The 288358-nt window shown below is 47.7% G+C and overlaps 2 protein-coding genes and 3 non-coding genes across 20 annotated transcripts; all 5 read right to left on the bottom strand.

Moving 5' to 3' along the window:
* Positions 1-87474: 87474 nt before the first annotated feature.
* On the bottom strand, positions 87475-124543 carry SDC3 (syndecan 3). The gene is made up of 5 exons (XM_047726569.1): positions 124196-124543; positions 96667-96784; positions 94389-95002; positions 92323-92614; positions 87475-91506 (listed from the first exon to the last, which is right to left on the bottom strand). The coding sequence occupies exons 1-5, from the start codon at positions 124331-124333 to the stop codon at positions 91340-91342; spliced, it is 1329 nt and encodes a 442-aa protein (XP_047582525.1). The 5' UTR covers positions 124334-124543; the 3' UTR covers positions 87475-91339.
* Positions 124544-137044: 12501 nt separating this feature from the next.
* On the bottom strand, positions 137045-279629 carry PUM1 (pumilio RNA binding family member 1). Of its 16 annotated transcripts, none has more exons than XM_047723844.1 (22): positions 279512-279629; positions 274813-275186; positions 227420-227488; positions 209155-209263; positions 208005-208183; positions 198622-198788; positions 196334-196604; positions 184899-184992; positions 183607-183711; positions 178486-178637; positions 173295-173433; positions 171646-171789; positions 170453-170749; positions 169148-169384; positions 158682-158949; positions 156970-157099; positions 154235-154369; positions 150933-151070; positions 148376-148501; positions 146967-147088; positions 141687-141879; positions 137045-138899 (listed from the first exon to the last, which is right to left on the bottom strand). In XM_047723844.1, the coding sequence occupies exons 2-22, from the start codon at positions 275173-275175 to the stop codon at positions 138768-138770; spliced, it is 3570 nt and encodes a 1189-aa protein (XP_047579800.1). In that variant the 5' UTR covers positions 275176-275186; positions 279512-279629; the 3' UTR covers positions 137045-138767. The 16 variants fall into 16 exon arrangements, with proteins under 16 accessions (XP_047579800.1, XP_047579803.1, XP_047579805.1 ...); XM_047723847.1 differs by having other exon boundaries at positions 154241-154369; XM_047723849.1 differs by having other exon boundaries at positions 170453-170668.
* Positions 140771-140855, bottom strand: LOC125099546 (small nucleolar RNA SNORD103/SNORD85). The gene has a single exon (XR_007127258.1). It is a non-coding gene; the product is annotated as a small nucleolar RNA SNORD103/SNORD85 (small nucleolar RNA).
* On the bottom strand, positions 153248-153332 carry LOC125099545 (small nucleolar RNA SNORD103/SNORD85). The gene has a single exon (XR_007127257.1). It is a non-coding gene; the product is annotated as a small nucleolar RNA SNORD103/SNORD85 (small nucleolar RNA).
* On the bottom strand, positions 173101-173178 carry LOC125099548 (small nucleolar RNA SNORD103/SNORD85). Its single transcript, XR_007127259.1, has one exon. It is a non-coding gene; the product is annotated as a small nucleolar RNA SNORD103/SNORD85 (small nucleolar RNA).
* Positions 279630-288358: the final 8729 nt, after the last annotated feature.

Below are 288358 nucleotides of genomic sequence, written 5' to 3'. Positions count from 1 at the left end.
GAAACGTGGGGGTGTTTGTGGTTGGACAAGTGTGCTATTTCCCATGGGGTTAATCTGATGTTGACATTTTCCACCCCACCCCTCAGCCGCTTTGCTGAGCGGCTCGGTTGTGTGCTCCTGCTGGGGAGGGCAGGAGTGGGGGGTTGGGGGGCCGAGCTCTGCCCCGGAGGGGCTTCCCAGAGATGGCAGCGGGCACTGCTGAAGGGGCAGTTTGGCAGAGCACCTCGGGAGGGTTGGCCTGCCACATGCCTCGTCCCATCTCACCCTGTGAACGTGCTATTCCTGTCCCCATTTTACAGACTAAGAAACTGAGGATTCCAGTGGTGAACTGGTTCGCTGCGAGTACCTTCAGAATTGAGGTTTGGGCTTGAAATGCTTTATACTTTCCTCCATACCACGAGGCCTCCTGATGCTGCGCAGGACCCTGAGATCATGACCTGAGCTGAAGGCAGAGGCTTAACCCACTAAGCCACCCAGGTGCCCCGGCTGACATTACTTTCTTAACCCTTCTCCCTATGGGTAAAGGAATACCCTTGCCATTCACTTTATTTTTTTAAGATTTTATTTATTTATTTGACAGACAGAGATCACAAGTAGGCAGAAAGGCAGGCAGTGGGGTCGGGGGGAGCACTCACTTTTTTAAAAAGATTTTGTTTATTTGAGAGAGAGAGAGAGAGCACGAGCGAGGGGAGGGGCAGAGGGACAGGGATAGGGACAAGCAGACTCCTGGCTGAGCCCGGAGCCCAACGCGGGGCTCGATCCCATGACCCTGAGATCATTACCTGAGCCAAAGGCAGACCCTTAACCAGCTGAGCCACCCAGGCCCCCCCACTTTTTTTTAAAGATTTAATTTATTTTAGAGAGAGAGTGTGTGTATGTGCGAGCCTGGCACAGGGCTCCATGTCATGACCCTGAGATCATGACCTGAACTGAAATCAAGAGTTCGATGCCCAAACAGCTGAGCCACCCAGGCGCACTGCCATTCATTTTTTTAATTGATTTTGAATAGATAACAAAGGCACATGATATAAAGTTTAAAGAACAGAAAAGAATATAAAATGAAAAATGAGCATTCATTCCCCCCCGCCCCGCCCCCATCCAATAGCTACCCCATCACCCTCTCCTGGGGCAACACTATTACCTGGTTTCCGGTGTTTCCTTCCAGAGATTACTATGCGTATACAAACACAGCCATATACATACCATTACCAGAAATAGTAGCATATCTACTACAACAATAGATATCGTTGTATATGCGTCAATTTCACACTGTTCAGGGACATGTGTGAGACAAACCCCTAAAAGCTGAATTACTCAGTTAAAGGATATGAACAGGCCAATTTTGATCATTATGGACAAATTGCTCTTCACAGAGGTTGAACTGACATATACTCCCACAATGTAAGAGTGCCCGTTTCCCACATCCTCACCAACACAGAGAGTAATCAAACTTTGAATCTTTACCAGTATGATAGATGAAAAAAATGGCTTGCCTTGCAGTCAATTCATTTTATAAGTTAAGACTATCTTCATGTGTTTAGGAGCCATTTGTGTTTCTTTTTCTATAAACTGTCTGTATCCTTTGCCTGTTTTTTTCTGTTCATTGATGATCTGTTTCCTATTGATTTGAAGGTACTCTTTACATATTAAGGAAGTTAATATTTTGTCAGTAATGTAAGTTGCAAGTATGTTCACCGAGTTTATCTTTTGGCTTACCAGTGAGTTTTTTCCACCATTTTTAAAGAATCCTTGAATGTATTGTTATTTTAGGTTATAGTATCTGTTAAAATGTCAGGTTATAAAACTATTCCTACCTGGCTTTTTTCTAGTACTTTTATGCTATTGTTTCTGTGTCATTTCCTCTTCTCAATTACTTGTGTGTCCTGGTTTGTACCACTTTTCAGGCCCTGATTATACTGTCTCTTGTTTCTGCTTGTGTGTTAGTCTGGAGTGGAGGCTGAGTCAGGCAAGGGAGAAGCTAGACATGGAGTTGGTATCCATTATGTGTGTCCACAGGCTGCCTGGGTTCCTGGAAGGGAAGGAGTACAGATACACAGGAGGCCACGTGCTGTGCGGAAAAGAGCATTGTACAAGAAGCCACTTCTGTTTTCCTCACCTCGAGTCCTGACTTACTTTTCTGTGCCTCAGTTTACACATTCTATGAAATCAGACATCCCCCCCATGGGTATTCAGTGGCTAACTTGTGGAAGGAGATTAAACAGAAAAAGCAGAGAGATTACACAAAGAGGAACAGTAGGGACCTTCAGAACCAGCTCGGCTCCTAGGCCACAGTGCACCCTCATCTTCTCTATGAGTCGGATTGAAAAGCCCGTCCTAGATGCTCACCAAGATCCCTTCCTGCTCCTTATCTCTACCCCCTGCTGAGCTCTTTGTTCTTTGCATCTGGTGGCTGGAGTTCAGCCTGAGCTGTGGCAATCAGGGAAGACCTCCGGGAGGAGGAAGACCTCCAGGCAGGCTCTGATGGACTGAGACCTGAGTCTTGAATGCAGCCTGGGAGCCAAGCTTGAGAGGGGTTTGTACTGAGCCCCTGCTTTGTAACACACAGGCTTACCTTACTTGGTTAATTGTTACTACCACCCAGTGAAACCAGCAGGACTGGATTCCCATTTTACAGATGAGAAAACTGAGGCTTTGAGAGGCTGAATAATTCACCCAGGATCCTACAGCCAGTACGTGAGAGAGCTGGGGCTTGAATGCAGGCTGAGGATGAGCAGAAGCTTGTTCCTGGCTTCTTCGAGGGCTTGGCGGGGGGGATCAGGGAGCCTGGGCCAGGGTGAGGACAGTGGTTGGTGGCCCATGGCTCTCCTTCAGGGCAGGAGGGTGGGTGGGAGAAGCATCCAGAGCTGGGAGATAGGAGGCCAAGGGCCCACAGATGAGGCAGGAGGTGGGCGGGCCAGGTGCACAGCCCCACAGCTGGCCCCACACAAAGGCTGGAACCGGGACCACGTCATTCCCAGGCTGGCCCAGCCCACTCCCTGCTTCTCGGCCCACGCGTCAGCCGAGGCTTGCAGAGCTCATGGCAGGGTTTCTCTGGGCCTGGGTGCCGCAGCCCCGGCCAACCCTCCATCTCCAGTACAGTCCTGTGACAGGGACAGAAAGCAGGGGTCCGTCCTTCTGCCTCAAGCCAGCTACTCAAGAAAACAATCGGGGGGCCAGCAAAGCCCGCAATTCCTGTCCCTGCGGCGCTGAGGGTGCTCTGGCACGGGACACACACCTTCCCGTCCCATGGCCCTCGCCCCGGCCGGCGCCCCACAGCGGCTCACATCACACTCCCACCTTCCGTGCCTGTCCCCCAACTCTTGAGTTCGAGGACCTGACTTACTGGGGTGGACACCGTGAAGCTCAGAGCGGGCCGTGTCCTGGGAGAGGGGGTGTGTGAGGGAATGAGGGGAGGAGTCCCGGAGCCCCACAGTGGAACGGACTAGAACTCGGGATTCCTAACTCCCACTCCCGTGCTCGCTGACCTGCCTTTTGCCATCTCCCGGAAGCCTCAGGAGGAGAAGCAGAGACACCCCGCCCCCGCAAAAGGAAAAGCATGGAGACATGAATGTTCTTCTGACGGCTGGTCCTTCAGCTCACACTGTGACCCAAGGCCGATCCCGGCCACCTCCAGGCCCCAGCTCCCCTGGCCCCACAGGCGGAGCTGGGCCCAGTGACATCAAGGGCTCCTGTGAGCACCTGAGTCCGCCTCTCCTCCTCCCTCCCAGAAACCACAGGGGACAAATGGCCCGTTCCCTGAACCTGTTCCTCACGAGCTCATATTGATGTAGGGCTGTTGCCTTTGGCCATGCGCGGGGGCTGTGTTTGCTCTGGCCGGACCCCGGCCTGGCTCACACCCCTCTGGGCTTCAGCTGAGCTGGCCAGGCCGGGAGGGTCCAGGTGGAGCCTGCGGGCCCCGTGGGCTGGGAGGCCAAGTGGAGACCACGAGAGGCCCAGGGCACAATCCCGTGACTCCCACCCACCCAGTTTTGAAAGCTTCTAGTGTGTTTAAAAAAGAAGAACAGCCCAAACACAGTTATAAAACACCTGGGGCTTTTTAATGTTATGTTTCATACATAAACTCTCTCGGTGCCTACACACACTGTCCCCCCTCATGTGGGAACCACACCGCCAACTTAAACTCGAGACCCTTCCTTGAAGAAACGACTGATTCCAGGGTTGGGCCAGGGACGGAACGAGGTAACAGAAGGTCTTTTGGTGCCAGGAAGTTAGGAAGTATTCGAGAATGATGGGGACACAGGAGATGGCCTCTGGAGAGAAAGACCTCTCCAGCACCTTTGGAGCAGCCAAATAAAAAAAGTGAGTAACACGCTCTCATGCCCTGAACACAGTCCTCGCTGTGGAAACCCTGAGTCCTCGCTGAGGTGAATAAACGAACAAATGAATTAAAAGTTTGATGAGTAAGGGCCAATTTACATCGTCTCAAGGCCCCTCCCTGCGAAATGTGTTCTGCTTACGAAGGGGACAGAGGAAGGGGACCGTGGGGGGGGGGGAGTCGGGGGGCGAGGTACAGGGAGGCAGGCCGACCCCGGTCAGTGGATCTGGGGGACTTCATCAGCGTTGTTTGTGGGGACAAGGTTCCTGCAGGCAGGAAAGAGACACTAACTATCAAAGGGCTGGGTCTGCACAGGAACAACTTAACCTCCCATGGTTAAGGGGCGTAGCTTTTGGTGCTGTACTTGCAAGTTTCCTATGTATGTTTGAGATGGTTAGAAAAGAAGAGGGTGGAACCAGGGTGGAGGGGTGGGTCATGACTCTGTTTCCAGCCCAGACACCCAGGAGAGGCCAGGAAGAGAAACAAGCTACCCCGAGAAAGGCCGCCTCCTCCTGCCCCCCTCATCTCCTTCTGTGTTCCAAACACCTCCAGCAAATGTCCAGAGAGGGCACAGCTCTGCCTGAGGCCACACAGCCAGGAGGCAGCTAGGCGCCTGCCGCGCTGCCTTCATGGTGTACTTCTCTCTCCCCACTCAAGACTTCGGAGGCCTCCCCGGGATGGTGGGCAACCGCTCAATCCATGGGGCTGGCAGTAGACAGAGACGGAGCCCGCCCTTTGATCCGCCTTACCTGCACACCTGTTAGTTAAGTTCATTCTCCTCTCTAGGCCGCATCCCCCATCTGGACCAAGGTACAAGCTCAGTCTCTCTGATGCTCTTGCTAATGGCTTTCTATGCACCCGGGGGCAAGGACTTGGGTTTGATCGCTCCGCCTCCGACCTGCTGGTCGACCTCGGCCGGGTCACTTAACCTCTCTGTGTTTACTTCCTTGTCAGCATGTGGAAGGATAACATGTTCAAATACCTACCAGTGCCTCTCTCCCTGGAATTTCCTGGGTCCTCACCCTGCCTCCCGCCATGCCCTGCCTCCTCTCCAGTCCCCACGGGGCAGCTGGGCGTGCTGCTGACCTAGGGAATAACACAGAAGAATGCAGACAACACAGGAGTCCAATTCCCTGGTTTTTGAGTACAGAAAATGGGGAAGCCCACGCACAGAGCTAGAGAGGTCCCCCAGCCTTAAGAGCAGGTGGACTTCTAAGCTATAGAGGAAACAGGCCAGGAGCCGTGGTGGGAGCTGGAAGGCTGGGGGTCCCTGGGCCTGTGCTGCAGTCAGAGTTCACCACATGGCTCTGGAGACCCAAGACAGAGGGAGGGACCCAGGATGGGCAGAGAGCAGAGGTACTGCCTGGCGCTGGAGCCAAGGACATGGCCCTCCGAGGGAGCAGATACAGCAGCCGGAGCCCCGCCCCCTGGCAGGTGCCCTGAGAGCTCTCTCCCCAGAGGTGCAGGTGCAGGACCATGCCTCCCCTGTGCCCTTGGAGGCACAGGCAGAGCAATGATCCAGGGACCCAGGGAGGCTCTCAACAGGATGTTGTGATCAGGAACAAGGGAGGACCCAGCAGGATCCCGCAGGGAGTAGACAAGAACAGGGACAACACACAGAGAGTGACAATGCCGGGGTCTCATGGGGCCAGTGTCCCAGGGCCACCTAAACCCCCAGACCTTAGGCAACCCAGAGGCTAGGGGACCAACAGTGACTACTAGGTGGTGATGTTCTCGTGACTTCAGGGCCGAAGACACTAAACAGGATTTTGGGTCAGTCCAGAAAACAGAACGAACACTGCCTTCCTCACACATCTGTGTTTGCAAATCACGACTGCTCCCCAGCCCACGTTCTGGGGGTGCAAGCGAACAGTCCAGTGGCGGGCTTGAAGCAGACCCCCACTGGCTGGGGAGACCGCCAGGCCCCCGCACCCCTCCCCGCACTCAGCGACGGTCTCAGCCGGCTGCAGTGGAGGTGTTCACACCCCTGCCACTGGCGAGTCCCAGCGGCCAGGAGGAACTGCGGCAGTTGCCTCTGTTTTCAGAGCTCCTGTTTACCGGCAAACGCTTGGATAGAACCTGCCGCTCAGGGTGGTCAGGACATCGACAAAGATTCTACAGCCGGTTCAGGAAGCAGCGGCTACTGCCGGGCTCTTTTCCTAACAGAGAGACAAGCATGTCCGGCCCCAGCTCCGAGCCCTGTCCCTTCCCTATCCCACTGCTGGGGTCGGGTTTGAGGGGATCATCAAAGCCGTCCTCTGTGAGGGACTCCCTAAAACAGCCTTTTCTTGAGGATGCTACCCTGGAAGATTTGCAAGGCCCCGGAGGAGGCCAGCCGGACCTTTTCGGGCTCTCCCAGGTGAGCCGGGAACACATCGGTCTCCAGGCAGGACCCAGAGCTAGCAGTGGGGTAATGAGTCCCCAACTGGGGCAGCCAAGCCAAGAGGGAGAGGCACCCCCAGGCACCCGGACACTTATCTGGAGTCAACTTCGGAAGGCCTAAAGCACTTCCAGAGGGAAAATTCCAGAGTTGTTTTGTCCCATCCCATGGGCTGTGTCTGCATTTGTCATCAGCCGACAGGAAAATGGCTTTCTTCCTGGTCTCGAGCTACCTGGAATGCCCCGTCACACACCACGGAGGACTCATAGCCAGGTGACACTGGGATCCTTTGTGTTATTTTATTTTTGTTTTTAATTTACTTCAGTTCAGGATGCCCCTCCTTGGCCCAGAGGCTACACTGCCATCCATAGAGCAGGACACTTCAGGATCCTGAGTTCACTCCACCCAGCCCAGGCTTAGGGAATCCGAGGCCTCTGCCGGATTCCGGCCACTGACCGGCCACGGAGCCAAGCAGCGTGGTAAATGAGGGTGGGTGGGGGATTTCCAGGCCTCCCTGGTTGGGGGGCAGTTTATTTGGATGAGGACAGAGAGCCCTGACCAGGTGTCCCAAAATAATTCACGTAGCCAGGGCTGGGAGCCAGCTCCTCCATGGAAAATTTAAATTAATTCTTCTTGGCTACAGGTCCAGACCTCCTGAGGGGCCTCCTGGAATCACCTGATTGCTGGGGTTCTCCTGGTTCCAGAAGCCCAAAGAAGCCAATCCCCAGCCTCAGAGCTCCCTTGTGGAGCCAGAGGTCAGGAAATGTCCCTAGAAGGATGACCCAGCTGCCAGCTCCTCGGACTGCCCAGATGTCCCACCTCCAGCATCGTGCAGGAGGGGAAACTGAGGCCGAAAAGGCAGACTAAAACCCTACAAGCAGAAGGGAGGTTTGCCCAGTGCAGGTGTCAGGCACTTCACTAAGGGCAAATCAGCTGGGTCAGAGGGCACTGAGTGATGCATCGTGGAGCAGAATGAGGGAGCCGCCAAAGTTCAAAAACAGGGAATCTCAGCTTGAGTCAGAGATGGGCCTTGCAGGGGCCCCACCAGTGCAGGTGCACACAGGAAAGACAAGAGGATGAGAAAGACCCACCCAGAAGCAAGACAGGCAAAGACAGAGGTAGGGACACACGACCCCCGCCCCACGCTACTTGGCAGACCACAGAACCCTCAAAGCACAGATCTTGTTTCACAGCAAAAGGCCACCCCCGGGCCACACGGTGGGACAGTGGCAGAGCTGGGCTTGAGCCCCATCCCTGATCCTAAACAGTGTGTCCTTTCCATGACCTGACACTGCCCACCCAGGGGCTGGAGGAGCCAAGAATGGGCCCCAGGGACCCCACCTCTGCCCTGCAGCACCCTGCACTTGGACCTCGGCTGGAAAGGGTCTGGCCTTGGAAATTTTCTTGTTCCCCAGAATCCTCAGGGAAGAGAGAGCCTGGGGCCTCAGAGTCAGACGGATGGAGCTCCACTCGAGGTTTGCTGACAGCCACGGCCAACATCGCTGAGTTCCCGCCTGCCGGGTGCAGCATCTCCATCCCCCAACACTCAGAAGGAAGTGCTGGTTTCACCCCCACTTTACAGATAGGGTTCCAGGGCACAGAAGATAAGCACCCTGCTCAAGGTCACCCAATATTAAAGGACCAGTCCAGGAGGTCAGTGCCGGATTCTCTGACCCCAAAGTCGTCACCAACTGCTTCCGTCCTCAGGCAAGACACCAACCCTCCCCCCAAACCCCAGCCTCCCACCCTCACAACTACAGTGACTCCTAAGGGGGGGGGTGGGTGTGGTTATCTGCTTATCAGGGACTTTTCCTAGCCAGAGAGCCTGTGTGCCCCGAAGCCCCCATCCCCTTGACCTTCCCCAGGCTCTCCAGCTCCAAAGACCTGGCCTAGCCCCTCTGGCCCAACAGGGATTTAGGTGAACTGGGGCCGCTCCAGGAGCCCTGGCGAGGGCAGGGACTGGGCAGCCAGGGGAACACAGGCCCACTTCATTCCCTGCTCAGCCAGCTGGACCCTCCCTGCTCTTCCAGGACCCACTAGGGACTTGGGGTTTGCATACATCTGATTAGCATAAACTAGCAGATACCGGCAGGAGGGAGGAATGCTGCATTCCAGGGGGACCCAGTCTTGTTTTTGGAAACCTTATGGAGTTCTGCTGAGGGCTCCCTTGTTCCGAGGCCACTGGATGGTGGACGGATGTTTGTGTACCCGGCAGAGACCCACCCAGCCCCTGGTGAGCCCAAGGCCCAGAGGCTCCAAGGATAACACAGAGGGAGAGAGCATGATGCTTGAGAATGTGCCGGATGCCTCAAGGAACGTGGTGTCCTCAGACTCCAGACCCTCACCCAGGGCTCTCAACACACTGAGAGAGACCTCTGTCCCAGGTAGTGGGGTTTGCAGGGGGAGTGACCCAATGGCCTCTTCCAGTTTGCCCAGCTGGGGAGGACGCCAGGGCTACCCCCACAGAGCCCTTTCAGCCGGGCACTCCAACCCGGTTCCTTGGTGATGAAGCAGGTCCGATCCTCCAAGAAAAAATAGAGGAATCTTCCATCCCAAAAGGCCCACGGTGTGCCATGACCAGGGCTGGGTGCCTTCTGTCATGAAAGGACCCACGGGTGACAGAAGGGCACGAATAGCTCTTTTCTCCCAAACACCCCCTTCCCTCTGCCTCCGATAATCGGCAATCTTTAGAGTCGTTCTTTAGATGAACTAAGAGTGGGAGCCCTGGAACCAGACGAGGTTCAAATCCCCGCCGCACCGCTCACCAGCTGCGTGCCTCTCTGCTTCAGTGCCTTTCCCTGTAAAATGGGGTCATTGTGGTGAGCAGTCAGTGAAGTCCAAGATCAAGGCCCCTGTGGGTTCAGTGTCTGGTGAGCACCTGCTTCCTGGTTCGTAGACAGCTGTCTTCTCAAAGGTCCTCACATGGCAGAGGACAAGGGAGTTCTCAGGGTCCCTTTTTAAGGGCACTAATCTCATTCCTGAGGGCTCTGCACTCCTGACCTAATCAGCTTCAGAAGGCCCTACCTCCTCACACCATCACCTTGGGGGTTGGGTTCCAACATATAAATGGAGGGGGGCGGTCCACAAATATTTCACCTAGAATGCAGAGCGTCCTGGGGTTGGGGGGAGCTGCTCGGGGATGGAGCCCAAAGCCACAGCCTAGTCCCAGGGTCCAAGGAGAGAGGGAGGGAAGGAGCTTTGCCTCGTCGTCTCCCTATGCCTTCTGGAACGACACGTTGGCCCTCTGTTGGATGGCTACAGAAGAAGAGAGAGAGCCTGGGTCTGAGCTCCAGTGCTGCCATTTTCTGAACAGCCCACTTCTCTGAACTCCATTTCCTCACATGTAAACTGGGGATAATAATCCTTACCCGACTATGTTGGCATGAAATAGACTGTCCCAATGAGAGCCCTCAGTGCCCATTTAGCACCCTGCCAACATCCACTTCTCCATCCCCCCACCCACACCCACACACACACACACAGAGCACTGATGGCCTCAACCTTCCAGGAAGCCAAAGTGCCTCAGACATGAAGGAACTTCCATGTTCTCGAGGCATCCCCAGGGCAGGGATGGCAAACCCCATTTTAGAGATGGGGAAACTCAGGGAAACTGAGGCTCAGAACGATTCAGTCTCAGCTGTTCATGGGACACAGCTTGTTCCAAGGTCACACAGCTGGTTCATGGGACCTCTCAAACTTTGACGCAATTGCCCCACGTCCCCACGTCAGGGCTGAGAACCCACATGGGAGAGATGAGGGTCAGGCAGGTGGTGTGGGTCTAATGGAAGGTGAACCCTGAGGGTTCTTCTCAGCTTCCAGAGACTTCCAGAGGCTTCGGAGGCTTCGGAGCTCTGCCCTCCCAGACTCTGGGTCCTGGGTCGAGGGCTCCCCATGCTGGCCATGAAGGGAAAGTGTCCCCAGCTCCTGGAAAGCCCAGGGAAGACAAGTGGTGGGCAGGCTAGGAGCCTGACCTCAGAGGCTACATGATTTCTGTGAGGTTCTCCGCCTCTCCGAGCTCTGGTTCTTCCTCTGCCAAGTGGAGATAATAGCAGTGTAATAAATGAAATAATTCTGCAAAGCGCCTGGGACCATGCCCAGATCGGGAGTTCTCAAACCTGAGTGCCCCTCAGAATTACCCAGAACGTTGGTTAAAACCCAGCTGGCTGGGAGCTTCCCACTCCATCGATCCTTGGTGAGGACTGAGAATTGGCACTTCTCACAAGTTTTCAGATGATTCTCAAGCTGCTGGTCTGGAGGAAATAGTGCTCATTTAAAAATAGAAGACATGGTCAGTTAAGCTTGTGACTCTTGCTTTCGGTTCAAGTCCTGATCTCAGCATCGTGAGATTGAGCCCCGTGTTGGGCTCTGTGCTCAGCAGGGAGTCTGCTTGAGCTTCTCCCTCTGCCCCTCCCCGCCGCTCACGCTCACGTGCTCACTTGTTCTCTCTCTCTCCCTTTCACTGAAATAAATAAATAAACATGTAAAAACAAATAAATAATAAAAGACGGATAAGAACATAAAAAGTTGCTCGGCAGCATTAATCATTAGAGACCTGCAAATCAAAACTACAAAATACCACTTCATACCCGGGAGGACAGCTACTACAGAAAACAACACGGGAGATAACAGCCGATGGGAATGTAACCTAACTGCGGAAAAGGGTTGGCAATTCCTAAAAAGAAGCCAAGCCTGGAATTACCATGTGATCTAGCAGTTTCACCTCGGGCCATCCTCCCGAAAGGACTAAGGGCAGGGTCTCAAACAGATCCTGCACACCCATGTTCACCGCGTCGGAAAGGGAGAAGCTGCCCGAGGGTCCATCCAGGGATGAAGGGATAGACAACGTTTGGTTTACACGTACAATGGAATATCATTCAGCCTTAAACAGGAAGGGAATTCGGACACCTGCTACTGTGTGGATAAACCTTGGGGACATTATGCAAAGTGAAATAAGCCAGGGACAAATGGACGAGTATGGCAGCATTCTGCTTGATACAAGGTAGCTCGAGTAAGCCAAGTCATAGAGGCAGAAAGTAGAATGGGGGTGGCCGGGGGCCAGGGGAGGGGAAAATGGGATCTGGATATGGAGTTTGAGCTTGGAAAGATGGGAGAGTTCTGGAGACGGATGGTGGGGACGGTGGCACAAGGGTGAGTGCTTAATGACGCTGAATGGCACATTTACAAATACTTAAAATGGCAAATTAGGTTATGTATGTTTTACCATAAATAATAAATAAATAAAAGAGCACTTAAGCCGAGACCCAGAAGATGGGCGGGCATTCCTTCCTCCAAAGAAGGGGAGAGCCTCCAAGGAGAGGGAACAGGGAATCCAGCCTGAGAACCAGAGTTCTCAGAGCATCCCAGGGCCGGAGAGGCTGGCAGCAAACTTGATCACTGAGACCCCTGAGTCCTGATCTCCTCGTCCAAAATATGAGCAATAGCCACCCTCCCCACAGAGACAAGGAACCCCTGTTATCTCCCCAGAAACGAGAGGGGGGAGAAAGCCCAACAAGGACCTTGATTTCTCTGAAGTAGGGATGTGGGTGTCAGGGTTACATTTGGGAGCCAAAAGCTTCCCAGGAACTGTAGCAACCCCACTTCCATTCATCCCCCCCAAAAGGAAAGAAAGCTGTTTCCCCTCCCGCTGGGCTCCCAAACCCCACCCAGCAGAGAACTTGGAGACTGGGGCCTGGACGAACAGTGTTCTGAGAAGCCACCAGGGGGCGCACTGCACCAGTAAACCCAGCATGTGTTCAGCTCTGGACCAAGAACCCCGAGATGACTGTCCTGAGGGCACCTTCCGGGACTGAGGATTCCAGGATCTGTTGAAAGCTCCCCCTGGGTGGGTTTCACCCTGAGTCATGGATTCACAGCCACAGAGCTGGAAGGTGCTTAGAATGGGGACATTCTTACAGAAGGGAACAGCCTTGGCCACATGGCAGGTCAGGGCAGAATAGGACTGGAACGCCAGTTACTTGCATTCCCCAGTACACTCACACCTGCCCTGGAGAGCTCTGCCCAGACAGACCAGGGACCAAGACAAAATGGAATTGTGGGCCCGGCACTATAGCATTCCCACCATCCCCAGGATGTTGAATCACGGGGAAACTGAGGCACAGAGAGGCAGAGATGATCTGCATCCGTCCCAAGCAAGTCAGAGCCCCAAGGTGGTTCCCAGTGAGCCTCCTCTTCTCCTCCAAGGGGCGTATTAGGGGATAGGGCTGCAACCGGCCAGGCCAACCAGGCCCATAGTTGCTGCCTCAAAGCCCAGCAGAGAGCCATTGATTGAAGCTGCGGTGGGGAAGGCACTAGGGTCAGCCCACCACAGGCCCATGGAGGACAGACCATCTGATGGGTCCCTGAGGCCCTCTCTGGAGGTAGCGGGACCTGGCAGGGAGACGTCCGGAGTTCCCCTGGCCTCTGCAGGACCTCTCTCCCCCTGCCAGCTCCCAGTCCTGCCTCCCTCCTCAAATATCTGCTGAAAACAGCCTCCTCCCTTGGAACAAGGACCTCCAAAGGCCCCATCCTTCCAGTTCATCCCCTGCTGGGGAACCTGATGCTTGCATGAAGATGGGGAATTGCTCAGAGGCACCCCAGGAGTGCCGCAGGCCACCTCCAGCCCTCAGCCGCCAAGGCCCAGGCACTCAGCACACATTACCCGCTAGAGTCCTCCAGTCCACCCTGCCAGGCAGGGGGCTGAAGGCCCCATCTCAGAAAAGAGGAACACGAGGACCAGTCCTGATATGGAAGTTCTCTGGACTTCCTGTCATGGCCCAGGCCTTGGATGGCAGAGGTACCCACGTAGTCCCTCCACACCCCAGGTCAGAAGCGAGCCTCTGCGGGGCATACTGAGCAGGTGAAGAGACCTGCATGGAAAGACCACAACTGAAGGCCAAGCAGGAACACAGGTTGGCCCCCAATGCCTTTCCCAGCCACCCCTCCACGGCCATCTGAAACTCTAGAGGCTGGAAGGCTCAAGTCTCATTTTCCTAAGTACCTTCCAGCCAAGGGTAGCCGGGGGCATGTTCTGGACCAGATGTAGGTGAGAGTCTGCTAGAATGGGTTCCCAAATAAAAAGACAAAGCCTCCCAAATTGGAGACCTTCGGCCTTTCCACTGCCTTTCTGCCTGGAATGCATATTAGAGTGCTGGAGGTATGGCAGCCACTTTGGAGCTACGAGGGCAAAAATAAAAACAACACAAGTTAGGGACAATGGAGTGCAGACAGCCTGTTCTCGGACTCCATTGCTGGGCTTCTTTATCAGCCCTAGATTTCTAATCTGTGAGAATGATAAGACCTGAGTTCTTTCAACATTGTTAACTAAGCTTCCTGTTGGTGGCAGCCTGCCTGGCTTTGCATTCCCATCTGATAATGGAGCAGCACTAAGTAGGGGTTATCTTAACCTACAGATTAGCAGCTGTAGGACCTTGAGTAAGTGGTTTTGTGGTCTAAGGACCTCGAGTTCCTCATCTATTAAAGGAGCTCAATGAGTGTACCTACCGCATAGTGCTGCTGGGAAAATTAAATCCGACACTGAGCGTCTTCAGCCCAAGACAGCACACACATACAGGGAAGCTATCATTAGAAAGGGAGAAAAGGACCTGAGAAGAAACAGAGACTCAATGCCCTCCCCTCAGGAAAGGATGAGATTTGATTGGGGAAAATTGGACAGTAACTCCCGACAGATCAGCAGCTCCCTGAGCCCCAGACCACTGATTCCTTTCCCTTTTAATTAAGTACAAAGCCTAGCAGACTCAATTCGCTGGCCTACCAGGCAAGGGCACTGTTTCTCAGTCAGGGCAGGCTGAATCCACTGGGATGTGGGAAAGACCATCCCACCCCACCCAACTTCAGCCTTCCAAGTCTCTCCTCTACCACCTATCACACTCAGGCATTCCACTATTCAGGATTCACTCCTTTGGATATAAAAGCTTATAGGAGCTTGGTTCAGAATCTTCAGGGTGAGACTCAGGGCATGCGTCTTTGTACAGTTCCCCCAGTGATCCAGGCTGGCACCCTGATAAGAAGCCAAGGTTTTAGAGGATGTTCCAGTGGCCGCTATTGAGGTAAGGGCCTTGAAACATGTCACCTTCTAAGCTGTGGTGAACAATGGCACCTGGGAGCAGGAAGGGAAGGCCCGGCACTCACACCTTGCGGCCATGTGCTGCACCACAGACCACTGAGCACACATGTTCCTCACCTCCGCTTGTCAGCACAGCAATGCGGGGAAGTTGTGGTCCCCAGGATGAGACAGAAGCCTCTGAAGACACAAGGGACGTGCCCAAGGTCACACAAGGAGCCTCTGCACTCCACAGCACAGCCCCTGGGGTCAGGCGTGGCCTTGTCACTGGCAAGCTGTGTGACTCAGACCATCCCATCTCCCTCCAGGTGGTGAAGAGTCAGTCTCGTCTGATCTCAGGAAGCCAGACGTGGCCTGGGGCCAAACCCCAGTCCCACCCCTCGCACACGAACCTGGGCCTGTTATTGAGCCCTGCTGTGCCTTCCGGTGCTCCTCTGAGAAGTGGGGGATAGCTGTCTGGCCTGCCCCGGGTTGTCATGAGGATGAGGGACAGGAACAGTTTGTCGTGAGGATGACACTGACCTGGGGACAGGAAGTGCTGCCCTTACTCTGACTCACACCAGTCACTGGCTGGGGGCGGGGGGCGTGGGGGTTGCTGACAGGAGCCCTGGAGGGGTGAGGCTGGAAGCAGGCCTGGAGGCAGCGAGGGAGAGCTGAGCAATGACAGGGAGGGCAGCCTCCCTAACGGTAAGAAGAATATCGAAGACCTAACAGTAACCAAGGTCCACCAGGGCGCCGGGCGCTCTGATGGTCCCTCTAAACTGGGGGGATAAATCCCAGCTCCCCACTTCCTGGTCTCTCAAAGAGACCTTTTGTCTGGCAGCATCAGAGGCTCATTCCGGCCCCAAGAGGGCATGACCAAGCTGCAGTGCCCGCCCAGGACAAAGGGCCCTCAGATGGCTCCGGACACGCCTGCAGCCCCCCAACTTCCGCGGCCGGGTGGCCCAGCCAGCCCACGCACGCACGCACGCACGCAGCCTGGCCGAGATCAGAGGCAGTGCCGGCAGAGGCCAGGACCCCTGGTCAGGGGGCGGTGGGGGGGAGGGCCTAGATGAGGGGCAGCGGGAAGGGGATCAGCCGGACGTGCTCAGAAGCAAAGGCGCCTGAAGTTCCCCATTGGAGAGCCAGAGAGCAATTTTTAAAATAAACAAAGTACTCAGAGTTCCCTAGAAGCTTCCGCTACCCTCCAGACCACACGCCCCCACCCCCACAAAGCTCTACCCCTGGGGAACTTTCTGTAGAAGGTTCCTCTACAACATCCCATCCACTGAGGCCTCCTTCCACTTAGGCTTTGTTCAAAGACACAGTCCCTGACCCCTGACCTCTGACCCAAACCCTCCTCTGGCACCTTTGCCAATCCCTCCCGCCCCTTTCCCTCTGGAGCCTGCTCCACTGTCTTGTCAAGGTCACCAACGACCTGCCTGGTGCCGAGGCCAGAGGCCAAGTCCCAGCCTTCAGTTCGAGAGACCAGCCCCAGCAGGGAACGTGTCTCTCTCCTTTTGCCTCCTGGGACAGCCTCTCTCTGCCCAGTCTTCCTCTTGCTCCCAGGAAGCTCCTCCAAAATCAGGACTCTGCTCACTCCACACCCTCCTCCGTCCCTAGCAACCCACGGGCTCTCTGGTCTGACCACCTTCTTTCTGCTAAGACTCATGCCTCCAGCCTCAAGCTCTCCCTGTGGCTCCAGTTCTCGGGTCCATCCCCATCTCCAGCAGGAGCCCAGGGGCTGAGTCAAGCCACCAGGCAGGCCTGCCCTCCCCTGCTGTCTGCAGCCTCCGCGGCCCCCTGCTCATCCTCACCACCCCTGCACCCATCTCCTGCCTCCCCTGCAAGCAGATCCCTCCCCTCCACTCTCAACACAGGCCCGGGATCTGACCACTGCTCCCGTTGCTGTCACCCTGGAGTTTTGCCAGAGCCTCCCCCGACCCCAACCGTCTCCCTGCTCCCTGTCCCCCTCTCCCTCTGGCCTACACCACCCTGCACAGCTGGCCTCCCACCACTCCGCTATTACCCTCTGATCTCCACCCACCCCCCAGCACCTTCTTGCTGGAGCACAGGGGGGCACCTCCCCCCTTTCCAATCATGCTGAGCTTTCTCCTCGCCCCAGAACTTTGCATTTGCTGTTCCTTCCACTTGCACTACCCTTCCAGCAGATCTGCATGACCAACTTCCTCTTTTAATTCAGGTGTCCGCGTAAATGTCACTGGATCAGAGTGGCTTCCCCGCCACCCTTCATTACACACAGAAGCAGCCATGTCGCCCAGCCACACTCCCCCCACCCTGTCCAGCTGAATCTTCTCCAAATCATTTCTCACCCACTGACATCCTCTGTATTTGCTGCCCTCCCGCCCCCTACCACCACCACCAGGAACAGGCTCCGTGAGAACAGGGGCTTCACCTGGTCGATGCCAGCACCTAGAAGACTGCCCACACAGGGTAAGGAGCCTCCAGAAACATCTGTTGAGCTGAACTGAGGGTTGAAGGAGGGCATGTGGGCCAGCCGGGGTGGGGGCGGGGGGTGCTGAAAGAGAGGCCAGGCAGAGGGACTGTGTGGACCGCACTGAAGTGTGTTCGAGGAGGCAGCGGGCGGAGTTGTGCAGGGTAGGAAGTGGAGTTTAATGATGAGTTTAGGGCTGGGGAGTTAGGCAAGAGCCTGGTCATGAAGGGCATTTGTTTACTGAATTATTCACTTAATATTTATTAAGCCCTGTGTGGAGCCTGGCCTTCTGCCCCTCTAAGGGGTTGGGACTTAATCTTGAGGGTACTTGGGAGACATTGAGAGACACAGAGCAAGGGCAGCCCCACTCGCGGCTGGTCACAATGGTCCGTGAAATCCCAGTATGCCCCTGGATCTTCCCCGCACCCCCCAGCAGAGCCCGCTCTGCCACTGCTTTTGCTCCAGCTCAAGCCTTTGGAGGTCTGAGAAGAGCATGCCACTGAGGTTTCTCCTGGTGATGTCCCACAGCAGCTGAACCTCCACTTGAGCCAGCCCTTCCACCTGTGACCCTGTGTATGGGTTGCCACAACCCGGATGGGGAACTTGAACCTCCCAGGTTTGGGATGGCCCAACTCTTTCATTTCCCAGAAGGAGCAACTGAGACCACCAAAGGAAAAGGACTTACTCAAGGTCACACTGCGTCTCAGTCTCAGCTCTTTTGTTTATAAGTAACAAGCACCCAATTCAGATGGACTTGAAGGAGGAGGAGGAAGAAGAAGGAGGAGGAGAACAAGGGAGGAGGAGGGGGAGGGGAAGAAGGAAGAGAGATTTAGCTTACATAACGATGACGCTGAAGTGTAAACTTCAGGTACAGTTGGATCCAGGCCTCAAATGGCTCAACTTCAAACACATGCTGCCCCTTGAACCAATTACTGGACCAGAGGTCTGCAGAACTCAGAGGTAGGCATATGATACCCAGGCTTGGCCACTGAGAGTTCTGCAGCCTGACTCCTTCTAGAAATACCTTTTTTTTTTTTTTTCATTCTCTCTTCTCCTTTTCTCTCTCTACCGTCCTTCTCTTCCTTTCGGTAGGGGAGAAGTGTGAGCCTGACATGACACCCCAGGACTGAGAAAAGGGCAGGGTGGGGCTGCAAAGGAAAATCACAGTACCAATCTTAGAAAAGGGTGAACAGAAGCAGAGGTGGGTCCAGCCCACCCAGGAGCTCAGGGACAGAACTGAGACGAGAACCCCAGGCACCTGACTCCAAGCCCCTCACACATCCCACTTTCCTGAACCACATCAGGAGGATTAACCAGACCTCAGTGTGGGGCCAGACTGGGCCAGGGTGGGGGCTTCGGGAGCCGGAGGCGGGGGTGGGGGGCCAGTGAGGAGGTCATCTAGGCCAGCGATAATGAGCCCCTTGACAGAAACTCATCAATCTCCTTACTCCCTAACCCACTTCAGCATTTTGCTGAGGGAAACACCTGTCACTTCTCCAAGATGAATGATACACCAACACCATTATTAATGTATTTTTAAGTGGTGTTTAGAATCTACTTCATTTGGAATCAAAGAGAATGACATAGATCTTCCCTGACTTGTATAGCCTCTAGAGGCGCCGGGAGGACACAGCAGCTGCTGAACAGGGGGATGCAGGGACACGCCCCCCAGCAGGTGCCCCTGGCCAGCCGGGCAGGCTCAGGCAGCTCCCGGGCAGGAAACCTGGGGCTGGGGAGGGAGGTAAGACAAACAATCTCCAACAGTGGAGGGACTTGGGGCCACTTTTCCAGAAGGAAACTGGAAATCAGCAGGATGTCCAAGCAGAGGCCAGCAGTGGTATCAGCGGAGACCGGTCCACTCAGTGGGACATTTTACGTCCTTCCAAAAATGCGGCCAACAAAGATTATTGATGTAAGATGATATGATTGGGAAAGCAGAAACTTAAGGAAGTTCAAATCACAAAGGGTATCATTTCAAGGGCCAGAGGAATTCCCCAGCATTCAGCTGCCAAGAGCCCAAGTGGGAGACAGAGAACCTGACAGGTCCCAGAGCAGCATGTGGCGTCCCCTGTGCTGCCTGCCGCCACACCCTTCCCACCCCCCCACCCCGCCCCCGTCTCTCCCCTCCCCCAGGCTTCTCTCTGACTTCAGTGCTGGCTCTCCATAGACCACCTAGGCACTCCCACCCTCAGAGCTTACCTACTATTCCAGCTCCGTCTCAGAGCTGTCTGATTCAATCTTCTCCTGCAGAAAGAAAAAGAGAAAGGAAGAGCGGGATGGTAGAGAGAGAAAGGAGAAGAGAGAATGAAAAAAAAAAAAAAGGTATTTCTAGAAGGAGTTAGGCTGCGTCCAGAGGCTCCCCTGGTCCAGTCAACTATACTGGACCAGGGGGATGGTCCACACTCCATCAGATTCCATTTCGGTTGTTTGGGTGGGATCAGGCAGCGGGGAGGGGGGCGCGCGGGGGCTGTCAGAGGATGAATTAGTTATTTACTGCTGCATAGGAGATGATCGCCCCCCCAACATTAGTGGTTTAAAGCAGTGCTTGTTAGCTCCATCTCTGAGGGTCAGGAGAAGTGGCTTCTCTGGGTGGTCCTGACTCTGGGTCTCTCGGTTGAAGTCAAAAATCCACCTGGGCTCCGTCTTCTGCAGGTTTGATGGAGATGGAGGACCCACTTACAAGCTCACCCATGCAGCCATCAGCAGGAGGATGCGACTCCTTGTGACCATAGGCTGGAGACGGCAGCTCCTCCCCACACAGGCCTTCTGTCGGGCTGTCCACAGCAGGACACCTGGCCTTCCCCAGAGAAAAGATCTAAGACAGGGAGTTGACCCAGACTGACACTGCACAGTCTCTTCTGCCCTAATCTCAGAAACGATGCTCCAGCAGTTTGTCCGTACTTTATGAATCACCAAGGCCAGCCCTGGCACAGTGTGGAGGGAGGGCACTGCACAAGGTTGTGAATACCAGGAGGATGGATCATGGAAAAATTCATTCTGTAACGATGGCTTCAAAAGTGTATGTGCTGGCTCATTTTCAATATACAAATCAGTTGAGGTGAACCTCAACCAAAAGAAAGCCTTTTTTTTTTTTTTTTAATGGCTTGCCTTTGATTGCTTCTGTGGGGTCACGGAGGGCCTGACAGAGCCAGAACTGAGCCTGGACACATGTGGGATACGGGGCTGAGTGATGCTCGGCATCCAGTCATCCATGTGCAACCACTAGGTCACGAGATGGTAGCAGGCCCAAGATCGCTTTGGGTCCAGACATGGGAGACATGCCTAGTAGATAAGAGGCAGGCACCTAACAGAAGCCAGGAAGGACTTTCAGGAGCCAAAGTAGAAACCCTTCATCAGAGGAAGCAGAGAGTCGGATGGCAAGCCAGACTTAAGAGCAAGGGCTTCTGGATGGAAAGAGTCTTGGGTCTGGCTACATCCCGCCAACTGGTTCTTGGACCTACTGCAGCGCAGTCACTAACCCCAGGAGGAAGAGGCTGAGTGTGAGACGGGGAGCTGTCCTGTAAGTGGGCCCATGTAGCCCTGCTGGGGGACCCTGTCCTCCAGTAGCATTTTCCTCCTTATTTGCCAGCAAGCCATGAGCATGACCTCATGGCTGAGGCAGACAGGACCTGAAGGGACAGGACCCTCGTAGACAGATAGGAGATAGCAGTGGAAGTGGTGGTTGATGGGGACTGAGGACAGCGCAGGTGGCTGTCTCCTCTGATTCAAGAGTGCACAGGATTCATCCACACCCTTGAGAGGGGAAAGAAACTCACGGAGAATGAGGCTTCCTACAGGGGAAGGTAGAGGTCTGAGCCAGCAAGATGAGGGTATTAATAATAACGTTACCAGTGAAGCCTTCACCATGTAAGATGCTTAGAACCACAAATGCTGGAGGTAGCTCCAGAAAATCAAGTCCAAACCCCCTGAGGCTGGAATGCTCTGTCTACACATCTCAGCCAGACCCTCAAAGTCTTGAGCACTCCCAGGAATGGTGGGCTCACGACTCCACCAGGAAGCACATTCCGTCACTGGACCACTCTGACACATGGAGCGTTCTCTCTGAAACTCAAAGCAAAGTCTGTCTTCCATGGGTGGCTTCCTAGGACTACCGCTACACAGCCGTTAGAGTAGCTAACATTGGAAAGGCGGACCAGATCAGGGGCTGGTGAGGATGTGGAGCAGTTGGGACCCCCATACTCCACTGGTGGGGTTGGAACATGGTCCGACCACCTGGAGAAAGAGTCCACATGACCCAGCCCTTCCATCCCTTTGTATTTACCGAGAGAAACAAAAAAATACGTCCACACAAAGACTGATACCTAAATGTTCCTAAGAGCTTTATTTATAATGGCCAAAAACTGGGGGTAAAAAAATGAAACAGCCATCCAGAGGTGAATGGGAAGACAAACCAACCGTGGTTCATACACACAGGAGAACAGTACTCAGCAACACACAGGACGATACGGATGAATCTCGAGAAGACTACGCCAGTGAAGGAAGCCAGACTCAAAAGCCTACGTATGGTGTGATTTCATTCATTATAGAAACTTCTAGAAGAGGCAAAGGGACCTATAGTGATGGAAAACAGAGCACTGTGTGCCAGAGAAGGGGTGGGGAGGGAGAAGCAGGGGGCTGAGGGGAACGAGAGAACTTTGAGAAGTGCCAGCGATGTTACATGTAGTGACTGTGGTGGTGTTCCCACCGGTGTCTACACCTGTCGAAAGCAGATCAAATACTTTAAATATGAGCCAATTTCGCACCATAAATATGTACAGTGTTGGGGCACCTGGTGGCTCAGTCAGTTAAGCATCCGACTCTTTTTTTTTTTTTTAAAGATATCCCTTATTCATTTGACAGAGAGAGAGAAAGAGGTCACAAGTAGGCAGAGAGGCAGGCAGAGAGAGAGGAGGAAGCAGGCTCCCCGCTGAGCAGAGAGCCCGATGCCGGGCTCGATCCCAGGACCCTGGGATCATGACCTGAGCCGAAGGCAGAGGTTTTAACCCACTGAGCCACCCAGGCACCCCAAGCGTCCAACTCTTGACTTCAGCTCAGGTCGTGATCTCAGGATCTCGAGATCCCAGCCCGTGTCGGGCTCTGCACTTGGCTGGGAGCCTACTTGAGATTCACAGGTTCTCATTCTCCCTCTGCTCCTCCCCACCATGCTCTCTCTCTCTCTAATAAATACATAAATTTTTTTAAATATATACAATGTATTTTAAGTTGTTTTTTAAAAACTAACATGCAAATCCCTTGATTGAGTGACACAGCACACGGGGGCCAGGCTGAGGGCCTCCTGGGTCTGTTTGGACAAACCCCGTGTCCGTTAGCACATAAACGTGCCTGACCAATGCTCTCGGAGCACCTGCTAAACTTAGCCGGTTTCCACCTAGTTAATCTCTGTTTCTGGAAATGGTCTTCCAGGACTCAACAAAGACCGTTCAGCAGAGCCAGGAGTTCAGCCCGGGTCTCCTGATTCACAGGCCTCTTCCCCACAGCGTAAGAAGAAACAGAATCCCATGCTATGGAGAGCTTTGGGGTTCTCCAAGCTGCTTGACATCTGTAATCTCATTTCCTGGATTAATCCCATTTAACGCAGTCGAGTGTGTAATGGATACGGCGGGACTGGGGGAACATACAGCTTGCTTACTTATGGCCGGCATCCATTCTGATGGCTTGGGGCCCCAGGCCAGGCCAATTGTTGAATATATTGAATAACCCTCCTGGGCTATGTATTCAGGGCTTTGGAGTCAGACAGACCTGGGCTGGAATCCAGGCGCTACTGCTTACTAGTGGAACAAACCATTTAACCCCTCTGAGCCTCAGTTCCCTCCCCTGTAAAGAGGGGATGTTAGCAGTAACTGCCTCATAATGCCTCAGGGATAGTGACTGGGATGGTAGCAACCAGCACACAGTAAACGCCCACAGCCTGGCAGCCACCATGGGTACCATTGCTACTACTAATCTTTCCAATACCCTTATGAAGTAGGTCCTATTATTATCCCCATTTTACAGATAAAGAAACTAAGGCTCAGAGAGGCAAAGTGATTTGCCCAGGATGATAGAGCAAGTCTCCTGTATGGCTCCGAAGCCACCTGTGGCTCTAGCGTGCCACACTGCCCGCCCCCCATGTCCCCGCTCGGGTAGTGACAGGGGCAGCAAGGGCTATAAGATGGGAAGGTAGATCAATTCCCCTCAAGGCCTGCCAGTTCCGGTTAGAGCTGAAGGAAGCCAAGGCTTGGCCAGATTGGCACAGGTGAGGTCAGATAAGCGTCCCCTTCTGGAGCCTGGGCTCTGCCATTCTGAAAACCAGGATAGCCCAGAGAAAAGAGACCAGAAGAAGGGCAGACTCCCCAACCCCCTTAGGGTAACCAGGGCTGCTCCTTCCTCCAATGTCTAACCAAAGAGGTTATCAGAGTCTGCACTCAAAACTGCCATAGGGTCAACGTGTGACCCTGACCAGGTCCCCACCAACTGAGAGTCTATATCTAGCCCTTAGCTAAGGGCGTAGGACAAGATGACCTACAATCACTGGTCCAACTCAGACCGTCCTAGTTTCCAAGGCAACAGTGATCCCTCAGATGCAGGTGATAACATAACTCCAGGAGGGATGTGGCCTTTGACAGTACAAGTGGGGGTGTCCCAGGGAAAGCACACTGGAGTGAGGTCCTGGCCCCAGCAAGTGGTCGCCGATCATCCAAACAGATCGCCTAGGGAAGGAAAAGAACAGCTTTGGAGACGAAAGATCAGGATTCAAATTCCACTCTGCCATTCATCACCTCTGTGAGCCTGGCCTTTTTCTAGCCTGTCTCTGAGTCTTATGGTCCTTATCCACAAAATAGGGACAATCACACCAACTTTATAAGGCTACACGGCACTTAAATAAAACCACTTCTCTAAGGTCTCTGTAAATACGCAGATGACAGCTGTTTTAACTGCTGTCTCCCATTTCCACCACTGAAGGCAACATTCACGCAGCTTCCCCAAGGGCCTGAGTCCCCAGATTCCAGGGACGTTTACCTGGAAGTTCTTCCAAATACCAGGCCACCGTCCCTCCTGCTGCTGCTGCTGCTGCTTGAATTCCCAGACCCACTGAGCAGCTGGAACAGAACCAAAGCCAAAATCCAAAGAGAAGCTGACTCCTGATTATGCGAGAGAGGCTAGAATAGTGGACACCAGGGCAAGTATCAACTGGGAGGGGCACGAGGGGGCCCCCGGACCTGGGTGATGGTCACTCGGCTGCACATATATAAAAATCCATGGAGCTGTATGCCTAAGGTGTGCCCCTTACTCTATGTAAACTACATCTCAATTAAAAAAAAAAACCCTCAAGTTTTCCCCAAAGGTCCAAGAACATATGTGCACCTGTGTGCCCGCTCAGGCAGTGCCCGCCCGCACAGCAGTGCCCGCAGACGGGCACCCCCACAATGAACACCACAGCCCACCATCCAGGCGTGTCTCCTTGTGCCCAGATCCACATGGAGCCACAAGCCCACCTGAGCAGGCACACTCGCACATACGTACACACAGCCTCTGCACACTGAAGGATCTATAGCAGACATTGCTGGAAAAATCTGGAAAGTCATCAGCAGCTCCGCTGACACAAGGACTAGCCAGCTCCCTACCACAATTTCCAAAAGGGAGGGGACCTTCCTCATGTCTGCAGCTGGGCTGTTGAGGTAGCTGTGGTCTCGGTGCTGTCTCCACAGGAGTCTCATCAAATCCGCAGGTGCCTACACAGCCTGTGGCACCAGGGGGCTCTGCGGAGAGGAGAAGCTAGGGTCCCAGGAGGAGGAGAAACCTCCTGCATGGCTCACCCTGCTTCTAGGCCAAGACTGTGCCAGACCAGCCTTGGTGTCAGCCAACAAGTGTATGAGTCCCCAGGAGGCCAGGATGGGGGAATCTTGATGAGCAGGAGGCTGGACAGGGAGGACGGGGGTCACTGTGACAGGATGGGTGCTGTGGTTCCACAAAAAGTTTGGGAGCAGGAGAACTCTGCTCTGTCCCCTGGCTCTGCCATTTATTTGCTGTGTGACCCTGGACAAGTTACTTAACCTCTCTGGACCTCAGTTTGCCCCTCTATCAGATAGAGATAATAATACTACCTAGTGAGATAATATTACATGGTGGGAATGCCAGGGGGATGTGGGATGGGGAGAGCCAACAGACATCACACATGCCCCCGGACATAGAAAGTACTCAATGGGGTGAGTCACTTTTATCGAGGGCCCAAGGACAGGAAGAAGCCATTAGATAATAAGGATCCCATGGATTGCAAAATGACAACCCACGAGCCCAGATGCAGCTCACACATGAAGTCTGGCCCATGCAGTGTGCTTCTTCTTTCTTTTTCAGTTGTTATCGACATCTAAAAATCAAATTTCCTATCAAACTCCAAACATTCTGCTTCTCTTGAAGAGTTCAAACACTTGGCAACCCCGCTCCCCCTCCCCACCAGAACCAGTTCCACCTGTCTGTCCCGGCCGTGCCCAGCCCTGGGGAGGCAGAGACGGCACTTCAGGGCTGGGGGATCTAGCGGGGGCACGGACATTCCCCTCCAGGGTCACGCAGCAAGTCAGCAGTGGAAGTAGAACTCAGGTTGCCAGATTCCTGGTCCTCCCTGAGCACCAACAAGATGCCAGGGAGAGAAACTGGCTGTGTTCCAAAAGCCCTTACCTGAAAGCCAGGGTCATCACGGGGCACATGACTTAGTTCTTTCATCTGTAAAATGGGATAATAATAGTCCCTTCCTCAGGGTGACGGTGAAAACGAAATGAAGTAAAGAAGTAGCGATCACAGGGGCGCCTGGGTGGCTCAGTGGGTTAAGCCTCTGCCTTCAGCTCAGGTCATGATCTCAGGGTCCTGAGATCGAGCCCCGCATCGGGCTCTCTGCTCAACAGGGATCCTGCTTCCCCCTCTCTCTCTCTGCCTGCCTCTCTCCCTACTTGTGATCTCTCTCTGTCCAATAAATAAATCTTAAAAAAAAAAAATTAAGAAGTAGGGATCACAGAGCAGCTCCCGGCACACATCAGGGCCCCTGGCATGTTCCATGCACACATGATCTCGTAGCTTCCTTGAAGCAGCTGTAATATCACTCTACTTAGCCCCACTTGACAGATGAGCCAACTGAGGCCAGTGGGCTAGTGAGATTCACAAAGCCAGTGAGGGATGGAACCAGGATTTGGATTTTTTTTTTTTTTTTTTTTAGCTCTTATTGATTTATTTGAGAGAGACAGAACACACAAATGGGTGGGGAGGGGCAGCGGGAGAAAGAGAAGCAAACTCCCCACTAAGTGGGGAGCCAGATTCGGGGCTCGATCCCAGGACCCTGAGATTATGACCCAAGCCAAAGGCAGATGCTTAACCAGCTTCACCTGCTGAGCCACTCAGGCGTCCCCAGGACTTGGAATTCTAACTCAAGTTCAAGGTAGGACAGTCTGGCTCCAAACACCAGCTCTCTCCATGCACTGGAAGCCTCTGCGGAGTCCACAGGTCATTCCTGGGGGCCTCCTGTGTGCAGGACACTGGCAGACATCAGGCATTTGGCTCACAACAGACAAGGCAGCTGGCCCAGTCTGAGAGGCAGGAGGGGGGCAGCAAACAATGACCCAATCACTCAAGCTCTGGCAGTGGTAGGTGCCGGGAAGAAAAAGCAGGAGAGCGCTATGGAGTGCCTGGACAGGCACAGAGGGAAGCTTAGCCAGCAGTCTGGGCAGGGTCCCCCAGGGAGGTGACCTCCAGTGGCTGGGAAGGACCAGCCATGCGAAAACGGAGCAGGAGGAAGAGTGTTTGCAAAGGCTCCAAGTGGACAAAGGCAGGTGATTTCCAGGCACAGGAAGAAGGCCAAGTGTGACTGCAGCAGGGTGAGAAGAAAGGCGGAGAGGCAGTGAAGTCAGAAAGGTACGTGGGGGCCCAACTGCCAAGCAGCAGAGCACCCAGTTTCAAAATAATAGTACCCTCCCCTCCTGGCCAGGGCAAGCACCCAGACCTCTACCTGCAACACCTCATTTCATCCTCCCTAGGGAATCCTCTCCCAGAGCTCCTTGACCCTATTTGTCAGGGGACAACACCGAGGTTCCAAGAGAGACTGGGACTTGTCTCTGGAACTCCCATCTGAACCCTAAACCAGGCTAGGCCAGGCTGTCACCAGGCACCCTTTATCAGGGGACAGACCATGGACTACCAGTCTTCGTGTGACCGGAACAGGAAAGTGACCAAAGGGTCCTTTCCCAGCCCAGGCAAGCCTCTTCCTGGGGCAATAAGGCTCTCATGGCCCCTGTCCCTGGCAACACCAAGCTTTCAGCCCTTGGGCATGGACATGGGGCACACACACATACACACGTGCACACGCACACACGCACACATGTGTGTGCGTGCAGCCATGCACACACACAGCAGCCCAGCCAGGAAGAAGGCCCAGAAACAGGGCTCTCTATATGTCATGAGCTTCCAGGCACCAGGTGGCTGTGGGCAGTTCCCCGCAAGCTCTTTACCTCCTTGAGCGGTGCAACCCTTCAGCCAAGCCAGAAGCCTGGACAGCATCCTCACCTCTCATCTCTCCTACGCTGCCCACTTCTGATCTGCTACACAGTCCATCCGAGCTCCCACTTTACTCCCTATCCATGATCCTGGCTCTAAAGGCAAGAAGCCTCCCTGCTTTCATGTCCCCTCCCCACTCTCCACCACTTCATGCTGGAGAATCAAGGGCAAGACAGTGGTGATGCTCTCGGGGACTTGCAGGTGGGAAAACCAGTTTAAAAGAAGACCAGAGCTTTAGTATGGTGATGTCACTAGCCCAGGGCACCTGCTGATGGACACCAACGTCACCCTCTCTCTCTCTATCTCTCTCTCTCTCTCTCTCTCTCACACACACACACACACACACACACACACCATTTCATAGCTATCAGGTTGCAAAGACTGCTGCTCCAAAACAAAACAAGAAATTCAACGACTGCACCAGCCAGATGGGGCAAGGGGCTGAGAATATGAAACCCCCTGCTGGCCACCAGCGATCACCGCCCCGCACCCCACCCCACCCCACCCCCGTCCCCACCCACAAGCAAGAGCTCAGCTCCGAGGACTCTCCCTGGGGAGGAGCTCACCTCCCAGCCCCAGGCATTGACAGAGCCTCGCCTCCGATCCAGGGCCCCGAATTCCTGCGCTGTGCCAGCTCCCTACCCCACACAGGGCCTCCTGTCTCATCGGTAAAGCATGGGTGGATGATCTCTGAGGGTCCTCCCAGTTTGGATACCCCACCTTTTATGGACATTAGTTACAGGGGCTGGGAGTCTCCGAAGCCCAGGGTGCAGTGCCAGCAGGTCTGCCAGCAGGGGGCGCGCAAGCCTCGTTGACAGGGAGTCCCCTCCGGGAGATGGAGAAGGAGCCTGGAAACCGAGAGCTGACCAGTACCCCCTCCCCACTTGGTTTTCCCCGGAGCTCCGCATGGTTGCAGGGCTATCTTCACCCCTCCGAACAACCGCCTCTCCCAGCTGCTTCAGTGGCCCCCCCGGTGCCGGTTACAGGTCTGGCCCTGGACAGGGACCCACACGTTTGTAGACTGATGGGGAGAGAGCGGCGCCAAGCAGCCCATGCCGCTATCCAAAAGCAAATAACGTGGTGGGGGGAATTCTCTGGGGAAGAAAGCATTTTAAAAAGTAAAGCACTATTGACTCTTGGGTAGACACCTGTACCTGGTGTAATGATCTTATTAAACTGATCAAAGTCCTTTGGGACAGGTAATAATGGCCACGTTTTACAGAAGGGGAGGTAGAAATTTCAAGACAGCAGGTACATTGCCCAAGTCCCCCGACAGGTCGTGGGTGGAAGGAGTAGGATTTGGACCCAAATCATTTTCTCTTCATTCTGTTATAACTCAAACGTCAACTCCGAGCTCACCACCCTCACTCCTGACCATCCAAGGGGGTCCTCTGTGTGGTCCCTAGAAGCAGACAAGTGCAGATGGCCCCCCCTCCCTGAGCCGGCCGGCAGCCCTGGTCCTAGTTGTACATTAATCCTATCCTGACTCTCAACCTGACCCAAATTCCGGGGAACCTAATTCTGACCCCACTAATGACAGCTAAATTTACAAAGTGCTTACCACGTGCCAAGCACTTTGGATGCAACGTTTGTGATCCTCACCAAAAGCCAACCTGAAGCATGCCATCCCCTCGTACAGAAGAGGAAGGAGATTCAGGAAAGTTCAACGCTCACCCAAGGACACAAAGCTAGGAGGTAGCAGAGGGTGGGATTCCAACCCCAGGCTGTTTCCACACTGGAGCTCTTAACTGTTACTTAAACTCACTTTCTCCCATCCTCCCCTGAGGCCTCTCTGGCCAAGCCTCAGCTCCTGTCTCATCCCGAAAATGTGATGACCCTGCTCATGCTCCCTGACAACCAGATTCAAGGCCATAGCCCCAAGCCCTGACTTCAGTTCGATTGCCTGGGTTTCTCCTCTAAGGATGGGAGCTTTGATGAAGCTGAAAGGAGTGCCTATACCTCAGACCCTTGTCCTAAGTAGATCCTTGCTCTGCCATCACCCCCTCTGGGCTTGGGAGGGCCCTTGAAGACCTCTGCTTTCTCTCTATAAAATGACTTAATAGTATCAGGGTCCCAGGGTGGCCAGGGTCACTCCTGGTGAGCTCAGGGACGCATCTGTGCTAGTTACCTTCCCTTGAACCTCCTAAGGCTGATCTAGAGACCTAGCCTTGGGAAACCTCCCATTTATTCATTTCCCCATTGAGCAAACCTCTGTGCATAGCTAATCCATGCCAGGCTCTGTGCAAGAAAGGAGGCGGCAGGCGAGAGGTTTAGACCCTAACTTTGCTTCTTAAGTGCATAGGACCTTGGACAAGTCGCTTCACTGGTCTGTGTTTCCACTTATCATCTATAAAATGGGGATGAATGTGGCCCCAGCTGCCAGGACTGCTGGGAGAACTGAAAAGCATGCAGGGAAAGTCTTCTCACAGTGGCTGGCATGCAGGAAGAGCTTAGTGGTGACAGCTGTTTGGATATTACTGGGAAGTTTTCAAAGTCTGGGGAGGGGACTGCTCATCAACTAATTGTCAAACACTGAGATCACTTCTAATCCCAGGCCAGACAAGGCAATGGGGGCACACAGAGGAAGGAGCAACTAACTAGTCCCGCCTGGGGAAGTCAGGAAAGGCTGCCCAGAGGAGGTGCCATTTGAAGGATAAGTAGGATTTCACCATGAGGATAAAGGGGGAAGGGCATTTTTGCCAGAGAGAACAGCAGTTAGGCTCAGAGGCTCTTGAAGGCACAAGGAGATGCTCACTGAAAAGTTGGTTGTGTCTGGGGAAGTATGGGGACAAGGAGCTGGAAAGGGAGTGGGATATGCTAGTAAATAGCCTTATTGGCATGTCTGGGGAATTGTGACCCTCTCCTGGGGCAACAGGGAGCAGGAGAGAGACTAGATCCAATCGGTCTTTGAGAAGAATGATCCAGCTGGCAGCAGGGTCTGGGAGGAGGGTGCAGGGGCAGGACAGGAGGCAAAGTCAGAGGGGGCTGTCCCTGAGGTGGGACCGAGGGAATGACTGACAGGAGGGAAGACACTAGGGAACGGAGGAGCAGTGTTCACACTCTAAAACCCCAAGACCCCTTTTAGGAAGGAGGGACAGAGACAGGGCAAGGGGGTAAGGTGACCATGAGCCCTGTCCACCAGGACCAGTGTTGAGGCTGGAGGTTGGGAGGGGGCCGCCAGCACACTGAGTCGCTCACTGGCTTATTGGCTTTCCGAGAAATGACTCTCCTACCCACAGCCTGGCAGCCGAGGCCCCTCCATTAAAGCTGCACTGTCCATCAGCCTAGAGGACAGAGCCCAGGTCCTGAGCAGGAAAGGGCCAGCACAGAGGACAGAGATACGTGACCCCAGGCATTATCAGGGTCAGCCCTGGTGCTCAGAGCTGACCCAGGAGAGGGTCTGGAAGGGGAGGTGGTTAGGGGCCTGGATGCTGGAGCTAGTCAGCCAGCTTTAAGTCCTAGCTTGGCCTTTGATGGCTGTGTGACCTGGGGCCACTTTCTTAACCTCCCTGTGCCTCAAAGGGGGAACATCATAGGGTCTACTTGAGAAAGAGAATTGTCCTGGGGGTTTTTTAATAAAACCTGTCATGTGCTGGGCACATCACAGTCTCAGCAAAGTTTGGGTGTCCTGTTGGTACTGATGGTGCCACGGAGCCTGTCTCAGCCCTCAGCTTTCCAAGGCTCCCCAAGGCAAAATCCATGCTTGGCATCAAGGCCACTCACCTGTCCCTGCACCATTCTGAACCTCCTAGCAATGCTTCCTACAACCTGTGATGGTTCTCACCTCCACACCTTTGCCGAAGCTGGTCCTCCCTCCAGGACCCCCTCACCGGGTCTCCTGCTCTCATTAGCTCTTCGTTGGTTCTCCTGTGGGCCTCAGCCAAGAAACCCTCTCTTCCAGGGGCACCTGGGGCGCAGTCGTTAAGCATCTGACTCTTGGTTTCAGCTCAGGTTGTGGTCTCGATGTCCTGGAACCGGGGTCAGGGAGTGGGGGTCGTGGGATGGGTGATGTATCAAGCTCTATGCTTCGTGGGGAGTTTGCTTGGGATTCTCTCTCTTCTTCTCCCTCTGCCCCTCTGCGCTCACTCTCTCTCTCTCTCTCTAATAAATAAATCTAAAAAAAAAAGTCCTGTCCTCTAATTTGGGGTGGGTTTCCTGCGCGTCCATCCCTGACCATCCAGAGTGGTCGCCTCCTCTAACCTCTGGGAGCAATGGCCTAACACGTGCCATTTCTGGTTTCCCCGCGGGCTCCCTTACCAGATCACTGACCTCTGAGGGTGGGAATTGTGTCCAAGTTCAAGGACACAACACATCTGTGGGCATCAGCTGGCAGCAGGGCAACAGAGCAAGGAGGTGAGACTAAGGAGCCCAGACAGAGGCCGCCGGCGTGAGCTCCTCTGTGCCACGTGCCTGGGGCCAGACAGCCCATTCCAGGCTCAACTGCCTGGTGGCACAGGGAGTGCCCTCCTGCCCACCTCACAGACGAGGAAGTCCAGGTTCAACACCAAGTGATCATCCAAGGCCACCCGAGCAAGAAGGGGCAGAGCACAGATGAGAATTTGGGGCCCGCCTGCCCTCTGCCAGGTTTCTAACCACTGCCCTGCCCTGCCCGGCTCCAGAGGGGACCTGGGGCCCTCCTACACCTCCCCAGGCCTCCGCCCCACCCCTGTAGCAGAGGGAACATGCAGACCAGCATGGCATCCTTGGCTGGGAGAAGCCGCACAGACCCAGAGAGACTTCACCTCCAGCCCAGGCTGCACATTTCGTGGCTGTGCAGCAGCTGGACAGCGGGTTGTGGGGTGAGTGAGAGGAAAGTCCTGCTCGCCGAGGCACGTACAGCAGCTGACGCCACACTTGGCTTCCCAAGTGGAACCTGACGCTTAAATTATTTTTATTTATTTATGTTTGAGAGAGAGAGAAAGAGAGAATGAGGGGGGATGGGGAGTGGAGAGTCGGAGAGTCGGAGAGAGAAGCAGGCTCCTGGCTCATACCGGACTCCATCCCAGGATCCTGGGATCAACCTGAGCCCAAAGCAGATGCTTAACCTACTGAGCCACCCAGGCGCCTGGACCTGATGTTTAAATGAGAATCTACATAATCATCATGTCGATGGCCATCCCCCGCTTTTACAGATGAGCAAGTTGAGGCTCCAAACGCTATAAAATGTCCTGCCCAGGCTCAGCTGCGTAGTAAATAACAGAGCGGGGGCTCAAGTTACTGTTTTCAGCACCAAACCTAGTACCACCCCCCAGATCACTCTCCAAATAGCTTTTACCCTTAAGGTAACGTGAATGCATCAAGGTGCCACTCCAAGTGACAATAACCTGCACTCAGGGAGCACTCACTGCGCGCATGTTCCGAGCAGTACTTGTACTGACCCTAATGTGGGTGCTATGATTATCCCCAGAGGGAAACTGAGGCTTCCTTCCTAGTAAGAGGTTGGGCTGGGATTAGAACCCAGGCGGGTTGACCCCAGATCCCGGGCAGGCAGGGAGGGAGGTCGGGCTCCAAATCCGACTGGGTTCTGGAGTGCTGAGACCTGCAATCCAATCTTGGGCGCCTCCCCCTCCCCCGCGCGCTGGTTGATCCGGCCTCGGCGGTGGGCGGGGCAGGGGGCGCACCTCCCACCCGGCTCCCGCCCCGGAGGCCGCCCCCGCCCAGTGAAGCTGTCGCCTGATGGGTCGCTAGGGCTCCCCGGGGAGAGCGATTAATTATTGCCTCCGCCACCGGTGCGCGGGGCAGGGCACCCAGAGCCCTGGCCTCCCCGCTGGCCTCTGGCCTGTCCCAGCTCCTGAGCTGAGATGTCACCTTTCCGTGCTGCGTCCCCGCTGTTCTCCAGCGGAAGTGGTGCCCGGTGGGCTCAGCGCCAGACCCTGCCCTCGCGGCCCGGTGCACTGGTCACCAGCATAGCACGGGGACGCCCCTCAGTAACGAAGATGAAGCTCACTTTCGTGCACACTTCCCCCAGGCGCTGCGAGCATGCTTTCCCCGCATGAACTCGTGCAGGCCCCCCGCAGCACCCGCAGGACTGTCAGCTCCACTTGAGAGGCAAGGAAACTGAGGCCCAAGGTCATGCACTATTAAATGGCCGGCTTCCATTTTCTGAACATCTCCACGCTGAAGAAGGAAAGTAGCTATCATTTTAAACCTCACCACCCTCACTGAGTATCAAATAAAGTTAATGAGCTATCCTATTTTTTGCCTCTTAAATCGCGGAGGGAGAGACGACTGGGATATTACCACCTGATCTTCTCCCGTGAAAGTGGGCTTAGAACCTGGAGCTAAACTTGATACCAAAGCCCCATGCTTGCCACCCTGGGCTGAGGCCTGTGCAGGGAGCTAAGGGAGCACAAGCAGAGGTATCAGCAGGGACCCCCTAGACTAAGCCCTATCTGGACTGGGTCTTGAAGGATGAGTAGGAGTTCACAAAAGGGAAGGGAGAGAGACAACAGCCGATGCAAAGGTGAGAATCCCTGAGGACCCATACTGATTATCCCTTAAGTGCTGGGTGACTTTGTCAGTCTGTTTGCCTCTCCCAATCTGATTTTTCATCTGCAAAATGGGAATGATAGTCCTGAAGTTGTCAGGACTGAGGGAGATCCTGAAAGTGTAAGTGTTTCATCAACTGTCCCCGGGGGTGTGAGACGACGCTTGGAGGAGCTAGGCATCTGCCAGCTCAGTACAGGCTGCCTGGAGCTCCTGGAAATGACTCTTCTCTGCTCTTTAAAAAAAAAAAAAAAAAAAAAAAAGGCAGACAAATGATATCCTTCTTCTATCAATGAGCAAACTAAGGCCAGACAAGGCTAAAGAAGTGATCCAAGGTCACACAGCAGTAACCAGCAGCAGCAGGATCTGAACCGAGATTCACCTGACTATGAAGACCCTCCCTGTCTCACTGCGTCCGCTCCCACGGCTGCCCCACACCCAGTGCATTGACCTTCACCATAACCTTTGTCTCAACATTACACGTGAAGCTTTACATTCTTGTAAATGACATTCAGCGGAACATCTGTGCACAAACCTTGGCCGTACTTTACCTTATTTCCCAAGACTGAGCCTTAACGAAGATTATTGGTTCCAGAGGTACGAACATTTTCTGGCTTCTGATAAATATTCTCAAGTTGCTTTCAAAAAGGTTGCCATCTGGGGCGCCTGGGTGGCTCAGTGGGTTAAAGCCTCTGCCTTCGGCTCAGGTCATGGTCTCAGGGTCCTGGGATCGAGCCCCGCGTCGGGCTCTCTGCTCAGCGGCAAGCCTGTTTCCTCCTCTCTCTCTCTCTCTGCCTGCCTTTCTGCCTGCTTGTGATCTCTATCAAATACATAAATAAAATCTTTAACAAAACAAAAAAAAAAGGTTGCCATTTTTACTGTCCTACTTGAAACATACATGTGTTTTCTGGATCCCCGCCAGGTTGTTTTTTTTTTTTTAAGATTTTATTTATTTGAGAGAGAGCACTGAGGGAGAGGAAGAGGGAGAAGCAGACTCCCCACTGAGCAAAGAGCCTGATGTGGGGCTCAATCCCAGGACCCTGAGATCATGACCTGAGCCGAAAGCAGATGCTTAACCGAATGAGCCACCCAGGTGTGCCTGACCAGTTTTTTTTAAAATCTCCCAAATGTCCAAAATGAAAAATGGTATCACCTCATTATGTTGGCATTAGTAGTAGTAGTAATAGTACCAAAGAAGTTTTTAAGGGCTGGAAATTTAACAGGATACGTATCAGAACCCACAGGCACTCGGAAGGGACTGGAGTCAGGTGCCTGGGCAAGCACCCAGAACAGAGAATGTTCGCTTCCATTTGAGGAAAGAAATGCTTGGCCAGGGCGAGCAGTGGTTTCTGGAGCCCCAGGACAGCCTTCGGCCACTGTTCTTTCTTCTCTCTGGAACATTCTTTCCTGACTCCTCAGCAGCTGACTCCTCATTCTTCGGCTCTCCGCTCCAGCATCAGCTCCTCGAAGAGATTCCCCCCACCGCCCTCCGCCATTAGAGGCGCCACCCTCCCAGTGTCTCTCTGATTTATTTTCTTCACAGCCCTCAGCATACCTGAAGTGCTTATTCATTTCTTTCCCGGACTGTTATCTGCTCGGCCTCTAGAATGTGAGCCCCTTGGGAACGGAGCTCTAGTTCTTCATCTGCTGCCTGCATCCCGCGCCTAGAACAATGCTTTTAATGGATTAATTGCTTCCACTCCTGGGTCAGCTTGCGGCCCAGCAGGGCTGTTCCCGTCGGCCTCCCACTGCACAGAAACCCAGAGGCGAGCTGCTCCTTCTTCTCGCATCCCCACTGCATGGCCCGGAAGTCATTCACACACAACACCGTGTGCCTGCTGACGTTCCCAAAGTCTCTACACACCAGCTGCTCAGCATCTCCCCCGCAGCGGCTCTGCTCCCCAGGTGTCAGGGCTCTCCTTCCGTACCTGCACCTCCAAATTCTGTTCCCCTCACTATGTTAGAGCAAGTGCGCTCTCCTCTCTGACCTCCGGAGACCCTCTAGCATCCCTGCTCCCAGAGGGCCATCCACTCTAGGTCCCTTGTGCAGAACAGGACAGGAAAGCTGGCAGAAGTGTCCCAGTCTCGGGCTCTGCGCAAAGAAGGATGTGGTCTAGAATCTTATCTTCCCAGGGTATGGATACATCACCACTATCCCATGCCCTACCTTAGAACCAGAGCAGGAAGTAGTATAGACTGTTGTAAGTTTCAGGCATTTTTTTCTCTCTGTTCTCAAACCATATCCGTCCACAATAACCATCACAGAATAGTATTTCTCCCCTGGAGCCTCCCAGGAGCCTCATGTGTGTGCAGGGGCTGTCCCTCTGATTTTAAATGGCAGGACCCACCATCCTTCTTGCCAGTTTCCCTGTGGGCAAGGCCCCAGTGACCCAGCGGAATGCCTGAGCCACCACGGAGACCTTGCTGCCAATGCCACCGAGATCACCAGCAGGTGTTTCTTGGCTGAGTCCCCCTGAGGATGATGGCCTCCAAGGGCCAGGGAGAGGGGTTCTGTTGGGTTCAGATGAGTTTCCATGCTCACAAGGAGAAAAGACTATTACCTAGAAGAAACAGATTGACCTGAATGAGGGGTTAAAATTGCAAGGCAAAGCAAAGAAGTAATTTTGGTGCTAATGAGTATTGATTAGAGAGAGGAAACGGGTTAATTGAGTGAGTTGGGAAGTTGGTTGCTAAGGTAACATCTCACTTGGAATAAAATCATCAGAGTGCAAACTGTATCCAGATAAGGGCCAGAGGTGTAGCCAAATGTTTTCTGTTCGGGGACCGAGAATATGAAACATTAAAATATTGGAAAGGACGGGAGAAGGGGAGTTTAAATTCCTCCCTTTAAGCAACGTGCATTCCTTCCTACCAAGAAGATAGCTGCACTCGATGCTAAGAACAGAAACTTCTCTCCTCATCGGACCTCGTTCACAAGACACAGGAGAGAAAATTGGGGCATCTCTCTCTGGTGAGTGGGCATGTCTGCCAACTTTCCACTGGAAATAGCGGGAGGGAGAAAAAGGCTTTGTTTTCCTGAGATTTAAAAGAAAAGCCAAGGTTTGGGGCACCTGGGTGGCTCAGTCTGTTATGCGTCTGACTTGAGCTCTGGTCATGATCTCGGGGTCCTGAGATCGAGCCCCTCACTGAGCTCACAGAGCTCCGCACTGAGCAGGGAGTCTGCTTCTCCCTCTCCCTCTGCCCTTCCCTGCCCCCCACCCTTGTGCTGTCTGAGTTCTCAAATAAATATATAAAATCTTTAAAAAAAAAAAAAAGCCAAGGTTTATTTGTAGAGATGTTGGTAACAGTTGAGCTTAGGAGAGACGTAAGATTTATGCCTAAGGTTTAAATTTCTTTACTTTTTGCTCAATATCAGATCATGTTAAATGTTTAAAATAAGCCTCTGGACAGAACAAGGCAAAACTGACGTCCCAGTCTGGCAAAGGGTCACTACCTTAAGGCTCGTGTTTTATTTCCTGACTTTCCTCTTTTTGTCTTATTTTCATATCCTTAGCTTGCTTCCCAGAACCTCAACTGGTTTTACCCTACTATATTTATATATAATTTTGCAAGCCCCCTCAAGTCCTTTTCAGAATGAGACTGAAAAGGGAGAAAAATAAATTAAATCTGTGATTTCTGTTACAATGATAACCGGTACATTTTTTTTAAGATTTTTATTCATTTATTTGACAGACAGAGATCACAAGTAGGCAGAGAGGCAGGCAGAGAGAGAGGAAGGGAAGCAGGCCTCCCGCTGAGCAGAGAACCTGATGCGGGGCTCGATCCCAGGACTTCGGGACCATGACCTGAGCTTAAGGCAGAGGCTTTAACCCACTGAGCCACCCAAGTGTCCCCAGGTACATTTTTCATAGAAAAACCAAAGAGACTGAATCAAGGTTTGGAGCCCCCCTCGAGCCACCCCCACCTGGAGAAGGCCTTCCTGATACACTTAAGATTGTGTTTACCTGGTTACGATGAACAGAACCCCAGTGTTAATATCTACAAAGATATGATAGACCTCTATTCGAAATGATCAAGGGACTAAAACTGTCACAGCCTGTAAAAATGTGAGAATTTTTTTTTTTTTTTTTTGAGCAGGTGGCATCTGGTTGTAGTCTCTGGAGGACAGCTAACCACAAAAAAAAAAAAATAGTAATAATAATAACTAGGCTAAATCTGTGTGACTTGACATGGGTGAGGTGTGATTTAATCAAAATCTTGCTGGATTATCACAGGATAGATTGTGCACAGTTGAGGACCCGGCAAGAGAGGGGGACAACCTCCTACATGTAAGGATTCTTAAAACATAGATCAGATTTTAAATAACCTTAATTGTTTTCTTGTTGCATGTCACAGCTATTGCTTGGGTGTTTTAAAAATTCCAGGTATTTCTCTATGAACACATACTTTTTTTTCCTAACAAAATTGAGTTATATTGTACCTTTTTGAAACTTGCTTTTTATTTACAGAATAATGTGTCATGATTAGCCGTACCAACGACGTCCCTTCAACAGCGCCATTTTATTTATTTATTTATTTTTTTTAAAGATTTTATTTATTTATTTGACAGAGAGAGATCACAAGCAGGCAGAGAGGCAGGCAGAGAGAGAGGAGGAAGCAGACTCCCTGCTTCGAGCAGAGAGCCCGACGCAGGGCTCGATCCCAAGACCCTGAGATCATGACCTGAGCCGAAGGCAGTGGCTTAACCCACTGAGCCACCCAGGCGCCCCAACAGCGCCATTTTAAAGGTTGCCTAGAAATCCATTCTGTGAATGGAAAATCTTTTATGTATTATTTGCCTATTTGCACATTTAGAGTAGAGGAGGTTTTGTTTTAGGTTGGAGTTTTGGGGACCTGGGGGGTTTTGCTATTACAAACAATACTTCGAAATCATCCTTGCAATTAAATCACTGGCACATCGTGATTATTTCCTTTGAATAAATTCTGAGAAGTGAAATTTCTGGGTCCATTTGTATGCAAATTATAAAGCTTTTCATAGGTATTTCCAAATTGCAGAAAGTTTTTAAAATCCAATTTACATCCAGAAACCATGTTTTTAAAAAGATAATTATTTAAGTGTACATAAAGAGACATCGGAATATCATATGAGCAAAGGCATGAAAGTCAAAACCGTGCCTGGTCTTACCACCCGGACTTCGTCTCTGTTACGGTTTCCAGATCTACCACCTCGCTGTCTTGCTCTCAGCTGTTTGTCCCTGTCTCTGACACCCTATCTCTGTGTCCCTGGCTAGCCCTCTGTCTCTCTCTCCCTCCCTCCTTCCCTCCTCTCAGTCTCTCTCTCTCTCTCTGTCTCATTCTGTCTCTGTCTCTGTCTCTGTCTCTGTGCTCTCAACAGACCTTGGGAGCACGCCTCGCTCAGACTTGTAGCCTGGACAGCACCTGGGAGCTGGCAAAGCATTTCCACATGCTATTATCACCCCTTTCCAGGTGAGACCCTGAGGCTCAGAGCACCTCCTTTCGGTGCCCAAGGCCCACAGCTCAGGAGGGTCCACATGGCAGGCCATCAGGCCTCCTCGCTGTCCCAGCTACTTTGTGAGACCACACAGGGGCCACCAACAGGCACATATCTGCCCGTGCTGTCCCCCTTGGGGGTGTGTGGTTGCCAGGTCAGGCAGCTACGTTGACACATAGCCCCCCACCTCGCCCCTCCCCTGCTGTCCCCAGGATGCCCTGGGCTCCTGCCCAGGAGGAAGCTAGAAAGGACATAGCTGCTTCTCCCCTCTGCCTCCAGGCCAATCTGCCTTTTTCAAAGCTCTGTGGTCCTGCCCCTCCACTCTTCACCTCCTCCCTGCCACCCTTCTCCCCAGGCCACCAGGTCACCAAGCCCAAGCTTCTCCAGGAGGTCCCCTCCTCCCCTCCTGGGGTCTCACAGCCCCAGGCCCCACTTAAGTCCTAATGGCTAGGTCCCTCCCCCCAGCAACTCCCAGGCCCCAGAGGGGCGCTCCTGGACTCAGACGCCTGAGGCACCCACCACCGGCTCTCTCCTGCCCACACACCACACCCACCATCAGCCCAGGTGTGTTGAGCAAATGCACAGGTGTGTTCTGCGCTCTGGAACCACCACCACCACCACCACCCCCATCTCCCCTCTCGCCCCTCCCCTTCCCTTACCTCCTTTCCCTCCTTCTCTTCTTCTCCTTCTTCCTTCCTCACCTCCCTCCAGGGCTTAGCTCCTCCAGCCTCTCCTCTCCCCACCCCTTCCTGCCTACACTTTCTCCTTCTTGGGTCTCATTTGGCCCCAAGGCTTTACCTCTACCCTCTCAACTCCCACCTTTCTATCTGCAGCGCAGACCTCAGCCCAGAACTCACACCTGAGTAACTCAAGCACATCACCTCCCAACCCAAGCTCTGGGTTTTCTCCCCTCAAAACCTGGTGACCAGCCATGGGTCCTTATTGCCCACCCAGGCACTGAGGGCAGGAACAAGGAGACATCCTTCCTTCCTTCCTGTTCCTCATTCTCCACCGACAGTCCGTCAACCCCTTCTGTCCATTTACATCCCAACTCAGTCCAACTCAGCAGCCTCTGGCTGTCCACTGCCAACACCACAACCCAGGCACCACTTTTTCTAACCTGGACACCTACAACCTCCTCCTGGCATCCTTTTGAGTCCCTCTCCCACCCCTTCCCCACACAGCAACCCCCTGAGAGCTGCTCCTTCCGTAAATCAGGTCCACTCCCAAGGTTCCTGCTTAGAACCTCCCACTGCCCTTAGAATACACTGCACAGTACAACCCCACCCACAAGGATCTGGCCTCTGTCGGCCTCTCTCCATCATTGTAGGCCTCCCTCCCCCTCACTCACCACCTCCAAGCTCCTCTGACCCCTTCCAGACTCAAGGACACACAGACTCCTTCCCACCTCCAGGCCTCTGTCCACGCCATGCCCTTGCCTGGATCTCTCTTCCCCCTCATGGCCAGCTCTTCTCACTACTCAAATTTCTCATCCTTCCACGCACTTCTTCAGAGGAATCTTCCCTGACCTCTCACCCTCCCTAAAGAACGTCCCTCGTCATGCTCTGTATCAACATACAACGTACAACAATCTGTCTTTATTTCCCTTTTGTTCCACCTCTCCCAATAGATGCTCCAGAAAGCAGAAACCAGGTCATGCTGTAGCAGGTGCTCAATAAAAATTAACTGACCAAATAATAAAATGGCTAAGAGTGCGACCTCAGGGTTAGCTGAAGCCGTGTCCTCCTCCCTGCAGTGCCGTGTTCTTGCCGCATGGCCTCGGTCAGGGGTATGCACCTTCTGCCCCTCAGTGTTTTCCTCGGGAGTAAGCAATGAACACATGAAAAGCATGATAAATAACTAAGCGCTCGATAGATTCAGCTCTTCTTCCACACATTTGGTGAATGAACGAGCCGCCCTGTAAAGCATGTATGCAGAGACGTGGAGCCCCAGGCTGGGAAAAAGGGAGTGACTTGTTCAAGGTCACGTGGTTGACGAGTGTGGAATTAGGGTCTCCTACCAGGTCTGTCCAACAGCAAGTGCATCGATAGTGTGTTGCTTTTCCAAACCAGGGTGTCCAAGGGACGTGGTGGTCAGAAGGGAGTTTGAACAGACAGAACTCCGAGACCAGCGAGGTCGGGAAACAGACAGAACAAAGAGAGTGCGACCCTGAGAGTGGGACAGACTGGGGTGCAGGGACAGAACTGGCAGGACATCAAGCAGTGGCCACATAAAGACTTGCCCCTTCGTTTGTCTGAATATAAGGGAATTTGGGGTCCCCATGTCCTGCGTTTAATGTGGGATCTTGGAGCCACCTGACAGATACTGCGTGCGGGAATTACAGCCTCTCTGACCTTGGGGACTTTCCTGCCTCTGCCAAGGTGGAAGGTGGAGACTGAGGCAGCAGAGTGGCAGAGTGACCCCCCCCCTTGGACATCTCCTCAGGATGCTAAGGCCAGGGGAGGCAATGCATCAGCAGGTGGGCTGGTGTCCAGGTCCATCTTGGGCCGCTGTGAGTTTCCATGGAGCCGGTCGCCATGGTAACCAAACCTCAGTGGCAGGACTCCAGCAGAGCCAGGAAAGACAAGCTCCTTTCTTGTCCATATCCCAGGAGTCTAACAGGAGGGGGTGGAGGGAAGTGGGGACAATCATGTTTTCTGAGCCAGAATAGGAGTGGGGGCAGGGAGAGATGGAGGTTGTCTTCCCGCTCAATGGGCTGGCCATAAACTCCAGAACGTGGCACCATATTTCAAGCCTCCATGCCTTTGCTCACCCTCTTCTCTCCGGTGGGATGCCCTACCCCATCCCCTATCTCTCTGGAGTGCTCCCAGCTGACATCTCTGCCTCACTCTTTACTTGCTGACCCTTCCAGACTGACCCCTCCCTCCCCCGGCCACCCAAATTTCTCCCCTCTCTCCTCTCTCTCTCTCTTTCATACATCCCCAGGATGTCTGGCTTACTCAAGAGCTTGGGGAAGGCAGTGATGGTTAAGAGCACAGGCTCTGGAATCAGAGAGACCCAAGTTCAAATTCTAGTTCTGCCGGTAACATGTTGGATGATTCACAGAAAGCCAAGCAACCTTTCTGAGCCTCAGCCTCATCTGCCATTTTCTTGCTGTGTGATCTTGGCTAAGTTTCCCAACCTCTCTGAGGTTCAGTGTCTTCATCTGAAAAATGAAGTGATGCCTGTGAGATGTCTGGGGCACAGTCAGCCAGTAATAAATGTCAACGACAGTCCTCATCTGAGCATGGCCTCTCTGTCCCGTTGGGAATGAACTTCCAGCCCACCAGGACTGGATCTTCCCTGGGTTCATCCCCCAAACCCTGAGCCCCCCATCTGCTGCCTGGACTCCTGGCCTGGCATCGGCCACACCTTTCAGAGCGGGGTCTTTGAGACAGGAAGCTTTACCTGCCCAGAGCAGGGACTGGTGCCCAGCACAGCATGGACATTCCTAGCCCAAAGCCTGAGAGCAAGCACTGTGCAGTCAAATGCTCTACCCCTGAGCTATACCCCCACAAGCAAGCGTCATGTGGATGCCCCCAAGCCTGCTGAAAGGCAGGCCAGCCACTGGATTGCGTGCACTGTGCATGTGCCCATGCACACGTGCGTGTGTGTATGTATGTGTGAGAGAGAGTGTGGCTGGCAGGAAACATCCTAACACATATTCACACGCAGACACACATGTACCCATGTTCTCACAAACTCACACACACACCGTACACAAACCTGATGGAGGAGGGCGCAAGGACATCCCTGGTCGCTCTGGGCAGTGTCCTGGAGACCACCCCATGACCCCCTAGCTCCCCGGACTGCTCCCTGGTGGACTCCAACCAGAGGGTCTCTGCAGTTTACAGAGCAGATGAGAAGGGAAGCGGCGACCCCTTCTGGTCTTAGCAACCAGATACTCAGTCTTAGGAAGCTAAAGGTCAGGTCACCAGCCAAGGTCTACCTAAACATGGGTCTCTACCTTTAGAAACCCCCTAACACCTGGGGTCATGCAGCAGCACCCCTACTGAACCAGGTCCCCGCTAGGGACTGTCCCACCGCCCCCATCCTCCTACCACCGCCCTTTGAGTCCCCTGGCCAAGGCTTGGATCTCTGGCCCCCAGTCCCTCTGTTCTGTCCTGGGTATCAGAGTTCACAGCACAAGCCCACAACCTCAGCTCTCTGATGTCCCTCCAGAACCATTCTCAGAAGCAGCCAGGGCAAGTGGTCACCTCCCCAAGCCACGAAGCTAATAAACATCAGCTAACCCTGATCAAGCCCTGGTTTCATGCCAGGTGCTGTACTCAACACTGTGTGTTCCCTTGATTTTCACAATAGCTTTAAAAGGGAGGTAATCTTATAATCCCTACTTTAGAGGTAGGGATACTGAGGCACAAATAGGTTAAGAAACCCAGCTAAGAGGGTACAACAATTAGAGTTTAAATTCAGGCATCTAAAGAGCCCAAACTCTTGTTTTGTTTTTAAGTTTTTATTTATTTATGACAGAGAGAGAGAGAAAGCATAAGCAGGGGGAGCTGGAGAGGGAGAAGCTGACTCCCCACTGAGCAGAAAGCCCGATATGGGGCTCAATCCCAGGACGCTGGGATCATGACCTGAGCCGAAGGCAGACGCCCAACGACTGAGCCACCCAGGCGCCCCAAGAGCCCAAACTCTTGAGTATTTGCTACATTATGTCTATTCAGTCACAAAAAGCTGAGCATAGTTGAGGTCTGTGAGCTCAAAAAGTGACACCACAGTCCTCTACTGGGTTTGGAACCAGTCGTGTGATTCCTACAGGTACGTCGCCTCCCTTCATTCACTCAACAAATATTTGCTGAGCACCTACTCTGTGCAAGGCCTGCACAGGCCCTGGGAAGATCGCAGTGAAAAGAGCAAACAAAAATCATCAGGCACAAAGAGTGGTCATTGCAGCGGGAGAGACAGGACACACAAGGTAACTGAGATAAACAGCGTGCTAGAGGTGAGGGCTAAGGAGAAAAATAATGCAGGGGAGGGAGAATATGAAGTTCTGAGGGCTGTGGGAGGCATTTCGATTTTAAAAAGCCAAGAAGGTGATACTAGATTTAACCCCAAGTGAGTAAGCAAGGTCACGCATTCGTCTGGGGGAAGAACATTTCAGGTTGAGGGAACAGAATGTGCAAGGGCCCTGAGGCAGGAGGGCAGTTGTGTAGTCTGCAGTCAGCATGGTCAGTGTCATCAGAGTGAAGTGAGAGGAAAGGAAAAAGTTGGACGAGGCCATCGACAGATGAGCTGATTTAGACGTGGTGCACATGCACAATGGGACATCACTCAGCTGTACAAAGGAATGAGATCCTGCCATTTACAACATGGACGGACCTAGAGGGTATTCTGAGAAGGGAAATAAATCAGACAGAGAAAGACAAATACTGTATGATTTCACTTACATGCAGAATCTAAAACACAAAACAGGCGAACACACAAAACAGAAACAGACTCATAAATCAGAGAACGAACTGGTGGTTCCCCGGGGAGGGATGGCAGGAAGGGGGAAAATAGGGGAAGGGGATGAAGAGGTATGAACTTCCAGTTACAAAATAAGTAAGTCACAGAGACGAAGAGTATGTATGGCAGAGGGGATATAGTCGGTCACACTGTAATCACATTGCGTGATAACAGATGGCCATGACATGGCCACAACATTGACTGGTGAATGTTGCGAATTGTATAAAATTGTTGCATCACTATGTTATACAAGTGAAACTAATGTAACTTTGTGTGTCAACTACAATAATTTTTTTAAAAAGGTTTTTGGAGTGTTTTTTGTTTTTTTTTTTGTTGTTTTTTGGTTGGTTTTAAGTGGGGTGACGGCAAAGGAGCCCTGGGCCTGGATATTCTGTCACCCACGGGTCACCCTGAGGAATCTGGCATGGGCTCCGGTGAGATGAAAAACCGGAGAAGGGATGTACCCCGACAAATACAAGCCAGCCTACAGCCGGATGGGCTTGCCAGTTCCCGGCCCCAGAAACAGACAGACTCAGCCTCAGGTCCCTGGTAATGCTGGGCAACCACAGGCCACCCTGGACAGGCAAAGCCAGCCCACCGAGGCCACCTGCTATCAAAAAACCAGCCGGAACTCAGCCCTTCTGCAGGCAGACACAGAGAGGCCCCGAGGGAGCAGAGCTGAGCCGGTTCAGGGCCTTCCCCAGACTCGCCCACCAGCTCCCAGGAGTCAGGGCAAGGTGTCAGGGCGAGGCAGAGAGACACTGGGAGTCACACCAGCGGCTGCCCTTCTGCACCCCTCCTCCCAACCATGCAGTTCGGTGATAAAAAGGGAGGAATTGAGTCTGGCCCCAGCGTGCAGTGGTGGCGAGCCCGTCCCGGGCTGGGCATGTGCAGGCTGAATCATTAATGTCAGAACAGCTATCGGCTCCCTTTGACAGGAATAACAAGCCCTCTGGTCTGAAGAGACACATACATTCTGCCTGTGCTTTCCATTTTAAGGACGGGAAAACTGAGGCCCAGGGTGAGGAAGGCTTTGCCTGTGGCTCAGAGGTAAATGATGGCTCAGATTCGAACCCAGATCAGCCCCGCTCCGCACTCTCACTTGCTCTTCCTTGTGTCCCAGCTGGTAACTGAGCAAGGCTAGCATTTCAGCTGAGCCTGCTGCTCTGTCTGTATGTAGAAGCTTACAAAATGGGACACCTTTAGTATTAGAAATAGGTCTGTTGGGGGGGCCCGCCTGGGTGGCTCTGTTGTAAGCCTCTGCCTTTGACTCAGGTCATGATCACGGGGTCCTAGGATCAAGCCCCCGCATCAGGTCCCCTGCTCAGTGGGAAGCCGGCTTCTCCTCCTCCCACTCCTCCGGCTTGTGCTCTCTCTCTCTCTCTGTTAAATAAATAGAATCTTTTAAAAAATTAAAATTTAAAAAGAAAATTAGGCATGTGGGGCACGTAGATGCCTTGTTCACTTAAGTGCCCGACTCTTGATTTCTGCTTTGGTTGTGATCCCAGGGTTGTGAGATCAAGCCCCCCATTGGGCTCTGGGCTCAGCATGAAGTCGGCTTGTCCCTCTCCCTCTGCTCCTCCCCCATTCATGCTCTCTCAAATAAATAAATAGAATCTTTTTCTTTTAAGATTTTTTTATTTATTCACTTGAGAGAGAGAGACAGACAGACCAAGGAGGGGAAGGGGGAGGGGCAGCAGGAAAGGGAGAAGCAGGCTCCCCGCTGAGCAGGGAACCCGATGGGGGGGCCTCCATTCCAGGACCCTGAGATCATGTCCTGAACTGAAGGCAGACACTTAACTGACTGAGCCACCCAGGTGCCCCTAAATAAATAAAATCTTTTAAAAAGATAAGGCATATGCATTTTACCACAACAAAAAATATAAGTAAAACAATGACAGTGAATAGTAAATATAAAGTCATACCCTGTGATCTATATTTATCAGTGAGCCTGTGTGACTCCTAATGAGGGCAGTGGGGTTCGTGAGCACTGAACACGTGCTAGGCCCGGGCTGGGTGCTTTACAGGCTACATCCCCTGCCTCCATCCCACCTTGGAATCTGCAATTCTCAGATATTTTGGGGGATAATTTGAGGACCAGTGATCTCACAGTTTCTGGATGACAGAGCAACAGTTGGGCCCTCAGCAGATAAGAGCCAGGGTTCAAGGTTTCAAACAGGACCTCCAACCCCTCCCATACAAGGCCAAAGCTGGGAAGAACCCAGCCCTGGGGGTCCTTGTGCAGCCCCCTTCACTAACTGTGAGGCTCTGGGCAGGTCACATGAGCTCCCGGAGCCTCATGCTCCTCATCTGGAAAGTGGAGGTGAAGCTATGGGTAACAGGTTGCTCTGAGGTCTGAACTCGAGAACCCATATAAAGCAGCAGGGCGTCCTTAATGAAGGGCTGGTGGCTATTAGCGGGCAGGATGGGTCCCTATTCCTGCCCCACTGGGAATAGGAGGCAGCTTACTACAGTGGTTTCAAAAACAACTGATGGTACGTTTCAGCCTCTAGATCAGTGGTTCTCAAACTTGAGCTGCCTCTGAATCCCCAGGAGGGCTTATGAAACACAGACTGCTGGGCCCAGGCCCCAGAGTTTCTGGTTCCTTAGTGGAGCTGGGACGGGGCCTGAGAACATACATTCTAACAAGCTCCCTGGTGCTGGTGCTGCTGCTGGTCTGGGATCCCCAGCTACACATCGACATCGATCTGAAAAGGCACAGAGGCTAGCGCTGCACCCCCAGAGGTCCTGATGGAATTTCTCAAAGGTGTCACCCAGCACTGGGAGTTCGAAAGGCCTCCCCAGGGATTCTAATGGGGAGCTAAACTTGAGAACCACCCCCCACCCAGAGCACAGGGAGGAGCCCTAAAGGCCTGCCCTTCACCCCAATGGCTGAGGATGGCCAGCTCAGGGAGAGCATCAAGAATTGGATCGTTGCCTGGGTGGCTCAGTGGGTTAAAGCCTCTGCCTTCGGCTCAGATCATGGTCCCAGGGTCCTGGGATCAAGCCCCACATCAGCCTCTCTGCTCTGCAGGGAGCCTGCTTCTTCCTCTCTGCCAGCCTCTCTGCCTACTTGTGATCTCTGTCAAATAAATACAATCTTTAAAAAAAAAAGGGGGGGGGGCGCACCTGGGTGGCTCAGTGGGTTAAGCCGCTGCCTTCGGCTCAGGTCATGATCTCGGAGTCCTGGGATCAAGTCCCGCATCGGGCTCTCTGCTCAGCAGGGAGCCTGCTTCCTCCTGTCTCTCTGCCTGCCTCTCTGCCTGCTTGTGATCTCTCTCTGTCAAATAAATAAATAAAATCTTTAAAAAAAAAAAAAAGAATTGGATCGTTGCTAACAATGACAGCTACCATTCCTGGGCATGCACACAGGCATGCACACCATCCTAAAGCCTGTGCATCTAGGAATTCGCTAAATCCTCATTACTACTGTTGGGTCCCCCCCAAATTGGGTACCCCAATAATGGGTCCGTGATTAAAGGAGCGAGACTGATACAAAGCAAAGGTCAAGCAAAGCTTTATTTCGCACCAAGCATCAGGAATCATACCGACCGCCAAACAGACCGATCGGGGCCACCCCTCCAGAGAGGACGACCCTTCCTGCTTTCCAGACTAACTTTTATGGAGCAAAGGCCATGTGGTTGGGCCTGGCCACACACAGGTGGCCAATGAGATTATAACACACACAGGAAACTCCACAGTGATGCTAGGTGACCAACTGAATTACAATTTACCCTAGTAGACATTTGGACCAGCCTATCACACCTTGGTTAGGATTGGCGCCAAAAGGCTCCCAAAGGGTGGGGGCCCATACTCTTTGGTAGCTAGGAGACAATATGCGCACCCACTGATTGAATACCTCCACCTGGCCTGACCCACCCTTGTACTTGGACTTTGTTACCTGGGACTGGTTTCCCGGACTTGCTTTTAAATAAGTTCCCCTGGTGGGGGGCAAGGTCAATTTAAGCTTTACAGCAAAATGGCAGTTCAACCGGGGTGGGGCTGCTCTGGCTGAATAGGCCCTTACACTAACTACCCCAGGAGGAGCATCACAGTGTCTCTTGCAATTTACATTGGAGTCTGAGACACAGAGGTCCTCCTTGAGGGTCAGACAAAAAGGGACGGGGCCCCATTTGAACCAGGTTGCCCAGCTCCATGTTCTTGCCCGTGACCACTGGGCTAAGAAGAAGGTATTGGTGATTAATTCTTGCCAAATCAAGACTTTGTAGTGTGTAGGGAAAGGAATCCCATTTTCTGTCCACTTACTTTTTTGTTCTGGAGGCATTGGGCCAAATGCGATAGGAGGCAAACTTGTAAATATCAGCTGGTGTCCCTTTTCCAAAGCACATTTGCAGGCATTTTCTTATTCTGAAGGCCCCAAAGGCATGCGCTCTCTCCCCACCCTTCCCCCCCAAGCCATGCTCCAGCCAAATGAACTACTTTGCAATTTAATTTAATTAAGCCAACATTTATTAAGTGCATACCTTGGGCCAGTCCCCAGGCTACTGCCTGAGGACAAAGAGATGCTGAGACTCTGAGGTCTCAGAAAGGAAGCAACCGCCCAAGGGCAAGTTAAAGGCAGAGCCAGGGCCCCACGCTTGTCTAATGCTCTCATCTTTGAGGAACTGGGAAAAGAGGTGGCGGTGCTGGAACCACAGCCTTGGAAACCCAGAGACCAGTCACGGCTGGCTCTGCTGGCTCTCCGGCTGGCTCCCCAAGGAAAGACAGAGCTGGGGGCTGGCAGGAACTAGGGGAGGGGCATGAAGGCCCAGGGTTAGGGCAAGAGCGGGACTGCTGCTCAGGCCAGGCCTTGGCTCAGACCCTCCCTGCACCCCCAACTGGGCACCTTTCCCACCAAAAGGGGAAGTGACTCCCAGCAACCTGGAAGGCTGTAAATAGGGGTCTAGCCTCCCAACAGGACCCTGACCTGGACTTCCAAATCCAAATAAGACCAGATACATAATCCCTGTACCTTTGTTCATAAGGGTCATTTGTCAATATGAATCAAGCAAAGAACCACCATTTCTGTTATGCTGTTTCAGGCACATCTTAATTTTTTAAAAACCATATCCAGAAGCCTTAAAAAGAGAAGCGGCCCAAGTCTCTGTACACCTCTGAGAGGTTCTGCCGACAGATCGGGGAACAGCAGCCCAGCAAGGAAGAGTGACTTACCCAGGGTCACACAGCAAGCCGGGGTCAGGGTCCAGATCACAACGCAGGGCCCCTGACCCTTAGCCAGGTCTCCCTAGGGTTCTAAAGGACCTCCTTATCTGACAAAACTGCTCTTAAATGTCCCAGTCCTTAAGTGGTCTCAGCGGCCACCTTATGCCGGCCACCCCAGCCCAGACCCTCCCCACAGACAGCCCCACCTGGACATCCCACCAGAACCGCAGGCCCTGCAGGTGCAACTCTGAATTAGCCTCCTTTCCCTTGCAATCTGCCCCATCTCTTGGGTTCTCTGTCCCCCCCTCCTCAGTTGCTCAAGCCAAAAACACAGGTGTTACCCTGAGCACCTCCCTCTCCCTCTCTCCTCAGCCTTAGGGAACCAGCAACTCCCATCGCTTCTGCCTGTCCTTCCCATCTCTTGAACCTATCCACCTTTCCCATCCCCTCCACCCCACATGAATCCCAGTCTCACCATGTCACCCCTCATCTCTCAGACAACCTCTCCCCACCCTCCCCCAGGCCCTGAGTTCTGGGCTGGGACCCTAGGCTGAGCAAGACAGACAGGAGACCTACTATCAATGAGACTACATGAAACCCCATCTGACCATGCCTACCCACTTCAGATCCCCCATGTGGCTCCCCATCACCCTATCACCCTGGGACGGAGTGCAAACCCTCCGTCCAGGTCTTTACATTCCTGGACTCTCTACCCACCCTACCCCCCTGCCACAGATCCATTCAGACTTGTCTCCTAACATTCTTCCCCACCAAGGCTGAGCCAAACAAGCTATTGCCCGTTCTCCCCAGTACACCAGCTCAAAGGTCTCCTCCTCCATGAAGCGGCCCTGCAAGCACACAGAGTTTTGCCCTCCTCTGGGGTCCCAACCAAACCCAGGATTTGTGTGTCTGCCTCCCTGCCCGGGCTGTGACTTCTAGAGCACAAGGGACTGAGCCAATGCCAGCGCAGAGCCTGCCGCTAAGAGGAACCAATATATCGGGCTGTGGGATGGACCAACAGATGGAAAGGTAGAAATCCAACTACCCTTTTCATTCACTCACTCCAGTGCCTACGCATTTGTTGTTTTCCGGAAGCTCCTCCAGTAGTCTAACCTCTCTGCTGTTATGACTTAAGTCTATGCCTCTTCCTTCTCGAAGTCTGTCGTCTGTCCTCCATGTCCTTCCTTGCCCCAAAGCACATAACGTCCGGCCTTTCCCTTAATTGGGTGACAAGTCAACAAAAACAAATGTCTGGCAAGACACATCAGAGAAAGGCCCAGCTGGCCTCGCCAAGGTCTCAGGACCTCGGCCCGGGTGCCAGAGTTTTCCAGAAAGCTTGAGAAGAAGGTGCCTCGGAGTCCGGACCAGAGAGGCAGGCCTCGTGGTTTGAAGCAGTGAGTCACCCCCTGGCTCCAAGTCAAGGAGCTCTCACTGCGCCCTTGTTTGGAGAAGCACCGGCCAGCGAGGCTGGCGAGAGACACGGAGGCGCAGCAGAGATGCCAGAAGACAGGGAGACGCACGCAGAGACACAGAGACCTCCGGGCAGAGACAGAGGGTCGAGGAGGTGTGGCCGAGCCCTTACGGGGAACAACTCAGCGAGAAGGACCGAGAGAGACGGAGACAGGACGGACGCGCGGACAAAGAGATGAGACAGTCTGACGGCGCGCGGACGGGGAGCGAGCGCAGGGGGTCGCGCCCCGACCCGGCCGCCCGCGCGCCCGCGCCCCCGCGCCGCCCGCGCCCCCGCGCCGCCCGCGCCCCCGCGCCGCCCGCGCCGCCCGCGCCCCCGCGCCGCCCCCTCCCACACGCAGCCAGGCCCGCCAATGAGCTGCGAGACCAGGGCATTACCTCACCAGCTCCGGCTGCCATTGGTTGGCCCAGTCGCAGAGGCGGGCTGTTGCTATGACAGCGCCGGCTGGCTCTGGGCAGAAAGGAGAGAGGAGGCTCGTGTGGGAGAGCCCTGTCCCACGTCCTTCCCGCGGACGGAGGGGCCCAGGGACCCCACCTCAGCCCCAGGCACCCCAATTATTCCAAAGGCGCCCTTTCACCCCCCCCTACCACAGCCCAGCCCGCCAGCCCCGTGCGGACCTCGCCCAGCCCCCCAGCCCCAGGAGAACACCCATCCCCTCATCCGCCAACAGCAGCGAGCACCATCCCCCAGATACAGAGAACTACACCTCCATCCGTCCCTCACCGAGCCGCTAGCCTCAGCAAGCACACAGTCCTGCGGAAAGTCACAAGGCCATGTGTTAAGACTGAAAAAGGGACTGGCACAGGGCTTGTGGAAGCACAGAGGAGGGGTCCCTGTGAGAACCTGCCGGATCCCGAGGGCTCCCAGGAGAAAGGGTTCCTAAGCAGGGACCTGAAGGACTTAGCAGATGAGGAGGGGTGGGGAAAGGAATTCCCGGCAGAGGGAACAGCCTGTGCAAAGAGAGGAGGCAAAAGAAAGCAAGGACCACTTGCGGGATTTGGGGACTCTGGCAGGAAATTAGATGGGGAGGAGTGAAAAGAAGGAGTTGGGGGTAAAGCTGAAAAGAGAAGCAGGAACAAGATTCCTCAGGGTTTGACAGTCATGCCAAGGGATCTTGGACCGTATTCCCAGGCAGCTGGCGGGATTAAAGGGGAGGAGCTAGGATTAGGTCTGCGTTTTAGGAAGGTCTTCTCTCTTGCTATTGTAGGGAGGATGGGCTCGAAGGGGCTGGGAGACCAGTTACTGCAGGGACTGGTGAGAGATTGGTGGGGGGGCGGGGGGTGACAACCATCGCCCCTAGAGTGGAGATGGGAAGAAACAAATTTAGGAGGGGGTATAAAGATGCTAGAAGAGATGTCACCCCTCACCTGGGAAGCTGTGAGGGTCCTTCTGGTGTCCCCTGCCATACAACATTGACATCTTGTGTTTCCCACTTTTGTGTTAAGAATTCCGGTGCCCTGAAAAGATGTCTGTGTTTCCATGTCAGTACACACACACACACACACACACACACAGAGTTATTCATCTCTGTGTTTCCAGCACAGAGCCTCTCCCAAGTCCAGGTCCACAGAGCTCCAGCCCACATCCCTCCTTCCCACCCCGACACGCACCTCTCTCCCCACTCTCATAGTCACCTGGAAGACAATGCCTAGACGTTGGGGTTGGCCCCTTCCCCTGTCGCATTTCTCCCTCCTCTCCCCCGACCCCCAGGGAAGAAAAGTTGCCTATTTGTTGGGTGGGATGTCGGAAAACGGATGGGGCCTGTTTTGGTTAGCAGAGTCATTACCGTACATTCGTGGAGCTGTTCCTGAGAATTACATCGTTTGTGGCCTGGCACACAGTCACTGTCCCGTCAGTCGACTACAGCGATGACACTAGTATTACAGAGTGTTAGAGGGGCCGGTGAAGCCCGGCCAGGACTCCAGCACAGCCCTCTCTGTGCAGAGAGAGTGGCCATTTACTTAGCTCATCACAAAGTGGCATTTTGACTTCTCATTCGTCACACAAGCTTGTTATACCCTCTCTTGGGGAAAACACAAGATGAAATGGAATGGTGAGACAAGAATCTTAGATTTTTGTCATCCTGCCATATTACCGCCATCAAAACCTCACCTGTATCCCTCATACAATGGCTACAGATGTCCTCTCTCAAGGAACAAAGGTGAGACATTCCAGCAGCTCCTTAAATGTCAAGAGAATCGATCCGACGTTATAATGAAGGAATCCTCAGGAATTCAGAGCTGGGGGTGCCCTCCGAATCCTTTTAGTCAACCCTCGGTTTCACAGATGTGGACGCTGAGGGTTCAAAAAGGGAAATGATTGCCAAGTCACACAGTTCAGGGTTGTGGGCAGAACCAGGAGATTTGTTTAGTTGTCTCAACCTCTAGATTCACCACAATTTTCCAACTCTGGTCTGCCTTGCTACTGAACGGTGGCCGAGAACTCCCCCAGCCCAGGGTACACTTGGGGGCTTCACATATGTCACTACTGTAGACATTTATGACACCCTTGCAAGATGGGTGTTGTCACTCCCGCTGGAAAGGGCCGGAGAGATAGAGTGGCTCACCCAAGACCGCACAGCCTCATCAGATGGAACGCAGGTCTGTGAGAGTCCAACACCAAAACAGAGTCCATGTTCTTGGCCTAACATTAGTTTGACCCTAGGGTCACTCAGCCCTAGGGTCTTGGGCATGTCAGAGTGAGTTGCCAACATAATCACCGGCAGGAGAAGAGGTATACCCTCTACTTGACAGAAACAGCAGGCATCCTAGAATCTCCTGCACGTCAGTGTTTTATGTGCTTACCCTGTATTGTAAAGCGCCCCTCTAGAGAAGTTACAGTCTGGCCTGAGGGCCTATGAGGGGACCACCTGGGAAGCTGATTTTGAGACTTGGGCACATTTTCAGAGTAAGACACCACCCCCACACTCTCTAAGTAGAGGGGCCCCAGAATAAAACACAGATTAAAAAAAGAAAATGCCGGGATGCCTGGGTGGCTCAGCTGGTTAAGTCACTGCCTTTGGCTCAGGTCATGATCCCAGGGTCCTGGGATCAAGTCCCACATCGGGCTCCTTGCTCAGCGGGGAGACTGCTTCTCTCTCTGCCTCTGCCTGCCACTCTGCCTGCTTGTGAGCTCACTCTTTCTCTCTTCCTCTCTCTCTGACAAATACATAAATAAATAAAATCTTTTAAAAAAAAGAAAAGGAAAGAAAACAAGACCTTGGCATGAGCTTGTGCGTCTGGACGTGGTCGCGCATTCAGGGTGTCTGAGGGGGGGAAGGGTGTCTACAAAGCAGTCACAGGAACCCATGTGATCATGTTCACTTTGTGTCTTTGGAGGGTCCCACTGCATGGTGACCTCCAGACTCCTTCCTCCCTACTGGAAGAGGAAGGGTAGTCCCCCTCAGTCTGAAAGAGATGTTCTTTGCTCACAAGAAATAGATGGTTCTCTGTCTCTCAGAGGTTCTATTTCTAGCTCTAGAAAACACCTTAACTGTGAATCAGGAAAAAGAAATGCTGTATCTGGCTCTGGAAATATCTCCCTGCCTCTGGAAAGTATTTCAGAGGTATTTATAGGGCCACAACATTGTTGGCTCTGGGAAAAACTCCAGGGCTCCAGAAGATTTTCTGCTCCTGGTTCTGGAATTCTCCAGCCTGTTTCTGGAGGACCCTTCCTCCCTGATTTTGCACAACCTTTGGGACTTCATCAGATTGTCCAATCCCAGCTCTGGGAAATGGTCCAGCTCTGAAGTCAAAAGAACTCTTCACCCCTGGCTCTGGAGGGCTGACCCCCCACCCCCCAAGGATCTGGAGCCCACGGAGACTAGCCTGGAAGAATGATTACCTGGAGGGATCTGTGCCCATGGACTTGTCTTGAATTAGGAGGAGGGGGATTGGATGTGTTAAGAGGATGGGAAGGTAGTGGCTGCTGTGGGGTTTGTTCTGCTCAGCAACCCAGGCTGAGTCTGAGCTCCCAGGGTCCAAGTATAGAGGCCCAGAGTTCTTCAGACTGCAATTATTCGAGCAGCTTGGTGAGATCTCGGTACAACCAGCAGGACGGCTCCGGGGTCCTGCAACGCCTGGGGCCCAGAGTTGGGGAGGAGCCTCTTCTCCCTGTGGCTTTGGAGCCTAGAAAGGCTCCAGGAGTCTCAAGGTGAGGTCCCTGAGAACAGCAGCAAACAGCAGCTGTGGGGAGCCCACTGGAGTTCCCAAGGTTGGCGGAAGTCGTAATGGGCCCTTGCCGAGCCTCTGCGTGGACAACAGGCCCAGACAAGCGGGACAGGGCAGAGAAGGAGGGATGTGACCGAAGTCCCCATTTGCATGTGGCCATTTGAAGGTCTTCCTCTGTGTACCACACAGCCATGACCCACCCCTGTCCTTCTGTCTTCTTCCTGGAATAACCAGGCCTAGAAGTTCAAAAATTACATTTCTCAGGTGCCCTCAGAGCTGGGTTCCAGTTGCGCTCTGACAGGGGATGGTATCGGTGGGAGATTCGGTGGCAGGAAGGAAGGAGCTTTGCTTCTGGAAGGAGCGTCAGTGGGAGAGCAAGCCCCTCGCTCCCGATTGGTGACAGTGACAACAGTCCAGCAGCGTCGATGGTGACTGTACCCCCCGTTTACTCCACCGTTCCTTCTGACATGTTTGTGACCAATTCCTGAATTAAACTGCTGTCTCTCTGCAGTACCTAGAGCGGTTTCTGCTTTCCTGACCAGAACTGAGGGATACACTCGCCAAGGATTAGCGAGCGCCCACTATGTGCGGGGCGTGGTTCTGAGACTGAGGAAGGTGACGACCAAGACCTGCCCGGAGAAGAGAACAAAATGCCAAACACGTCAGCGTGTAGGATGAGTTCAGGAACATGCACATGCTTTGAAAACAAATCCATATTGTGATGTGGCGGGAGTGAGTAAATGGGCGTAATGAGTATGGCGGCAGGTGTGGGATCAGAGGCCACAGCCTGAGCAAAGAAGGTCAGGGAGTCCCCCAGAGGGGACACTGGACACTGAATAAGAAAAGAAGTCATGAGAAGGTCAGGAGAGAATGTTCCAGACACTTCGGTAAATGTGAAGACTTGAAGATGGGAGAGAGTGCGACCAGTCAAGGAAGAGGAGGAGGTCAGTGTGGCCAAAGCATGGTACTGGGGAAGAGTGGAGGGATCAAAGAGGTGGGCAGGGCCAAAGCCACCTAGAGCCTGTGAAGCCACCACAAAGACTTCAATGCCAAGAGCATCTTATGCAGGAGAAGGGAGGGATCGAATGTGTGACTTGGACGGCTGGGACAGCTGGACTCTGGCAGGCCCACAGAGGAACAGAGTCGGGCTGTTTGAGAGAACCAGGCTACAGACCACAGAGACTTGAAGTGAGCGAGGAGGCAGAATATCGTCAGCATTTGCTAGATCGTGATGATGGCAAGTCACTGCTTAATGACTCCCAGATAAGGGAGGCAGAACTGTCAGGACACACAGCTCAGGATGAGAAAAGGCTGCCAGAGAGGTCACGTGGTAGGTGGCGCGTTGGGGGCACTGGGCAAAGGTCTCAGCAAGCCAGAAGAATCAGGGCAGGGTGAGGCGGTTCTAGGCCTCCTGTGGATGGAGCATTAGGAATGACTCCAAGAACCCAAGGGAGATGATCTCTAGATGTTTGGCTTAGGGGTGGTGTTGTAACCCAGAGGCATCAGAGTCCAATAAGTGAAGAGTTTGGGATGTAATTTTAGCAAAGTGCCTGCAAAGGGGAATTGAGCGTTTTTAGCCGGGATCTCAAAACTGGGTCAAGACAGCACTCAAGAAATATCCTATTAGAGAATGACAACCAGGGGTTGGGGGTCTCTTTTAGAAGCAGAGCTGGGGGTGCGCATAGGGCTGGCTGCCTGCATGTTAGACTAGAGGGAAAGACAGGAATCTTGAATGACTGTCGACTTCCAGAAACAGAGGGTTAGGTTGTCAAGACCAGCCATCCCATCAAAAGCAAATATAGATGCTACACAAAATTTTAAAAGCTTCTTCTTCAAAGTAATAAAGAGCTGACAAGATCGTAAGAAATGACCAGGACAGGTGGGGAGGAAGTAGAAGAATCCAGAAAGGAAAGTGATCCCGAAACTACTTTTGTCCTGAGGACATTGGCAGACAATAATACACAGTGGACACAAATAAAGAATATTGAAAATAAAAGGAAGGAGAGGTCTCACTGAGGATGCTACAGACATCCAAATGAAGCAAACACGATGAAAAATCCCATGCCTAATAAACTTGAAATTTTAGGTGAAATGGACAAAACCCTAGAAAAAATATGGCTTACCAGTACTGACTCAAGAAAAAAAAATATTACATCCACTTTGGAAAAAGAGTTTGGCTTTTTCTGGGAAAGTTGAAAATAGAGCTACCCTGTGACCAGCAATTATAGTTCTAGCTGTATACTTTAAGCAAATTCATGCATTCGTACATCATAAAAATGCACAAGAATACTTCTTTTTTTTAAGATTTTATTTATTTATTTGTCAGAGAGAGAGAAAGAGAGAGAGAGCACAAGCAGGCAGAGAGGCAGAGAGAGAAGCAGGCTCCCCACTAAGCAGAGAGCCCAATATGGGACTTGATCCCAGGACCCTGGGATCATGACCCGAGGCTAAGGCAGCAGCCCAACCAACTGAGCCACCCAGGCGTCCCTCACAAGAATACTTCTTGAAGTATTGTTCATAGCAGCTAAAAACTGGAAGCAACCCAGATATCCATAAAGGATAGACTATGGCATGTAGATTATCACAGAATACTACACAACCATGAAAATGCCTGCACTACAGTGATGGGCAACAACAGCGTGTTGTAAACATAACATTGAAAGGAAACACAAAGACACCAAACAAAGCATTCATTGCGAATCCATCAATAAAAGGTTCAAATAGAGGCAAAATTTTTGAAAATATATTTTCATAAATAGATATTTAGATATCAATTATTATATTATACATTATATTTAATTTTCTATATATTTTATAATATATATTATGCTATATATGTTTTTAGAGATCTATAAGAAACTTTTGAATGTTGGCAGTGTTCTTTCTTGGCTCATATGGTAGTCACACAGTTGTTTACTTAATTTGTTAAATCATGCACTGAGTTTGTATAGACTTTCTGTTTGTAATTTTTCTTCCACAATGCAAAAAAGAGTTCAAAAGAATGGGGCCAGGCAACTGGACGAAAAATGGTGCCAACATCTGATTTGGAGATAGTTTCAGGAGAGGAGGTAAAGTTAGAAGATAGCCCAGAAATAAGAAATCCATGTTTGCCTTATAAAGTTTGACACATCCATCGGACATTCAAGAGATCTTGAGCATACAATCAAGCATAGAGGTTCAGTGGAGAGACCCAGATTCTCGATCTCAACTGACTGGCAGAAGATGTATTCACAACAGACACATCTGACAAAGAACTCACATCCAGGCTATCTAAAGAACTCATACAAATGAAGAAGAAAAAGACAAACTTATAGAACAAATGGGCAAGAGACTTGAGCATGCTAGGCTTTAACATAAGAAATTACACAATAAGGGGCGCCTGGGTGGCTCAGTGGGTTAAGCCGCTGCCTTCGGCTCAGGTCATGATCCCAGGTCCTGGGTTCGAGCCCCACATCGGGCTTTCTGCTCAGCAGGGAGCCTGCTTCCTCCTCTCTCTCTGCCTGCCTCTCTGCCTACTTGTGATTTCTCTCTGTCAAATAAATAAATAAAATCTTTAAAAAAAAAAAAAAGAAATTACACAATAAGGTCACTTAAGGGGAATGAAGAAGAATTCCCCTCATTGATTCAAGAGACTGGTCATTTCCAGGAAAAAATCTAAAAGGCAAGAAATTGAGACATATACTACTGGTTAAGTTCCAGCCAGAGGCGCCAGGGTGGCTCAGTTGGTTGAGGAACCAACTCTTGGTTTCACCTCAGGTCATGATCTCTGGGTGCTGGGGTCGAGCCCTGTGTCAGGCTCTGTGTCTGCTGGAGATGATTTCCCTCTCCCTCTACTCCTCCCTTGCTCATGCTGTCTCTCACTCCTTCTCTAAAATAAAAATAAAGAAAATCTTAAAAAAAAAGTTTCAGCCAAAAGGCAAGAGTTAAACATTTTATTTATAAGTAATCTCTACACCCAACATGGGCTCAAACTCACAACCCTGAGGTCAAGAGTCACGTGGTCCACAGACTGAGCCCACCAGATGCCCCCAAAAGGCAAAAGTTTAGACAGTGCTGATGACCTGGGTGACAGAACCCTACCTGGAGATGGAGGCCAACCCATCAGATGTCTGGCAAATCCCCTCATGACTGGGCTTCTCTTGGTCTTGTCTTTGGTGTCCATGGCCCAGTCTTCAGGAGTCAACCAAAGTCACCCTACCCATGTCATGGGGTGGAGTCTTCTCCTAAGTAACCTGAGTTTTAATGCGAGATAGTAAGGTAGTTCACCTTGATGGGGCGGGATGGGAGGGAATTATAGGTCGACGGACACATGTTTCTTTTCACATAGCAAGACAATAAAGAAATAAATCAAAATATTGAAAATCTCATATAAGTTGTGTTTACATTTGTAGTAAGAAATTTCAAAATCATTATTTTGTTTTATGTTCTCCTTGTTTTTTTATGTGCGAAACAAAATCCAAGCAACTAATTTAATGTCTTATTTGATTTACAGAAGTTATTTAAGTACTTAGGAATAATTTGTTCATCATATTTGTAAATCTCCCTTTCAGGTGTTTGAAGTGTTTAAATCAGATAAATTGAATTTGTAATTGTAGTCTGAAATATCTAAAGGAATTTGCTTAATTAAATGTGTAAATGGTGCTGAAAGTTTATGGGAATTTAATCTATCAAATTTATGAGTTAATTGAATATGAATCAATAAACAAGTAAATGTGATGTGGCTCTTATATAAAAATTACTAAGTTCATAAATAAAATATCAAGACCTGTAAGTTGGAAGTAAAAGCTAAAGCTAGGTTCCAAGATCTATAGCTTTAATAAATTAAATATTGATTGAAATTAAGTAATTGTAATTGTATCCCTCATTAACGGAATTCTCACATCTGAATGGTTTGCTAAAAAATTAATTAATTAGTTAAAATAAATAAAACAACGTGGTAATTAATATTCATGTGTTCTTCACTGCCAGAAAAATTCACACAGCACACAGGAACAGGTAGGAACAGGTGTGGCAGGTAAATTGTTCTCCCACAGGGATTAGGGATTTTGCTTGATTATTTTCCACACATTTTCCTTGCCTCTGCCAGACACCTGGGGGCACTCCCAGCCCAGATCCAATTCAGATGGACTCCATGTTTCAGCTATCCGTCTACTAAACCTGTCCATTTACACTGCACTGAACACGTGCTCCCCTGTAGGAACCATTGTACGCAAACCTAGCCACTGGTCGTTCATACAGGGTTAAATAACTTGTGTGATTTAAAAATACTAAAAATAATAGTTTTCTTAAATTGATTTCAATTTAAAAGTGCTTTCTTTGAGGCAGAAATCCGTGAAAGGTTGTGGTATACATGTCTAGCGGGGTTTCTGAGATATCTGTGTTCATTGGTTGGGAGTCCGGAGGGATCAGGAAAACCATCAAGTCTTACTTTGCAACCTGTCAGGAACAGATTTCGTTCACGTGATGAGAAATGCTGTTCTTCCCTTCTGGGCAGAGAGCCCTTCTTGGGGACAGAAAGCAGGTTGCCCTGCGCTCTCATCACTAGAACATTTTAATTTCCCATTTGCTGTTCATCTTGGCACGTCTAGGTACCTAAGAAATCTTGGGGCAGGAGGACTGATTAGCCACGGGGTGTCCCCCGCTCTGGGGTCCTTGACCGAGTCACCATGTCGGCACCATTAAAGCTCACCTAACCCTCCAACAAGATGTTGACAGATGTCGTCACGACACTGAGAGATGATTCCACTCTCCCTGCCCAAAGGACGGGCTTTGGGGCAGCTTTCTGAGGTCAGGGTTGGGCTCCTAGAGCGTTATGTATATCAGAGTCGGTGTGGTTATTAGCTGCCATCATCTCTCTTCATCCCCTTGAATTTTATGGTGTGGAAACAACGGTCAGAGGAGGAAGGAGGTCTCGCAGGGCACCCCGCAAAGGAATGTCAGCCCTTGGACAGGCCAGTACTGGCATCTCCTCGTGGCCTGCGTTGTAACTGACAGTTACTGGAAGGCTGCTCCCTCTCCGGTACCGCAAGGGGACCGTCACACATGGGCCAGCTGTAATGTTGCCATTGCCCCAGTGAGCACAGCCTGAATAAGCCACTTGCTAACCTGGTTCTGACCAAGCCAAGACCTTAATCCAAGTCTGTTCACTCTATTTATTTAGGGCATGCGGGCAAGTTACCAAAAACCAGCGGACGTGATAGGAAGAGAAGAGGTCAGCCCTCCAGTTGGCCGAAGGGGCTCTGAGGTCCTTCACATCGGCCGGGTTAACCCAGAGAACTTGCTCTGAGAACTTTTTCTCCACAGTAGTAAAACAACTCGATGGACTTTCGCTCTGACCTTGAGGACCTAGAACGGGATCCTCTGGGAAGCAGGAATCATTTTCGAGTTGATTTATTGGCTGGAACGCTGACAGATTTCGCTCCCCTCTGTCTGGGAGCTGCAACCAGGGACAGGGCAGCTTGATGGGGTCTCCACGTGATTGTGGACATCCCGAAATATCAGTCCAGCCCAGGCACCAGCATCCTTTGCTTCTGGGGGAGATGCTGTTCTCTACTCTGAACTGAGAGAGGGTCTTCTCTCTTGAAGTCTTTCCTTGCTTGCCTCGAAAACTCTGTGACCACGAATTGGGGGGAATAAATTCTCTATCCTCAGCTCTGGAAAATTCTGTACCTAGGAGTGGAAAAACTGTCCATGGCTCTGGGAAACCCTCTATCCTCAGATCTGGAAAACATTCCTTCTTTAAAAAAAAAAAAAAAAGATTTATTTATTTATTTGAGAGAGAGAGTGTGTACATGCACACACAGCAGGGGCAGGGTGAGAGACAGAGAATCTCAAGCAGACTTCCTGCTGAGCACAGAGCCTGACACAAGGCTTGATCTCAAGATCCCGAGATCGTGATCTGAGCCAAAATCAAGACTGAACCCCCCAGGCACCCCCAAAACACTCCTTCTCAAGCACAGGGAAATACCTCACTGCACACTCTGGAAAACCTTTGCCCTGCCCCAGCCATCAGAGTACTCCTAGCTCTGGAAAACACTCCATCCAAAGCTGTAGGAGACACCCCCTTCGTAACTATGAAATGGACCGCCCAGAGCTCCAGAAAACACATCTAAAAAATCTAGAAAATCTTTTCATCACAAGATCTTGAAAACCCACTGCCTTTGGCTGTGGAGAATGCTCCACCCCTAAATCTGGGGGCTTTGTACTCTCAGTCGGGAGCTGTCTGAGTGGGGTTACCTGTGTGACCTCACTGAAAGCAGGTTTGGAAGGAGAACCTACAATCATCTCCCACAATCGCTGATACGAGCTGCTTTCATCATCCTGCCAGGTAAGCCCTCAAGGGTGGAGGACTGTAACCTTTGAGTGTTGTGGACTCTGAGTCCCTGGGTGTGGACGACCCAGAGACTCTGAGTGAGGATGACTCTGGGTCTGGAGTCATCACAGCTCCAGCGTGGAGGATGCAGCTGTGCATGTAGCTAACCCCTGTCCCTTGATATATGGTATCCACTTCCACTCAAAGGTCTGAGACGCCAAGGGTGCCTGGGTGGCTCAGTCGGTTAGGTGGCCAACTCTTGATTCCAGCTCAAGTTATGATCTTGGGGTACTGGGATCAAGCCCCTCTTCAGACTCCATGCTCAACAGGGAAGCCGCTTCTGGATTCTTTCTCTCCCTTGGCCCCTCCCCCCAAATAAATAAATAAATCCCTTTAAAAAGGGATTTGAAAGGACATCAAAGGCAAGAATGTTCTGAAAAACTGATATTCCTACTGTCTAATATGGCCTGCCATTATCCTAATGACCTGAAGAACACATCCATATTCGAGGTACTTCTTCCCACCTGGAAGGCCCTGAATTCAATCACCTGGGAGGTGAGACCCATTTTGTAGCTGACACATGAGTGTAAACAGTGGTTATAGGGGCGCCTGGGTGGCTCAGTGGTTTAAAGCCTCTGCCTTTGGCTCAGGTCATGATCTCAGGATCCTGGGATCGAGTCCCTCATTGGGCTCTCTGCTCAGTGGGGATCCTGCTTCTCCCTCTCTCTCTGCCTGCCTCTCTGCCTACTTGTGATCTCTCTCTCTGTCCAATAAATAAATAAAATCTCTTGAAAAAATAATAAATAAAATAAACATCTACCTTCATCTCAGGTCATAATCCCAGGGTCCTGGGATCAAGCCCTGCATCCAGCTCCCAGCTCAGCAGGAGTCTGCTTGTCCCTCTCCCTCTGCCCCTCCCCTCTCACTCATGCTCTCTCACTCACTCTTACTCTCTCTCAAATAAATAAATCTTAAAAAAAAAAAAAAAAAGGAAAGAGTTGTTATTAAAGGAACACTGCCCTCCACCCCTGGTCTGAGTAGGGAGGACACAGGAGGTAGAATATGAGATGATGAGTGCTGGTGGAATATCAAGGACACTTGGAGATCCTGAGATGTGGCACAGACCAGGAACAGGCTCCACGTGTATTGGGGGGCTGAATGGTGGGGCGGGGAGGTAGACCCAGTTATATCTACTAACCTCCAGCCCCATGAGGGCTGGGGGACCCTGCCCAGCTTCTCAGAGGAAAGACCTGGCCCCTTGGGTCTAGCAGAGATGGCTGCTTTGTGCTGGGCAAAGTCCAATTCCATAACATCTATCCCAGAAGACACCCTACCCGTGGACTGGGAAACACCCCGCCCAGCTCTGAACACCTATCGCCAGCCCTAAAAACTGCTCAGTCTGCGTGGTTCTAGAAAGGCCCTGTCCCACCCCCACCCCCATCAACAACCCCGACGCCAGGGGACTCCCCACCCTTGGCTCTAAGGAAGGCCTGAAGAATGCTTCCTTCCTGCCTCCAAAAAACACATTTGGTCTCTGCCTTTGGAGGGCTCTTTCTGACAAATGGAGGAAAAAGCACTTTGTAAAACTAAAAGGCTGTGCCTGGCATGTGGCAGATGCCTCATAAACGTGTGTGGAATGAAGGAGTGGTCCTGGGAGATCTTTGCAAACTGCAACGCACAGCACGATCTCCACATATTATTCTTACTGTGACTAAATAACACGGTTATCAGAGGTATTATGGGAAACTCCATATTTCTCCCTAACGAGATCTTTTTCCTGTGAGGCCCCACCAGACAGGGAGCATAGGGCCTGGCTCTCGGTGGGCATCAATAAACGTTTGATAGATGAATGAACGCATGGATGGATAAATGGGGGATACACGAATGGATGAATCGCTGGGCGGATGATGAGCGAATGGGAAGACGGATGGAGCGGCTGACACATTTGCCTACTCATCAGCCACCTCCCTCATCCACTTCCTTCTTCCTCGCTAAATGAATCCCAATTTCCCTCAAGTCTCTAGTGGCCGAGGAGGAGATCTGAGCCCCTGGTGACCCATCTTGCTTGGTTCAAGGTCATCGTGGAGGTGCCATTCCCCTTGCCAGGGAGTTGTTTGGAAATAGCTATGTGATGCAAGTCTAACCCAGGAGACACGAGGGGAAGTCTCCTGGGGATCCCTCAGCAAAGTTTTCCTCATTAACAGAACACAGAGAGGGGATGTTCTCTCTTCTGGCTTCTGATGTGTGAGGATGAGATGCTCGGAGATCCTGCAGCCATAAGAATGGAAGATGGGGAACAAAAGCCTGACATTCTGAGTACCACCGAGCAAAAATATAGATAGAGCCCGGGTTCTCACTGTTTCTCAGAGTTAATTCAGAACCACTGAATTAACCAGTGTGTATGTTGAGGAGGGGAGGCTGGAAGGATGGATGGATGGTTGGATGGATGGATGGATGGATGGATGGATGGATGGATGGAAGGAAAAACTGAGAGTGGGTGGGCAGGTGGGTGGACAGGTAGATAGATGGACTGGTTGATGAATCATTGGGTGAATGGGAAATGCTTAGAGAAATAGGGATGGATGGATGGATGGATGAATGGATGGGATAGGTGAATGGGCGGGTGGATGGATGGATGGGAGGATGAATGGGAGGATGAGATGGATAGATGGATGGGGGATAGATGAATGGATGGGAAGATGGGCAGATGGATGGATAGGTGGATGGATGGATGGATGGACAGACGGACATGGAGATGGAGGGTTGGATGGGTGAATGGATGGCTATTTATGTATAATAAAATAGTCTCATCAATAGTATTATTGTCTTCCTCTGGAGGGCACTCATACTCCAAGGCACCCAAGGTCAGAACTAGCTGAGGAGAACTGAACTTTTCCAACACTTTCCTCCAGGCCCTCATGCCCACTCCCTATTTCATGCACCCTGGGCCTATCTGTCAGGGCCAACACTTGCCTTTAGTCACCTGACTGGAAGGGCTTGAGCCCATCTGACCCTTTGAGGCAGGGCCCTACCCTGCCAAAGAGATGTTTGGTCTGTTAAGAAGTTCAGGTGAGTTTAGAAGACAGCCTGGCACAGTGGACTCAGACAATCCAGGTCCAAAGGCTGGCCTGGCATCCCAGCCCACCTGAGCATCAGCCTTCTCATCTACAAAATGGGGCTAACAGCGCCACCTCAAGGGTGTAACGAGGAACAAGCGAGGAGATTGTGTATGAAACGCTCAGCACAGTGAATAGCCTCTAGTAATTCCTCAACAAATGCCAAGCCCTCCTGGGTTCTTGCCAGTTCGGCCATGGCTGGGCACGCATGGGCTGTGGTCCGGCAGCAGCCAACGCGGGGCTACTAAGGAGCCTCAGGTCAGAAGAGCAGCCCATGGCCTGCCATCCGTCCTGCTGTGCAACACTGTCTTAAGGCATTGCTCCGTGAGCCAGCGCAGGCATAACGGAAGGACCACAGGAAACTGAGCAAGCTCAGATTGCTTCCTCCTCTCTCGTGCCACGGGAGCTGGCAGGGTGTGGCGGAGGCCGGGAGCCTCAGGAGCTTGCAAGTTCAGAGCTGACAGTGGACAGCTGGCTCGGCAGGCTGACGTGGGGCCAGCCAAGGGTCACGGCCTCCCATCTTGCAGCTTCTGGTGCCCACCTGGACACAGACAGGTCATCCCAGAAAAGCCAAGCTTCTCACTCCCATGCCTTTGCTCGGGCTTTTCTGCCTGGCTTATCTATCCCACCTCACCTTGTCCTTCATCCTGGAAGATTCACCCGAAATGTTAAACACTCCAGGAAAGCCTTCCTGGTCCCCACCCTGGCCAAACCACACACAGGACCCTGAATTTCTGCATTTACTGCATATGTCACACTATCTTGCCAGCTCTGTCTCCCCACGAGACTGAGCGTTTCTTGAAATTAGAGATGATGTCTCATGGACATCTGCTCCACTGATGTGTAAAATGATGTCTGGCATGTAATCAGTTCATTCATTCTCTTATCTCTGAACATTTATTCCAATGCATCCAAGTGGTCCTCTGTCTATTGTGGGTGTGTGACTATGCAATGATACACCGATGACTTCAGCTTATCCTTGGTCCTGTGCATTCTTCAAAGCACTTGACCTCAACTCAGTTAAATACACTGAATTGTGGCTCTGAGAATTACTATGTGTCCTTGGGCAAGTTACTGAACCCCCACGAGCCTCAATTTCCTTATCTGATTCAACAAAGATTGATGGAGAATCTGCTGGAGGTCTGTCCCAGATGCTGGGGGAGGTGACACCTCAAAGTCCCCTGAAAGCCAGCAGTAGAACAGGAACCAGCACTCACCCTGCTCATGTGCATGGATGGCTTCATCCTTCCTGCCCAAGTGCTCACGTGGTTGGCCTTCCCTCTGGCAGAGGCTGGGATGCCAGGCAGAGCCTGGACCATTCCCAACTCCACACTCCTCTCCTGAGATACTTCATAATCACACTTCATTCTGAGTTTGATAAATAAAGGTAATTGTGAGACAATTAGACTCTCTTCTCTTCCAACATCTTAATTGGAGCAAGATGCATGATTCTTTCTTGTACATCATCTTGCCAGGCGTATTTGAGGCTTTACATCTGGGCCCTCCTCGTGCACTGCAGGAAGAGTGATGGCTTGGAAGCCACCACCGTGACATGCCTAGAAGCTAGCAGGCAGCTCCCATGCAGCCCTCAGCTAATCACCATGGATGTCTCCTGTCACATGCCGGGAGGGTCCCCAAGTAGATCATGACCTCGTAATCACCCTCATCAATCACATGGTTCTGGTGCTCTCCGCAGCACCTGTGCAAGGGGGAAGCACATGACTTTAGGAATCTGAAGACTCAAGTTCATGTCCCAGCTCTGTTACCAGTTTGCTCCATGACCTTGGACAATTTGCTTAACCTCTCTGAGCTTCATTTGCCCCAAATAGGGATGATCTTCCTTAACATTATCAAACAAGACACCACATGTGGCAATGATTCCTAAGAGCTGGTATCACCTGTGTGCTCCCTACCCCCACCACCAACTTCCATCTACATAACGGGCAAAGCAAAACCTAACTGAAGGGAGGGAAGGACAAATGGAAAGATGGACAGCCCCTTCTCTTGGGATCGGCAGCCCAAGATTGTACACTACTTTTCAGATGCACAGAGGAAAAGTAAATGCAGTTTTCTTATAGCTCTCACTAAGGATCTCATCTCGTGCTCCAACACCCATCCTGCTGATGCTAGAGAAAGGGTGGGCGGAGGGAGGGCTCTCAGTTGGCAAATCCATTACCAATTAAATATGAGTCTGTCCCCCTCCAGTTGAATAAGGTCTTTCTGGGGTGAACTCAGTTGCCTTGGGGTGAATACTCAATGTTTCAAGGTTTACCCCCATCCCACTTCTTCTGGCAATATGGCAGCCACAGTAGAGGTTGGTGGGAAAAACTGACCAGGCTTCCTGGAAGCAATGGGCTGAGATCTCCGTCTATGTGTTGCCCACTTGGTCCATGCTGGCACCCATTCATAGCACCTCTTTCTGCTTCTCTTGGCACTGACCTGATCCACACTGGTGCTGCTGGTGATGGAAATAGTCTGCGGACCTGGGCCTGAGCCCTCCTTCATTGTGGTGGCCCAGGGAGCTCTCCATTGTCCCTGGTCACAAGGTGTGCCTCTCTGCTGGTCTCTTGATCCTAGAGGTATGCTGGAATTCTGGACTTCCTCGTGACCCACTCAGATGTGGGACCCAGCCATGTCCTAGGTCAGATACCCCTCCTGCCGGTGTCCTGTTCCCACGCCCGCATCCCACCTCCTTCCCCACGCTGGTAAGTGGCAAAGTGGATCATCAGCCCCAATGTCCTAGGACCCTATGTAGGATTTCTCGGATCCGTGGTCTCATCCACACCAGAAGCTGGAGGGCCCCTGAGGGTCTCCTTGGGCCCCAGGCCATGTCCTCACCCAGGTCCCTCCTCGCCCAGAGCCCCTGCCTTGCCCCTCCTGTGGTGGCAGAGCCTCCCTGTCCTCTGCCTGTCTGGGGAGAATTTCCCTCTTCCTTTCCTTCATCCTCCCTGCACTCCTCCTGTGATCTCCCAGACAGCCAGGCTGGGCTCTTGATATGCAAAGAGGACTTTGGGGACTTACAAAGCCTTTCCCTCTCTCCACAAAGCCTGGCTTTCAAGACTATTATCTGGCTAAGGACAGCAGGATCCTATTCAGTCAAAAGCGAACATCAATTCTCCCCTTTTGTGCTCCTGATCCTCAATCCCATTCCTAAAACCCTGGACGCCTCTGGCTGAAAAGGAAGAGAGTCACATGAAAGCAGTTAAGAAACACACGGGTACATTCAAAAACGGTATCATTCCTGTTACACCAGATTCCCTGGGTGTAGAGCGAAAAGAGCCCTGGGAAGAGCTTCCCCCACCCAAAGAGGGCCAACGCGGGCTTCAGGCCACACTGCAAGGCCGTGGCCAGGTAGAGGCTCTTTCCGCCAATGTCTCTGTTAGGGAAGGGGTGCCGGGGACTTTCCTCTCTTGGGCCGCAATGTTGGAGCCCTTTTCAGCCCTCTGAGGCAGGGACCATGCCTGCCTCGCCCACCAGGGCACTCCACACACCCCCGCCCTGCCCAGGCGAGTGTCCAGAACACATTGACCGGGACTCATCCTCCCACAGGGCATTGTAACCACATGGATGCCCAGTCTTTCAACCCTGTCCAGACCTGGTGCATCCCTCTGTCTGGGCCACACTCTTCCTGCCTGCGCCTGACCTCAGGGGCTGCTTGCACCTGCAGCGGGGTCCTCCCTCCCTGTCCGCCCTACCTCCGCACAGGGTGCAAGACACTGTAGGGCCTCTTCATCCCCACTCCCGCGGTCCCCAACCATATTCTTATTGAGTCTCAGTTTCCCCACCTTTTAGCACCATTTTTAGCAATGGAAAAACAGCTGCTCTCTTTTAAGAAAGGAGATGGGGTTCTCCTCCCATAGTGCCTGTAAAATTGAGGGTTATGTATGTATAAATATGCATGAACATGCACACACACATATAGAGTTGTGTAGGTAAGTGTGAGATAGATAGATATATATATACATATGTGTATTTTATATATATATATTCAACTGACACAGTCAGGCTGGGTCTGGAGACCCTGTTCTCACAAGATCAGCCAAGGTCCTTGGCTTCACACAGGATGGAAACCAAATATGAGACAGCAGGAAGTGAAAGCAGAGCTTCGTGAAGATATAAAGAAGGCAGATACAGACGGACTAAGCGTCTGGGAGGCTCAGAAAGAAAAGGAGGCAGTCCCATCTTTGCTTGTCTGGGGGGTTTTACTGGCAATTGTGACCTGATGCACACGTCCTCCCAGGCATCCAGGAACTGGCCAGAATAAGGACAGGGTCTAGGTGTCCTTCCCAAGTCACTCACTCCCTGAAGCCAGGGGTCTTGGTGTTTGGAGTCCGCGGTCTTGGAGAACGTTCGTGTCTCCGTATGTTATGTCTCTCATGCCGGTAGACCCAGAGAAGTCATTAACTCCTTGGCCTTAACAAGGAGGACATACGGTAAGACGGGGTGTAAGGTAGGGGTGGAGGTCCCAGCAAGAACACAAGCAGGAAAAGAAGCAAAGGAAAAGGGCTTTTCTCCACGAGGTCCCTCCAGTCTCTCTGTCTCACAATGCTTTTGCAGGTTTCCTAAGTGCAGATGCTGCACAGAGGCCATCACAAACTTCGAGAATCATTGGACTGGATATTTCTACTCAGAGAATCTAGACACAGGTCAGGACGACACTTAGCTGCAAGTAACAGAATTTAAAAGAACAACTTTGGCCCGGGGCTTAAATCACAGAAGGCCGTTCTTGTCATTATCCACCAGGAAGGCCAGAGCCTCAGGAACACAAGATGGCTGCTCATGCTCCAGCATCCTGTCTGTGGTTCCGGGTGGGAAGAAAGGGACTGGTAAAGAGCTAAAAGCCCATACCAGTTGGATGACCTTCCTTTAAAGACTCTCCTGGAGGGGCGCCTGGCTGGCTCCCGCAGTGGAGCGTGAGACTCTGGATCTCCGGGTTGTGAGTTCAAGCCCCATGCTGGGTGTAGAGATTACTTAAAATTGAAATCTTAAAAAATAAATAAACAAAAATAAAGACTCTTCTGGAAGCCTCGCCAGTGAATCTGCTTATATTTCAGGGGCCAGAAGGGGTCACACAGCATCCCAATACACCAGGGAGAATGAGAAAAATAGTTTGGGTTTTTTAATCTGGGCACACTGCCACCATGAAGAAAGCCTGTGTCCCATGAGTAAAGATGAAGAAGAGGGTGGGGGTCAAGTCACTGGGCCAGCCAGTCCCAGCCTGCCATGAGCACCTGCACCCTAAGGCACGCCCCTTCCCCACTCTGGGCCTCAGTATCCCCATTTCAAAAACAGAATTGGGCCAGACGACCTTCTCCAATTCTGGTTGCCTGGATAGAAATCCTGCCTCTGCTACTACTGGCTGTGTGATCTGGACATTTGACAACTCTGTCCCTCAGTTTCTTTGTATGGAAAATAGGGACAGTCGTGGTGTTTACCCCACAGTGTTGTGAGGATCAGACGCGCTGTCCTGCGCAAGGTGATGAGTCTGACAGAAAGCCAGAGACTGAAACTCATGATTAACGCAGCCGCTGCTGCTGCAGAGCTTCCAAGAGTTCTCCTTCTGCCTACCCCTGGGTGCTGTGTGACCCGGGGCAGGTCCCTTCCCCTCTCTGAGCCTCAGCAGCTCATCTTACGAAATGAGGGGCCGGAAGCTATCTTGGGTGTGGGGGGCTCTGAGAGTTGCTCTCAGAAGCCGGTCTGAATTGTTGACAGGACAGCAAATCCCTTCCTGGGCTTGGGGGGAGGTGGGGAGGGGGGAAAGGAAGGGGTCAGCTGGTTTCCTGTGACCAGGGTGGTGATCTGAGCAGTCCAAACTTCCTGTTTCCCAGAGGGATTCGAGGACCGCTGTGTCCAAAACTGTCGCTGGGGCAACCTTCCTGCGTCATCTCCCCGGTCGGCCGGTCGGCCGTGTACTTGAGGGAAATGCCAGCAACAATGGCCCTTTGTGTCCAACTCCCCTGGCCCCAGCCCTGGGAGTCTCGTGCCCATTTTCCAGATGAGAAACTGAGGCACAGGGAGGTAAAGTCATTTGCCCACACTCACAAGGTTGGTGAGAACTAAATCAGGAACTAGGACCTGAGTCTTCTGAAAACATTCAGGCCCCTTGACTCCAGACTGTACTTCAGCCCCCCACCCCCAACCCCAGGAAACTGAAAAAGCCTGGAGTTCGACTTTCCAGGCACCCGATGACCTAGGACGTGACTCTCAGGAGGAGGGGCCAGGGAGGGAGGTGACCTGAGACAAAGCTGTAAGACAGGGGAGTCCTGCCCGCACAACCCCCCCCCGCCCCCGCCAACAGCCTGAGCCAAGCTTCCAGAACAGGATAGAACATCTATTGAGCAGTTTTGATGCGCCAGGTGCTGTTTTGGGGGAGGGGTTTATTTTTATTTTTTTATTTATTTGACAGACAGAGATCACAAGTAGGCAGAGAGGCAAGCAGAGAGAGAGAGAGAGAGTAAAGGAAGCAGGCTCCCTGCTGAGCAGAGAACCCATTGTGGGGCTTGATCCCAGGATTGGGATCATGACCTGAGCCGAAGGTAGAGGCTTTAACCCACTGAGCCACCCAGGTGCCCACCAGGTGCTGTTCTAAACCTTCCATACGGATGGGTTTGCTTATTCTGACAAGCAACCCTATGAGGCAGGTGCCGTTAACCTCATTTCATAGACCAGAAACCGACCTTTCTAAGACTTGCTAAGACACTTGCTAAGTGCTGAAGCAAGACGGGGACACATACCCAGGTCCAGAACAATTCCTGTGCACCGGGAGGGGCTGAGAGAGCACAGGAACCCGACAGCTTGGGAGGGGAACAAGGGGCAGCATAGCTGGGACATCTGAGGGCTGACCTCAAAGGCCTGGCAGGCACGAGGGTATCTCAACAGAGCTGGTGTGGGGTAGCGACAACCCAGAGCGTCTGCCACTAGGCCTGCCCTTTCTCCCCTTCCCCCAAATCATCCCTCCAACCCAGCTGATTACTTTCCTGCCACACTCGGTAAAATGGGGTCAGTTTCAAAAAAGGAAGTTAACTTTCTTATGAACTGATTTTATGACTTCGTACCTGACACCCTATCATCAAACCCATTACACAGATGGACAAACTGAGACTTAGAATAAGTAGGAAAGATGTGCCTCCCAAGCAAGGAGCTCACAGTGTCCTCAGGTCACTTTGAGTAAACCCGGATGGACAGTGGGACAAGCTGGGCTGGATACTCTGAGCGTTCCCAGGTTCAAATCCTACTTCTGCCATGTGGTTGCTGGGTGACCATGAGCAAACTGCTCCTCTGACCTCAAGTTCCATGGCTGTAAGGTAGAGCAAGCAAGAGCCTCCTTCATAAACTGGTTCCACATACGTTTATCGGGCATGTACTGCGTGCCAGGCCCTGTGCTGAGAACCAGGGATGCCGAGTGAACACACCTGCTACAGGGCTGTCAGGATCCACCCGTCAATGCCAGGCCATCCCCCTCACCTTCCCCGTGCCCAGGTGTACCCCACAGCACCTGCCATAGAGCCTTCACCTGCACACACAACCATAGACATCTCTCTCCGCGGTTCGAAGGCGCTCCGGTGGGAGGCTTGGCACCTGCAGTGTGTGCTGCGCAAGACTGCCGGCTGAACTGCCCTCTGCCAAGACCCTGTGCCCTTGGTGTTTTCCAGAACTAGTGACCCACACAGCCACCTGCTGTCCTGCCATCAGAGGTGCTGCCACAGGACTGGAAATGGAAGTTGCGGGGCGGGGCTGGCTCTCAATCACGCTGGGGTTTAAGGAAACATTCCCACCCAGGACAGGAAGCCCCGGGATCCACTCCAGCCAGCCTGCCCCGGGGCAATGGCTCGCAGCCTTCCTGCCAGAGGGTAGCCCCATGCAGAGCCAGCCCTGGGCAGGGTTACCGGAGGCCTTCAGACAGACCTCTGTGTGTGTGTGTGTGTGTGTGTGTGTGTGTGTGTGTGTGTGTGTGTCTATGTTTGTGTGTAGCTGAACCTCTGCATGGCTCTGTGTATATGTAATTGTGTGTGTGTATCTCAAAGTTCCTAGGCCCCAGAGGGGAATAGTGGCCCAGAAACCTCCCATATGCACAGTAACACTGAGGCAGACACACAAAACCCCTACACAGACACACGACGCACCCACAGTCTTATATGCACATAGGTGCACATGCATACACAGAGACACACACAAACATATCTTCACACAAGGACACATAAAAGACGCACGCAGACGCACAAGAACTGGCAGAATCAAAGCCTGAGGGAGGGGGACTAACTCAGAGAAGACGGACATGGGCCTTCAAAAGGCTCATAACTGAGGGGTACATGGATGTGTGGGTCCCTCCCTGGAGGACGCAGTGAGCCGGACAGGGACAGAGAGCATAGGGCCCAGAGGAGAGAAACACCAGCTCTGCAGATTGGGGTGAGGTCTGGGAGGACTTCCTAGAGGAAGGGACAGGGTGTGCTTTAGAAAGAGTAGCCTGGCCCCTCTTAGTCCACCCACTCTCACAGGAATCAGTGTGATGTGTTCTTTCCTAACAATTAACTAGGACGCCAGGAGTCCAGAGCAGAAGAGGGGATTGGAGGTCCATTTTGGGGTATGCTCACTGCAGGAGGAGAGGCACAGAAAGATCAAACCTCAAGCATCCGTCAGCCTCTGCCCCCACTAGGCCTCCCCCAACCACCCTCCCCACCACCAGTCATTGCCCTGCCTCCTCCCAGAAGTCTCCTCTCCCCTCCCTGTCTGGGGCTATACTGTCCACCCAGGGATTGTGCCCCTTGCCTCCAAGTAACAGAAAAACACTTTTCTTCCTGAAGGGAGTTTCCTCTCCCTTACTCCATGTGGGGGACACAATCCCAAGCCCCCAGCCCCTTGCCCTAGACTGGACAAGAGACCCAGGCCTGGCCATCGTAGCACCCCCTCCCCCAACCAGTGATTGATCACAGATGGGCATGCCCAGCAGGGAGCCCAACTCAGGGCTTGAACTCACGACCTCGAGATCAAGGCCTGAGCTGAGATCAAGAGTCGGGCACTTAACTGACTGAACCCCCCAGATGCCCCAACTCTGCCCTCTTCTGAAGCATCAACCCCCTCTCTGATCATCCAGCCTCCCGTCTCTCTCCCCTCCAACCCACCTTGTACTCTGCAGCCAAACCTTCCAAAAACAGGGGCTCCTGGGTGGCTCAGTGGTTGAAGCCTCTGCCTTCGGCTCAGGTCATGATCTCAGGGTCCTGGGATCAAGCCCCACATCAGGCTCTCTGCTCAGCAGGGAGCCTGCCTCCTCCTCCTGTCTCTCTCTGCCTGCTTGTGATCTGTCAAATAAATAAAAACAAAACAAACAAACAAAAAAACCTTCCAAAAATGCAGATCTGACATTGTCACTCCTCATCCAACAGAACTCTGCTCACTGCCTCTGCCCTCGGGGAAAGAGCCATTAGCCTGCCCATCAGCTAGGACACGGGTTTAGCCTTCAAGGCAGAGACACCGAATAGCAGTAGCCTAAACCAGAGAGTTTATTCGGCCGTCAGATAGGGATTCACACACACCCCACCCAAGGGCTGGTGCTCCTTGGCCTCAGGAACTCAGGTTCCTTCTGTCTTGTTGCTTCATCATTCCTGGGCTCTTGCCTCCATTCACACGTCCCAGGATGGCACCGAGTGCACCTTCCAGCCCACACGATAGGGGGAAAGCTACATAGAGGAGAGGGCACATCACTACCCTTTTTGGGAATAATCCTGAAACTGACCATCCCTTTGCTCATATCCTATTGGCCACATTGGTCACCTGCCCCCAGATGCAAGGGAGGCTGGGAAATGTAGTCCATCTTCCAAGCAGCCGCATATCATTACTGTGGGAGGAAGGGAGCGTGGGTATTAGGGGGCAGTCCCAGTCCCTGCCACAGCCTGGCATCCAGAGCCTTCCACAGCCAGCCTCCATCCGGAGAGTCACACCTTTATGCGTGCTGAGCACCGGTGCCCAACTCCACTTTCCTTCCTCCAGTTCCGAGAAGCCTTCCCTGATCACCGCCACCCCGGCCTGAATTAAGGGTCTCCATGCCTACTGACTGAATAATGGTGGGCCTGCCCTCCCCCCACCCCCAGCCCCAGTCCTGCCCTCAGGAGTGCCCTGCCCATCTGCGGGGCGCTCCTTTGTCCCTGAGACTGCCGAGACTGTGTGCTGCAGGAGGCGGTCCTGTCTCTCTCTCATTGTGTCCCCAGGTACTGGCACAGCACATGACACAGCCCTCGACACACAGTAGCCAGCCAGGGCCAGCCAGTGAGGGAACCTGACCCCTAGCACTTTGTCTAAACCGGTCGATGTGTTGGTCCCCAGGAGGGTCGGGATCATGTTTGTGGCACAAGGGGTTGTCAGCATCAGCTCTGAGTGAAAGGTGGCTCTAAGAGCCTGTGCACAGGAGTAAGCCTGCCTGAAGGGCCTGTGGCGATGAGGGACAAGGAGAAAACTGCCCCCAATCCCAGGACCCCGGGCTGGGTCTGCTACAAGAAGAAAAATAAAAGGTTTGGGAGCCGCACCTTTGTCTTGACTGCCCGGGAGGAGAGGGGCCCCTGGAGGCAGAAGACGTTATGACATGGTTGGCAAGTCACTTCGAGGACTCTGTGCCTCGGTTTCCCCACTGCAGGAGGGATAACAACAGCGTCTTTCTCACGGGGTCTGGCGAAGACTAAAGGGTTCATCCACACGCAGCGCCCCCAGGCTTGCCCATCCAAGCATCCACAGAGAATACAAAGGGGCACCCAGGCCCCCTCACGGAGCCTCCGTTTTCGCATCTGTAAAGTGGGACACCAGCGTCGAACCTCAGGGGCTCCCAGTGATGCAGTGAGACAGGGATGTCGTGGGCTCAGCGCCATGCCTGGCACCAGGGAGCCCTCCTCCCATCACCCCCCAAGACAGAGGCGGGAGGGACGGGCCCGAGAAGCCTGCCTGCCTCCCTGCCGGAGCTACGACCTGGTGCGGGGGAGGCCGCCTGGTGAATAATCTCGTTAATGGTAATCATCACCCCAATGCTCGTTAATATAATAACACTGGGCTCCCAGCCGCTGCCTGGCGCAGAGCTCCTCTGAGCCTCTCATCTCTGCCTGGCAGGGGCTCCGTAAACACTCATTACGCTCTGTCCCCGGGGAGGCCGCCAAGAGAACCAGTGACTCTAGGCACACCGCTCAGCTCTGGGCCGCAGGCTCTGCTTTTAATAAGCATCCTCACGCACGCTCCCGCACACGCACACACATGCACCTGCACACACTGTCACACGCACCAGAGGTGCACACTCACACTCAGGCACACACTCAGGGGAATACACACTTAGGCACATGGGCACACACACACATACACACTGGGGGGTGTGCATACTCACACACATGGCAGGGTCCACACGCTCAGGCACGCTCACAGTCACAGACAGCATCTACACTGCAACGGGGAGCGTAGGTACTTACCAAGCACCTCCCACCTGCCGGCCGTTAGTCAAAATGCTCCGCTTGCATTAGCCCGTTTAATCTAAGTAAGTGATCCTGCCAAGTCCACTTTGCGCTGAGGAAACCGAGGCACCTGGAGGTTCTCGGATTTGGCAGAATCACCCACCCATGAGCAGCAGAGCTGGGTCCTGAATGCAGGGAGTCTCCACGTGCTGCCCTCTCAAAGGACATGAACTCACTCTGTCCTCGTGGCAATTCTGGGTCCTTATTCCCCTCTGTTGCACTAATGAGGAAATGGGCTCAGAGAAGTCATGTCATCTGCCTGGGAACACACAGCCAGGACCCAGGGGCTGTCTGATTTCAGAGTCTGCCTTACCCCTCCCCTGAGATGGAGGCAGGGGGCCAATGCTGTTCCTCTTTTCAAGAGGGAGAAACTGGGATCCAAAGAGATGAGACACCCAGGGACTGACACAGAGAACCAGGGCTAGCTCGAAAGCCTGGAGTCCTGGACACCCTCCTCCCTGCCTCCCACCCTGGCCCCACCAGTGAGCCTCCTACTCAGGGACCTGGATTCAGACCCGGAAGCCCATGACCTGGCTGCTGGTGGAGTCTACATCACAGTGCCTCAGCCCACGCGGGATTCCTTCAGGCCATGGCGATCCCAATGTCACCAGTCCCAGCCACGTGTCCCTGGACAAGTCACATCACCTCCCCTCTCTGGGGCAGGCAACAGCTGACGCTCAGGAGCCATTTACCACATTCCAGCATGTTCTATGTGCTTCCATGTAAGGTTTCACTTTATCCTATCTCATCCCTGAAGAAGATATGAGGAGCCTATGGTTTTCAGATTCTGCTATTCTATAGGATTCTATGATTCCCACAGGGTCTATTATGAAAGAGCCACATCCTAAAACGATTCCATTTTTCTGGGATATTCAGGTGCCAGAAGGTTTCAGCCATTGGTCTGCAGATCACAGAGTTAAGGGATTTCATGAATTGATGATTCTTTGAGCCTCAAGGGCAAGAAGCAATTTGTCAGCCCTCAGCCAGCCTTGAAGACCGCCAGAGTCCACCCCCTTGCCCCGCCCCCTCCCTCAGCTATGACATCGTAGCCAGCCGAGGAAGAACAGCCTGTCTCTATGGCACAGCCCCGAGTCCAGAGCCAGCAAGGACTGCGGAGGCCGCCAGAGCGCTGGGTCGGTGACTTGCACACAAAGGGCTCCATGGACCGGCCTCCGCCGCCCTGGCCCAGCCTCGCACACAATGGAAGGACCTTTCGCAGTTGCACCCAGCCTGCCCCCACCATCAGCCAGAGACATCCAGAAATGCAGATGAGTTCGGTCCCAGAGCCAGCCCCGTCCCTGCTCAGAAGCACCCCAGTGAGAAGATGGGGAGGAGAGAGAACAGAAAGGCAGGTGCCACTCCCCTCTTTCTTAGCTGTTCTGACCTCTCTGCATGTGCCCCTATGGTCCCCTGCCTGGCGTCCCCCTCTCTCCTCCCGCTCCGTTCCCACTCTCCTCCTTCTACGAATGCTGCCAGGGCCAGCTCAGGCCCCACCTCCTGCAGGATATCTGCCTGCCTACTCTAACCCTCACTGACGTTCTCTCTCACCTACCTCGTTCTGCCTGGCACTGAGTGCTACTACGTGACCCAGACATTCCAGAGATGCCTTTCCTCTCCAGGCTCTCTTCCCTGCTACCACGAGAGCAATCTTTCTGGACCACAAACGTGACCTGGTCACTCTCTGTCTATAGATCTTGACTCTCCAGCATAGCATTCAAACTCATTCCCAACTCTGGTCCTGGGCTTTCCGTCTATCTTCATTTCCTGCCTCAGATCCATGCACTGAGCCTTGGCCAGATGAAGTGAGGATCCACTTCCCAGACTACACAGGCCCCTGGGGAAGCCCTCCTAAAGCTAGAGCAGCTGGGACCTTGCCTTGATGCCAGGAAACAGGTGTTGAGGGTCCCCTCCCGCGCTTCATCCCACATGCACACACACAAACACACACAAGCATGCACATGCACACACAAAGCTGCCACCAGGGAGCCCACAGGGCTTGGCAAACTTAAAGTGTGGGTTAGTACCATGGACAGCACGGGGTGGGGTTGTGGTTGGTGCCGAAGCAGGCTCTGGGTGCTGTTAAAATCCACGTGTGCACACATGGCCTGGGACATGCATGGATTTCATACAGCAAACATTGGCTGAACACCTCCCTCATGCCCCACCCCTGCTAGGCGTTATGGAAAATACCAGAAGGAAAGACATTGACTGTCATTGGTCCCCAAGGAACTTACGGTCTAGTTGGGGACTTGATTGACTCACCACCAATTTCCCACCTACCTCGGGGCAAGCTGCCAAACCGTGTTTACAAAACCCGTACATCTGTCCATATCACTCCCTAAAAAGTTCCCAAGCAACACCCACCCCCACCCCCCCGGCCCTGCCTCGGGCCACCTTTGCTTATAAGCTAAGCCCTCACCACCCCTGTGAACCCTACACTCCAGCCTCAATTGCCTTCTGCCTGTCCCAAACATCCTGGGGTACTTTCTGCACACTTTCCCCCTCATTTAAGGACTGTTTCCCTTCTTCTTTTCCCCGGGAACTCCTATACAGCCTTCAAAACCCAAATATTTTCTCCTCCTGGAAGCTCCCAAATTCACTGTTCCCACCTCTGTACTCCCAGAGGCTTTGTCCATATCCCTGTCACCAGGCATCATTGAACTCTGCTGTTCCATGTGGCCTTCGTGTCGCACAGGAGCTAGCTGGGTTCTTCCGGGCCGGGTAGGAAAGGAGCGGCGGTTGCCAGGGCGCAGGAGTTTTCTAAGAACTCCAGCTGATCAACCATGGCTCCAGAAGTACTCATATTTGACAACTTCAGATTTCCTTGGAAGCCTAAAAATAATGTCAAAGCTGCGCTTTTTACATCACTTTCACTGTAGAAACCTGCCTGCCTTGTCTTTGGGAAGAGAGAGCATTAATTTTTATACAGACCATACACCCGGTAACTGTTGGAGTGTGGTTAAAGAAAACAGCCTTTAATGGATCTAATGCAGACGGGAGGCTTAGCCCTGTTCCTTCCACATCAGGAATATTCTCAGGTATCTGATTCCACGTCTACCTTCCTTGCCTCAGCCTGGGAGTTCCCTGAGGGCCAGGACTGTGTGTCTTTTAATTCCACATCCCTGGTACCCAGCACAGTGGCTAGCACACAGGAGGCATCTCCCAATATTGTGAATGACAGATGAGAATGAATCACATGGGCTCGAGGTCAGATGGCCCAGGTTCAAATCTTCATTCCACCCTGTATTAGCTCTGTGATTGTATTTTATTATTTTTTAAGATTTAATTTATCATCTGAGAGAGAGAGAGAGCACGAGCAGAGGGGAGATGGAGAGGGAGAAGCAGACTCCCCACTAAGCAAGGAGCCCGACATGGGGCTCAATCCCAAGACCCTGAGATCATGACCTGAGCCGAAGGCAGAGGCTTAATCATCTGAGCCACCCAGGCGCCCCAGAGCTGGGATTTTAGACATATTTTAAAGAGGTCTCAATTTTCTCATCTGTAAAATGGGCATCTATCTATCTATCTCATGGGGTTTTTACGACAGCTAAACAGAACACTATACAGAACAGGCCAAAAGCCTGGCCAATAGAAAATGTCCAATAAAGTTTCATTGGGTTTTTTTATTTGGTTTGGTTTTATTTAGAGAGGGGTGGGGGGAGGGCAGAGGGAGAAGGAGAGGGAGAGAATCCCAAGTAGACTCTGCGCTGAGCACACAGCCCGAGGGGGTTTCCATCCCAGGATCCTGAGATCATGACCTGAGCTGAAACCAAGAGCCAGACTCTCAACCAACTGAGCCACCCCAGTGCCCCAGGGTCATTGCTTTTATCACACTGTTGTGATAAATTGTGTGGTTTATAGGCAAGCCCATTGATGCTCAGAGAAAGGAGAGAGCACCGTGACAAGGAGTAACCCCAGACAACGCTGTCGGCTAATATCCACTAGCATTTACCAATAAGCATTTTCTATGCACCACGTATCAACTTAATTCAACCTCAGGCCCCTTCTGTGAGATGCGTTCTGTAACTATCCCCATTTTATCCGCACAAAGAAACTGAGACACACGAGAGTCAAGAACTTCATTTATTACTTAGCCAGTAAGTAAAGGAGCCAGGATTCAAACCGGGACAGTGTGCCCCCGCTCTGTTTCTTGACTTGGCCCCACACAGTTGACCTCAAGAAAAGCTGGAAACTGAGCCGTGAGACAGAGCCACCTGCGGTGGGTAGAAGGACCAAGAACTTTTCTATTCACGCCCTTCCCGACAGCCAGCCCTCAAGCTGCCCTCTCTTCCTCAGCTCTCCTGCTCCTGACCTCATTCGCCTGACGGTCTCCCTCAGGCCCTCCCTTCTCTCCATCCCCCACTCTTCCAGGTCCAAGCATTTTCCCGGCCTCCTCTTACTGAGCCCAACAATCCCAGGGAGGTGTGGTCAGAACAGGGCTTTGAAGGACACACAGGAGTCTGCCAGGAGAAGGGGCGAGGGAGAGTCAAGGTTGACTGGACAGTTTCATGACCTGTGTCCCCAGCTTTATTGGAACCCAAAAGCCTCAGTCTCCTCATCTGTAAACATGAGCGTAATAAGAGTATCTACGATGTGTCAGGGTTTCGGTAAAGATTAAATGTATTAGTCGGCTTTGGCTGCCATAACTAGATCCCACAGACCGGGTTTACCGGCTTAAACAAGAGACATTTGTTTTTTCACAGTCCTGGGGGCCGGAAGTCTGAGATCAGGAGCCCTCTTCCTGCTTTGCTGTGTCCTCACATGGCCTTCCTCCGCGCTTACGCAGAGAAAGGACTCTGACACTCGGATGTCTCTTAGAGGTAAAGACACCGATCCTGTCCATTTAGTGTCCCAGGGGTCCGCGCTGGAGACCTCATCTAACTTCTGTTGCTTCCTTAGAAGCCGCGTCTCTAAATCCAGTCCTCCTGGCGGGTAGAGCTCCCAGATATGGATTTGTGGGGGAGACCATTCTGTCCACAGCATAAAATAAGCTACTATGTGAAAAATTATTCTATTTCAATAAATACCTATATGGTCTATATCACGTGCCAGGTGCTGTTCTGAATTTCACACATATTCAAAAGCACTCAGGGCAGGCCGGGCACTTGCGGAGTGCTGTCCGTGTGTCCTGGGGACACTATGACTAGGAGGACCAGCGCTGTCACTGTTGTGCACCTGCTGTGTGTCATGCACTGTGGTGGGCACTTGGATCTGCCTGCCCTTTGGATCCCACACACCCCTTTAGTGGTCCCACTGTGCCCATTCTACAGAGGAAGAAGCCAAAGTTGGGTGCGGGGTGGGAGCACAGTGGCTTCCTGGGGACGGCCGGGAGGACTGGCTGAAGCTGGGCATAACCCATGTCTGTTTGTGCCAAGTCTGTGTTCTTTCCTCGCAGCCTGCTCGGGTGGTAAGGGTCCAGATTCCCAGCAAGACATGATAAAGGTCTAGACAAGGCCAGAGCCTTGCAAATGGAAGGAAATGACCAGATCCAATGTTCTTCAAAGTGGGAGAATGAATGCCCAGCCAGCCCACCTCCCGGGACCCACGTGACCAGTGAGCAAGGCTGAGAATTCCCCAGAAAGCTGAGACATGCCGCCCACAGGGGAAGGGCCATGTCTGCCCCTCTCTCTGGAGGAGGGTGGCCCTGCCACGTCAGCCCTCCTAACTGCACGTGAATTCTGTCTCCAGAGTCGCTCAGGGGTGTCAGTGTTCCCAACAGGGGAGGGGATGACACCCATGGACAGGGTGGCCTTCTGGAAGTCGGCCACACGCAGCAAGGGGCATGTGGCACTGTAAGAGCCCACAGTCCCCACGACAGGGACGGCAAGGAGGGCAGGCAGAGGCCAAGGCTCGAGTCAGAAGACCCAGCTTTGCCCTTGGTGGTGTGAACCCCGGTAAGTCCTCTTGCTCCCCATGATTTATTTATTTATTTATTTTTCTTTCTTTCTTTCCTTCTTAACATCTTTTTTTTTTAAGATTTTATTTATTTATTTGACAGAGAGACACAGTAGAGATTAGACAGAGAGATCACAAGTAGACGGAGAGGAAGGCAGAGAGAGAGAGAGAGAGGGAAGCAGGCTTCTTGCTGAGCAGAGAGCCCGATGTGGGACTCGATCCCAGGACCCTGACATCATGACCTGAGCTGAAGGCAGCGGCTTAACCCACTGAGCCACCCAGGCACCCCCCTTTTTAACATTTTATTATGAAGAATTTAAAATTCAAACTTCAAGTAGATAAGATAATACAAGGAGTCCCCTTATGCCCATAATCCAGCTTCTCCAGTTAGTAACCTAAATGCCCTGTCTCTCCACCTGCGCCCTCCCCCCTGCACTGGCTGTGAGCCCATCACAAACATCCTATCGCTTTATGTGCAAATACTTCAGTCTGCAGAAGGATAAAGACGCTTAAAAAAAAAAAGTGTTGGGGCGTGTGGGTGGCTCAGTTGTTGGGCGTCTGCCTTTGACTCAGATCATGATTCCAGGGTCCTGGGATCAAGCCCCGTGGCAGGCTCCCTGCTTGGTGGGAAGCCTGTTTCTCCCTCTCTCCTGGCCTGTGTTCCCTCTCTGTCTCTATCTCTCTCTCTGTCAAATAAATAAATAAATAAAATCTTTTAAAAATAATAAAATAAAATAAAATTTTTTTAAAAAGTGTAGTATCCACAATCATGGCTAAGAACACTGACAACGATCCCCCCAACCTGTGTCAGGCCCAGCCTTCGTCCTCCCTGAGTGCAAAGAAGGCTAGCAGGCTCTCAGCTCTGGCGGCGGCCAGCCTGGCCCCTCTGTCTGCCCGCAGCCCACCTGCAGGCCAGCAGAGTCAGGGTGGGTGGCCTGGGAAGCTGAGTGTGCTCTGTTCCTCCGGCAGCCTGGGCAGGCGGCTGTGACCTCTGGGGCTGAGGGAAACAATCCGCTATTCTTCCCCCTGCCCCCTCTGCTCATTGCCCATCCCTGAGCCATGCCCCCCACCCCACCGAGAAAGGCACCACATCCCAGCACGTGCCTATCTGCACATCCTCTGCGTACAATTCCCAGGCACCTAGCTCGGCCCCCATGGGCCCAGGGGCTGGAGTCCAAGTTCACACCAGAGCGGATACTGACGTATGGATTTTTACGCAGGGTCGGCATCCTTCCCTCATTCAGCAGGCAGCACGCTGGGCCCTGCCCACCATAGTAACAAGAATAGTGACCAGAACAGGAATGATAAGGGCCCACGGGGCACAGCACCCGCTCCTGGCTACGCGGATTCTAAGCACCACCTGTATGGGGCAGGTGCCACTATTGTCCCCATTTCCCAGGTGAGGAGACTGAGCGCCAAGTGGGACATCCACCCAAGGCCACTCAGCTGGCCTGCAGCAGGGCTGGGATTACAGGTCTGCCTGCAAATCTGGAAGGCGCAGAGGGGGCCGAAAGTCCCTAGGACACTAGCTGCTTTCAGTACAATCCCATGTCACTCCCACAAGTTTCCATATACCTGCCTTGCTGCCCACACTTGTCCGTGAGAACACAGGCTCCGAGAGGCCAAGCAGCAGGCCCAAGAGCACACAGCCGGGTCCTCTGGACTCCAGAAGCGTTCTCTTCCCACGCTTCCAACAGAGGGGCACGGGCCGGCCCCGCGGGAGTTCCACCGGGAGGGTGAAGTGGGGTCCTGCCAGAGGGAGACAGCTCTAGGCTGTAGGGATTCAATAGACAGCGGAATCGCCTTCCAAAATCCTCCCGGATGAGGGGCTGTGTCCAGAGCCTGGACTTTAATGGTGGCCAACCTACCCCTCACATCCCAGCAGGCTTCCAGCTGGGGCCAGATCTGATAAAAGCTCAAGGTAGCACAGGGCTGGTCGCTTCACACCCCCCATACTTTTTTTTTTTTCTAATGACAGATTTTTGGTTTTTTTAAGATTTTATTTATTTATTTGACAGACGGAGATCACAAGTAGGCAGAGGGGCAGGCAGAGAAAGAGGAGGAAGCAGGCTCCCTGCTGAGCAGAGAGCCCGATGTGGGGCTCGATCCCAGGAACCTGGGATCATGACCTGAGCCAAAGGCAGAGGCTTTAACCCACTGAGCCTCCCAGGTGCCCCACCCCCCATACTTTTTTAAAGATTTTGTATATTTATTCAAGAGAGAGAGAAAGCATGGAGGGGGAGGGGCAGAGAGAGAGGGAGCAGACTCCCTGCTGAGCAGGGAGCCCGATGTGAGACTCGATCCCAGGACCCCAAGATCATGACGGCAGATGTCCAACTGACTGAGCCATCCAGGCCCCCCCTTCACCCCATTATAGCTATGTGGTCTGAGGCTATCAGGGGATCCACTGTCTGAGGTCCCACAGCGAGGGCCCAGGCCTTGGGACCCAGCCAGAACTGTCTAGCCGTGAAATGAATGGGTACGTGGGGGTTGGAGGTGTTGGCTGAGGAGAAAAGACACCCCCATCCGTGACTTGGTCCCAAGACATTGGATATTTCCTTTCTCCCCAGTAGACTATACATGCTCTGAGGTTAGTGGGCAGGGTCTGTCCTGATGACATCTTGTCCCCCAGTTCCAAGTGCAGGGCCTGGCACAGAGGAGGCCTCAAGAAACTTTAGTGAGGGAGGGAGAAAGGAATGGGTTGGAGTGACACCCCAGAACTGCCCAGACCCGGGTGGGTATTACGTTTTGATAGGAATTACTTTCTACATGGCATCTGTGGACCATGGAGTGGTTTCCCTTGGAGGAGGGAAGTTCACAACCATGACACTCTAACCCCGGGGCCACTCCATGGTCAGAGGGCAGAACCAGAGAAAGGCAACACTGGTGAGGTGAGTTTGGGCTAAAAACAAAAGACTTCTCAACAGGTAGAGTGACCCACTAGTCCCTGGTAGACAGCAAACCACCTGTCACAGAGGTCTGAAGGCAGGGGCCAGCACATGGCCCTCCCAGCTCTACGAACCTGTAAGCCCAGGGGTCAGTCTGTGGTTCCGGGTCAGTCTGTGGTTCCTGGTCAGGGAACTAACTTGTCCTGTGCTGACGTTCTGCTCCGTTCCGGCTCTGTGCCGTGCTCTTCCTCACGTAACCCTTACCCCAGTCCATTTAGGGGATGGCCATTGTTATCCCGCTTTGCAGGTGAGACAGTTGAGGCTCAGAGACCTCACAAGCAGCTTCTCCGGCATCAGAGCTAGGAAATGTCACTTGAGCTTAAAGCCGGGCCTACCGACCCCAGAGCCACCCAGGCTTGTTCCGTCTGATTCCTTAGTCCTTGGGACCAAGGTCCCAAGATTGTTTCTTTGTGGCCTGAAACCAGTTCTTCCCCTGGAGGTGAACCACAGGTCCCCAGTAGCACCACAGCATAGCCCCCACCCAACCACAGCCCCCCTCTGGCCTTACCACAGTCAGCTCTGTGGTTTCCTGAACACTCTCAACCAACAGCAGCTTTGACCATAATGGTTCCCGTGAGGAGTTGCTGGGCAATCTCCCTTGCTTGGTTCTCAATTCCCCCTGAAGGCGAAGGTAGCTCGGCCTGGGTAGGTGGCGGGGAGGGCACGGGCTGTCCCCCACCCCCAACAAAGCGTCCATGTTTCTCTCACACTGACGACACTGCATCATTTCAGCTTAATTTTATTTCCTCTTATAAATGGGCACAGCACGTGAAGTGTTAAAAAACAAAAACAAAAAAACACAAACAAACAAACAAAAAAACCCCAGAAACAAAAAACCCCAAACAGCTCCTTCACAAGGCTGGGCCAGGTGAGCACCCACAGTGGGTCAGGCACCTGGGTCTCTTTTTCCAGTCTTTTCCCTCCACTTCTCCTTAGAGATTTGGCCATGAACTCAGGACAGTTATGGTTAATAAACAGGTTATGGGGGAGAGAAAGGGTGGGGAAGTCCTGGGGGAGGGAAGGACAAACTCCCGCTGGGTTCTCGGGGGTTTCTGTACAGGAGAAAGGGCGCACAGGAGGGACACTGTCTTCAGGGGGGCTCTCTGGAGCCACACTGCCTACGAAATATATTTACATGTATTTGCCACGCCGGGGCCGGGTGCACTGAGCTGCCGGGCAGGAGCCTGGGGGAGGCCGTAACCATCGGCCCTGAGCTGGCAACCCCGGGGCCCGGTCTTGGCGTCTCTGTAAATCTGTACAGTTGGTGGGCTTCTATTTACAGGCAGGAGGCCTGAGGAAGCAAGTCCAGGCTGCTGGCTGTCAGGAGAAACTCAGGAGAGCCGAGGAAGAGGTGGCCACTCCTGCCCCACCTGAGAGGCCCAGCCGGGTCTGCATCCCATGCCCCGGGCCCCAGCCTGGAGGCCTGGACAGATGGCTTTGCCAACCCTTGTGGGGGAATCTGGCCTGAGCACCCCATGCCACTGTCCACAGGTCTGTCTCATCCAGCCCTGGTTACCACGCAGCCACCTGCAGGGCTCAAGGGGACAAACCTTCCAGGAGACGCACCCCCCTCTGGCCTCCTAGGGAAGCAGAGCCTGGGAGAGCCCAAACCCCACTTCTGGAGGCCCCAGGTGCCCTCCCTGGCAGCTGAGGCCCAGGCTCAAGCCACACCAGCTCCCCCCCTTTTGGGAATTTTGCCCCGCTTCTAGGAGATGCCAGGGGATGCCAGGGCTCCCGCAGGACTCCCTCTCCCAAGCACACTCGGGTTGACCAGACATGTCCCCCTTACGCCCAGGCTGGGTTGAGCCCCGGCCCCCACATTGCACCGAGGAGAGCTCCAGCTCATCCTCTGAACCGACCTCTCTCTTGGCCAGCCCTGCCCGGGCTGGGCCAGCTGGAGTGCATTTGGACCAGTCAGAATGTGTTCAGTTTCATGAGGATAATGCCTGGTCCTTTGTCGTGGGTCCAGGGCTCCACGAACAAGGCCCTCAGCCCCTTCTCTCAAGTGCAAAGGACTGAGAGAAGAGGCCAGTGCTAGGAGGCAAAGCCCCAAATTAGAAGCCAGCCCACAGGATGTGGGGAGTGAGGCCTGCTGGGGCCCAGCTAGACCCACGCAGGCCACTCCGAGCCCATTCCAGCCAGACCAAGCCCAGCTCACCCATCCTTGCCCGGCCCTACCTGATTATGGGCCCCGGCCCGCATCAGGGTCTCCAACCCTGGGCCCACCATCCCTGGGCTCGTGTCCTCTCTCCTCCACGCTCCCTGGCTTCTCAGCCTTGGCCTGCCCAGGCCTCGTCACCAGAGCTGCCGGCCCCAAGACAGTAGCCACCCACCCGGGAGCAGGGTAGAGGGAGCCCAGGGTGTTGGTCTCACCCTCCCCCCAGCCCTTCTGCTCTGGGGACAACAGAGGCCAGGTCACCTCACCTTAACAAATCATGGGCCCAGGGTGCCTCCCCTCACTCCTGCCGCCTTCAAAGGCTGGCTTCCTCACAAGCTTCCAGGCCCTACCCAGAGTGACACTGGCTCTAAAAGACAGAGCCCTGACCTGGAAGTAGGATGGTAGCAAAAGACAGGGGAGAAGTTCCCTGGAAGCTCTCCCTTACCACCTCAGGCACCCCTCCCCCTCCCCTGCATAAATCTGCTGCCAGGGAGTCGTGAAAAGGGAACAGAAATAAAAGCTGGGTTCCTGCCTTTAATCCGGGCTGAAGGTGATGGGTTGGGGGGGGGGGGTGAGCGCCAGCCAACCACAACTCAGATCCCACCCCGTGGCTTGGTGAGCCCCCAACCAAGCACAGCCTCCTCAAAGAAGATGTGTGGCCCCACATTTAAAATATCTACAGAGGCAGCCCCCCACCCCCACAAGGGTAACAAAGAAGGGGGAGGCAGGCTGAGGCCTGCAGCACCCCGGCCTGGGGCTGTGAGTCTGGATGGACTGTTCCCTACTGGTGCGGCTTGTGCAGCCTCAACCAGGAGAACCAGCAGGTGGTCTGGCCAATGAGGGGATCAGTGTGCACGGGGAGGGCACCAGGGAGGGACCGCGCGATGGGACTGGAGAGGCCAGTGGGTGGGGGAGAGGGTGCAGGAGGCCCTGGGCAGCAGGGCCCACCCTCGCAGGCACTTTGGGGACTTGTGTCCTGGGAGGCAGAGTCAGCCCCTAGCTCAGAGCAGAAGGGGGACACGAGGAGACCAGGAGCCAGGCCACACGCCCCTCCCCGCCCAGGGCTTGTGGTCCTAGGAGACCCCAGCTCCCTCCCCAGCCTGGGACCACATTCCAAACCAGCCTGCCCTCCTCAGCAAGGCTCCTGGCGAGCAGGAGTGCTGGCCCTGGACTAACCCCCTGGCGAGCAATAGCGGGGAGGGGAGCGAGTTTCCCAGGTGTGCAGGGCCCCGGGGGGCTTGTGGCCACATACCCTCCGTGCCACCCTTTATTCCAGGGTGCAAGCGTGGGGCTGTGCGGGGCAAGCCTGGGCATCCACATGGGGTTATTTCTGACGGGTCAGGGTCGCAGGCAATGTGGTTGGCGTTGGTGTCGTGGTAAAGGACTGAGTGTGACAGGGCAACTCAGGGTACCCAATATGGGCTGACTGCTCCAGCTTGCCTCCACCCTCTCCAGGGAACCTGAAAGCTGGAGACAACACACGTGGTGCCACAGTGTATGTTGGGGAGAGGGGCAGGCCGCACGGTCACCATCAGGCGATGGCATCTGGTGACTCCCATCGTCATAAGCCCCGGGGGACTGTGAGAGACACGGGAGAGTCAGCGTCTTTGGAAGAACGTGCGTGTCTGTGACAGGTCTGCACCGAGCAGCAGGACCGAGTAGGCTTCGGTCACTGCATGCTTCTGTGTGTGACATGATGTGACAGTGCAGGAGATGGTGTCTGGGCGGAGCCCACTGGCAAGAGGGCAGTCTGAGCAGCCCCGCCTGTCCTTGCCAGGGGCCCCCAGGGTGCTCTCAGGAAGTCCGTTCCTCGGGGGCAGATGGGGATGAAGGGGAGGCCTGTGGTATGGGCATACAGGGCAGGGGTGAGGGGAGAAGGACCCCACAGCCCCAGAGAGGCCAGGACAGAACAGGCTGGTGGCAACAGGTATCCTCTCTCCCTGGCAGAGAGGGGCCCTGGAACAGTGGCAAGAGGCTGCTGCTTCTCAGTGATTTCAAGGGCTGATCCGGCCCAGTGCTCGTCCTGGAAACCGGCCCGAGCGCCTGTCAGGCTCCAGGAGACTGTGCGCCAGCCCCGTGGGGCTGGGGTGGGGCTCGAGCCCCTGTCAAGCCCCGCCCCTCCTGCCGGCAGCCAATCCGCAGCCTCCTTCCTCCTGTCCGTCTGACACGAGGTCCCGCTGCAGGCCGATGGGGGAGGGGGAAACGAGAGATGAGCTCGTAAGGGCACAGTCGAGGGCCGATGGCGCTGCCCCCTGCCCCTTGGGCGAGGTCTCTGTGAGGCTGGCAGTCTAGGCAGACCTCAGGAGGGCGGGCAGAGATGAACTGGGGCCAGGCTCCCTTCCAGGCCCAGTCCTGGGTCAGGGCTGGTGGGGCCGGGCCGGGGGCTAGGCAGAGGGGCGCTGCTGAGCTGCGGGAGGCACTGTGGCTCCGCTAGGCGTAGAACTCCTCCTGCTTGTCGGGCTTCTGGTACGTGACGCTCGCCTGCTTGGGCTCCTCCAGGGTGTAGCTTCCCTCGTCCTTCTTCTTCATGCGGTAGATGAGTAAGGTGACCAGGAAGGCAGCGAACAGGGCGCCCACCACCCCACCTACAATCACAGCTGTGGAGGAAGAAGGCAGAGGTCAAGGGCTGAAGACAGGGTGGGTGGAGCTTCGGGCCTGAGGAGGGCGGCCCAGAGCCTTGAATCTGAGGCTGGGGGCCGGGCCTCACAGCCCCTTGCTCGGGCCTGGCTCCCTTCCGGGCGCCTGCCGCACACTCAAAACCCCCACACACGCTCCAAGAGAGTGTGAGACGCCACCAGTCATGGACGCGCCCACATTTTATAGACGTTAGGAAAGCAAAAAACTGTGGCAGCTGAACTATGATACATCCCAACTATGAAAGGGCCCAGAGCTTACTTTAAAAAAAAAGTAATAAAAAGTTAACTTGGGAGCAGATGTACAATGAGAACCGGTGAAGAGCAGAATGACACTCCCCCCTCCCTTCTATGGATGAGGACAAGGGAGACTGGAGAGCTGGAAGACCCGCCCAGGGCCACGCGGTTCCCGAGCGGGGAGCAGAGTCTGGAACACGAGTCCAGAGACTGTAGACACAGCCAAGGCAAGTCCTTGGGACGTCAAGGCTGGGGGCAGGTCAAGCCTAAGGACAGGGTCAGAGATCAGGGCTCAAGGGCCAAGGCCCAGAAGGGTCAACAAGCACAGCCCAGGGAAGAAAGCATCAAGGTCAGACCCTGGGACAGGGGAAGGTCAAAGGACAACCTAGAGGGTGGGTCTGGGGGCTAAATCCCCACCTTTCCCTCCCTAGGAAACGGGGCTCCTAGAAACCCACACCCAGACCTCTTCTCGGGTTCCTAGAGGTCAAACTGAGGCTGGACCAGCTGCCTCACTCTGGGCTCTTCCAGGGCCCCAAGCCTCACCTACAAGCACCTCCTTCCGCTCCAGGATGCTTCTCTGGGGCAGCTGAGCTGCCGAGCTGCCTGAGTCGATGGCGTTGTCCAGGAGGCTGGGGCCTGGGCGTGCACCCTTGGGAAGCGCCCCAGGTGGAGCTGATGGCTTGGCGGCGGCCCCACCCACGGCCACCACCTCATTGGCTGTGTCTGGCTGTGTGGTCTCCTCCTCTGGCAGCTCAAAGTCCCCGCTGGGCCCCCCACTCACAGGCACCTCAGGCTCGTCCCGGATCGTGGTCAGGATGGACTCCGGAGTTGGGGTCTGTGGGGAGCGTGGCATGAGCCCGGGAGCCGGGCCTCCCCACACCTCTTGCCCTGGGGCAGCCCACCCTCCTCCCCCACACACGACCCCCCCATCCCCAGTGGGCCTGACACTTACGAAGCACTCGCCAAGTGCCAGGCACGGTGCTAAAACACGTTATAGGCATTTTGGCCCTCACGACATCCCCCAAAGGAGATATTATTGCCCCTAATAAAAGCCTGAAAAAAGGCTCAGAAAAGCAAAGTGACTTGCCAAGGACACATAGCTAGGAAACGGTGGAAACAGAACAAAAATCCCGCTCTCTCCAGCTCCATTGGCTGTGTCTGTGACCACCACACTACCTTGCCTCTCTCCCCAAGCCACATCCTGTCCCCAGCCCTCTGTCCCATCTCCCTCTCGCCACCATAGTGATCATCCTTGGGAGCCTGCGTCAGACTGCTGTCTGGGGGCTGCTCAAAGCAGCCTGGGCCACTGCCCGCGTACCCAGGGCAGAGGGAGTACCTCAGCCTGGGGGTGAGGGGTCAGTCCAAGAGCACCCCTGCAGGGCACCATGCCCCCCCTGGAGGTGTGTCCGGGAGACTAGTCCAGGGGATCCCACAATGTGGAAGCAGGACCAGGGCTCAGATGTCCCCCGGGTGAGTGAGGAGAGCTGGGCCTGGTGTCCTGCTTTCTCTACCCTTCCCGCCTGGCTGAAACCATGGGACACCAGGCTGCCCCGGGAGTTGAGGGGTGCTGAGGGCAAGGCTCGCATCCAGCTGGGGCTGGCCTGGACCTGCCAGCAGCTCAGCCCCCCGAAGGCCCTCTTCCACTTGACAAAGGGCTTCTCTGTACCTGGGTTGGAGCTGCTACCTCCCCTCCCCCCCCCCCCCCCCGGGGCCGCCCCACCCCGCCCCACATGCCCAGCAGGGACCCAGCTACTTCTCCCATTTCCTTGATCCCATGCATCCCCACCTCCCTGACATCTTCACCCTCTTCCCCTGAACCCTCCATCCCCCACCCCTAACTGTTCCCCACCGACACACGTGCGCGCCCCAGCCTCTGCAGCCTACTGCAGGTCTCAGATCCCGACCTGGCAGTGACCCACTAAGCCGCCTCTGTCACGGGAGGAAGAGGCAGCGCCGCCCCAAGGGACAGGTGCGGGTGCGGGCTGAGGGCTGGCAGGGGGCCCCCAGGCAACAGGCTGCACGCGTGGACTATAGGTTCTCCTCTCCCGCAGTCTCCCTCTCAGTCACCTTCAGACTAACAACGATGGCGACGGTGGTGACAATGACAGTAGGGAAACTTCTGGTGGGTTTACTACTGCCAGGCACTGTTCCAAGCACTAGACAATTCCCACCACGCTACAGTTCGCATCCTACTGTTTCCTCCTGGCAGACGAGGGAACAGGGAATAGATGTACAGAAAGGACTGGTGACTTCCTGAGGTCATGGGGCTCCCAAGGGCAGTGGGACAACCGCACGCCGCAGTGCCCGCCTCCTGAGTCCGCACTCTTCACCAGAACCCGCAGGCCCCTGGCCCTCCCCGCCGCCGCCACACTTAACCCACTCCTTTCCCCATCCATATCTGGTCCCAGTATCCTGGTCTCCTTTCCATCCCGGGCCCCTTGACCTCTGTCCCCATCCCGGGACTCACTCTCAGCCTCAGCCCTCTGGCCTCATGCCTCTCTCACCCTCTCCATCCCCAAATCCTCCCCCCACCCCTTTACCCTGCCCAGCTGCATCCTCCCTCCCCTCCCCCCAGTCCCTGACCCTCCCTCCTCTCCCTGCCTGCTCACCTGAGCCACCTCCGTGGGTCCAGGGGCAGTAGTCCCCAGGGGCAAGGTGCTCTTCTCGGGGATATCAGGCTCCTGGGTGGTAGCTGGCCTGGGAAGGGCCCTTGGCCTGGAGGTAGCTGTGCTGACCATCCTAGGTGTCGGGGCCTCTGTGTCCAAGACGGCCACCGTGGTGGGAGGTGCGGGTGCTGCTGGAGTGGTGGCCCGGGCCGTGGCTGCCGTGGTCAATGGAAGAGGCAGAAGCCTCTGCACACCGGTGGTCCTTATGACGGAGGTGGTGGCCGTGGAAGGGGGGGCCGCAGGGAGGCTGGGGGCGGCAGTGGCCACTGTGGCAGGCACCGTGGCCACAGTTAGGGCCCCCCCAGTCGTAGCAGTTGTGGTAGCCGTGGGAGTGGAGATGGTTGTGGCTCTCTGGCTGGGTTCTTCTGGGACCTCTGTCACCACGGGGGCGCTGGTGGCTGGCTCTGGGGTGGGGTGCCCAGAGGGGAGCTCTTCCAACGGGGTGCCCACAGGCTGGATGTCCACGGTGGGCAGCACTGCGGGCGTGGTCGACACCGCCATGGCCACGTCTGGGCTGAACCGCATGGCTGTCTCAATGCCCGACTCCTGCTCAAAGTCTGAGGGGGCAGGGGAGAGGAGAGAGCTAGGGAGCTGGGTACTCACGAGGGGTTTGAGGGTCCCAGGTAAGCAATGGCCATCAAGATTGGTGGGGTGGGGAGGGCTCCCAACCCTCACTTTGCATAATTTTCCCGGGACAAGATGAGGGAAAGAGGGAAGGCACAGCCTGGCCAAAGGTTACCAGTCATCTGGTGGCTGGCTATTCCCTAAGTCCTCTCTGCCTGGCCAAAATTTCTTCTAGGGGGGCACCTCTTCCAGGAAGCCTTTTCTGATGATTCCCAAACCACCCAGCCTGGACCTTCTGGCAGGCTGAACCCAGACCAGTGGCAACTAAACCCCTACAGGGTGTTTAGCCCTTGGTAAAGACTGGGGGCCAGCAGGGAGTGGCATTCTGGGAAAAGCCAGACCTGGGTACCCCTACCATGAGCATGGTGGGGTGGGCACAGCCACGGCTGCCCGAGGCTCAGGCCACAGGGAGACAGCAAGGAGGAGAAGGAGCCCTTCCTACAGGGGAATCCCAGGGCAACCTGGCTGTCTCTGAGCCGGGACACATGAAAAAGCCCGGGAGGAAACGAGGAGAAATGGACAGAAAGAAGGGGTGCCTGACCAGACAGAGACAGAAGGGGTAGAGAGTGGCCGGAGAGATTCAGGAGAGACATGAGCCAGCAGAGGTGGATTTTACCAAGATTAACTCGCAAGAGGCTTACGGGGAGTAAACAAAAGCAGAGGGAGACCTGAGGCCGGGCCACGGGAGCCTGGGGCCACGGCGTGCAGACCTCCTACAGCCCAGCAGACAGTCCTGTCCCCTCCCTGGGCCCAATCTCAGCACAGACTCCTTTTTTTTTTTTTTGTAAATAATCTCTATACCCAGTGTGAGGCTCAAACTCACAACCCCAGATCAAGAGGCACAGGTATCACCAACCGAGCCAGCCGGACACCCAAGCACACAGCCCTTTTCACCACCGTCTCCCGAGCTCCTTCTCTGTTCCGGGCCCTGACATCTTACGCTGAAGCCGTCCAGAGGCTCTGAGAAGAAGGCGTATTTAGTCTCATCATTCCCAGGTAAGAACACAGGGCCCCAGAGAGGGGGAGAGCCTGCAGGAGGTACGGCTGTTGGGTGGCAAAGCCGGGATTCAAACTCAGGGTCCTCCCTCACTTCGCACCACTCTGCTGGCCTTCCCCAGGGCCAGCCACAGAACCGGACTGTCCCAGGCACAGTGGAGGCCTCTGCCCCTTTCCGTCGCACCCTGAAACTGCCCTGGGCCCCCCGTGATTGGATAGGAGAGGCACCTGACCCAAGCTGAGTCAGCCCAGTGATCTCGCTGAGGATAGGCCCCTGCAACCCAGACGCGGCTACTACATCCCTGCAAGAGGTCAGGACAGTACTGTTCCCCGGGTCACTGAGGAGCATCATGACCCCAGACAGGGGCGGGAAGTCTGCAGAGTCACAAGCAGGGCTTGCAGAACGCAAGCAGAACAGTGGGGAGTGGGCAGTCCTGAGCTCTGTGGTCTCGAGGCCCTGGTTCCAGCCCCAGGAGGATGTTCTGCCCTTCCGGGGCCTGGGGTCCAGGAGCTTCCCCTGCCTGACCTCCCCTTCCCCCCACCCCACATGGAAGCGGAAGGCCTTGCCCACACATGGGGAAGAGGTGGGGGTGGTACTTACAACCCGAGCCCGACCCTGAGTAGAGGTCATCCAGCTCATCGTCGGGAAAGGAGTCGTCATCCCCAGAGCCCTCGAGGTCCACGGGCCTCTCGAAGTTCTCGCTGCGCCAGCGCTGAGCCTGGGGAGGGCAGGGACAGGCAGAGAGCTCAGCACCTGAGGCCAGCAGCCTGGGTGGGCCCAGAAGGACAACAGACAGCTCAGGGGCCAAGTGACAACGAGGGACAGCATTGGGCGTGGCCACCCCATGGGCAAACAGAGCCAGGAGGGCCTGATTATCACTTCCCACCCCCGCCCCGGGGGGCCAGGGTAGCAGCCCCATCTTCCTGCCAGTTGGCCACCACTGGAGACCGGGCCACTCCCCCACGCCCTGATCAGAACTGCAGGGGTGGCAGAGCTGGGCTGAGAGCCAGAAGGCTGGCTGTGAGTCCAGCTCCAGCACTCACCACATGTGTAACCTGGGGAGAGTTATTTGGTCTCTCCCTGCCTCAGTTTACTCATTACACATAAACAAAAAGTGCCCACCTTCTTGGGATGCTGTGAGCACGCAGTAAACTAATGTGGGTGTGAGCACGCAGAGTGAGCTAACGTGGGTGTGAGCACACAGTGGGCTAACGTGGGTGTAAGCACGCAGAGTGCACTAACGTGGGTGTGAGCATGCAGAGTGAGCTAACATGGGTGTGAGCACGCAGCGGGCTAATGCGGGTGCAGTGTTGAGCACCTGTCTCACAGAGTAGCATGACTCTCAGTGTGGCCGCTGTCATCAGAGCCACCCTCAAAATGCCTGTCACAGACAGCCCACCCAGTCCTCAAGAACAGAGACGGGCCGCCATTCCACAGACGAGGGAGCTGAGGCCCACACGGATGCCCCCAGTCACCTGATAGCACATGACACAGTGAGGTTCAGACCCTGCTGGGGACCCGAAGTTTGAGACCTCACAATCCCAAAGGCAGTGCAATTAGTCTCTCATACAGACATGGGGTTTGGGGAGATTTGGGGCTTTGGGAGGGAAGTACCTTGGGTAAGAGTGGCCGAGGCAGGGGTGGGGAGAGAAGGGAGTGCCGGCTCTAGCCCTGGCCCTGGCCCTTCCCCAAAAGTTGGCCCACCTTCCCACAAAGGATCTCAAAGCCTGTTAGCTCAGGGCCCAAAGGCCACTTCCACTTCCACAGGGTCAGAAGGGGTAAGAGGGATTTCTCGAAGGGTCCAGCTCACCTAGCCTAAGACTCCTCCTGGTGTCAGAACCTGGGGAGGCCCGGAGCTGGGGGCCGTCCCTCCCCACTGCAACCCTGCACAGTGTGAGAGCCAGCACAAGGGCAAGCAAGGCAGGAGGGCACCCCCACACCCCCAGGGGCAGGACCCACCCTCTGCCATACCTTTGACCCCGATTCCAGGCTGGGCCCAGCCAGTCCCTACCCCCAGGGAGATCTCCCAAGCAAAGGGAGACGGACGCCTGGGGCCCAGATCTGGAGGATCGGCACTTCCAACCGCAACAACTGAACAGAGAGAAGGCGTCTCCAGCAGAAGGAAGGGAGTGAGCACAGGCTCCGAGGTGAGGAGGTACAGCCTGGGCTCCCAGGACTGGCCCTGCCTGCCCTCCAGCCTCATCCAGGGTCCCTCTGCAGCCCTCCACTTGCTGGATTCCAGCCCATGGCAGGTTAGGGTTCTTGGAATGCGCCTGATCTCTCCTGTCACTCGTGCTGTTCCCTCCACCCAGAACACGTTTCCTCCCTAGCCCCTCACCCTCCGGCATCCGGCCAGCGAACCTCTACACCCTTATCACTTCTGCTGAGAAGCCCCCCAGTCTGATCTTTCAGAGTCTCCTGCGCTTCTGAATTCACACTTAGCACTACTGCTTGCCTGTGCCCTTACTCAGCGGCTGCCCCACCCCACCAACGGACAGTGGCAGGACCTTGCCCAGCACACAGTAGGTATTCAGGAAGTGTCTGTTAAGGGACAGTGGGGCTGGAAGACAGGACTAATGCCTGGGGCAGGGGTGGAGGAGGAGGGGCTGGAGCTGCGGCAGGGGAAGCCCCATCATGGGAGGCTCTGGCGGACCCACGGACAGCTTCCTCCTGGAAATAGGTTACTTTTCATCCTGACCGCACGTCAGATGACTGCGAGTGCTGATCCGAGTTAGAGTCCAGGCAGCCACACCATCTGCCCGATGCGGGGAGCCACAAGAGGGGTGCGAGCCGGAGGGGGACCAGGTCAGCGCTGCATGCGGAGCTCGGCCTCTCACAACCTCACCCACCTGACGGGCCCCCTTCTGGGGATCGCATGCAGCTAGGGCGAGGACCCCAAACCTGGCTTCCTGCCTCAGACCCGACCACCTGCTCCACAGCCCGACCCAGGACCGCCAGGGCAGGAGGCCAGGGCAGCGAGCCAGGAGATCCCCCCATCCCTCCACCCCACCCCTGTTACCATAACACACACACACACACACACACACACACACACACACGCCAAGTAATGAATTAATCAGTATTTACTTGCTACCAGTGAGTCATGGAGTGGAACAATTAGTGTAATTGCTCCTGTGACTAATTGCTGGGTCTTTCTTCGTTTTAGACATTCCAGGAGCTCAGAGCTCTCACCCGACTTGCCCCAGCCCCCATCTCTGCCTCCACTGCCCGGAAGAGCGAATCCCAAGACCCCAGAGGAGGGAGATGGAAGGCAGGCTCCCTGCACTGCCAGCCTCTTCACGCCGGACCAGCCATGATGGATTCCCTTGGAGACATTCTGCGCAATTCTTAGGCAAGCAGCCAGGAGCCAGAGGTGTGCGATTCCTGCTCAGGGCCACACAGCAGGATGGGGACTGAGCAGGGACCGGCGATCTAGACTCCCACTTGTGGATGGAGCCACCTTCCCGGTCTTTCCCTCCTTCCAGAAAGGCCAGGGAGTAGCTGAGAGACCTCTAGCTTGGAGGAGGGGTTCTAAGAGGTCTGAGGTCGCTGGGGACCCCCACACTGGAGGAAATGTGGGGGCCAAAATAGGGAGTCCACATGATTCCTCGGTGGCCAATGCCTCACAACAGCCCGTGATAATCAACTCCCGGAAGGGTCTGCACAAATCCAAAGACGCCCCCCAGAGCCACAGACTCTTGAAATGACACACCCAGAGACAGAAAATGCACAGAGACACGCCCTGATACACACGCACTCAGAGGCAGCCACGGAGAGGCATCTCGTGTTGGCGTGCCTTTGGGTACAAACAGGTGCAGGCACGGGGTGGGGGCAGGGGGCAGGCACTGGTGGGCGCACACGGTGCCGCTCTGAAGCTCAGAGACAAGCATGGAGCCTCCTGTGAAGCCACCAGCCTCCACTCAGGTACCTCTCACCTAGATACTATTCATCCCTAGCTCAGTAGCCATCCACATGACAACCGTTACCATGGCGACCAGCTCCTCCATGCTAAGGACCAGGAGCTCCAGCTCCCCACAGAGATGTGGTGGGGGCAGGAGAGGAAAGATCATGGAAGAACAGAGAGGATGCAGGGCGCGAGTGGGGGGCGGGGGCACGGAGATGCAGGACAGAGGGAAGCCAGGGGTCAGAGGGGCGCGTGGAGGGGGGAGACGGGGTGGGAGCAGCGCAGGGAGGACTCGGTGAGGGAGAGAAAGCAGAGAAGGCGAGAGTGGGAGGCAGAGGGAAAGAACTCTCTCACATCTTAATTTAGCCTCACGCTCATCAGGCAAAGCTGGGGAAGGGGCCACCTCAGTGATTTTCCAAACCTGCATCCAAGAGAACACCCTTTCTGAATAATAAGCGGCCCCCAGATGAGATGGAAGGAGGGACGGCCAAAAGCCCAGTCACCCCTGAAAGCTTAACACAGGGGGACACCTGTGGGGGTGAGGGGTGGGGTCCAGGATGCCATCTTGCCCAGCCCTCCCCACAAAGCCAGCTGAGTGCCAGTCTGACCCCTCCCTGGGCCAGCTGGGGTGCAGGGGCTCAGTGGGGGCCCCCCCAGGAACGCTGCAGGGGTGCGGGTGGCTGCAGCTCCTGCAGGATCAGGAGGAATGAGAGGAGAGAGGGGAGGAGAGATGGCGGCAGGGCACTGAGCCTGGGAGGCAGCAGGGAAAGCCTCAGAAGTCACAGAGTGCCAGAGGAGGATGGGGACAACAGCCTTCGACCCCCAAACGACCTCTCCATTTGCATAATTCCATGCATAATTAGCATAATTATCCAAGCCTTTCCCTTAAAGGAGCACTGACTCCGAAGGCCCCAGGACCCCCAAGGCCCCAGGAACCCATGGCCTGACCCTGCCCCTCACTGCACCCCACGTCCACAGACCTAACAGCCCCCCACTGCAGCCAGCAAGCAATCCAGACTGCCTCCTCTGCTGTGCCCCACAGACACATGCAGCTGCACACACGGGGCCGGCACACACACACTCATGAGCCACGTTCACCGACCCCCTCCGCTCACAGACAACCCGGCCCACACGAGCTCCAGCAACATAGAACCACAGAGCGGCTCCCCACCCCCGCAGGGACGCCAAGCCATCCCCATGTCCAAGTCTGTTCCCTGAATCACACGTCCCTGCACACGTTCCCCACGGCAGGCACGCAGACCTCACGGGCTGTAACCAAGCTCTGCTCTCGCTCACGTGTGGCACACCCACCCCACCAACAGGCCGTGCAGAAGGCCGGCGCAGAAACCATGACTCTTCTGCTTCCCACCCAGAGGCTCCCGGAGCAGCAGCGGGGGAAGGTCTGGACTCCCCAACCCACTGCCCGGCCTCCGCCTGCGCCCCCAGCCCCAGTCCCTCCCTGTGTGGTCACAGTTTGGAACTCACGCCCCCACCCAGCTGTTCACACACACCCGTGTCTGGGCACTGTCCACACGCCCCAATGCACAGCAAACACACGGTGTGCTCCCCGAGCCAGCCCAGCCACATGCCCCGAAGAGGACCCACTGCACCCTCGTATATCTTGCTGCCGACGCCTTACCAGCAGGCCCCTGATACCTGCACCCCTCGGTCTCCTCCACACACACACACGTGTGCCACGCGTGCTTTCCTCATGGGTACAAACAAGTACACACAACACTGGGGTGAGACACGACCCCCTTTCCCAGAGCTGCCACACCCCTGCCATTCTTCCTCGCTGCCCCCTCACCACCACCCACCTTGGCCCACAGCTTCACCCCAAAGAGGCACCACACACTCCCACCATGATCAGAGGGCCTCCCCGTCCACGACTCACCCCCACCCAACCCCCTCCAGATCTTAGAGCAGCCAGGCGGGGTGAGGGACCCAAATCAGCTGGACTTCTGGGATGTCTGCTCACATCTGCAGTCTGCAGCCGCTCACTCCGAGGGCAGGGCGCAGGGCACGCATTCAGGGAGAAAGCCAGGGAGCCTCCCTCTGCACCCCTCCACCCCAGGTCACCCCCCACCCCGGACCAGAGAAGTCTGGGGTTGCTTCTGCCCAGCACCTATCACCTGCCCTCACCCATCACGAGCCTTCTCTGAGAAACAGGACAGCACAGAGGTTAAGCCAGAATGGATCAGCTCCTCCCTTCCTACTCGGGGGACAACAGGCAAGCCTCTGAACCTCTCACCTCAGCTTTCTCATCTGTAAAATGGGGGTGCTGATAATAGTGTGTAGCTTTCCTACAGTTGCTGTGAACATCAAATAGGATCATCCAGGTAACGGGCTGAGCACAGGACCCATCGTGCAGAGCTGAATAAATCAACACAGCGCAATTATCGTTAATTCTGTGCTAATCTTTCTATTATCCTTTCTGAAGATTTTGTCTCCTTTGTCCCTTATCATCCTCACCATGGAAGACAGAATCTGGATGATTACACCCATGCCATAGACGACGCTGCCAATGCCCAGAGAGGTTAAGAGGCATTGCCAAGGCCACACAGCAGGGGAGAGTGCACACAGAAAAAGAGAGGTTGGATGAGCTGGGAGAAAGGGCGGGTTACAGACACAGACGCACAAATTAGGTCAGCTGGCAGGGGGCCCGGAGCCTAGCACCCCTGTGCACTGCTAATCATGCTGCATAAGCTAAGAATAAAACCAGGAATAATTAATTCTACCCAAGCTTCCTTCCCTGCGTGAGCCAGACTCAGGCGCCAGTCTCTTGGTGACTGGGGGCAACGTGAGTGGCGGTTGGGAGCCCAGCTCCAGATTCACACACTCTTGGGTTCAAGTTCAGCTCGGCTTACTTGCTGGGTGACTCTGGGCAAGTTACTTAACCTCTCTGAGCCTCTCTTTGGTTAAACAGGGACACTAATTACAGAGGTGGCGTACCATACTCATTTGTCAGTCTTATCCCGGCACGTTCCCCTCTTCAGTCCTTACGTCCAGGCTAAACCAGGCCTGAGTGCTCACTGGGTTCCACTCTTCCTTCCTACAGATGTGAAAACTGAGGCTCAGAGAGGGGAGACTTCCATCATCCTAGGACTAGAAAGGTGGGTGGCGGGGAATGAGCCTGCCAGGCGGCACTCAGGGAAGTGAAGGGATTTGTCCAGAGACACACAGGGACAGTAATTATTAGCTCAGGGAAGCAGGGTGGTCTCAGCAGCACCCTCTGGATCCCCACAGGCTCCATCCCCACCAGTCCCTGTCCCCAAAAGGCCCTGAGTCCTGTGAGAACTCGGTGCCCCTCACGCTCACCAGCTCCAACCCGGAGACCCGGAGTGTCACTGCAGGAATGTGGGCCGGGCCAGGCTCTGGGCAGCGGGACAGCCAAGGGGGCAACACAATGGAGAGCCAGGACAGGGAAGGGGGGACGCCTCGGTCCCCAGCCCCCACCCATTCACAGCTGCCCTGGCTGGGAACCCAGCACCCACCACATTCACTGGCTGCTGGAAGGGTGAGGGGCACGAACGCGGCATCTGCTGAGGAAGGGGGCACAGGGCCTCAGTTCTGGACAGGAGCAGTGAGGAGGGGCAGAGAAGGCCCACGCCGAACCTGACAGCAAGGCCCAGAGGCACACACTGTCGCAGACACACCTTCCCTTCTTCCAAACACCCAGTTCCAGTCTCTCACAAGGGCAGCTCAGAGGGTAGGAAACACCCCTGTGGGCCCATCCCGGCTCAGCCAAGTGCTGCGCATCCCCGCCCCACATCCAAACTCCACAATCAGTTCCTCGCCTGGTCCACTACCCACCCCCTGCTCCCGCCACCTCCCGGGACCCCCCTTGCCCCGGGGCAGCACTACCCCCGTCCACACCCACCCTGGGCTCCACGGGGAGCAAGCCGGCCCCCACTCGCACCCACAGCCTGGAGACCAGCCGTCTTCCACGAACCGGAGGAGCCCCCTTCTCCCTTCTCCTCCTGCCTCCTTTGCAAGACCAACAGTGGAGCCTGGTACTCTGAGGGCCTTTCTGATTCTGACACTGGGCAGCCAGGCATCCGTTCCTGGGGTCAAAGAGATCCAAGGCGATGTTTAAAAAAAAAAAAAGTGGAACTAGCCCGATTCTCAACAACAGACGACTATTTTGGTAAGGTGAGGCGAAACCATGGCATGGAGTATTACACAGCTGTCAATAATGGTGTTTCCACAAACCCACGCTCTCTTCTATCCACTCATTAAAAGGCAGGACTGGGTAATGAAGGCTTTCATTTTCTACTTGATTCAAAGACTATCTCTGACCCGGGAAGAGGCTCGTGCTGCCCTCGGGAGGCCCCGAGCCCGCACTGCTGAGAGGATCCAACGCACGGGTCCGTCTCTCAGACCTGGGTGACCTGGGGCAGGTCCTTAGCTCTCTCAGACTGTTTCCTTGGTAAAAAAAGAAAATCCCCACCTCGCGGAGACACCCCCCTCCATTAACCAACTGCTCAGTAAACGCTGGCTATCATGCCATTACCATCATTAAGTTTAGAAAATAGGTTACAAAAAAGAAATACGGAACATGACCCTGCTTCAAGGAACTCCCCACCAAAGCGAACTTCTTCACACCGAATCCTACTAAACCTTTCCAGAGACTTCTCTGGGTGGCGGGATGACAGTTTTTCATTTTTTTCTCAGGACCTGCCTATGTTTTCCAAGTTTTCTATGATAAACTCAGAGTACTTTTTCTTAAGATGCATTTATTGGGGGGCTGGGGGCAGAGGGAGAGACTCTCAAGCAGACCCCCCACCAAGCACAGAGCCCCACGCAGGCCTCCATCCCACAACCCTGAGCCAAAACCAAGAGCCAGATGCTCCACCGACTGAGCCACCCAGGCGCCCCCCAGAGCACTTTTAGGATTAGAAGTAGCACGTTCTTTCTGGACCCCCAATCCTGCCATTCTCCACTCTGTGAAACTCCTGGGCCCCTTCATTCTGCAGAGAGCCCACTAGAAATCTCATCCCAGAGGAAGCTCACAGGCAGACAGAGGGACACGCAGAACAGACTGGAACCACCCAAGAGCCTGAGGGGAGCTGGCAGGCCCTGCACAGCCCGCCTCGCCACAAACGGGACGGCTTGGCAGGGCCCAGCTTCCTCCCCAGGCACGGAAAGGTCTGGTGGCCTGCCCGGCCAGACACCTCACCCACCCCGCCGCCTTCTCCCATCAGCCCAGTTCCTGCCCCTGTCACTCCTGCCAGTCCCCGTTGGGGGAGCACGGAACAGCTGCCTACCACGTGGCCTCCGCCGAGACCCCTCCTCAGCCCAGGGCTGGACGCGCCCGTCACCACCCTGTCAACCCCAGCCACCTGCCTTTGAGCGTCACCCTCTTGGCCATCCTGCCTCACACTGCTCATTTATTCCTGTCCCCAAGATGGTGCCTCAGAGCAGGACCACCCACTGAGGCCCCATTTCTAGACTCAGCGGCTTGCTCCCCCAGCGGCCCACCCTCCCCTCCTACTCCCCCCCAGTTAACCCCTCTCGGTGCTGGGGACGGTAGGGCACTCTCAGGCCTGCCCCATGCTGTCCCTGCCTCTGAGGGGAGCCCTCTTGCCCACCTCCACCTTGGTCAGCACCTACTCGATCGAGAAGCAGGATTCAGGAAGCTCCCACTGTGTGGCAGGCACTAATCTGGGCACTTAGGGTCCCACAATCAGCAGGACAAGTGAGTCCTCATGAGCTCAGTCAGCTCAAAATATGCCTTCTTGGCGAGGCCTGCCCACACCAACCACCTGATGGTCCACCTTAGGAAGGCCCTTTTGGGGACAACCTCCACCGTCTTGTCATTTACCAGGGAAGTTGGGCCACCAACCATGCTCCCACTTGAATGGGCCCCTATTCTACCAAACCTCGCTGAACCCACTCGGCCTCCCTGGGACGCAGACGCTACTGTCCCCATCCGCAATGAGAACGAGGCTGTTGCACCACTAGAAGGGGACTCGAACCCTGGCCTCACTGACACCCGAGATCCTGTCCTTGGGGAATTCCTGCACCCCCCCACCCCAAGACTGCAGGCAGCGATCCCAGCTGGGAAGTGACATTTCACTGTGGGTTTTTCCTGAGGAGGCCCGGAGCCATTCCATCCCTTCTCCTGGACAAGAGTCGTTAGCACGGAGGGAACACTTGCTATGTGCCAGGCTCTCTCTAGGCACCTTGCCTCAGTCCTCACAGACGGGCACATCAGAGTTCAGAGAGGCAAACAAGTGGCTCAAAGTCACACAGCGGTGGGGCCAGATTTGAACCCGAGATTAGCTGCACCCCCAAGACCATGGCACACACCTACTCCCAGGCCTGGCTAGCCTGCCCCACCAGGAAGTTCCTCAGGAGTGGGAACGCCCCCACCCTCCACAGTATCCTCTACAGACACCAACAGATGGACAGGTTGACTGAACGTCCGGGAAGGAGCAGAAATGAAGGACACGTCCTCCCCTGACAGATGGCCCAGCTCAGGTACGCAGCCCCACCCACCACCCCATGACTCACCAGCAGCTGCCTCGGGCCTGAGGCCCTGGTAGCCATCGAGCTGAGGGCCTGCCCGCTCCTGGGGCCCACAGGCCTCCGAACAACCCGGCGTGGGCTCAGACGGTCCAGTCCTGCGCTTCTCGGGGCCTCAGTGTGCCCTCCTACGAAATGGGGATCATGACTCCCCACACGCTGAAACACCCGCCGTGATGTGCCGAGCCGGGACTGGGCGGTTATTAGGTGCTACGACGTGACACGTGTCCCAACTCAAAGCTTAGCTCCTCAGAGAGGGACCCCAACTACCAAATCTACCCAAATGACCTCCCACCACACCCAGTTGCTCTGCCAACACCAGGGCTGTCTCCTAGCTCACCAGGGCCCGCAAAATTTGCTTATTGACTTTCTCATCTAACATCTATCTCCCCCTGCAACAGTGGGGACGGTGACTGGGTCCACCAAGGCCACTCCTATGTTCCCAGGACCCAGAATATTTCTGGGACACAGTCAGCCTCCATATTTGTTCAGTGAACACTGCGAATGGGCTCACCCTCCACAGCCCCAAGGCACCCCCTTCCTGCCTCCAGTCACTATGTGATCCTGCGGGAGGCCCTGGCCTCTGGCCTCAGTCTCCCTGTGTATAAAACCAGGGGCTCCGACAAAGCTTCTCTCTGGTCCTTCCAAAACCCAACCAGGAGGACTCCAGCACAGCTGAGAGGAGGGATGAGAACCTGAGGCTGAGCCCAGCATATTTTTTTCATAAAATAACTCTGCAAATTATATGCAAAAATCTGCAGATTAGCAGGATCCCAGGGGAGCCTACAATTCCAGCCACTTGACAAGCAGGCCCGGGCTAGGGGGAAGGAGCATTTCCTGAGCACCTGCTGAACGCCAGGCTCCTTCCAAGGAGCCAGGTGAGACGACCCTCCTTTGGACAGACAGGCCGGTTGACTTGCTAGAGGTCACAGAGAACGCAGGTAGAGAGTCAGGATAGAGCTGGGGGGTGGCCGGGCAGGGGGAAGTGGGGCCTGGCAGTGCGGAGCGGGTTGGGGAGGGCACAGAGAGGACCCAGGGCACTGTGTCTCATTCTCAAGCTCTCGGGACCAGAAAGAAGGCCAGCTGAAGGGGCAGAACAATCCTCAGCCTGATCTTGGGGGCCCTCTGAAGCCAAGTGACCCCCAGCCCTCCTCCAGGAAACCAAACAGACCCTGAAATCAGCCCGGGGCAGACCCAGCCCTTCCAGCTGTCCTGCGAAGCCTCTGACACCCTCCCCCAAGGCTTCTCTGGCACGTGCCAGCATACCCCCTGAGGACCCACAACGCACACACACCCCCAAGTGTCCCTATCTGTGTGTGTCCAAGCCCAGCCTCCTTGAGGAACCGGGCTGTGGTCACCCCACCATCCGATTCGCTGTTATTTATAACCCAGCAGGAGCTCACATGTGCGGAGAGGCGACTCCCCACCCCCAGCCTGGAGCTACCCCACTGACTTCGGAGCTGCTCCATGGCAAGGGTGGAATGAGCCCGACTCGGGGAGGGAGCCGCGGGGGCCCACCAGCACCACTGCCGCCATGGAGAAGTGAGGCACAGGGCAAGGAATCAGACCAAAACACTGGGGGAGGAGTGGGCAGAGCCCCCTGAGGGCCACACTTGCCTCCAGCCCGAGATGACACTTGTGAGACACTGGGGGTTTGATCGGGGAAGGGAGGGGACTCTCACCCCCTCTTCGGAGTCCTGGCAGACAGACAGGGCCTGGCGATGAGCAGGGGCTCTGAAGTGAGACTGCTTGGGTCCAGATCCCAGTCCTGGCCCTCAGGAGCTGTGTGGCCCTGGGTGAGTACATCCACCTCTCTGAGGCAGTTTCCTCCCTACAAAATGGGCATAATAACAGTACCAAACTCAAAGGGTTGGGAGGATGAAATGAGATTATCCAAACGGGTCCTTGCCCCAAAGCCCGGCTACTTCTCAGCTTGTCGAATGCAGATGCTCCATGAATACTTGCAGGAGAGAAGGATGCAGAAACAAAGGCAACCTGAGTCCCAAGAGAACAGGTGTGGGTGAGAAGACGGGGCAGTTGGAGCCTCGAGTGGTGGCCATGGTGCCAAAGGGCCCAGCAGCTCCTCTGAAGGTTACACGGACAGTCACGTGTGAGCCAGGAACCCTACCCCCAGGGTGCGCACCCGAGGGAAGGGAAAACGCACGAACACATACGTTTAAAAAAAAAAAAAAATAGCCACCTTCTTCATGACGGGCACAAAGTGGAACTGAGCCAGACGTCCGTCCGCTGACAGTAAGTGAAAGATGGCAAGTCCACAACACGGAATTCTAAGCCACAAAGAAAGTAGCGAAGTCCCTGCACCCGCTGCCACGTGGATGAAGCTGGGAAACGTTACACGGAGCAAAAGAAGTCGGGCGCAGAAGACCACACCGCGTGAGAGGCCGCCCCCACGGGCCGTGCCAGGCAGGTCCACAGAGACAGAAAGGACAAGAGATGGCTTAGGGCTGGGGGACTGGGGAGAGATGGCAGGGACTGCTGAAAAGGTACAGGCTTGCTTTCGGGGGTGAGAAAAATGTGTAAAATTGGGGATGGCCGCACAACTCTGTAAATGTACTAACATCCCCTGAACTAGATGCTTTAGATGGTACACTGGATGGCATGTGAGTCAGATCTCAATAAAGCTGCTGTTTGAGGGGATAACAAAAGGATGAGCGTGAGATTGAGGCTCAGAGAGGGTAAGGAACTTGTCCAGGGTCACACAGCAGAGCCCAGACTCAAACACTCAGATGGAAGAGGAGGTAAACTTTCCCCCTGCTCACCAACTTTCCCATCTGCATATCTCCCCAACCACGACCCAGGTGAAGCTTCCCCAGGCATTCCCCACCCACCTCCCACCCCCGCCATCCAGAAGGGCAAACGGACTCTGCAGACCACAAGTGGGAGAAGCCCAGCACTGTGACTACCTCCTCTGTGCTTGTCAAAGGCCACTTTGTTGGGTGAGACCACTGGAAGGGGGCAGGCCTGGCCCAGAGTGACCCCAAGAGAAGGTGAGACAGCTCCAAACTCAGGCTGACCACCCTCTCCACCCCTCTATAGCAGCGCCGCACCCCCCCAGTCCTCAGAGGTTCCATGGTACCCTCTGTCCACGCAGCTGGCCCCTGGTTGCCCTCAGGGAGAGGCATGAGTATGTGGCCTTGCCAGGAAAGGGGGCAGGAGTTGGGGCAGGGCCCAGTGGTAAAGCCTGTCTGAAGCTAAGACAAGCATGACTGTCCCCTGCCCCCTATAGCTGCCTAAAGCAGCCTTGAAGACAGACACGACTCTGGGCGCCCCCCCGGCCCATGCCACGCTCCACAAGGCTCCAAAGCACCAGCCCCTGCCTATCTCAGCTGGCAGCCGCCCCCTGCCCCACCGCCCAGTGGTTCCCACCCTCTACTGGGCACACAGTGGCCTATCTATCCCGCGGGCTGGCTGTGTCTGATGGGTGCTCTGTACCCCCTGCATACCCCTACGACGTGGAACTCAGGTGTGAAGCTCCCACCCACCTAGTCCCTGGTTCCAGCCCACTGCCTTGGCACCTGCTCTGTCCCCAGCTCTGGTCCCCCATCCGAGCACCGTGAGGGAAAAGGTGACCTCACAGAGCCTCATGGCACAGACGTGGAGCGTGGGCCATGAAGGGTCCCAAGGGAGGGGGGCGGTTGAAAGTCCCGGGAGGAAGTGGAAGGTGCTGGAGAAAACCACAGTGCCCCACATCCCCTCCCCTGACATCATCTACCCAGCCTCCTGTGGGTCCAGCACAACTTCCTGTCCAGCCGTCCGCTGCCCAAAGGCAAAGCCTCTCCACTGAGCTCAGATGGAGTGTGATGCTCACTAGAGATATAAGGACCCCGAGTGTCCTGGCCCCCAAAGGCCCTGCAGCCCAATGAGGCAGACCTTCCTCTCCTCACCTGTCACTTGACCATGGCTTCCCTGACCAGTGCTCCTTTGGGTCTCACCTGTCCCCTCACCCAATCCTCTGCAGGCCAGTCATGCTCCAGCCCTGGGCTCCTACCATCCGAGCTGCAGTCCCACCGGCCTGCTCCCCGAAGGGTGCTCCCCAGGGCCAGCCCCAACCCAGAACAGAGAGAGGCCCCACAGAGGGTTGGATGAGGCCCACCGGTCCGGCCCAGGGCCTGGAGCAGACAGCGCCTGCAGGAGAAGGGTGGACTGCGGAAGTAGGGCGCAAAGCCAGGACAGCTCGGAAGAGCTGATACCAAGACACCGTCCCGTTCCTCAAACTCCAGGACGAGGACAGTGGTCATGACTGTCCCCTCCGTGGTCACAAAGGCCTCTCGTGACCACTGGCCCCGGGATGGCCAGTCCTGGTTACCAGCTCTGGGCGCTATAATGTGAGGCTTTCTGGGCTAAGAAAGCCCAGTCCTCGCAACTGCCCCACGGTGAGGCGACCAGCGCCCAACTTCACGGAAGGGGCACAGTGAGCAGCCCGAGGTCACCCTGCAGACGGGCAGAGGTCATGGTCAGAGCCCAAGTGGGGCCAGCGCACCGTCTATCTCAGCCACCCCCCCACATTCATCCAAACATCAGCTGGGCAGGAGGGGTGAAGGGGGCACCCAGCCCGCACAATCTTGGGGCCCCTCCCTCCCACCGTGTGCCAGGGACAGTCACCTCTGAACCGTAGTCCACACTGCCCCCGACCAGGAACACCTTCACCACACCGCATGACCTAACAGCACTTCTCAGCACCAATGCTGCCACCCCCACTTAGCAGCCCTGACCACTCCCCTTCCCCCAGAAATGCCAGTGGTACCCCGTTATTGTGACAGCCAAAAATGTCCTGGCACCCTTCCCAACGCCCAGGCACTGACACCTTCAATGCCCAACTCAGGCCTCCCTTGGTCCTGGAAGCTTCCCCCTCCCACCCTGTCCCAGTGGCCCCACCACCCTGCTCAGGGCCCCAGATTCAGCATGTCCTGCTGGGCCACATCTTACCATGCAGTTCAGAGATGTTGTGGCCAAAAACAGGGTTCCCAGACATGAGAATCCCCGGGACACCTTGGGCAGAAGATTCCGACACAGGGTCAGCAGCAGGTAAGTAGTTAAAGGAAGGGACCGCCTCCCCGGGCTTCTCTGACCCCAGCTGTCACCTTACTCAGGGGACACACAGCCATGCCCATCTCCCCCCTCCGCAGGATGTCTGTTCCCTGGGTTCTGTGAAGGTCATATAACAGAACCTCTGAAGGAACCCGAAGTTTGAGTTTGCAGTGTCCCTGGAGGTCAGGCAGAAGACAAAGCTCTGTGTTCCTCTGCCCCGGGCCCCCGCCCTTGCCTTAATCACCGCTAAGGAGGCCAGATGACCAGCTGCCCCTCTGCCCTGGGCTCCCCAGACTCTGGGATTAAGAGCTGGGATTAAGGACGGACACGGTCCTGGTAGCTCAGAGGCCCCGCAGCGTGCATGTGCGCACGCGTGTGCGTGTGGACATGTGGGCATGCCAGTGGACACGTGCAAGCACACTCGGGGTATTTCCAGGCATGCTGTGGGTACTGTCATGTGTGTGCACCTGCCGGTGGTCTTAGACACCTGTGTGGGTCTGGCTCTGTTTGCATGAGAGCTACATGTGCCTGGGGGATGGGATTGTATGCGTGTTGCTGTCCATGTGTGCCTCTGTGTGTTCAATACATACGTGGGTCTTCTCTCCACGTGTGTGTGTGCACAGGGCAAGGGGGTGTGCTAGGGTCTGCATTCCCCTTCAAAGACACAGATGGGCCCGCACACATGCACATTTCTATGTGTGCCTCGACCTCCCCGAGGTAGGGAGGGCATCTCCCAACTCGTCCCACTACTCTCCCAGGAGCTGCTCAGGTCCACGCCATCCAAGGTGTTGGGGGTGAGTTCCCCACAGCTGAGAAGGGGAGAGGGAGCAACCTGGTTGTCCTAGGTCACCAAGACTGGCCACATTTGAGGCACTAGAACAAGGGAGTAGGCATGGGGACACCAGGGCCCCCCGCATCAGCACAGATCCCCGGGGACACTGTCACACACATGCACATGTACACAAATCCTGCCCCTTGCCTAGACCGAAGCTGAACCAAGGCCTTAGCCCCACAGGGAAAAAGGATTCCCATGGGCTCCGGCATCACCTCACGGACGGTCCCCTCAACACAGATTCTGGATCTGAGACCATCCCCAGCTGGCCTCCCAGCTCCCCCGCCTCAGTGAGAACAGGACTCAGTCAAGCCAGGGCTCAGCTCCCAGAGGCCCCCAAGGAGCCCAGGAGGAGCCGTTCTGCCTTCACCGCTGGGGGGCCTCAAACAGTCCAGGGCTGTCTTTGGGCCTCGTGTCCTCAGGTGAACGGCAAGGTGGAAGGCTGACTTCCTGTAGCCCTCCGCCCTTACAACAGCACTTCTGCAGGGGTGGACGAAGGCATGGGAAGGGGAGGAGGGTAGGGAGGAGTCTGGGTCCAGGAGGGTTTAGAGTAAAGAAGAGTCCCTCTAGTTCTGATGCTGCAAGACCCATCCCCCAGGGGACTTCTCAGGTCCTGGCCCCACTGATGTGGCAGCCAGGGAGGTCCCAACCAGTGAGGGAGGAGTGGAGCAGGGGGCTCTGGGGAAGCAGAGCAGGAGGGAGGAGAAAGGGAGGAGGGTGGGAGGCAGAGAGGGAAGGAGAGGAGCAGGGGGACGATCTCTGGTAACCAAGCTTGAGCCTCCAGAAGTCCATGGTGTGTCCATCTTCCAGAATGGTGGAGGCCAGAAGGACCCGGGGTGCGCCCCACCCCCAGGTAAATGAGGCAGCCTCCACACTTCTCAGCCCCAAGTTCAGGGATCCAAGGAGCAGGGGCTGGGGAGAAGAACAAGGTGTGCGGCCAGAGGACAGGATGTGTGAAAGGAAACGATGCAGGACTGTCGGGACTTGGGGAGGGAAAGCAGGTAGTCCGCGGGAAGGAGGAACCAGGAGATGATGTAAGGGCTGATAGTGGCTGCTAATGCCACAAAGTCACCAAGGGAGGGCTCTGAGGAGGTGACGGTGGGACCCCGCAGGAGCCAGGAGCTAGGGCAGAATGCAACGGAGCTGGGGCTCCACAGAGAATCCCAACACATGGGAAGAGGGGCTCGACCCAGAAATCCAGAAGGAGGGAAGAGAGAAGGGGCTGAAGAAGGGCTCACGGTGCTTGAGAGCTGGGGAGAGGTCGATAAAGGATTCCCAGAGGAGAGGACAGCAGTGCTGGGTTTTGGAGGATGAGTAGGAGTTCTCTGGAGAAGGGAACAGTCCACAGAGAGTGAACAACACGTGGCTAGAGTGAAGATGAAAGAAATGATGTCATCCTCTGTGCCCAGGGAGCAGCTGGGAGTCACGGGGTGGGGAGCAGCGAGGGTATACAGGGCTGAGGGAGAAGCTGGAGAAGTCCACTGGATGTGCTGACAGGAATCCATCTGGCATCGAGTCTTGGGGGAGGGATGGCTTCCTGGGAGAGAAGGGTGGGAGCTGGGCCTGCCATCTGGGCCAAAGAGACACAGGTCAATAGCAGAAACAAGGTACAAGGAATGGGGCCCTTCCTGCGGGTCAGGAGACACAGTTCTTAGTCCCAGCGCAGCGACTGACTTGCCGGGTTACTCTGGGCCAGCCCTCTACCTCTCTCAGCCTCCGTCTCCCCACGTGCAAAATAAGGCTGAACCACCAGATCCCGGAAGAGCCTTGCTAGGACTAGAAATCACTCCTTTGGCCTCAGTTTCCCTTTCAGGACAATGAACAAGCTGAACAAGAGTGCTTCCAAGGGCCCTTTCAGCTGAAAGCCTCGTTCGCCCTCTGATCTCTCCCCAGCCTAGGATGGCCTCAGCCCACGACCCCACCTAGACAGAAGACAGGCACCAGAGGAAAGACCTGTGGGGGAAGCCAAAAGCCCCCAGACCTGGATCAGGGCCTCTCCCACAGCGGCCACCCAGGTTCAGGCACCGAACAAGACGTGACAGGCCCTAAACTCACCCTCTCACGGCCCTACATGTCACCGTTCGCGATGCATGAGGGAGCGCTGGGCAGTGCCTCTACACCAGAGAGCGTTCTAGACTGCCTGCCTTCCAATCCTAGTAAGTACGCCACTCTGTGAGCCCAGACAAGTTCCTCAACCTCTCTGTGCCTCAGTTTCCTCTTTCGTGAAATCCCCATAATGGTACCTCTTTCGTAGGCTGTTGTAAGGGTTCAGTGAGCTTTTATATGTAAAACGTCTGGCGGAGAACCCTGCACCAGGCAGGCATTCAGAAGGCATAATTCAATACTAATACTACCACGTCTGTGCTCCTGTTGGCACCCCTGCCACCCACTTCAAGACCAACACCCGCTACAGCAGGAGGGAATCTAAATGTCCTGGTTTGGACTCAAAGCCCACCCGGAAGTCTTTGAAGCCGATGCCCCATGGGCTTCAACCGTTCAGTCCCAGATCCGCCCCCCGCCCCACCACAGGGCCAGGTACCCAGCAGGCGCCCAGTGAATGTATTAAATGCAAGGAACAACACACTCTCGTGAAAAACAGCAGCCCCCTCGACCCTCCTCGACCCCACCCCACCAGCAGGTGTGTCCCCACCTCCACATATGGCTCTCCTCCCTGAGCTGGGAACTGCTGCTTTTAACCACACCCGGATCTGCCATGACCTTTCCTACCTCTAAGCCTTTGTCCACCCTGGTCCCCTCTCATTGTGCTGGTACACCCTTCAAGGCCTGGTACAAAGGACACCTCCCCCATGGAGCCCTCCCTGATACTCCAGAGTCAAAACCAACCCCTCCTTCCTCTGACTCACGACCCTCAGCCCCTCACAGGTGCCGGCTCCCTCCCCTAACTGGGAGCTTCCTAAGGTCAGAGGCCAGGTTAAGCTCCCTAAGGCCTCTGAGTGCTCAGCACAGGCCAGACACAGAGGGGATATCAGTAAATAGCAGATAAAGTAACTGGCAGGTCAGCAGCACTGTAGGGACAAGGACCCAGTTACTGGACTCCCTGCCCAGTGCTCCTCCCCTATCCAGGAGACCAGACTCACAGTCCAGCCCCCTGGATTTGACAGATCACATCCCAGAGGCTCGGAAGAGAGGCGGTGTTCAGGGTGATGGGTGAGGAAAGAGGCTCGTCCTACCCTGGCCCAAGAGGAACCACAGACAGGCCACGTGAAGGAAACAAGCTTCCTCTCCTCCCCACCCACCTGCCCCCCACTCAGCACAGCTCTCACTTCCCAAAGGGGTCACCCCGGGCCAAGCCGTGGACTCATGTCTCTCTGATAGTTCCTCAAATGTGAAGACTGGAAGGGTTCCTGGGTCACCCGGTCCAACCTCCCCACTGCACAGATGAAGAAATTAGAGGCTCAGAGCGGGGGAAAGCTGCCCGTGGTCACTTGACAGGCCAGTAGCAGACTCACCTCTGAAACGTTAGGATCCTAGAGAAAACATACCTAATGTAAGAAAAGTCAAAATAACTCTCCAGGAGCAGCTTCCTTTTACCCAGCTGCCAACCAGGTAACTGGCTGTACCTCCCCCAACAGCAGCCTCCCCCCAGCCTAGTGAGCGAGGCCTTACTGGCCCTCTGAGCTGCGGAGAAGACCGCAGCTTGCCCAAGTCCACGGCAGACTGGGACTGGAACCTGGCTGGGACGGGGAAAGCGGGGGCTCCCTCCCTGCTTCTCTTCAGGACCTGCCCCTGAAGCCTCGCACACAGGCCCAGGCCCAACACACACCCACCACCAACACACATCTCCCCGGACAAGGCTCGGCGGGCAACAAGACGCAGGACACACACACGAGATACGCCTGCACACCCACAGCCCCCAGCGCAGGGCCCAGCACACAGCAGGTGCTCAAAAATGGCTGCAAAATTAACAAATTCATCAGGCAGAAGACGCCCCCATGTGAGAATGTGGGGTCCCGCCCCCAACATTATAGCATCTCCTGCCAGCGGCCTCAGTTTGGGCTCACTGCTTACCCTCTAGGGCCTCTGGGTCCCCATCTGCAAAATGGGGTAACAACACCCCCCTCCCAGGGTCACAGTAAGGACTGAGATGCCACACGGTGAGCACAGGAACCACACATCCTGTAGGTACTGGTCATTGCCACTATCCTATGGTTGTCACCATCTGTGCCTGTCTTCCCAACGCAGGGAGCATCTTTTTTTTTTTTTTTTTAAGATCTTATTTATGTACATGAGAGAGACAAAGAGAAGGAAAGAGAGAAAGAAAGAGAGGACAGAGGCAAAAGGAGAAGCAGACTCCCCACTGAGCAGAGCCCAACGTGGGGCTGGATCCCAGGACCCGGAAATCACGACCTGAGCTGAAGGCAGATGCTCAACCCACTGAGCCACCCAGGCGCTCACCCAACACAGGACACATCTGGAGGGCCAGAGCCAGGATTCAGAAGCAGACACCCAACCTCCACCTCCACGGCAGCCAGGCCCCAAGGAGGGGGCAGCCCCCGCTTGGTAGGCTGGTGAAGGGCAGCTGGGAACATGGGTGCCTATCCCCGGCCATGGGCCCTGCCGGGGGACGGCAGCACATGGGTTCTGCCAAGCACCCTGACAAACAAGACTATCCTTCCCTGCTCCCAGGAGAATGGCCCTGTCTCCTCAGCCCCCGAATCCTCCATCCGAATTCCCCCACACCCCAGCCCAAGGACGAGCACCACAAGCCACCTGCAGGCCCACTGGCGATCAGTTTGCCGCAATCAGATTTCCCAGATCCCACTGGTGACTGATCCTAAATTATTCCTATTAAAGTCTTGGCTGGGAAGCAGGGCTGGGGGCGGGGCGTGGGATGGGGGTGCTGGTGGATGGTGCAAGGGGTAGACTGAGCTCTAGGGGAGCTTGGGCTGACGCTGATCCCAGAGTGAAGCAAGCCCACTGCCCATCCCCGAAGCAGAAGAAAGGCCCTAACTAGCGTGATCCCCCACCCCACCCCTCCCCATCCCGTCTGCGGAAACCCTGGCCCCAAAGGGGTATGATGACAAGGGCAGCAGTGGGACAGAAAGGACTCCAGAGAGGGCGAAGGGGTAACTGAACACGGGTCTCCGCCGGGACCTAGCTGGGCGAGCCCTGGTGAGTGGCTTTACAGCTCAGAGCCTTCTCCATGGGCTGAGCGGAATGCCACAGCCTTTGCGAGCGGCCAAGGGCTGGGCAAGCCCACCCAAGACTGAATAACCAGCCCCAACCCTTGGCCAACACTCCAGGCCGCCTCTGGGCTTCAGGACCCCCACCTGTGAGATGGCAGCTTCTCCCTTCCAGGCCAGCTCCCACCTCCAGGGTTCTGCTTGGGTCAGCCTTGATCATTCCAACTTGGTTCCCACTCCCAGCCCCAAAAAGCAATTCTGCAGTGAGATGGAGCGAGGGACAGGAAAAGAGCAAAACCAAAGCAGGGAAATGGAAGAAATAGGCTTTTGCAGGAGTGCCCACTCCTTATCAGGCTCTCTATTGTTTCCGGTGGTTCACGCTCAAGCAACTCTCAAGAGAGAGGTTCTCTGAGCCCATTTGGAACAAGAGAACGAGGCTCAGAGAGGCTAAGAGAACTTGCCAAGATCACACAGCTAGAAAGTCACAGAACCAGGATTTCGACCCTGGTCCAGTTGGCTCTGGGGCCCCTGTTCCTTCTATGACCTCACGATACACCCTCAGGTGTGGAGACCCCAAAACAGATGGCACCAAGGCCCAGCTGGGGGTCCCAGGGTGGAAAGAAGGCAGCCCTTGGCCGGCTGGGTCACAGAGGCAGTAGAACCCTCTCCACCTGGCACAGAAGGCCAAGCACGGGCCTTCCCCGTCCCCCTGCCATCAGCAGCCAGGTAGGGAAAAGGCCAGATGGTTGGTCAGGGGCCATCCCCCACTCCCATGCTGCAGCTGGGCCCTTGGCCACTGCTGCCCAGACTCCCCCTATAATCACAGCTTCCTGTTTGGCGTTGAGACTCGCCTGGTCAATGCGGGGAGGGAAGCAGCCACCCCTCTGGCCAGGGCCTGCTCTGGAGGGAGGGGGGAGCCGGAAGTAAAGGCCCCCCAGCCTCCCGGAATCTTGGGAGTCTGGGAGCCAAGGCAGCCCCCCCCCCTACAAGGAGGCCAGTCAACAAATATTTACCAGGCGCTGGCCTAATGTTCCCACGATGTGGTGGACTGTTAGTGGGGGCAGCAAGACAAGCGTGGTAGTCCAAGACCAGTCCTGGCCCCGCCCCCTGTGGGGCTGGAGTGGGGCAGGAACTCAGGACAGTTCCTGGCACCCTGCCCTCCCTCCCAGCTCCCCCACACCGCTGCTCCCAGACACAAAATCACAGGCTTCCAGAGCAGCTGAGCTGGAGCCCAGGGCCGCCGCGCCTCTGTCCCACCCCGATGTGGTGGCAGGCGCCCCCACAGTCAGACCGCAGGCCCACCCTGCGCAGCCCCCAGGCGCCTCCCAGCCCACGGGCACACGCCGGCGCCCAGCAAACTCCTGCCAGTCTGGCTGTCCCTCAACCCACCTCCAAAGGAGAGAACACGAAGCCCCAGTCCAGGGTCCACACCCCCAGTCCTGGTTTCCTTCCCTCACCCACTCACTCCTTCACTCAAACCCTCCAATTCTGGGCCAGGTGCGCAGCTGGCCTTGGGGTTCAGCAAAGACAAAAGCCACAAAGCCTGCCTGCGGGGGTTCACGGTCTATAAGGAAACCATTCAGGCTGTAGGAGACCCACCAAGTCACTAAGGCCGCAGGGGACCTTGGGGACAAGGGGGACACAGCTCAGGGACAGGGCTGCAGGAATAAGATTTGGGCTGGACCCGTGACAGCAGTCCAAGGGTGAGGAGGGATTAAACGCAGGCCCGGTCACCTGTGCAGAGGGTGAGCCCCAACACCAGGGGCATCCCATGCGTGCCCAGGGAATGGTGGGATTTTAGACCCCTCTCCTGTGCCAGGACCAGACCTGAGTCCTGCCCCCTCATCCTGCACAGTCCTCAATGCTCTCCCTTAGCCCAAACTCAGGACCCTCAAAGTCACCCACTGTACAGATGACAAAACCTTGTGAGGTGGGAGAAGAGCAAGGGCCCCGGGGCCAAGTCCTCATTGAGCCCTGCCCCCACCTGCAACTTGTGGCTACTGTCACCCACCCCAAAGGCCAGGGTGAGAGCAGAGGTGAAAAGACAGAGGACACACCCAGCAGAGCCTGGTGAAGAGGGAGCCCCGTGAAACAGTAGATAAAGTGAGCTTCATGGGGGGTGGGGTAAGGAGGCCCCAGGGAGGAGCATCTTGTCCAAGGCCACAGAGCGAGAAGGGGTAAATGCAGAACGAAGCCCAGTTCTCTCAGCATGGCAGGCCCTGGCTTCACCCAGCTCGGCTACTTTCCAGCTGTGTGACCATGGGCAAGTCACTGAACCTCTCTGTGCCTTCATTTCCATAAAACGGAGGTTCTCATTCCCACCTCCCAAATTATCATGAGGATTAAATGAGCCAATACAGAATGAGTGCTTAGCAGGCGGGGCTCTCTGTGAAAGTTAGTTTGCTGTTCATGTCAATAAGCCCTCCCCAGATCGTGCCCACAGCCCTTGGGGGAGGAGTGGGCGACAAAGACAGATGGAGACTTCACCCCTCCAGTCCCAGCTGCCTCAGTCTGCTCCAAGCCTCAGCAATCCTACTGGGGCCCCTCCTAGAATGACCCAAAGCAGCAGCAAGGCCTGGGTGGGGAAGGGGGTTTCCAGCTCCGGTGGGAGGGTTTGGAGGGACGCCTGTGGCAGGGCCAGGCTTCTAAGGAGCTCTGTTCTCCACCTTGCTCTCCACCGGTGCCCCAGCATTTTCCAGAGCCCAAGCCCAGAACTGCCCTACCCCAGTGCTGCCTGGGGCCCCCAGAGACCCCATGTCCCAGTCCATGAGGTGGGAGGAGCCATCTGTTTTCAAAAGGCCACACGGCTTTTTTCTTTCTTTTTTTTTTTTTTTAAGATTTTATTTATTTATCTAATTGAGAGAGAGAGCACAAGTGGGAGGGAGGGGCAGATGGAGAAGTAGAACCCCACTGAGTAGGAAGCCCAACTTGGGCTCAATCCCAGGACCCCAATATCATAACTGGACCCAAAGGCATACCCATAACTGACTGAGCCACCCAGCTGTCCCTAAAATGCTTTTACCTTCAGCAGAGCTCAACCCCACACCAACCCCCAACACAAGGGAAGAAGAAACAAACTGAATTCCCAGATGGCGGCACCATGTCGCTCCCCATCCCAACTCCGCCATGAGAATTTTGTAACCCCGAGTAGCAGTCCTGAAGTATTCGTCCCCAACCGACAAGTATGAGAGCCTCGGGTCAGGACAGGCTACAGCTTGCTCTGTGCCACATGGTGACCACTTTGACCACTTTGAGGTGACCACCTCCTTCTCCGGGAAGCCCTCTCTGACCTCTCCAGGCCCCCTCCTGGAAAAGTCCTGTCTCCCGAAAGCTTGCTAGGCTCTGTTCATTCTACCCAAGGAGCTCATGCCCTCATCACAACATCCCTGTGAGTGAGGTTGGCACTGTTTCAGTCCCCATTTCACAGATGGGGAAGCTCAAACAGAGAAATCCCTTACTCAAAGTCACACACCAGGTGTCTATCCCTGAAGGCCCTGCCACCTTGGGGGCCAAGAGTCAGCAGGCCCCTGTGACGTCCCTGTGTCAGGGCTTGGCCTCCAACAGCCCCAGGGTCCCCAACTTTTAATTTTTACAGTGAGGACAATCTCACTCTGACAACTCAGCATCCAGAGTCAACCAGTGTAGCTGGAGGACGAGAAGGGAGCTCTAGGGCAGGGGGAACAGTTGGGGTGGGAAGGGGGGCAGGAACAGGGGGTGGGGCTTCCACAGAATCCCTTGCTTAATTTCCCCTTCCCCACCATCACTGCGTCCCCACGCCCCCGCCCCCCGCCCCCCCCGCCATCACACTGCCGGCCTGGGCAATGGCAGCCTTAGAACAAGACCAGCATTGGCTGAGTGTGGACTCAGCCAACCACGGGGCTGCATAAACCTCTTTCCTTGTCGTTACTCCCTCGGTCTTGCAGAGATGGAAGCAAGGCACAGAGAGGTTAACTAACTTTCACAAGGTCACACGACCACAGAGCAGTGAATTCCCATCACTGGGGATATTGAAACACGACTAGATGAAGCCTAAAATCCTTTCCAAGCTTCTACATGAACATGTCTCCAAGCTAGAACTTCTAGAATCCCCACACTCCAAGCCTGTCTGGGTGGTGACAGAAGTGGCTCTGAAGGCAGCTATCCCTCAAGAGTCCTGGTCACCTGGTCTCTCAGGAGAGACGACTCCCCAGAGCAGATGCCAAGACACACACACACACACATGCTCCCTTTAAAGCTGGTGGGCAGAGCAGGGGTCATCTTGTCCCTCCCCTGCCCAGAGCCAGTCAGCACCCATCGATGATGTCCTTAGAGGACCCCACCATGGAGGCCAGGAGCCATCCTGGGTGGGGCCCTTCTGGTCTAACCTCGGTCCCTCCTGCTACAGGCATCTCCTTCTTCCTTCAGGGCGGCACGCCTGGCACCTGGGCCCCACCCTTTACCCTGCTGGCTCCTGGGTCAAGGGAGGTGACACTCCTCCTGGGCAGCCCAACCCTGGGGAAGACGTAAGGTGAGGAGAGGGGCTCCCCCTCCCACCTCATCTGGAGTCCCTCCCAGTCATGCCCACCACCTTGGCCTCCAGGCCCAGACCCAGTGAGGGGGTGTTGCTTTATCTGCTCCTCAGCTGTGGGTCTGCACCACACCCACTCTACTTCGCCCTCGGGTTCAGGGATACCCTGTCTCACTGAGCCCCTCCAGAACAGTCTTCCACCAGCCAGGCACTCCCTTCCTTCCTTCCACCACCCTGTGGGGCACGAATTATATTAGCCTTGTTGTAGGAGTGAGGAACAGTGGTTCAGCAAAGGATGGGACTGGCCCAGGGTCATACAGCTCAAGATTCCTGCCGGGTCTCCAAATATCAAGCCTTTTGTCCTACGCCCCCTTTTCATTCATCTACACATCAAACATTTACTTCAGTGAATGAACACACGTATCATCTCAGCTCACTTCCGAGGACGGTGTTACCAGCCCCATCTTACAGAAGAGAAAGTAGAGGCCCAGAGAGATGCTACAGTGTGTCCGAGGTCACAGCATGAGTCAGTGGGGGTGCCAGGATTTGAACCCAAGGCTGGGTTATTTCCAAGATTTTGATTTCAAAACTGGTCTTTCAAAAGCATGGCTGAGAAAGTGACCCAGGCGCTAGGATGGGCTGGGTCCCAGTCCCACCCAGGGACCTCTTCTCAAACCCTTTGGGGGAGGACTGGGGATGAGACTACCAGCCCACCAGGCACTGTACTTAACTTGGCATTCAATGCTCCCTCCACCCTTCATTCAGCTCCCAGGTGGGGAAGGCTGTTGAGGAGCTTGTCTGTCCAAGAAGCAAATTCTCGGTCCATGCCTGTCCTCCTCTCATTTTACAGGCCAGCCCACCAAGGCCCACGGAAACATGCAGGGACAGGGTCGGCTCCTGGGGGCTGCCTGAGAGACCAGGGTCCTTTTCAGCCTGCGGAATGAGGGACAGGTGCAGCTCCTAGAACGAGCCACAGAGACTGGGCCTAGAAACCCCCACCTCATCCCCAGCCCGGGCTCCAGACTTGGCATCTGTGGGGGAACTCACTTGGGACCTAGGTCCCTCAAGGTGGGGAGCTGGCCCTTCTCTAAACCTCCTCCTGCTCCCCCTAACGGAACAGGGACTGAGCTCAACCCCACAGCTGCGTGGTCATTCAAAGGGACACTGAAGGGGTCACCGCGTACACACATACTCCCCTCGCCCTGCACACACTCTGCCCCCCTCGACGGTATGAGCCCCATGCACAGGGTCACCCATGCAGCCACGAGCACTTGCACAAATGCACACATGCACACACACATTCCCATGGGTCCAAGCACACACCCACCGCGGAGGTCTCTCCCACAGACACACTCACCCCCCCCCCAACGGGCACCCACAGCCCCAGCCCATAGCTGCCTACCCTGCCACTGGCACACACAATGGGTCACTCCCACAGGGTCCACATCCAGGTAAGGCAAGGCGGCAGGCAGCCATGTGCTGGGCTGTTGCTCATCCCTCATTCTTCACCCCTACACAGCTCACAGGTCCCAACGCCCCGCGCGTTGAGGGGATCAGACACACGGGGTCACTCTCACCCCCTCAGGTCACCTTCACGCAAATCACCCTCCACCCCTCCCCCTCTCCGGGCCCCCACTGTCCTTCCCAAAGCGACCCTCGGAGGAACCAAACGCACACCTCCCCGCCCCGGCAGGGAACCCACCCCAATTCTCTAAAAGTGGCCGCGCTCTGGGCACACCCGCGAAGCCAAAGCCACGTTCGCTCCAGACCCACGACACACCCAGCCCGGGCCCCGCGCCCGACGACCCCCCGCCCCGCCGTCAGGCCCGCCCGGCGCCTCTCGACCCGGGGCCGAGGACCCCGCTGGAAAGGGGCGCGGTACTCCGCGCCCCGTGCTCCGGTTCCCGCCGGGCCGCCCGCCGAGGGAGGGGTCCCCAGAGCCCGGAGAAGCGAGCCCCGGAGGCGGCCGGCAGCGGGAACGGCGGGGGCGGCCTCCCCCAGGGGTCAGCCCTGGGGACGAGGAACGAGGGGCTGGGGGGCGCCCGCAGGGGGAGGGGCGCGGGGGCTGGGGGGGCGCGGAGGTCGGGGAAGGGGGGTGCGGGGGCGGGCTGGGCGGAGGGGGTCGGGGGGAGGGGGGCCCGCGGGAACCGGCGCGCGTCACTCACCCCCGCGGCGCGCCCGGCCAGCAGCAGCAACAGCAGCGGCGGCAGGAGCAGCCCGCGGGCCCCGGGCCCGGCCGCGGCCCCGTTCCCGGCGCCTGCCCCGTGGGCGGCCCCGGCGCGGTGCGGTGGCCCCGGCTTCATGGCGGCGGCGGCGGCGGCGGGCGCCTTTGTTCCCGAGGCGCGGCGCGCGGGGCGGCTGCTCGGCGGCGGCGCGGCCCGGAGGCTGGACCGACGCGCTCCCGGCTCGGGGCTCCCGGCTCGGCGGCCCGGCTCCGCCTCGCAGCTCCGCGCCCACAGCAGCCGCGCCCGCAGGAAGCGTGCGCCGCCGCCGCCGCCGCCGCCGCCGCCGCCACTGCCGCCGCCGGGCCGCCCCCAGCGCGGGCGGAGCGGGAGGAGGGGCGGGGGGCGGGGCGGGCCGGAGCGCGTCCCCTGCCGCCCCGCCCCCCCACCGGCCCCCTAGTCTACCCCCTCTCGGGCCCTGCGCCCCCCTCCCCTTCCCAATCCCTTCCCTCCCTGCCACCCCGCGCCCCCGCCTTCGCCTACCCCCTAGTCTCCTCCCCCCCGAGCTCCGCGCCACCCTCCCGGCCCCAGCCCCTTTCCCCCCCGCTCCCCCGCACTCCGACCTCCGCCACCTCGCGCCCTGGCCTTTGCAACCCCCGCCACAGTGGCTGCTGTGCGACCTGGGACTCGTGGGCTGCCTCGCTGAGCCTCGACCACAAGGATGGGGATCCCGTAGAACGCTGCGCTCCTCCGAAGACTGGCAGGAGCGCAGGAAAGAAAGGATCCCGCGTGGGAATGCAGGAGGACGGGCCTGGCTCACTGAGGGCCTGAGTAGATGGGTGGCATTTGTGTGATCACTACTAGCTTCTCCGTAAGGGTACCGTTCCTGTGGCTTTTCCGGGTCCCAGGCCAGTGGACACAGTGGGCCAGAGGTCACCCAGGTCCAGGGGCTTGAGTACCTTCAGGACACCTCCGACCACGCCTGGACCTCTCCAGGCCTCCATGTCCCCTGCACACCTGAGGGTTGTAGGCTTCTTCCCCTGTTACCGGATCAGCAGGGGGAAAGTGGGGCGGCCCTGCCTCCGGCGCACCCCCACCCGCTGTGGGGGGCCAGCTCGCTGACACCTCCAGTGGGGTGGTGTGAGAAGGGGTGTGCAGGTGTCTTGCCTGGTCTATCTCTACTGCCCCCCAAACATTCTGTGCACTTTACTTTTTATTCAAGTCCCCATCCCAAAGCACAGGACCTCCAGGAGCCGGGGGGGGGGGGGGGGGGGTCTGGGTCACCTGGCCCATCCCTGGAGCCCTGGCACATAGTGGGAGCTCAAAATCAATCTGTTATGTCAATGAATGTGTTTCCCATTCACCTGAGCTCACCTGGCCCCAGATGTTGGGTGGAGGATGGGGGAGCAAAGTGAATATTTCTTAAGCCCCAACACCAGGCAGGCATGGCCCCACTCGATACCTAAGTTGTCTCATTTCACTCTCAACAGCCCCCATGAAGAAGGTGCTGTCAGTACCTAGGTGGGAAATTGAGGCCCAGGGAAGGGAGGTCTTTTGCTAATGATGGCAGGCTGGAAGTCTGCTCCTATGTCTGGCACCCTGTTCCGGGCCTGTTATCAGGAAATAGGAACCAAATTGAGCTGAAAGTGGGACAGTTCCCCCAAGGAAAAAGGGAACCGAAACCAGGACAAATGGAGCCAACAGGGGAAGGGCTGGGTTTGGGCCCAGGGAAAAAGATCCTGGGGTGCCAACCAGATTTGGGGTTTCGGGGGGACTGGCACTTGTCCTTCAGGGCCCTGATGAAGAGGTCCCAAGGACAAATGTCAGCTCGGCATAAGGCTGAATTGAACCTAGTTCCTAAAAGGTACAGAAGACCCAGCTAGCTGCCCCGTGGCACAGATCCTGGAGTGGAAGGGAGGGAAACTTTCCAACTCTGAGATGCAAAAATCCCTAGGAATTCTTGTCCCAGTCTCTAGGAATCATATTCCCGAAGTCTTGGAATTCTGGCCCACGGGTGCCTTGGGGAGATGGGTCCAAGAGGGCCGAAGGGGCCCGGGAGAGGAGGAGGGGTTCCAGCTGAGACAGTACAGGTTGGAGGTGAAGCACACCGGCTCTGGGTCAGGCAGATCCCTGTTCTGCCAGTTACTGACATGTGTGGCACTGGAGGCTTCACCTTCCCAAGCCTCAACTTCCCAGCTGGAAGATGGAGATAGTGACCACGCAGGGTCCATGCACTCACGCATTCATTCTCCTGATATCAGCTGAGTGCCTCTGTGTGTCAGGCGCGGTGCCAGGCGCCAGGTCGTGACTACACGACCCCTCCCCCGCCCTTGTACTCTGGATTCCGTCAAGGAGTCTGCAGTGATGTCTATAAAATAAGGCACCTGTTAGAGCAGCAGTCACCTTCCAGAAGGGCTGCCACCGGCCAGGGACCAGACCGGTTCTGAGGGCTTCCAAAGGGCAGAGTTAGGATCAGCAAGGCTAGGGCGAGGGTATGAGAAGCCGGTTTGGTGTAAGGGGGTGTGGGGAGCCCCGAACAGCTGGAGCTGGCCACAGATAGCTACTAGGAGCGGTAGTGGAGACTCTGTCTTGGGAGGTATGCAAGGCTCTGAGAACGAGCTATCAGGGAGGCCATCAGGACACCATGCACAAGTGGGCAGTGAGCGTGGCTCATCTTCAGAGGTTCCTGCAGGTTCTGAGACTTCTAGAAGCAGCAGGCCCTCCTCCCTGACCTCCTAAGAAGGTGGGGAGTTGGAGGATCTCTCAGCTGGGCAGGTGGGGAGCGCCACCTGCCGGTCCTCAAAGACACTGGTCACCCGCAGGAGTGAGCACAGGTCTGGACCCCTGAGTGTCTCATCCTGCTCCTTCTCCCCCTCCCCCACCCCGCCCCTGCCAGTGCTCTTCTCGGGATTCACAGATGCACACCTTCATGGGCCCTCCCACACCCAGGGTTCCATCCAGTCATCCCTCCCGTGCCTACCTGTGCGTTCTAGCTCCGCCCCAGCCCCTCGGGGTCTCCCTTCCCCCGCCACGGTGACCCACCCAGGCATCAGGTCCCCCCCTGCTCCTGGGCCCCTCTGGGGAGCCTCGCTGACTGCCTTGGGCAAGGCCATTCAAGCCCCATCTTTGCACTCCCCACCTGACTTTACTGGCTCCCCCGAAAGCAGGAACACCTTGGAATTCCCAGTGGATCACAAGCGCAGAGCTCCAGCGGAGCTCAGCGTGCACCCGGCACTGCTGAGAAGTGTGCAGAGAGAAGCTAGGAGACAAGCCCAAAGTCACACAGCTGGTAAATGAGAGCTGAGACCCTGACCCGAGCCTACTGTCACATGAGCACAACCCGCAGGCAGACTGGGATGAGCCCTGCCCCAGATAACCCCTGGCAGGTGCACCTATCGCCACGCTGCCCCCCCACTTCTGGTCGGGCTGTTCTCTGCTCTCGACCTGGACCCTGGGCTCCAACAAGACAGCAAAGGGGACATGGGAGCCTCAGCCAACAGCTTTGAGCTCTGTGCCCGAGTAACCCTGTTGCCAGTTCCAGCTCCAGGCCTGGCATACAGTAGGTGCTCAGTAATTGTTGGCTGACGCTGCCAGCCCCCCAGACATTTGGCTCCACAGGCTGGCTCTTTGTCACCCAGCACTGCCCTTTAAGATGAGAACCAGGATCCACGGAGGGCTGACTGCTCGCCAGGCACTGTTCTGAGCACCTGATGGCAACGGTCTCACGGACTTGTCCCCATGGTCCTGTGACATGCAGACAGCTGCCTGTCGGGGCGGTCACCACGAGGACCAAAGAGCCAATGCTTGGGAGCCCTTCCAACAAAGCCTGGCCCCCGGGGAGCATGACACATATATTTGCTGTTCCTGCTGGCCCCATTTTACACTCGGGGAGACGGGCTCTAAGAAGCTGGTGACAGGCCAGCTGAGGGACTGGACTGGTCTTGCAGGGGAGGCCAGGGGAGGCCCAGACACCCTGAGCACAAACTCCTGTCTGGCCAGGTCTGCCCCAGGCGCCAGGCCACCTGGTGAGGGGGGGAGAGCAGGGACAAAGACGGGGGTGGCTCCCAGCTCTGTGGGTCCGAAGCTTACACAATTTGAGGGGACCACGAATACAAAATTAGGAACAAGGCTTTGGAAGGGGGCCATGCAGGCAAAGGGCCCTGAAGCTTCAGTTTCCTTAAGTTTACAACAACTTTGCCTCTACGTTTTTGTGAGTGAGCAGGGCACTAAGCAAGGAAGTGTTAACACCACTCTGAGGGGTTGGTGGCCACAGGAGCAATCTAGGAAGGCTTCACAGTGCTGGGGGTGGCAGCATCTCCCCTGATCCATGGCAGACAGGTCACACTGAGACTGAGCCCGGCCCAGGAGGATGGCCTCTGAGGCCTTGAGCTCCAGCTGCAGCTGTGTGTGGATGAGGCCAGGAACATTCTAGGGGCTTGTTCACTGTAACCTAGAAAGAACAGAGCATGGGGGGTGGGGGGGCTCGTGTTGCTCCCCCTACTGCACCCCCTTCATCTGCCCATGTTATGAGTGAGAAAACTGAGGCCCGTAAAGAGGAAGTGACTGGCCTGGGGTCACAGAGTCAGTCTAAGGCAGAACCCCAGTCTGCTTCCTTCCCTGCCCTGGGGGCTTTCTCTCACCCACTCTTTCCTCCTATTTGAAAAACTCATGACATAAAACCTATACCACAACCAAGGCCCTCATTCAAGCCCTTCCTTCCATGGGGCACCCCAGTCCTACCAGGCGAAGGTAACGGGGCTAGGAAATGGATGTGGGGGGGGCTGGGACAGGCCTAGAGGTGGGCTTTCCCAGCAAGGGGAAGGGGGGGGATGAGGGGGGCTGCGGGGATGTGGAGGAAGGGAAGGGAGAGAGCAGAAGGGGTGGGAAGGGAGGTGGGCACTGCCATACCAGAAGCCATCCCACTTGCCCACCCCCGTTCCTGGGAATAAATTGCACATTTGGAGTCATTTTCCTGGAAGAAAAAAAAAGCCTCTCTAAAAATATTTTTCCTTTCTCACCTCATCCTGGGGCTGGAGCTGCCCAGCTGGGTGACAGCCAAGGAAAGGGGGTGCAGGAGAGTGACCTGGAGCAGGAGCGGGGCATGAGAAAGAGGACTGAGTGGGGCAAGGAGACCCTCTCCCCGCCACCCCGCCTGAGGCCCTGGGATCTGAGCAAACACTGCGCTCATTGAGGTAGTCAGGCTGTCTTGTGTTTCTTGGTGCTTTGAGGGCCGTAGAGATCCCTTCCAAACCTCAGCCTTCAGTTCTGGAGCCCCTGCTCCGGGCCAGGTGGGCACAGACTGGGAGCTGAGGGAGCTGGCCTCCCAGCGTGGGTGTGGGCAATGCATGAGCAACCGCATTCATGTGGAACAGGTCTCTGCTCGGTCCCTCACCGCCTGCGGGGCTGGTGGGGGGGTAGGGGCTGGCCCTGGGCCTCAGGCTCCTCACCCATACAGGGATCAGGTCCTGGCAGGGGGCGAGGGGCAACTTCATTCCCAGCACCTGCTGGGGGCCCTGGGACGGGCCTGGCAGAGGGCAGAAGCAGGGGGGGACTCAGCAGCCGGGCTCTGAGGGGTGCTGGGAGGGACTGTGGGGTCAAATCCCAGATCTGCCACCTCCCGCCCCGTGAAATCGGGGACCATGTTCCTACCATGGAAGTTAGAGTGAGTGACTGTCCCGCTCCAGGATTTGAGGGAGGCAAGCAGGGACCGGGGACCCTCTGCTGGGACTGAGGACCGAGGCCGAGCAGCCTCTGGAACAACACAGCTGTGGCCTCCTGAGAATCCCTGGCCCAGCCCCACCCCAGAGACCCCTGTCCACCTGGCCTCTGTGAAGCTCCATGGAAGTTTCCTGGAGTTCTGGGGAGGGAGCAGGGGCGGGAGCTGGCTCGCAGGGGCCAGCACAGATAGCAGCAGCCTGTGGCTCCGGGGAGAAATGAGAAACAGGCAGGTGCTCTGATTTGCCAGGGACCCTCCTGAGCTACACCAGCCTCAGGGGTGGGGGGGTGGGGGGGACTGCTACCTACTGCCCTGTGACAAATTATCACGAACACAGCCGCTTCAGAGAGCAGCCAGCACTGATCGGCTCCCCCAGTCTCTCCGGTCTCTCCGTGTATCAGGCTTCCAGAGCAGCTGCCCTGGGCTCTCTCACGAGTCTGCAGTCCTGGAAGGCTGCATGGGGCAGGAGGCTCTGCCTGCAAGGTGGCAGGTGTGAGTACCCAGCCCCTCCCCACAGAGTGTCCCAGACAGGGAGCAAGCAATCCGGGAGAGAGCACGCTGGCTGTGTGACCTGGCCTGGGAGTCACACCCCACCTCTCCACAATGTCCCCTCGTGTCCCTGTGGCCCTATTCACCTGGGATGACCCCAGGAGCAGGGCCCCGTCGCATGTGGGCTGTGGAGCAGGGATAACTCAGTGCTTCTGGCTTCGTGCTTGAAAGCGTCCCAGTTGGAAAACTAAATTGAACAGTGACTCTGGTGAAGATTCCAAGGGCCCCAACATGGCAGGGAAAATTGGGCCCGATGATAATTGACAACAACTCCTATTTATGGCTTACTATGGGCCTAGCCCTGTGCCAAGTGTCCAAAGGGAGGAACAAGACCCACAGAGGTCGCACAGGACCTGTGGAGCTGGGGTCATAAAAAGGCTTAGAAGGGGGGAAAAAAAAAAAGGCTTGGAGGATTTAGTTGTTGAAAGTTTGGAGCAGAAACCAGGGATGTGGCCCTATAAAGTGGCGCCAGGGCCTCTGGTCATATTAACAGAGACATGGGGCTGCCCCTGTCAGCCCCACCCACCTGACCTCATGCCATCCCCGTGAAGGAGGCAGTGCTGGGTGACCAGGCCAGTGACAGTTGGCTCAGAGAGGTCAGTGATGTGACAGAGAGGAGACCCAGTGAGTCAAAGGCAACACTGGGGCCTTTGAGCCGAATTCACATGACCATACCTGGAGCCACCCCAAACCAGAGTGAGGGACTAGCCCTGTACCCAGGAGAAGCTGGGCACAGAGGGGGAAAAGAGGGGAAGCTTGATATTAGGGCAGATGCCAGTCTGGGTGGGACTCCATTCCTGAGCCCCTCAAGCCAGGGACACCCCCACCCCACCCCGCGCAGCTCCCGCCCCGCCCCCAAGCCCTGACCTTGGAGCCTGGAACCCTCTGGCCTCTATAATACTTTCTTTAGGCAGCAGCACCCTCGTGTGGCTAAAGCTGGGAACTACATGAAGTCCCCTTCTTCCTGCCCCAAAGGCCCCTCGCCAGCGCCTCAAGCTTCTGAAACCGACTCAGAGCCAGGGAAAGACAGAAGACAGCTATTCCTGGGGCTAACGGAAGGTGGTAAGAGCAAGACGGCATGGATAGAGGCCTGGACTTGGGGTCGGGAAACTTCAGACCAAATCCTTACCTGGTTATTGATTCATTCGTTTTTATGGGGGGATCTCAAACTCTTCATCTGTGTAATGGGCTGATACCGTCCACTCACCCTTACCCCCAAGGCTTTCATGAGCATCAAGGAATTACCAATACGGATGCATTCTGTCAACTGTAAAGCACTGTGACCAGTAGAAGGCCATTATATAAACGTGTTGAAGGGACTCTGGAAGAGAAACCCGAGAACGCAGCCATCTAGCTGGTGGCAGCCCGGGAGACCACATTCTGGAGCAGAACTGGTGGGCAGCCAAATGCGGAGATGAACAGGCACCCAGGATAGAAGCTGGATCCTGCTGTACTGAGAAAACTACAGAACTCTCATGAAAGAGATGGAGGCAGACACAAAGATATCGAAAACATTCCACGCTCATGGATTGGAGGAACGAATATTGTTAAAATGTCTATGCTACCTAGAGCAATCTACCCACTCACTGCAATCCCTGTCAAACAGAAAATGGAACAAATAATCCTAAAATTTGTACGGAACCAGAAAGACCCTGAATAGCCAGAGGAATGTTGAAGAAGAAAACCAAAGCTGATGGCATCGCTAGTACAGACTTCAGGCTCTATTACAAAGCTGTCATCATCAAGACAGCATGGTACTAGCACAAAAACAGACACGTAGATCAATGGAACAGAATAGAGAGCCCAGAAATGGAACCTCAACTCTATGGCCAGCTAATATTCGACAACGCAGGGAAGAATGTCCAGTGGAAAAAAGACAGTCTCTTCAACAAATAGTGTTGGGAAAATTGGACAGCCACACACAGAAGCATGGAACTGGACCACTTCCTTACACCGTGCACAAAAAAAGGACTCAAAATGGATGAAAGACCTAAATGTGAGATAGGAATCCATCAAAATCCTTGAGGAGAACACAGGCAGCAACCTCTTTGACCTCAGCCACAACAACTTCTTCCTAGACACATCACCAAAGGCAAGAGAAGCAAGGGCGAAAATGAACTATTGGGACTTCATCAAGATAAAAAGCTTTTGCACAGGGGCACCTGGGTGGCTCAGTCGTTAAGCATCTGCCTTTGGCTCAGCTCGTGATCCCAGGGTTCTGGTATTGAACCCTCCGTCAGGCTCCCTGCTCAGCAGGGAGTTTGCTTCTCTCTCTCTCACTCCCCGTGCTTGTGTTCCCTCTTTCCCCGTGTCTCTGTCAAAGAAATAAATAAAACCCTTAATTTAAAAAAAAAAAAAAGAAAGAAATTCTAGTTCTCAAAAATATGAACTAAAAAAAAAAAAAAGAAAAGCTTTTGCACAGCAAAGGAAACAGTCAACAAAACCAAAAGACAACCAACAGAATGGGAGATCTTTGCAAACAACATATCAGATAAAGGGCTAGTATCCAAAATCTATAAAGAACTTATCCAACTCAACACCCAAAGAACAAATAATCCAATTAAGAAATGGGCAGAAGACATGGACAGATATTTCGGAAAAGAAGACATCCAGTGGCCAAGAGACACTTGAAAAAGTGCTCCATATCACTCGGCATCAGGGAAATACAAACCAAAACCACAATGAGATACCACCTCACACCAGTCAGAATGGCTAAAATCAACCAGCCAGGAAATAACAGATGCTGGAGAGGATGCAGAGAAAGGGGAACCCTCCTATACTGTTGGTGGGAATGCAAGCTGGTGCAGCCGCTCTGGAAAACAGTATGGAGATTCCTCAAAAAGTTGAAAATAGAGCTACCCTACGACCCAGCAATCAGACTACTGGGTATTTACCCTAAAGATACAAATGTAGTGATCCGAAGGGGCACCTGCTCCCAAATGTTTATAGCAGCAAAGTCCACAATAGCCAAACTATGAAAAGAACCCGATCTCCACCGACAGATGAAAGGATAAAGAAGATGTGGTGTTTACATACAATGGAATATTATTAGCCATCAAAAAGATGAAGTCTTGCCATTTGCAACAACATGGATGGAACTAGAGGGTATTATGCTGAGTGAAATAAGTCAATCGGAGAAAGACAATTATATGATCTCACGGATATGTGGAATCTGAGAATCAAGGCAGAGGATTATAGGGGAAGGGAGGAAAAAATGAAACAAGGTGAAACCAGGAAGGGAGATAAACCATAAGTGACTCTTAATCTCAGGAAACAAACTGAGGGTTGCTGGAGGGGAGGGGGTAGGAAGGATGGGGTGGCTGAGTGATGGACATTGGGGATGGGTATGAGCTATGGTGAGTGCTGTGAATTGTGTAAGACTGATGAATCACAGATCTGTACCCCTGAAACAAATAATACATGTTAATAATAAAAAAATTTTTTAAGAATATGACACTAAAATGATACTACTAATTTTTTTTAAGATTTTATTTATTTGACAGAGAGAAATCACAAGTAGGCAGAGAGGCAGGCGGAGAGAGAGTGGAGGAAGCAGGCTCCCTGCCGAGCAGAAAGCCCGATGTGGGGCTTGAACCCAGGACCTGGGATCATGACCTGAGCCGAAGGCAGCAGCTTAACCCACTGAGCCACCCAGGCGCCCCGATACTACTAATTTTTATAGCTAGTACTTACACAGTACTAGCTGTAGATGCTTTACACGTTTTAATGCATTTAGTCCTCACAACCTTCTTACAAGTACCCTTACACCCATTTTACAGATGAATACCAACTGTGGCATTTGCCAGCGGCCTGCAGTCTGTCCATTTTGCAGGAGTTTAGGAGCACGTAAAGGGCACAGACAGCTGAGTCAGTCAGGGAGGACTCCATGAAGTCCTTCCATGTCCCTGGAAGGAAGTAATGTGGGCCCTGGATAAGCCCACTTGGGTGGGAAAGGTGGTTTGGGCCTTGCAGGCAGAACAGAAGTTACTCAACAAGGAGGTGGAAAATACGAGCATTTGTTCAGGGTGGATACAGACTATGAGATGAGTACATATTATGTGGTATATTATTTTCTGTACCTTTGTGCACCTTAGAAATAATTACTAATTAATAAAAATTAAAAATATTTTAGTCACTGTGTTCTGGAGAAATGACATTTTCCTTCCCTGAGTCTTTGACTTAGGCAGTATATATCTACAAAACATTTGCTGGTTGGAAGAATTGGTAAATGTTAGTTTCTCTTTAAGCATTAGTTTTTAAATTCTAAAAAAAAGAGAACAGAACAGAAACTCCCTCCTGCATAGGGAGGGGTTTGCCTCATGATGCACCGAGGAAACTAGGCTCGGGACCCCAAAAGACTTGCCTCGGATCCCGGACTGGGGTGAGGACCTGACAGCTGCTTCACATCAAGTGACATTGTACGTGATGGCCAAGGTTGTCGGCTTCACCAAAGCCCACATGCAGATGCCGGATGAGTGAAGCCAAAGGTAGAACATGGCCCGTCACCACCATTCACGACGCTCAACTACATGAGCTCACATACTCCCCACAGCCAACTTTGATACGTAGCTTCTGTGACTTCCCTCGCTTTGCACAGAAGGAAACTTGGCCTCAAGAGATGACACGGGATCAGAGGGACTGAGCCCCATGTTTGTCGGATTGAAACACGTCCCCAGGCCTTCAAGACACAGGCTTGAACAAGGGAGGGTCATCACATCACCCACCTCGTTGCCTTGCTTGCTACCATTAAGAAATACCAAAACGAGGGACGCCTGGGTGGCTCAGTTGGTTAAGCAGCTGCCTTCGGCTCAGGTCATGATCCCAGCGTCCTGGGATCGAGTCCCACATCGGGCTCCTTGCTCATCAGGGAGCCTGCTTCTCCCTCTGCCTCTGCCTGCCATTCTGTCTGCCTGTGCTTGCTCTCTCTCCCTCTCTCTCTCTGACAAATAAATAAAATCTTTAAAAAAAAAAAAAAAATACCAAAACGAAACATTTCATAAAATGCCACGAGGGAAAGGGCGAGAGAAGGAAGCGCGGAGCGTGAACATGAAGAGCCGAGGTGGGAAGGAAGAAACCCGACCCGTGAGCAGATGCCGGGTCCATGCCCTGGACACGCGTCCACCAAGAGTGCCAGCTCACGCAGCTCCGGCGGGGCCTCCGATCTCATGGAAGAGGGAAAGGGGTGTCTGCAACGGGTCACGCTGCCGGCCTAAGGCCACGAAGAGGGTGGGTGGGCACCCAGGAGAGAGTACTCCCGGCCTCCAGCTCTGGCTGCTCTGTGCACTGCCCCGGCGAGGGTCCCGCACCCAGAAGCGCTCCACAGCCACGACTTCCCAAGGCCAGAAATGAGACGGCTGCCCCTGTATGTGTTCACGCCTTCAGTTTCCAGGGAGGAACTTCGTTTCAGATGAAGTAACACCCTCAGGCACAATGAGTGGAGGGACCCGCCTTTGAACCTGGTCCGATTCCAGAGCCATGACATTAGGGAGTCGCAAGGCAGTGACAGAGGGTGATGGCCTCTAGCGTGCAGTCTCTGGTGGGCCCATGAGGACTACCAGAGAGAGGAACCTCGGGAGGGGCTGGATTTCAGCTACTGCGGCACAGTTAGGTCCTGGACTTGAAACCTGCCTTAGCTCCACTTCCTTTCCCTCCCTTCATTCCCAGGACCAGGGCCCGCTAGTGACAGTCCCTTACCTGCGGGAGGGGACAGGGCAAAGCTCCTGTGACTGGCCCTGGGGCTCTGATTGCAGACATGAGGTCATGCGGGCTCCCACCTGGCCTCCCTGGCTGAACCTATCCTGGAGCTGCCAACACCGACCAGTGTCCATGGGGCAAAGGTGGCGAAAGCGTGAGTGTCCCCAGACATAGGTGGCAGGCCCGCCTCCATGAGCTAGAGCCTCCCATATTAAAACACCGGAAGAGGCCCCCAATCTGAGGGGGGCAAGATGAGCAAGATGAGCAAGCTAGGCTCCTGGGCCAGCCGGGGCCAGGCTCCACGTGTGAACATGGCGGGGCAGGATGAGGGCAGCAGCAGCCCAAACTGAGGAAAGGGAAGGGGGCCTTGGGAGGGGAGACTGAGACAGACCGGACAGCAGTCGGGGATGCCTTAGTGGCCGCCCACCTCCAAAGACGAGATGCTCCAGCGCACGCAGGAGCTGGGAAACATCTGTAATTGACTGGATTCGAACCCAGACCCCAGGCTCACAAGGTAGCAAAGGCCGCAAAGAGCAAATGAAGAGCTTCCAACTGGGTCCAAGCACAGGGCGCTGGCTTTTGGAGGACGCTCCCCGCAACAACTGATGGGCACACCCTGGGCCCAGGGAGGCAGACGCTCTGATTTTTCAATAGAAGTTGGAAATCTGGACTAACAGTCTTGCTTTTGAAAGCACTAAGCAGGCTGAAGCCAACATCTTTGGGTCAGACTGGATTCCAGAGCTATCGTTCCACCACCCCAGCCATATTCCAATCCCACCGCGCCCTCCCGCCAACAGAAACCAAACAAGCAGGAGAAAGGCACAAAGAAGGAAAGGGCTGTCCTGGGACACTAATGTTAAGGGGGAGAGGAGGAGTTAACATAGAAGCACAAATTCAGATTCCAAAGTTCTGTATTTTTCAAAATAAAGATCACACATTGTTTAGAGACAATCTACACAAGAGTTACAAAAAATAGTTGCCCAGGCATAAGCATACACAGGTTTGTTAATTATACACATATGGTTACAAGTGTGCTTGCAAAAAAGTTCATTGGAAATATACACAAGGCTCTGGAAATGTACACCGTGTAGTGTTACAATTCTATATTCAAACAAGGAAAATTGACAGTATGTTACATTCACTTACAAGTAGACAAAATGCAAAATACAGTTCATCTTCTGTACAAAAAGGAAGGGCAATTCACACTTTACAAGGTGAGAGGGGCTCTGATTGTAAGGAAAGCTAGGGCAGGGCTGAACTTTGCACGTTCTTATGACTGTCACAAAATAAGCAAAACATTACTTTTTTAGGATTAAAAAAAAACACTAGTGTGAACTGAATCATCTTGAATAACATTTAGAAAGGATCTTGCTACTGTGGGACTAGGTGACAAATAAAACCAAGCTATTTTTTTCCTTTTTAAACATTTAACTAGGCTGTATAAAGAACATTTATTCCTTCAAAAGAAAAAAAATTTACTTCTGGTTGAAATTACAATTTACAATATACAACACTATATGCTACGACCATAAAAGGTGTGAATATACACTGAATGCACAGGGCTGGCTAATTCTCTTTTCTTACCAAAAAACGTGTTTATGTTGATTCAAACTTCTCCACATTTACATTACAGGTATACAAATGTACAATTGTACAATCCAAAGTATGTTCGACTACTAGGGTACATTATAGATACAGATTAGACATCAAAACAAGAAAATACTACAAATTTGTATATATGCAAAGTCTACACCAAGTATACACTATATATTTATAGAAGCAAGACCAAAAGCAGAGTAGGATTTTTTTTTCTCATGCTAAATAATCAGATTTTGCCTTTCAATGTTAACAGAAAAAAATCCAGTAGGCAGTAAACAAATACACCCGCCCGGCCTTGAAAGACATCCTCGGAGCTCACATCTCCTCCTCACAGAACAGACTACACATCTCCTTCAGCATAATAGTCTCCAAAAAAGGCGATTTTTCAAAGCTTCATAAACTTAATGTCATAAACTGAAGCTTTAGCAACTCTAAAACAATTTTCATTATATATATATATATATGTATATATATATATGCTTTATAAACAGTGTTAAATGCCAGTTTGGGGTCATTTAACAAAATTCAAATTTCTCAGGTTTTTTTTGTTGGTTTTTGTTTTTTACTAAAATGAGGAGGTGGGGAAGAGCTATTTGCAAAACTTGCCGGCAAGGCAAAATGGGTTAAAAACCTTTTTTTCTTTTTTTTTTTTTAACTTTTTTTGTTAAACCAACCACCCTGAAAGTTTCCACACGCGTAATATAGATACAACATGAACAAAATGTGTGGCCTCCCATGTACATTGGTCACCTATGTACAAGTACCCTATACACCAGTAAAACAACAGGGCAATTAGTCAATTAAAAAAAATAATTAGTACATGTTATGCGTAATAAAATTAAACAAATTTACAAAGGCTTTTCCACTTGTGGATTTGATTCCATTTTTTGGAGGAGCGGGTAATCCTGGAGCAACCATTTACCCATTTCAGCTTCTCTGCGCAAACACTTCTGGTTGCTGGTTGGATTCGCCAGTGGGCCAGTGAGGTCAGTGGGAATGAGGGACAGGGCGACTGCCTCAGATAATACCATTAGGGGGGCCGCAGATGGGCCCCAAGTCAACGCCATTCTTCATGTAGTACTTCTCCAGCTTGGCCAGGATGTGCTTGCCGTAGGTGTACTTGCGCAGAGTGGCGATGTGGGGCCGGATCTGGGGAGAAAGCACAGTGTTACTCTGGCCCGCAAGCCGGCCGCGAGCTGCCAGGCACTGAAGCATGCACACATGCCTGTGAGCCCGCCAGGCGACACCCCCCCCCCACCAGTTCGGTCAAAGCCCCGCCACTCGACAGCCACAGGGAACGAGCTGAGTGTGTGAGGGCTCCTCCCTACTCTGTGCGCGGACGCCAGGGCTCCGGAGGCGGCCGGCCACAGACCACTTCCACGTCGGTCCGTGGAGCACGTGCGTCCTCACAGGCGCCCACAACATCACTGTATAGCAGCCGGTACCCAGGTTCAGCTCACATTCTTCTGTTCTCCAGCCCTTGGGTGGGTCCCCATGGAGCACCCTAGACACGAGAGGGGCTTCTCGCTGGAGCCCCCTTTCTCTGCTGGGAGGCTCACGCAGCTTTCTCTGGGCCCGGCTGGGGCGTGGAGCGCGCCGCCCCACGGTTCCACCAACAGCGGAGGACAGTGCGTACCAGCCTGCTCCCCACCCAACGCGCACTTGCACACTCAAACACACTGGCCACCTACACCAGGGCACATGGATGCTCGCCACGCTGAGAGCTCCACACAGGCCACGATTTCTGTCTAGTCGGTCAGGTCCTCAAAGCAAGGAAGTCCCAAGTAGCTCTAGAAACCACTGCTGCGCCACAGGACACAGACCCACAGCAGCTACCATGTTCTCACCTACAAGCCCGCGTGGGGAACCGTTAACAGCCCTGGGTCCAATTCCCAGCTGTGTGGCCCACAGCACTCGCCTCACAGCTCTGTAAAAAGAATGTGTGATAATGCTATGCTGCTATTTGGGGGGTAGTGAGGACGCCGGACATCGCCGGTGTCTCTGGCATCAGAACATGAAGTTCAGGACCCCCTGGCTTTTGGGCGGCCCTCCTTTTAGAAACACTAATGACATTTACATTCAACTCTTTCACCTCTCTGTCCCTGGGACTGGTGACTGCTAGACCCAGCCACTGAACTCTGATCCTTCTCCTTTCCCAGACAAGACGCTAATGACCCTCGTGCTCACGCATGCGCACCGCTCTTCAACTCCGCTTTTTACTTATCTGGTGGGAGATGGAAAGAAATCAACCTGCCCCCTTGTCTCCTCCTGCTGGAAAGGACACTGCCAGGCAGTGAAAGCTGGAAAACTCAGGTTTTTGGGCCTGTGGGACTCTTCTTCCTCTTTCAACTCCCTCCATCAGCCAACTGCTAAGCCCTGTTCCGTCCACTTGTCTTCAGTCCCAGAGCGACCGCCCACCTCTTGGCTTTAAAGCCGCCCATCCGGCTTCCTCGTTGCCTCCTCTCCTGCTGCCTGCCCTTCTCTAGGTTAGTCATCAGCCAGGACAATCACATGAAACGCAAATGTCACCTGGCCTCGCAGGCCCACCCCCGCCCAGGGAACAGGCCTGGCCTGACCTCTCCAGATACATGGTCTTGTCTCCTGCTCCTAAGCCTTCATGTTCCATGTTCCCTTTGCCTGGAAGGGTTCAGGGCTTTATTCAAATGTCACTCTCTGTGGAAGCCTTCTCTGACACATGCCCGCACGGCCCTGTCCCACACCTCCCCAGCACGACTGCAGCTCTCTGTGTGGGGTACTATCATACTCAGGGACACCGGAGCCCTGCTGAAAGGCGGGCTCACTCTTGAGTTTGCACATGAGCACTTGTCAAAGGCAGTACTGAATGCAGAACAAGCTTAAAACTTCTACAGGACTCCAGTATGGCCTCTGCCTTCCCCAGCGTCTTGACACGTGCATCTGCAAGCCTCACAGCTGGAAGGACTCTGGACTCCCCCAGCCTTCAGGGGCCATTGCCAACACCACTGCGGTGCTGTTTTGAACTGGAGGCGGTGGGGGCCTCGTCTGGCTCAGAACTTGAGTCCATAACAAAGATTCTCATTACTGAACTTTGTTCTCAGTGAGGGCAAGTGGCTCATCATCGCCAGACCGGGCCCAACACCTCCCCCGAGAAGGGCAGAGGGAGTCAAGAGCCCAAACGCTGAGGGTTCAGGTCGGGAGCAGCTGGGGCTCGAGGCGCTGCCTGGCACAAACCCAGCGGCAGCGTGCCTGCCCGTGTGTGTGTTTTGCTTCCAGAGCCCAGGGGGCTGCGTGGGAGGGAGGCTGGCTGGACCGGCCCTGCGACTGTTCCAGAAGCCATGGGTGGCTTCAGGTGCATTCGGTGTCCGGTTGGTGTCAGCCCTACACACAGCACCTAACAGCTCGGATCTCTGTCTCTCCTCCTCACTCCCCCTCAGCCTGGACTTTCCCTCCCGCAGAGCCTCCCGAGAAGCCCCGAGCACGTGCTCTCACGGCCTCACTAGTGCTTTCCACGGCTCTTCCCCACACAGTGCTCTGTGGGCAGGGACCAATTTCGTCATGTCTGTGCTGGTGCCTGGCACAAAGCAGGAACCAGGCCAGGCACTGGACAGACCCTCTCTCAGTGCAAGGTGGTGGAATGAATGAGAGAAAAGGAAGGCAAGCAGGCTGATTTGTTGGACTGAGAAGCTGGTCTTCAGGAGCAGAAAACCATGCCCTGAGGACCACAGAGGGAAATCCCTCACAAGGATGGGAGTTTCAGACTCTTTCACACTAGTGAGCTACTGAAAGATGAAGAGAGTGGCCACTCTAGATAAAAGGAAACAGGAGCACAGCATGAGACCTAGTCCAGTGACAAACTCCACAAAAAGCAGCAAGCTGTCTACTTTCATTTGCATTTCAGAAATGTCAAGAACCTCAGGCCTTATAGACTTTGAGTGAGATCTGCCCACCCTGGCTCACCTTATGCATGACAATCTTCCGCTGGGCTGGCTCGGCCACATCGATCATCTTCTGGACCACGTAGTTGGCATACTGGTCCTTCATCATGGTGTATAAGGCACTGTGGGGACCGTCATTCATGGTGCATACCTCATCGATAAGCACAGCACGCTCCGTACGGGAGGCATGAGTGACACACTTCTCCACAACATTGCTGTAAGGAGACAAATCCAGGGACAACTCTTAGAACAAAGACCTTGTTGGGCTATGTTTGTCTGGCCTCTGTCCTCTCAGTCAGCACAAAAGAGCCTGACATTTTTGGAAGATCTGGTTCTATGAGTCTCCCCCTCTGTCATCTGTGGCTGCCAGTGTGAACGGTGGCTGAGACCAGGTCTCAGGGGATTAGCAGGCCCAACCTTCTCACAGCTGAGGGAATAGCCCAGGTAAGCGAAGCGACTCACATATGAGGCTCACATATGCTTAGTAAGTTGCACTTGTTAAGGATTATAATTTCAACACACAACCTAAATCCACAAATCTTCTACTTTCTGAGTGTACAGAAGTCAGGAACAAGCCTCCCTTACGTCGCTATCTCTAGTGCCAACCATAGAGCGGGACACCCGGAGAGGAGGCCCTGCACACTTAGTCAAGGAAGGCGTTAGCAGGAACCACAGCGCTCATTCAACAGCCTCCTGCTGAGTCTTCAGAGCCTAAGAACAAGAGCCACCCTACAGGTCTGCCAGCATCTCTGAACCCGGCACAGTTCTGTCCTCTTGGGAAAGGAAAACAGGAATTGGCTACACTAAATGCGGGGGGGGGGGGGGGGGGGGGGCCAGAAGGAGTGATTAAATTACACACGCCTGTGCTAATGGATATTTGCCATCTCGGAGTGATTAAAAACCAATACTACTATGCATCTGTGGCTCTGTGGGTACATGGAAGTTGTGTGATGTCAAAGAACAATACGTATTATTTGTATTTGTATCACTGGAGTCAATACCTGGCAGAGAGGACATCTGGTGGGTCAGTGTGCAGTTGGACGTTGAAGGCTTTCAGAGAGTTCACGACTGGGGGAAGAGCTGCTCTGGGTCACAGAACTCTCACAGAGAAAAAGAACTTATTAAGAACTTGCTAATGCAGGAAGCTCTTTCCTCTGTGACAGTCCTTAAATATGGCCATTTAGCGTAATCTCATAATCTGGAAGTAATTACTTTCTAGGGCAACCTACTGTATGGGCGAATGGCTCTATGAAACATTCTTCTTTACATACTGAAGCAAAACATTCTCTCCCCTAAAATTTCACCCATTCGACTTAATTTTGCCCTCAGGGACTGAAAAAGGACACATATTCCTACTTCTTGAGTACCTCAGGGCAGGAACTCTGTCCTACTCCTTCCAGAGCCCAGCCCTCTGGATATCTGAATAGTCCAGTAACTATCACCGGAGTAAGTCCCTAATCTGCAAGTTCTTACACCATAAGAGGATGCTGTTCCACAGAGCTCTCAGTGTTAGCTCATTGTGCACAGTGAGATTTTATTTGGAAAACAAAATTCTCCGGGCGCCTGGGTGGCTCAGTTGGTTGAGCGTCCAGCTCTCAGTTTCAGATCAGGTTGTGATCTCAGGGTTGTGGGATTGGGCCCTGCCCTTGGCATGTGGAGTCAGCTTGGGATTCTCCCTCTCCCTCTGCTTCTCCCCATCCCCGATATGTGCAAGCTTTCTCTTTGTCTCTCAAATAAATAGATCAGAAAGAAAAAAATTCTCAAGCTAAAATGTTAAGAACTACCATCCTATTGATCACTTCTTCAACCTTTCTTAAGACACAGTGTCTGGGGCACCTGGGTGGCTCAGTCATTAAGCCTCTGCCTCCAGCTCAGGTCATGATCCCAGGGTCCTGGGATCGAGCCCTACATCAGGCTCCCTGCTCAGGGTGAAGTCTGCTTCTCCCCCTGCTTGTGTTCTCTCGCTGTCTTTGTCAAATACATAAAATCTTTAAAAAAAAAAAAAAAAAGAGAGAGTGCGAGCAAGCGAGCAATACACAGTGTCAAGTCTGGTGAACTGATCAATCAAGTCTATTTAAGCCAACAGCCTCCCCTCCTTTGAAACAGCATCATAGAAAAACTTCTTTGCCCACCTTCCTTCTACAGCACTACACTACTACAGTACTGCTCTAGTGTGAGCTCAAAGTGTGGCACTTTGGAAGTTATCTCCTAATAGCCATCAGCTCCTCCCTCAGCAGAAAAGGGACTTAAGATACTACTGATCTGTTCAGAGAGCACAAAGCCTGGCATGATCTCCAAATGCTCAGGCAAAGAATTCAGCAGTTGTCAGGACTGCTTAGCTGGACCATACCTTCATCGAGTCCAGGCCTGCTTCCCCTACAAATTGGTCGGGATTAGAACAGGACACTCATTCTTCTGGGTACAGGACTCAATCCTCAACACTGACCTGTCTTCCAAGAAAGCAAGCAGGTAACTCCAGCTACCACCATGGGATCCCACTTGGCCAAAGACTTCCACCTTAATACATGATCAAGTGTTGCGTCTTTAAAGTTTATTCTAGGCATTCTGAAACTACAGTTCCCAGCCCATTTGTGGGTGGTGAGATCAACTTAGTGATTTGTGACCAGCTTTTTCTTTAAAAAAAAAAAAAAAAAAAGAAACAGAACAGTAGGTATTAGAATTAATCATGGACAACAGTTTCAGTTATACGTGTATGCATGTGCCTTTGCATGCAAAGTCAATGAAACTTTTACTTTTTATTTTGGGTCACCATCAAAACTGTAAAAAAGTCACTAATCTATTTTATTTCTACTTATCTCAAGTGTATCAGCTCTTTCTTGTGTTATCTCTAATCTGTTGTTGTTAAGGCCACACGGTGAATTCTATCTCAGAGGACTTATTTTTCTATTCCAGAATTTCCATTTTGTTCTTTTTATACCAAAGCTTCTAATTCTCTACTAACATCTTTGCATTCATTACGATTCCATCTTCCTTTACATCTTTCACTATAATTAAAATAGGTGCTTTAAAATCATTCTCTACTAATTCCAACATCGGGGTGGTCTGGAACTAGGTGGGAGTTTTTTCTTTCTTTTTCTGTTTCTTCTTTTTTTCTTGACTATATGTCTTATCACATTTTTCTGCTTTCTAGACAATGAATGATATGCAGGAGAAACGGAGTTCTGTTACATTCCCCCAAGGATATTACTCTCCCCATTCCTTTATTTAGTGCAGTAACTTGGCTGAACTGGAACGGCAAGCTTCTCCCACACAAGAGGGATCTCAGTTCAGTTCTTTAAGCCTTCACTGGCCTGCCTCAAGTTTGTGCCACGCAAATGTGGGTCAGGAGTCAAGCAGATATTTGGGAAATTAAATGTGGGCCTTCCCCTCCCTGGTTCTCTTACTTTCTGGAATTTCTGCCCTGTCACTCTGTCACTCTCATTACCATGGCTGCCCCTAACTCTGCCTTCACTGGAGATTTTTTAATCCAACTTTAGAAGCCCAGAGCAGAATGGGAACTGCCTACAGGCTAAAAGCCAATTAAAACTAGGAAATTTCCTGATTACAGTCAACAATACTGTATCACAAAACATTGTTAAGAGACTAGATTTAATGGTGTTCTCAGCACACAAAAAAATAATGATTATATGACATGATAAAGGTGTTAGCTAATGCTACTGCAGTAATCATACTGCAGTATATGAATGTATCAAACCAACACATCATACACGTCAAACTTACATAATAATAACATAATTACACAATTACATAAGTGACAAACTTATCTGTCAATTATATCTCAATACAATGCAATACAAAAAGAAAAAATCAAAAGGGGAAGGGGGGGAGGAACAGGGAGATTTCCCCAGTGCAATTATGTCCTTCCAAGTATCAATAAGCCTCCCCTCCCCTCCCCCAAACCCTTCTGATATCTACCTGTTCTTGGCCACTCTCTTAAACGGCTTAATGCCTTCAGGAAGGTTTTTGGCATTTTGTCCACAATTTATAGTCGTTATCTGTGGGAGGATTAGGCCCAAAGCAGCTACTCAGTCATTACCAGACCACACACAAGTCTATTGTAATATTAATTAATACTTATACCTAAGAGTGAGATATTGAATACATGGAAAAAAAAAACGGGGGGAGGGGAATGGAAGATAGTGACCCAAGGAAGAATTCTAAGATATTCTGCCCCTAATTCCCTGGTCCTGCCAAATGTTTGTTTTTGTTTCTGTTTTTGTTTTTTAAAAAAAAAAAAGGCAATACAAGATCAGAGAGACCCTGAAATGGTCAGGATACTGAGACACTGGATCAAAGAGTGTTTTTACTTCTCTTCTCTTTCCATGCTGCAGTGTTATAAAATTTCAAAACTTAGAGACAAGCAATTTAAAAACATCAAGGCTGTAGAGTCATACCTGCTTGGCAGTGTATCCTAAAAACCAAAGAAAAATATTCCCAAAATACAAATTACTATACTATGTGCTGTAGGATACACACATTCCACTTAGACCATACCGCTAATCCCTTGGAAGGGCCATCAATTTCTCCTCCAACCACTGTTAATTATAAGTCACCTAAAACATCTTTCACAATCTGGGGATAACTAGCCCATTTTATTCTTGACCTGGCACAGTATGAAGACTGGAAAAGAGACTCTAATAAGAATACTGTATATGGGGGGGGGGGTTAAGAGGGTAGGAGAAGAGTAAATGAAACAAGATGGGATTGGGAGGGAGACAAACCATAAGTGACTCTTAATCTCACAAAACAAACTGAGGGCTGCTGGGGGGAGGGGGGTTGGGAGAGGGGGGGTGGGGTTATGGACATTGGGGAGGGTATGTGCTATGGTGAGTGCTGTGAAGTATGTAAACCTGGCAATTCACAGACCTGTACCCCTGGGGATAAAAATATATGTTTATAAAAAAAAAAAAAGAATACTGTATATCTAGATACGGTATATACTGCCTCTTAATTTTGGCACCAGAGAGGAAACTGAGGAAAGAACATTTCACAATTCTGAACAAATAAGTTAATAAAATGTCCAGTTTACCACAGTGTAAGATTTAAGTTCTTTAGAAACATAATCCTCAGATTTCACAGTGGAGTGAGGAGGCATTAAGGGACCTGCTTTATTTTATACTTTATAATAGGACCATTGGACTTTTTAAGCTGTGTATACCTGGAGAAAAAGAAACATGTAAAAAAAGAAGAGAATGAAAATTCATTCCTTCTCTCTAGCCTTGAATTACTATTTTATCGTCTTCTCTGGAAAATGGGAGTCCATGTGATTCAAAGCACACACCTTGCAAATTTGTGCTGACTCAATACAAGTACATTGCCTCGGATTTCTGCTACAATTTTACTTTTATCCTCAGGACGACCATGCTCCAATACATGCTGGATTACATAATTTCCATATTGATCCTGTTTGAGAAACAACAGAAAAAAAGTGATGTAAAAATGAGCTCTGTGAATTACCTAAATCCTTACATCTAATCACCACCTACCTTCCTTCCTACAGCACCACGATGGGTTTACCTGAATAATAATGAACTTAAGAACTTTAAAAATGAATAGGGAGTGACAAATTTTTCCTTATCATTACAAAAGAGGAACATTTACCAGATGATGGACTATTTCTCTATATATTTATGCCCAAAGGTCCTATTTAAGTTCTTCCTTCATTAGCTACTAGGCCCAAAAGAGTAGGTCTCCTCTCGTTTAAAAACAAAACAAAACTAGGGTGCCTGGGTGGCTAAGTTGATTGGATGACTGCTTTCGACTCAGGTCATGATCCTGGAATCCCAGGGTCGAATCCCAGATCGGGATCCCAGCCCAGCTCCATGGGGAGTCTGCTTCTCCCTCTGACCTTCACCCCTCTCATGCGCTCTCTCAAATAAATAAAATCTTTAAAAAAACAAAAACAAAAAGAAAGGAAGGCATAGCTGGAATAAAGAGCTATTTTTCTCTCAAACAGAAGTTTACCTCTAAGAAAAATGGGAAACAATGTTTATGTCCAACAAAACAGACAATACCTAATTAAACAGCATCACAAGCATACAATAGATATATTCACTCATCTATGGTTAAAAGTATTGGAGAGAATAAACGTACAAATTTATACTTTTAAAAACAAGTGCAGAGCCCAAATGTGTTTGCTTCTGGATGGCAGGATTACGGATGATTTCTTTTGTTCTTACTTTCTGTACTTCCAAATTTTTCCACAATGAGGATATAATACATTTATAACCTCACACCTCCCACCAAAACAAACAACAAACTCCAACAAAAGTGCTGCTTCAGTACAATACTACACTTAGAAAGTGTTCTCTTGGTTATTGTAATGGCGGAGAAATGTTTAATGGCAAAAGCAAAAGAAAGTACCAAAGCTAAAAAGAAGCCACCTAATCCACTTAGTTCAGCGGAAATGATGAAGCTGAGACCAAGAGTGGTTAAATGGCCTGCCTGTCCATGACAGAAGGCTGGCAGGCAGCGCCCTCCACTCCAAGGCCAGGGCTCTCTTCATCAACCATATTCAAAAAGCACAAACCAGGACGGTATAAATGAGAACCTGCCCCAAAGCCAATGGGCATTTTAAACACATTAACATTAACTCTTCCGGAACGGATACCTGTGCTGAGAAAACACACAAGGTCTGGGCCTGCACGAGCCCACAGGTGTTTGCAGTTACTCTACTGGCAACTCCACTACCTGCACAAGCTGCTCTGTGTGCTGGTGAAGCTCCTCTAAGACAGGGAGTGTCTGCTCAGGGAGACAGTGCTCCAGGATCCTCTGAATCACTCGGCAGCCGTAAGGGTGCGTGGACAAAGCAAATACCTAGGACAGACAACACAAACAACAAAGCCAAGAATGACAGTTGCCACTTTGGATGCCTCGGCGTCGTTCATATCCATTACTCCATTAATCTTCCCAAAGACAGAAAGTGAGCGATGAGTATTCCCAGCATCCGGAAGAGAGCTCTGCAGCTCCCAGAGGTTTCCACAGTGTGCCTGCCACCGCACAGACAGTAACTGACAAAGCCAGGACAGTATGTTCCAGTCTAACTCAGAAGGCCAAATTACAAATGTAGCACATTTGAGTTCTCGCTACAAATAATGAGGTGTGTGTGTAAACCCATTTCATAACTATCCTAGGAATTTAGAGATGTACATAAATTCAGAGCTGAAAAGGACTTTTCCAAGAGCCTAGAACGGACAGAAAATTAATCGAGGTCACAAAAAACACACTTTGTTAAGAGTCCACAGTGTTGAAGAACAGGGTTACAAAGAGAAAAAGAAAGGGCTGGGATCAAATCCTAAATGCTTTCACTTAACCACATTGCAATCTTCTAAATTTAATTAGGGTGTTTTCCAACAATAAGTAAGAAAAGCTTCCTCTTTTCTTGGGTCTGGAGGAGATAAGAACACAGGCTTCAGCTCTGGACCACCCACTCTCAATTCTGGCCTTCCTAGTGAGAATGACATGGAGAAACCTGCACTCAAGTCTGTCATTAAGAATAATCACAGAGGGCACCTGGATGGCTCATTTGGTTGAGCGTCTGACTCTTGGTTTCGGCTCAGGTCATGATCTCACGGATCTGCTTGATGATTCTCTCCCTCTGCCTCTCCCCCCATGTGCTTACTTGCTATCTCAAATAAATAAATAAATAAATCTTAAAAAAAAAAGAATAATCACAGGAATAATAAGAACAATAACAACAGCTCACACTTACTAGATACTGGTCAAGTGTCAGCGCATTAAGTGCTTTTCATGTGGTTTTTAATGCATAGCTGTATGTATCCAACTGTGTACTTCCACAGTATAAAGTATGGTCCTGTTCTGTTTTATAAAAATGTTAAAAACTGGGGTGCCTGGGTGGCTCAGTCACTAAGCGTCTGCCTTCGGCTCAGGTCATGATCCCAGGGTCTTGGGATCGAGCCCAGCATCAGGATCCCTGCTCAGCGGGAAGCCTGCTTCCCCGTTTCCTACTCCCTCTGCTTGTGTTCCCTCCCTCACTGTCTCTATCAAATAAATAAAATCTTTAAAGAAAATTTTTTTTTAAAATGCTAAAAACTCACAGTCTATAGTAAATTAACTTATTTCACTCAACATTATGTTTCAAGTATTTACTTCTACTGTGGAGCTTCTGCTGGGCAAGTACCTGATTTGTTACTTTAATATTCGTCTAACCCTGTGCTGACAGACATCTAGATCATTCAGTCTTTCCTAGGAGAATAAGGCTGCTTTCAATATGTCGAAGTTATGTCTCCTAGTATCCACCTAGGCTAGGAATGCCGGGTCGCAGGAAGTACGTGTGCTGAACTTTGAAAGACGATGCAAAATGATTTTCCAAATGGCTGTGCTAATGTCTATTCCCACTAACAGTGATCAGATCCCACAGTCTTGCCACGACACAGCGGCCGACCAGCGGGGGAACAGTGGTCTATTACCTGTGCCCTTATTCTGCATCTTCCTGATTACTAATGCAACCATTCTGTCTTATGTATACTGGCAATTTGTATTTCTTTTTGTCTGTTAGTGCTTGTGGTCATTTTTGCACTAATTTGTATGGTACTCTTTGATTACAGGAGTTGATTATATATTTGTTATTAATTCTTCAGCAATTTCATCTTGAAAATATTCTCTCCCTTTTGGCAGCTTAGTCCTTTTACTTTCCTTGTTGTCTTTGATAAATGTTAAGATCTTATTTTTAAAGTAAACAGATCTACTCTTTTTTCATTAACTCAGAAAACCCAAACAACCCCCCAGTTAACCCCTTCAATCTCCTTACCGCTGCCATAACTGAGCAAACCCCAAAGACTAAACAACTCTAAAATCCCATTTCAGTCTCAGCTTAGCGGTACACGTGACTGCACGTGAAAAATCTACTTGGTATTTACCATGTTTTCCCTTTTAAAAACAAAAACAAAAAACAATTTCACAGACCCAAGAAGGAGGTGTGTGTTTTACTCTTTGTTCCACGTAGCTTAAGAGGGTGTGAAGACGATGTTTTAGGGAAGAGAAATTAATGATAATAGCCAATTAAGGGGCAATTCTGGAAAAATGATGTAAGAAAATATCAGCTCTACCTGGAAGCTGGTGCTAAGAGCATAGAGGCTCTTATGACATACAGGTAAACAGGACAAACGAGAGGCTATCTCTGGTGGTGTGGCCACGTGGGGACACCCCCCTAATGCTACCTTATTCTCTGCTCACGTTGGAAACACCCAAACACTTGTTTCCTTTGTTTCTTTCTTAAGTCACTTACCTGCCCCTTAAATGCATCAATGATAAACTGCAAAGACTGGGGCTGCACACATTCGATGCATTTCTGAACCACGTGATTACCATTCTGGTCTTTCACACACTTCAGGACGTGGCCGTCTAGCTCCCGCACCATCTCGTTCTATTAGAAGACAAGGAAAGAAAAGCACCACCAGAATCACAGCAAGCCGAACACCCGGACAATGAACAGTCTCCTTCCCCAACACAAAGCACTAGGCAGGGAATCTAGGACAATGAAGTAGAACCACACAGTTGTGGCACCATGACAACAACACAGCAGCTCCAAATGAGGACAGCAGTGTTTCCATGGATTAGCAAACTTCCTGTAACAGTAACCTGGGTTTTAAAAAAGTCCTCTAACTTGCAAAAAACCTCAGTGACTTTTTCAAAATGCAGACATCTGTAGAAAGGAATCTGTATGATGTACACGGTACTAGAGAATTTCACATATAATTTATCATGTTCTTAACATGACAACCCTGTAAAGTACATGTTATTAATAATGAGAAGAGTCGATCTACAGCTAACTATAGGCTAGGCATATCTGTAAGTGCTTAATGTGTTATGACTCAGTGAATCCTCGTAACAATCCTATGACCTGGACACTACTATAGATGAGGAAACCAAGGCACAAATTCTTTGACTTGCTAAAATCACAGACCTATACTGCCAAGATGCAAACCCAAGTGATCTGGTGCCTGTGTGGCAAAATAATGTGGGTGAGTAAAGCACCTGTCAGTCAGCTGTATATTATCCTGCATATACCCTCCACATACATGTATGAGGGAGCTGATGGAGACTGAGAGAGGGCGTAAGTAACCAGTGTGGCCAAGATTGCAGATAGCCACTGACCCAGATTCTAACCCAGGTCTGGAACTCCAACATGATCTTTCCACCAGGCCAGTGACAGCTAGGACAGCCGGGACAATACTGTCAGGAAATACAGAAGACCAGACATGGAGCTGGCCAAGTGCATGAGGCTTGTGCATTTATTCAGGGAATACAGGAAAAGACCAGACACTGGTGCTGTGGGAGTGCGAGACTGACCGTGCGAGTGTGTGCAAGCAGGGTAAGAGTGGAGATGACAAGGGAGGAAAAGAGACGTTGAGATTTTCACTGGATCCCTTCCTTGATGCAGAATATCCGCACCATGGCTGGGCTCTGGCACCTGCTGCCCAATCTCTTTGCCGTATCCCATCCCTGTCTATTCGCTCCCTTGTACTGAGTATGTATTTATGCAAGAAACTACAAGCCACTCCACAATGGTGACATTCATGAGAAGAATGTCTTAAACCTTTGAGATGTGGACTATGACAAAGCAACTAAGAGATTATCCCATTAAAGAAATTCAGGATTACAATACCAGGGACTAAAAAAGCTGAAGGCAACAAACTCAGGAAAAGTTTCCTAAAGCAATTAATCAAATGTCAGGAAAACATTTATTCTGGAAATATAATTATGGGAATGTTAAGTGGAGAATGCAGTATATATAAAGAAAAAGACTGGAACATTTTTAATCAAAATAAAGGGGAGGTGGCTTCCTTGCATATGTTCTTGAGCCCAAAGAGGTTAAAAACCCCACGGGAGAGGAGTTAATTTCACTGAAAATAATAAACTTCCATCTAGAAAACAGTAAAATACCCATGTAAAATACAGGAAGAATCCTACCAGGCCCCGAACAAGGTAGACAAAGAAACCAGACCAGGAAAAAATACACAGAAATCTTGGATAGAAAAGCACACCTCAGGGAAAGAGAGGGGAAGCGAAAAACTACTACAGCGCTGCCGTCTAATCAGAAAAGAGAAAACAGTAAAATCTGAAAAAATGGAGACTAAATCAACAATTTAAGATAGAGGGCAAAGACTGAGACAAACTAATATTCCTCTTGCTTTTCTGAGCAAGTGAGCATTATAGTCAAAAAAGGAGGAAGAAACTTCCATATTCAAAAGAAACGAGAAAATCTAAGAGGAAAAAATTCAACCATGAAGTTTTCATCCATGAAAAATCCATGGAAAATGGAAACGGATAATGATCTGAACATTAGGGGAAGAAGAGCAGTGGCTCTGGCCGTGCTCCTGACTCCTCACATGGTGCTGGTGTCACCACGCCGGGCTGCTGCGCTGCCAGTGCTGAGCGCTGATGAACCCCACGGTCTCGAAACACGCTGCCCTCCCCAGCGTCTTGACAGGCGCATCTGCAAGCCTCACAGCTGGAAGGACTCTGGACTCCCCCAGCCTTCAGGGGCCATTGCCAACACCACTGCGGTGCTGTTTTGAACTGGAGGCGGTGGGGGCCTCGTCTGGCTCAGAACTTGAGTCCATAACAAAGATTCTCATTACTGAACTTTGTTCTCAGTGAGGGCAAGTGGCTCATCATCGCCAGACCAGGCCCAACACCTCCCCCGAGAAGGGCAGAGGGAGTCAAGAGCCCAAACGCTGAGGGTTCAGGTCGGGAGCAGCTGGGGCTCGAGGCGCTGCCTGGCACAAACCCAGCGGCAGCGTGCCTGCCCGTGTGTGTGTTTTGCTTCCCGAGCCCAGGGGGCTGCGTGGGAGGGAGGCTGGCTGGACCGGCCCTGCGACTGTTCCAGAAGCCATGGGTGGCTTCAGGTGCATTCGGTGTCCGGTTGGTGTCAGCCCTACACACAGCACCTAACAGCTCGGATCTCTGTCTCTCCTCCTCACTCCCCCTCAGCCTGGACTTTCCCTCCCGCAGAGCCTCCCGAGAAGCCCCGAGCACATGCTCTCACGGCCTCACTAGTGCTTTCCACGGCTCTTCCCCACACAGTGCTCTGTGGGCAGGGACCAATCTTCGAGCTGGCACGGAGTGGGCACCAGGCCAGGCACTGGGCAGACACTCTCTCGGTGCAAGGTGGTGGAATGAATAAGGAAGAAGTGGAGGAAAATTATAGGTGGGCGAGATCATCTAAGTTTGATTTGTAAGAGTGGTCAGGTCTAGCATTTTAACCTGCTTTAATTCTTGTCATACAAAACACCCACCTGTAAAATTGCACTTACTAAACTGGTCAATGAGAAAAGTGTTTGAAATCAATGGCTTTAACGTAAGACACTTATCTACTGTAAATTTACACACTTAATTGCACAGTTCATGCGTGCCATGCACAGAAAGGCAGACACAAGCACCAAAAAAAAAACCCAAAAAAACAAAAACAAAAAAAACAAAACACCACCATACAAGAAAACTAAAGACTGACAAATTTACAGGGTTCACTACATGTACCATGGAGAAACATCGAACACCAAGAGAAAAGTTAAAGGGGAAACTTACAATTACCTGCTGGTCTGAGGGAATAAATTCAAGAGCTTTCTGGATAACACGGCAGCCATACATCTGCAGTGCCAGTGACAGGACGTGGCCTCGAATGCGTTCTGCCAAAGCCAGCTTCTGTTCAAGGCTGCCAAACTAGACACAGTGTGTGGGTGAACACCATTACTTAGGTAGTAGGAAAGAAACCAGAGAAAGCAAAGCATCCACTATTCTGTATCAACCACTGGCACAACTTCTTTTAGCCTTGTCACCCTATGATTAATTAACTAAACCTTTTTGTTCAAAAACTTTGTTTTTTCAAGCCAGAGTTCTAAGCCTCTGACTATAAGGAATCCATTTTATGTTGAAAAACTTCTCACGTATCCAACAGCAGCAGTTTCACTACTGTATGTTAAATACGTAATTCCTCAAAACTGCCATTAATTCACTAACGCTAGGAATCTATATTCCCATTAAATATAAGAGCATTTACATTTATTCTAAAAATAGTAATACATGTGGGGAACACTGTTTACTGGAACCTTAGTGAATGTATGGGAAAGAGTCAAGCGCTTCCTGGAGCAAATCTATAGCCCTCAGGTGTCTGAGGCCCATGGGTGAGAAAGGTCCTCTCTCATCCACATGAAATCTTAACATACGGACATTGTGTTTTGAATTAGGATTTTACATCACTCTAAGAACTGGGATTTTTTTTCTATATAGGGTAACACAGTCCAGGGGGGAAGTTAGTAGAATAATAATAATAATAATAATAATAATGTTAAAACTCTTCCTACAAGGATTTCCCATTCCTGGTTTTTTATTTTCATTGGAATGACATAATCATGAGACTGGAGGAGATTGTATACATAAGCAGCTTCCACACAAGAGAACTATGGACCAGGGACGCTGTGTGCACCAGGGAAGTTCTCTAACCCTACAGTTATCATCCCCTCTTCATTCAGCCATCTCAGCCAGCGCATGACCTGCTGAAGCTGGAAAGTTCCACGTTCTATCTGGGACAAGAGGGTGGTGAAAAGACATTCTAAAATCAAAATTATAAGTCATTTTATGTTCATTTCTTATTTTTATTGAGGATCTTACATTTTAAGTGAAATTTTAGGGGGAAGACGCACAGGATCAAAAGCCACTGGTATTACTTTACCAATTCAAGAGACACATCTCAGAAACAAGAATCATCAAGTTTTTCAGATCTTTCTCTGAGTTTTTAGGAACAGACCATATCTAGTACAGCACACCCAGTTTTTGCTTATTCCCTAAGCTGATTTTGACTGATAGTTGCCCCTCAAATACTGGATCAATTTAAAAAGCACAAACATTCAAATTAAAAAGATACCATGGTTATTCACTCTAACCTTCCAAAGGGCATGTGGATTGTTTGCTACCAAATATTTTTGGTATTTTTACATAATTTTACAGTAATTTTAAGTATTATAAGTAATTTTTATAATTTTTAAAATTATAAGTAATTTTACAGGGACCACAAAAAGGTTACTCTTTGTTATAAGAACTAAAGTAATAGCAACAATTTTTACTGCTGTTAATATAGACCATGAAGATGACAGATGTGTTTATGAAACATAAACTTCCCTTAAAAGTCACTGCACTTTCACTTTGCTCAGAATTTAATCACAAAATCTCAGTAAATAGAAATGTTACAAATATGCTGGTTTCTTAGTGTATCACTAAAGAGTTAAGAGTCAAAGAACTGGGGCACCTGGATGGCTCAGATAGTTAAGCGCCTGCCTTCAACTCAGGTCATGATCTCCAGGTTCTGGGACTGAGCCCCTTATTGAGCTCCTGGCTCAGCAGGGAATCTCCTTCTCCCTCTCCCTCTCCCCCTGCTTGTGCTCTGTCTCTGTCTCTCTCAAATGAATAAATAAAATCTTTAATTTAAAAAAAAAGTCAAAGAAGTTCAGTCTTTGTGAGAAGGTAGGAATACAAAGGCTGTGAGTGAGCCATGTTTACATCTCACACAAAATGAACTAAGCAAGATGTACAAAATTGACAAATTTCTTCTATTTTGGAAGCAGGTAATATGCAGTTCCAGCATTTTCCCCTGTTCCAAGTTCTTCATCTCAAATCCTTTCTGGATTTAGGACTTAAAATTGCTGATATTGGCACACCAGGTTTACAAGAACATAACAAAAAAATCCCTGCCTTTCTGACATTTACAGACATTAATCCAGCAATCTCATTAATCCTTTCCAAAAGCAACAGTAACAAGAGTCGACATTATTCATAATAACAGAAGTAAAAGAGGAAACCAAGACTGAAGGATCACCTAAAAAGAAGCATTTAACAATCCTCATGACTGTAGCTTATGATGAAAAACACTACAGTTGACATTCAAAGAGAACTCTCCAGGAATCCTAAAAATCCACTTTTTAGAACATGTTATCATGATCCTGCTAAAATTATCTTACAAGGATTATTTCCTCTAAAAAGACATATTTAGTTAATCTATCATAACAATCAGAAATAATGTGCTGGATCCTAAATGGGGACAGCGGTTCTCCAAACACATTCCTAAAATAGACTGGCACATCTGCTTGGGTATTTCAATGACATACTGCTGCTAGTAACTTGGAGAAACATTTAAAAGCTCTTCAAGAAGACCACACACACTTCATGTTGAGGACTGGGATGAGACTGCCATTCTAAAAACAGCTAATGAAAATCAAAATGCTCCAGAGTTTCTCTAACGTCAAAGAATAGAAAGAACAAAGGCTTACTTCAAAGAACTTCTGAATGACGTAATTTCCAAATACATCCACCATTAGCTGGTAAGCGGCCTGGAGGATTTCATTGAAGACAAGCTGGCGTTCAGCTGGTGTGGCTCGTTCTAGTTTCAGCTGAATGAATCTGAAGTACAAAGTAAAAATGGCAATCCTAGCATCTCAGGAAGACTTGGAAATCAGTAAGGATTAGTTCAATTTATAAAATGTACCGTTCTGAAACCGCACACGTGCCTGTGCAGGTGCCCATATGCACGGGCACACACACACACAACTGTTATTTAAATGAATTACTTGAGCTCACGTCATTGAACTCTCTGAAAAGGAAAAAAAATTATAGTGTGAAGTACCCCTAACTTCACTGAACTTTTAAAAATAAATATATTTAAACTTTAGTACATTTCATTACATACAAATAAAAGTGTATCTGTGTGTGGGATGAGGGAGACAAGCAGGTGGGCAGGGAAAGGGAGTGAAGGCGGCCATAACTCAGGGAGAATTCTACCTGACCTTCTCCTTTAGAAACCAGCCCTACATCAATAAACTCAACGCTTACGGCCCTTAGTATCAAAGACTTTAACTCATGTGAATATGAAGCAGTACTCATTCGTGATGTGGAAGAGTTGTGATTTATACCTGCAGTGTTTTCTGAAGTAGTACTCAGTTTGCGGTTTTCAGTTCAGATAACCATATAAGAAAAAAAGTTTTGTCTCTCAATCTGGTCCATAGGATCCAAGTATGAGAAATCCTTGCCCAGGAGCAAGATGACAGAGCTCAAAGAGGAGATGCGTTCTTTAGAAGCTGTTTCAGTGGGCACGAAGAGCAAGAAAGAGAAGTGGAAACAAATAGGAAAGGATGGGTGACGGACGTCACGATAATTAGGCTTTCCCCTCCAGGACCAGGGTGGTCCCGTTCTGCAAAGGCCACTGGAACAGGCAAATGGAGAGGGATAAGCCAAAGCAGATTCTGTGTTTTATAGTAGCTTCTTCTCTCTCACCTCTATGTAGACTCTCATTTCTACAGAGTGGAACGACACAGAAAAGTGGTGGAGCTATCTTATTCCTGAACCAGCAGATATCCAAACTTACATGTGAATAATGTCTCCTTAAAAGCAAGACTCTTGGGGCACCTGGGTGGCTCAGTCAGCTGAGCATCTGCCTTCAGCTCGGGTCATGATCTCAGGGTCCTGGGATCAAACTTCATGTTGGGCTCCCTGCTCAGCAAGGAGTCTTGCTTCTCCCTCTGCACCTCCCCCCACTTGTGCTCTCTCTCAAATAAGTAAAATCTTTAAAAAAAAAAAAAAAAAAAGAGAGAGAGAGAGAGAGAGAGAGAGAGAGAGAGCAAGACTCTTAACAGTGATTAAAGTAGCAGAAGTGTGCATATATCTTTGTGTTAGTGTTTCTGTTCCTTAAATTCCTTAAATAGACAATCTGGAAGGTTCCCATGAACTAGGAACATTACAGTAAGATAAAAAAGTTTGGATGAAGCATGTGATCTGGATTACTAAAGGGCTCTTTTCAATCACCTGTGTATCTGATGACCCCCATCTGTCCACATCCCTCTGAAATAAATAATGGGAAGCATACTAAGAGGCAAACTTTGTTTCAATTATTTTATGCCTATTTACTTAGTGTATACCTTATCTGAGGCATGGAATTTTTAAGGCAGTAAGATTTCAGTTACCTTAAGTGCCAAAGCCAAGTCCTCACCTGGACCCATGCTGGTCTTGGGAAAACTCCATTATATGCCCAGCGATCTCCCGTAGTTGTAAATTGGGGTACCGGTTATTTCGGAAATCCTCCAGAAGCCTGCTCCTGCCAGAGGGCATGACATCAGACATTCCGTACCGCAACCGGGAGGAAGCAAACAGGGTGCTGCTGGGGCTGAAGAGGCTGGAGGCACTGCTCGCACTGCGGTACTTGGCTTCAGCGCCTGGCGCGGCAGAGATGTATCTCCCACTGCCGTTGGTGAGGCCGCCTGTTGGTTACAGAACAGGACAACTCAAGACTCACTCTTAAGGAATTCTGCTCAAGAGAGGGAAAAAGCATCCCACACATGAAAGCCTGCACCATTTCTGATTTTGTTTCAAATCTATTGCTTCTGTGTTAAGATTCGATTCTATTAGTGCCACAGTTTTTATAAGGCCAACTCACCATGATGGAAAGAAACTTCTGCACAAAGAAAAGGGGAAATGCTTGGACCCACTGACAGGGGACTGCTAGCAGTAACGGAGCAATAGTGAGCGCAGCTGTTAGTCAGGAAAATGATGAGGAGAGTGCCTGTCCTGTGACTCAGCACCTGAGTACCAGGAATCCAAAAACACACAACGCACAGAGACCTCAAGTCATTTTCCGCTCTGAGCTCTGGGGAGATTCCTGCTATGAGTAGAATAATCTCATTCCCATCAGAAACCCTTCCTTAAAAAAGGAAAAGAGAAACAAATCAAGAGTACCCAGATTGGTCTGTTTTATATAAAGAGCTTCCCAAAAAGCTTCGAAGGAATGCTTCTGCCACTAAACAGAAATTGAAAATCACTAAGGCACCCTAGGCCGAGGAGAGACATAAGGAGTCGGGAAAAAGGACATATGCTTTGCAGTGGAAGGTTTTCAAGTGTGCATCCGGAATGGGCAGCTCTTAACACCTTCTTTTGGGACAGAGCCTGAAATGATTGCGGCAGCAACAACTTTCATGCCACGGATACTGATGACTGAACTGAGGACAAGGGAAAAATAATTGTGAATCTCTAGAAGATAACATAGAGATAAAATAGAGGTAAGACCAAAAAGCTTATCAAAATGTAAAGCAGAGTAAAAAAATAACATGAGAATGTATTTTCAATATTCTTACTTTTTTACAATGATGTTTTTTTTTAACTTTACACTATTAAAAAAAAAAAAAAAGAAACCCTTTTTGTGTGTTATTTAACCCCACTCCTTTAAACAAAAAGGCAAGGTAGGTAAGAAACACCCTAATAAACTGCAAAGAGCACAGATGAATAACAACTCAGAATCCATGAGAAAAGTCACCCAGCATGATCTGTCCGTTATCTTCTTCATGAGATGTAATTAATGTCTGCTCTGGAGTTTAATGGCAGCTACAAAAAGATACCCAACTTGGATTTCTCCACAGAATTCTAGGGTCCAGCTTCAAAGATCTGGATCTCAATCAAAGTCATGGAACCAAAAGGAAATGGCTCAATGTTAAAATTCGTGAAACATTTACTGAACACTTGTCCTATGCCAAGTGCTATACTAGAAGTATTCCATACACACGTTTACTGAATTCTTATTGGTATTTTGGAAGAGAAGTTCTAAATTACCATTTATGTAACAGATAATTTAGGCCCAAAGAGGTAAAATGCTCACCCAAAGATACAAAACCCAAGATAATCATGGCTAGAATCTGTGACACAACTCCACTCCAGAGTAAGTGCCTCTGCAACCAAATGAGACTCATTTTCAGACTCAGTTATATCAAGAAAGAGAGGAGGTTTATAAGAAGAGAGAACAGTAAGTAGCCATATGCCTGCTCTCTATTAAACCATTTCAGAAACAATTCTTTCTTCCCTGGCCTGAGAAAGGGGAGAAGTGGGAAAGAGGTAAAAATCAAGTAAGTCAGCGGGTCTTGCAGAGTGTGGGAACAGCAAGGAACATGCTTAAGAAGAAGGAATGGCACAAACACACAAAGTTTTGAAAATAAAAGATATTTCAGGAATCTTGTCACTTAATAAAGGCATTTGGGAGAAGTAACAAATCAACAGAGAAACAGAACCAAACTCCTAAAAAAACATTCTAATATGGATGACAAACATAAGGAGACCTAAACTGTCAATGACAAATTGCTATTAACTCAGAATAGACACCCTTGAGAGTTAAAACCCCCACAATATTGTGAGATTTACCTCCGAGACTACAACCAGGTTCCACAATAAATGTAAGAGAAAAGCTTAAGTAAGGTGAAGGGGAAAGAAACCATTCTGAAATAGGCCAGAGCACTCTGTTCTTCACCAAGCCTGCCCGCTGGGGAAACTAGTTAACCACAGCATAAAACCTGCTGGGTTATCATCAGAGACTGACTGAGCTGGGGACAGGAAATACACAACTCCAGACTATTCAACCCACCCTGTCCCACCAAAAGGGGGAGGAAACAAATGAGAAGCACTTTGTGAAGTTGGGGGTCCAAGAGCACAGGCTCCCTAAAAAGACTGAGCCCCAGTGACAGGACTACAGAGCACTGCCCCTCCCTGTACACCTCAACAACACATGACCAAAAGCCTATTTGCAGTGGTTCCTTTTACTCAGTGCATCAGAGCCGGCGCTCAACAATTACAAGGCACACTGACAGTCAAACCACACAATGTGAAGAGAAAGAGCAAGCATCGGAGACATGCACCGCAGGGGTAATCATGTTATCAGACCAGGAAACGAACACAACTCTGGTGAATATGCTACAGGCTCTGACAGAGAAAGCAGAGAGCATCCGAGAACAGGTGGGCAATGGAAGCAGAGATGGAAATCCTAAGAACTGAAAAGAAATGCTCGCGATAAAAAACTCTGTGACCCAAATGAGGAATTCTTTGATGGGCTTCTTAGTAAATGGGACCCACATGAGGGAAGAATCTCTAGGCTAGAGGATGTATCAACAGAATCCCCAAAAACCAAAAAGGAAGAGAACAGAGACTCAGAAAAACAGAATCAAATACCCATGGGGCAAAATCCAGCCTTCTTCACTTTTAAAGAAAAAATTGCCAAGGTCCCCAACATCTGACTTTTTAATACAGGCAGAAGCAACACTGCTCATCAAAATGTTTACAGTAAGTTCTCCCCAATCTACTCCCTAATATTAATACCACAGCCAGGTAGCCCTAAATTAAAATAAGCTCAAAATGAGTTGTCATCAGTGCATACTACTGAGTCCAAAATAAGTTAATTTTCACATGGTTAATTTTACTGGTGACAAGTCACTTTCAGGTGAGCAGTCACAAAATACTACATTACCTTGTAGAATGGAGAAGTACAAAAGGCACACAGATGACTAGTAAATAACCAGAAATAGTAAGTTACTGAACGATAAATTAGAAACATGTCTTGTAGTTTATGCAAGGACAGAGAAAACCATTTCATGTTTGAACTTTTCTTAAAGGACTAAGGACATATAAGAACAGCAAGAATTAATTTTAAGAAGATAGGAACTCTATCATATAAAACTAAGTGCTTACTTTTTTTTTTTTTTTTTGCCTTGGACAGATTATGAACTTTTGAGCTCATTTTTACTATATTTCAACACTGTGGGAATTAACAAGCACAGCACTCTTCTTCCAGGGCACATGATACGGCTGAGAGTTGCCAACCATGCACATTATAATATATTACATCTGCTACTTCTTGATGCTTAGAGTTTAAAAATGGCACAATCTGGAGATTATGGAGAAAACCGTAAGCATGAAGGAGCATTTCAGGAAATGAGGAGAAGATGGGTGTGGAATGGAGCCATCTATAGGGAGGCAAGACACAAAACTACTTAGGTAAGAATCAAATCTTTGGGAGACTCATCTCCACATCCCTTACTTTTTCTTGCTGAGGTACATCTGGAACTTAATAGAGATGAATGTTTTAGGTACAGGTGAGAGCCTAAAGGTTTCATCTCACCCACATACAAGCCACAAAATGGGGGCTGTAAGTCTAGTTGTTAATAATAATAAGATCAATAGTAATATTAATAATTACAAAAGCAATACTTTTAAATTAAGAAGTATAACACATACTTAAGACAAACTAGTTCAAAATCTGACTCACTTAGGGTCATAAAAAACTTACTTCTATTACTAAACACACATATGTATATGTATGTTTATGTGTGGGAGAGATGGAAGGGAGAGTTGAGAAAGTGGATGGGAGATTTTATTTCTTAAGACATTTCCACCCTAGGGGTGCCTGGGTGGCTCAGTTGGTTAAGTGACTGCCTTCGACTCAGGTCATGATCCTGGAGTCCTGGAATCAAGACCCACATCGGGCTCCCTGCTTGGCAGGAAGTCTGCTTCTCCCTCTGACCCTCCCCCTTCTCATGCTCTCTCTCTCTCAAATAAATAAATAAAATCTTTAAAAAAAAAAAAAAAAAGACATTTCCACTCTATGCCAACAAATGTGACAACTTAGAACAAATTCCTAGAAAGTCACAAATTACCAAAATTGTCTCAAGAAATGCAAAACTTGACCCCGTAAGATGTAAACAGAAATTGAGCTAGTAATTAAAAATCTTTCCACAAGTAAACACCCAGGCCAGGATAGTTTCATTGCTGAATTTTATCAAATGTTTAAAGAAATAATACCAATACTCCAACTGTTCCAGAAAACAGAGGGGGATGGTACATTTCCCAACCTATGTTATAAAGTCAATGTCACCATGATAACAAGTCAGACAAAGTAAAGAAAGTGACAGACTCCCTCATAAATATAGATGAAAAACTCTTCAACAAAAATACTAACCATAGGATGAAGCAAAGTTTATCCCTGGAACGCAAGGGTGTATTAACAACCAAAAAATAATTAATGTAACATATCATATTCACAGAATGAAAGATAAAACACCACACATTCACCAATAAACACAGAAAAAGCACTGAACAAAATCCAAACTCCATTTATGGCAAAATGCTTAAACTTAGAACAGAAGTGAGCCCGATAAAGGGCATCTATGAAAATTTTCAATGATCATACTTAAAAGTAAAAGAGTAATACTTTATCCTCAAGATCAGGAACAAGGCAAGGACGTGTGCTCTTATCTACTGTATTTAACGCTGTGCTGGAGTTTCTCGGCAGTTAGACAAGAAAATGAAATAAAAGGCAGCCAGATTGAAAAACCCTTTATTCTCTAGTAACGTGCTCCTATGTAGAGAATATCCTAAGGAATCTACCGAAACCTATTGGGACTAATAAGTAAGTATGGCGAATTTGCAGAATGTAAAATCAATACACAAAAATCAACTGTATTTCTATAAACAAGCAACAAACAATCCAAAACCAAGGCAAGGATACAATTCCATTCATAACAGCTTAAGAAAAAGGAGATAGGAACAAATTTAACAAAAGGGGTATAGGACCTGTACACTGAAAATTTTTAAACTTTGCTGGGGAAAATGGTGCACACTTAAAAAAAATCAATTTCCACCTCATGCAATAACACAAAATTAACTCAAAATGGATGATAAATTTTTTAAAAGATTTATTTATTTGACAGAGAGAGATCATAAATAGGCAGAGAGGCAGGCAGAGAGAGAGAGAGGAGGAAGCAGGCTCTCTGCTGAGCAGAGCACCCAATGCGGGACTCGATCCCAGGACCCTGAGATGATGACCTGAGCCGAAGGCGGAGGCTTAACCCACTGAGCCATCCAGGCACCCTGAATGATAAATTTAAATATAAGAGTTAAAACAGTAAAATTTTTAGAACAAAACATATGAGAAAAATCTTTAAGAGCCTGAGCTGGGCAAAGATTCCTATACCAGAAAGCATGATACACTGGACCTTATCAAAATTAAAAACTATTGCAAAATGAAAAACCAGGACACTTGGAGAGCTCAGTCAGTTAAGCATCTGCCTTTGGCTTGGGTCACGATCCCAGGGTCCTGGAACCAAGTCCTGCATGGGGCCTCTTGCTCAGTGGGGAGCCTGCTTCTCTCTCTGCCTGCTGCTCCCCCTGCTTGTGCTCATACGCACACTGACAAATGAATAAATAAATATCCTTAAAAAAAAAAAAAAGGATTGAGATGTAATATTAAAAAGAAAAAGAAGAAGGAGGAGAAGAAAGAAAAGACAAGCAGAAAACCAGAGGAAAATACATGCAAAGCAAGTATCTAATGAAGGAGTTGTAGCCAGGAATATAAAAAGAATTCCTACAGCTCAGTAATAAGAAAAACAACCCAAATTTTTAAATGGGCAAAAAAAAATATGAGCAGACATTTCACCAAAGATATATGAATAGTTAATAAGCACAAGAAAATGATGTTCAACATCCTTAGTCATGAGGGAAATGGAAATTAAAACCACACTGACATACCATTTCAAGCTCACTAGAACAGCTGTATTAAATAAGACAAGAACGATGTCAGTAAAGATGCAAAGAAGTTCGAGCCCTCACTGCCGATGGGAATGTAAAATGGAGCACCAAGTTGGAAAAACACTGGCATTTTCTCAGTAAGTTTAACATAAAACTGAAACACAAACCAGCAATTCTACTACTAGAGAAATAAAAACACGTGCGCAAAGAAAGAACTGCATGGGAATGTTCATAGCAGCGTGATTTCTGATAGCCAAAACTTACAACAAAAACCCTTCAGCTGTGAATGGTTAGACAAAATGTGGTACGTCCACAAAGAAGACAATTCAGTAATAAAATGAAACAAACTACTGACACATAGAAGATCATGAATGAAATCTCAAACACATGAGAATGTGGTGGAAGGTGGGCACACACCATGAGAAGGGAAAGAAGTCGAACAAGAGATCACATGTTGTACGGTTCCATTTATATGAAATGTTCAAAAAGACAAATTTTAAAACAAAGCCAATCAGTGGCTGACTGGGGCTAAAGGTGTGAATGCAGATTAACTGTAACTGGTCTTGAGAAAACTGAGGGGATAAAAATATTCTATAACCGATTTATGGTGATGGTTGTACAATTCAGAAAGTTACTAAAAATCACTGAATCATAAGCCTGAAATGGATGAATTTTCTATGTAAAATATAACTCAATAAAGATTTCTTCAAAAAAAGAATTTTGGTCTTTAAACAACTGCTAATGGAAAAAACATTTAAGAGTCTTAAGTAGGGGGGCACCTGGGTGGCTCAGTGGGTTAAAGCCTCTTCCTTCAGCTCAGGTCATGATCCCAGGGTCCTGGGATCGAGCCCCGCATCGGGCTCTCTGCTTAGCGGGAAGCCTGCTTCCTCCTCCCTCTCTGCCTGCTTGTGATCTCTATCAAATAAATAAATAAAATCTTTAAAAAAAAAAAAAAAAGAGTCTTAAGTAGGCACCAACAAGTGGTCGTTGAATAAATAATGAGGAAAAGCAAAACTAAGCTAACTAAGCAGGTCAGTAATCATCTGGAGAATATTCTAACTAACACATGTGTGACTCTGAGGAAGAAGTATGAAAATCATATGATGGAGAAAAGATCCATACTGGGAAAACAAGAGAGATCTATAGGCTGGCATGTGCATTCAAATACTTGCTAGCTGTGTGGTATTATGAAAGGCACGAGATCACATTGAGTTTTAAGTTCCCTGTGCAGAAGCGAGTCAGGAGAGAACCGCACACAAGGAATGCATGCACAGCACAGCCCTTAGCGATCGGAGAGCTAACGGCCGGTGTCAGCAGTACAGCACTATCAGCAAAGAAACCAGATCAGGTGTGGCCTAATACATATTTGGTAAAGAAATGTTACGTTTCCTGCCCCAAAAAATGTCTTCAGGACCTCTGTATGGACACTGTTAGAGACCAATTCCCGTACCTCTACTTTCTTTAGGTTAAGACCAAAGCACGCAAGAACCCTTCAGTCAAGGAAACAGACTGAGCAAAGGCAAAACTCTACTGATCAGGACATAAAGTTCCTGAGAAATGACATGTCTGACAGACACAGGACACGCAGCAATGGAAGTCCCACGCAAACATACGCAACTAAATTGCTTAAATGAGGTCAACTGCTTTTAAAAGGGAAGATATGTTAAAAAGAAAGCCAGGCAGACGGCAAGAGCCATTAAATGAGAAACAACTTGCACCAACAGTTATTTCCTCCTTCACAGAGGAACCATGAATTAAGAAGGAAATGTGTTTCACGACATCGCCGAGGCACTGGAAAGAGCAAAAACACCATGCATGTAAGTACTGATTCCAGCTCCATCTTCAAACACCAAGAGCCACAGCATCTAGTTCAGGGTTGACAAACCACAGCCCACAGGACAAATCTGGCCTGCAGCCTATTTTTGGAAATAAAGTTTGACTGCGTGATAGCTACACATTCATTTACATTCTGTCTGTGGCTGCTTTTGTACCGCACAGCAGAACGGAATGCTTGTATAGAGAGTGCTTGACCTGCAAGTCTGAAACAGTAACTACCTGGCTCCTGGGCCGCCTCCCCCAACAAAAAAGTTTGCAAGATTTAGTTGGTGAACTATGAATGTCAGTATGAGCTGCCACAGTTCAAGTGTTTAAATCAAGGAATTAAAAGGTAAGACTTCTGGATTTGATAATGCACTGGTTTAAAAGATACCCTGGGCATATCACGTGACAGGATGTACAATGATGGCGTGGGCTCTGGAGCCAAAGACGTTTGATGCTCAATATCCAGATAACGAGAAGACCTCGGTGAGATATTTCAGGAAATTTCCTCACTCCCATACCATGGGCAAAATGCCTACACCTACCAGAGTTACATGTACAGAACCCAAAACCATTAATAGTAGCAGATAATAACTACTAAGTGTTAGCTTCCTCCATCGACACACCAAATTGGGACTTTTATTTACCCCTTATAATACATTACCCTCAGTCTTTAAAGCCAAGCACTCTGTCACTAGGAAACACTACTGTGCAATGTACCCCACTGCCTTATCAGTCCAACTTGGATATTCTAATCTGGAATGGCCCGACAACTTCTCTAAAGTAACATCTATACATAACCTAAGACAATGAGTTCCACAAGGACAGCTCTGATCATGTGAGATTTCAGAACACTCACACACACACTCACAGAATGTGTATGCACATACATACATACACAGTTTGCCTTAAAAACCACCTCTCCGACTCCGAGATGGCACTCTTAGTCCAGAATAATACGTCTACTATCAGGGCTTCTTTGATTTTTATAAATCGTTCCCCAGTCTCTGTATTTCCAAATGAAAGCGTACTATTTGTGTTCAGTCAGTCCTCATCTCCGAGCCCATAAAGCCACTTCTAATCTTGCTGGTTAAACACTGAAAAGAGTCCATGTAAACTACAAGCTCTGGAAGATAATGATGTGTCACTGCAGGTTCATCACCTGTAAAAGGCACCGCTCTGATGGCGGGTGCTGATCCTGGAAAAACCTGCATGCGGACAGGGCAGAGGGTACAGGAGTAATCGCTGTACTTTCCCCTCAAATTTGCTATGAAGATAAAACTGCTCCCAAAAAAACCCCCAAACAAACAGATAAACAAACAAACAAACAAAAGAGAGGATTAAAAATAAAAACCGAACAAAATCTTCTAGGGAAAGCGGCCATACATGCTGACTTTTCCTAGGACACTGCCTGTTTAGGTCTGTTGTCACTGAGTTCATTGTTAACAGCACCCCCATCTCCTCTCAAATGTGTCCTGGGTTGTGCCACAAATTGTGTGGTCACTCTACTTCAATGTCTCAACTTTACTCATCTAAGAAATAAATCAGCACTTCAAAATGCAAACTTGGTAAGTAACTGAGGGGAAGGAAGTATGCACCACACTCCACCTCTTGGAAGACTTGGCAATTTGCCACTCAAAGTACTAATGTAAGTTTCTTCTCATTTTTACAGCCTGCTGTTTACAATCCTCTTTTCTTTCCTCATTTTAGCATCTAGATGGTAACATTTTTAAATCCCCATACATAATAACAACCTAAACATACACTTGAGAAATACACATCTATACTCATTAGCATACTAGATAATTTATACCAAAAAAAAAATAGTAAGAATCTGGCAATTTTTAAAAATAAAACATTTTATGTGGGAAAGTAAGATATTAAGTGTATATGAAGGGAGAGGGGAAGGGGTCTGAAAAATAAGGCAAAATATTAACTGTGATATTTCGGTGGTGACACTAGGTGAACACATTCTTTGTCTATGTCTCTGTGTTTTCCAGCTTCCCTGAAAATGACTCTGTCCTGGGTTTATAATGAAAGACTCCCCTGTGTAGCCAAAGAACAAGATGTTCAGACTGAAGCTGAAGTGAATATACAGGGGATGCACCCAAACTTGAATAAACCCAAAACTGCTATGCTCTCTAGGTACAGCCTAAATAACATGAGGCACTTAAGGAAGGCACAGAACACCCAGGACACTCCTGGGATAAAGGGATTGTCCTTTGCTTATGCAAAGAACTTGTAATGTCATCAGTGGCAAGAGATTTCTAGAGTTCAAGGTGGTGTTAGAGTAATGGTTCTTACCCAGGTTTAAGCTTGAAGAGGATCCATGTGAAGAGAGGGAAGGAGGTGGTGTCTGTGAATGTCCTGGTCCCTGACTAGGGAGAGGCATGCCCACGGGTCCAGGAGAGGAGGAAAAGCTAAGGCCGTTATAAAAACTGTGTCCAATGGGGGTCAAGCTGCTCGATGTCCTCTTATAAAGGTCACTGCTGCCAGTCAGGGAGTCACGGCGGGAGCCACTGCCAGTGTTGGAGTTTGCAACTAAAATGGAATTAAAACAATGCAGATAAGAAAAGGCCTGTTCTTTGAAGAACAAGCCCAGTGACCTGTTCCTAACACTTTGATCCAGACTCCTTACCACCGCAAATTTGTCAGCAGAGACAGCCTAACTGTTCATGTGGCAGTTCTAGGGGCAGGTAAGTAATAAAGAGGACATGGCTCAGGTTAACATGAAGCTTTTGTTCAAACCATCACACGAATGCTGAATTTACCTTCCTTTGGTGTCACATATTATGGAGTGGAAATGGGGTAAAAAGCTCGGACGGCCACATAAGCTATGGAAAAGGTGAAAGAAAATGGGCTAGAAAGAATGCCTTTCATCAACCCAAAGGTTCTAGTAGAAAAATGGAGTACAGAAAAAAGATTTGTAAATGGGGTAATTTCCCCGCTACACAAGACTTACATGTGAAACCCTGTTTTCTCAATGGGTTCAATCAAGAGTTATTGCTAGCCCCCAATTCCAATTTAAGATTCTCTCTCTCAAAACATGCCCTTCTGTTCTGAAATTACATTGTTTTACAAACACTGCAATTATCCCACTGTTTTCCTTACTACTTTACTGCTTTATCCTCCCATTGAAACATTAAAAATATCTCAGTCTAATGTCCTTCTTCCCACTTTTCCATAATAGCCACCTTAATTCTTCTCAAAAGACTGGAGCAAACTCCTGACTCTGTAAGGCCTGCAGACTGTGGGGTACACTACCCTGTGGTCTTTGGTCAGTCCTCCTCCCTCGGTTTTTAACATCCACATTTCTACACTTCCCTCCAGTTTCTTCCCAATGCCTGTTAAAAAACCTCCCCAGGTTTTCTAATCCCTGAAACAAATCAACTATGAGAGTATAAATAAGCAGCAATATAAGCATAAACCTGAAATCAGCCCCAACTGTGAAACTTGATTTTAACAGTCCGTCATCTCAAAGATATGTGGGACGGCCGGATTCCCACGGGGCTCAGTCCAGATCCAGGGTTCCATGCATCATTAGTGTTCCATAGAGATTGTAAAAACAACGAAAATTCAGTTTTAACAGCACTTAAGTTGGATTTCTACCTGCTGTTCCAAACCCTCCAAGGGCTGATCCCAGGGTGGCGCCGAGAGAACTGCTACTTCCGAATCCCAAGGATGTGTTGGCAGGCTGGGCAGAGCCCTGGGAGAAGAGGGAGCTGCTCTGTGAATTGCTGCTCAGAGAGTTGTTGCCATAGAAAGAGCTGGATGCCAGGCTGTTACTGGGCTGCTGCTGGGGCTGGGGCTGGGGCTGCTGGGTTCCTAAAGGGCGAAATGGTCCATTTGTTGTTCCAGCAAGACCACCAGCTGCTCCATTTGCTGAAGCTGCGGCCGCCGCAACAGCTACAAAGAAGAAAGCAAAGCATTGGGCTGGGAAAGGCGCTGGCCACATCCCCCAGCCTTGGCGCTAGCCTTCCAGAAACACTGTCACGTGCTCCTAACTTCGCAAAGCAGACACGAATCTGCCTTTGAGCCTTCCATCTGAGACTTCTATTTTCTATTTATGCTTCCAATTTGAAGTCAAAATACCATGGAAGCCAAATTCACGACAGTGGTAACTTTAAAGAGTCTGCAGTTTAAAATAGGTACAGATGTCAAATGTAGCCATTTTAAATACGACTACTTCCTAAAATCTCAAGTTCCACAAATATCAATGTTGAGGACTTTTCCAGAACCCGTCAGTAATATATACAATCCCCTCGAATTCCTGAACACGTTCCTCTCTTCTAGATGTTCCTGCTATTGTTCCTAATTTATATTCCTAATATATATACACATACATAAAGCCTAAAATAAAAACCCATTCTGGCCCACCCCTATTAAAATATATTGCTCTGCCATTCCTCACTATTCCCCTCCATCCCACCGCCCTCCGAAAAAAAAAAGCAAACACCAGCATTGAAAAAACAAAAAACTACAACAAAATATTATCTTAAAATAATGTCATGGATTTCTGTGAAATTAGCCTTGGACTTCTGCCAACGGTGCCATTTTGTGTGAATAATCCAACTTCCTACATTCATGGAGGAGCAGGTCCTTGCTGCTAACCAGCTGGTACATGGCTGTCAACAGAATCTATCGAGGTCACTTGCTGCTTCTCATTTTTCTCTTTGAAACATTACAGGGCAGAACTGCTATACTGAGAACTGCCAAATAAAGTACATTTCAGCACATCGTAAGAACATCATCCACCACCTCTTCTGGGCCACCTACAGGAGTTCACGAAGACGGAAGCTCACCTGCTTGTGCAGCCGAGGAACTGATGATGACTGGGGCAGGAGCTACAAGCCGAACAGGAGCTCCAAGACCATTTCTTGCTCCAGCGTTCACCACAAGGGCACCGGTTTGGTCATAGTAAGCAGCAGGAGCCAAGACGGGGTAACCTGGAAATATTAAGCCACATACAAGTATATATGAAACAAACAGTGCTTCCTGGGTAGTTGCATACTGTCAACAGTCACAGACTCTCAGATGTGGAGACAAATAGACATAGAATGTCTCTCCTGGCTTCACCACCTAAACAGCTATATGACCCTGTATCTTCGAGCATCCATTTCTTCAATGCAGATAATAATACCTGCTTCATAAAGTTTCTATGACAAAGTATGAATGTGACAGATCTACCATGATATCTGGCACAATAAGGGGTTGTATTATTTAACATCTACTAAGTGTTAGGAAAAGAACTCAGGGGACACCTGGGTGGCTGAGTCAGTTAAGCATCCTGCCTTCGGTTCAGGTCATGATCCCAGAGTCTTGGGATCGAGTCCCGCACGGGGCTTCTTGCCCAGCAGGGAGCCTGCTTCTCTCTCTGCCTCTGCCTGCTGCTCCCCCTGCTTGTGCTTTCTTCCCCTCCCCCGACAAATAAATAAATAAAATCTTTATAAATGAATGAATGAATGAATAAATAAAAGGGAAATCGGGGGATAGGGAACACCCATGCTCTTCAGAGTGCCAAGCCCAGAAATCATACACTGACAATTGTTTACGTTTTCTTGACTACAGAAGTAACAGAGGGTATAAATAATTACAACAGTCATGGTACTTTCATACCTCGTAACAGTGTAAGCAGAAATATCCTGCAAATTAGCAGGTAAAACCTAGACACACATCAAATAATAGGATCTTTCACATCACCATATGAGATGGACTCTCCAAATTCTATTGAACAATAGGAGAAATAACAAGTGACTTCCCAATAAAACCTGAATGCTTAATAACTATTAACAATGACACATGTTAAAGTTACTCAGTGAATCCATAAATAGATCAATTAATTGGGCTATACTCCACCATCTGTAAGAACCCATACATTTATGCTGAGGTCTTATAAGGACCTGTTTCAAAGGAAGAAACACAAATTACTTCCAATCCATGCAAAGAACAGAACCAGGTGACAGTGAGCCAAAAATAACATATATTCAAGATAAATATCAATCACAGGCAGGCAGCTACAAAGCACCTCTGCTGTTGGCTCGGGAGAAATCCCAGGAGGGTTCGCCCATTAAGGAACACTCGGAACTTCCTAATAATACTGTTCAGAGACATCAGCATGAAGGCTAAGGCCCTGGAGTGATGCTAAAGTAGCCTGGCCACTGCTTCTATCATCCATAATCCTAAGGGAGAAAACAGATCATCACAAAGGAATACAGCATACTCCAAGCAGTGTGTGGGGAGATACATGTAAGACGAAGACTGGCTCAGAACAATTAGGTGCTCTCATCATCGAACTACGGTCTAAGTGAGGGCAAGTATATGTCATCCTTGCCAGTCCCCCAGTAATGAGAAGCCAACACAAGCTTAAAGCAGTGCCTGTTCCTTTCTCGATCTCCCCCAACAAGCAGACTGTTTTTCCCTCCAAGTATTAGAAACAACAATGCAGCCTCACCTGGCATGCCTGCAGCCAGTCCTTGTCCAAAAGCAAGGGCAGAATTCACTGCTGCAGCTGCCACTAGTGGATCTGTTTGCTGTCCCTGCTGGTTCTGATTTGGGGTCAAAGGACGCTGGCTGGCTCCTCCACGGAGAACCTGGGAGACAGAAATAAGTCAACTACTTTCTTCTCACTGAAAATACCTAAGACCCACCGTATGCTTAAGTTGGGCCAACTTTTAAAAACTGATAGTTGTAAACTGTTTCTCCTATAAGGTCTTATATGGCATTGCTGTTAGGATAAAAATTCAATTAGCAACATCTCATTTAGTAAAATCTCATTCTACCATTCTTAAACATTATTACACCTTTATAAGCAGCCAAAAGCATTAAAAAAAATGGTTCATTAATCAAATACGTAACATCTATCCTCTGGCAGGTACTGGAGATAAAGCAATGAACAAGACAGAGCCCCTGCCCTCTTGAAGCTTTTATTCTCGTGAATGAGAGAGACAACAAATGGCAACTCAATATCAGTGCTTGACAAAAAGTGGGTGGAGGAGTCTGACAGAGTGGGGAGGGGAGTTTAGATAGGATGAACAGGGGTAATTTACCCACACAGTTCAATCAAAATATCGGTGTCTAAAGAGGGGGAAAGAAAAAACCCCACCAAACGTCTATATTTTCTTTACGGAGTATAAGGCACCTTCTCTACCCTATTTTTTTTTTTTTTAAGATTTTATTTATTTGTCAGAGAGAGAGGAGAGCGAGGGAGCACAGGCAGACAGAATGGCAGGCAGAGGCAGAGGGAGAAGCAGGCTCCCCGCCAAGCAAGGAGCCCGATATGGGACTCGATCCCAGGATGCTGGGATCATGACCTGAGCCCAAGGCAGCTGCTTAACCAACTGAGCCACCGAGGCGTCCCCCTTCTCTACCCTATTAACACTATTCTCATTCAACAAGGCCCACGTGGCCCCAAACAAGCTCATCAGATTTGACTTCGGAGTCTTCTGACCTGTTCCTATCTCTCCTCTCCTAAATTCCACAATAGACTGCCATCTAAATGGAGACGAGTGTCAAGAACACTGCCTTTCAGTACAGAATACCAGTTCTGTCACTGTGCTGAAGAATTCACTTCTTACAAATGAAACATGGGTATCAAAATGGTGGAGATCACTCTCACTCTGAATCTACTCCACATGATCTATACACTCCATCAAGTAAAAACGCAAAACCCACAGACCAAACCTAAAATTATAAAATGTGTTTTGCATGTTTTTAAAGGCAAAGAAAGTTCTTATCAGATCACTTTCACTATCACTCTGCTCTTTATAAAAGTTAGACATATGATCAGGAACCTGCGTACAGATTATTCTTGGTACCATCTGGCAAAAAATGTAAAAGAGAAACACCACTAATCATCAACTATTTATTAAATGAGTATAAGGGAAACACCACCACCCAAACTGGCAAGAAGTCATGTAGATAGAAACTTAGTTGACTCCAAGTCTCCCCTTCCCTTATCTGTAAAAGTAGCGCGAGAACTGCTGATCTTGCAGATCCGTTGGGAGTATTAGAATTAATGTCTGCAAGGCACAATACTTGGTATCCAGGCGACAATCAATAACCGAGAGCTAATTATAATCAAAATATTTGTTTGTGACCTAAAGATTCTAACCAACTTTACAAGAGAAGGAGTGCTTCAATCCACATAGACAGAAGAGTCAAGGAAGGCTGCCCAGGTAAGTGTTTGCACTAAGACTTAGAATATGCCTAACCAATGACCCAGAAGAGCTCTCTAGGAAAAGTGAACAGCATGTACAGAGATACGGCCAATACTAACAGTTCAAGAATGAATAAAACAGGGACGCCTGGGTGGCTCAGCTGGTTAAGCGGCTGCCTTCGGCTCAGGTCATGATCCCAGCGTCCTGAGATCAAGTCCCACATCGGGCTCCTTGCTCAGCGGGGAGCCTGCTTCTCCCTCTGCCTTTGCCTGCCACTCTGTCTGCCTGTGCTCACTCTCTCCGACAAATAAATAAAATTTTTAAAAAAATGAATAAAACATCAATGAAAGCATCATTTCCATAAGGCACTGTGAACCAGGTTTATGTATGGTTGAGAGCTATGTAAGGCTGGGGGGACAAGGGAAGGGACATGGTGCCTGAAGAAAGAGGTAATCCAGACTACTGGGCCCCAGTTTTAATGAGAAAAGCAGGGCGGGCGCCTGGGTGGCTCAGTTGGTTAAGCAACTGCCTTCAGCTCAGGTCATGATCCTGGGTCCTGGGATCGAGTCCCACATCGGGCTCCCAGCTCCATGGGCAGTCCGCTTCTCCCTCTGACCTCTCCTCTCATGCTCTCTCACTCTGTCTCTCTCTCTCTCAAATAAATAAAATCTTTAAAAAAAAAGAAAAGAAAAAAGAAGAAAAGCAGGGCGTTTCCTTTTTGTCCACTGTCTAGAAATCTGCGTGGGACACAGATGATTAATCAAAGTTTTCAAGTCAGCTGCCAGTATTCATGTATTTTTAATTTCATCAACAGCTATCAAGTCTGGATTTTGTGGAAACAAATATGTAAAATTTTATAAGTAACAGTTTAACATCAAATAAAATCAACAAAAATGACTGAACATCTGCTTGTAAAACACTACTCTCAGAGTCTGCTTACTAGCTACCTTTTGGTGCAAAATCTGTTAAATTCAAATTTCTTTTCAAAGGTACTGATTTAAATACAGCTTTTGAAATCTACCCTATACTTAATACACAAGTAGATGCTCAGTGGGGATATCTTAATTAATAATCGTTCACCATGCTCAGTAGAATTATCATCTACACAGTCTCCCCCAATCTAGAAAGTTCAGAAGGCATTCTAAACATTTCCCTCTCAAAATGCCATATCTAGCACCAAATCACCACCAAGTATGACTACGTGTGCTTGACTTCAACCAAACACCCACGGAGTTTTTCTTGAGCAAACATTTTGAAATAGAAAAGAACAAAATTTTTGTCAGAGGTCAAAGAAACCTGCACAAAAAGGATGAAAAGGAATCAGAAGTAAGATGGAGTGGCTGGAAGGTCACTGACTATGCTCAAAGTTCCAGCAGTTAGGTGTGGAACAGTTACCATGCCTAGAACATAACAAATGTTCTGTTTTCTGGTAAAATCTCAAGACCAAAAAGGTCAAAAGCAACTTTAAAAAGGGCCTCTCACTTTAGTGACCACAACAAAGGAGTTCACCAAGAAAATCGTATTTTCCTAAAACAACCGAAACCAAAAACTGACAAAAACAACAAAGGAACTAAAATATGGCTGCTTATTAAAAAGGAATGCCAATAACCTTTTCTCAGTGGGGTCTGGAATAGTGGATGACAGAAAACCCTGATATGCAAATGATTACAATGCCCATTTTATAGCTAAGGATATAGCTTCTCTATTTTCAGAACTTCTCGATATTCTCCATATTCATGCAACCCACCCCTAGGTGCAAAACCAGTCAGTAGTAGAACAAAGACCAAATCTCTGGCTTTCTGTAACTCCAAACATCACAATATGGTCAGAAAATACTACCAGCTGTGAAATTATAGATTTGTGTTCAAATCTTAACAACTTAATACCTACGTGACCCTGGGCACACAAATCCCATTTCCTCAATCTTATGAAGGAAGTCATAAAATCTATTTATCGGAATTAGAAAATATAAAAGAAATTACAGGTAGAGCACTTAGCTTTAAACAAAAAGCTTTCAAGAAGTAGTATTTACTACTATTTTTCTTATTCACTCTAGCAGAACTAATTTTAAAAACACAGCAATTACTTCTGTCTACCAAATCCACAATTATCTGGCAGCCGTTTAAATACAAAGATCAAAACACAAGTAAATACTGACTATCCACAAAGAATAAACTATTAAATGTATCACGGGGATCACCCACTATGTCAACAAATATTCTGCGAAATTCCCTTACATACCTGGGACAAGAGTTGTATTTACTGCAAAGAAAATCATGCATTAGCTTCCAAAAACTGATCTTACTATAAAATTACTGACCCAGGATAAATTGGATGGAATTTCAAGACCTGTGTTTTTTCTATAATTTTGCAGAATCTGAAAAATTAAACAGTAGCACTGGTAAAAATCAAAGCATTCTTGTTTGCATGTCACGTGTACACAGATGAGCATGGTGTTTTGCCTCAAAAGAGAGCTTTAATTTGACAATGTGTATCAAAGCCTAAATGTTCATTTTATTTGCTCGAAAAAACTACATTTCTAGGAATTTATTCCATGGAAATAATAATACATTTATGTCAAGCATATCAGTCTTAATTATAACATCAAAATATTGCTAAATTAAATATCAAAAAATAGTAAACTGGTAAAAATAAAGTATGGGATACGCTGACAGATTTAAAGGTAGCTAGTAAATCTCTCTAAAAAGCACTAAATAAAATGGAAAACTGGAAAACTGTAGAAACTCAAAACCATGTGGATAGCGTAACCCCAATTTATCAGAAATTGAATAATAAACCTAAAATGACAAATACCACCTATTAATTTTGTTTTATCTCGACATGAGGATTTTTTCCCTTTGAGTTTTCCAATTCATCACAATTTTCAGCAATAAATCAGTGTTTTTCTAATAAGCAGGAGAAAAGGCCTATTCAAAATAAAACGGCATACTTAATTTTTGTGGTTCATTATTCTTTCCCAACTCATTAAAGAGCTCTTATTATCTAAGTTAAAATGTACGTAATAGGTTTAAAGATTTATATCCAGTTCAGCTGATGTTCTCAATAAGCAGTATGGTGAACGAGCCTCCCTGTCTGTGGCAAGCTGCCTACGGGAGAGGCAGAGGTGATCTAAGAACAGTGTCTGGAAGGCAGCAATGGCATACTGTAGTTAAGGCAGAAAAGCAGCTCTTCCTAGCAGTACGAGTACTCATTTGCCACTTGCTAACCATGTCCCCTTAAGTGGATGATCCTCTATGCACTTTTCTCCTACACAATCTCATGAACTTACCTAGGTATGCAGACCAAGAACTTGAGCATAAAACGCATTCGGTAAGCCTCGTTAAGTCTCAGCCTGAGTTCAGGTAACACACACTAGAGGGAACTCGCCACTCCACAGCATTTCTCCAACAGGAGCAGCATTACCCTTTAATGATACACCATTACTAAAATTCACACTTACAGGGGATAAGTTCTGTTTACATTTACCTGCTGCTGCCCTTGCTGAGCCTGTGGGGTAGTCTGCTGATTTGCAGAATTAGTTGCTGCCGCTGCGGCAGCCGCTTGCTGCTGGAAAAGACTGGCAGGGTAGACTCCCCAGGGAGTGACTCCGTAATACTGGTGAGGGACCACAGCCGGACCTAAAAATAGCAGGAGAAAGGTAAGGCAAGTTTAGACTAGTCGGAATCATCCCAGGGTTTCGGAAAACTACATCAGACTCAACAGATCCTACGGTAAAATAGTAAAGATACATAGATTCGTACTAGCTGATCGTGAATTCTGTTTGTGAAGAATAGAACGTATTTTTGTATTTTTATAAGTCTTCTGAAGTCAGCAATTTACTACAGGCCTAGATGAAGAAGCTAGTGAAGGACAAAATATTAAAGATATTACAAAAGGGAGAATAACTGATCAAAGCTGGACGGAACGGGTTTTAAGAACAGACAGAAGAATTGGCCTTGGTCAGGAAGAAAGCAAAAGGCCTGTGCTTCTGCTGAGAAAGAACAGACATGGGACAGACAGAGTTTGTTGTTTGAAGGGAAATAAATGATGGGTCTGTGCGCATCAAGTGAAGGGAAAGGATAAAGATTCAGCTGTGCCCTGCTCTCAATGGTAAGGATGGCACCTGAGATGACTGACAGGGACAGGGGCCGTGGTGCTTCATTAACTCCTGAAGCAGGAAAACCCATTAGTCTTCAACGCCTTAACCCAGACACTCCACTGAACCTCCGCTGTTCAATTTCTTTTTTTTTTTTAAGATTTTATTTATTCATTTGACAGACAGAGATCACAAGTAGGCAGAGAGGCAGGCAGAGAGAGAGAGGAGGAAGCAGGCTCCCTGCCGAGCAGAGAGCCTGATGCCGGACTCGATCCCAGAACCCTGGGATCATGACCTGAGCCGAAGGCAGAGGCTTTAACCCACTGAGCCACCCAGGCGCCCCGACGTTCAATTTCTAAGAGGCCTGGTTCTCCTGTTTCTTTCTTTCTTTCTTTTTTTTTTTTTTTAAAGATTTTATTTATTTATTTGACAGACAGAGATCACAAGTAGGCAGAGAGGCAGGCAGAGAGAGAGAGAGGAGAAAGCAGGCCCCCTGCAGAGCAGAGAGCCCGATGCGGGGCTCAATCCCAGGACCCTGGGATCATGACCTGAGCCGAAGGCAGAGGCTTTAACCCACTGAGCCACCCAGGCGCCCTTGGTTCTCCTGTTTTTGTGTTGGAAGTCATTCAACACCACTACATTCAGACACTGATATATGAAATTTTGAATTTAAGTCAATGTTGAAAACAAACAGAAGCAAAACCTTACAGACCTGCAAGCATCCTAGATAAAACCAAGCGCTCTGCTTCAGTCTCAATGAGCTATTCCCCTCTGGCCACAAGCTCTCGCTACAGTCTGTGCCGTACACGGTAGGCAGCACAGGTGACACAGCCCCGCAGACAGCAGCCTGGGCGTGGCAGAAATCTACACCACAGAATTCTCTGAAGATGGCAGCAAGAAACACCAAGGCTTCATTTTGCCAACTAAGACAAGGGCTCAAAGCCAGCTCCTCGTAGCTGCAGAAACACATCCCCCAATGAGAAGTTTCTTAAAACAGAGTTTAAAATATCTGCAACTTGACTGAATAATAACACTGCCTATAGATAAGAGTTCCTAAGAGCTATTTTGAATGTGTCTATTCTGACATGGTAGCTAATCCTGCAGAAACAGAGATTTCAGGGTGTCTGGGTGGCTCAGTCAGTTAAACGTCTGCCTTCGGAGGTCATGATCCCAAGGTCCTGAGCTCGAGCCCTGCTTTAGGCTCCTTGCTCGGCACGGAACCTGCTTCTCTCTCTGCCTGCTGCTCCTCCCCTGGCTTGTGCTCTCTCTCTCCCCCTTGAAATAAATAAAGTCTTTTCAAAAAAGATAAACAAATTTCATTAAGACAAAATCCATTGGAACATGTGTTTTGTTTCCCAGTTTTAAGCTTCTAAGATCCCAATAAGTCAAATTACATCACTGCCCGATACTGCTCTGACATTTCTGACTTGGTATTTTCTGTACCTGTGGGCCTATTAACCAAGATCAAGCAGCTCTGTTTATAAGGCTACCCACTGTGAAATACTACATCTGGGTGCAAAATAAACATGCTGCTTAGAGAACCTAGGTGACAGTACAGGCTACTTTTTTATAGTAGGCAAAGGGTTTATAAAAAACTTTTAACTCCTCAGAATCTGAAGAGTCTAAGAACCTTACACCTCCAAGTTAGAGAATAGCAAGTCCCCAAACCCACCTGACTAGTGTTTACAAAGTGGAGTGGTCTTGGGCATTTACAGAAGAGAATGGAAGAGAAAACGCCACAATGGAGACGTTAACCTAGGCCCTAGTTTCCTCACCTGCAAATGGGTATGATAAGGGTAAGGGTGTTGCCACATCCATGGGGAAAGACTGGATTGCAACCTGCAGCGACAGTCTCAAAGCTCTGTCACACGTCAACAACAAAACCTTCAACTGGGCACAGACTGCTGTTACCATCAACATTCATATAATCCTCTTCAATTTTCTCAACTAGCATTTCTACTACTCTCCGGGGTCACATGGCCTCTGACTGCAGTTAGAAAAATACCTCCCGGGGTGTACCGTCAATGGAGCTTGGCTCATCAGGATGCCTGCTCCACTTCCCGTGTGATCGGCACCCCACAAGCATATGCAGTGCCGTAGCCTGGGTGGTTAGCATCTCTGGTTCTTCGTGAAAGCACTGAAGTCTTTCTCAGTCTGGCTCAGCTGATGGGTAGGTACAAAGAGCAAGACTCTCATCTCCGAACCATGATTCCAGTGAGGACTGGAGTGTTGTCCCTAAGATAGCTCTTCGTTGTAAGTAACATACAGTAAGTCAGCAGAGAAAAGAAAGAGAAGAGATAATTCAACACTACACTGAAGTGACATGCATGCATGGACTCTGGGTTAGACCTGGTTCAAACCCCAACTCTGTAATATTTAAGTAGTGTGACCTCAAAAAAAAAAACAGCTCTTGGAGCCCCAAATTCATAATCTGTAAAATCATCATCCAGAGCACTGGCTGCCTCAGTCGGTTAAGCATCTGACTCTTGGTTTCAGCTCAAGCTGTGATCTCAGGGTCATGGGTTCAAGCCCCACACCAGACTCCATGCTCAGCAGGGAGTCTGCCTAAGATTCCCGCCCCTGCCCCTATCCCTACCCCTGCTCGTGCATGTGTACTCTCGCTCTCACTCTCTCTCTCTCTCTCTCTCTCTTTGAAATAAATAAATAAATGAATAAATAAATAAAATCTTTAAAAAAAAAAAAATCATCGTCCAACAACTCATGAAAGTAAAGCACCCAGCACAATGCTTGGCCAATAGTTAGTAACAGCTGAATAAATACTAAAGATGGTTAGCAAAGATCATTCTGCTAGGAAGAGCTTTCTGTTTCCCTCAACGGCAAGGGAGACAGAGGAACTACACTATATACACTCCCATCACAACGCATGCCATAATGTGAACTATGCTAAAGGAAATGGTAAGAAGGATGCCTGGGTGGCTCAGTGGGTTAAGCCACTGCCTTCGGCTCAGGTCATGATCTCAGGGTCCTGGGATCGAGTCCCGCATCGGGCTCTCTGCTCAGCGGGGAGCCTGCTTCCCTCTCTCTCTCTGCCTGCCTCTGTCTACTGTAATCTCTCTCGGTCAAATAAATAAATAAAATCTTAAAAAAAAGAAGAAGAAGAAAATGGTAAGAAATGCTATACTGTATCTGAGTTAAAAGTGGCAAATCAGGGGCGCCTGGGTGGCTCAGTGGGTTAAGCCGCTGCCTTCGGCTCAGGTCATGACCTCAGGGTCCTGGGATCAAGTCCCGCATCGGGCTCTCTGCTCAGCGGGGAGCCTGCTTCCCTCTCTCTCTCTGCCTGCCTCTGTCTACTGTAATCTCTCTCGGTCAAATAAATAAATAAAATCTTAAAAAAAAGAAGAAGAAGAAAATGGTAAGAAATGCTATACTGTATCTGAGTTAAAAGTGGCAAATCAGGGGCGCCTGGGTGGCTCAGTGGGTTAAGCCGCTGCCTTCGGCTCAGGTCATGACCTCAGGGTCCTGGGATCAAGTCCCGCATCGGGCTCTCTGCTCAGCAGCGAGCCTGCTTCCCTTCCTCTCTCTCTGCCTGCCTCTCTGCCTACTTGTGATCTCTGTCAAATAAATAAATAAAATCTTTAAAAAGAAAAAAAAGTGGCAAATCACATGCTATATAATAGTAAATAAAATCTTACAATAGTAATATTTAATTATGATTAACATGACTTGGAGGGATTTGTTCCCAGAGAATTTTTACTTTGGAAGACACTGACTTTGTCCCAATGTTGAATTCAATCTACCATACCTATGTGAGCCCATTATGATGCCAGCAATGGTGCTCCAGAGTCAGGTAACAGAAAGGACTGCTTTTGAAAGAGTTCAGTCTCAAGGGGAAACAAAACCACTCATGCATGCATCCACAAGCAAATACAAAGTAAAAGTAAGTAACAGAGAAAGAACAGGGGAGTCAGTAAAGGAAGAGTTTCTAGGTGGTGGCAGTGAGGGCTAAGGAGAGCGCCAGGCGAAGAATGGGAAGCGTTTACTACAGAAGACTAAGGAAACCAGTGTCCAAAGACACAGAGACCTAAGCCGGTGTGGTGCCCACAGCAATCCAAAATCACTTTAGCTCTGCTAGAATGTCTCGTGTTTAAAAACAGTTTTCAAGAACACTGTTGGGGAGGGGTAAGCAAATCAGGAACATGAAAGTGAGAAGAGGTGCCAAAGCCTGCTAGATAGAGTATAAGGACCTGGACTGTGGCAGACCACAGGCAGTAGGATGACCTAGGAAAGGGGATAATTTCCCAAACTATCTACGAGCAATCTGGTGGTTCCATGGATCACAAACACCCATATAGGAGCAGCTCATGAATTTGCCTTTGGATGTGTTCAAGGTGAGGTTACAGCTAAGGAGAGCTATCCAGCTGGCAGGCAGAGGACACTGGAAACCAGGAGAAAAATCTCCACTTGGATTGGGGAACAGGGTACAAAGAATGCCTGCCAGCCCCCACGACTTTAGCAGGGGATAAAGTGCCGCGTGCAGAAGAACACCTCACCTAGTGTTGCAGCTGCCGCCAGTCCAGCTGTGTAGGGGTCCGTCCCCGGGGGAGCAGCGCTGATGATGTATGGATTGGGGACAAAGGCAGCGGGCGCTAAACCTGCTGAAAACACACCTGTCAGTAAAAACACACCCAACTAGAACTGCAGCCCCAGCAGATCCTACACAATTTGGCTACTCACTCCATGCTGCAGGTGAGGAAAAAAGAAAAAAGACAAGCCAGGATAGGCTGAGAGGAGAGAGGTCTTTTAAAAAGTTAAAATAATCCCTATACTAAAGATCAGAGTGACACTTATATTATCTTTTTGTCTTTTTTTGTTGTTTTGTTTTTTGTTTTTTATCTCTGCTAACAATTTAAACCGTTAAGCAGTTTCAAATTCAGCAAAATTTCTCAAGGACTATCGAAATTATGGCAGGCTAAAACAAAGCAATTTTAAAGACTCTGTAATGGGAGGGAAGGAAGAATTTATCTCCATTTACAACAATTTTCCTAACAGTTTTTCTCAAAGAAAATGTATAGGTATTTATAAAGACTAGCATCTTCAATTATAAATTAAACCAGATTCAGGCAAAAGCCGTTATGCCTAGCCTTAATACGTTTAGGTTGGAAGCAAGTCGTTTCTTCCACAACATACCACAATCTCTGATTAGCAATCTCCTTCCTACTGAACGGTATCATTTTGACACATCAAAAAAAAAATTCTACATCTACTTGTTTATATACACAGCACTTTGTTTCAAAGAGACCTTTAAAAGCTCCGGGGGGAAGGTCTAGGCAGTAAGACAAAATATGTACACCAAAACATTAACACGTGCTATAGGAGAAGGGCAAAGCTACTTTAAAAAACAGACATTAAACGAGAAAACTTTTTCAGATCTTCAATACATGTTGCTTGGAAAATGGATTTACTACCTGCTACTTAGCAAGATGGGAAGTTGATACATTCACGGTTGAGGCAGCTCTGACAAGAGCAAAACTATTCTTACGCCCTCTCTTTCGCCCAGTCTCACCAAGAGAGTTGATGCTAGTCACTACTGTAGTTATATACTTTAAATCCCAAAACAGCGGGAGCAGACCAATACCTGGACACTAAGAAATCTTAGAAGTCTAGAGGGTTGCCAAAAATAAAGAACGTGCCAAAAGGTAGCACAGGACAGGAGGAAGAGGCCATCTACTCTGAGATGATTAGAATCACTTTCTAGCAGTGGGTTTTGTGGCAGCTAGCAGCTTAAAGTGGTGGCCACGGTGTCACTGTGGGCCCGCCCCCTCGGGGCCCGCAGAGGACTTACCGATGTGGGGCTGATGAGCCGCCGCCAGTGCGTACTGCTGCTGCTGAGCTGCGGTCAGCTGCTGGACGGCGAGCGCGTTGGGTCTTTGGAACAGCTGAAGGAAGAGAAAGACATGATGAGGTTAGAGAAACTATCTCATGAAATAATCTCAAGACCTCTCTGAATAGAAATTTCTATAAACCCTTGTTCAGGAATGACATTTTTAAATAAAAACGTTCTCCTGCTCTACTCCAGTCCCATTCTGATGGTATCATCAAACTTCATAGTAAGGTTTTCCCTCTCCTTCTCTACCTCCACAGGGTACACCCAGTTCCCGTGTGCCCCCTACTACCTCACTGGTTAGTCTGCTGTCCCCTGAACCACAAACAATCATACAAACGCCCAAACAGCTGTCAACAGGTCTGAGGGTCCTGCCTGATCCAAGGCACACTCAAAATTAAATCTACTGCAAAAATGACTTACACCACATTGCCCCTAGTGCTGTCACCTCTCTTCAGCTCTTTTAAGAACCCCACAAACACTTTGAATTAATCCTCACATTTTGGAATGGAAAGCAAAAACGTGGTCATTTCGTCCTCTGGCTATCTCTTCCCAGGGAAATGATACTGGATACCTTCCTCAACCAGTGGCTTATCACAATGAATAACTTAGATTGCGGGGAGGGGGAGGTTTGGGCGAGCCTGGTGGTGGGTACTACAGAGGGCACGTACTGCATGGAGCACTGGGTGTGGTGCATAAACAATGAATCCTGGAACACTGAATAAAATAAATAAAATTAATTAGACAGCTGCCAACTTGTGGGAGCCCTCCAGTTTCCTAGGATGCCTATTCTTTATGTGTAGGAAATCAAACAAGAGAAATACAGCTGCTCCTAAAAAACCTGGGTTATGAGCACAGACTTAGCACACTTCTTAGTTCACAGGAACAGGAAAGGAATACAAAGGCCCTGACACTAAGAATATGCCAAAATTCTTTTTTACTACAAGGTTAATCATTCACTCGTTCATCCTACAAATGTTATGAAACCAATAATGCCCGTGCAAGGACTGTGCAAGGGACTAGGGATGCAACACTGCCTAAGATGGTGACACGTTAGCCTGAATAGTACTGGTGCAAAAAAAAAGGGGGTTATCGATTGCCTTGACATGCCACCTTCCAGAGAGTCATACTGAAAATGTCCTCATTCGCTAAGCTCACTGAAGGCACCTCCCTAGGAAGGACCGTCAACCTCCCTACCTGCTCTTTCTACAGTTTTTGGTAGGTGAGCCGACATCACTGGAGGACATACAGCAGACACCATGGATCTTAAATAACAGATTTCCTCATGAAGAGACCTGACTGTTGTAGACATTAGGAGATAATGTCATCCCACCAACTCAGCTTAATTATAATCAGAGCTCGACATATAATATTATCTTCAGCAGTGGAGAGACTTTATTATGAGTAGGCAAATTTAAAAAAAAAACAACAAAAGGTGACTATTTCGAACATACTAACTAACCAATGTCACCTGTTACTCTCTTTGTAAATATTCTTCTTTCTAAATACCAGAGTATAATTAGACTCTGCCTTTATAGTATGAAAGGAAATAAAAAGTAACCATGTATAGATTTCAAAACTAATTTTTGAGTTTTATTTTCAAAGGTTAAAGAAACAAGAAACTTCATTATGATGCTGATAAAAAGACAAATACTCCTTCAGGGGCAATGATGAAATATCAAGTCTTCAAAAGCAATAGTGGGATTTTTAGACCAGCCTATCAAAACAACTGTTCACTCCAGGAAGGGAGCCAATCAGGACTACTAGGTAACTGCGATCTTGTGATTTTTCCAAGTTGTTTTTCATGTGTCTGTCTTGCCTAAAGGATAGTGTTCCACAGTATTCCTACCAACAGGAAACAGCTCACCCACGAAGGGCAGCCAGGAGGGAGAAAACATTACAGTAAAATAGTGGAAAGTTGTTTCTAAGCTTTTTCCAATGCTATAAAAATACCTCATAGTTTCACTAGATATATACTGTATCTTCACTGGGTCTCTGGAATTTTCCTAGCCTCAAGCCTTTTGAAATATTTAACATATCAGACATGGCTCATTCTAGCCTCTTCCCTCTACACTTCTTTGCCCTGCTGCAAACAATTCATTCAACATTTTTTGAGAACTTATTAGTGAGGTGCTATGACATGGAGCCAGAGAAATACAGTGTGTTGAGAACAGAACTTCTGAAGTGATCTCATTAACCAAAAACAGTACTCACTGCTATGCCATATGAATTATCCCCACTTCACAGGTTTTTAACGTGGCATAGAACTTAACTGTATGTGTACCATATATATCCAGTCTGTGTAAATACCAACCATTCTGCACAACCTTGGTCTGTGAGTCTCAGCACCACTTCACTGTACTTTGAGAAGAAGAAATTATTACTTTGAACTAAAAACATAGAGGTCCTACAAGATCTCCCACATATTCTGTGTTTGACAGTTGATTGGTATCGCAGTGATTATGGTGAATAGAGAAGGAATTGTTTTCTTGAATGCATTTTGCAGTAAACAATTAACAAAAGTAAATTATCATCTACAGCAAGCAGATTTGATTATAGCATAGATTACAGCAATTCTGGCACATTCTCTTTATGTAAATGGTCCAATATTAACTGGAAATACAGGGTATTCAAAACAAAATTGGGTAATTGGCAAGTAATGGATTCCAAAGGATCCTGAAAAACTCATACAAATGCCATCTGCTGGGCAAAGCACTGAGCTCTGTTAACATTTTCGTCATTTTCAGAAAGCAAGCCAATGGTAACTGAGAAACACAATACTATGAGATTTGGAGAGCACGCTTGTTTTAAAGGTGGTATAATGGTAAATGTGCCACTACTGATTACAATATACTTGGATTGAATTCTTAAGTTGTTCAAGACAGTGAATGCAAGGGAAAATGTATCAACTACTTCAAGCTCATCAAGGTTCCTAGTAAGAAACACTGAAGGCATAATCTGGGAACTACACAAGCAAACTAATTTGACTCCCTTCTCTGTCACTAGATGACTTTTCAAAAGATAGCCTGCAAGGTTTTTATTCCAGAAAGGGGCAGTCAGAAACACACACTATAGTGCTAAGTGATAAAAGACAGCTACCACTGTTATTATATTGTTATCAATAATGTGTTGGCATAAAAACAGTTGCTGAGTTTTCAGAATATGTAGTAATACCTAAATATGGAGCTGATGTGTATGAAAGACTGTCCCCCTCCCCCACCAAAATAAAATGTCCTGCCAGCCCTGGCTTCTGACCCATTTAATGCTATATACACAGTGGACAGAGGATAAGAGCACAAACTCTGGGGTCAGAAAGCCTGGATTCATATCTTAGCTCCAATGAAGACTACATGACACAGGGCAAAGATAATCTCTCTGAGACTCATTCTTCTCTCTCGAATAAGGACAATAAAGACATGTCTAACACGCAAGGTTGCTGAAATATCAAAATAAACACACATAAAATTAACAGGTAAAACACAAGCTAAGAACAGTCCTTTATGTGTGTCCTTTCTGATGAATGGGGGGGAGTACCCCTATACAGACATGGCCCTTCTGTGAGACAACTCTTACAGCTCCTTCCCCAACAGGGCAGCTCAGGATGAAGAAAGCAGAGGGCAAAACTCCTTGGAGTGAATGTTAATTTAAAAAAATCCCAGGGGCGCCTGGGTGGCTCACTGGGTTAAGCCTCCACCTTCCGCTCAGGTCATGATCTCAGGGTCCTGGGATCCAGCCTCACATCGGGGCTCTTTGCTCAGCAGGGAGCCTGCTTCCCCCTACTGCTCTCTGCCTGCCTCTCTGCCTACCTGTAATTGAGCTCTCTATCAAATAAATAAATAAAATCTCTTTAAAAATAAAACATAGGGACGCCTGGGTGGCTCAGTTGGTTGGACGACTGCCTTCGGCTCGGGTCATGATCCCGGAGTCCCGGGATTGAGTCCCGCATCGGGCTCCCAGCTCCATGGGGAGTCTGCTTCTCCCTCTGACCTTCTCGCTCATGCTCTCTCTCACTGCCTCTCTCTCAAATAAATAAAGAAAATCTTTTAAAACAAACAAACAAATAAATAAATAATAAAAAATAAAAAATAAAAAAATCCCAATGAGGGATGCCTGGGTGGCTCAGTCAGTTAAGTGGTTGCCTTCGGCTCGGGTCATGATCCCAGGGTCCTGGGAGGAGTCCCACATCGGGCTCCTTGCTCAGCGGGGAGCCTGCTTCTCCCTCTCCTTCTGCCCCTGCTCATGTGGTACACTCTCATTCGCGCTCTCTCTCCCTGTCAAATAAATAAAATCTTTAAAAAAAAAAAAAAAACAATGAGTTCATGAGCATGAGCTGCTGTCAACAGGTCACAAAGATAAAAAGGAATGAAGAAACACCTCTTTTGTTTTGTTGTGGAAGAATATGCTTTACCATATACTCCATGTAGAGAAAACCACAAATGCAACTGAATTTGTAGGTGAGAGAGCCCCACGTTATCAAAAGGCTTTGTTTTTCTAGTACTAGGTCTAAAGGACAGAGCCCAGAGCTAGACACCAGAACACAGATGTTCCCACAGCTTGTAGTATATGACCTTCAGTAACTCTCCAAGCTTCATGAGGTCTTAAGTTTCTTATCTGTAAACGTTTAGTAGCCCTATCCCATGGGGATGTTATAAGGGTTCACGGGGGAAAGATTTTCAAAACACTGAAGGTATTATTACATCAATGGTAGGACTATAATCTTTTAAGAAAAAAAGTTTATCATGACAGTCAGTCTTTAGTACATGAAATATGTAAAAGTCTGCTACTCTCTGAAGCTTCCAGATCAAAGCCCATTTTCGACCAGGTTATTTGAACAACTACAAGGATCAACAATGATTTATGGATGAACAGGTACATATGAACCACGATGATGATATTGTAAAAAAGAAAACTTCTTTACATTTTCTTAGCAGATGGAACATCTGCTATTTTGATTCCAAAATAATCTCTTAACAATGTGGGGGGGGGGGATAAACATGTCCTTCTATTAAGTAAATAAGTATCTTTTGAGGAAAATCAGAAAATTCCAGGGGCGCCTGGGTGGCTCAGTGGGTTAAAGCCTCTGCCTTCGGCTCAGGTCATGATCCCAGGGTCCTGGGATCAAGTCCTGCATCAGGCTCTCTGCTCAGCAGGGAGCCTGCTTCCTCCTCTCTCTCTCTCTCTCTCTGCCTGCCTCTTTGCCTACTTGTGATCTCTGTCAAATAAATAAATAAAAGAAAAAAAAAATAAAAGAAAAAAAAAAAGAAAAGAAAATTCCAACAAAATCCAAGAGCAATAAAGGTAAGCTTCAACTGACCCAAACTGCTAGCTAAAGTCAATATTTTAACAGTGACTATACATGACACTGATAAAATAACCTTCCTCTCACTTGTCAACTGGAAGGAAAGCTGAGAATATTAAAGACCTATATTAAAACTACACAAACCTAGCTTCAGAATAATGACATCCAATCACTACCACGCTTTTAAAACCACTGTGTGTCACTTCCTCTCCCATCTGCCTAGGGCTGTGAGGGAATGAATCTGCACTTCAACTAGGATTTCCAGAGTATTGTTTCTTTGCTAAAATTCATGCTTAACAGGTGAGAGTTTTGGTACATCAGTATGCAATTTTGTACAACATGCTGCATTGGATTATTTTTAGATTAACTGAATTCTAAATAAAGAGTATCAACAATTAATCTTATTAATCTATAAGGATGTAATCCTGGCTTTGGTTTCTGCTACATATGATTGTAATATAATGAAATCTAGCAGTAACTTTATAAAATATATTTAGGGAAATATAAATAATTGTATGGTTCTTCATTAAAAGAGAGAAGATAGCTCGTGTACCATAACACAAAATGGTACAAACACATTATTATGAAATGTCACTGTTTATAATGCTCACTGTTCACTGTCCAGAATTAAGGAGAAGACAATGAAGAGAAAGTGAGGGAAAGAGGGAGAAAACTCCAGAAGTATCAATGAACATTTCAAAATGCCCTAAATTAGGGGTATTTAAACCCCAGATCTTCATACTTGGGATAGATAAAATTATCCTTATTTTCATGGAACTCAGCATGTCCTTCAATTATGACTGTAGGCAACATTAACATTAACATTAGCTATACACTTGTGACTTAATCACCAATAGAAGTCACATATGGGGTGCATGGGTGGCTCAGTACATCAGTTGACTTGACTTCAACTCTTGACTTCAGTTCAGGTGGTAATCTCAGAATTGTGAGACCAGCCCTGCCTCTGGCAGGCCATGCTCGATATGGAGCCTGTTTAAGATTCTCTCTCTCCCTCTCCCTCTCCTCCTCCCAGCCCATCTCAAAAAAAGAAAAAAAAAAAAAGTCACCATACATTTTTCATGATCCTTTACAACTATTAGACATCCCAAAGCCACGTTTATCCTCATCATGATCACTAGGTATGCCCACTTCTGCTACATGCATTGTTTGACTAAGTAGATACATATTCAACTTGTTAAATATTTCATAAATATTTCATAAATGTTTTGTTAAATATTCTGTAATATTTCTATATAACTATTTCTTTTGTAAACCTACTTATAGTAAATATATCATTCATGCAATGCAGCCCACAGATCTCATCAAACTGCTAAGGGGTTCATGGCACAAAAAAAGGAATCCTTGCTTTAAATAAATCTTAAGTTTATGATAAACAGTGACTAGACAAGTAATTTAACTAGCCAAAACCCAAAGTATCCCTAAGTACCACAAAATTTGTAATGAACTACATGAAAATTACCTTTCCTGTATTTGCAGGCTGTTCTATACTATATATCTCAATAGAAATTGATACTAACAGTTTTATGAAACCAAATCAAAATCCCTATTAAAAGGAAATGGGGGGGGCGCCTGGGTGGCTCAGTCGGTTAAAGCCTCTGCCTTCAGCTCGGGTCATGATCTCAGGGTCCTGGGATGGAGCCCCACGTCGGGCTCTCTGCTCAGCAGGGAGCCTGCTTCCCCCTCTCTCTCTGCCTGTCAAATAAATAAATGAAATCTTTTTTAAAAAAAAAAAAAAAAAAAGGAAATAGGACGCAAGAAAGAATTATTTTGTCAATTTCCAAACCAGATCCCATCATGAAATCACATATAAAGCTACCTCATTAACTATAGCAAGTGACTCAAAACTTTAAAAAAAAAAAAAAAGCCAATACTAAAAAGCAGAAATGTGTAGAAAAACACGTACTACACTAGATCTGTGGTTCAATCCTCACAATCATTAATAATGTCTGGGACTCAGGCCTGGCTTTCAAGCCTCTGGGACCTGGACTCAATAACCCAACGCACCAAGTTGCATTTCCCTCGAAGTGCACCTTCTACTGCTGTCAGCCTATGACCACACCATGCTCATTTCTATCTCCGCAAGAGATACACTGTGGAGTATATATTTCTATACAATGCACCTGTCTTTCAAGGGAGGTCTATACAACCTTGTCCCCATAGAGCCCTCCCATGTTCTGACAGCATTCCTGAGCACCCAGTTTAGCCTTAGTTCCCCAACTGCCCCACACAGCTGCATGTAAGTCGGCCTTACTAGGAGCACCAGCTCTGTTCAAGACCAGCAGAACCAGATTCCTGGAAGGACACAATCATCAATAATTAACTCATTAATACCGGTAAGAACTGTCTACAGCTGCTACTGAACTAACAGCACAAAAAAACTAAACCATGGTAATTAAGTCATTCCTCCTTAGAACTGTCTTATCACTATCAGGCAGCATGGCAAAGTTGCTAAGACCCACACCCCCGCCTGTGCAACCTCACAGGTCACTGTTTCCCAACCTCACCCCACCACCTAGGATGACTACTACGTCATCTACTGAACAGGCACCTGTTAAGTTCTCATAGTAACCCTTTAAGTTTTACTATTTCCTCTAGTGGAACTTTCACTCTTTTCCTTATATAAACAAGTCTTACAAGGCACAGCTCAAGATCTACCTCTTCCAAAAGTCCCTCCTTCCCCAGAATAGAGTAGGATCTCCCTTATCTAAGGTTCTAGGACCTAGGCAAGTCCTAAACTTGTCTTTGAGTACCTCCTTGCACTAGTTAAATGGCCAAATGAGTCACAATACCCAAACTGAGAGCTATGGGTTGAGGGAAATCCATTTCACTCATGAAAGATATGCTCAGCTACAGGTGAGAACAATGCAAACAAAGTTACAATCCACAGTCCACAAATCTGTGATCTCCCTGAAGTTACCAACAAAACTGGATTTCAAAATAATTATGTACTTTTTTTCATCAGATGGCAACAGAGGTTGTGACTCTAAAAAAGAGGTAATTTCCTGGATATTGTGCAGGTCTAGTTACAAACATGAGCACAAGCTTAACGGGCTAGATCTAAAGGACTAACATAGTAGAATACAAGCTAGTGCCTCAAAGAGTGGCCTCCAGATCTCTTAGAAGGCTAGTTCCAAATTTCAGTTTGGGTAAGTGTATTTAATCATGAGATCTGAGTAATCTGAGATACTATAATAGGAATATGTTAAAAACTTCCTGAAAACTTGGTCTGCTAAAGCAAAAGCAGAAGAGACAGAAGAACAAGACCCAAGGAGTTTACCCTCAAGGGGCTTACAGTCTAGCAAGGACTATTAAACAAGAAATTATAACACAAGGAAGAACATGGTGACTCCAGTTACAAGGGAAGCACAAAGCACTACAGAGTTCAAAGGAGACAGACAAACTCATTGATATGGAGATCAAGAAAGCTAACAAGCATTGGATCTTCAAGGATGACAATCAATTAAAATAGTAAAAAGGGAAAGAGGAGTAAAACATAATGGAGAGCAAAAAAGTAAGGAGTATTGAATAAGTATTGAAGTAAGATCAAACACCAAATTCCAGTAGAAAAAGGATCCTACCATCTTAACAGCTACTCCTGGCTCTATGTAGGAGAATGTGAAGAGGTTAAGGGTCTTAAAACACTGAGAAGTCTTGGCCCAATAGTTCCCAGGCATGCTATTAGGGAGCCCACTACATGACCATGTAAAACAATCTACTCAGAAAAGCAAGAATTATGGGCCCACGGAATAAAACAGAAATGATCACATTGCGTGTTGGTGGTCTACCTATGTAACAATGACCCTATGTTACTACAACCAAGGCATGAATGGGAAGCCAAAAACCAACAATATTTTAACTTCCAAAATATAACATTCAGCTTCAAAAATTACTGAAATCGGATAAGTAGTGAAGGCATCCCAGGCTTCATAAATCTGAGTGGGTGTTATCTTTAATGTAATCATGTTAACTGCTTGTGAGTTTGCAAAAGGACGTATCTGTTCAAGTTCTTTTTTTTTTTTTTTTTTAAGGTTTATTTATTTATCTGTCAAAGAGGGGAGAGAGAGAACATGACCAGGGGGAGCAGCAGGCAGAGTGAGAAGCAGGTTCCCCACTGAGCAAGGAACCCGATGTGGGACTCGATCCCAGGACCCTGGGATCATGACCTGGGCCAAAGGCAGATGATTAAACGACTGAGCCACCCAGATTCCCCAGAAGTTCTAGTAATTACCCAGTCTCCCAAAACACTGGTAAAATTAGTTTGAAATGAGAGGTCAATATATCAAAAGAGAATCCCAACTCTGATTATAAAGTAAAGAACAATTCAGTAAAAGAGCATCGGATTTTTCCTTATAAGAGGTTAAAGACAAACACTTCTTCAACAATAAGCAAAGGGTTTGACTGGATTAAATGAGAAATGGGAAGCTAAGCACAAAAATAGCCAGTGTTCTAGAAGTTCAGACCACAAAAGACAAGGTAAAAGAAAGAATTAAGAATTCAGATAAAATTTCTTGATAAAACCAGGCTAAAGAATCCTGATTAGGAGTAGCCTACACTCAAGGAGCCTGGATGGTTCAGTCAGTTGAGCATCTGACTCTTCATCTCAGCTCAGGTCTTGTTCTCAGAGCTATAAGTTCAAGCCCCACATTGGGCTGAACACTGAATGTGGAGCCTACTTTTAAAAAAAAAAAAAAGTAGCCTATACTCAGAAACCTCAGTTTAGATAGAGAATTACCACACTCCTATCCTAAGCTCAGCAAGCTTAAATCTATGTGGTAACAGTGTCCCTTACAAAGCTGAAGTCTAATCTATTTTCAGCACCTGAGTTAATTTCTGGCTTCACTCAAATCTGTTGTTTTGAGGATTCACTGTGAAGGGGGGCAAAACAGTGAAAGAAGAGAAAAAGTACAAAAAAATCATTCTTCCGGAGAGATGGCACATCTACTGGGAACCACAGGGAGAGTAGTAGACACTTAGAATTTACTCTCTCTAGAAAAATTGTTAATTAAACCTAACAGATCTACCTGATATGACCAGAGCACACATATCACATCATCCCTTAAAGGGATTTCCTCTTATAAACTTTATTAATGTTACTATTACTGTTATTAATATTCTTATTAATATTAAATGGTTAGCTTTATAATCAAAATTCATTTAAAATCAACTATTTATGAAAACAACAAAGGAACAGACCATACATCAATTTCTCCCACAGACATAGAATTTCTAACCAACAAAATGAGATTTTAACCTTTCAGGCCTAGAGCGTCTGTATTTCTGTTCCAGTCCAAAATTAATGACTATCAGAAATTCATGGCCCATCAAAGTGCTTCCAGCCACAAGAGAGATCTTGTGGTACCTGACAAGATGGGGAAGCTACCTGCCCCCTTTTATAATTCAGACAGCTGGGGGTTTTTTACTTAAAAAAAATTAAACAGAGGGATCAGTAAACCCCAGAGTTAGGCATACCATGCCTTTAAAACCAGAATGCACACATATGTCTTCTAAGGATTTATGAAGAAAACAAAGAGTCACATAATTTCACTGTAGAGATTTACACTGAGTGATTTGTGTTTTTCCCCTACTAGTATTTTAACTCTTTTGAAAGGTAGCAGGTATGTTTGTTAGCTATAGTTATTCACTTAATTAAAAGACATGACTAATAAGACAACTTCACACTGGACTCCTGCCAGCAGTAGGTAACGGAGTTTACTATTTTAAAAACAAAACCAACAGTATCACAATCTTATTAATCTTCACAGAGATCAATTCAGCATCCAAGAGGACTGTGTCACAAGAGGGAACACCACCTCACCCAATCCCCCAGGCCCTGGGGTGACAGAGGAGCCAAAGGAAGTACATGTGGAGCACAGTGCTCTCTTGCCCATACTCATGGGAATCCGCCTCTGGAGGGGAAAGTACAGAGGTTTTGTGTGCCCACCTCACTGTCAGGTTAAGAATGGCTACTGCAGCCTGTAATAATGCCACCCTCCTCCCTCCTCCCCATTCTTAGTCACTTGCATCACGTGCTGGCTGGAGGAGAGCAGAGAGAGTGACAGAGAGACACACACAGTACCTGTTGTTGAGAATTGTAGTCAAAAAGTCCCACAGTTGCTGCTGCTGAGTCCACAGGTACCTGCGTGCCTGAATAATCAAACTGAAGAGGCTCCATGCCCACATGTTCCATGGGGTCCAAGGGGACACTCTGGGACTCCATGTTGGAGAAATCCTCCACAGGCTTGGCACCATTGGTGCTGGTCAGCTGGGCTAAGCCCTCAGAACCATTCTGGTTTGGACCCAGAAGATCCACTTCATTAGCAGAGTTCTGGCAATTACCAGGGGTACGGCTAAACAGAGAAAGTAGAGGGCATTAAACCTTATTTTGAGCGGGGAGGGACACTACAGCAACCCCAGTTTAAAGATGACGTCCTTGAACACACTTTATCATCAACATAACTTAAAACTATTTCTACAGAACAACCAGAGACACTTTATGGTGCGTTTATATCCTCTAAAACAACTCTTCTTCTGTTGCTTGCCTTCCCACCACAACCCACCCTGTAAATTCACATTAACTAGTATTAATTTACAATCCCTTTAACCAAAGGGACCAGATTTGAGGAACAATGAATGAACTGGGAAAAAACACTGCCTGTGGCAACCATGCAAACAAGATCCCAAAATGCAGGTAGTAAACCACAAGCCCCTCCCCCCAAAGTAACACCTACTCTCTAAACAGAGAATCAATGGAAAAAGTAGGTTCTGGGGGAAATTCCATATATGAGAATGATTCTATTTAAAAAAACCTTTTTTACAGGTAAAAAAAACTTTAAGTATTATCTTGGTACTACTGTTCAGTGCTAAACCTGTCTCCCACTCTCCTCTTCTAAGAAACGAGAAGCAAAGCCATTACAAAACAGTACAAAATAAATTCATTATCTAGTAGATGTCCCTGCTGAGGAGACAACTCTAAGAATTAAAAGTAGTGTGAGAGTATCATTCATCATCCAAACCAGGATACTCCTAAGAGCAAAAAAAGGGACACTGTTAATAAATATCCTAGGACATGGCAGAAATGAGTACTGCCTCGGGTGACCCAGGACATAGGATCCCCCTATGTAAAAGGACTGCAGGACAGTGTAATTTCAAATCAGAGTAATACAGAACGCTGTTACATTCTAGGAAGGGGAGCATAGCCTGTGACTGCACTCTGTGCCCTTCAGTCCTAAAAGAAAGCCTACAGCTGGTACAAATTACAGCTACTGCCATATTCCCTCTCACACATGTGGCCTACCAGCACCGCCCCGCCAGAAGTCAAACACTACGAACCCCTGCTACGGGCTGCCTGAGGTTCAGGACGGAAAGGCTACCACTTCATCTGAAAGACGTTAGGTAAGTGGTTGTTACTATGTGCCTCAAATTGTGTAATTCTTTATACTCACAAGGTTAACAAAGTAAATTAGGAATACTATACAACTGAATGTTGTGTTCTGCATTCAATGATCCAAAATGATTTTTAATTTTGGCTTCAGTGGCTATCAGGATCAGAGAGATAGGTGTGTGTGTTCAGACACACATATACTAGCTTTAGACTAACATTAAATTATTCAAAATCAAATCCTCTATCTGTATATCACTGACCAAGGATTTTTACATTTTTAAAATTATATACCATCACTAAAGGTTACCTACATAAATGAAGAATAACGCCAAGTGTAGAAGACAAATGTGCAACATCATCTGCAAAGTGTGCGTATTGAATTATAGGGTAAAAACCTTCAAAGCAATCATGACCAGAGATGGAATGAGAGCATCCATGGAAGGGAGACGACTAAGAACAAATCATTAAGCTGCACCTCTGGTTCTTCAAACTGAAGAAAATGATACTGACCCACCTACCTCTCAGGGAGTTTAAGAGTCTCAAATAAAATAATGTGTAGGTTTTCAACTGCTTCTCTCCACACTAACATGCCAGAGAGAGGGGACACGCTTCCATTAGTGACCATGGTTACTCCCAAACTAGTGATTTGGTTGAAATTTAGGGAAAGTCCCAAGGCACCTATGCCAAGTGATTTTGATATTTGAGAATCACTAGAATATTTATAGAACCATTCTACAAATAATAGAGCCCTACAGAAATGCAAAAATCTATTGTTTTGGCAAAGCACCAGGAATTGACGGCTCTTAGAAGTTCCACCTTGCCAGTAGTAAATTTACAGTCTTGTGGTATGGCCTGCACTGGACCCAATTCTTAAAAAGGACAGATAAGGAAGTGGGGGGAAATCCCTAAAATCCAAATAAAACTAAACCAAAACAAAAACCCATTGCCCCCATTCAAAAGTCAGAAGTGTAAAACATACAAACCTAAAATCTTTGACGTCTGCATCAATCCCATTCTGCACTGGCAAACCATTGGTCTTGTCCATCACATCACCCTCCTCCTTCAAATCTCCTAGCTTATCTCCATCAAACGCACCCTTGTTCTTCTTGTCACCTTTGTCGTTTTCATCACTGTCTGCATCCCTTGGGCCCTGTTTAAAAAATAGCTTCAGCTTCACTAATCATCATCAACTAACAATAGTGGGCAACCACTGTGGACATGAGACTACACTAAATGCTAATTAAAACAGGGTAGTGTCCGTGTCCTTTCAAGACATTACAATCTAATTAACAGACAACACAGAGGCAGGAACACTGCAGAAAGTCTTGCCAAATGGGGGAGACAGACATACAATTATGTTACAGAGTTTAGGACAGTCTTACCACACCCAATGTCCCACCATCCCATTTTTTCCTTTCTACCTGAAGCCCAGCCACAATTCTACATCTCTTAGTCCCACCTCTCTACCCCCAAATCTAACTCTGTTCAGTAGCACAACTCCTAGTTAAGCCCCAGGTATGGCAGCTAACAGTATAGTTGGAAAGTGATGAGCCTACAAAAAGAATTTCCTACTTCACCACTGCCTGTGTAAACTCCCTTACTTCTGAGTACTAAGCTAAGTGTGGTCTGACATCATTCCAATTCAATTACCCTCCACTTTACCTTGGGACACAGGCCCTGCCAAGTTGTATCACCTACCACCACCCCAGCTCTACTCTCCATCTCAGGGCTTTACTGCATCAATAATTCACCCATCATCTTTCACTTTGTTTCTAATCCTTCAAAACATGTTATATCTAACCGTGAAATTCTTTCAAAAGTACTCTTAAGTGCTTATCTGTTGTCTTTCCCTCTCTGCCTGCCCCATACCAGTTTATTTTGAGGCTACAGGGAAGCCCCTTCGGCTGGATCACTGATGCAGCAGACTTTGTCTCTGAAGTGTTTTAAACTACAAAGACTGAGAGATTAGACCTAAAGAATTGTTTTGGTGCCAAGTACACCGATGCCTTCTCTTCTAAGGAAATAAGGTCTGTCCCCCCTTGCCAACATCTTACATTAAGACCGTGACATACAAAGCAAATGTGCCTTAATTTCCAAAAGGAAAAGAAGATCTGGTAGAGTAACTTGACATGGTTCACAGAGCTTTGTAGAATTCTACCAAATGGTAAGTAACCTTTGCTTTTATAAAACTGGAGAGAGGCAACCTTGCTTGTCCTCACCATTGACTTCTGGACCAAATTAAAGCTCCTGTCAAAAGGCAAGAACCAGTGAGAGAAAAAGATGAGAGCTACTTCACAGCATTTCCATTCACCACAACCAAATTTCACTGGGGTGGGGGAGGATCAGTAATGGAGGCTGGAGCAGAGACACTCCGTTGTGAATATACAGGCCAGTGATGCAAAATAAACAGATGTTCTCAGGGCAGTTCCCAGAGATCTCTGGACCAGAAAGGGTAACTCAGGAATCTTGACATTCTTAGAGCTTTCACCTGTCGGTTGTTAGCCCATTTTACTTTCCAAATTATTCTCTGTTCAAGACACAGAAAAAGACTTCATGGCTAATGTGAACTAAGGACACACCCAAGAAGGAACAAAGAAAGGATACACAACTTTGTCTCCCGTGGCATCAAGAAGGCAAACTACTGTTTTGGCAGCCACTGAGGTGGGACCTTCACAGCAGAGTCTTCGAAGCGTAAGATGCTACTGGTTCAAGAGGAGGAATGACCGCCAACTGAGCGCCACAGCGAGATCCTAAACCAGAGATGGGAATGGAATAAGATCCTAAAGACAGAGATCTCTGAAAACGTCTGAAGACAACAGCTCCCTCCTACTGCAAAGGTAAAACTGACAAAAACCGTGTATTCACTTTCATATTCCAACACTGAGTATAGTGTTTGGCAGAAGTTCAAAAACTATGACAAAGTAAACTGAAATGACCAAAAAATCCTGAAAAACTGAACCACTAAAATTAGAAGGATCCTCCCACTGTCTTTATCATAAGAGTCCAGGAGGTAATGACAGGGTCTAGATAACAACTCTGCCTGCAGTAGCCACTATTAATGTCAGTAACAAAAGTATTAATTAGAAGGATCATCCCACTGACACACCTAAGTAATCTTCCATAAATCTACAAATCAAGTCACTGACCCAGAAGGAGCAGCCCAGCTCCAATTTCTCATCAGCAGTTCGAAAGGTCTGCAAGCAAAAACAGGAAGGAAATGGGATAAAGAAGCAGCAGGAAGTGTCACCAACAAGCGAGAAGGCTGATGACAGGGGAGACTCACTCGCCATATCAACAAACACTCTGCAGAAGCTCTCCTGAGTGACCCTTTAGAAGGGCTTGCGGAGAAGCTGCTGGGCTGGCTCTAAGATGACTGTTCTGGAAACAGTCCCTGATACTTAACTTTCTTCACTATATTGCCAAGGGTTAGATTTTCAAAGGAATCCCTAGGATGGGCTGTTTTTCATCCATATTGTACAGTCTATTCCTATAAAACACAGCTTCCTGGTTTTCTGCTATAAATTCCTCAGAACAGCCGGTTCCTTCTATCTGAAGGTGAGGGGGCCCAAGGGAGGCTTCCGTTCCTTGATCTGGATAGTCACTGGGTGTATTCATTTTGTAGAAACACACACAGATGAGCATTTATGACTTAAACACTTTTCAGCACACAGGTCATATTTCAGTAAAAAGTTTACTTAAGAGAAAAAAGTTCCGTAAATCAACAATAGCCCTAAATAAAAATGGCGGACAAGTCTGATTTTTAAGTGATACCAAGAGCAGAATGGGAAGGCTTTGTGTCAAAAGTCAGATAGTAAAAGAGAATACAGGGTTCAGAATCATAAAAAAGGTCTCTTAGAAATGTGAACACCCTAGAGAGGGAAGAGGGACAGAAATGCACTGGTCTGTTTTATAGGATTTTTACAAATGTTTTTAATATTTAAGATAAGGATAGGTATTCACAGCTATGTGGTCTTGAAGAAAGAGCTAAACCAGATTGCACAGAACCTACATTCTATCTCAACTGCTGACACGTACTAGCAGAGGACTTTTGACAGGTCATGAAATCTGAGCCCGAGTTCTCTCATCTATAGCACAGGGATAACTTTGTTTACAACAGAACAGTTATGAAATGATGCATATGCAAAGGATTTGTGAAGTATAAATCATATTATACAAAAGCAATATGATAATTAGTAAAAGCTAAGCACTGGGATGGTATTTCTTCTGTAACATTATCCATGATATCAAGATTAAACCTCTTAAATGGCCAATTAAGTGGTTTAACTTTACTAGAAGTATATAGCCAATCTGGCCCTCCCAGGGACACTCATTTTCACAGTGCAGTGGCTGTATGGTTAGTGTTGAGCATTACAATCTTTTTAAAATTTACAAGTGTCTGGGCTCACACCCAGAGATTCTGATTTAATTGGTCTGCAGAAGCTCCCGCAAGTGTTATAAAAGGCTTCTCCTCCAGCAACTCTAATAAGCACTCACAAATGACAACCGCTGTAATTAAGTCCAACATAAGAACTATAAAGGCAGGGTTTTTGTTGGGCTTTTTTGTCATACATTCCCTAGTACATAATAGTACTGAAAGTCTATTAGCTAAATAAAAGAAAAAATAAAGGCGGATTAATAGCATCTTTTTATTGTGGGCTTCCTTTAAATGAATGTTAACCCAAACCTGTAGTACTCACTTATAAGTTTCAATGAGTGTTCAAAATGCACATAGCCAAGCCCCCTCAAAATCTCAAGAGTGGGGCCAAGAATGGTTCTGAGAGATCCCCTGTCTACACTGAGGCGCAAGGCTGTATTCCACTGCAAGATAGCAAAGAACTGAGGGAAGAGCAGAAAGAGAGAAGAACCTTCTATTGTGGAGGTTAGAGTCCAATGGATCAGCTTCCTCAAAAGCCTCACAGAACAGGAGGAATATTTCAGAGAGTATCTATTAATTCTGAATGAGTCAGAGAAATGAGAATTTAATTTCTCCTCTTACTGCAGTGATCTTACCCACAAAGCTCCACAGAGCAAGTCATATTCAAGGAGATTAGTAATTTTCCTCCCTTCTTTCTAAAAAAGGCTATTTTGCATATTTGAAATTAGAACAAAGTTTGAATCCAGGCCCTACCAATTCCCTTCTGAGCCTCATTTTTCACTGATATCAACTCACAGGGACAACAGTATCAAAGGGTTGTTTCAAGGAGTCAATAAGGCAATTCATGAAGGTGAAATTCTTTTTTAAAAAAATTCTTAAAAGTGCTTTACTCCACTTTCACATTTTTTCCTGTCTTTTTCAGAGACATCCAGCCCCCACTCTCCCAAAACCTCAAAATTGCTAAATAATCTTATGTGTCTCTCCCCCTGGGAAAAAACTTACGGCTCTGATCATTAGACCCTTAGTACCACTGATTTCCGTGAGGTATGTGTGCAGAACTGAGCCACAACCAACTACCACATTTCATCAAATTATCAATTTATGAAACATACCATCATTTTATGTCCTGCTAAAAAGGAAATGCTGGCAATTAAACTATGATATACTACTATTTGAAAGATGCATCCCATTTTCAAAATGAGCAAAGTGTGGAGGTGTACACTTTAGAAAGAGTGGAACACAGACTATCCCAGGCACTGTGTACATCACCACCTAACTGCAGGTGTACAGAAAGGTAAGGAGAGTGTTCCCCTCTGCTGTGGTAACCACCAGGCCCAGGAGGGGGGAAAAAACAAAAAACATATCTTGACCATGCAGAATAGTATTTGTTATTAGAGACGAAAACAAAACAAGTTTTCTAAAAGTCGTCTGGTGCTTTTTAATTTTTTATCTAGTCAGTAGTTAAAAGCTTGACATTAAAGCATGGAGAATTCTTGCTCGAGGGAAGCTCAAATCTGGAGGGGCTCTACCCTATAGATGAAGTTTCTGAATGTGATCCATGGCCTTCTGGTAATTTAATCTTCCAAGAAGATTACATATTTTTCAAACTTCAGTGTGCACGCAAATCACCTAAGGCTCTTGGCAAAATGCAGGTTTTGATTCAATAGAGCTGGGGTTGAGTCTGAGATTCTTGAGCTGGTACTACGTAATAAGCAGCCAGGCAGTGATAATGCTATTGGCCCATGGACTTTGTGGAGCAAGATTCTGCAAGGTTTACAAAGCACTTTCATATACGGGGCACCCAGGTGGCTCAGTCAGTTAAGCGTCTGCCTTTAGCTCAGGTCATGGTCTCAGGGTCCTGGGACTGAGCCCCACATCAGCCTCCCTGCTCAACAGCGAGTCTGCTTCTCCCTCTCCTCCTGTGATCCCCTCGCTCTCACTCCCTCTCAAATAAATAAATAAAAATCTTCAAAAAAAAAATAAATAAATAAAAGGCATTGTCATATATATTACACATCCATATGAATCAGACTTTGTCTGTTTTTATTTACTCCATTTCACAGATGAGAAAATTAAGTTTCAGTTGAAATTCAAACCCCTGACTTCTAAATGTATTACACTGCACACAGTTTTTAAACAAAATCAATTAAATAGCACTGGTTACCTAAAACAAATGCGGGCAAGACTAGAAAAACCAGTTACCAAGTTTTGTGATCCAAATCAATTGCTGGGAGTGTGCATGCCTCCTCCAGGTCAGAAAGCAGCCAGTCTCTACGTACAAGTAGAAAGTCCTACCAAAGGTTATTTTCTCTAAAAATCTTTCCTCTGCAAGATTAAGGTGATCTTCACCTAATATTTAAGTGGACTTCTCAGTTCCCTAGGCACCATAAACCATAAAGGTAGAAATTATGATCCACTCTTCTGACTGGCTAGACTCCGATCTATTTGAAGGTCGGATGGAATTCCAAAAGACAAACAGCAGGGTCCTTTGATGGTATATTTCACTCAGTGGCCTCACAATACAGTAGTCACATGTGGTTTTATAACCACTCTGAACCATGCTTTGCTGGCGGAGGGGGGAATGTCTTATTCCAGAAATAAATAAAATAAAGTATATGAAAAGAAAATTTTCAAGACTTGACAGACTCTGACTTAACTGGTATTCTGAATCTTTCTACTATTCTGAAAACTGCCACCCTGAAGTTTTTGATTCATATGTAGAAAAATACCAAAATTTTACAGTGGGTGCTAAGAACAAAATACTGCTCTAGGATTCTTACTGTCGGCTTGAAAGTAATCTCATCATAGAAGCTGAAGTACTCAAATGAGTCCATTTGTACAATCAAAATGAACTTAAGCTCAGGAAAGCTAGACAAAGAGTTAAACACCTTCATTAAAGCTGTAAGCAAGAAACCACCTTACTGAAAGTGGAAAATCACTATAGAATGAGTAGCTTACTTTAGTCCTAAACCACCTCTAACTGAAAAGTTATTAGTCAGAGTCTGGATTATCTGTTGTCAGTATCCAAGATGGCCCCTTAAGTGCTTGCTTGAGATCTACACTCATTACACCATCAGAGATGATGCTTTCAGCTCTTGGAACTAAAATGGAGACTCTTCACAGTTTATTGCCGGTACAGCATCCAAAGTAAAAATATCTGAGTGCTCTGAGACCCATAAACCACCAACTGCCACTTTAGAACAATTAACTACAAAGCAGCAGATACTCTCTCTTCCCTGGCCTCTGAACTCAATACTTTCAATGACAGACTAGATTTTTTTTTTAAAAGGCAGGGGGAGGGTCATCTTTTCCAAGAAGATGCTTGCATACCATGACAACCAACAAGTGATTCAGGTTTCCATGACCAGAGCTTTGGTCAAATGTCAACCTAACCAACAGGCAGAGCAAAGCCAGGCCATAAAGCTGATAAAGGAGGTCACAGAACCTCAGGCCTCCATCCACCAAAAGACTGGATATGCAATGTGGTAGCCTGATGTCACCAATCAGTCCTCCTGGGTCACCCTTTAGATGCAACTCAAGTCAAAAGACACCACAGTATTTCATTACCCACAATCTGCATTCTGATAAGAAGTTGGAACACAGATTTGGAGAAGTTTCATTTATCTTCATGCAAACCTCAGAAGCACAGTAAATTATCTGATTGTGAGAGTTCAATTTTCCAACCTCTTAACCTTCTGGGATCTCAAACTCCTCTGGTGACAATACTGTACAAGAGCTAAAAATTACCAGTCTCTTAGGACAACCAAGGATGAAAGCCACCTTTACAAAATGAAAAGCAAGACAATGAAAGCAAAAGATAACGCGCTCTATCATAATATTGACTGCCAAAGTAATTGCTTAAAAGAGAGAAGCAGGCAAAAATAATAATAATTCAGTCCCAGTGTTTTATCTTTCTCCTAATTCCAATTATTTTTCTGCCTGCTTACAAACTTTATAGTAATCCAGGCATGTGCCTCCTGGCTAATACCCAAGGATTAGAAAATGGTCACATGCATGACAGAGAACTCATGGCAAGAGTCATACAGGTTCCAACTCACCACACCACACTGACAACTTACCTACATACAATACTGACTTTTCTCCCACAATAAATAACTAGAAGTTATACACAGAAATTAGCAGGCAGCACTTCCTCTGAGAAATCTGCACTCATGAGATGGGTAAAGTGTTGTGTAAAGTGTGAGGACAGAAAAAGAGGCGAACCAGGGATATGCTGAAAGAGGAGGAGTAACACCATCCTTCCCATGGGACAACAAGGAAATGATCATTTTGCCCAAATCCATTCCTCACATCCGAAGGGTAGATCTTACTGTTCCCAAGCAATCTCTCGGGAAGGTTCAAATAAAGAAGGGCTCTTCCTAGCTGATCTGACCTATGTATGTGTTTGCAGTGTCAAAAGACACAGAAGCAATCAGGTCAGCTTTGGAATGACTAGTACTCAAGATTCAAGACAAAAGCCCCAGTTCAGTCCTTGATCCTCCTAAGGGTCATTATAAAAATAAAAGATCCTCTTCTGGCTTAATTCCTCACAGCAAATTTCTAGGTGTGAAACTGGGAGAAATCCAATGCACCTTCTTAGAGAAGTTAATCTTTTCTGGTTTTCCTGTGCAATTAAAAGCTCCAGTCATATGGGAAGTGTCAATGGCAACCAAAGCATCATTTTTGGCATGCCCAGAAGAATGCTAACTCCATATGGATTCCGGTTACCTTAAACATCACCTATTCTCATGCCAACCAGGTCAACATTCATTTAAGGTCCACTAACATATGACGGAATTGTACTTAACACTTGAGGAAGCTGCACCAAGAATGAACTCCTGCTACTCTGAAGTTGTTTCAGGTAGAATGAAGAAAAGAAGAATAAGTTTCTGACACCTAGCAACAGATACAGGATGATAAAAATACTGACAACAAATGCTCTAAGGTAATATAAGATAGTTATGGAGGCAAAATGATTAATACAATTTGGGGGAAAGAAAGTCTTTTCTATGACTGCCAACAAAAAGGATTACCTGAAAAAGACTTCACAGAGAAAGGATTTTGAAAAGGTCCAAAGCAAGCCAAGTCAGGAGGTAAAGAGGGAAGACAGATTCAGGTTGCATCAGGCTGTGTCTCAGGCTGTGTCCTGACTACCACATGGAATACAAAACCAGGCAGAAAACACAAAATAAGGAAGACTCAAATGGAAATACATCGTCAGACTTTGACATCTAGAGAGCTGATGACCAGAAAGGAGTTTTGAGAAAAGAAAGGCTATCAAAGATGCTTGAGGAAGACTGTTTAAGACTTACGTGGGAAGAGGCTAGGGACAGAAAAGCTGCTTTGGCAAAAACTGAGCATCAGAGAGGTCAAATGGTGATGAGTCCAAAAAAAAAAAAAAAAAAAAAAAAAAAAAAAATTTTATATATATATATATATATATATATATATATATATATATATATATATAAATAAAACAAACAGATCTGGAATCAACAGAACTTCGAATTTCCTAACAGGCAAGGTATAAGAGGCAAAGCTGTTCAAAGAGAGCCAAAGACCATACCATAATTAAACAAAGCAAACAAGAATGATCCTACATACCCAATCCACTTTAAGGATTATTGCAAACTGGCAAATCACTGCTCTCAGATCTATTTCCTATTGACCCCCAGCTTCAGCTTTCTTATTTAATTCCTTCTTTTTTTTTTTTTTAACTAAAAATGTCTTCTGATAGACCAATGAACTGAGAACTAGATATCAGTTCTACCTCACGTTATCAATGTATCCCCCCCAAAACATCATGTCTTTGTTTTTTAAAAGTTCAGTTTGCATCCCCTACTGTGTTTGCTGGCACCTAATTGCAACAGAAGTGTTTTAAAATACACTGTAATTAGTGCTGTGAATATCTAAGGAAACTAAACAGGCATGTTTTGCTTTAGGGGGGTAAAAAAAGAGAGATATAGGAACAAGTTCCTCAAGCCAACTTACAAATCCTCCTTTTCTTAGACAGGAATCGCCCGGGGATGAGCTCAACACATACTCCACCATGCTAACGCCTAGTCCCCCACTCTCCGACCGTGGGGACAGTACAGAATTGACCTCACTGTTCACATGGAAACTCTGACCAGGTCTTCTCTGCACCATGATTGGCTGGGAAACTGAATGATCTACAAAAAAGATACACAAGCATGATACAGTGCAGCCAGAGGCTCAAACAAATTATGAGTGATGTCTCATGGATAAACCAATGACTGGGAATCAGGAAGCCTGCCATGGTCAGGTGAGCCAAAACCTCCTAATGTGTTTTTCCCTAAGTATAAAATTCTACATAAACTAAGGAGAACGGAACATACTCCTCATATATCCGGACAGCAGAGCAAGACAGCAGTTCACATAACTGGTTTATCTAGCTATTGTGGATAAACTGTTTATCCCTTTCAAGTAGCAGAATTTCTTTTTAATATATTTTATTGGTAATATTACTAAAACAAAATGTGATTTTACTGCCCTTTTTAAAACCAACAACATAATTTGATATTTTCTGATGACTCACTGTCATCTGAGGTTCCATTTTTACACTGCGCTGTAACACAGCACATGGGCTTCTGGGTGTTGGGTCTCCTTCCTCCCTAGCCTCTGTTCTTTCCTTCTGCTGTCAGTGTGTGCCTCTACAGGATCTCCCCATCCCTCTTCAGGGTAGTCTGTCAGAAGAGCATCCGTGCCCAGTGACTCGATTTGGCCCCAACCACATTTACAAATAATCATCCCATACACAGTACACAGGGGAGCAAGGGGGGGAAAAAGAAACATGAACTTCAAATGGCAGGCATGGATTTTCTAATTCCAAGTATGCTGACAGCAGTACAGAACAAGAAGTTATAGCTGAAATTACGGTCATTTCAAATAAGACCACTCCCCTGCGGCTAACACTTCAATAAAATATTGAAGACTTGATTTTGTGTTAATTATGTTTTAATAAATTACATCATATAAGCTCCTTCATGGCAATTATACTACAGGACAGGACATTGCTTGACATGCTTATGTCACTGATGTGAAATTCATGACTTGCCAATTGCTGAGGAAAGGAGCTCTAAGACAGGCATAAATCACAGTACAGATGCTAGATCTAGATTACCTGATGTTCCCCAGGCACTGTCTCGCCATTGATCACCCAGGAATATTCCTTTTGGTCCATCTTTGCTGGATTCATCTGTTTCCCAAAACTTTTTACCTGGCAAGAGCTGCTGCAAATTAAAAATAATAGACGCTTTTAAAGAATTCATAAAGGATGAAAGTACAGCAGTCAACACTTTCTTTTAGACAAGGGTACTGCAGATGCTCATGTGTCCTGAAGGTCTTTACTCACGGTGTTCTGACTACACAGACTGTATATTGGGTAAAAGTCACAGAGAGGCCTAAGGCAAGGAGGGGCCACAGATCAACCCACCACAGTAGAGGCTCAGCTTAAATATCTAGAATCATTCACTTAATCTATGCCAAGATTTTTAATGGGGGGTGGGGAGGGAAGGGAGTTATGTTAGACTCATTAGCTAAATGCTTGCTAAGAAGACTCCTTTTGAAACAGAAAGTACCTACAACTACTAAAACACTACTTCTGCCTTCATGTCTACTAACCGGCCATACAAAGTCACTCAAGCTGGGGCAGGAACTCAGACCCCAGCTATGGAATGCTAGAGGCAAAACTCACCTCCTTCACACACAGAAATTGTATTCACCAAAAACACTAATTACCAGAAAGAAAAAACAAACAGAAAACTTCCCAACCACAACATAAACCTATTCCAAGATTCTGGAAAGACAAGACAAGCTATTTCCCCATTCCTGGAAGGGAAATAAAATCTCCTAACCTCAATTAATTTTAACAAAACTTAGTGATGCCATTATAGTGACTTCACAAAACATTCCATGCTTCATAGACACGTACACACCCCACTGGCCCTAAACCAATATGAGAACTTTAAACGAGCTATGACCAAGGAAATGCAAAGTACCCTTCAAGTAAAACCCAATACAGCGTGCACAAGACCAAAATCATTAGTGACCAGGGTTACAAAGTGAAATTCCACTAGACTTCCATCCCTCTTCATTCTGGTCATCAGCTTTACTCACTTAAAATGTCCCCCTTATCACTTCTAAGTATGTTTTCATTTCAGCTACTACCAATAAGACAAGAAATTCAGAACTTTGAAACCATACTTAGTAACTCCTTTTGAGCATAAAAGGCGGCACCTAGAGAGCTGAATTTCTCAGAGGAATAGAATCAAAAACCAGAAAGCAAAGCATCTGCTCTCCTCCTTGACAATGAAGGTTTACCTTTCCAATTTATACCTCAATGATAAGGGAGAAATAACTCCGCCCTCACTAAAATCAAATCTTGGCTTTCCAAATCTGGATCATTGGTTTCTTAGCATAATTCCAATCTAGCTCTATAAATCTATCTGGTAGGCCTCAAAGCAGTGTCCCACACACTTTTTGGCCCCTCATTTGTTACTTTCTAATCCAGTAAGATCATGATGAAAGACACTTATTATGGTCTGACATTTAGTAAACACAGGTTTACTTGAAGATATGCAGTTATAAGCAGTCAATTCCCAGTGCGCCTCTTGGATTCATTCTCTGAGGGAAACAAGGACAGAACTGGTCTGTGAACTTGAAGGGATGAGGGCTGGGGGAAGGGAGGGAGGGAGGGCGGACGGGCGGGCAGGCTAAACAGTGGGGTCAGGAACCAGTGGGGTCAGGAAGTGAAGGCCTAGGTAACTTTGATGTGTCCTAGGACAAACTGCTGAACTGTCCTGAGCCTCATTCTCTCTGTACTGCTGAAGGAAATAAGCTCCAGTTTGTGATGATTAGAGATCTTGTTGATGAGTGCCTAGCATGATGCCCACCACACAGCAGGTTCTCAATAAACGTATTCAGTGGCACTATACCAAGGAAAAATAGCTGGAAGTCACAGAAGGGACACTGAAAATTAATGTGAATTACCCAAGTACAATTCAAGAATTCTTGTTTTTAAACTTCCTTTTCTTCTTTTGGTCTCAAAAATGCCCTCTCACAAGATTATAAATATTTCCCTACTGGTTGTATCTTTTCCAACTAAAATTGTGGTTTTTCTCCTGTATTGTGTAGGGACTGCAAATAAATAGGACAAACTTCTCCTGTGTGTACAAGAAAGAATGTCGGCAGAAGGGACACCTCACTTGTTGGTGAATTTTCATATAAAAATGGATGTTCTCCATATAATAATGAAAAGAGAGCACAGGAGGTCAAAATATATTCAATATGGCACTCATCCCTCTCCAAATTTGTCAATTTTGGAAATCTGTCAAATCTGGAAATCTTTCCTGAAAGCTCAAGGAAAAGCTTCCTCAGGTACCAGCCTCCATATGCAAATATAGTCTGTCTAGAATTTGTCAAACTGTTTACTGGCTGAAAGCAGCAGCCCTTGAACTCAAGCCTTCAAAAATGACTTCTAGAATCTTGTCATCTTTTATTGTAGTTTGCGAAGCTGTCATAACATGCAAAGCCAGCAAAAGCAGGTGAACATGTAAGCAAGACTGGTTCTGAGCCAAATTCTCTCGAAAGGAAACAACAGCACAACAAACGTGTAGAAAGGTGCTAAAAAGTGAAGATTCTACTTCAAAGTAGTAACCAGTACAACAAGTCTCAAAGGAATACACACCAAAATCCCCAAGACCCTAATCAGATACTGAAAGGCAACCCTATCTCCCACTATTAATCATCAGTATAAATGTAAAACCTACACAGCGGGTAGAAAGCAGCGGCAAAAGTACTAGAACTCCACATGCTTTGGCAAAGTAGTAGTGAGGTGGTCAAGTAACTATTATCAATGAAAACAGCTTGGACTGAAGGGGCAAGTGCATAAGAGATAAAGAAAAGGAGATGGGAGGAAGGCGCTAGCATGCCAATTCTGGGAAGGAGAAAGGCGGAACCTGTGGTTTCCAAGAGTGTTCTGCGAATGGGAGGAAAATTTAAATACCGACCACAGGCACGTAGGCAAAGACAGAAGCAAATGTAGCAAAGCTCTTCTGAGTCTGGATATTTCACAGAACCTAGCATTTCTCACGTTCCTCTAAAACATACCCATCTCCACCTCTCACTTGTGTGGTAAGCAGCATCAGAAAGGAGTCCGGTTTCTGGTCCTCCTGCCCTTATGTAATCCCCTTCCCTTTACTGTGAGCTGGGTCTCGTGACTTGTTCCTCAGGAGTAACACACGGCAGGAGTGATGGCATGTCACTTTCAAGACTATCTTACAAAAACCTGACTACCTGTCTTGTTTCTTTCTCTCACCCTCTTGCGTTCAACTCTCTCTTGCCCTCTTGCTTGCTCACTTTGATGAAGCTCACTGCTATGCTGTGACCTGCCCTGCAGATTCACATGGCAAAAACCGAGAGAGGTCATGGGACATCAACTCATTAGGAACTGAGGCCCTCCATCCAACAACCTGTGAGGAGCTTAATCCTGACATCAACCTCAAGAGTGAGCTGGGAAGCAGAGCCTTCCCCAGTTGCACTCTGAGATGACTTGCAGCCCCAGGTGGAATCCTGAGTGCAGCTTGTGGGAGACCCTGAAACAGAGGATCTTTCGAAGCCATGACTGGGTGACCTACAGAAACTATGAGGTGGAAACAACTCTGTTGTTTTAAACCACTAAATTCTGAGGTGATCTACTAGGTAGCAACAGGAACTAATACAGTTACAAATATATTTAAACAGGGTTGCTTTGATAGTCTACATAGTTCTTTACAAGTTTGTTTTTAAGAAGCCTATTCGTTCCATTTCAAATGTCTAAAATCCAAGTGCTTTTGAATTTGGAAAAATTACATGCTTTCTGTGTCATGTTCTCCCCTACTTTGTCTTATAGTCCTTCTGTATTAAAAAAATGTATAAACTTCTGCAAAATTAGATTGCCTTACACATATTAAGCTTACTGAGAACTAATAGCAATCACATATTCAAGTCAACTGAAGACATTAACTGTTCAAATCTGATCAGAGTAAGAAGCTATAATCTACTGAATTATAAAATAAAACTAAGTGATGATGAGACTCCAGTTGTTATTTCAAATTCAATAGCAACCCTCTGGAGTTAACGTCTTGATAGTACTGGCTAAAACACATCTGTTCTCCAACCCACTGGCATCAACACTGGGAGCTGCCAAACCTTCACTCAAGCCACACCTAAATCCAATCAACAAATTTAAATCCAACTATTGTATGAGAAAACAGTTCTGCTTATCCCATCAAGAACTTGGAAATAAAAACTGTTCTTTGGACAAAAGAGGAACAGATCACAGCAGAGGTTTACAAAATTTACTTTAAAGAAAGATTAGGCAATAGGAGGATTAAAAGATTTGACAATTCCAAAGGAAGATAACTGGAATTAGGAATGAGTCCAACAAAAGCAAGAGACCCAGGGAATCAGATGTAGGTAGTATGACCCAGCTGGCATATTTAGAGAGAGAGCATATGATGCACAAAGAAGCCTATCCTTATAAAAGCAATTAACGCATCAAGCTAGACAGCAGCTTGATTACACTAGCCACGAAAAACATCCAACTAACTTCCCTGGCTCAGACTCTGCTTAGCAAGCAAACTTCTTATGAGAATTTGGCTTCCTCCTCTAGCCAAGCATGCTGATCACTGAACACAATTACCTTGTTCATTTGAGAGTTATTATTTCTCCTTATAAATTAGTAAACTGCATTTTGGTTTTCATACAGAAGTTTCTTGTGGTTCTTGTTAGTGTAGGTCAATCCCATAAGCTAACTACTTCTGAATTAGTGATGGAAATCCCTTTCAAGACCGACAAACTGAGAACCAGGACTTAGGAAGTCCCACCATCCTCCCCAACCATACAATAGACCTTGTAGTCTTCCCTGTCTTGTCCCATGAAATGGGATTCCTATTTGGCCCAAACCCCCAATAGTGTCAGTTCTCAAACCTTTAGGGAAAAAAAAACAAACTATTTATCTCAGCTTGAACCACAGATTTATAAAAGAAGAAGACTTAGAGAAAATAAAGAAATCAGTAAGCATATTCATGAGGCTTCTGGAGAACAAGAGAGAAATCAAGCACTAGTTTATAAGCAATGTCAACCACTTGGAAAACCTCTAAATTTTGTTTGGAAACACCTCTTCTCTTTTATCACCTAACAAAAAAGAGACAATACCTGAAGCCACACTTGCAGGATCAATCCAACATTAGCCCCCACTAAGAGCCCTTTAACAGACATGGAGACAATAAAGGGCTTCTTATTTTAAGAAATAATATGGTAGTAAAACACACGGCAGCACTCTGAAATCATTTTTAAAAACCAACCTGATTTTAAATCCCAACTCAGAATTTAACCCCTCTTGGCCTCAGTTTCCTCACCTATAAAGAACTGTTGTAAACATTAAGTGAGATCTGTGTAAAAAAGCAGTACAATGCTGAGCTCTGGGCAACCACTCAAAAAAATCAGCTGCTACTATGATTTAAGAACACTACTAATGGCTAGTCAATGAAATGCTCCTCAATACTCAGCTAGCAGATGTGAGCACAGCATCACCCAGCCCACTTCAGTGTAAATCCCATAAAATTAAGAGCCCTAACAAAAGAGCCATGATTACAGCTTTGCAGAAACAAAGAGGCAAGATGATTATTAAGGACTGGACTTGTCTGACCACAACAGTTACTAATATTTGCACAGGAAAGTATCAGTGAGGTTTCCTGAGGTCTCAACACCAAATGCACACTCCAACAAGTACTCTGCACTCAAGAGAAATAAAATACCAGGTAACTGCTGACATACTCAACAGAGGCTACATAGAGCTGTCTCTCAGACCAGAAATTAGGCTTCTTAAGGAGGACTGTTCGCAGGGATGCATGCTCCAGCCCTGCAGGCGCCATCAGGTTCGATCATGTTACCTGGCAACGCGAACTTCCAACACAAGCCTAGTTTCATCATTGGAATGTAACCAATGCAGGAGTCAAATACCTGGTATTTTAACCAGGTGGGAAGACATAGCCCCTTCCCAAATTTTTTAATCTCTTAGCACACATGCTTTTTTTTTTTTTTTAAAGTTTTATTTATTTATTTATTTGAGAGAGAGAGAGAGAGAGAGAGACAGTGAGAGAGAGCATGAGCGAGGAGAAGGTCAGAGGGAGAAGCAGACTCCCCGTGGAGCTGGGAGCCTGATGCGGGACTCGATCCCAGGACTCCAGGATCATGACCTGAGCTGAAGGCAGTCGCTTAACCAACTGAGCCACCCAGGCACCCTTAGCACACATTCTTATTGCATTAAAAGAATTTGACATCAACTCAAAGAAAGAACCATTCAGAACTGACTGAAATGAAGTACAGTTGGTAGCCACTGACAGTCACATGTTCTAGGCAGAGGTCTGATGTGTGATAATTGTATAATTTTCAGAAATCCCTTCTAAAAAGCTTAATGCCCTAGGGATTGACCTAGCCCCAACCCCCATGTCATAAAGGTTTGGTGGGGTATCAAGTGAGAAGGGACACAAAGTGCTTTCATAAATACTATGAACTACACTCATAAGTCATTTAAAGCTTTAACAAGAAAAAAGGCTTTTAACAAGAAAAGTATACATCAATATACAGACTTTTTTTTTTTTTTTTTTTTAAAGTTCATTCAGGGGAGCCTGGGTGCCTCAGTAGGCTAAGTGTCTGCCTTCAGCTCAGGTCATGATGTCAGGATCCTGGGATCAAGCCCTGCATCGGGCTCTCTGCTCAGCGGGGAGCCTGCTTCCCCCTCTCTCTCTACCTGCCACTCTGCCTACTTGCGCTCTCTCTGTCAAATAAATAAATAAAATCTTTTTTAAAAAAAAAGGTACATCCATTTACTGTTAGGATAATTCTTTGGTAAAGAGTTTAGAAAATAAATCCATCAAGGGTCACATTCATTCCTGAGAATTTATCTCAACAATAACAAAAAGACAATTCAAAAGGAAAAAAACCTTTTCATTCAAAGTCTAAGAGCAAAGAGGTTGGGAGCAAGCTAAATGTTCAGCAAGGTCGCTATGTAAGCACAACAGGAAGCTTGCCCACAACAGCCACAACGACTACGTGTGTTTAAAAAAAAAAAAAAAAAAAAACTAACTTTTAAAAATAAAATACAAAATTGCATGTGTAAAGACTACTTCTTCTTATGCACCCTTCCCTTCTGGATCAAGACCATAAAGAAAAATAAAAACTGAAATAGGTTCTTACTGGTGTGGTAGCATTATGAATGACTTGTTACAAAATATACTTTCATGATTTAGAACTGATATTCTAATAAACAAAAATTGAGATTCTGGTGGTATGGAATTTACTACAAATAAGGCATTTTCTCTTAAGCAGACACATTTCACTTCAACCTAACTTCACAGTAACGAAAGTTAGTGGCAATTTTTTTTTTAAGTTAGTGGCAATTTTAAGAAGAGCTCACCTTATGTTGCAAATATTTCTAAGCAAGCAGTTAATAACATCTAATCCACTCTGAAAACTGTAGCTTACATAAGGAATGTTGAATGTGTTCAATGGTTTAATCACAAGTCAGTTGTTTTTTTAATTAAAAACAAGTATAGGGGCACCTGGGTGACTCAGTCAGGTAAGCGTCCGCCTTCAGCTCAGGTCATGCACGATCTCAGGGTCCTAGGATAGAGCCCTGCGTTGGGCTCCCTTGCTCAGTGGCAGTCTGCTTCTCCCTCTCCCTCTGGCCCTCTGCACCACCACCCCCAATCCTCACTTATGCTCTCTCTTGCTCTATCTTTCTCCCCACCTCTCTCAAATAAATAAATAAAATCTTTAAAAAAAAAAAAATATATATATATATAGAGAGAGAGAGAGAGAGAGAGAGAGAAGGTTATGGTGCTTTAATTTTCATATTCTTTTTCAGTTTAAGAAATAGGATCTTCTCAATTCATACTTCCTGTTTATATAGCTTCTAATTGAAGAAGCACCCTGCATTCTCTTTAATTAGTTAGACAATACTTATATGTAAAGATTATTTTTAAATATTAAAACACTATGTCCCGCTTCACTACATTCAAATCACACACACACACACACACACACACACACACACAGAGTCCAAGAATCAGTATTTGGTATAATTTTTTCACATTTTTCTACCAGGCAAATTCAGAACCTGGCACCTTGTAATTATTGCTTAAGCTGTTCATCTAGGTGTCAAGATGCTCTCTACTGAAAACAATTTCCACATTACTGGTCTCTTAAGTAAATATCTCTTTTGGTTAAAATTTAATGGACTTTTCAAGAAGAAAAGTTTATTATTTTACATAATTATAATTATATGGTATATAAAATTAACAGATTTTTTGAGAAATATTTGCCAGCTATTAAGCACTTTTCATTAGCATGGTCAATAGTTACATCTAATGTCCCTTAGAAATACTCCCACCACTAAGGATGAAATGACACAAATCACTTAGGCCTGGCTAATATGAGGTAAAATTTGACCTTCTAGAACTCTCACATCTGGAAAACCACTACTGCTCTTCTGGCTACTGAAAAGTTTCAAGAGTTTCAGCATCTGAAGTACTGATGTCAAAAAGTGAAGTACTACTTGAACAGGCCCTGAAATGCACAACCTATTGTAGCTACTACTAGAAATAATAGTAAAAGACACTCTTTGCCCAAATAGAAAACTAAAAAGAAAAACCTATCAGGAATCAAAGAGATATAGCTCGTGGGCATTCATTTTAAGAGAAGACTCTTAAACTTCACAGACTGTTAAACTTCACCACCTATTTTGGATGAAGAAAGGAACACTACTGGCAACAGGACTGGTCAGGACTGCCATATAGGAGGGGGAGAGTTCAGAGTGAAGGGACAGTGGGAAGGACACTCCACAAAGAGGAAAGAAAAAGAAAAGAAAAGAAAGAAAAGCAAGTGGGTCAGGTGCCCACCAAGAAAGGAGTCTAGCCAGTGGCACAGGAAAGCAGTAAGGAGAGGTAGAAAAGCAATTAGTCCAGTGACCAGTGAGGCTTCATGGATCACCAAAGCATTGGGTTCTTAATGCAACAGACAGCAACGGGAAGTAACATCATAAAAATTAAGTCCAGAAAATTAGTCTCATATTCCCCCATAAAATGGGGTGAAGGCAAGTTAAATGGATTCTGAGAAGCTAAGCAAAAAGGTCACTGCAGTAACTAAGCATGAAACAGAGAAGGAACCTGTGGAAATGGGGCAAGGAAGGTACAAAAAGGCTGCTTAGATGCCTCTCTCAGCTTTCAAAGCATTAAAAAAAAAAAAAAAAAAAAAAAAAAAAACTGGAGCGCGTGAGTGGCCCAGTCAGTTAAGCTCAGTCAGCAGAACCTGAGTTCTGCTCAGGTCATGATCCTGGGGGCCTGGGATGGAGTCCCGCATCTGAATCTGCAGGCTCCCTGCTCAGCAGGGAGTCTGCTTATCCTTCTCCCACTGCCCTTCTCCCCACAACTCATGTTCTCTCTTACATGCTCTGCTCTAATAAATGAACAAAAAATTAAAAATTAAAAACAAAACTATGTGGGGCGCCTGGGTGGCTCAGTGGGTTAAGCCGCTGCCTTCGGCTCAGGTCATGATCTCGGAGTCCTGGGATGGAGTCCCGCATCGGGCTCTCTGCTCAGCAGGGAGCCTGCTTCCTCCTGTCTCTCTGCCTGCCTCTCTGCCTGCTTGTGATCTCTCTCTGTCAAATAAATAAATAAAATCTTTAAAAAACAAAACAAAACAAAACAAAAACTATGTAATTCAAAAATGAGGATTCGTAGCCCATTATGATGATCAAGAATGAAGTCATTAAGTATGCATAAATCACTGAAATTCTTTTAACCAGAAATCTATTCTGTAGCGTCAGCTGATTGCAAAGTCTAGATGAAAACAGGACCCAAGTACATACAAACATGGTGTTCCGAGGTTAAGAACAAAGGTTCAATAGGTAAAGTTTTAAAGATCCCCTGAAGATCCATGGTGGGTCGCTGGGGAACAGTAGGAGCAAAAAGAGCAATCAAGCAGACGTAACAAGAATTTGGTAAATCTAAAATTTGAGGACAACTACAGGTTAGACAGAATTGCAGTCGGTTCAACTGATGACTGCTGAACTCCGCAGTGCACTCTCTTCAAAGGAGCACAGTAGTTCCTGATCACACAGAGAACACAATCACTGTGAACAACTTCATTTGGGAAATTAAACACACACAAGACATCTTTCACACTTACGTAAAAAAAATTCAGAGATACCGTTAACATCTCAATCTCCATGTTCTTTTGTCATAAATTACCATGGGGCAATCTCCAAACCAAGCTGCACATCCTTTCACCAATCCACTGAAAGTAAGATTGTTTATACATTCCCCCTTCAAATTATTGGAACAGAGCCAAATGAGACTTCTTTTCTCTGCTGTCTTATAAAACCTGATAGACTGATAGTAAACTGTTCAGAAAACGAAGAAATGCCAGGGTGAACTAGGCTTTTCTGTAGGATAAAGGAACCAATGGAAGGGAACAGAGGACTACGTTACCCTGGCTACCTATGGATTACCTATAAATCAGGTCGTTTGTTTTCACACAAGTATAAACTATATGGTTTGACCTACAACATAACCACATGCATGCTACACTAGGTCCAAACTTAATCATTATATAAGTGATTCCTGCAGTAGTACCTAACAGTCCAATGTGCAAAAGATAAGCCTCCAGATCACTTGGGAAACCTGTAAAGTTCATGCATAAAACCATGAAATCATCTAGATTTGCTTCACGACCTACCCACCTCATATCTGCAAAGCAGGAAACAGCACAACTAAAAGAGGAGAAAGGGTCCTTTGCCTCAAGATGGGAGCAAATACTTAACCCCACCCACACACCCAGTCAGCCTCAGGGCATTTATAATTATTAAATTGGCAAAACAAAGATCTCAGTGTACCAGACATAGTTAATTCCCTTTTTCATGCACTCCACAAGATGAAAATTTCATAGATATGGCTACTATGTATACCAGGAAGACTGACAAGAAAATAAACTACTACCTCCACATGCTTTCCTATAATGAGAAGCACAGACTGCATTAATCAATCAAGAGACAACAGATTAACTGGTTAATTCTGTGTCGTCTTTACTATTATTTTGCTGATGAAGAACGAGTTACACACAATACTATTTAATACACACTTGAACAGGAAATATAACAACAAAAGTAATTCCTCTTTTCTAAACACTATTATGTCTGATTGTGTATATATAATGAAGGTATTTCCATGTCCCAGCAGATGGCCCAGAGAAAGTGTCCCATTGACCTAGTACAACTATATTAAACAAAAGATCTTTTATCATAAATGCTTTATATCAGTTTCAACTTGGATGGTAACAGCACTGCTGATTAACTTCATCTTTTGTACTTGTCTTTAGGAAAGTAATAATCACATGCTTTGAAAATGTAAAAATATTCAGAGAAGGGTGAATGAATAGAGGCTTTTCAGTTTTGTCAGTTCCTCATCCTCCCCTCCACAACCCCATATCCCTCAGGATGGAAAAGTAATCTGAATAAAGAATACAGGCAATACATATTTACTGAATTGGACTATGGTCCCTTGATGGGAGGGCAGTATCAACTTTTGGAGTAAAAGAGAAAATAAAGGAATCCATACTTGGAAAAAAAGCATTTGTCTAAGATTTCTTCAACACAATGTATCAGGCAGCCACTGGTTACAAAGTACATTACTGGCTGAAGCCCCTGCCCTCAACAAACTTGTGTGCTAGGAAACAGAAAACATTTACACAAATCACTACATATAAAATAAACTAGGGCCATAAGAATGACACAAATAACTTCCTCTCCATAGTTTCTGGTTGGTTAGAGGAAGAAAGGTTTTATAGAGGAGCTGATCACTGAAGTCAGATTTTAAATAATGGGCAGACTCTGGACATGCAGAGATAAATAACAGAAAAAAAAACAAGATTTAGAGTGACAAAGATGTGAGTTCAACTAGCTGGTTCATGATCATGTTAACCTCTCTAATCCATTTTCACCTGGTCTATAAAAGGGCATCATAACATTGCAGGACACTGTCAAGACTGTAATGCATATGAAGTGAAGTGGTTAGCATATTACCTGGAAAATCATATATGCTCGATATACTGCAGCTACTATTATTCCTTAGCCTAACAAAATAGAACCTGGGAGTCAAACCCACATCTTAATACTCATGATGATCTTAGCTGGAGTCACTTGACCTTAGGACCCCTTTTCCTCATGTAAAAACCATGGTACAAGTATCTCCCCAAATCTGTTGGGACATTCACATAGGCAATGAAATCAATGCCAAAGTATCCTGAAAAGTGTTAATGCATTATTGTAGTTATTTAGTTGGCTTATCCTCAAATAAAGCATAGTGATGCAGATGAAAAGAATGAACACGTTTTAGCCAAAGGAGGATAAAAGAGGAGAAATTTAACGATGAGAGACTACATCCTGCTGCAAAGGAGCATGTTTTCCTGCATTCGAGCACTGCAGGACAGCTCAACATATACAATGGTAGGTCTGTCTTGTTGTCCCAATGTAGGATAGAAGGCAGATACTGGAATGAGTACGGTTCCAAATAGGCCTCAGAGTGACAGGACAGAACTGAGAACCAAGTTCCAAATGTCCAATGCATCCACACTGTCAAGGTTAGAAGACACTTTCCTCTTTCCAGTTCTTCAAAACGCCCAATCCCAAAACTATAATGGATCCCAGGAACTTCCCCCAAACAATATTCTTTAAAAGGTCACTTCGTCTCTCACACTAGTCACAAACCTAATACCGGAAAGTTATGAACTAAGATCGCATTTCTCCAGATCACTTGGTCTGGCTAGGTATGTTTTCTCTGAAGTAAACATATCAATAGCAAGATGCCAAAAATGCCCAACAACCAAATGGCATTAATACAAGGTCCAAGAAACTAGGCAGATTTACCATTCCTGTCCACACTCAAAGGTACATTTTGGGGAAAAAAGGATTTGCTACACTGTTTGGTCAGGTGTTTTTACATCAACACATTAAAGACTGTATTACTTTTTCTTCTCTTCTGCAAGAAAGGGTGCATGATTTTGCTGGCACACGATATATCTCCTTTTCAAAATTCAACCCATTTTGGTGTCAACTGAGTTATTCTTATGGGGCCCTAGCTGTAAGAAGCTGCCAGCATCAGGTAGCCCTTGGGCTGTAACTCCTACAAGTCCTTTTAGCCAACCAAAAAGCCTCCAATTCCACGAACCATTCTGTTTGCCATGATGGAAACATGTGGAAAAGAACTTACCAGACTTGGTATCCACATCCGGTTTCCACCTGCCCTAATTGCAGAATTAGCACCCAAGAGCCCTTAGGGACAAAAACTTCAGTGCCTTAGATAACTGCAGACTGGTGAATGAGTCACTTAGAAAACCTAGTGAAAAGTTACAGGACCTTTGTATCCCACGGGGGGAGTCACTTTAAAAAGACATCTTTTAGATGCCCTTTGGTATATCCTAGAAAAAGAAGAATTATTCCTCTTTTTTATCTTTATAAAGATAGAGAAATAAGGACAAACTCCAAAACCCTAGACTTGAAAGAGTCCTGGGAAACTAGTCCAACATCTTTGTGATACAGATGGAAAACAAAGAAAAGTCCAAAGAAGACAAACGTCTGAGCTGGACGGTGGCTTCAGAGTTCTGGTCCAGAGAGAGCTCTATCCTGCCAAGTTATACTTTTCTTTGAGTGAGGAGCTCTCCAGTTCTCCAAATCACTACCAAATTCCTCCCTCTACTAGCCATTCTGCTATTTTACACTCACAGAGAGAATGCCTATGAAATATCTATTGAGAATCTATAGCTGTATTTTAAATATCTCTCACCTTATTCTACTTGCAGGAAACGTGATAGGGTTCATTATGTCTCCACATACAAGAGCACTTGCCAGATCTCCTTCCTCAGGTTTACAAACTTGTCTATTTTAAGTTTTTCTATCGCTTCAGGGTTCTAAAACAAAGATGAAGGGCCATATAATCACTACTATCTTAACATCCCTGAAAGTGGTCAAGTTTCCTACATGTAAAACATTAAGGAATCTTAAACAGAAAAAGGTTTTTAAAATTAGAAAACCAATTATGCAGAAGGTGCCTTTTCTGCCAACAGCTCTCCCTTTGGCAAATCCATCCTTTTTTAGGACACAGAAAGTCACTGCCCTCCCAGAGGTAGAGCAGGTAAGTCCTACAAGATCCTAAACCAAACCAATGTAAAAACCAAGTCCAGTAACCCAAGGTTAGTGAGCTTCCTCAGTAGTACAAAGATACATTCTTATATAGTCAACTAACTGACCCGTCTTTTCATATGTAAATTTTAAAGGGGGCTCAATGATGTGCCTTTAAATTTTCAGGACTACAACTTTAAGTTGAATGAAAGTGGCCAGCAAGGAGACTAGCTAAAATATTTGGAAAACAATTTCTGGCCCTATTCCTAAGGCATTTTACTATCTCCTTTTTAATGTTGACTTTCAAGAATAAGAGGCAAGTAAACCACCTGCACTGTGAGTCCTTCAGCTAAGAACAACTGTACATCAAACAACTAGTAAGGTTTGAGGAGATATTTAAAGTAGCCACTTCCCAGCAAGTTTCAACTAGGAAATGCTGTAAATTTTACAAAGGGACACCAAGAGGCTAGTACTGGCTTTGATGAAAAACGTGTTAACAAGAGCCAAGCAGCACTTTACCTGAGATCAATTACTCTGAATGGAGCTAATTCTCTTCCAATTCTAAAGATTCACACATTCTTGATTTAGGTATTGTTTACCATAACGAGGACTCACACAAGCGCAAGCATGCATACACACCCACACCAATACACATGTAGTAAGTGTAGCAAAAATACACTGTGCCTGGCTGAAAAGTCAACACAATTTACTTCAAATTTTAGTGCCTATGTGGGTAAAGACTGTATTTATACACATCTCCTCTCCCAGAGATGCTTCACTGCTTAAAGGCAAGGAAATTTAATGAAGTTAAACTAATTAGAAGCTGTGCTTTATATTATAAAAGCTTATTAATTCTTCATTTCTCTTTTGCTGTTCTCCCTTGTAAAGCTTGGGGGCCGGGGCGGGGGACAGTTCTCAGGGAGCCTGGGTGGCTCAGTCAGTTAATAAGCATCTGACTCTTGGTTTCAGCTCATGATCTCAGGGTCCTGGGATGGAGCCCTGCAAAGGGCTCGGTGCAAGGGCTCGGTGCTCACTGGGAAGTCCACTTAAGGATGCTCTCCCTCTGCCCCTCCCAAAGCTCCTGCTCTCCCTCTCTCTCTCTAATAAATCAATCTTAAGGAAAAAAAAAAAAATTTCTCCCATCCTGTACCCCTGCAGACCCTAACTAAACCAGAAAATGTTTCCCAAGTCTTACACTCTTGAATAAGTAATCACAAACTAGTCTGGCAGATACTAATCACTCCCTTCTCTAAATCTGAACCATACATAGAAAACCCTGTGCATTCTTTCTGCTATCGTCTGTATTCACGGCCTCCTTGACCAGCTACAGAGCTCCCTGAGTACAGAAACCTCACTCTGCACTTAGTTTAAACTGTCTCCTTTGTGCCTAATCTAGTTATGCTTTCAAAAAAAATAGGGGCATCAGTGGGGCCCTAGGTGGCTCAGTCAGTTAAGCACCTGACTCTTGATTTCAGTTCAGGTCATGATCTCAGGGTCGTGAGATTAAGCCTGGTGTCAGGCTCAAGTCTGTCCCTCTCCTTCTGCTCCTCCCCTAGCTTGCACACCCACGTGTTCTCACTCTCCCTCAAATAAATTAATAAGTAAAATATTTTTAAAAATTAAATAAAAATTTAAAAGTAGGTAGGGATGCCTGGCTGGCTCAGTCAGTACGGCTTGTGACTTTAGATCTTGGGGGTCATGAGTTCCAGCCCCACACTGGGGGCAGAGTTTGTTTTTTAAAAAAAAAAAAAAAAAAAAAAAAAAAAAAACTTCAGGGTCACCTGGGTGGCTCAGTTGTTGAGCAGCTGCCTTTGGCTCAGGTCATGATCTCCAGGGCAGGTCATGATCTCCAGGTCCTGGGATCAAGCCCAACATCGGGATCCCAGCTCAGCAAGGAGTTTGCTTCTTCCTCTCCCTCTGCCTCTCCCCCTGCTTGTGCTCTCACTCTCTCTCAAATAAATAAAAAAAAAAAAAAAAACTTTTAATTTAAATTAAAAATTTTAAAAATTAAAAAAAAAAAAAAAAAAACCACTCCGTATCTATATTCTGGGAGGATGCATATTAGGCACTTTTTAAAACCTCCCCCAAAATATCAATTTTTATACAGCTTACCAAGATGAGATTTTTACCATCAATTATTTTACAAGTATTGACTTCATTTACTCTAAGGAAACATGCTTTGGAAAGGAAGCCAGGTCAGAATCCCAAGCTCCATCATATGTGATCTTGAGCAAATTAATTCATGTATCTCAGCATATTTCTTAAACTGGATAATAGATCTATCCTGATAGCATTACTGATGAGACAATGGATGCAGACCTCTTAGCACCTGTGGAATACATGGTCAGCAAAAGAGTAGTTATTATTACTCTGTGAATAAATAAATAATGAGGAATGAAGAAGGAAGAGTAACAGTGCATATTACGTTGGAATATACTTTGGTTATCTACACATGCCTACATCCAGGTCTGAGAATTATATATGGATACCAAAAAAATAACATTTCTAAAAAAATAAGAAGAGTGAGGTTTGGAAAACCTTGCAGGGGAAAAGGCATTTTTAGAAGGAAAAAATGACTTAAAAAATATTATTGTTGCCATTTAAACAAAATCAACTTTCTATTCAATTCTGTTCACTATTCAATTAGACTTAAGCCTTTAGAAATTATAAAATATTGTGTACAAAACAGCAAAAAGCTTTATTTTGTAAATTAATTTTGAAAATCTGGGATTAGATTTTTGGTAGGGTGGACCAGGTTAAAATCACAAGACAAATATGGTTTCCCCTCTATACTTAGTATCTGATTCATCTGTTAACTTTCTGTTCAAATTTTGCTCCAAAAGCTAATTGAGAAAAATCTCTTCCCCAATAACTATATAAGGTTTATTGCTGTGCACTGCTTTAATGATATTAGGCAGGTATAGAAGACATAAAGCCACCTACCTATCTTCTCTTTAAGCTCATGGGGAAAAACAAGAACAGTCCCCAAACCCATAAACCCAAGATGATAGGACACTGGAACTCTGACCACAAGATGATTCAAAAAAGTTGGAAACAAAGTCTTGTAACACAGGAAGTGAATCTCAAAACCAAAACACCAAAAGAGTTTAGCTAACGCCTAACCACAAAGGCAGTCAATGAATATTTGTTATAAATCAGGAGAAGAATTATCTTAATTTTGAATCCTCAGAACCTAGCACAGTGCCTGGATCAAAGAATATTTGCTAAATCAAAGAACAAATGTATTTAACAATTGGTATAAAAGAGAATCCAGAATACAGGTATTTTCCCTCCTTTAAAACATTAAAATAGATGTGGGAGCTATTAAATATTAGATATGCCAAAAATAAAACAAAAGAATAAAAACCTACAGTTAATCTCCAGAACAAGAGAACCACAAGCACATGCCCCCAGCTTGAGAACCTATCACACCTCTATTAATTAATTCAAACTGTATGTTTACCTTAAGACCAATACATTCTTATTGTCAACAACTAGAAATCACCAGAAGTCAGCTGCACTTTATACATCCATTTCTTTTAGAATTTTGGCAGTCTTCCCTATCCACATTTGGGTAACAGTAAATTTTGTTCTTGCAAATTTTAAACATTATAAACAAACCAAAATTCTTGTTCTGTACATCTACGTAGGTAAAGGAGGACTGACTGAGGCCTCTACCTTCTGGAATTATTTCACCAGAAATCTAGCAACTTCCTCTTCATAATGGAGCCCTAAACAACCTCCTCAGAAAATGGCACTACTCTAAAAATAGGTTATTAACATGTTCCAATCTAAGACTCCCTTCCACTGTAAAAAGAACCTAGCAACTGGATATTGAGGCAAAAGTAAGGACATCTGATGCATATAAAATTATTTGATAAAATTTTAAAGCCTCAATTTACAACTAACCGGTTAATATAATCATCAATAATTTGTGCTCATGTTTTGGTTGCTTTGTTTTGTTTTGAAGACATTAGGGTAAGGTTAACATTCTTCCTATAATGAGATCATTGTGGCAAAATTCTGCATTATCCCACTCCTGTCATGAGGATGGCAACAAGGAAAAGCAAGCACATACTTCTGGAGACTAGATTCAGACACATTTGATGAAAGACAGTTCCAAACTTCCCTTAAAAACAGTCCCACTTCTCTGACACACCAGTTCACTTACCTCTCCCATCGCTCTTCCCTCCAGAGCAAGTGCTTGAAAATCATGATTCAGTTCATCCATAGAACGTACCTATAGTTCATAATAGAGAAGGGAAAAATTTCAAGTTAGGATCTTGAATTTCACATACACATTAAACACGACTGAAAGGCTTTTCTATGTTTACTTTCAGATATTGACAAAGACAGTAACAATAATCAAGTGACTGACATTAAATATTCACTTACCTTTAATCATCAGGGTACAGAGCCAATAACCCGTTTTCTCCCCTCCCATTCCTTTTTTTTTTTTTCAAAACATGAAAAACACATAATCCAGAAAAAGAAAAGCATATTCCATCACAAGAGAATTGTTAACTATTTTTCATACATTTTAATTTAGTAAGTAAAGACCAATATGCTGAAGGGCAACGACATATGATTAGTGACCTGAACATGACTAGACTCAAAAGGCCACAGTGCTTGCCCCCAACTGCAAACAGCAAGTAGAAACCAGGGGACTCATTTGATCCGACCCAGTTATCTTTGATAAACCTCAGGAAAAGGTGCTACAAATTATATAATGGAGTGCCCCAACATTTCTCCATGTTGGAAGATCTCTGGGGGTTCCTGGAATCTCAACGAAAGGAAAAAAAGACAGCATGTATCACAAGAATCCCTTCAAACTTCACCCATTAAATGTGTTACCCAAATCATAACAATCTTTCCAGACTTCAATTAACTCATCTCTAAGGTTATTTCTACAAGATTTAAGGTGAGAGCCAAGGATGAAGTGTGAAGCAGTTCATAGTTCATTCAATAGTTCGATCATAATTCAAAAACCATGTGTTGTCCAATATTCTATTAGTCCTCTCAGTTATGAAAGGCAAGTTCTGCATGCTGCCTGAGGCTAGAGGACAGTCCCTTGTTTATTCAAAAAGAAGTCTCCTCTGCTTGTCGGGAAAACATGGCAGCCGGAGTGCCTGAAGCAGGAATCTCCCAGACCCCCTCATCTAACCATCACTACCTCCCAGGGTAGGTACACAACTGCCAGCAGTGGGTACATACAAAGAAGGAGGCAAGGCTAAGGCTAGGCAGGGAGAGGGATGCGTGCAGAGAGCATGAGCTGGAAAACAGGTAGGAGAACCAATTCAAGATTTGTATTAACAGCTTCCTATTTGTCATCCAATAATCTTAATTTGACTGAACTGATATCACATAAAAATAAAGTTGCATTGCTGTTTTAAAACATCTATTTTCAAAACCCAGAGCTGAAATATGCCACAAAATGACACACTGTGTCACTAAAACAAAACAGCTTTGGGATGCCTGCTAAAAATGTAAATTTATAAAATTCAAAATGAAGCTAAAATCAGCCCAATGAAACAAAAAGACATAGAGACAAAGCTTTTTTTGTGGTAAAACTGTTTCAAAGGCCCTTGAAACAGAAGCTATGAACACATAACAAGGTGTTTCCATTATTTAGGTAAACACTGAATGAGCTCCTAAACTATAGGTAGCAAAGCTAAGGGGGAGGGTCAAGGAGGGGATAAGAACAGGATATTAGCTGGAAAACTACAAATGTCAGATGAAATTATTTTGAAGCTTCAGGCCAGAGTTAACATTTACAAAGCATGCAAATCAAATGCATAAAAACCCTATATCCAGCTCCTTCTGTGGAATCTAATCATATGTTTAACTAGAGCTAGGCATTTCTTGAAAATCCAAAAGTCTACAAAGACTTCTAACCAAAAATGTTGGAAATTCTATTTATATTTCCCAAGAAAAAAGCAGGAGTAGTAAGGGAAGGTACGGAACATGCAGGATGCGTATTTAGGTCATCGTCACAAACACATCGTCATAGCAATCATTCCCGTTTAAGAGATGAGAAGGGCGCCTGGAGTCGGGTTAAGCGTCTGTACTCTCGTTTCAGGCTCAGGTCAGGATCTCAGGGTTGGGAGATCAAGCCCTCCACCAGGCTCCATGCTCAGCAGAAGTCTGCTCAAGATTTTCTGTCTCCCTCTGTCCCTCCCCTCGCTCTCTTGCTCCCTCTAAAAATAAATAAATCTCTTTAAAAAGAAAATGAGAAAACTAAGCCTCCAAGAAATGCCCTTCCCAACTATTCTTAAGAGGGAAAGAGCACTTAAATGGCACTGAAAGACTCTAAATCCAGGTCTCCCAATTCATAATGCAATGTCCTTCCTATGCCACCATGCTGCCTCCAAAGGAGCCACAGAAGTTTCCACCCACAAATCGAAGTGCCTTCGTTTTCTGCCTGGGTTTTGAGGAGTATGCTCTCTTGGTCTTTTTGCCTTTGCTTTCCCTGGTCTCCTCTCCCCGCTCCCCCAAACTTCAAAGTCTGCCCATCCTGCCCTTGGAGCAATTTGCATTCCTTTCTCTACGATCTCCCCATCTATCACATCTCCCCCCCCCCCATTTCCTAATTTCCTAGCTAGCTCAGGTCTTCTCTCTCCTTCTCTTCAATTCTCTTTTCTCCTCCCCTAGCCATCCCTTTTTCTGGGGGGTCTCCCTCTGCCTCCCCTATAGGATGAACACTCTTCCTCTTCCCTCTGTGTAATCCCTCCTAACTCCTGTAGACACTGGTGAGAAGGAGACTCAATCCCCAAAGTTTGATCTGCTAGTCCAGAAACTCCATTATAAATCATCTGCCCACAGGTGACTAGACCAGACAAACCAAATCTTTCTCACAAAAATGTTTCTAACTCGTCAGAAACTTACTGTTTATAATAGGAGCTATACCTGGTATGGTCATAGACACCACACAGAGTCCACACAAATTCTTCCTAAGAAACAAAACTAATGAATGACCAGAGGAAGATGCTCAGGAATCCAGAGAAATCAAAGAACAGAAATATTTTAGGCAGGTATTAGAAAGGTATCCTTTCTATCGTAAAGGAGAAAAAGTGGCTGCAAATTATAATCAGAGTAAATGCTCCCATCACAACAGAATAATCTTTTCTACTTCTCATGCTCTACCTCCCCTTTCTCTAGAATTTAAGTGCCAGGTTAATGTTCATTTCTAGCACTACTTGCTAATTTCTTTTCCATGTTCGCTCTATATTTATAAGATGCCCTTCATTCTACTAACTGATCTTCCCTATCTGCTCTGGTTTCACCAATCTGCTTCCTACTTTTCCTCTTTGGGCTATTTGTCAGTACCATGTAACTTTCTCACACCATCCAAAACTTTCCCTACTGCTGCCCCTCCCCACAAATGTATCTCCTGCTCCCTCTACTGAAGAGGCAAAGCAAGATAAGCACTTCACTCTCTGACCTACCTCTATATTCGGGCCTTCATCCCACCATAGGTATCACCGATACACATACCCCATGCTTCTGAGTTTCCCTTCCACTCTCCAGATCCCAGAACCTTCTTCTGTAAGCCTCAAGAGCTGCATCCTCCTCTCAGGGATACTATTCTGACTAGAGCTATAGTGTAGCTCTAAAGTTGCATGTTTTACCACACAGGAAGTTACATATAAGATCAAATGAGGGGGCACCTGGGTAGCTCAGTGGGTTAAAGCCTCTGCCTTAGGCTCAGGTCATGATCTCAGGGTCCTGGGATCAAGCCCCTCATCGGGCTCTCTGCTCGGCAGGGAGCCCACTTCCCCACCCCCCGCTCTCTCTGCCTGCCTCTCTGCCTACTTGTGATCTCTTGTCTGTCAAATAAATAAATAAATAATCTTTTTTAAAAATATATCAAATGAGATAAACCCAGAACTATGCATCACACTTGGAAAATTAAAAATTAAGCAAAAGTAGCACCTTATAAATCTTTATTTTAAAATAATCACATTCTGCACTACCTGCTTTTTCTGGTGAGGGAGCAGAAGGCTAGCTGAAGACAAAGCATAAACTTTACATCCGGCAACCTCTCCCCCGAACCCCTACTCCTGGGAGGGACATATGTGACCTTCTTCCAGAAATCTCCCAACTACCTTAATGTTAACACCTTTGCTAGAGGGGGAAACAACCTTAACGTAAAAATGGCAAGGCCCCTGGTATCTCGCAGGTATCTTTTTTTTTTTTAATATTTTATTTATTTATTGAGAGAGAGAGAGAGTAGAAGCAGGGGAAGCAACAGAGGGAGAGGGAGAAGCAGGCTCCCCACCAAGCAGGGAGCCCAATGTAGGTGTCCTGTAGTTCGGCCCTCTTTAGCCTATGAAAGTTCTTTTGAAACCTCCCTTTTTCATACTTCTCCCAACTCCTGAGTATGTATCACCACACCTCAAGATCTTGGTACAGCAGTTTTTTCTGCCCACGGGTTGTGTCCCTCTGCTTTAATAAACCACCATTTTGCACCAAAGATGTCTCAAGACTTCTTTGTTGGTCGTGGGCTCCAGACCTCACCCCACCAAACCTCACCTATTTTCCAAAACCACATCATATGGCACCCGAACATGGAGCTTTGAGTCTTCCCATCTGGACTCAGCTTTGGTGCAAATCTGAGTACTCTTTTCTCTTCCTTTACTCTCAGTTCAGGAGCTCTTCAAGGAATACAGTCTTACTGGACTACTTTCATGTCAATGCTCAGGCTCTAGCCTGTGGCTACTTATAGGGAGGAGAAAGCATGCCTTTCAGCTAGAAGTTAGTACCTTGGCCAGGATGGTAATAAGACCCAGAAACTTGGGGCACCTGGGTGGCTCAGACAGTTAAGCGTTTGCCTTGGGCTCAGGTAATAGTCTCAGGATCTCCAGTCCCTGGGCTCTCTGCTCAGCGGGGAGTCTGCTTCTCTCCTTCTGCCTGCTCCTGCTCGTGCTCTCTCGTAGTCTCTCTCTTCAAATAAATAAAAAGACCCAGAAACTTGATGCCCTCTGTTTATTCCTGTTCTTAAACAAAGCTGTCTTGAGCACAAGACAGCCATCTGCCAATTGGCAGCCATGCTGCCAATCTTAAGACTCCCATGTGAGGTTTCCTCCAGACTGATCTAATGTGATCCCCTTCACATCCCTGGTCTACTCACTTCTGGCCATGGGACCTCCACTAGGACCTGGCTGAAACCAGTACCCGATGGAATTAAAACCCAACCAGGAACCATTTCCTAAGGACCACATGTATTGGAATATGGCTTAGAATCATGATGTATTTATATGTTTAGTGTTTGCGTCAGTGTCCTCTACTAACTATTTAAGATACAAAGTTCGGTAATTCCCCCATGCAAAACTTTTCTAGTGTTCTCCGTGGGTTAAAAACGACAGGCTCTTCAAGGAAAGGTAAGGCATGACCTTCTATGTCATCACCTTCAAGGCAGGTAAAAAAGGCACACGACCTTCAAGGCATGGTATTTCAGTCCAAACGCAGGCACCCGTCTGCAGCCTAGAGCGCAATGGGGAAGCAAAGGGGAGGGCAATGCTTCCCTCCTACAGGGACCTTTTAACTGCGGTGGTAATTGTAAGGGCCTATTTAGCCAGAGCGGCCCCATCTTTTTTTTTTTTTTTTTTTAAAGATTTTATTTATTTATTTGACAGAGAGAGACCACAAGCAGGCAGAGAGGCAGGCAGAGAGAGAGGAGGAAGCAGGCCCCCTGCCGAGCAGAGAGCCCGATGCGGGGCTCGATCCCAGGACTCTGAGATCATGACCTGAGCCGAAGGCAGCGGCTTAACCCACTGAGCCACCCAGGCACCCCTAGAGCGGCCCCATCTTGGTTGAACAGCCATTTTGTTGTTTAAGGAGTAAAACTTAAACTGACCCTGGCCGACCCTGCCCCCCCCCCACACAAGGGGAACTTACCCCGGGAAACCAGTCCCAGGTAACAAAGCCCAAATACCAGGGTGGGTCAGGTCAGGTGGAGATAACGGCCTGAATGCAGGGATGAGTCGGGCCAGGTGGAGACATCCAATCAGTAAAGCACGCATACTGTCTCCCTAGCTACCAAGGAGTGTGAGCCCCACCTTTTGGGCGCCAATTCTGACTAAGGTGATAGGCTAGTTCAAATAGCTTTTACGGGGTGAATTGTAATTCAATTGGCCACCCGTGTGTGACCTAGCATGACTGTGCAGCTTTCTCTGTGTGTTACTATCTCATTCGCCACCTGTGTGTGGCCAGGCCCAACCACATGGCCTTTGCTCTATAAAAGTTAGTCTGTGAGGCAGCGAGGGGTCGCCCTCTCTGTAAGGGGCGGCCCAGACCGGTCTGTTTGACAGTCGGTTTGATTCTTGATGCTTGGCGCGAAATAAAGCTTTGTTTGACCTTCGCTTTGTATCAGTCTCGCTCCTTTGACCATGGACCCATTACTGGGGGACCCAACAGTAATCACACCTCGGGTTGCTTTGACACCAGGAAACTATGGCATATCCTGCTATGCCACCAGGGAGAATGGACCTTCTCTTTTCTTCAGTTCCCAAGGACTCCTCCTTGGGGTGCCTTTTAGCCCACCGGAACAGAGTTCAAATTGCAAAACTCAGGAAAGGACTGAGCTCCTCTAACACTGCATGGCCTTGGTGGGATCTATTTAGTTGAGTCTCCTCTGCAGGAAATAGGGCAAATGGACCTAGGGGACCTTTATTGCTGGTACTTGGGCCTTCACTGCTCTACACCAGGACCCTGATCTAAGGGCCTCTTGCCCAAATGTGTTGCTTGTAAACTGCCATGCCCCCCCCCACACACATAATTAAATAAACAGGCCTCCTCCAAGTAAACCCAGGTTGTTAGAGGAAACACAAGACCATCCTAGACAAAGAGGACTCTTGACTCTCCCTCACTTTCTTCCTAATATATATGGGAGCTTCTCCTACACTCATTTCCCAGGTTAATGACTATAGCTGGAGCCATCTATGGTTAGTCTACCTTGGAACTTGAGGGAATATTCCCAAGCAGCTCCCGAAACTACCTTTGTTTCAGGGGAATTCCCTAGCTTCTCTGGTCCAACATCGACTGCCTGGTGTCCCCTATTGGCAGGAAAACATGGCGTCTGCTCCTCAGAAGCTGATGAAATCTAGAACTGGGAACCCATTCTCGGCCTTCAGGCTAACTTCCACCTCTACAGTCTTCCTCTACAGTCTTCCCATCCCCACTTCTTTCCTTCCGCCCTTGGGTGCGGACTGCATAACTGGCTTCTAGACTATCCTCAGTGCCTCAGGCACCATGACTCCTCCCTTCACTGTCAAAAGGAGAGAGGGAGCAGAGGGCTAGCTGAGAACAAAGCAGAAGGAGACACCCTGCAACCTCCCTCCCACCCCCACTTCTGGGTGAGATAAGTGTAACATTCTTCCATGATGCCCCCAACTAAATGTTAATACCTTGCTAGAGGGGAAAACAAGCTTAACTTGACAAAGACAAGGCCTCCGGGTATCTAGTAGGTCTGCCCTCTTTAGCATATGAAAGTTCTTTTGAAACCGCCCTAACCAACTCCCCAGTATTTTAGGAGCCACTCCACAAGCCCTCGGACCCACAGTCCCTGTTAGCTCCTGGTTGTTGCCTCCAGACTTCACCCCACTGAATTTTACCTGTATTCCAAAACCCCATCAAGAAGAGCACCCCCTGGACTTAACACTACCCACTCTAGAGTCCCCATCAGGTAAAAACTGAAAATGGGATGGGCCCAGGTGGAATATATCCAGTATTTAATCTGTTGGTTTAATTTAGACATGTCTTTAAAATCATCATCAAATGTAGCAAAACTTTCATTCTACTGAGGTTTGCTGAAGGTCAAATAAATTCAAAATATCTGTTGTAATCTGTTAGCAAAAAGATGACTTAAAACGATGGTTAATCTTGTCTGACTGGAAAGTTTTCATGGGTAAGTATTAACGTCTTTGGTAACGTGAAACTTCCAAGTTTTGCTTGGATGGTAAACGGGACTGAAGTCTTTGGACATCTGGGTCTTTTCCAAATAGGATAAAGTGCTAAAGCATTAATTACTAAATACAGGTTTGCACTTCTATACTTACTGCCCAGAAAATAAGAAAAATAAGAATATTAGGGTCTGTTGGTAAACATGCTTTGTGCTTAAGTGACTCAGAAATTTGTGGTCTAAAATTTTGGTGTTAAGAGTTCATAATTGATTATTAAGTTTTTCCTGGAGAAAAGATTTCTAGGAGTACAAAATTCTGCTAAAATGTAATGAAGACTGATGGGAATAAGGGAAACAACTCAATGTAAAAGTGGAAGATACGGAAAAAAGGCATAAAGAATAGGAATGTATTTTGTTGAAGGTAAAAGAAGGTAATTTTGTCCTAAATAAGATGGTGGTTTAGAAAGAAATGGCTTGGGAGTACGGGGGCCCTGGGTGGCTCAGTCGTTGTGTCTGCCTTCCTGCCTTCTGCTCAGGTCAGGATCCCTACTCAGTAGGAAGCCTGCTTTTCCCTCTCCCACTCCCTGGGCTTGTGTTCCCTCTCTTGCCATCTCTGTCAAATAATTTTTTCAAAAATCTCTAATAAAAAATGCTTGGGACAAAATCTGAGTGCAAGGGAAAGTTGTAGAAGATTTGTGATCGGAAATCTTTGGAAAGGAGCTTTAGGTGTGGTCAGAACAGACTAAGAGTAAAATAAAGGGATTTTAAAAGTACAGTGGTATAGGGGCGCCTGGGTGGCTCAGTGGGTTAAAGCCTCTGCCTTCGGCTCAGGTCACGATCCCAGAATCCTGGGATCGAGCCCCATATCGGGCTCTTCGCTCGGCGGGGAGCCTGCTTCCTCCTCTCTCTCTGCCTGCCTCTCTGCCTACTTGTGATCTCAGTCTGTCAAATAAATAAATAAAATCTTTAAAAAAGAAAAAAAAAAGTACAGTGGTGTAAGATTGGAATTCTCTATGATCAAAAGTTCATCGGGGCACCTGGGTGGCTCAGTGGGTTAAAGCCTCTGCCTTCAGCTCAGGTCATGATCCCAGGGTCCTGGGATCGAGCCCCACATGGGGCTCTCTGCTCCGCGGGGAGCCTGCTTCCTCCTCTCTCTCTCTGCCTGCCTCTCTGCTTACTTGTGATCTCTGTCAAATAAATAAATAAAATCTTTAAAAAAAAAAAAAAGTTCATCTTCTCTTAATGAAATGTAAACACAGATTTTTTTCCTCTTTTGTCTGCCCAGAAAACTGGTTTCTATGTTTTCCCTTATCAGGTCTTTTCAAAGACCCCTAATCCCATTTAAGCATGTGCTTTAAAACTTTCTAAGGTTTTAGCGAACTCCCCCCCAAGATTGAAATCATGAACAGTCTAATTAGGTTTGTTACCTTGTGGCATAAGATAATCATCACTCAGTATTTTGATTATTGAATTGTTATGTGTCACAGAAATAACCAGATTTCTTTGTCAGTTACATTGTAACCTCTCAGATTTCTAACCATGTCCATTTCTGAGTTTTGGTCATTTATAGTTATTCTCTTGTAAAATGTTTCATCTTTAGGGAGATTCATATAAAGTACTTTTTTTTAAAGATTTTATTTATTTGGGGTGCCTGGGTGGCTCAGATGGTTAAGTGTCTGTTTTCGACTCAGGTCATGATCTCCAGTTCCTGGGATCAAGCTCCATGTCAGACTCCCAGCTCAGTGGGGAGTCTGCTTCTTCCTCTTCCTCTCTGTATCTCTTGCAAATGAATAAATAAAACCTTTAAAAAAAAAAAGATTTTATTTACTTATTTGTCAGAGAGCACACATAAGCAAGCTGAGAAGCAGTCAGAGGGAGCAGTGGGCTCCCCTGCTGAGCAAGGAGCCCAATGTTGGGACTTGATGGGGAACCTGGGATCATGACCTGAGCAGAAGGCAGATGCTGAGCAACTGATCCACTCAGGTGTCCCCATATAAAGGACTTTTAAGGACAAATACAGGTATTTAATATCTTTAAAATCCTAAAACTTCCTGAAATAGGCATTTTCAAAATGAACTAAAGCTGCATTTAAATTAAACAAGAATTAGTAACATGGGACTAAATGAACTAAGATTATTACAAGTTTTGTGACTTGTTTAAAGCATTGCTGGTTCTCTCATGTTTACTCTTCCAGATTAAGGAAACTTTCTCTTAAGTTACGTATCATCTGTAAACAAACTGAAGGATTTAACTTCTCTCTGAACCCTCTGAAATTCAAAAGGTTTCAGTAAGTATTCTTCCATGGCAGTTACTACCATCTGCATAAATTCAGTAAGAATCTGTTCTCCTGGGGCACCTGGGTGGCTCAGTGGGTTAAGCAACTGCCTTCCACTAGGGTCATGATCCCAGAGTCCTGGGACTGAGCCCATCCTGGGCTCTCTGCTCGGCGGGGAGCCTGCTTCCTCCTCTCTCTCTCTCTGCCTACTTGTGATAGCTGTCAAATAAATAAAATCTTAAAGAAATAAAAATCTGTTCTCCTTGTAACAGGATACACTTGGAAATGTTGGTTATTTCACCGGGGCTTTGACTGGAATATCATATTTGAGAGAGACATGCATCGACTTAGATATGACCAAATAGCTCTGAGGAACTAACATGGCTGACTTTATGAAACCTGGAACCATAAGGCTCCTTGGAAGTGTTGGCCTTGCTTACAGAGTTCCCACCATCCTCACCAGGTGAGTAAAGAACATCACTTCTGGCTTGTGTGGGGAACCTCAGGATATATTGGGGACCTCATGAAGAGGATCTGCCCACATCTACAGGAATTACAGGCATGTCTGATGGCAGTACCTGGCTAGGCTTCTGGCGTGGAGAGGCTACTAAAAGTTCAACCTAAAGACTCTATAAAACGTTTTGGTAAAGCATATTCTAAAAGATCTATATAATCAATCATTCTTGCTGAGCTTATGTAAATAATTAGGCCAAGTTAACCGGGACTTGTTTTGCTAACATAAGTCTTGATTTTGGCTATCTCTGAAAATGAGGGTTATTTTTTAAAAATTGTTTCAGTAACCCACCTTTGTGGATGTTAAGTCCTAGTTAAGGTAGACAGCTTGAGGTAAACTTCAGAGAAACAGCTTTTCTACTTCCACACAATAGTTCATGTATAATTGCTTCTTCTGTAGGGATAACAGGACCCCATGGGCATGTAGTTATTTAGAATTAATTCCCCAATGATATAACTTTACTAACACTTCAATTCTTGGTGGCTGGGATGATGAAAATTTCCTTAAAAGCCAGAGCATACCACACTCCACAGGGTTAACTACGGACTTAAAGGTGATAATGGATGACCTCACTTTATGACTGGACTGGGTGATATACTTGGGGATGCCCTTATCTCTTGAGTTTTTCTCCTACTTGGGAGGGTGATTCTCTGTAATTAGGATACTGCAAGGCTGGACCCAAAACAAAAAGGCTTCTAAATGGTGTTGTCCCTCATAGTCCTGATTTATCCTAGAAGCCACCTCAAATGAGGTACAACTGCAGAGTAAGGCTTTAGCTTATGACCATACAACAGCTCTCCCAGTAAAAGGAGCCTCAAAGCTGCTCACAAGAGATAGTCCCTGACTGTAATGACAGTCTTAAGTGACCAAAAGTAAACACAGGCCTGAAACACATTTAAAAGCTGTCAAACTTTAAACCCATCTATCTACCCTTAGTACTTCTGTAGAGTGCAACTGTTCAGAGGTTTTGATCTTGTTTATTCCAGTCATCCAGATTTAAAAATGCAGTCAGGTTTCATGATGACAATAGTTTAGGGAAAAAGGAATAAGAAAAGCTGGGTATGCTGTAGTGCACTTGTGCTTGGCAATTGCTGAAGTCTTAAATTAATATTCGTACTGACTCCAAATATGCTTCTGTATTCCTACCTGCCCATTGAGCAATTTAAAAAGGGGGTTATTATCAAGTCATAATTCCTCAATCATATTGACCCAGAAATTACACAAATTCAAAGGATAGGCCTCCCAAGTGAATAGCCCTTGATACCCTGACTGCACTTCAAAGAGGCCCAGTATTATATGGCTGGCTCCAGGCTAGAACCCAGTGGCTATGCAACTCTTAATTTGTGGCCATGGATTCCCTCAGGCTGGACAGGCCACTGTACTCTGGGTTTTTGCCTGCATACATGGAGGGATTATTAAAACCATTACCAATCCAGCTAACCTTCCAAATTTAAAACAATAGTGGACCTGTTCTGTGTTACACTGTTAGGACCACCTAGCATCCATCTTTCTTCCCTCTTTAAGACTAGAGATGTTTGGCACAGGGAAGCTCAAAGCCCTAAATGACAACTGAAAATAGTATTCCTCAACTGAAATAGTATTCCTCTATTAAACAATAAAGGAATACAGTTGTGTGAAGCAGTTTTACAAAACAGAATAGCATTGGACGTTTTAAGTGTTGCATAAGGTAGAACTTGCACCATCATAAATATGCTGTGTATATATTCCAAATTACCACAAAAATACTTCTGGGTTTCTAACCAACATGAATACTCAAATTGGTGCTTTAAATGATCTCTTGTCCCATTAATGATGGGTTAAGTTCCTGGCTTAGAGGAAAATTACGGTCAACTATTAGGGGTCACTTTATTGGATTTCTCATTTTGTTTTTTGGTTTTTTTTTTTTTCAAGGATTTTATTCATTTATTTGACAGAGACAGACACAGCGAGAGAGGGAACACAGCAGAGGAAGTGGGAGATGGAGAAGCAGGCTTCCTGCAGAGCAGAGAGCCCGTTGTGGGACTTGATCCCAGGACCCTGGGATCATGACCTGAGCCAAAGGCAGACACAATGACTGAGCCACCCAGGTGCCCTGGATTTCTCATTCTTAATAGCCACACTGATCTTAATCTGTTGCCTTTTCTAATCTCCCTCCGCCTGCTGTTGAGACTCCATCCCTACTAAGACTTCACAACAACAGATGATCCCTATCACCCGGAGATACTTCTGTCAGCGTTGGATTCAACTGCCTCCACTTCTGTAATATGTTCAGGGTGTCTCTACACCCCTACAGCAGGAGGATCTTACAGAAGAGGAGAACTTCCACCTTCAGCAACCTCAGATTTAAGGGTCAAAATTGTTCAGGGAGGAAATGAGGGAACTGAACGCTAGCTGAGGACAAAACATAAGCCTGCACCCTGCAACCTCCCCTCCCACCCCTGGGGACTCTTGGGTGGGACATGTTTGACTGTCTTCCAGGAATCTGCCAACTGTAGTAACGTGCTGGAGGGGAAAACAAATTTAAGGAAAGGCGAGGTCTCCAGTCTCTTAAATGTATTGTAGGTTGGTTCTCCTTAGCATACGAAAGTTCTTTTGAGACCTTTCCCTCCTTTCCCCCAACTCCCAGTCCTCAAGATCCTCAAGATCCTCATGCAGCAGTTCTCTTCTGCCCCGGGGTTCTGTCCCTGTCCTTTAAGCTACCATTTTGCACCAAAGACGGCTCATGAATTCTTTTCTTGGTCATCGTCAGCCCCGAAACCTCACCTATATTCCAAAACTACATCACTTTCCCATCATCCTAGTCAACATACCCAACATCTCATACACAATAATACATCACTGTTTCCTCATCTGCAACTGCTGTATATACAAGTTTGTTGTACTGGTTAATGAGATAGAATGTCCAGTATTTAGTTAAGCACTTCTGTATTCACCCCATATTTAACTTTTATAAAGTTACTGAAATGTCTCCTTCACCTACTCACCCTTTCTTTCCCATGCTGGGGTGGGGGTGAGGGGGTCAGTTGTCTGTCCAGTTCAGCATTTCCATAATCAATGCACAGAAGTACCTAGTGGGCCCAGTGGGTTAAGTGTCCAACTATGATTTTGGCTTAGGTTGTGATCTCAGGGTCACAAGACTGAGAAGTTACCTTCTACAATTTATTCCTGAACTTCATGGCACTATTGTCTCCTGACTGTCCTATCTCACCATTTAGATGTCTGTGTCTCTTGCCAGCCAAGGTTTGGGGAGGGAGAGTAAAAAAAAAAGAAACTTAGGCACAAATGTAAGAAGTTCATGATCCAAATACTTTATGAATTACAATTTATCAGTTTCTCAGGTAGCTATTATTGAAAATTAAAATTACAGAGCAGAAGGAAGCAGGTAAACAGACCATGCAGTCCAGAATAAAAAACCTTAAAAAATGTTTTGATTACATTGTTAAACTGTTCAGTGTCTCTTAGAATGAATGTCCCTTTACTTAACAGCTTGATCAGTTCTCTGCTATAGAAGAACCAAACTCAGAAACAAGGAGATCACTGAGATTTACTGTTGACATATCACACTGGAAGTTTAAAGAGTAACTAAGCTATATTAAAGTAAAATTCAACAGATCAATATTTTATGAACATGTTTCAGGATACCAGCCTAGAAAGGGCAAGTTCATGACTCCTACTACCCCAGGCCACCCAACAACTAAGCAAAAGTATTCTCCTAAATGGCCAAATCACTTTGTACCTGGTGAGAAATGGTAAACTGACCAACTCAGGTTCCCTCTAAGCATTTGGACCAGATAGCTTGGAAAGAGAAGGTGAAATTCCCTAAAATGTCTGGCAGTTGGGGTGTCTTTCTACTGAGTATAACCAGGTGAATAAGTGAACGCAGAGAAGAGATTATATTGAAAAAAGCAGAAATAAGGGGCGCCTGGGTGGCTCAGGGGGTTAAAGCCTCTGCCTCCCGCTCAGGTCATGGTCCCAGAGTCCTGGGATCAAGTCCTACATCAGGCTCTCTGCTCAGCACGGAGCCTGCTTCCTCCTCTTTCTGCCTGCCTCTCTGACTACTTGTGATCTCTGTCAAGCAAAATCTTAAAAAAAAGAAAAAGAAAAAAGCAGAAATACAGACCATGAAAAAGCCACCCAGTACCAAGAAGGTCCACCTATTTCCTGCTGGGGCAGGGGGATCAGAGAAACCCTGGTAGTCCTTCATTTAATGTCCTGAAATTCTGCTAGCTAAAAACACATTTCTGTCTATACCTTGAGACTAACACTGCCTTCACTCAAATATTTGCTTCCTTAACTACCAAATAAATCTAAGTTGTCCGATTTTCTCAACTACCTTTGCTCTCCTGGAGGATTTTTTACATAGGCAAGCCTAGATCACCATGGCTCTGTTTCACTAACAGGCCAAGAACCATTACCAGGAGATGATACCAGTGAGAAAAACCCACGCAGAAGCACAAACTTGAGGGGTACCTGGCTGGCACAGAGCACATGACTCTAGATCTTGGGGTTACATATTTGAGCCCATCTTGGGATGTCTGGGTAGTTCCTCAAAGGAGAGGGGGGACCTACTCTCTTGGCCTAACACATTCATGAATGTTTCCACTCTTATTTCTTCACTGCCCGCAACACTAAATACCAGAGTTTTGCTGAGTTTCAAGACGCTGTACTACAGGGGCGCCTGGGTGGCTCAGTGGGTTAAAGCCTCTGCCTTCGGCTCAGGTCATGATCTCGGGGTCCTGGGATCGAGCCCCGCATCAGGCTCTCTGCTCGGCGGGGAGCCTGCTTCCTCCTCTCTCTCTCTGCCTGCCTCTCTGCCTACTTGTGATCTCTCTCTCTCTCTGTCAAATAAATAAATAAAATCTTTAAAAAAAAAAAAAAAAGACGCTGTACTACAGAAGAGACATCCTATCTGACATATGAAACCAAGGTTCAGTGAAGTCATGAAGCAGACAAAGATCAGAAATAGAACTGGAATTCAAATTCAGGTCTCAAAACCTTTAAAACTCTGTTCTCATCAAAGGCAAGCACAAAAGGACATGTAGTTAAACAGTTGTTCCAACACGTGATTACTATTACGATAGGGTCTTCCATGATACACAAGGGGGAAATGAAGTCACCACAATAACCAGGGTCAGAATGAACTTCCATGTGTGCCTGGGTGGCTCAGTCAATGTCAACTCAGGTCCTGATCTCAGAACTGAGAGAAGTCTGGCATAGAGCTCCCTTCCCCGTCTTGTGCTCTCTCTGAAAATATTTTAAAGAATGAACTTCCACTTTACTATCATTAAAGACTGCTACTATCATTAGCAATTAAAGTAAAAACATTAAGAGTTTAAAGAATAAAAGTAAAAACATAAAGAGTTTAAAGATTACCTAATGTGTAACAGACCCACATAATAAACAAGTTACCAGAACTGTTTTGCTACCAGAATATATATACCTCATGTAAATGTCAGCAGTTCCTAGACAAAAAACAATTTACAAAGTAAAGGATGAACATGTATTTTCAAAATTCTTTAATGACACTAGTGACCTTTAAACACAAAACCTTGCAACTGCTGGTTCTGCCAGTCTTTATTTCACCAATCATGTTCAAGCTGAAATCAATACTGAGGACTAGGCCATTTTAACTACAGAAAGAAAATTAAATTGTTACATAAGGACCTAATTAAAAGTGTAAGACTTAAGATAATGATCAGGGGCGCAGAAGACTCCTGATCTCAGAGTTGTGACTCTGAGCTCCACAATGGGTATAGAGATTACTTAGAAAATCTTGGGGCACCTGGGTGGCTCAGTCAGTTAAGCATCTGTTTTTGGCTCAGGTCATGGTCTCAGGGTCCCAGCGTGGAGACGTGCAGCTGGCCCCCTCTACTCAGCAGGGAGTCTCTCTCTCCCTCTGCCCCCTCACAGGTGTGGGCTCACTCTCACAATAAAAATATTTTTAATAATATTTTATATATTTTATATGTGATGAATATATTTAAAGATCTTATTATAAATAAATGTAAATATATTGTAAATAATTTTAATATTTAATAATCTTAAAAAATATGATCAGCCTTATCTCTGCCTGGCTATAAACTACAGCTGGAAATCTGAATGGCATATTCCTAACATCAAAAGAACAAATTTCAAAAACATAAGAGACTCCCATAGCACTATATAGATTACATTACATCAAAAAATGTTTATCTGGGGACGCCTGGGTGGCTTAGTTGGTTGAGCAGCTGCCTTCGGCTCAGGTCATGATCCCAGCGTCCTGGGATCGAGTCCCACATCGGGCTCCTTGCTTGGCGGGGAGCCTGCTTCTCCCTCTGCCTCTGCCTCTGCCTGCCACTGCCTACCTGTGCTCACTCTCGCTCCTCTCTGACAAATAAATGAATAAAATCTTAAAAAAAAAAAAAAAAGTTTATCTGCAAATGAAGCACACACCAAAAAGTGTTCATTATTAAAAAAACCTCATTCGAAAATGCCAGTCTCAAGAGAGGACATATGGAAGAAAATTTTTTAAAAAAATTAAGAATACTCATCCAAAAATTGTTAGATCAGGTTGTGGCAAATCTGTAAGTATCAGACCTTTTCAAAAAAAATGAAAATTTAGGGGCGCCTGGGTGGCTCAGTGGTTAAGGCCTCTGCCTTTGGCTCGGGTCATGATCTCGGGGTCCAGGGATCGAGTCCCGCATCGGGCTTTCTGCTCAGCAGGGAGCCTGCCTCCTCCTCCTGTCTCTCTCTGCCTGCCTCTCTGCCTATTTGTGATCTGTCAAATAAATAAATTTTTAAAAAAATGAAAATTTAACATATTTGCCATCGGGAACAATCCTACTGGCAGAGTACAGGAATCTGTGTAAAGTAATGCGAATGTAACAAGTATTTGTCCACAAAAAAAGGCACACAACTGGCTTTTCCAAAGTTTTGCTCATACCAAGTTTTCTGAGATTCACTTTGTCATACCTTATGTTCACTAACAGACATGTATTCATAGGCATTAAAGGTTTAGAAAAATGTCTACCATAAGAGTTTGTCAAAAAAATTATGGGCCTACACATGCACTGATAAGAATTTTCTATACAACAGTGAATACTTCTAAACAGATACACAACTTACCACCAGTGAAAACTACCAATTTTGGAAAATAAGTTCAAAGGGGAAACTGTCTGCTACCGAGTACGCCTACAGTGTCAGTCTCTGGGTAGGAGGAGTACTTAAAGACTACTTCTCTAGTTAATGTGCTCTCTGTCAATCGATGTAGACAAAAGTTCAAGGACCATGGTACTGCTCTCTCAACTGCTCTCAAGTAACAACCACTAAGCAGCAAAACTGCACCCTATCAATAGTGCCATGGTAGTTTACCTTATCTCCCTAAAAGTAACCCCCACAGTATTAAAAACATGACACGCATTACACACTATTATTTGTAATGTGAGAAATAACCCTTGGTCTTAGGAGTGATAAAAATAGCAGAATGAGGACTTGTAGTGCCAGCTTCTTTAAAATGGTTCTTATCTTGCTTAGTACTTTGTAAGGCATTTTAGAGCTTTTCAAGAGAAAAATCTGACAATATGCATCAAGTTCTATAAATGGTCATGCCCTCGGATGCACTGATTCCACTTCTAGGAATTTAGCCAAGGCAAATAATCAGAAATATCATCAAAGATTTATTAATAAAGATCTTCAACCAGACACTGTGATGGCAAAAGTGGTTTAAAAAAAAGGTCTTATTGGGCACTTGGGTGGCTCAGTCCATAGAGACCAAGTCTTGCTTTAGGCTGAGATCATGATCTCAGGATCCTGAGATCGAGCCCAACATTGGGCTCCCTGCTCAGTGGGAATCTCCTTGAGATTCTTACTCTCCCTATGCTCCTCTCCCACACACACGTGTGTACGTTCACTCTCAAATAAATCTTTAAAAAAAAGTGGTAAAAATTTTAAATATATCAGGAATCATTAAATATAGCATAAAGTCCTTTATAGAATTTTATACAGCTATTTAAGACATTTTTTAAATTGCTAAACAGAAGAAAATGTCTACGTGTAAGGATTCTACAAATCCGCATATATAAAAAAATACACATATATTTCCATACAGACATAAATAAAACAAGACTAAAAGATAATTTACTCAAATGTTAATTTAAAATTTCTCAGGTAGTTTCTACATTTTGTTTAACACCTACAAAAAACATCAGTTATCGTCTAAAAATGAATCTGACATTTGTGATGTCTTTAAAATATGAATACCTTTCAAACCAATTCTCTTCTAAAAACATCTTAAATAACCAAAGTAAGGCATAAGGTCGATAAGCCAAGGTGTTCACTGCGCAGTTAATTTTTTATCAATAAGAAAAAAAACAGTAAATACTCTCAACAAAAAGTTAAGGATAGGAATAGCCACCAGTAAATAAAAAGTTCATTATGGTATATCCAGAAGCAGTTTCCACAGGGACAGCACTGTGAAAAGAACAGAAACAGGAGAGCCTTTTGTAACTGTTGTAACAGCTGGTACTTACTATGTTCTAGGTAGCAATAGATATTATTTAATTCTCAAACCATGAAAGAATTCGTTTTTCTTTTAAAGATTTGTATGTATGTATGTCTGTATGTGTGTGTGCATTTATGTATTTATTTATTTGTCTGACAGAGAGAGAGAAAGTGAGAGTACAAGCCAGCAGAGTGGCAGGAAGAGGGAGAAAGAGGCTCCCTGCTGAACAGAGAACCTGACTTGGGACTAGATGCCAGGACCCTGGGATCACGACCTGAGTCGAAGGTAGATGCTTAACCGAGTCACCCACGGGCGCCCCAGATATGAAATAATTCTTATTTATCCTCCATTCCCCATTTTTTTAAATCTTGTTTTAGGAGCTTATTAAGTTTCCTCAAAATGATATAAAGACATTCTCTGCAATTTTTTTTTAAGATTTTATTTATTTATTTGCCAGAGAAAGAGATCACAAGTAGGCAGAGAGGCAGGCAGAGAGAGTGGGGGAAGCAGGCTCCCCACTGAGCAGAAAGCGCGATGCAGGGCTCGATCCTAGGACCCTGAGATCAGGACCTGAGCCGAAGGCAGAGGCTTAACCCCCAGAGCCACCAAGGTGCCCCTTGCAATATTTTTTATAAGAGTGAACATTTCAAACAATTTTACTGCCTAGTGATAGAGAAATGGTTAAGTAAATCAGCTCATTTATTCCACATGACCTCCCCACCCCCCAATCCAGGAGGACTGCCTCTACTCCACATCAGGAATGAACTTTCCCAGGTGTCTGGGTAGCTCGGCTGGTTAAGCAACTGCCTTCAGTTCAGGTCATGATCCTGGAATCCCAGGATCCAGTCCCGCATTGGGCTCCCTGCTCACCGGGGAGTCTGCTTCTCCCCCTGACCCTCTCTCCTCTCATGCTCGCTCTCTCAAATTAAAAAAAAAAAAAAAAAAGGTAGGGGCACCTGGGTGGTTCAGTGCGTTAAGCCTGTGCCTTCACTTAGGTCACATGATCTCAGGGTTCTGGGATCCAGCCCTCCCTGGGCTCTCTGCTCAGGAGAGAGTCTGCTTCCCCCCTCTCTTTCTGCCTACTTGTGATCTCTCTCTCTGTCAAATAAACAAAATCTTTAAAAAAAAAAAAAAAAAAAAAAAGGAATGAACTCTCCCTTTCCACACAGAGAAAAGCCCTAAGAGGACAGGGAGGCTGAGAGGGGTGAGTATGCAAACCATGCATGTGAGCCTCTTCAGTGGTGTTCTGAGAAAGGGTTCAGAGGTCACTGGGTAGGAACCTCTGAACAGGTGGCCTCACCTGTTTCTTCCCTTCCTGTGCAAGCATGTGGTCCAAAACCCCAAAGGATTCAGGAGGCCTGGTTCCCAGATCCATCTGTTACAGCCACGGGCCACGTACTGTCTGTAAAAGGGGACTTGCTAGATTCAAGCTCAGATCCTCTTATCTGAAACTGATTTTTTTGAAAAATTCAAAATGTGACCACATGACTTCTGGCTAAAACTTCCAAAGGCCTCCCCCAATTGCTCTAAGGATCAAGGCCAAAATCTCTACTGTAGTCTTCCATGATCTGGTCCAAGTTCTGGTCCTGGCCTCTTAACTCTCCAGACACAGGCCAAACTCCTTCCTACCCAGTGGCCCTCACACATGTGCTTTCTTGAAAGGAGCCCCTTCTTCATATCTGTTACTCAACTTCAAAGTCTCAACTATAATTTCCTCAGAGAGAGAGAGATTGCGCACATAAGTACGCACAGGAGTACCTGCGCCGGCTGGGGGTCAGGAAGGAGGGAGAGAAGCAGAGTACCTGCTGGGTTCCGAGCCTGAGGCAGGACTCCACCCTCACAACCCAAGATCCTGACCTGAGCCGAACATTCCCCACTTTTTAATGGAGGAGAAAACTGACAGAGAAAAGTGAAAAACTTGCCTAAAGTTACCCAGGCAGGCTGACTCAAGAGTCTGACTCCTAGGATACTCCGACTGTTCTAGCAACAAAGACAAAAGGACCCATCCAGATCCAAGGAAGCTCACTGGATGAAAATCTGCTAGAAACTCAGAAGTGGAGAAGGAGCTGTGCACATTACTCTGCCACCCAACTGTGTATCTGAAGATATAACAGCCACCCACACAGCCCATCTGTGGCCAGAACTCTAGGATTCTTTCTTCTCTGTTAATTCAAGGATGATCAAAAGAAGTCACCATGAGACTATAGGGAGTAAACTACTTAACGAGGAAAGAGAAATCACATCCTGAAGATACAGAAGAGAAGATTTCGGAAAATGATTTATCTATTGTTAGAGGAAATGAATATACATAGGCAAAAATTCATAGCAAAATTAAAATCCACAAGGCAGTAAGCAGTAAGCCAAATAATGCAAATAAATCTAAAAAGAGCTCAATCTGGAGGAAAAAGTCAAAGATTAAAATAAAAAATAAATGAAAAAAATGGAAACCCAAATGCCCATCAACTGATATATAAAAATTATATAGAATATCCTATAAAGGAATACTACCTGGCCATAAAAAGGAATGAAACACTGATACATAAACATCCATGAACCCTAAAAACAGTGAGTGAAAAAAAGTCACACATCATATGATCCCATTTATATGAAACATCCATAATAAATAAATCTACAGAAAACAAGAGTAGATTAGTGTTTGCCAAACACTTAGGAAAGGAGAAAATAGGAAATGACTACTAATGAGTATAAAGTTTCTTCTGGGAGTGCTAAAAATGTCCTACAGTTATATAGCTGATAGTTGCATAACACTGTGAATGTACTAAAAACCACTGAATTATAATAAGGACGAATTTTAAGATATGTAAAAAACATCTCAATAAAGCTGTTATTTAAAGAATAGGAGTTGGCAAACTTTTTCTGTAACAGGCCAAATAATATAGACTTTGTGGGCTACACAGAGTTTTTGTCATATATTCTTTGTTTTGATTTTCAACCTTAAAAATGTAAAAACTATTCTTAGCTCAAGGGCCATACACACATAGGCAGCAAGCCAGATCTAGCACAGAGGCCACAGGTTTGCCAAATCTGGTTTAAAAATAAATCATTAAGGGGAATCTGGGGGGCTCAGTGCATTAAGCATCCAATTCTTGGTTTGCTCAGTGTCATGAGATCGAGCTCCTCATGGGCACCACAGCTCAAAGGGAAGTCTGCTTAAGAGTCTCTCCCTCTATCCCTCCCCCAATTCATGCTCATGCTTGCCCTCTCTCTACAATAAATAATCTTTAAAAAAATAAAATAAGGGGCGCCTGGGTGGCTCAGTGGGTTAAGCCGCTGCCTTCGGCTCAGGTCATGATCCCAGGTCCTGGGTTCGAGCCCCACATCGGGCTTTCTGCTCAGCGGGGAGCCTGCTTCCTCCTCTCTCTCTGCCTGCCTCTCTGCCTACTTGTGATTTCTCTCTGTCAAATAAATAAATAAAATCTTTAAAAAAAAAAAATAAATAAAATAAAATAAAAAAGCCACTGGGTGGCTCAGTGGATTAAGCCTCTGCCTTCGGCTCAGGTCATGATCCCAGGGTCCTGGGATTGAGCCCGCATCCTGCTCTCTGCTCAGCAGGGAACCTGCTTCCCCCTCTCTCTCTGCCTGACACTATGTCTACTTGTGATCCCTGTCGAATAAATATATAAAATCTTGGTAGCACCTGGGTGGCTCAGTGGGTTAAAGCCTCTGCTTTCTTCTCAGGTCATGATCCCAGGGTCCTGGGATCGAGCCCCGCATCAGGCTCTCTGCTCAGTGGGGAGCCTGCTTCCTCCTCTCTCTCTCTCTGCCTGCCCTGTGATCTCTCTCTGTCGAATAAATAAATAAAATCTTTTTTAAATAAATAAATAAATAAATAAATAAATAAATAAATAAATAAATAACTTATTGAAATTTTCCAAGTGGATGTCTGGGTTACTCAGTTGGTTAAGTATCTGCCTTTGGCTCAGGTGATGATCCCAGGGTCCTGGGACTGAGTCCCAAGTCAGGCTCCCTGGTCAGCAGGGAGTATGCTTCTCCCTCTGCCCTCCTCCCTCCCCTGCCATGCTCCATCTCTCTCTCAAAAATAAATAAAATCTTAAAAAACAAATTCTCTCCAAGTGAATACAAACTAAGTTAATGTTGATCCACAAACTAAGTAAAGATCTCTTATCCAACTTATAAATGGAGTTCTGCAAATATCATTAGGATAAAGGAAACGGGAAATTTATCAAATAGAATTTAATATTTTAATAATTAAGCTCATATAAATGTTAAAAAAAGAATAAAATCACGTTAAAAAATAAAGGTAACTGCTCACATGAAGAGATGCTGAACATCATTAGCCATCAGGGAAATACAGATTCAAACTACAGTGAGGGGCACCCGGGTGGCTCAGTGGGTTAAGCCTCTGCCTTCAACTCAGGTCATGATCTCGGGGTCCTGGGACTGAGCCCCACATCGGGCTCTCTGCTCAGCAGGGAGCCTGCTTCTCCCCCCCAACCCCGACCACCTACCTACTTGTGATCTCTTTCTCTAATAAATAAATAAAATCTTAAAAAAAAAAAATACAATGAGGTATCATTACATATCAGATTGACTAAGATAAAAACAGTAACACCACCAAACCCTCCTAAGGGGACAGAAAAACCACAGTGTTCAAACATTGCTGGTAGGGGGCGCCTGGGTGGCTCAGTTGGTTAAGCAACTGCCTTCAGCTCAGGTCATGAAGCCAGAATCCTATTATCGAGTCCAGCATCGGTCCCAGCTCCACTGGGAGTCTACTTCTCTCTCTGACCTTCTCCCTTCTCATGCTCTCTCTCAAATAAATAAAAATAAAATCTTAAAACAAACAAACACTGCTGGTAAGAATGCAAAATAGTGCAGCCACTCTACAAAATAATTTAGCAGTTTCTAAAAAACTGTACATGCAACTATCATAAAACCCAGCAAGTGCACCCATAGGCCTTTTTATCACAGAGAAATGAAAACTTACGTTTACAGAAACACATGAACAGGAAAAGGTTTATCTGCAACAACTAAAAACCAGAATCTGCCCAGATGTCTTTCAACAGTTTAAACAAACAGTGGTACATCCATAATATGGCACCATAAGGAGCTATCAGAAGAAATGAACTACTATTGTACAAGTTGGAAGTCTCCAGGAGCTTCTGCAGAGCAAAAAAAGACCAATCCCCAAAGCCTATATACTAGATGATTCCATTCATACAACAGTTTTGCAATGAGAAAACTGGAAAACCACAGAGTAAGACAGATTAGTGGCTGGGGGGAGTTCCCCTACCCCCACCTCACAAAGGGAAGGCGGGTGTGGGTATAAAAAGGGCTATTCAAAGGTCTCTGTGGTTTGGGAACTATTTGATATTTTGACTACAGTGGTAAATAAATAAACCTACATAAGGTGATAAAATTATACTGAACTTAATACACACATACAAATGAGTCCAAAACTGGAAATAACTAAGACTGGGTAGATTTTTATCAATGTCATCATCTTTTCTTTTTTTAAGATTTTATTTATTTATTTGAGAGAGAGGGAGCATGAGAATGGGGAGGGTCAGAGGGAGAAGCAGACTCCCTGCCAAGCAGGATGCCCCATGCAGGACTGGATCCTAGGATTCCAGAATCATGACCTGAGCTGAAGACAGTCACTTAACCAACTGAGCCACCCAGGCGCCCTTCAATGTCATCATCTTAGCTGTGATGTCATACTACACACTATTACTGCAAAACGTGAAGGGCGGGGGGGGGGGGAGGCAGAAGCAAAGTGTATAAAGGATTTCTCTATTATTTCTTACAATAGCATGTGAATCAATAATTAACTAAATCAAAAATTTTAATTAAAGAAAGATGATTGCTAGGGCACCTGGGTGGCACAGTCATTTAAGTATGTCCCTCCGGCTCAGGTCATGATCCCAGGGTCCTTATATAAAGCCCCACAAGGGGTTCTCTCCTCAGCAGAGACTGCTTCTCCCTCTCCCTCTGCTGCCTTCCTCTGCTTGTTCTCTCTCACACTCTCTCTCAAATAAATAAAAGACAAGTGCTCTAAAAAATAATGAAGGTACAACTTGATAGTTCAAAAAGAAAAAAAAAGGTCATTCCTGAGCAAAAAACCTAAAATAACCAAAGAAACCTTCTCAAGCTTTAAAACTATTAAGAACAAAAGGTCTCACTCATATAGCACATAACAATCACATCCTGAACAAATTGTCCTAATGATGGAGTATTCCTTATGTATCCCAGCAGGGGGGAAAAATAGTTTATCCTTGGTTCTCTAAAATATTATGTGCCAAAGACAATAAAATATTTTATCTATGGCCCAGAGATTTTATGTCCTGACACAATTCTGTCTCCTGTATAAAGGCTATAGAAACACAATACAGGGGCGCCTGGATGGCTCAATTAGGGATCTGCCTTCAGTTCAGGTCATGATCCCAGGGTCCTGGGATAGAGCTGCACAATGGAGCTCCCTCCTCAACAGGGAGTCTGCTTCTCCCTCACCCTCTCTTCCCAGCTTGTACTCTCTCTCAAATAAATAAACAAAATCTTTAAACACAAACACACACACAATATAGAAAAGTAATAAAATATGCCACCTACATGCCATCTTTCAAGTAAAGAGTATACCAAGCTTTCCAGCTGAGAATTAAAATTAAGCATAAAGGGCGCCTGGGTGGCTCAGTGGGTTAAGCCACTGCCTTCGGCTCAGGTCATGATCTCAGGGTCCTGGGATCGAGTCCCACATCGGGCTCTCTGCTCAGCAGGAAGCCTGCTTCCCTCTCTCTCTCTCTCTGCCTGCCTCTCCGTCTACTTGTGATCTCTCTCTGTCAAATAAATAAATAAAATCTTTTAAAAAAAAATAAATAAAATAAAATAAAATAAAATTAAGCATACAAAGTGGATCAACAGTCGCACAACCATTTAATGAAATACTACTGAGCAATAAAATGGACCAAAGTACTGTCATATACAACACAGATTCTCAAATGCATTATGCTAAGTGAAAAAAAAAAAAAAAAAAAAAAAAACAGACTCAAAAGTTACACACATTTACAGTATACGAAATTTGGAAAAGACAAAACTAGAGAGGCAAAAAATAGATTCATGATTACCAGAGGCTGGGAATGGATATAAGAACTGACTACCAAGGGACTCCACGGAATTTGCATAAGTGTTCAAACTGTTTTATATCTTGATTATGGTGGTTACAAGAATATATGTATTTGTCAAAACCTACCAAACTGTAAATTAATATTTTAACTATATGTAAATTATATCTTAAAAATGGGGAAAAAATAGTTAAAGAGGTAGAACAGCATTATAAAGGATTAACAGTATTTTTCCGCTTCTAAAGCTTAAGTGAAGAAAATAATTCAAACTACAGGGGCGCCTGAGTGGCTCAGTGGGTTAAGCCACTGCCTTCGGCTCAGGTCATGATCCCAGGTCCTGGGTTCGAGCCCCACATCGGGCTTTCTGCTCAGCAGGGAGCCTGCTTCCTCCTCTCTCTCTGCCTGCCTCTCTGCCTACTTGTGATTTCTCTCTGTCAAATAAATAAATAAAATCTTTAAAAAAATAATAATAATAATTCAAACTACAATTGATAAAAATATTCATTACAGCACCACCAACAATGGTAAAAATTTAGAAGCCTAAATGAACAATATTAGGAAAAGAGAATAGTACACAACCTTAAAATTATCTATGGAAATATTCTATCATAAAATACTCTGATATGTTAAATTGAAAATAAAAAGAAGGGGCGCCTGGGTGGCTCAGTGGGTTAAGGCCTCTGCCTCCAGCTCAGGTCATGATCCCAGGGTCCTGGGATCAAGCCCCACCATCAGGCTCTCTGCTCAGCAGGGAGCCTGCTTCCCTTCCTCTCTCTCTGCCTGTCAAATAAATAAATAAAATCTTAAAAAAAAAAAAAAGAAAATAGACAGAAAACTATAATCACAGGAATGTTTTTACTTTTTTTTTTTTTTTAAAGATGTTATTTATTTATTTGACAGAGAGAAAGAGATCACAAGTAGGCAGAGAGGCAGGCAGAGCGGGAGAGGGAAGCAGGCTCCCTGCCGAGCAGAGAGCCCGATGCGGGGCTGGATCCCAGGACCCTGAGATCATGACCTGAGCCGAAGGCAGAGGCTTAACCCACTGAGCCACCCAGGCGCCCCGAATGTTTTTACTTTTATCTCAACTTCTTCCAAAAAAGATTCAGAGTGACTTACAAAATCAAACTCAACTAGTGAGAAAATTAAGGCAAAGGGAAAATGAGAAGAGACTTGCTTATAAAATGTAATTGAGGGGCACCTGGGGGGCTCAGTTGGTTAAGCGACTGCCTTCAACTCAGGTCATGATCCCAGGATCCTGGGATCCAGCCTCAGCAGGGAGCCTGCTTCTCCCTTTCCCATTTCCCCTGCTTGTGTTCTCTCTTTTATGTTCTCTCAGTCAAATAAACAAATAAAATCTTTAAATGAACAAATAAATAAAATGTTATTGAGTCCTATATACTTGTTAGAAATGAGCCATAAGTTTACCTCTAAACAAGAGAAATAATCAGTAAAAATTCATACTGACCATCAGATTTAAAAAACAAACCAACGAAAAACAAACACACAAAAGCAAAGGTCAAGAAGCAGTCATTCTCATTACTAGCACCAAAGAGATCTTCCTGTCTATAAATATACTATAATCATTTACATTTTTACAAGCTTTGAATAAAAAACCAGATGGTCCTGTCACAAAAGGTAAACTAACAGTAGAATATTGCAGAAGACTGAATTACAGTTAGTTGGTGGTTGGTTGGCTGGGTTTGGGATTTGCTTCTTGGGTGTTTTTATAATTCTGTAATTGTACATACTTTCCAAAATATTCACAATAAGCATTTACTGATTTTAGAAATCAAAAGTAACTACAAGTTATTTTAAATGGGAAGGGGAAAGATTTTATTGATTATTTTGTCAGAGCGTGAGCTAGCTAGCACAAGCAGGGTGAGCAGCAGACACCCCACTGAACAAGGATGTGGGACTCAATCCCAGGACCCTCGGATCACGACCTGAGCGGAAGGCAAAATGCTTAACTGACTGAACCACCCAGGCGTTACTTGATTTTCAAATCACTGTTTATGATGATATACAGAATGAAATTGGGCCATGGAAAAAGTCCTTAATTCACCTATAATATTGAGAAACAAAATTACATTCATCGCTAATAACAATGACCCTTGTTTGTTTATTTATAATCATTACACCCATCATGGGGCTTGAACTCACAACCTAAGATCAAGCAAGAGTCACAAGCTCCACTGACTTAGCCACCCAGATGCCCCTCTGCATATATTTTTACATGTAAGGGGAATAAACTCTGTTGACATAAACACAGTTTCATGAGCTGAACACTTCATGATCATTATTACAGTACAAACAACTGGCACAAGAAACAGGAGCTTCCAGGGCGCCTGGGTGGCTCAGTGGGTTAATCCTCTGCCTTCAGCTCAGGTCATGATCCCAGGGTCCTGGGATCGAGCCCCGCATCGGGCTCTCTGCTCAGCAGGGAGCCTGCCTCCACCTCTCTCTCTGCCTGCCTCTCTGCCTACTTGTGATCTCTCTGTCAAATAAATAAATAAAATCTTAAAAAAAAAAAAAAAAACAGGAGCTTCCTATATCTAACAGGTCTTCATCCAGAAGGCTGACAAAATATCTTCCTCCATTCAGCAGCCTTGACATGAACCCTCAACTACATCTTCTCATTGAGTACATCTACCCAGATAAGTCACAACAACATAATTAAGAAGGCAGCTATAAGGGGCACCAGGGTGGCTCGCTCAGTTAAGCATCTGCCCATGGCTCAGGTCCCAGCGTCTTGGGATTGAGCCCCACCGGGGTTCCCTGCTCCGCAGGGAGCCTACTTCTCCTTCTTCCTGCTGCTCCTGCTGCTTGAGCTCTCTGTCAAATAAATAAAATCTTAAAAGGCGGCAGCTACCAAGCATATCAAACAGCTCATTCTGGATTTTATGATCCTAAAAGAACACATAATACATAAGTCCAAAACTTTATCTGTGGAGAATATATTTTAATAGAGTTCCTATCTCCTTTGAATTAAATCACATAAACTAATATATGCCAGTGCTTAGAAGATTATTTTGATTAGCTCATCCTTTTCTTTTTTTAATTTTTTTCTGGAATTCCACCTAAGGGAGAGAAAGAAAAAAAAAGAATTCCACCTGATATGATGCAGACAATAAACCTTAATTTGCTCCTTTTTTGAGCAGTTACTATCTTTAGTTCATTACCCTACACTTTGTATTACTGTGAGGTAATGAACAAGTTTTCCCTCCCAGGGTTGAGAGGAACTTAAGATATAGTATATTTATTAGATTTTAAACTCAAAGACTATGGGTGCCATGAGTGCCACAGAATAATGTTTGAAATTGGATTTAAAAATCAAAACACAGGGACACCTGGGTGGCTCAGTTGGTTAAGCAGCTGCCTTCGGCTCAGGTCATGATCCCAGCGTCCTGGGATCGAGTCCCGAATCGGGCTCCTTGCTCGGCGGGGAGCCTGCTTCTCCCTCTGCCTCTGCCTGCCATTCTGTCTGCCTGCGCTCACTCTCTCTCCCTCTCTCTCTGACAAATAAAAAAAAAAAAAAAAATCTTTAAAAAAAAAAAAAATCAAAACACATAGGTTTTCTTCCCTCCCATTAAAATTAATCTCTTTAAGGTAATTTTGAATTCTAAAAATAAACCTTCACTGCAAACATTTTGGAAAGTACAGAAAATTACAAGATGGTTTAAAGGCTATTAAGAGGGTGGCACCTGCGTGGCTCAGTCGTTAAGTGGCTGCCTTCAGCTCAGGTCATGATCCCAGGGTCCTCAGATCGAGCCCCACATAGGGTTCCCTGCTCAGTGAGAAGCCTGCCTCTCCCTCTCCCACTTCCCTTGCTTGTGTTCCCTCTCTGGCTATGTCACCCTTTGTCAAATAAATAAAATCTTTTTTTAAAAAATAAATAATGCAGAAAATTTTAAAAAATTACTTTCAATTGTTTTGCAATTAAATAAATAAATAAAAGGCTATTGAGAAAATTAAAGTGGACAGAGCTGCAATTTAAATAACGTTCATGGAAGGCCTCAATGAGAAGGTAACATTTAAGCAAAGAAGTTGACAGTGGTAAGGGAGCAACTTTTATAGGTATCTGTGGAGAAGCATTCATCCCTTTGGGACTGGGGTATACCTGTGACTCTAGAAATAACAACTGTTTTACTGTCATTCCAAATGCCATTAAAATACAATAATTAGGGGCACCTGGGTGGCTCAGTTGTTAAGTATCTGCCTTTGGCTCGGGTCATGATTGGGATAGAGCCCCACGTCGGGCTCCCCACTTCGGGCTCCCTGTTCAGCCGGAAACCTGCCTCTCCCTCTCCCACTCCCCCTGCTTGTATTCGGTCTCTTACTGTGTCTCTCTCTGTCTGATAAATAAAAATCTTAAAAAAAAAAAAAAAATACAATAGTTAAATTCTAGGCCTAGGCAGAAAGCAGATCACCACCAGTTGCTGCTCAGGGAATTAAAACAGGCCCACAGGGGCGCCTGGGTGGCTCAGTGGGTTGAGCCGCTGCCTTCGGCTCAGGTCATGATCTCAGAGTCCTGGGATCGAGCCCCGATTCGGGCTCTCTGCTCAGCAGGGAGCCTGTTTCCTCCTCTCTCTCTGCCTGCCTCTCTGCCTGCTTGTGATCTCTCTGTCAAATAAATAAATAAAATCTTTAAAAAAAAAAAAAAACAGGCCCACAAAACTTTTGGAGAAGATGGGAATTAATGTGATTATAGTGATCACTTCAGCTGAATACTCCGATATGTCAATACTTGTATTACACACTTAAAATGTGTGCATTTTATGTCAATTATACCTCAATAATTTTTTTAAAAAATGAAAATTCTAGCCCCAGAATAAGAATAAACATACCAATATAACAAATGAGTCAAAACAGATCCACATATAGGAGATCTACTTTATTATAAAGGAGGTCTCTGAAATCAACAAATGGTGCTAGGATCACTAGTTACCAATGTGAGAGAAGTAAAACTACATCACTACTTCCTGCCTATACAATACACAGAAACAAACTCCAGATGAATTACAGATTTAAAACGTAAAAAGAGAACTACGAAAATATTACAAGAAATGCAGGAGATCGGGTGAGGGATGACCTAAGTATATAAGAAGTCAAAAGCAGAAGACCAATACTTTTGATTTTTAAAACTCTGCATTTTGCAAAAGACACAATAAAGTTAAAAGATACAAAAACAGTCCTATAAATCTAGGAAAATAATATATACACCAACAGAAAAAATTAACAATACTCACACAGTGTGGGTAGAACAATGTGGAAATCTGGAGAACAGTGTGAAAATATGTATCAAAATGTTAAATGCATTCTTTTGTTTGATCTATTTCACCTCTGTAAATACATTCTAAAGAAATCATTGCAGAATACAAAAATAAAACTACCATATTGTTTACTACAGCATTGTTTACAAAGACAAAGCCAAAAAAAAAAAAGTTCAGTGACCTGGGATAAGTCAGTCAAAGTATTGTGGTTTCATGTACCGCGGCCCTCAAAAAAGATACAAAGGTATTTACTAACCTGAAAGGATAGCCACAATCTATTAAGGGCAAAAAGACTATCACACAGTGTGTTCACAATTATGTGCAGGTGCAATACATTTACAATGTTCCCATTTGGCTTCAAACTACAACACATTCCTGAATCTGTGTTTATATATGCACAGGAAACATCTAGAAGGAAATGACCTGTGCTGTTAAGCATTTAACTCTGAAAAAGTTACTAAAAAGTTTCAAATCACCAAAAAATTTCCTTCTTAGAAAGAAAATAGAGTAGTGGCTGCTTAGGGCTAAGGGGAAGGGGGAAGTAGACAATGACTGGTACTGCGTACATAGTTTCTTTTTGGCATAATGAAAATGGTGACAGCTGCACAACTCTAAATATACTAAAAACCAATGAACAGCACTTTTTAAATGGGTCAGCTGTATGGTATGTGAATTGTATCTCAAATGTTTTATAAATTCTACTTTAGAACAAAATTCACAACCATAATAAAGAATAAAAATTGTGCATTTTAAAATTCACAGTTTGGGGGGGCACCTAGCTGGTTCAGTCAGTACAGCATGCAACTCTTGATCTCAGGGGTCATAATTTCAAACCCCACAATGGGTGTAGAGATCACTTGAAAAATAAAGATTTAAACAATAAGATAAAAATAAAATTCATAGTTTGTACCTTATACCATGTCCTAATAGAGATTTTTTTAAATTTATTTACCATGCCCCACTAGAAAGCTCAAACCCAAACAGCAGTTCTTAAAAAGCTTCAAGTAGGAAAGTGAGTCACTAGTCTTAAAAGCAGTTAACTGCTGACAATATACGGTTAAATTACAATCTTAATCCTACATTCACAAGGATGTTAGTTTCTTGAACTATGCTGGCAGATATTACTCAAGTCAGAGAACAGGAATGAACCTTGTAAATGTATTAAGTTGAAAAAGCTGGCACTGTTTTCCAATTATGCATTATAACTGTGAACAGAAACAATGTTTCAAAGTCTTACAAATTAAGAAGAGTAAACCTTGCTCCTCCAACCCCTTATGGTTTCAAGAAATCTCGTGGTGGCAGGAGCGAAGCAAAAGCAATCCTTCAATAAATGCTAACTGACTCAACTTCAGGCCCAAAAGCCTTTAAGTATTCAAGATCCCACATTCTGTTACACCTTACACCTTATCAATTCAAAATGACATCTTAATATCCTCCAAAATAAAATACTCCACTCAATAAAGCTCTTCAATATGCCCTGATAACATAATGTATTCATTTATCATTTATGAGGTATACACTATTTGCCAGGTGCTGGAGATCCAAGGCTGAAAGATTCTTCAAGAGGAACCATCACAGTAGTTCTGAACCAAAGTGCACAGGAGATCACCAGGGAGCGGGTTTTAAAAAAAAAAAAAAAAGGATGAATTGCATCTCATCACTAGAGATTTAGATTCAGGAGGTCTGGACTTAAGCCCAAGAATGTGTTTACTTAAACAGCTTCCTAGCACCCAATGCTAAAAGAAAAAGTAGACAACTCCAATACAGGGAGCTGAATGCTTCAATAAGATGAGTTATCAGGGGCGCCTGGGTGGCTCAGTGGGTTAAGCCGCTGCCTTCAGCTCAGGTCATGATCTCAGAGTTCTGGGATCGAGCCCCGCATCGGGCTCTCTGCTCAGCGGGGAGCCTGCTTCCTCCTCTCTCTCTGCCTGCCTCTCTGCCTGCTTGTGATCTCTCTCTGTCAAATAAATAAATAAAATCTTTAAAAAAAAAAAAAAAGATGAGTTATCAAATAATGACAACAGCATCAAAAGGACACCCAACCTTAAAAAAAAAAAAAAAAAAAAAAAAAAAAAAAAAAAAAGGAGTCCCTGGATGGTGCAGTCTCTTAAGTATCTGATTCTTGGTTTTGGCTTAGGGCCGTGAGATTAAGCCCCATGTCGGGCTCGGCGCTCAGTGCAGAGTCTGCTAAAGTTTCTCTCTCTCTCCCTCTGTCCCTCCCCACACTTGCTCTCTTTCTCTAAAATAAATAATCTTTTAAAAGGGTGGGGGGGCAAAGAAGAAGGTTTCCCAGAGATGATACTTTAGTTGAAACGTGAAAGATGAGAAAGTGGTTAGGTGGATGAGACAGGAAGGGGGTTCTCAAGAGAGAAAAGTACGTAAATAAAAATTGCCCAACCATGTTGAGGAATTACACACACTATGAAATTAGCATCTGTGTTCTGAAAATTACAAATACTTCAGTACAGCTGAGGTGAAGTACCAGCAAAGACTGACTGGTAAGCTGGTTCAAAACATGAAGGGCCTAAATTATGCTATGCTGAGGAGCCTGGAAGTTATTCTAAAAGCAACTGAAAAGCAAAAAACAAAATTTAGGCAACGATGAGACGTAAGATCTGTGTCTTCAGAAACACCAATTTGGCAGCAACAGAGAACTAAGAGAGCTGGGGTGGGGGGCGGGGTGTTCACAGAAAACCTGTCAGAAGACTACTGTAAATGTTCTGGCAAAAAATAGGAACCTTGGGCGCCTGGGTGGCTCAGTGGGTTGGGCCGCTGCCTTCGGCTCAGGTCATGATCTCAGGGTCCTGGGATCGAGTCCCACATCGGGCTCTCTGCTCAGCAAGAAGCCTGCTTCCCTCTCTCTCTCTCTCTCTCTCTGCCTTCCTCTCCGTCTACTTGTGATCTCTCTCTGTCAAATAAATAAATAAAATCTTTAAAAAAAAAAAAAATATGAACCTTCCAAACAAGGCAATACGCATGTAACCTGGGAACCACTGGAGGCTGGCTGCAGGAAGCTAAGACTCCTAGGGTGCCCGGAATGGGGACGGCATCCACAGAAACAAGGCGTAGGGAACAGTGGACACTAACCAGTTTTGAAAAGAGTCACAGCACTTCCTGACACCTGCTGTGCATCCATACTGGGCTCCTATAATCAGATATACAACTAACCTCTTATTGCTGTCCCTAAATTTTAACATATGCACAGCAGGTAGAGCCTAAAATGTGTGATGTGTACAAAGAGGCCTGTGTATGTTTTAGGGAAAAGTTGACCTACTCCATGATGTAGAATGGTAGGTCTCCAGACTGGCCTGGTGATAAGAGCATGAGGTTATCACCTTCAACATGTATCATCTGAGACCATAAAACATGGTGTCTTGTTTTTTGACCCTGCACTTCCTCATTCATAAAATGGAAATGATAAAAACTGGGAATCCAAATCATATGTAAAACATGAGAACAGCTCCAGCACACCACTTATGGAGAGTACCTGTCATTATTACTTCCAGATACAAAAAGGCAGTACTCAATTCTAAAAAAAAAAAAATCACCTTCAGATCTCACTGGTTACACTCAACCTATCCTAGCAACCTCTGCTCAAAACACTAACATTCTTTTTATTAAAACAGATATAATTAGGGTGCCTGGATGGCTCAGTGGGTTAAGCCTCTGCCTTCAGCTCAGGTCATGATCTCAGGGTCCTGGGATCGAGACCCACATCGGGCTCTCTGCTCAGTGGGGAGCCTCTCTCTCTGCCTGCCTCTCTGCCTACTTGTGACCTCTCTTTCTCTCTGTCAAATAAAATCTTTAAAAACAAAACAAAACAGAACAACAACAAAAAAAAGAGTTAATTAAAGGAGATCGTTGCATTGGGAAAAAAAAGTTAAATAATTTCCAAGATCTTCTCCAATGCCAAAATTCCACTGCAAATGTATAAGCCAATTCACTTTCATTTAATACAGTAAACCAAGCTCCTTATTTTCTGTATGCATTTTTCTTTGTTTTTTTAAGACAATCTTATTTATTTATTTATCTACTTAAAGATTTTATTTATTTGACAGAGAGAGATCACAAGTAGGCAGAGAGGCAGGCAGGAAGGGGGAGGGAGGCAGGCTCTCTGCTGAGCAGAGAGCCTGACCTGGGGTTTGATCCCAGGACCCTGAGATCATGACCTGAGCTGAAGGCAGAGGCTTAACCCACTGAGCCACCCAGGTGCTCCAACAATTTTATTTAGTTTTAAGTAAGCTCTATGCCTAATGTGGGGCTCAAACTCAAGACCCAGAAATCAAGTGTCACCTGCTCCACTGAATGATCTAGGCAGGAGCCCCAATAAGCTCTTAATAGAAGGTACAAGGTTGGGGTGCCTGAACGACTCGGTTACGTGTCTGCCTTTGGCTCAGTTCATAATCAGGAATATGCTCCTCCCCTCCCCCTGCTTATGCACCTGCATGCCCTCTCCCTCTCTCTCAAATAAACCTCTTTTTTAAAAAAAGTATAAGGTTTACCTTTTTTCCTTTTTCAACCTATAAAAAGTTCAGGGTTTGAAATTTGGAAAATACAAAACATGTAAGACAAAACCAAATTACTCATAATTTCCCTACCCACCCAAATAAAAGCAGGATTTTCTCATATTTCCTACCAGTGCTTTTCCGATGTACATCACTCTTACTTAGAACTCAAAGCCCATTTTCTAGGTAATAAATTAACAAAGGAACTGTATTTAATATAAAATTTAGTCTCATCTGATTTGTGTCACCCAAACACAAAACAGCCCCACCTTAGCACTCATTTAAATGTATACACTCACTAAAATTGTCACCTAGAAGACATCTTCTTTATAATTCCTTCCTCACTCATGAAACTAGGTTTCCTCATAGAAAAGAACACTATATTAATTTCACAGGTTGGAATTTTATTAGGCTTCTGACCCCTATAAGTAGTATCTCCTTAATTTGGCCAACTGGGGGCAAAAACAATTTAAATCAATAAATTCTTAGCAAATTAAAGAACATTTTTTTAATTAACAGCAGGTATGGTGCTTTTAAATGCAAACAATAACTAGAATTAGGTTAATGAAGTGTTCTATTAAAATCCTTAGGGAATTTCCTTTAACAGAGAAAAATTATTTGTCATTAGTGGATCAACTGACTGTATATTCATGACATCTAAAGAGGAGAGTTCCCTGAAAACACCTGTTGTTCTCTGTAATTTAAGCATTCCTCTTCCCACGGTTGTAAACAAGTTTGTTTACGCTGTTAACCTGAAAATACTGACTTCACAGAGAGAGAAGAAGTTACCATTAGTTCCAGTAAAACCTGTTCCTTAGAGAAATTCCCAATCTGTGGTATAAAGCTGTAAATAAACGGACTCTCCCAACCTTATTTCTAAAAAGCCCTGGCACATGTATGACAAAAACGCTCAACAAAATGGGTATAGAGGAAATACACCTCAACATGATAAAGGCCATATCTGACAAACCCACAGCTAACATTGTACTCAAGGGTGAAAACCTGAAAGCTTTTCCTCTATGATCAGGAGACAAAGACTCCCCTTCTTGCCACTTTATTCAACGGAGAACTGGAAGTCCTAGCCACAGCAAACAAGAAAAAGAAATAAAAGGCATCCAAATTGGTAAGGAAGAAATAAACACTATTTGCAGATGACATGATACTACTACAGAAAAGACTAGACACTCACCAGAGTGCCTGAGTGGTTCAATCCATTAAGCGTCTGCCCTCTGCTCAGGTCATGATCCCAGGGTTCCAGGATAGAGCCCCATATCAGGCTCGCAGCTCAGCAGGGAACCTGTTTCTCCCTTTCCCTTTGCCTGCCACTCCCCCTGCTTGTGCTCTCAATCTCTCTCTCCCAGCCAAATAAATACATAAAATCTTTAAAAAAAAAAAAAAAAGACAAAAAAAATAGATGGCTCAGTCAATTATGCATCTGTCTTCCGCTCAGGTCATGGTCCCTCTCTCCCTTTGCTGCCCACCCCCTGGGCTGGTCCTCTCTCATGAGTACTCTCTCTCAAATAAATAAAATCTAAAAAACAAACAAACAAACAAACAAAAAAAACAACAAGAAATAACAAGTGTGGTCAAGGATGTGGAGAAAAGGGAATCCTTGTGCACAGTTGGTAGGTATGTAAATCAGTACAGAGACTATGGAAACCAATATGGAGGTTCCTCAAAAAATTAAAACTAGAGGGGGGGGCACCTGGGTGGCTTAGTCAGTGGAGCCTTCACCTCCGGTCACGATCCTAGGGTCCTGGGATAAAGCCCCACATCAGGCTCCCTGCTCAGCAGGAGTCTGCTTCTCCTTCTCCCTCTCAACTCATTCCCTCTCTCTCTCTTTCAAATAAATAAAATCTTTACAAAAAAATTAAAACTACAGGAGTGCCTGTCTACCTCAGTTGGAAGAGCATGAGACTCTTGATGTCAGAGTCAGGAGTTCAAGCCCCATGTTGGATGCAGAGATTACTTAAATAAACAAACTTTTTAAAAAAATTAAAACTAGAAATACCATATAATCCAGCTATTCCACTTGTCGGTTTTTATCCAAAGAAAATGAAAAAACTAATTCAGAAAGATAAATACACCCCTCATTTACTACAGCATTATTTATAATAGCCAAGATAAGGAAACAGCCTAAGCGTCCAGTGATAGATGAATGGAAAAAGATGTGGTATATACATGCAATGGAATATTACTCAGTTACAAAAAAAAGAATGAAATCTGGGGCACCCAGGTGGCTCATCTGGCTAAGCATCTGCCGTCCACTCAGGATCCTGGGATTAAGCCTGCTTCCCCCTCTCCATTTACCCCCCCGCCCCAGCCTGTGGGCACACACACTCTCTCAAATGAATAAATAAAAATCTTAAGGAAAAAAAAAAGAATGAGGGGCGCCTGGGTGGCTCAGTGGGTTAAAGCCGCTGCCTTCGGCTCAGGTCATGATCCCGGGGTCCTGGGATCGAGCCCCGCATCGGGCTCTCTGCTCATCAGGGAGCCTGCTTCCCTTCCTCTCTCTCTCTCTGCCTGCCTCTCTGCCTACTTGTGATCTCTGTCTGTCAAATAAATAAATAAAATCTTTAAAAAAAAAAAAAAAAAAAGAATGAAGTCTTTCCATTTGTGACAACATGGATAGTCCTAGACGATATGTTAAATAAAATCATACAGAAAAAGACAAATACAATATGATTTAACTTATATATGGAATCTTAAAAAACTGAACAAACAAAGCAGATGCATAAATACAGAGAACTGGTAGTTGCAGGGGTGGCAGCAGCAGGGCTCAGGGGAATGGGCAAAAAGGTAATGGGGATTAAGAAATACAAACTTCCAGCTATAAGTAAGTCATGGGAATGTAAAGTACAGCATAGAGAACACAATCAGTAACAGTATAATAAGTTTATATAACAAATGGTAACGAGACTTATCATGGTGATCATTTCATAATGTATGTGTCAACTTACTGTGTTGTACACCTGAAACTAAAATATGTTAACTATACTTCAATAAAAAAATTAAAATTTAAAAAATAAAAAATACTGAGTGGCTGGCTGGCTCAGTCCAAAAAGCATGCAACTCTTGACTCTTTATCTCAGGGTCATCAATTCCAGCCCCACACTGGGCCTAGAGCTTACATGAAGAAAAAAAATAAAGCCTACAGAAAAGTGCAACCAGACATTTGTGATTCAGATCCTGGGTTTCAATCAATTATTAAAAAGGGGGGCGCAGGGCGCCTAGGTGGCTCAGTGGATTAAGCCACTGCCTTCGGCTCAAGTCATGATCTCAGGGTCCTGGAATCGAGTCCCGCATCAGGCTCTCTGCTCAGCAGGGAGCCTGCTTCCCCTTCTCTCTCTGCCTGACTCTCTGCCTACTTGTGATATCTCTGTCAAATAAATAAATAAAATCTTTAAAAAAAATAAAATAAAATAAAAAGGGAGGCGCCTGGGTGGCTCTGTGGGTTAAGCCTCTGCCTTCAGCTCGGGTCATGGTCCCAGGGTCCTGGGATCGAGCCCCATATCGGTAAATGTCCAGAACAGACAAATCCACACAGAGTTGCCACTAGTGGTTGCTGAGGACTAAAAAGTGAATGCTACTCAGGTGCCTGGGCAGCTCAGGTGGTTAAGCATCCGACTGCCAATTTCGGCTTAGGTCATAATCTCTGGGTGATGACATCCAGCCCCATGCAGGGGCTCACGCTGAGCAGAGACTAGGCTTGAGAAACTCTCTCTTTGCTCCCTTCCTTGCTCATGCTCTCTCATACTTGTGCACACACATGTTCTTTCTCAAAAAATAAACAAAACCTTTAAAAAAAATAATAAATGCTACCGGGTATATTCTTTGCAGGGTGATGAGAATATTCTAAAACTGACTATGATGATGGCTGGACAACTCTGTGAATATAATAAAAAACAACTGAATTGTACACTTTTTTTTTTAAGGATTTTATTTATTTGACAGAGGGGGCTCATAAGCAGGCAGAGGCAGGCAGAGAGGGGGGAAGCAGGCTCCCCGCTGAGCAGAGAGCCCAATGTGGGGCTCAATCCCAGGACCCCGAGATCATGACCTGAGCCGAAGGCAGAGGCTTAACCCACTGAGCCACCCAGGTGCCCCGAATTATACACTTTAAATGGATTAATTATGTATCAATAAAGCAATTATTTAAAAATTTTTTAGGGCCTTCGACATCCACAAACCTAAGAATTTTCCTGCTGAGGTTCATAAGAACACTACAAACGGTATTTTAACCATAAAAGAGCACTTACTAAAGGAAATAAAGAGACAAATCCACATCTGCTAAATCTTCTGAAACCATTATAAGTCACTTTAAAACCAACAGTTCTCTAACATTATCACATGAAAAAAATACAGAAAAGCATTCCTCTGAAAAAGGTCCAATAACTCTTCAACTACAATTTTATCACCAATGCCATGTACACCCTTTAGGCCCAAGTTCTTCAGTCAGATTTCCAAATTAAACTCCCCAACCTAATGCTGATCACTGCCCATCACTCCATGCTACAGTGGTAGTCAGGGTGCAAACTGCCAGAGCATTCCAATGAGCAGAAGCCATTCTCTCATTATCTCCTTACTGTATCCAGAAAATGAAGAAACTGAATGTAAAAAATAGAGCAAAGAGGGCCAGAAATCCCTCAACCAAAAAATAAAATAACTGTTGGGGCGCCTGGGTGGCTCAATGGGTTAAGCCTCTGCCTTCAGCTCGGGTCATGATCCCAGGGTCCTAGGATTGAGCCCCGCACCGGGCTCTCTTCTTGGCGGTGAGCCTGCTTCCCCCCACCCCCTTCGCTGCCTGCCTCTCTGCCTACTGGTCATGTCTGTCTGTCAAATAAATAAATAAAATCTTTAAAAAATAAAAAAAAATTAAAAACTTAAAAAAATAACTATTATTTATCCTCAGCGCTAACTACTCTCCTAGTAGTGTGCTGACAGTCCTATGTTTCTCTCTGAATGTTAAGACATTTCCCAAGGATGGATAGATTCTAAGCAAGTATTAGAACTTTTTTCCAAGTATTTTTTCCACAACATGAGGAAGCATAATTCTGTAATCAGGCTTAGGCTGTACAAAGTATTCAGCAAATGCTATTGCCAAGACACACCCAAGCACAAAAGATGTGTGTCTCTTCTCCAAGTATAGAGAAGTGTGCTGAGAAACAGTACCATCATATTACTTTACTTATAAAGCACTTCAAACACATCCATAACTGAAAGCTAAAACACAGCTCTTCCTAAGTAACTGCTGTTTTTCTGTAAAAATCTTATTATAAAAAACTTTAAAAAAAAAAAAAGGAAAGAATCTCGTAATTCATGACATTTCCCCCTTCTTTGGCCACAGGGAATCTGAGAACAATTCTCTAATCCACCCCACTAGTACATATTTATAAATTCTAAATTTACTCCCTTCATTTTCCTGACATACCCTTATTTTCCCTTTGTTACATCTCATTTCCACCTATCCTACAATTCCTAACTCCACACCAAACATCTTCCGAAACAAAGTAAAGATGTGTCATAAACCTCTGCAAGCTGCCATCTGGGGGCACATACAATCAAGTACCACACATAGTATCAGAGAAGAGCGTCTGACTGAATGCTGTTTTTTTTAAACACTGGAACCTAATTCTTAAAAATGAAAAACAATTCTAAAAGTTATAGTCAAAGAAAGCCTGCTGATGATGCTTCTAACCAAGTTAGGTACATAACATTAAGTCTTTGTGAACTCCAAATATAATGAAAAAGGCTCCAGGAGTACTGGCACAAAACAAAATATGGCCGCGCAGACTGGTCAACTTTAAAGTACAACGTTAACCAATAAGCACTCTAACCAGGAAGCTAAGAGGCTCACAGTCTAACACATTCAGCCGGGACAACAGAGAAGAATCTCCAGAGAATGACAAGATTGTCAGTATGGGGAATACCTGGATACTTGAGCTCCCTCCCAGTTTAACACAGTATTTAATAATTACAAATGTAAGGACTAACTCACAGCCACTGGAGAGTAACCACAGCCATTATCAAGGGCAGGTGTCAAGATACCATTAAAAGATGAAACCACCAAGTGAAAGAAAATGGGGGTACAAAGAATCAAAAAGAAGGTTCATTCACTGACTTTTGCCTGGCTATCTAGAATTATCTACCACTGGCTATCAACCCATGGTGGATACTCATCTATCTTAGAACCAACAGACTACTAGCAAAAGTGAAAAAGATCTGTGAGGTTGCCCTCTAAATTTCCTTTCATCAAAGCAGAGTTACCATCCCTGCTCCTTAAAAACCAGGACAGAGGCCACATAGTTCAATTGGTCAACCCCAAAAATTTTCCCTATTTCATCACCCACTTGATCTCACAGCAGTTTACAGAGAAAACAGATTTCACAATAAGAGAATAAAATAATCCAACAAATCAAAGACTTGACCTTGGGTTTTGCATGATGAAACCTTTAATGCTATTCAAAATAAAAGTTCTCAGGTTATAAAAATTACTGTTAAAACAAGTACACACACAAAAAACAAATAAATACACAAATTTTTTTGTAGGCAAGATTTTTAAATAAGACGTCTTGTTTACCACGTATAAGTTTTACGGGCCAAAAATACAAAATTCATGAGACTTCTTTCCCTCACTCCCCTCCAAAGACTTCATTCAACTCGGCCCAAAAATGAGGCTCTGAAGTTTCTAAGTATGCCAAATACAGTAATTTTAAGTATTAAAAGAAGTGACACCTGAGGCACCTGGGTCAGCTCAGTCTGTTAAGCATCTGTCTTTAGCTCAGGTCATGATCTTGGGGGCTCTCGGATTGAGCCCCATATCAGGCTCCCTGCTCAGCAGGGAGTCTGCCTCTCCCCCAACTTATCCTCTTTCTCTCTCACTCTCAAACTTTTGAATAAACAAAAAATCTTTTTTTAAATTTTTAATAAAATAATAAAAATAAACAGTTTAATTTTAAACTTAATTTTTTTAAGATTTTATTTATTTATTTGATGGAGAGAGATCTCAAGTAGGCAGAGAGGCAGACAGGGAGAGGGGGGAGGCAGGCTCCCCACTGAGCAGAGAGCCCTGATGCGGGGCACGATCCCAGGACCTTGGGACCATGACCTGAGCCTAAGGCAGAGGCTTTAACCCACTGAGCCACCCAGGCGTCCCTTAAACTTAAATTTTATTTTAAATTTTAAAATATTTAAAATTAAATTATTTTAAATTGTAAATAAAGCTTGTAAGATTTTTAAAGTGGTACATATCACCTCAACACGTGTTCTCAAACTCTTAACTAAAGAGCCTCATGCTGATTATCCCTTAAGGTTTATACTTCAAAATAAAATTCATATATTTAAAAAAGACATGTATATTTATGTGTGTGTATACATATACATATACACGTGCGCGCGCACACACACACACACATTTAGGCACAGTTTAAAGAGCTCACTATTAAAAGAAGGAAAAACTCAGACACTAAGAGAATTTCTACATCAGTCAGGAAAATCCTAATTTCAAAAGGTGAAAAAAAGTTTTTTTAATTGTAAAAAACTGATTGTTCATAAACAAGAGTAATAATGAGAGAAACGGCTCTAAGGTACTTGGAATAATAAATAGTTTCCTTCCCTCCAACACTGCCGGCTGGCATCACAGCCTGTGATATTCTTTACTTCACCAGTTCACTGCTAAAAGCATTCTGCCAATTCAATCAAGTTTGTTCCACCATGCCAAAAGGCCTTAAAAAAAAAAAAAAAAAAGAAGAAGAAGCTAAGGAAATAAGCCCACCAAAGAGGAATTAACAGCCCAAGGGTTATGACAGAATGCACTGGCACTTAAGTATGGCAAGTAGATCACTTTATATTAATTCAGTCTGATATAAGTTTCTCACAATTACTACATAGAATACACATGTAAATAAAAACAAATTTGGAGAAAAAATGGACTTTTGCATTGCTGCTTCTGTGGGAAAAAAAAGACACTCTTGAAATTCTAGGAGAAAAGTCAACATTATTTATATTCCTCTCTGTATTATTAAGTTTATCATCTCTAAAATTCAAGCAAAATTATGGCAATTCTCTGACCTCGGATTGTGCTACTTTGCTGCAGTCACTTTGTTTGTTTTGGTTTAGTTTTTAAGGCTGAAACTATTGGGGGAGGAGGACCAGAAATACAGAGAGAGCATGGGAACTGGACTCACAAAGACCTGATTTCAAAACCAGATTCTAAATGGCAACTAAGCTTCAGTTTCTACTCTCTCAAAAAGGATATTAACTCCCCCATGGCATTGTTCTGAGACTTAAGTACAGGAAATATAGCCGAGTGCCTAAAACATAAATGTTTCTACCCCCATCAGTGGTTCCCATTTGACAGATCAAACACCTGTTTATTCCTCCAATCAGTAACAGTGGCTGATGAGGGCAGTGATTCTCTGCTTAAAGATAGGCCCCTCCACTCTTCAACTATGCTACACTCACCTCTGCCTCACCTGTTACCCTGTGTTTCCTCACAGGACAGCTGAGCTGTAAGATCTCCCACTTTACCCGAGTACAAATCTGAAGAATTTAAGGTCCTCATTCAATCAACACAAAAATTACAGACATCACCTGACAAAGGGGCATGAAAAACACAACAGTCTCTGCCCTGGAACAGTTCAGACCAAGAGATGAGATCAACACCAAACCCAGTAAATTATAATACACTATAATGACTCAGAAGAGGTAATCTGTGTGTGGCCCATATCTGCAACACAGCAAATACCCTGAGTTTCTCTAACACTCTTCATTATATCATGTGTCTGGCCCCACAGAACTGTTTTGTGATGAGTGCCAATTCCAACTTGGTTCACTGGTTTAGGCCCCTGGGTATGGAACAGGTTTCACCGTTTAACAGTAACTCCAGTTTGCTAACTGACCCAAATAAAACTGCTCAACAAGTCAGATGTGGTTCCTTAAAATAAAGCTCAGCATACGACACAACCCAGACTCAGCCTTCAATAAATACTTGCTAACTTGCACAGCACAACCAGATTCTGGATCTTAGAGCTCTGCCAAAACTGACCCAGAGTTTGATTCTCCCACCTCGCCCAGGACAGGTGAGCACCTTGATTGTCCTTTAAGCTTTACCCAACAGCCTATCATTAGAAAAGACAACACAAGATCTATAATAGAGATTTTTCAAACCAATGTTTATGATTTCTAAATATTGTTTAGCCAATAAGGCAAAGATTACAGGCCTTCCACATATGCCCCTACATAGATACCATCCAAACCAAACACCTCCTATTCTGGTCTCTCTCTACATGTACAGCTGTCTACATCTCAAACAACATATATACTAGCAAATTTAATTATCTTGCCCCAAACCAGATACCCCTCTCTATTCCTTCCTTTATTACTTCATTTTTTCAGGGACCTAAGATTTCTAATTCAGTCACCACAAACTCTGTATTTCTCAGTCCCGTAACTTATTTCATTGCTCATACCAAGCCTCACCCACTCCAATCTCTCACTGCCAACTCAATCTTCCCAAACACCCCTGGATAAAAGCCATACACATTCAAAAACCCTGCAGCCTACTGAATTAATAAATCTCAGCCTTGGCATTCAAGGCCCTTCTCTTTGTGACAATATCCTTTTTCTCCAATTTTATTTTGAAGCCAAAGGATTAGGGACTCATGTGTTTAACAGATTTCCTCTGAAGCTCTATTATATGCCAAATTCCAGGGAATGGGATACTGAGGTGAATAAAATCTGATTCCCACCCCAAGACTCCAGGAAAACAGGAAAGAAATACAGTGCCTTAAAGATAAAAAGTGCCCTAGGGCATGTATGTGACTGTCAGTTAAGCATCAGACTCCAGATTTCAGCTCAGGTCATGTCTGGGTTGTGAGATCAAGCCCTGTGTCGGGCTCCATTCTCAGCAAGGAGTCTGCTTGAGATTCTTTCTCTCCCTCTCCCCCTCCCCCAACTTATGCTCTAAAAAAATAAATAAAATCTTTAAATAAACAAAAAAGAATGTGCCCTAAGTGCAGACGAAGCCCTCTAGAGGCACTTAGGTGGTGCAGTCGGTTGAGTGTCCAGGTCTTGGTTACAACTCAGGTTACGATCTCAGTCAGAGTCATGAGATCAAGCACCACAACAGGCTCTGCAGTTGGCATGGAATCTGTTTAGGATTCTCTCCCCCCTTCCCATGCACTGCCCCCACCACTCACTCACTCTAAAATAAATAAATCTTAAAAAAAAAAAAAAAGAAAAAACCTGTATGTCTTAACTTTTTAGTGTCCCTCACCTACCTACACATACTATGTTCTTATCAATCAGCACTAATGTTGAGGATTGTTCCAATAAACTAAAGACATATAATTAATGTGCTCAATAAATCTCATAAATCTCATGAATAAGAAGTAAACACCACCTCCTCATTTCTACTATGGTAAAACACCATGGCACACACACTGTCTTTTTTGGAAGGGTCAGGGAAAGCACAACTGAGAATTCAAATTTGCAAATGTGCTCATACCTGATTTATTTCTGAAGCAGAACAGAAACACCAGAGACCTAGTGAAAGATGTCAGTTTTTTTTGCTAGTCGGTACTCAGACATTAACAATATGAAATGAACCCTCTGCAAATTCAACCTATACCTTGTGTCAAAGAATAGCCTGATTAAAACATTCTAATCCTTTCATCACTATGAGTAAGTTAGGAAACACAAGCAGGCAAAACACTCTTCTCGTAAAATATGCTGTGATTCTAGCTATGGTTTTGGATTAGTAAAGAGTAAGCACATCAAAATTAACCAAATGAAAGGAGTGCTTAGAACAAGAAGACAAAGATGGTTGACACCTAAAAGCCACAACCACTCTTCTCTGACACAAAACATCAAATATACCAGTTCCATTTCAAATAAATTTCACCCGAGCAGCTACTTTGTTATCAACTTCCTAGTAACCTTTAACTATAACATTTTAAAAACTGAAGTCACCCACACCCAACAGGAAAGGCTTTGAAAATATGGATGCAGCCTATAAACAGTCCAAACAGTTCTTAAAAGAATATATGCCAAAGCGGAAAAAGTATCCTTGCTTTAAAAAGCATGTAGGGGGGCACCTGGGTGGCTCAGTCAGTTAAACATCTGCCTTTGGCTCAGGTCATGATCCCTAAGCAGGGAACCTGCTTCTCCCTCTCCTCCCCATTGCTCATGCTCTCCTTTGCTATCTCTCACTCTCAAATAAATAAAATAAAATCTTAAAAAAAAAAAGCATATGTAAAAATGTAGCACATGCACATTAAAATAACCTTGACTTTTCTTAAATGAATTGATGGTTTACTATTTAGCACCGGAATGATAAATGACCCATAACAATATCACAACATTTATCCTTTAAACCAAATAACTCTTATGTTTGGACCAAATGAAATTAGCAATTTAGGCTAGCAATTTAGGCTTTTAAAGACATTCATGGAAAGCACGTATCCTAAGTGAACAGAGATTATAAAAGAATTTCAAAGCTGAAATAGTGAACTTTTTTTTACCTGATGTTCTGCATGAATGTTATCCCCAGTAGGCCATCGATGTTTGCTATTATTATAGCCGCCTCCACCACTGCCTCCTCCCCCAAGCTGCTCACCATGCTGCCTCTGAAAGAAGTAGTCCACCATAGCGTCGTCTTGGGAACGGCCTGCAACTCCTATCGATCCTGGGACAGGGCTCGAGTGTGTCCCAGCTGCAAGAGCCTGATTTGCAGCTGGTTGTGGCTGCGCTTGCGACCCTGTTCCAGATGTCAAAACAACAGGCATGTTGGGATTAGCTGGTTCTTGAGGGTGATGTTTCAGGTGGGGGCTGAAAGAGTCCTGCCAAAGCACTGCTTTCCTCTTCAAGACACATGCAACGCTCATTCCACCAACACCTAAGGACAAAGAGGTTACAAATGTTTAAAATTTGTGTTTTTTTTTTTAAACATAACCTGAAAAAAAAATAACTTGATATATACCAATACCAAAATATGAGCCCTGTGTCTTTTGCAATACCACATCTACAACCAATTCTACCAAGCAGCTAAATATTTTACAGCATTTACACAATTTTCCAGACTAAAACCTCTATTTTTAAGTTGCTGAATACATGCAGGTGTGGAAAATAAATGTAGTTGGTTGGTGGCAGGCAGTATGACAATGCACTGAGATCAGAATTTAATACAGCAACTTCAGGAAAGCTTATGTTGTTACCAAACCTAACAACATAGAACTGGACTTCAATCAACGGCTCCTCTACCCAACTTATTTGCACCTTAAGCCAATTTTGCAAAAACTTCTTAAATGCACAAGAGATCTATGACATACCACTTTACAAATAGAGCAGACATAAGCCAATAAACCAAACAAAAATCCAAACTCCATATATAATTAGCAATGACTCAGACTGTCTAAAACTTGAGAAGATCCTTTAAAATGTCCAACACAGTCATAGGATGCTCTTTGAAGGAACAGTCAGGCCCCCTGACCAAGAACAGCAACAGAATGTTCTCAGCCTAAACCTTTTTTAGCTGCTGTTGGGCAAGGGGGTGGAAATTTTTACCAATAATTTACAACTATAATCACATCATTATTCCATTATAAACAGGATGAGACCAACCAAATCCAAACACTTTACTAGTGTAGAAAGCCTCACTGTAAAAAAGATGCCTCAATAACAACTGTGTGGCAAATATATTGCAGACATTAGTATCTTATCAGTCTACTTTACAAATGAAAATACTAAGGCTATGTGGTGTGCCAAAGGCCATGCTGAGTTGTAGAAGAAGGAGTCAAACCAACATCTGTTTTGGGGGCACCTGGCTGGCTCAGACTGTGGAGCTTGCGACTCTTGATCTCCGGGTTGTGGGTCGGGGCTCCAATTTGAGTATGAAGATTACTTAAAAAATAAAATCTTTAAAACATGACAAATAAATCTGTTTGCACCTAAGCTTAGTTGCATCCACCTCTTGCTACACACAGATACTGTTTCTCTCACTTGCACCCACTACTCTTCTCTGGAACAAAGAATCTCTAAAATGTTACTATGAAACATTACTATTTAAATTTCTTAAAATCAAGAACTACATTTGTACATAATACAGAACATGTGTCAGCCTGTGGGTACTCTTAAAATTGCTACAAAGTAATTAATAAGTTACCTATTAGACTATAACTGTTCATACTCACTGGAGTCCAATTTCAAGGCTATCAATTTAATAGTCCACTGCTACAACGCCTGCTCTCTCCACCAAGCCCTACTGTAACATTCCAAAAACCCATTCACAAGATTTATGAGAAATCTATTAAGTTATTTCTTTACAGAATTAAGCTTCCTGATAAAGAATTGCTTCTCACAATTCATGTTTTTGAAGCCAGAAGAAGACACAATGGAATCTGTAATTTATTCAAAGCCTAATTTGGAAATGCCTAGTTTCAGTTAACAATTCCAATCCATCAGAATCTTACTAGGGTAGTGGGTAGCCTAGCTTTCAACTAGTTTCTGATTTCATGAATAGACTCATGTTCATGCTTACGTACGAAAACCAAAAAGTCATAGCTCTGTTTACCATAGGTCTCTGCAAAGTGCCAAGCAGTCTAATACCCTCCTGCTTGAATTTCAAAAGAATTAATTGCCCCTTTTTATGGACATATAACTGACACATAACATGGTATTAGTTTTCATGAGTGCAACATAATGACTGGATATTTGTATACACTTGAAATGATCACAATAAGTCTAGTTACTATCCATCACCAAACAAACTCATTGCCCTCTTATTACCAATAGTAGCCAGTTTCATCTTCTTCCACAAGGGATTATCAATTTAACAGTCTGTTCTACAGCAAGCGAGGAGTCCCAAAACCTAAGTTTTACCACTAAAATAGCAACCTCTCTGAGCCTGTTCCCCACCTAGAAAATAGAAGAAATGTTTTCTCTAGGACTCACAAGTTTGTTTGTTTGTTTTTCATCAAAATAAAACAATATAAAACTTTTTGGTAACTTTAAAGTCACCATGCTGGGACCCCAGCCATTCAGTTACCACCAGTTAAGGCAATGAAGCACCAGTTCCTAAGTGGATTCCTAAAATAGCAAATGCAATCTGTACTGAAATAAAAGATTTGCCACAATACTTATCTAACAAATAATTTCCGTATAAAAAAGGTTTACCTCTGAAACTCTCACTACTACAGTCAAACAAGGGGTTGGGGAGGGGGGAGGAGTTCCCATAAAAAAGTTCAAACAAAACAATTGGCTTTTGTAAAGCTATCTGTATGCCCTAAGACTTCCTGCTTTACCTAATGAGGCAAGGCAGTTTCTCAAACAAGAGAAAACCTGGCAGAAGGGACAGTTTGAAAGTGAGCAAATACCTAAGCAATTAACATGTGTCTTGGGTAGTTGTGTAATATCTTGGCAACTCCAGCACAAAAATTAAGAAATCACTTAAATATCAGAAAACATTTAAATTGCTGATGCCTTTTAGAGAAAACTCTCAAAGCCCACTGAAAAGTTATGTGTACCATTTGAAATGTGACTTTTGACAAACAGCACATTATAAAAATATTTTAAGCAACTAGAAATAAGTGCTGATTCTAGTTACTCTTCCGAAGTTTTCAAACTGTTTATATGAGAGTTTTTCTTGCAATATCACTAATAGATTTTATTTCAAGCAAAGGAACACAGTTTAATCTCTCCACCACTCACCTTTCTTTAACTAAAATACCTAGTTTAAAAGGTGTTTATTTTTTTGCCACACTGAGGGGGAAAAAAAAAATCTGTGGTCATAAATTTACTTTAAAGCACTTCAACTCAAACCCAAACTAAACTTCAAACCCAACTGCAAAAAGCTGTGGCCTTGGACAAAATGAATTCAACTGTGGCTAAGGCGAACGCTAATTCAAAGTGCAAAATCCAACGAGTATTTCCCAAAGATCCTGATAAACAATCAAGAGCCCCAAGGGTGTTTTATAAAGTTAAAATCAGCAAAGGGTCAAAATGTTTATTTTGTTTACAAAAAGTCCTTTGGGGACCACAAATCTTGTCTTGTTTTGGTGAGTTTTTAGGTGTTTCTTAAAACAAACAAAAGCTAAAGCTATAAACCTATTGTTTCAGAAGTAACTGACTTCAAAACAGAACTCCCCAAAACCCTCCATAAACTCTTATTATCCTTCATCCCAGGAAGAATAGAAAGGGAACGGATTGGGTACGGACAACTAAAAACAGTGCTTGTTGTTGTTGTTGTTGTTGTTGTTGTTGTTTTAATCAATTAGACAATGAAGAGTAACAATTCTTCAAGTTATGGGGAGGATAAAACCGTCCCTAATGCTGTATCTCGTGTGTGTGTGTAAGTGCGCGTCGGGGGACACGGGGGGGGGGGGGGGGGGGCGGTTCTCGTGGGGGGAAAAAGTTACAGGAGCTTATTCCTCACTTGACGTGGGAGTGGTACTGACAAGTCTAACAAACGATGTCTGTTTACCAAGAACGTCTGCGAGGACTAAAACTATCTGTTTTCCTACTACCGAGGGGTGAGCCCCTCTCTGAGTTAAGACGGACACTCACCAGCACAGGGAGGCTCAACGAGGAAGAACCCACCAAAAACCCAAGCTCTCACGGAAACAAAAGGCCCCAAGCACCCAGGAGACTAAAATGCGATCTGAAACTTCCTGATCGCCACTTCTTCACATTTAAGGCTCGCAAAGTTCCCCCATGGTGGGTCTCGCCTGGAGACAAGGGCCAAGGCTGCTTCTAAAGCGATTTATTGTTCCTCCTGCTTCGGCGCTGCCACGGAAGCTCAAGAAGTCGAAGAAATCCAGGGTGGCCCAGAATTACACTTCATGGCCACACAGAAGACTCACGGCTTCGCAAACCCATCAAAAAAAGCAACCCGAATGGCAACATCAATCTTCGGGGGCTCCAACGGGTCCAAGCAGAAATGTACAGGCACATCTATGCCCCGGGCCGGGGCCTAAACCCCCGGCATTTTCCTCGCTTCGACCCCGCTCCCCACCCCCTCCCTCCTTTGATAACAATAGGGGCCTTGCTGCTGACTCCAAAACATGTACGAGGAACAGCGAGTGAGAAGCCTCAGCCAGGGCCCCGGGCGGCTTTTCCAAAGCCCTTCTCACCCCCACAACCGCTCTCAAACACCAATACAAAGGGGCGATCTGCTCGCTAGGGGTCCGGAGCAGCGTTTGGGGCCGGCGGGGTGCGGATACTCACGGGCGGAGCGGTAGGATGAAGATGGATTTCAGCCCCCCGATCTTCTCTCTCCGGCGCTCTCGCTCCCCCTTACCTTTCACTCCGACAACATGGCGGCCCACTGGGGACGGGGCTGGCGCGGTGCATCCTGGGATAGGCTCTGGCCCCGGCTCCGGCGGTGGCAGCGGCATGTGCGGAGAAGGCAGGCGGCTCTGGAACAGGTTGCCTGGTTGCCATGCCAACCCAGGGCCTGTGTGAACTTGGGAAACTCGCAGGCAACACAACCGCTGCGCGCGCGAGTGCCCGCCCGCTAAGCGAGCGCGCGCGGTCACGGGCAGAAGGCGGGGTCCCGCGCCGGCACAGGAGCGCCAGTGGTGCTCGCGGGCGCCAGGCCACGCGCCGCAGGGAGCAGGGCCCGGGGGCCGGACAGGGACGCCCCGCCGGCTCCCGGAGGGACCGTAGACGCGGCACCGCCCGCTCCCGCGCGCTCCCAGCCTCACCGCCAGATTGCAGCAGCCTGCGGGGCTGAGGGACTCTTGCTTACCGCTCGGCTCTGGCTGGACAGGTGCAGACTTCTGACCCTTTTGCTGCAGCTTTCCGGCTCTGGGGCCTTGTTGAATCTTCCTGCCTCCATCATTTAGAGAGTGAAGAGGAAAATGAGAACGGCTACTCAATAGAATTGCCGTGAAGATTAAGTGAAACAATGTGGCTTCTTATTCCTTTTAAAGATCTGCAGCGCTTGGTACAGTGCCTCCTGGGACTTGTAAACGGGACCAATGCATAATTTTCAGGGTTCCGTGCAACATGAAGGTGTGGGGCCCCTTGTTCAAAATCGTTAAGGAATTTCAAGACCGCGGTAGCAGAGCCGTAAACCAAAACCAAAGACATAAAGCCAACCCTGTTTGTAAGCACTCAACCAGTGTTCGCTGTTGTCATGCTGTCCAGCTTCAAAGAGGAAAAGAAATTTGGCCATTTGATGCGAGTGACTTTTAAAATCAGTAGTATTTGATAAGATATGGCTATTGTTGGGGTGCCTGGGTGGCTCAGTGGGTTAAGCCACTGCCTTCGGCTCCGGTCGTGATCTCAGGGTCTTGGGATCGAGTCCCGCGTCGGGCTCTTTGCTCGGCGGGGAGCCTGCTTCCCTCTCTCCCTCTCCGCCTGCCTCTTTGTCTACTTGTGATCTCTCTCTGTCAAATAAATAAATAAAATCTTAAAAAAGAAAAGAAAAAGATATGGCTATTGTATCTCCCACTAAGCCCAAGATGGATGGAAAATGTAGGCAAACCCCAATACTACAAAAGACCAGAAGGGGATATGCCAGGAAACTTTATGATAACTGGAGGAAGGAAAAACGTTTATAATGGACGAAAATCAATTATTTTTTAAATTGAAAGATATTTAAACATTTTTCACGTAGAGATGTCACAAAGTAGAACAAATGAGAAAATAAGCTTTAAAATATTGCAATATGCATGGTAGATGGTTAATCTTCATGATAAATACAGAACATCTCTAATGAATTTTTTTTTTTTTTTTAAGAGTAATCCAGGGGCGCCTGGGTGGCTCAGTGGGTTAAGTGTCTGCCTTTGGCTCCCGTCATGATCCCAGGGTCCTGGGATTGAGCCCCGCCTTGGGCTCCCTGCCCAGCAGGGAACATGCTTCTCCCTCTCTCGCTCCTCCGGCTTGTGTTTCCTCTCTTGCTGTCTCTCTCTGTCAAATAAATAAATAAAATCTTTAAAAAAAAATAAAAATTTAAAAATTTTTTTAAAAAATTAAAAAGAGCAATCCAAAATAAACGACATAAAATCACTAGTGGCCAGTAAACACATAAAGACAACTAGCCTGGGGCTGAGGGGTAGAGGAGTAAGGGAATGGGGAAAGACAGTTAATGGGTATGGATTTCTTTCCCGGGTGTTAAAAAAAGTTTTAAGGTTAGATTGTAATCATGGTTGTACAACCCTGAGAATACTGTGTACTAAAAACCACTGAACGATGTACTTTCAATGGGCAAAGTTTACAGTATGTGAAATATATCTCAGTGAAGCTGTAAAAAAAAAGGGGGAAATAAGAGAAACACAACTTTGAGATATAAATATTTTCTTCTATTAATATACTGACAAATTTTTATTTATTTTTTTAAGATTTTATTTATTTATTTATTTGACAGAGAGAGATCACAAGTAGGCAGAGAGGAAGGGCGGGGGGGGGGGGGGGAAGCAGGCTCCCTGCTGAGCAGAGAGCCTGATGTGGGACCCAATCCCAGGACCCTGGGATCATGACCTGAACTGAAGGCAGAGGCTCTAACCCACTGAGCCACCCAGGCGGCCCTATTGGCAAAATTTTAAATGATTATTAACACCCATGGAGGCAAGTTTTGTGCGAAAATCAGTACTCATGTTAAGTTGTGTCAGTATATATTACTTTTTTTTTTAAGATTTTATTTATTTATTTGACAGAGATCACAAGTAGACGGAGAGGCAGGCAGAAAGAGAGAGAGAGAGAGGGAAGCAGGCTCACTGCTGAGCAGAGAGCCCGAAGCGGGACTCGATCCCAGGACCCTGAGATCATGACCTGAGCCGAAGGCAGTGGCTCAACCCACTGAGCCACACAGGCGCCCATTACTTTTATTTTTTAAAAAGAATGTTATTTTTATTTAAGAAATAAAAAATTAAGATTTTCATTTCTGAAAAAGAAGGCAAGACTCGAAAGTTAGATGCCTTGAGCTCTGCCACTTCCTGGTGGTGTGGCCTTGGGCAGGTCCCTTCAGTTCACTCATCCATAAAATAAGGATGTCAGTACTCTTCTCACTGGGTGGTTACAATAGTTTCATGAACTAACATGTACAAAGTGCCCAGCACAGAATTAACACTCAATAGGGGCGCCTGGGTGGCTCAGTGGGTTAAGCCGCTGCCTTTGGCTCAGGTCATGATCTCAGGGTCCTGGGATCGAGGCCCGCATCGGGCTCTCTGCTCAGCAGGGAGCCTGCTTCCCTCTCTCTCTCTCTCTCTCTCTCTGCCTGCCTCTCTGTCTACTTGTGATCTCTCTCTGTCAAATAAATAAATAAAATCTTTAAAAAAAAAAAAAAAAGAATTAACACTCAATAAATGTAATTGTTTTGTTGTAGTTGTAGCCTTCTACTCATTTCTGAATCCCCAGAGACCAACATAGTGCAGGGCGTATGGTCATTGCTGACTAAGTATTTGTTAAATGAATGAATTCAACAGCCATTGGGAGTGTCACCTCTCAAATTCAAGAATCCGAAAAGTAGTATATTGTGTTCAGAGATCCGGCTCTTAAGCCAGAGAAGAAATTACTTAACCTAAGTCTCCATTTTCTCTCATGAAACATGAGGTTAATATAATGGCACTAAATGAAATAAAGCAGATAAAACATTTAGGCCCATGGGGCCAAGACACTGTGTGCTGAGTAGCCATAATAGAAGAGCATGTTAGAGGAAGAAACATAGTAGACATGACAAAATTACAAAGTTTCCAGACTCTTACCACATGTGTGCTCCATGATTTCATTCTAAGATTCACAACTCCTTAGTTTTAAGCTTTAGCTTTCATTACTCAGCCGTAACGATTTAAATATCAGTTTAAATAGCCATGCCCTTGCCCAGTCAAATGTCGCAGGTCTCAACAGAATACTAGCTGCTCATCCCTGATTTCCCTTAATTGCTCTCAAAGGACCTGAGACCCCCGTCCAGGCCCAAAATAACCCCAGCAGAGAATCACCTTCCAACAAACTCCTGAAACAGGGCTTACCTGTGGCCATGTACAATGCTAAGACTTTTATATTCATCATTTCATTTAAAACTCCCCAAATACCTCTGACATGGAAACATAATTATTCCCATTTTTTAAATGAGAAAATTGGGGCACCTGGGTGGCTCAGTGGGTTAAAGCCTCTGCCTTCGGCTCGGGTCATGATCCCAGGACCCTGGGACAGAGCCCCACATCAGGCTCTCTACTCAGCAGGGAGCCTGCTTCCTCCTCTCTCTCTGCCTGCTTCTCTGCCTACTTGTGATCTCTCTCTCTCTCCCCGTCAAATAAATAAATAAAATCTTTTTTTAAAAAATGAGAAAATTGAGGCTCTGGGAGATTAAGGAACCAGATTAGCATATATCCAAATGTGTTATCTAGGGCTATTTGCTGAGAGTTGTCTGGTCAGCAGGATGTCGAAATCATCCCCCAAACTTGGGACTCTCCACAATTAATTCATCTGGTTAAACCCGTATATAATAGATAATACAACCAATCTCTGGAAGTTTTCAAAAACCAAGTCTAGGTGCACCTGGGTGGCTCAGTTGGTTAAGCGTCTGCCTTTGACTCAGGTCCTGATCTCCAGGTCCTGGGATCAAGCCCCAGGCAGGTTCCCGGCTCATCGGGGAGTCTGCTTCTTCCCCTGTTTGTGTGCTCGCTCGCTCTCTCCCTCTCTCTCTCTCATGAATAAATAAAATCTTAAAAAAAAAAAAAAAAAAGCTCTAATCAAGCTGGCCTTGGGTGAAGATTAGGGTAGATTTGAGAAGGGTTCTTTGGTCTAATCAGTAGAAACCTAATCCATTCCATTGTAACCTAATCAGAGAAAGACAGAGATCTCCGGACAGAAACATTTAGTGAAGGCCATTCAAAAAAGCCTTGGTTCAAAAAGCAAAACAAAAAAAAAAAAAAAAAAACACAAAAAAAGCCTTGGTTCAAGGATTTCAAGCAGTTGCCTCTTCCTTCATCCAGTAGTGGTTCTCAAAGTATGGGCTGAGGCTCACTGGTGAGTCAGCCAACCAGGCCATGCTGACAGCAGAGAACAAATTCCAGAACATAAATGATTTTCAATTCCACAGACCTTTATCCTCTCTTCCAGCCAACTGCTATTGGCTAGTAAACGTTGCTATAACACAGTATTTCTAAACTGAATATAAAGCATTCTCAAGCAGAGTTGGGATACTCCAGTTTCTGGAAACATAATTTGTTAGCAGTCAGAGTTGGTTTGAGTTGCTTTTTTAGACTACATTACACTTGTGTTTTTGTATATTTGTGGAATCTCCCTTAGGTGGCACTTCCTCTCATTGTTTTGGGGCTTGGGTAATGGTTACAATGTTAACATTCCCATTGTCATTTTGTTTCTTAGGAAATCTTGGTTATTACAACACTTTTTCCATAAGAAGGTAAGAGGGAGGGTTGGTTTGGGCTTCCGGGATCAGTGACCAGGTAATTCTGACCAACTCTCCCACTGAGGAAAACTAGTAAAACTGGAAAAATCGAAAAATATCATCTTGAAATCATTGGAAAGTTAACAAGTTAGTGAAGAATCCCTGAGCCAGGATCTGGGAAGAGAGAAATTAAGGACTGTAAGCCCCACATTTAGGACTACAATTCTAGGTGGGGCATTTCCTGAGATGTATCGAAGAGACGGAGTTGTGCTTTTAGCACCCTTGGGGGGTTAAACGGGCAGACACTGCAGTCCAGACCCCACTGAGAGAGAAAGCACCTAGTAAATAACTCTAAGTTTGGATCTGGATCCCAACAGACACCACTTTAAAGATTTATTTACAATTTCAGAGAGAGAGAGAGAGAGAGTGCGTGTGTGAGTGCACATGTTGGTGGGGGAGGGAGAGAGAGAGAATCTCAAGCAGACTCCCTGTTGAGCACGGAGCCCCATGCAGGGCTCGATCTCACAGCCCTGAGATCATGACTTGAGCCAAGATCAAGAGCTGGCCACTCAACCCACTGAGCCATCCAGGCACCCCAGTTTTTGTTTTAGTTTAAGATTTTATTTATTTATTTATTTGACAGAGTGAGAGAGCACAACAGGGGGAGTAGCAGAGAGAGAGGGAGAAGCAGACCCCCCGCTGAGCAGGGAGACTGATGTGGGGGCTCCATCCCAACACCTATGACCTGAGCTTAAGGCAGATGCTTAACCGACTGAGCCACCCAGTTACCCCGTTCCCCGTTTTTGTTTTGTTTTGTTTTGTTTTGTTTGTTTAAAGATTTATTTATTTATTTATTTGACAGAGATCACAAGTAGGCAGAGAGGCAGGCGGGGGCGGTGGGGGGGGAAGCAGGCTCTCTGCTGAGCAGAGAGCCCAATGCGGGACTCCATCCCAGGACCCTGGGATCATGACCTGAGCCGAAGGCGGAGGTTTAACTCACTGAGCCACCCAGGTGCCCCTGTTTTATTTTGTTTTAAGATTTATTTATTTACTGATGGACTCCACTTTTTTATTTTAAGATTTTATTTATTTGGGAGAAAGAGAGAGTATGAACGGTTGTGGGGGAGGGGGACAGAGGGAGAAGCAGACTCCCTGCTGAGTGGGGCTGGATCCCAGAATCCTGAGATAAAGACCTGAGCTGAAAGCAGATGCTTTACCAAGTGTGCCCCCCAGGCACCCCTCAGTTTTCTCTGAAAGTAGAGACCATTAGGGGAACCTGAGTGGCTCAGTCAATTAAGAGTCTGACTCTTGGTTTTCGAACATGTTGTGATCTCAGGGTCATGATATCAAGCCTCAAGTTGGGCTCTGTGCTCAGCGCGGAGTCTGCTTGGGACTCTTCTTCCTCACCCCTCCCCACCTCTTAAATAAATAAATAAATCTTTAGAAAAAAATCAAAGCAAAAGTGAGTAGAATAGACAAGCTCTCACAGAGATCAAAACTCAGCTTCAAACCATCTCAAATTCTGAATTATGTATCAAGGTGATCCCAGAGTGCCAAGGCCTCCAGGGACCTGGCAGAAAACAAAGTGAATTCTCTCTGCTTAAAAGAGATGACCATCCTAGGCCTCCAGTGGTTTCTATGAACAATTACGCATGTATCATATTCAATCCACAAACAAAAATAGTCACACGTACTGGAGGGCAAGATAACGTGAACAAAACCCAGGAGCAACAAAGGACAACTGAAAAGTACGCCAAAGGACCACAGATATGGTAGGCATCAAATTACTTAATATTTTCAAGAAGATAAATAGGCTGATTACTTTAGCAGAAAAGTAGAAAATGTATGAACGCCCAAGTGGAAATGCTATAACTAAAACATATGATAGGGAAATTAAAAACCAACAGTAAATTACACACTGCTGAAGGCAGAAGTAGTCAATATAGAGACAAGAAGCAACATCCAGAATGAAACATAACGAGGCAAAAAGATAGAAAAGAGACAAAGGATAAGGGTTACAGAGGTAGGGGCGCCTGGGTGGCTCAGTGGATTGAGCCTATGTCTTGGGCTCAGGTCATGATCTCAGGGTCCTAGGATCGAGCCCTGCATCAGGCTCTCTGCTCAGTGGGGAGCCTGATTCCCCGCCCCCCCCCCGCCTGCCTCTCTGCCTACTTGTGATCTCTCTCTCTCTCTCTGTCAAATAAATAAATAAATAAAATCTTTAAAAAAAAAAGTTACAGAGATAGGGTGCCTGGGTAGCTCAGTGGGTTAAGCATCTGCCTTAGGCTCAGGTCATGATCCTGGAGTCCCCTAATCAACTCTCACCTCTCGCTCCCTGCTCAGTGGGGAGTCTGCTTCTCCTTCTGACCCTTCCCACTCTCATGCTTTCTCTCTCTCTCTCTCTCTCAAATAAATAAAATCTTAAAAAAAAAAAAAAAAGAATTCCACACTGCACTGACTGAGCTAACCAGGTGCCCCAGAATTACAAAGCTTATTCAACCCAGAACTAAAATTTTAGAAAATATGACCATAAATAATCTCACAGAGGAATCCAATGACACATGAAAAAGATAGAAAAGTATGGACTTATTAGGGAAAGATAAGGTATGAAGAGATTTTAGGAATTGATAGGAACTAAATAAACCTGAGTATGGGTTTTAGGATAAAGGCAATTACCAAAAAATTAAAATAGCATTTACAACTTTTTTTTTAAAAGATTTTATTTATTTATTTGACAGACAGAGATCACAAGTAGGCAGAGAGGCAGGCAGAGAGAGAGAGAGAGGAGGAAGCAGGCTCCCTGCAGAGCAGAGAGCCCAATGTGGGGCTCGATCCCAGGACCCCGGGATCATGACCTGAGCCGAAGGCAGAGGCTTTAACCCACTGAGCCACCCAGGCGCCCCACATTTACAACTTTTAAACCAACAGAAGAAAACATCATCCTGAAAGTGGGTGAGAAAGAAAGAAAAGAAAAGAAAGGAAAAGGGTCATTTGTTTGACTCAGTTTGTTGAGCTCACAACTCTTGATCTCGGGGCAGTGAATTGGAGCCTCACATTGGATGTAGAGATTACCTTAAAAAAAAAAAAAAAAGAGCAATTCCAATAAATATAAAAAGGTTAAACTTGCCAATAAAAGATGAGAACTCTATGATATGGATGAAATTATAAGACACACACTTAAATATAAATACCAACTAAATATGAACCTAAATGGTAAAGAAGTATGTTACAATAGATCATGAATTGTAAATATCAGACCTTTGTAAACATCACAGCCTCCAACTACAGTATTGTAACTGACAGAACAACAGGAAGAAATAGCTATATCAATCAAAAAAAAAAAAAAAGAAAGATTTTAACATAACTTCCTTCAAAATACAAATAATAAGTAAAAATATAAAGAAATCTGAATAACACAATTAATAAGCTCAACCTACTGGTTGTATGTAAAAGTCTATTCTCAGCCAACAGAAAATCACAAGACATTTATAGTACATGTTCAAAAACGGAATATGCATGATAGTGTAAAAGAAGCCTCAATAAATTCCAAAAAAAATCAGTATCACATAGACCATGTTCTCTAGCTATAAAATGAGAAATTGAAAGCTTTGTTTTTTAAATTGCTGAAAAGTACACATCCTGTCTACTTGGAAACTAAACTACATATTGCTCTTCCAATGTGTAAAGGAAATCACTTAGAAATGAATCATAAGGAAAAC

Source organism: Lutra lutra, chromosome 4 (assembly GCF_902655055.1).
Source record: "Lutra lutra chromosome 4, mLutLut1.2, whole genome shotgun sequence".
In the NCBI taxonomy this organism is placed as follows: Eukaryota; Metazoa; Chordata; class Mammalia; order Carnivora; family Mustelidae; genus Lutra; species Lutra lutra.
The sequence above is the reverse complement of the archived record's forward strand: the minus strand, read 5'-3'. Positions and strand labels throughout refer to the sequence as shown.

Excerpts from the sequence above, each read along its gene's own strand:
- PUM1 (XM_047723844.1), bottom strand. The coding sequence starts at position 275,175 with ATGAGCGTTGCATGTGTCTTGAAGAGGAAAGCAGTGCTTTGGCAGGAC. Across the intron at positions 148,502-150,932 it reads TTGATGCATTTAAGGGGCAG|GTATTTGCTTTGTCCACGCA; the intron begins GTAAGTGACTTA and ends TGTCTGTCCTAG. Across the intron at positions 138,900-141,686 it reads GGAAGATTGTCATGCATAAG|ATCCGGCCCCACATCGCCAC; the intron begins GTGAGCCAGGGT and ends CTTTCTCCCCAG.
- SDC3 (XM_047726569.1), bottom strand. The coding sequence starts at position 124,333 with ATGAAGCCGGGGCCACCGCACCGCGCCGGGGCCGCCCACGGGGCAGGC. Across the intron at positions 92,615-94,388 it reads GACCCACGGAGGTGGCTCAG|ACCCCAACTCCGGAGTCCAT; the intron begins GTGAGCAGGCAG and ends CGCTCCCCACAG. Across the intron at positions 91,507-92,322 it reads GCGGAAGGAGGTGCTTGTAG|CTGTGATTGTAGGTGGGGTG; the intron begins GTGAGGCTTGGG and ends CTTCCTCCACAG.